The sequence below is a fragment of the Lineus longissimus genome, chromosome 4, assembly GCF_910592395.1.
Source record: "Lineus longissimus chromosome 4, tnLinLong1.2, whole genome shotgun sequence".
NCBI classification, from domain to species: domain Eukaryota; kingdom Metazoa; phylum Nemertea; class Pilidiophora; order Heteronemertea; family Lineidae; genus Lineus; species Lineus longissimus.
Window position 1 is genome coordinate 1,135,788 of NC_088311.1, and position 221,740 is coordinate 1,357,527.

Sequence of the window (221,740 nt, forward strand, 5' to 3'; positions counted from 1 at the left end):
AACCTAGCTCCACCACTAAACGCCTTGAACCACCGGTATCGGGGCACGTTACTGCGGCCTCTTCTAGTCACTGCATCGCCTTACTTCGAGTTCGCTAACATAATTTGGCGTTTATAACCACTGTAAGAGACAACTGTAGCAATAAGTGTCAATTCGGAATTGCTGTGATCATCATCCAACAATTGCGCATAAAACTATCACTCTAAACGTTGGTGGTAGCTCGTAGTGAGACGTGGATGGACCTGGCTCAAAGCTTTGAGTTGAGTAATGAAAGTGGTGATTGCGAATTCCACCGACCACCAACTGGCGTCGCCTAATCTAAGTCGTCACCGTGGCTAATGCTACTAATTAACAAGAAAGCTTAGCTGCAAGATAGGCATCGTGATGGTGTTGATGTGCTGGTTTGGCACGTATCACGATTAGACACATTATTACCAACGATTGCTCTGGAGCGAGCGATGCATAAGAAGCGTGGTCTCTGACAGAACTAACATGTTTGGACCCAGGCAATGTTGATACGAAATGAGAGCAACCACCACTAAAACTACGGCATCTGACACAATGTTTGATGACTAATTTAAATTCAGCAATTACTTTGCTAAATACGATAGTATAACCTGAATACCGTTTTGGTGACATTCCTCTTTTTGGACTATGTGTTAAGGGAACTTTCACAACACAGTTATTACATGTGCTAGCAATCTCAAAGTTAAAAATGCATTATATGCAAATATGCAACGGTCCGCTGTCAATTTATTGGAAGCCGAGTACCATTACAAACGTATTTTTGGACGAAAAAGAGAGATTGAAAATGTAATTGCAAAGCGGTATGTGCACTCTTCATGAATTTTTTTAGGTAGCGGGCGACATCTTGACGCAGACATACATCTGTAATGTATTGATTATACTTGGTAATAGCAATGGTTGTCATCTACTTGTCAAAATGTTTGGCAGGCAATGCCCCAGACGTACTTGACCTTGGAAATGCTTCCCTGGAAGTATATGAAATGGGAGAAGGCTTTGATAGAGGTAAATCCCTGTTATGGCCATTAGCAAATACCGACTGGTATACGCATACTCCACATGAACTGATTATGCCAAAAACAACGTTGTTCGTCTATCGGCGAGGCAGAGTGGGTCCGGGAAGAGACGAACAGTGTTTTTCTTTGCGTCATGATAACTTCGACTTGCTCCCTTGTCAATCTTGCCTACCTTACCGTGTTCTCAAAAATTGGATTCCATTAAACATCAACTCTTGATTAGATACCGAAGGGCAATTTATGCGAAGACAGGTTGATATTGTTGCATTTTTTCCACGTTCTTCCTCAAATTAATTCCATCTCAAAGGATAGCTCTCTCCGAATTGTATGCACACAGGAATCAAAATCCTGCTTCCAACCTTAATGTTTTTATCGGCTCAAATATTTATACCGTTCCAGAACGTTGTAATGGCACTCAATTCATTTTTAACAAAGTCTTTCCGTACAGATACAACCTGATACAGACAACGTTGACGAATATCAACATTGAGATATCGGGTACTATATTGCTTATAGACGAGCTTATAATGTCCTACTTGCTTAGAACCAGCGGTATCTCACCAGACTTCGATATTGTTACCGGCACTTGTTTCCAACATATATAGGCATTCCCAACAGCTCCTTTGACACTACAGATACATAGTCAGAGTGAAGAAAAAAAGATATCAATAGCGGTTTTTTCTCTGGCTAATTCTTCGCCACAGTGCGCATCAAGTTGGTCGATCTGGTCATCTTTGATTTCTTGCCTTTGTTATTGGGTCTGTTTCATGCTTCATCTCCTTTCCAAGATGGCATTAGGCGCTCTTAAAAGTCGACCCATTTCTCATCGTTGACAGAGACAAAGTGTGTCTGTGTACGAGTTTACAAAATCGGCTAAATCACTGCCGTACAAGCATGGGTATAAACTTAAAAACAATTGGAAGAGTAAGATACAGATGGAGAATATTGTTGGAGTACTTACTTTAGGAAGTCTTGTAAGTAGACTTATTCAAGTCTGAATGGCCTCAAAATGGAGACACCTGTTAAAAGACTAGAAGCAAGTACAAGTACGGTTCACGAATCCCAGCGAACTAACTGGCAAATGTAATCACCCTGAAATTTCACCGTTGATTAAATCGTGGCAGGTACAATTTGTCAAAATTAAGAATCTGTCGAATAGATAGAACATTTGCTTCCTGTCTGGTAGTAATATGCCAGTTTTTGCTTTTCCTGAGTATATGGTCTCTGTTGGTATGTTTGGTTTAACACCTGTTCTTAGGCCTCCCTCCGGTGTTTTGAGAAATAAGGGGCCAGATATTGAGCTGAAATACGCCTATCGAATCATTATCCAATTGAGACACATTCGTAAACACTTTCTCATCCAAATCTAACTTGAGGCTATTGATTATTTAAGAAGCATTTACAAACATATATTGCCCTGCGGAAAGTCGGTTGTAGAAGTCGCAGTTAAACTCGTCCTGAAGGAATAAACCGACTTTCATTCTATTGAAAAATGCAAAACGAATGCTCGGTTTATATTGGCGTTCAGCAGTTGGCTCTCAACCGTTTATTTGTTCACCTTTCTGAAGGATGTTTGTCTGATCCTACACATCCTCGAAAACAGTAGTAATAAACGTTATAGTACTCATGCTGATGATGACCGTGTAGAGTGACTTGTTTGCGTTGAGATAAGACTTTCGCTAACTAACTGGTCCTCTAATGACCAATGATATTGACTCCAGATCTTCCATACTCTGACCCGGCTACCTGAAAACCTCTTTCAATGTGCCTTTGTACGTGTTGTGGGGATCTGATTGAGTAGAGGCGAAGCTATTTTCAAGTATCACGTCACGCACATTATTGAATGTCAGAAATGTGAGCAGCCCCTTCAATCAATAAGCCAGCATTCTCCTGAGTCAATGCCATTATTTCATTCCATACAACTGCAACGAATCTATAATTTTCATGGATTGCTGATCGAAGCCTTCCAAATCGTAAATGTTTTAAATCACGTCAAGGAGGCCACTTTCATAGATTCAAAGAATCAGTTACTATGGAATTTCTTTCTTTTAAAATCTTATCTCTGTCGATCAGATGCGTTCACATCTAATTTTAGGGTGGAATTACCTGTATAAACAAAACTCGTTGGTGGTGAAATAAAGAACTGGTTTCGATGATTGAAACCACCATTGGGTACTGGTCCGGTCTCTACCACCGAGACAGGCTATCTGGGTACAGCCGGATACTATCTAAATACGTCCAGCGGAAAGGCTTAGTGATTTGATGTTCTGATGTGGTAAATGGATTAGGGAGAAAAAAATAATTCATCAACGAAAATTTGGCTGAAAATAGCATGAGATTTCATGAATCTATGTAAAGCTTCAAGAAAGGTTAACCAAGGTAACCATGATATGGTGTATGACGTTATAGACACAAAACATTTTGACGAGAAAGGAGAGTTAGTCGTCTCAAGCTTAACGTTGTTTCTGTGTTGGTACTCTTAACATTCGTTGATGAGGCACAGGGATACGACTCTCTTCACACTGTAATTACTTCGATGGAAAGATGCAGGGCTTGTATTGGTTGTTTAGGTATGGCGACTCTTACGTTTGGAGAAGGTGGAATTGCCTGGTCCTTTCTCAATGCGTTTTGATCGTTTCTAACTGCTTCCATACAGTAGACAGGACAGCAAAAGCAACCATGACCTTTCAATGGGGGAACACTGAGAAACGTACCCTCCTTGTTTTCAAGCGTTCCCTGAACAAATGAGGATAAATAGTCCGTCATGAAAGGACTCAAAAATATTCCACCTGGCTTTGGTACCGGTTGATGATGGTGACAAATGAAAGTTAACTGACGGGCATATTTGCCCACCAGCGCGAAGCATGAAAGAGATTATGGAGAATAAGCTTCATGCACCAATGAATTAAACAGCAACCATTGACGACATTTGAATCCATCTCTTCTAGAGAGTTGTAGTCGCTAATGATTCACTGACCCAAATATTCTTTAGTATCTCGTCAAAGACGGTACTGTTCCTACGATTTCATACCAGATTGACATTTTTCCGGGATTTTTCCTAATCTTTATAAGGTAGCAGCATGTTATTCTCAGCCCGTTTTATTAATAACATCATGATTCATTGTAAACCATTTCAACATTTCCTCGATGACATACTTTCTGACTGCTCTTTACATATCTTTTCAGAGCCAACCTTTGAAGATAACATCAATAGGAGTTGATTTTAACCAGGACCGACTGTATCCACAGGGTAAGTGTGAGGGGAAAGATGCTGCACTTACTGTACTCATTGTAGTACATTAAGGCATGAGCAAAAACGATAATAGGACAAAGAAATATAACTTTCTATACTTGTTTTTAACAAGGAGTTCCCCAATATTTCACTGTTAGAATTTCTTAGTGAGCGGAGCATTCCAGGATACTGGGAGTTTGGATAATTAGATACTTATTAATCGATTTTGACTCATAGTTCAAAAGTATGTGCGCCAACCTCTTTTTCGTATTATAAGATATTTCACGGGACCAAGCAGTTATTGTGAAACAGTTCTTGGATCATCAAATTAAACCTTGAATTGAATTATATTGATATGGCGATCGCTAGGTGACATATCTTTGGACGAATCATCTTGTTTATGGAGTTTCATGTGATGAACTCTGAGAGGATTTATTCAAATAAAGAAGTCCGGACTACAGAGAAAAGTCACAATGTCACTAGAACGAAGCTGGTATTACTCAACTAAAAGATGCGAGTGTAATTTATGAGGAAACAGGTTTGTGTTCAAGGCAAGCTATTTTCTAACATTACAAAGTGAAAAAAGTTGTTTAAGTAGAATTTCCTTTGTTTCGTTGGTAAATAAATGCCTGTTTTGGATCATAAGAAAAAATCTTCTAAGGTTAAGTAGAGATCACTAAAAGATGGGCGATAATGGAGGAGAGCTGCCCTGGAGCATTTACCCTTAGTAGTTGGCGAGGTTGATTACCTTTGTGATAGTTGTCAAGTGGGGCTTCTGATGCCAGGCAACTTATAACAGGGAAACATGTTAACCCATCACCATTTCGTTCCATTCACACTTTCATCTTTTTCATTACTAGCCCACAGTTGGCTAATTTACAGTTGTTTTCCTAACCGAGCAATACTCAGAAATCAGTTTATTTTCCTTCACTCAACTATCCTTCCTCGTAGTTTCTTAGACGAATAATCTTTCCTCGTCATCTTCAAATGCGATTCGTAACGTTTTCTACCTTGTTTCAGCTTCAACTCATGATGTCTTCAGAGAAAGAAGATTGAGGACCGAGATGACCAATCTACGTTAACTTTCTATGTATATTTCGCTCAAGGAAACCAGCATCTAATTCAGTGAACGTATGTGTTGCATTTTGGGTACTTCTTAAAGATGGCTACCAGTGAGGGTTATGCTGTCACGTCACCGAATCCATATGAAACAGATATTGTGTTGCTCAATCCCACTGTCCTGAACCATGATACGAACGGAACGAATTCTTCAGTCTCGTCTCTCGATGACACGGGTCAGGTGGATCTAGTGGCCATCCTCGGGCCAAAAAGAGCAACTCTTTATAAAGTGATACCTATGACGATTATTTATGCGCTGATATTTCTGACGGGAACTGTGGGGAATATAATGACGTGTATTGTGATATCAAGAAACAAGTATATGCATACGACCACGAACTACTACCTATTTAACTTGGCAATGGCTGATCTTTTAGTGCTTTTCTTAGGTCTACCACAAGAAATTTACCAATTCTGGTCGGCCTATCCGTGGGTTTTTGGGGAAGTTTTCTGTATATTTCGGGTATTTGCTGCAGAGGCATCAACTTATGCCTCAATTTTAACCATAACAGCCTTCACTGTGGAGCGCTACATTGCCATTTGTCATCCCCTCAAAGCCCATACTGTCTCGACTCTAGGCCGCGCGGTGAAGGTGATAATTGTGATATGGATTGTTTCTGCTGTCTGTGCCACTCCCATGGCTATGCAGTTTGGGATATTGTACGCGACTGATTCGAATGGCACCAACATTCCCGAATCCAGTGTCTGTAACTTTAAAGGGGAATACGACTTGCCCCATGCATTCGAAGTGGCGACATTTTTATTCTTCTTCACGCCCATGACCATTATCACAGTTTTGTACATACTCATAGGAATAGCAGTGCGGAAGTCACAGTCAAAGATCAAGAGAGGTGACCATGAGTTGCCGGGACAGGGAGGAGACATGTCACGGTCAGAATGGAAGACACAGCAGCAAGCAAAGGCAAGGAAAGCTGTCTTAAAAATGCTTGGTAAGTAAAGTGTATGCTACGGATCCGTCTGGCATTCCTGAACAGCTGTTGCCTGTCGTATTCCCTGAACTACTGAAGGGTTGCCTCGGGTAATCATCGACATCTTGACATTCACTTCACGTGACTCTCTGAAAGGAAGTGAATTTCGTGAACAATACACAATCCCATCGTCATATCTGAAAATACAGGTATATCAACTCATAACAGATGTAAGGCAAGTACAAACAGAAACTTACTCTCTTCCTACGGCATGGAAGTAGTATGATGTCGGTTCATTGCAAAGTTATTAAATTTTCTATCTTGTTTTAATCCGCCTGTTTATCCTGAGGCACTGCAGCGATAGGGTCTCGCTCACCAATATATTCTACGGAGCGTAAGAGGAACATACATGCCCCCTGGCCTAATAGATCTTAGAGAACTCTAAGAATTATAGATCAAGATAGGTTGATGTTTATGTTCACCACATCAGACGCACTAGTTCTGTTCTACCATGCGACCTGATATCCGCTCAGGAGTTTCTTGGTCGTTTTAAAAAAATGCTCACTGTAATAGCAGTAATGAGGAGCAGTTTGGCTGGCTGTAATCTACTACTCTTTAAGAAATTATACCACACAATGAACACACGTGAATAAACTGGGATGACTAGTATTGAGAAGGGGCATCTGTCTTGCAATGCAATTGGTTTAGATTTAGTGCAAGGGATGTAGTGTAGCCTGCTAGATATGTTTTTGTGAAACTCGAATGTTTTTTTTCATTCCCGACAATCCTTCTCAGTAATTCTGAGCATTTCTTGATGATGCCTGCCAAAGGTATTTTACTCAACGCACCTTCCTGTATGTATCACTATTGCTAAAAGGGCCATGCCATGATATCTCTTCATGATTGTAATCGAAACAAGAATCAACTAAATTCTGCAAAATGACAAATTTCCACTTGAAGTTGCATTCAGTGTTTTGTCCATTGATGCGGAGTGGTTCTGTAGTGAGATGCTCGAAATCTTATTACACCCAAGGGCGATGCCAGACAGTAGTATCATGTTGATAGTGGTTAGAGGCCATCGTATCGGGGTGAACCCTCAATCTTGGTGACTGAATAATTCACGGTGTATCTCTCCATTAACACGTGTTTCCCATAGCTATTACTATCAACTGACGGACATGATCTCATCGAATGGTAGCACTTCATGAAACGTTCATAAATATTCTAGATGTCTGTACCATTACTATACGTCTATTACAGTTTAACAAGCTTGTCAAGTGGACAACAATAAACAATGGAACGCCACCTATACTGCTGGTGAGAATGATTAATAAGACATTGATCAGAATCATGAGGCATTGATATTTAATAACGTCAAATGAAAAGATGACTAAAAATACTTGAATAACGTGCAATGACGCTTAACTCTTGTGTTGGTCTTATCATTATAAAACGCATTGAACTTTTTCCGATGGTCTTCTCCCCAATGTTACTGGTTTCACTTTCGCTGCCAAGATAGCTTGATAACGAGAGTCAAGAAGTAGCTTTCAAGCATTCCAATAGTTGAGTTAGAGAATTGGCTTATGAAGCCAAACGTATGTACAGGTTAGCCTCTGGCAATATCGCAATATCTAACCTGCCTTTACTGGCACTATTGCCATCTGCTGCAATTTCACACTGGTCACAGCGGCCAGACGATAATTGTAAGAAGTCGGTTGGGCAATCTTGTGTTATCGCGCCCGAGATACTTAAGGAACCAAATTCACCACAACCTAGTAGAAGCAATCCAAGATGACACAATGCATCTGCTTGTGATCTGATCACTCAGCTTACAAGGACGGTTTGATCATGGTCAGTCAGATTTTAAATTCTACCCGACTGTCTTATATATAAGCGCGCCTTTCAAGGATCCCTTTCAATCTTGCCTTGATATATGTCGGGTCATGTCTCAAAACGACAGCACTATTCATATTCTTGGCGAGAACAGTAGCATTCTCGGTCCTGGCCGAGCTTTTGGCTATTGGACTCAGATCCAATCCGATGGCAATCTAACAGAGCGTACATGAGGTGTCAGTGGCCATTAGTGTCATTGGTGACACGGGATGTCTAGACACCGTTATTCCAATTAGTCAGGCGCCTGAAAACAATACGAAGAAAACATCCGGCCTGATGGTATAATCATGGGGTGTAGGTGTTTGTTTAGTAACCCTTTCACTCCCAAAAGATGACTCGCTCATTCTATCCCATCAGGTTGACACTACGAAAGCTAGCATTTTCGACCTTCTGTCTCGAACTCCTGAAAAATTCCTTCAAATGGTCGCCGTGTCAAAGTTTTCAGTTTACCAGAACCACCTTATGTCATTACCGTATAGGGGCTTAACCCAGTCTTCTTTTTGTTAGCATTTGAAATGCAAAGCCCGTCTTTTCGTTTCTTTAGGTAAAGGTTAACGTACTCCCGAAGCAAGCAAGCAGCTGCAGCATGATCATATTTTCAGCAGGAAGTTTATTCATAGATACGGAGTGTACTATTTCTTATTGAAAAAGAACCCGAGACATGTATCCGAAGCCACCTTGGCGTGTGCTGGCCTGCATGATTTAATGAATAATAACGATTTTGATAGAATATGTTAAATCAATCAATGCAGTGTTCAATGAAGCGAATATTTCTGTGACAAGAATCTTTCGCTGTATGTGTCAAAATAGTGGCTCTGTGAATACGATTAACCCTCACAGACTCAGGCCTTTGGGTCGAGCAACGTGATCAGACTCCCGGCTCATTACAAAGTACATTAATATGTTGGTCGTTCTGAGATAAATGCACTAACATTGTCGCCACAGATGAATTGCTTTTTCATATAAAGTTGATACTGCAATAAAAAATTCATTTCCGACTTTGGCTTTTCATCAGATATGGCGTAAACATGTGACATTTTGTCAATAAAGCTTACAACATGGCTAGATGCTAGGATGGTGCCATGTATTGCCGAATCGCTGGCAAGAAAAGACAAACATTATGTTTGTTTCGGTTCTTTCAATATTCTTATTTTAAATCATTGTATTGTAAAGGAAAACCTGTCTGTTAGTTACGTTCGTTGCCCCTTGAGGTGTCCCAATAAACTAGCTTCTTCCTCGTAGACAGCATAGAAGATAGGTTAAGTTCCAATACTTAACTTTTGTATTAAAGCTGTAGTCTAAAACGAAGACAGAAGCCCTGCTTCCTGGTGTTGTTATCAGTAAACCAGACATGAAACTAGGTGAAAGATTTCTGTTCTGAAGAATTGGATCAGGGCAAAGTGGTCAGCCATGTTACCCGGACAGATTAACTTATTTCATATTATCAATAACGGGCGCAAGGAGAGGCGAATGGCAATTGCTAGTGACAGAATCGACGCGACCAAGGCGAGCTGTTACTTATTGGTTTTGCTGCCTCTGTGGTTATGACCACTGGTGGGTCTTTGTGCGAGCCTCCATTCCAGGGTTTCGCCTGGGGAGATAGCCTCGGTGACATATGGCATATTTACAAGGGTCACCATTAATAGACCTGAGAGGCTGGGTTAGGATGAAAGAGCTGTAAGTGTCGTATGTAGCTAGCTTTATGACTTTTGTGCAGGGAACGGCAGAGGGCTTTGGGCCAAAATCAACTTGATTCTTATGAAACAAATATATCCATAAATAGTGAAATTGTGGAGGTTTTGATTTGCCGATTCGGCCCCGGGCTAGCTGTTTGGATCGAAAGAACAATTGAGACATTCTCAAACAATCGTCAGATTCATGATTTTTTTCGGCACAATCCACCGACAGCCCTAATGGCAACTGCAACTTAGACGTATATGTAACCTATGGCAATGTTAATGATAAGAGCAGTAATAATCATAAATAGCATTGATATACATTCATCAATATGATACCATTTCACTTAGATTTTCACCTGAAGAAATCTGCTTTGCAGAATTGATATCTGATTCATAATCTGAAAATCTCAAAGACATTACCTAAAACCAATATCATCCTCTTAATCTAAAAGCATGCTGCAGCCACTTACATGTAAGGGCATCCATGACATTTGATAATTGCTTATAGTCAAAATATCAACCTTAATGTAACTGAACCAGCCTTTGTTTGTGTAGGATCCCAAAGGCAAAGAGTAACTTCAAGTCAGTGTGTACTTCTTTGAACCATATCGACCGGGGTTCTTGGTGTCTTCGTTGCGTCTTGTGGGAAAGTGTGTGTTTGTAACTTGGTTGAGGCCGCCTGTACACACATAACATAATGATCAAACACACCATGAATTCGCAAAGACTAATGATGCGCATATATTTCCTTTGTGGTGCACGGCAAAGACTAGTCAACTTGATATAAAGCCGTAAGTAGTTTTTGAAGATGGTAAAAGAGTTTGTGATGTAGTGAATACACCGAGAACGATTTCGGTATAGAGGTGGATACTTATTATCCCACGTTAATGAAAAAATCAAGACGATTCATGCAGAAGATAGGATTCTCTCTTTTGCAGTTGATGACCGATGCGTCCAGAATAATCAACTATTGTATTTTTTCCATATATGTTCCGCTTTTCAATTACCTTGCATCTCGTAAGTTTTTCCATTACTTATTCAAATATTGGTAGACCTTTTCTAAATATCAAGACACGAGACCTCGAGATTACGCTCCTCTCCAGAAATTGCATGACGAGAAAAGTAGAGCACGCAATGATTTCCACTCGTGTGCATGTCACTTTTCACAGTAGTACTGGTTTCAAGTAGAAACGATTCAAATACTGGAGACCTAGCTTGCAAGGCAATCAGCTTGACTGCTATTACAAGTCGGACCCAATATGCTCTCCGCTCTGGCATTCGCCTTTATGTTGAAAACTGCCATCGAAGCTGTGAGAAGGCCAGTGTCAATAAAAAGATCATAACATGTTCCAGTAATAACGGTGGTGGAATCGGAGATTCACTTTCACTTCAGATTTCATATTCGTTTTCCGACGAGCTCTACAGGTTGTTTGGTTATTTCCTGATCTTGCCTCGGTAAAAAGAAGTTGCCAATGTCGAACATAGCTGTATTGTCGGATTCAGAGCAAGACATATTATTTTTTCCAGGGTATTTCATTACCCTGCAGGTTACGCATCCGGTAACTTGTCATATGAACAATTTTACTGGTTAATGGTAGGCAAATGACTTCTGACTGCATTTGCTAACAAAAACTTTTTGCCTGAAGATGATGAGCATCACACGAACTGTAATTGTTCCTGTTGACGAAGTTAAGTTATAACATACGTTCAGCTAAGAACTGTCATGACACATTATATGTGTGACAGCTGGTTGCATTCATGAAGTATACTGCAATACAGAAAATCACATTTTTGTTATATGTTAATTTCAAACATTAGTGCCTGTTTGCCAGCTGCCAGTATCATCTTCATGCAACAGCCCATGCAACAGCCCATACCAAACATAAATTCTCTTAATCTATGCTTGCCCATACCCAAGTTATTGGTCGATGTCACAGACAAAACTGATGTTTTAATGAGCTATTAAATTTGTCGAAAGATGCACCGTCGTAGTACTAAAACTACTTTTTTTCGTCGTAAAAAGTTTAAGTAGGACTTCTGTTGTTTCAGTATACCCTGATCTTTATTATGTCGGTGTCGATGCGAGACAATCATTAAGAAAACCTCTGATTTATAATGCGGATGAGAACATTGATTGTTTATGCGTAGATCGTGGTCTTTACAACATTAGTGCTAATTTGTCTGCAGAAACTTTTTCGACGTCTTTCCAACAACGACAAAACTTAATACATAATACCCGACCATGAACTTTTAAATTGTAATACGGTCAGCTAATATCAAAGCCGCCTATTATGCTCCACACCTACTGCTTTATGAATGGGCTGAAATGCACGTAAGAAATTGATGAGATTCATATTCGCATTAGGCCATACATATTATATATACTTTTAACTTTCGTATATACCGAAGATGACAATTTAATACGCTGCAACACATGATTTATGTCATGTTGTAATCTCGGCAACTCCGATACATTTTTTTGGAGCTATTTATCAAGTGGTGAGAACAAGACTGGTATATTCCCCTTGGCGATAAAACATCGATATCGTGTTGTTGAATATATACTCGAGAAGGTTTTCTTGATGTTTTCTTGTTAATTGCTGTTTCGATGTTGCATTTGGTGGCCGCAACTGATAGACACAATCACGCCATTAACCTTTTATGAAATAGGATCCGTTTTATATTTTGATCTGATTTCACCAATCTTCATGCAATAAAACCCACCTTGTGTCCACTAGAATGCATCACAAAACTGACTCAGATATAGCATCAAGAAATTGAATTTCAAACCATAATCCTTTCTTCGAGGTTTGCTTCTATCTTTCGCTTTATGATCAACGAATGAGCACTTATGAAATATCGTGATCTAGTCAGTGTCAGAGGTGCGAGAACTCAATAAGAAATAACGAGAGATCGCCTCCTAATGACGTCATTACGTATGATCTTCACGAACTCGACGAGCAGCAATAGAGAAAATCTGAAATTTCATAAAAAGATCTCGCCGTCTATAATGGATTAAAGTGCTACTTGGTATTCTCTTGGCGTCTGGATGATCCCTGGGAAAGGCTGCTGCCAATACAATTAACAAGTCAAGATGATCTTGAGCTTATGACAAGAAAGTGACGCCATCATTTATTCAGGCATCCTGGATGAATGGTCTGCTTATCATCTCGAAATTGATGTAAAGAAATCAATATGGCCTGTTGAAGAGAGCAAACATTCATTCTTTTGCATCATGGATTTCTTTTGTGTACCTCTTCCCTCTTTTTGTCTTCAGAAGTTAACCTTAACTTTCACGTTGGTTCGTATTCGTGATTTTGAACAAAGCTTTTTGGATGACACGCTCTTCATCTTCTTGCTCTATTCAGTTGTTGGTCACCTATTGGGGTATAATGATGCCAATGTTCGCATTTCTTGCACGCTACGTACAAGTGATATCAGAGGATAGCTCTGCCCACCTCAATCTTCCCCTTTCAGATCATTTCAGGTCCATTTGTTTTAAGTACGTCAGTAAATGTGGAAAGTCATGTAACTAACTCGGCCAGTAGGATAATCCTTGAATGGGTATCCTACCTCCAAATTGATGTATTCCCTTTAAGCTTACCTCTGCCAGTAAGCCTATTGGAAAAGCATTTAGCATGACTAGTCTAGTTAGAATACGAACCACTGATCCGTCTCCAATTAAGTATCATGTCTTTTCGAAGAGCAATATTTTCAAATTCCCATTTACGCTCGGAGCGAGACCGCTAAATAGCACTAAAAGTACGATCTCCAATAATCTTGTGGATTCTAACTATCTTGGTCATCGGTTGTTTGAGCATGTGGGGATTAATGCATCATGTACGATTTTCAGTCTTTACATTGGCTAAGGTTTTATCCGATGTGAGGCGAGGTTGACAAAAAGACTGACCTTTATGGCATCTACTAGCTAAACAGGTCATCAAGCAGTGGAAGAAAGAAGGGGGCATAGAACCGACTAAGTCCCGTGCTTGACAAATGACTACAATATGGCATAGGCTAGCATAGGCCCTCCATCAAAGTAGTAGTATCATTTTCATCATCATTATCATTATCAGTATTATCTTGAAAACCCCACAACCCAAACTTTACAAACAGAAGTACACACTGATTTCAGACTGCAATGAAGTTCCCGCCAAGTGTGTACAACGTATGTCTTCGGAGTGCGTACCCTAGCCACATTGAATATCTCAAACATGCTTTAGAGTATACTAGTACTCGCTATTATACAATGGTTATCAGTGTTTCAAAGCAAGTGAACAAGAATTACGGGGGAAAAAACCCAGACTTTCATCCTCGTGATTGAATGCAACGTGGTATAGCTGATAGATGATCTTCATGATAAAAGACTAGAAAAACAACCAGTCAGATACGTACCAACGATAAGTGAAGAAGCTTTGTTGCCTATCCACGTCTTACTGTCTCTGATCCATTCAAGTTGATGATTAGACACCAAGGAATAGGGTTCAAGGGGTCTTCTCTCTCTATTATGTTGGTAACATCAAAGACTGCATGTCTTCAACCCTGAACTATCTGTCACAACTTGGTGACGTTTCTGATGGCTGTATGTAACTACTGTGTGCTACTTTCATTCGGTGTGCCATCATTGCATTGATCAAAGCTTTGATGATGTATATTCATTCCTTTAAATGCAACACCCCCAGTAACAAACGAGCAATTCGTATAGGCAAGTGTTTATCCTTCATGGAAAAGGCAGTCGGTGACGATTAACCAGTACGATAATGGCTAGTAATAGGTGGTTTCTTCTGTCCGCTAGGTTGTGCCTTTGTCGCGCTTTCCAGCACATGCATGACAGTTCACTAAGTATCTGCACTATGAAAAGAATAACAGCTAGGACTCAAGAGTTAAGATTTCTGCCTACAAGAATTCTTTGCTACGTCAAAGATACGGTAGTGAATAAAAAAAGAGGCATAGTCATGAAGAGAAGAACTGGGATTAAACCCTCACCTTATCAGTCTAATGGAAGCATGTTTTGCTTCGATTCGGGTGGAAAAGTACATTATGGCGGACCTGGGTGTTAGGTATCACAGTATAACGCTATGTTGAGACAATAAGCGTTCAGTTCAACTATAGCCGCTTCATGATGTTCGTCTTTGTGTCCATCATCGACATGGTTCGCTCCAAAGGTCACAATCCATCTCGTTTAGCTGATTAGCCATTGGTATGGTTTTATGACTTTAGCTGATACATCGATGCATTCAAGTTGTATGGCTGATACGCTGTCAAACACTGAACAGAATCGTTATTTGAACTCAGCGATGTCTGTTATTGAGTGCATAAATGCAGCCACACACTATCCTGGCATAGTCCTGTTGTGGCATATGAGATGAAGAACTCAACGATCTTATTGTATTTTCCTATTGTGAAGTTGTCGTGCAACTGAAACACCTCATCCTTGTATCGATGCTTCGTTGGGAATCATCAGCGTGGGTGCAAATATGAAGTTTACACGCCAAGTGACACCTAATGATCCGTCATTCGGATGCATCCAATTTGATTGCGAACCGCTCAATAGATCTGTTCATGAGACCTTTGACTTGTCTCCCGAAGTGTAAATTGCCGGTTGGGTGGTCTGAAGAATCTTGCTGCTGAAGCCCTGTACTAGACAAAACTAAGAAGCAGAGCAACTGAAATCAATTCAGATAAGCTAGGTGTATCCGTTGATGTTTTATTGAGTCTCAAATTTATTGAATTGGTTAAAGCTTTGCCTCCAGACTAATCCCTTGAACACCGCTTCCAGGTTAAACATGTTCCCAGCTTTTTATCCCCGGGACAATAAACTGTTCCCAGCTCTGATTATTGGAGCTACAGAGGTTTAATCCAGAGCAGGCAAGATGCTGATTTGTACGCAGTTTTTTAACGTGGAGCTGTAGTTCGCAGCAATTCCTTTCATCCACATGTAAAGACTGTATGGTTCACACTCTTTTGGCATACTCACTGTCTCAAAGGAAAGTTCAAGTCTGTGCCGGCTTATATTAGTTCCACTTAGCTCTGGTACTGAATGTGGTATTGTTTTCAAGTTTGAGAATGTTGTCCTATGGTTTTTTCGGCATTTCAATTTCACTTTGCTACAGTTTTTTTTCTCTTGCCGCTCTGAAGTGAATTCCGAACATGTTTGTGTTTTTCATGAGAAGTGATGAGTCGACAAGGCTGACTTAAATACGCTTACTTTGGAGGCAAATTATTGCATTTTCAACCTGATCAGTTATCATTCATCTTCTTCCAATCATTTGATTGACGCATTGATCTCCAGTTGTCTGTATCTTCCTGATGTATCGATTGCTTCAACCACTGCCTGCGGCCACTAATCCACACTATGTTGATGCTTCACTTCCGAGTACTATCGATGCCAATATCGATTATAGGACTTATTAGTCATCATCAGAAAAGAAACTAAATCCAACAAGCGTAAACAAAGATGAAGATATTGAAGCAGTACTTAACGAAACACATTACTTTGAATGAGAGCAGGAATGTCCGATTGATATAGACAGCACGGGTGGTTCTGCAGGCTTTCTTACTCACCAATGCTGTTAAAAGTAACCATATCAACTCGTATAGCGATGCCGTGGACCAACATTTATATTGCCTACCACTAGCAGGTTTGGGAAGTGGGGACCCAGTCATTGAATCCGATAACGCAGTTAAGGGACCCCATCGGACAAATACATTATTGTTTCAAGTACCCGGCCTGCACCCGGTAGGATGGCTGCTGTCTAGCATTTTCATATGCAAGTGCTACTCGAAATGAATGTTCTTGTAAATATTGGGCAATAGGATGGCGGTACTCGATGTGGGTTCATTGAACTGGCTTGGAATCAGTTTCAGCCAGCCATAGTTCGTAGTTAGCTACAGGGCTGAATACGTTGCCAATGACATTGACAGGAAATGACAACAGCCTTAAGGAACGTCCGTGCCGTGTCTACATGTGTTTTGATGTATCATGATTATTGTCGCCAGCGAAACTTTGCAGACATCGACACAGCCGGCCAATTTTGATATTAGTAGAAGTGGAGTGTGTCTTGATAGGAGCGGTGTAGCATACATTTGCAGGCATAGCGATATAGTAGACTGTCTTGCTGCTTAAACATTCCCTTGCAGGTACTGTGTAGCCTAAAGGCCTGCTTTCATTTGAGTGTTTTTCCGTTGCGGAGCCACTGTGGCAAAACAACGTTTGGTCAAGCGTGAATGTCAATTGCCTGCTTCGAAACTCGACTTTCATGAAAAATCGCCAACCACTCCACGCCTGTAGATGCAGTGCAAGAAACTAATTGCCAGTGCACTCTTCCTTAAGTGAAGTACATATATACCTTCTATCTTTTGCCGGCACTTGTTGATAACGAAGGAAAACTTCTCCTTGTTAGAGACTAATTGATTAATGCAGGAATGCTAATTGAGAGATCAAAGCCGAATAAGCCCCAAGGGATCATACGATACCCCTCTAATTAAAAACTGATACGTTATTCAAGCAGTTGTTGTAACGTAGTCCTGAGGGCCTAAACTGAGAAATCATTTCTGACCTTCAATCTTGCCTATAGCATATATAGTGTGAAAGTCAGTGTTTTCACATTGAAATGAAATATGCTTTCATAAGTTTTGGATTGATAAGAAGATATATGTGATGAAATTTCTTATCCAGTTGATTTAACCCTGAAGATGATAGCGATTTTCCAGACGGTCTTCTCCTTTCCTTGCCTTTAGCATTGGCTTTGATATCAGAGATCAGCAGTCGTTCACTTTATTTTTTTGTGGAATTATTTGACTTGACAATGGTGATGAATATTGCAGCCTGGAAGGACCAATGCCGTCACGGCATGGTGCGGGCGCTCGATTACCCCGACATACTACTTCGATGACTTTCTATACTGTCATGAAGTGTCAATGGAGACTGGTCCTACATTGCTCTACATACCGTAGAAGGGAGGTCCACCCTTTTCATGTAGTTGTTTCATACTATCAAAATGAGGAACATTGGACTAGGTGTCTTAATCAGGGTTTACTGTACAGTGACGTTTACCTTATTTGCGTTCTATATGACGCTTTTAATTCCCTTTAAGCTAAATGGCTTTGATGTATTTGATACAGAAAAGAAAAAGACGTGGTGTTACCTGCCAATAGCTGATCAGGTTTAAGCTACCGGAATAGAAAGCAGCTGGTAAAAAAACGGTATCTCCAAGACAGCCACTTCAAAGACTTAGCCAGCGTTAGGCGGTACCTGTTTTACCGGCCACATGAGACTCCAAAGGGCTTTGATAGATTAACTGTGGCGCGCGCAAATGTTCTGTTGTCCCAAGGTGAAAAATTTTATTAAAGTGAAACAAATTGGAACATCAGAATGGATGATCTGTTTCGAATGACACTCTGGGATAAATACCAACATGATTGGTACGGTTTGATGGAATATTAAGCGGCAGCCCTGACGGCAAGCTTAACATTCGCCTTTAAGTCGTTTAAGAAAAGACGTGTCGGAGTCATGGAACATAACTTAAGTGTACTAAGGGTTTAAAGGCGTGCCTCACTCCTCTATAATGTATGCATGTATCCCGCTTGTGATAACATGTAGATGTATATAACCGGAGTGCCATCACGAGACATGCCAGGGTGTATTAAAAATCCTTTGAACAAGGGAATTATGCCTTTTAGAAAATAAAATGACATTGATGTTTTCACTAGTACTTCTGTACTTCACATGATAATGAAAGCAGTTGTAGTGCGATAACTTATCAAGCAGTGATTCATTTACAATGATTGTACCTACATTTCCAACCTTTCTTTTTGACATTCATTGTCATTGTTAAAGTCTGATGAAAATATTCCCATGCTACTGGTCGAAAAGCTACAGTCTGCGACCCAGATCGACCTTGGGTGTTTCGCTTGAAGCTGCGATTAAATTCCTGAAGAAAAGTTGGAGATTGCAGCTGCTAGGCTGACATTTTACTTGGATGAATTGGTTGTAGCCTCGAGCAAGAAACTCAAGAACTTGCCGAGTAGCTACTTGCACCTGTAGGCTACCTCGTCAATGAGTAATGTATCGGGGAGAAGAACACAACTGAAAGAAGTGTCCTTTTTCCAGAAAGGAACTTTGAACATGTTGAATACAACAGATATCTAATTCTAAATGTGTATGACCAGTTGTGCTGATGTTAAGACCTGTTGGCCGTTGATCGCTGTATCACAGGTTGTACCGTCCTTCTTCAGAGAACCACCTCAGTCATGGCACGAAGAAGGTACAATAAAGTGCATCTTGATGGCCGAAAAAGTAAGACAAAATGTGCTCGAATTGCTGTTTCTGAAAAATGGATTCAGCTTGATTATTCTGAAATGAGTCGTGCTCCGACCTGGATTATTTATCCGGGCCTGACCATCCATTCCGTTTATCAATAATGTCATCACCTCTCTGTGATATTGGTGATATTGATGGGTCGAGTTTATTGGCATGAGGTGACCTGTTCGAGTAATAACGGCGGCAAAGCCGGAGAGGTTGTGATTAAGCTTATTGTCACAACGTATGGCAGAGCGTGCCTGCTATTTGATGGCCAAAGATATGACCAGATGGTAATAGGAATCTCACTGACGATTGGTTTGATGAGTATTGGCAGTGACTGATGGTATACACTGCCCTCAATGCTTGTAAAGCTTTCTACTGCACCTTATGCACCTATCGTGACATAATTGCACGAAACCTTGCTTTAATAACGATGAGGTATGTTCGGACATGTTGTTTGCAGTAGCTGTAGTCATCAAATTGAACTACGCTACAGTGCAACGGGCAGGATATGGCCATTATATGGATGCTTGCGCTTCGTTTATCAAGAATCGTGATACTGGTGGCCAGTTGTTCATAAGTCACTTAACGCCAACGCCCACGGACTACCTTGAGGAGCAGCCATCCACAGTCGAACCCGATCAGAAAAGATTACGACAACATCTATGGCTTCTACATCTCGGAGGGATGTTTGATTCTAACTGAATCTGACACGTGTTCATTGATTCCTGACAATCGCTGTAAGGTGGTCATTTCAGATGATATCTTTTGTTTCAACGCAGTGGATCCAACGAACCTTCCCGTGGTTGAATCGGTGTGGAAATAGCCATGATGACGCCTTGACAGTCATGATGTACAGATAATGTATATTGATCATTTTGATGAACCTGAACTAAGACCTGAATAGACAAATTAAAAAATCCCTTTTAAAACTGAGGAACATCACACAAAACATCGCCGTCTCTAAGCACCCGAGCGCACCGACTATTTCATAATTCATAATTTCATGTTTTGGCTGTTCTCACAACGCGACGTAAATAAATAATACCCAGGTCTATTTAATATAATCTATATCAGGTTTCTAACATCACTGCAAATAACACGAATTAAAGTATGGATTTGATTACAGTTTAGCTACAATGCCATAAATTCACTGACAGGTTTCGTGTCAAGTTCAGTTCGACAAATCCAGGAAATTGACACTCGTTTACAACAGCTTTTAAATAAGTTAAACAACAGAATGTTTTTTGTTTTGTTCTGAGTCATGCAGAATATTGAACCAATAGATTGGTTATGTCAAGTAATGGCAGAATATCAATTGATGCATGACAAAACTGAAAAATTTGGACTTAGAATTTTTTTTATCATTCAGTCAGTTCAAAATTTATTAAAAGGTGAAAAAAGTTTTGGAACTGATGATGTTGGTTCATTTTGAGCAGAAAAAAATTGAAAAAAATATTTGGACTTCGAAATTTTTTCTAACCCTAATCCTTTCATAAGTTCAAAATTCTGAAAATTTTTCAAAGTCCAAAGTTTCCAAAGTTTTGGGACTGATGATGTTCGTGATGTTGGTTTATTTTGAGTAGAAAAAAAAAGTGAAAAAGATATTTGGACTTAGAAAGTCACCGCCATCTTTGCTGACCAGCTAACCTAACATTTCTGGCAGACGTTTAAAAGCTGGTCTTGTCTTTATTGCTCCTTTCCCTTGAAGAAATTCCTTTCATTATCGCCTCAGCTTCCCAGCAGCAGATGTCTCATAAATTTCCTACTTAAAACCCGTTTATTTTGTCATCAACATTAAGGTTCTCTTCTAATTGGATTCATCGCCTAGTTATTGGCAAATGAGACTCTCTCCATTTGTTTTCTGCTCCAGCGTCAAATAAATTTAGAGACTGCAATTTGTCTCCTCGGCCATTAGACAATGGAGTCAAACAGTCAGATTGCTTCTATAAATGTTTGTACGACTGTTCCCTTTCAATTCGTTTGCCAACAGGGTTTTTGAAATCGAATCACATTACTTTAGCAAGGATAAGTGGCATAAGGAGTTTCACATTAGAAGTGATGCGCCGACTTCTTGCAAGAATGCAATTACGTCGAATCCGCCATGGTCATTAATTTCCATCACAACCTCAAAACTGCTGGTTCGGAAAGGGTAGAGTGTTTGTTTGTTGATGTCAATCACTCCAACAGGATATCTTCTCTCTATTGAGAGACATGATTGATGGAGTTACGATGATAGTTACCATTTTTCTATGTTGTACCAGAGCTTGCTGATCGATTCGCACACCGTCCCTTGCGGATGAATATCGTGAATGGAGAGAATTTAAAGTACATGTAATTCAGTAATGAGCATTTCAAGCTAGCTCCGATGCGCATGCACGTTGTACGGCTACGTGTGTACGGTGCCTTGCTATGGTATTGCAATCATTTCACAATGGTACATCACTACCAAACCCCTTCAATAAGAACTTGATGCCTTTCAAAGAAGATATAATGGAGCGCAAAGAACGGAAAATCGTTAAGATAACCTCCTCGAACGTTTAATCTCGGACGGATATGTACCAAGATGGAAAAAATTATTCGAAATACCTTCAGTAACATAACCACCCAAGGCCACCTGTAACCGGATCTATACTACGTCTTTTGGTTAGGCAGAGTTAATTCTTGCATAAAATGGTGGATTAGTTTGGTTATTCCGGGCAAACACAGTCGGAAAGAAATGGCACGATCAAACAGAAACGGAAGAGTAATTGTATTTTGTGCACCACTCTTATTGCAAGCTTAAGGCCAGTTCCTAATTTAATTGCGAAAAACGATACGGACGCAAGTGGCATTAAGATTGTCTGCGCGAATTTCTTTTTCAAGATTAGATTATGTTTTGTGGTGATTAGTTGGAGAATGGTTGTTTGATTGTGAGATTGCAGCATTGATGTGACGGAGTTAACGGCAAGGCAGTAGAGTATAAGAGATCGGGGGGATTTTATTGAACAGAAGGCAGCTTTATTGGTGAGAGGCCTCCTTACGCACTCATACGTGCGCTCTACTTTGTAGTTTTGGATAACAAATAATATATTTTCTTGCTTGACCTTCCTAACATTTTCCAACACCCTCCACCGGTGTCGTGTGATGCGAAGACACGGATAGAACGAGTCCATCTCGGGAAAAGTAACTGCTCCAAAGACGTATCTTCGCTATTTAGATGCCTCTTTAATCTCGCAGTTAGTCTCGCGTGACCGCTCCATTCAGCTGATTAGATCCGCTAACCTATCTGAGCTCGTCTCTAGTATCTCCTCCATAGCAGGCATACCAATGGTGTCACCACCGGATCACTCAGATCATTAGATACTAATAACATTGTCAGGCTTGAGCAGTGATAGTGATCAGGTAATTTGTCCCTGCTTAGCTGCTGATTACCGCCAGTCCTTGGGAGATCAGGTATGTGTCACTTGGCATGGGCTGGCAGGGATTCGGCCCGTCTGTCTCAGTGGGCGTTTGATTGTCACTTAGCCACGCATCTAGTGGTCTGCGGGAGATAGGAACTATCTCGGGAAGAAGTGTCTGCCGAACACAATCTTAGTTTTCGTACCCTCTCGTATGTCACTTTAAATCTTGGGCGTGTTTGTAAATATTTTCCTTCTTGAGATATGCTGTGTGTTTGTTCAGTGTGGACCATTTATGAAACAAAGGAAACTCACTTTTAAAACAAGATGGCAATATTCATCACTGGTACACTTACAGACGGTCTTCCTTATTCGTGTGTCACATGAAAGAAATTCACATTCGGAGTTGTGCACACATAGTAAATAAATGGACATAGCAAAAGGTATTTCAGGCAATCACCAACCTTGACTACAAGCCGCCAAATATACTGTGTACGAACACCGAGGGACAATTTGTAGATCTTTTTTTCAAATATCATTGAAAGTGTCGGTGTAACATCTGTGGTTGTTTCCCATGTGTCAGTGTTTCCAAACAATAGGCAGCTAGAGAGACCACGACTTTTCAATAGGGGGGATAAACAGAAAAACTTGTCAATCTATTTTTGAGCGTTCCCAAACAATGAGGGGAAACACTCAAAAACAGAAACACTCAAAAACATTACACCAGCACATCGTTTTAAGCCTCCAGTATGGTAGTACTATCATCGGTGACATAAATGGAAAAAAATCCAATCAGAAATGAGATTAGCTAAAACATTGCCGTTTGAATTCACATCTGTCTTTCATTTTCAAGATTAGCTTGATTATATCTAAGCTCGTCGTTAAAGTTACAGAAAGACATCGGTGGTTTGGAACCCGCTTGTTTGTCGCCGGCAAGCTTCCATGCGACTCGCGAGGGAAACCTTGGATTGTTCGCGCTCGAAGAATTGCTCAATTTTTTTTTGATAAGAAGTTCTTTTAAGAGATTCAAACCTCTGTTTTTATTATGTTGCGGGAGTTACTAATGAGTGTATAGTTATTCTTGATGAATTAGGTTTGGCAGTGGTGAAATCATTTTAATGCTGCTCCAAGGGAAGTAAAATGTGTTGTTACCGAAATATATACTTACTTTGCAGTATTTCCTCAGTCGATTTCCCTTTTACTTCCGTACATCATGGCCATAGTTAATTAAATGGAGTGCACTTATAGCAATTATATCATATTAAATGTGGACTCTGCCATTTTCTGATCCTTAGGTTGTGTCTGCGTTATGGCCCATGAGTACCTTCTACTTGTTATTACTAATGCGACTGGCCCATGGGAAGCCGGCAATATTGGCTCAACATCAAAGTCTTCCTAAGCCTACTTGAGCAGAACCTGCTTACATCCAATGAACATTCACTTTCTCCCTGTCGAGGTCAAACGTGAGTTTCATTCCAGTATTGATAAAACTGAAATATGTCCTCCATGTTGTTATAGGTATGAATATTTGATGTATCATCAGGGCCCGCAAGCTTGTCGCTGACTTGACGGCAACTTTAATGACAGAACTTGACTGAATGAGAAAACGCAAAATTTAAGTTATTGCCAATTTGTTTTGAACAAACGCTCCCGGTCTGTTAAACACGATCAAGTGCTAGAAACAGCAACCCTTTTTTATAGTGTTCAATGTTCAATGCATTTCTGTGATATGCCCTTGAGAAATTTACGAAACAATTACAACTGCTGGAAGTTCGCTTTTAATTTGTTCCAGTAGTGATAACATCAGCTCTTATTGACATTGTGACATTTGATTACGAACACTCGCAGCCATGTCCTACATTGTATTGTACCGGTCTCTTAATATCATTAAGTCGGTTTTTAAGGTGTGGTAACATTACTTGGGATTGACAAAACTGTCAAGCACTTCTGGTTGTGCCTTCTAATCAAGCATTGCATACGTCCGTTTATAAAGTGCGTTCGCCCTCCTGATATGATTTAGGTCTGCAACATGCTTCAATGCTGCACTTGATTATCATTACGTGCCATCTTAGCCAACAGAGTTTTTACATCTTCTTAATTCAATATCTTCAGATTAGCTGATACAACCCCTGGTAAGTTAGGATTATTACGTGCCTCCTGCTCACAAAAGATATTCTATCGATATTGACATAACTCTGATTAAGTTGTACTCAGAGAATAACAGTGCACAAATCCATTCCTCATGATGATGCAATTAATTATCTTCAACCAACAGACTTGTTCGAGAATATCTCAAAACTGCAGCCATAAGATCAGACCATGGAGGAAATAAATCCTCTCTGATACATTTGGCCACGGTCCGATTAAGCTTCAGCTATTCCTGGCGAGACCAATGGGTTGACTGTTTTTGCTCAATGTGCCGGAAAGAAATTGTGCGATGTATGGAGATGTCCAATAAAATATTGGTGGTTAATAACGGTACATCATAATTCTGCACTAGCAATGGCAACGCTGACGCTGGAACGATGACTCTGGAACAGACTGCAGTGAAGCAGGATTCACTGTTATGTCCTTTAAGACCTTTCGTAGTCTGTGTTACGCACTCCCCCTGTGAGTTCAAGTGGGTTGTTGGTTCTATGCAAGATGCGACACTTCTGTGTATGAAGAAACTGAACGAGATTGGTTTACAGTGTAAACAAATATAAGTTTAATACAAGATATATACAGGAATTCTATTCAAGAGTCACTTCAGAATGAGTTTCGACGCGTGTCGAGATTATTGCGTTTCGCGAAAGGGAGCAGACTTCGATACTGGCTCGATTTCGGCGCTAAGTTCAGAATTGAATAACCTCAGCATACAGGCTAGACACGCCTCGTTGCTTCAAGAATCATTCATGCACGTGCAGCTACATTTGGTCCCCTTGTGGACGTCTCGTGACACTCCCGAACCATTCTTTCTCGTACAGCATACTACAGCACTGAGCTGGCTTCCTGTACCCAGCCTTACTCCGGGGCTCCGTCTCACCGTTGCGAGCTTTTTCGTTTGCTCTCAATCACGTTCTCCTTTCTCGGCGTCACTCTCATGTGTGCCCTCCCTAAGCTCCCTGCGCGCGCGGTATTTTAAGTTTCATAACACACCAAAGTTCATGTAACACAAAGTTCGCGTAATCTCTACGGCCGACCAAAGTCAATACAGTGAATAGTCAGTAGAGCGAGTAGTTTGGATTATAACAGTCTGTTTGATTACGTATTGTGACCTGGCTATAGACAACAATGGCTTTGCCTCAAAATCCCTAAATAATGTTCTCCAGCCAACTTCGTTACTAAAAACGGAATAGTCTGTCTTGTGTGTTTCTTTTCATGACTGTCTTGGTGGATGAAGTGTTGCATCCTATGTAAAAGACAAGTACATAGATCGACCATCGGCAACCGCATCAATTTCCAGTGTCAGAACCTCTGATAGGAAATTGTTAAGAAGGCCCTTCGTTCTTTAGTGCAATGCCGACCGTTTTCGGATGTCATTCTTTTGTTCTGCTGTTATTTGGGACAAATCAGTGTCTCGCAGTTCGGTGTCCTCGCTGGATGGCTTGACTCTCCGTCCTGAGGAAATTGGGGTTTAATGTTCGCTTCTCCGGCCCTGCACACTGCACCCGTCTACGCCCCCAATATCATTAGTCAATCGAGTGTTCTGTCGCCTTATTTGCGCACCTATTTGGTTCATTATGAGATATCAATATCCTCCTAATCGATAGGTTATCGTCTCTGACAAGTCATCGATCTAAATTGTCACCTTACAAAGGGTCATCCTATAACTAACAATACGATCAGAGTCATTACTCATTGAATTAACCACTCGAGTAAACACACAGCATCTGCTCCTCGAGATAAAAGACTCTTGGCATGTTCGATCTTCTCCTGGTAACTAACGATGATGCGTGCCCAATAACCGCTAATGTGGTGCAGTGATTACACCAGCAGTAGCGCTTACGACAGGAGTTATTGATACGTTAGGTGATTGTAATTCAGATTTCGATGCAAATCGGTGTGACGGGGATAGTAGTCCTAGGGCTGATAGTCCGTGTAACAATAGCCCGCATTGCTAAATGTTTTGGTTGGGGTTAGCGGTACAATAATTGGTCAAATACAATGCTACCGGACTATGACTCCAGGGGGACTATATCCGCTGTCACACCGGGAAGAGCGGGCCTTCGCCAGTATATTGCCAGTGTGAACAAGACCTCGTGGCTGATTGCCTTGATTGTCAGCCTGGGAGAGCCAATGATCAAGTTAACTATTCTTCAGTATACATTCTTTAGGATACCACATATTAAACCCATTTCATGTCTTATGATAGCCGGTATCTGAAGCGACTCCATGGGATATCTTAAGTGCGCACAAGGTAACCAGATGGAACAATCTCACGAGAGATTTGATCCGATGTCTTGTACTCAAACTATTCACCACCACTTGCATATGCTGAATCATTTTGTCGCCAAGCCTTGGAATCAAACAATGTTGTTGATACCTGCCTGTAGGCTGCACTTATCTGCTACTGTTCTGCCAAGCCATGTAATGCACTCGACTTTCGCCGATGTACAACTCAACAGTGTGTCAAAAGTACCAATCTTTATTTGTATCCCAATCTTTCGGTCTTTGTGTTTAGTGTCTTAAGTGACGATAACGCCTGCATCTCTAATTCATCTCACGTGATTTATCATTTGGTTCTTGACATTAGTGGCATTTAAATCAAACAGAAACTGGCTGATCCTGTCGAGAAAGCTGCATATGATAACAATTCATTTACTGTGAACGGCTTAACCGCATCATCGTCAGACTTGATGCGAATCCTTTGGCTTACCGTAAGACGTAATTGTTACCATCAATGCGTCAATGCAGGCAGGAATTCTCGCCATTGTTTTTCCCGGTCATTTATTCTGCTCTGGAAACGGATCTGACGTCGGCAACAAAGCAACAGGAAGACTGTTGATTTCTCTCAATTTATGACTGAGATCCTTGAACGTTTAAAAGGCCAAACCACTGTGGTTTAGAATTTTCCACCCAAGAGAAATTTCGATCGACATCAATGCAGCCTGGACCTTAACACACGCATGTCGTAATGCGATAACATTAGGATGCCTACCGTTCTGTCTTAAATCCTCAATTGAAACAGCTAGGTTAATCATGACCAACTGGACGTCCACTTACTGACAGTCTACTTCAGCCTGATGGCTCGCTTCGAGACTTCTTGATCGTGGACGGAATCCCATCAGCTTAGCGTATGTCCATCATCTTCCTACTTGTCTCAAGTTTAGACGAGTTTAGCTGACATGGACATTAACCTATTGGGATACACAGCCTGCTGTCAGGAAATGATGCTTCATGGTCTTAGCATAAAATGCCTAGTACGTGTATCGCGTCAATTAATTCACTGCAGCCATCGGATTTCATCACACTCAGTGCAGCTTAATTGTTTTACAGTATTTATTTGAGTTGCTGACTATTCCTGACAGTACCTCATCACGGCGGTTTAGGATCCATCATGATACGGTCGTGAAATAGCTGACAACTATTTCGCATCTGTCGCCTCACGTCATATGAAGAGTTGTATTCCATCGACGGAACCTGCTGACCCATGGCTATCATTCTGATCATTCAACTCTCAAACATGGCCAGACTCCCCTCTAGCCATCAGGAATAAACGAAGGCCATTTTCTTCTGAAAGGTCTATGACTCCCTAAAGCATGATTATTCTCACGAAGAACAGAGACAATTAGCAAAAAATACACCACTGCAATAATTGAACACCGTATTTTTATGACAGGATAGTTCCCCCAGGCCTATGGGTGACGTAAACAATGCAACAACTCGCTGAGTGGGAGAAGGTTTCCTAGATTTAATGGTCCTGATGGTCAAGCTATATTTCAAAAACAAATTCCAATGCAATGTGGCTACTGTTTGGTTGGATTGCAGCAGAACGTATATGTTATGGCGTTGGAAGATAAGGTCAGTAAGCTCTTAATGAAGATGCTTTAAGACCAGTAGCTTTCGCACCGGTATTTTACTCCTGACGAAGTCAAACACTGGTTATGCTCAGTTTTTTTCATCTTAAGCAGAGTGAGAGAAGGAGTATGAGAGAACAATGGCAACAGGAAGTCATGTTCGATGCGAACTTTCTTGTACAGTAATTGGCTTCCATCTTGACAATGCCTGTTAAATTAGATTAGAAGTCACGAAGATCATGCTATTTCTTAATCGAATCTGATAGATATTTCTCAGTGGGCAGCTGCAGGATGAAGGCATTTGTGAAGTGAAGTTCTCCAGGCGAGCCGTCACCGAATGAATAATCACTGTGCGAGGTCGCAGAGTAACAAGTGACCCATGGCTTATGCTATATCGAATATGGATATGAAATAATTGAAGTCAACATGCCAAGATGGGTATGGAATGGTTAATGAACGAAACGATGACTAATCGGCGATGTTAATGAATCTACTGACCTACGGTATCAAAAACAAATTAATATCTTGTATCTCGCCAGTTGTTGGTCGTTATCCTGGTTGTCAGAAATCTACTTGACGTATAATGCAATATACCAAGTTTTAGGAATGCAGTCGTGTTTTGACGGCACCCAAAAGAAAACATTGGTTTCAAATGAATAGCACGCTTTCTTCCGGAAATAAAAACACTGGTGAAGTTATTAATCAATCCGCAATTTAATTGCTACTTAAAAGGGAATTCAGCCTTTATTGTTCCAATAAACAAGATGCAATAGCACAAATAACAAATAACAAATAAGCAGGAAAGAAAGAGTCTTCCGTTGGCTACTCGCGAATTACTCTCCAAAAAGGTTTGCCCATTATTTTGGCGCTTCATGATTATATTCTGCTGGGCTATTTATACCCGAGCCCCTGACAGACTGATCGGCGCAGAGCTTGACAGCATTCGGCGTATCATAAATATTGTTAAAAAAGATAGTGCTTCGGGCTCTGACAATACCATATCCATCATTTAGAAAACACTAGCTGTAATTTGCTTGCTTTTTAGTTGCATTTGACTCTTTGTCGCACACCGTCTTGTGCATAAATCATGATGCTAAAGTGAATACGACATATTCTTGCGATTTTTTAGACTCATTCACTCCTGGTCATATCTGCAGGCATGAATTACCATAAATGGACCAAATTGATGAAAATCAATGATTGTCTGTAACTCACGAAAGTTAGGGGTCAACGGCGTCATCGACGGCGTATTCAATAAGAGTGAACAGCCCAGCTCCAGTGAGGTAGACCCAGCAGACCCAGGCCGTCAATAGCAAGTGTGTGTATGGTCACGGTGGCTTCACTGATGTGTAACCATGTCGCGCCATCCGTCACTGGTAAACCAATCGATCATCTCTGTAGTACCGTTTATAGAGTGTCAGCCTGTTAATAGACTCATGTAGAAACCCGGTCATATGTGGCCAGTTTCAGCAATCTTACGCTATTCTTAGCAGCCATGGTCTGGCAAAGGTGGTAAATGTATATCCAAGAGTCCAGGGATTCGCGCTAGCCAGAAATGCCTCGACGATGTTACACAGGATAACAAACTTAAGGTCTATCTGATAGCCCTATTCTTCGTCGACAGGGTATCGTTAACGAAAGAGTGTAGGTTTAATGTAGGAGTGAATGCACCTGACAGGGCCTTATGAACCTGAGGCTCGCCATGCACTGTATAATCATTTGACTAGAGCTTAGATTTAATCAGTGGCAAGTACCGCAAACTGCAATAAAAGTGGATTACAATCATGTAACATATCATTCACTCACTTACTTTTAGAGTTGTGAGACCCGCGGGAAATGGCTACTTGTCATATTCTCGATTCGTATTTTTATTCATTGGGCAAGCCATCAGCGGATGATGAATTTGTACCATTCTTCAACCCATAACTGCACCAAAACGGTTTACTGATCTACTCTGAAACCTTTACCTGACATGAAGTATACGAGTTGGATCAAATCGGATGTACAACTCTGTCATGTCCGTAGCTATACGCATCTGTCTGTGTAAAAATCTGCCCGGCATGGATACGGAAGTACGGCTGAACGGGGGAATAAAACAAGAATAACGTATAAACTCACTGAAGGAGAAATAGCCGCAGTATTTGGTCCTTTTTACTCCAGTAGACATTGTATCCTGTCATTTGCCTGATTGTCGGTTACAAAAACAAGACAGCGAAGCTGGGCGGAAGTGCTGCAAGCGCATTTTCGGTTTTTATCAGCTTGTTCCTAAAAATCATGACATCGATGATTTGGCATTGTATGACCGCGACTGTATCTGTAAAAGTCCGGAAGCCAAGAGGTCGAACCTGGAAATATCGTATGAAGATTTCTTTTCCTTGTTGTTTTCAATAGACTATGAGATGCTCATCAAGATTCAGGAAGGTCCCCGCTGATGACCTCGAGAATTTTGAAAATATGCAATTTACGTCCGCCATTCCAATAATTGGCTGCAGCTTGATTTAAAATGCATCATAACAAAACAAAAATGAGAAATTGTTATTCTACTGTAACTTTTAGTCAGTTGCCAAAGTTTGTCGGAACTACCCACATTTGTCTCGAGAAGTAACGCCCTCTGTGAAAAAAGAGTATGACGTGATGACAAATCATATTATCTGTCTTAAGAGATGTACCTCACAACACGCATTGGCGTGGATTTAACGATAAATCTCTAACTAGCTTGATTTAAACACTATAAGAAGGATGACACACATTCTGAGGACGCACCACTCTCCAGTACACAGTATAATTGCGATCCCGGGGCAACAGAAGCATAATCATAGATAGCTCAAACTCTAAGTGATAATCGTTAACCAACGCCATGGCCTACAGCCGTGTTGTAATTAGAACGGAAAATGCACACTTTGTCTTGGATTGACGTGCGATTGGCGTCACTTTGCACGACGGAAACTCAAAGCAAATGCCTTTGATACAATTGAAGAAGTACTTGCAAAATTGAAGAGGCGTACTGATAGAAGTTGTATACCTTTCTGCTTGATGAATCTTTTCTCGACAATCGAATGTTTTATTGGTTCCAAAATGATAAAGGAAGCACTTGGTAACATATCGAAGAAATTTGGTTTGATAACGAGGGTAACTTGTCGGTCCCGAACCTATGGGGCTTAAGATTTCGCCCCAATGCTGGGTATCATATCCTTACTTCATCGAGATCGTCAATAACTGTTACCTTTGTACAGATAATGTGCCTGAGCAACAGACCAAAGACTTGAAAGAAGACCGGTGACCGAATAAGCTAAGGCTCATTAGCCAGCGGTTCTCAATCCGCCGGGCATTGCATCGATGATCTCCGTCTCCTCAGTAATACCAGAAGTCTGCTGGTAATGTTCTTAATGCTGTCGGGAGAGATCGTCTCAGTTGATAAGAGGATGATCATTACTTTGATTTTATACCCCATTTATTGCCCAAGTAGCAAAATAAAAGTAGTCATAATTAGTAGCCGCACGTCATTCGTTTTACTGCTGGACAAATTTAGTAGGGTAATTTACTTAGTGTATGATGGTTACTACAAATAGGAGATCACTATAGACGACACATTGCTGGCTTTGCTCAGACTTTGGCCTCTTGTCCACTCTTACATCCCCAGGGTGAGAGGGACTTAGGAAGTGCCAGTCATGGTCATGAAATTTACAAAAGAAAAATCCATCAGTGTTTCGCAGTAATATCCTGAATGCCAGACTGCCCCTGAGTGGCATTCTTAGTTAATGCGCAGGGGGATGGGCACTTACTTTGATTTTATGCTCCATTCTCGGACAGTCTTCTCATCCAACTTTCAGGGAATTAATGCATAAATAGGATGACAGGACACCAATGAAGAGTATACTGCCATAAATATGTAACGACTGAGTGTCACGCAGGATTAGGCCGCAGTTAGCCCGTCGTAAAATGCATGATAACGTATGATGGGGATGAGCACCAACGCCTGTCCGTATTTGGAGATGTAGGAGATGATAGACGTCACATGGCGGGGTGATTAGAGTAAATGAAGCAATGCATCATTGAAATGATCAAGGGTGTCACTAGCCTTTTCCCTCAACCTTCTAATTTACTTGGTAATCACCTTCAGTGATGATTGCTTCTTCACTTTTTTTGAGCGAGGCTTCGTCGAGTAACTTCATTTGGCAGCATGAGGAGATTACGACACTCTCACCAGCATCAGATCAAGACTTCATCAGTGGTGCACTGTGCGTCTAGACTATGGTCTTACTTACCAATCCGACTGTAAGTGTCTAGACTAATGAGACAGTGGTCTAATCGGACCAATCGAAAAGCCGTGATCCATCTAAAATGAAGTCCAAGAAGTGCTACATCAAATACTGTGGGCCGGCCATGATATTACTGGAGGGCTAAGCAGTTATCTCTGATCATGTTTTAACACGTCAGTCGCTACAATATCAATTCTAGTCTTAAAAGAAAAATGAGAACATTAATGTTATACCAGTTGGGTCGTTTACCTCGCCGCGGCACTTGGAAGAGTTGGCGTAATTTGACCTGTTGCACTTTCTGGCGCCCACTGATGATATAAAAGAGCGATTAACGTATTTTAGTTAGGTCAGAGGGCCCTACCTTATGAAACATGTTCAGTATTAAAGTCGGCAAGTGAATCTTCTTGAAGGCATGGTGAAGTTCATTTAATTTGAGCATTTGCAATTACACTTTCAAACCGTACAACAAGTCACATATTGGGACAAAAGTAAAGTCATGAGGCTGGTGAGAAAAAGTCCGCCTATCTACGCAGTAGCTACTAAGATTATATTTTCCTAGTGTTTATGACAGTGAATAGATATTGTGCATTGGGCATTTTAATAGCCATGATAATGTTGCCAGCTTGCTCACTATTGCTTTCTACGTTATCAGAGCTCCAACGCCGGTCCTAATATGACCAGCAGTTGATCTAACAGTATAACCCCATACGTTGCATGTAATAACAAGATAAGAAATTCATCCTCGGACAAGATCGAGGCTCGTCGCTCGACACTATTGATGTAAGCAATATCATAACCATTTCACATGAATGACAGAGATTGTCGATTCCAATCTCAGCTGCGTTGATCGTAAATACCAGCAGCACTTCACAATATTACCGTTTAACGACCAAAGAAAGGAAGCATGTTGGCCATTTAGTTTTGATTAAGGAAACATTCCCGGGACATTCCGCGTCGAACTGATGTGAGATTACCAATCGCTGGCAATGGCTTTTGTCCTTCACCTCCCTCCACCTCGTCCTGTACGTATTGCCTCGATAGTCAAGGGAGCTTGAATGTTGGCCTTACCATCGCCGTACTTTATATCCCGTCGATAAGGTACATTCTAGTTACGCGTTTTATAACGGTCACCACCGTTGTTTTATGACGAGGTGGTATCTGATGTCGAGATAAGCTTGTCACTTGTCAACAATGAAAGAAGTTCGCTTCGTCATCTGGAAGCTTTTTAAGTCAACGCGAAATTTACTTGAGACCAACCCACTTATGATATATTCTTTGCGCTCTATCCTTCTATCTGTTGCATTTTTTTGGAATGACTTTTCGCTTGTATATAACAAGTTGTTTTTTTTCAATTTGGATATTTTTTATACTTAGTACTCTATTGAGAAATGAACAGTTTCTTCCATCCTGTGTATAGGATTTATGACTTCCTAAGATGAGATGGTTTATGCCAAACCATACTCATTTGATCCCAAGTGGGAGGGAAAGGTGATCTATTACAGAGGATTGAGGAAGCTTCTTTCTATATCTTCGATGTTATGCAGAGTATCGTCTCCTTTGTCTGGTATTTTATTGGGACACAGGGACCCGGTGGGGCTCAACCCCAGAAAGTCTATGGTTTCTGGTAACGGCCAACATGGGGAGTATTAACAACCGTTTGCTGCAGGTTGCCTGAGAAGTTTGTGGGATGTACACCATTATTAGGCAATGAAAAACATGATCGCAAGTTAAACGACGACTCTAGTCCTTTCGTAATTTGCCATGTCCTCATCGTTTTGGGCTCTGCTCTGTGGATCAGGTTGAGGTACCTCCGACTGTCAACGCCTTGATTATAAAAATAACGAATGGGTTTCTCTCCTTAAAACTGGCAGTCGATTAGCTAAAAAATGATCGATGGTCAACTGCGCTAAGTTTGATGACCTTCAGTTAGATTTCGCCTACTCAGTTGCCGATTTGCGATGTAAGTTATGTGTTGTTTCTCGCCCGTAATATATGAAATCTACTGGACAGTTAACGCTTGTTGCTGAAGCCTCTCACTGTCGCCGCCTATCACTGGACCATATTCTCTGAAATGATTCATACGTCACTGATGCGAATACCGTTACCGGGAATACATCCCAGGTACTCGAGAAAAACAGAAGCCATGTTATGCGTCCAAAGATATATGAGTTGATAATGAGAATAATGATACTGCTGTTCTCTCTGCCATCGCTGGCCATAAGGCTCCCGAGGGATATAGACATTGCCTCTCCTAGCACTAGTGATGGAAACCTAGAGTGACCTGTCTGTAATGGCTGCGCCGTCAGCATGGTCAGCACAAATTGGGCAATTATGTTGGCGCTGTCGAAGCCAACGGACTATTTTATGCAGGTCTATTAACGAGACAATGGCGGCAATCTCCATTCTCGTGCCCATGGTATCACGAATACACCTATGCTTGGCGAAGGTTATTGCTGAATTGCTAACGAGGTAGCAGCATTGCCCCTGTGGCATCAGGAAGCCATATTATGTTCACCTGTTATAACGAGCAAAATGTCGCTTGAATAATACGTGGTACTGAGAACCTGTCTGGAAAAGGTGAAAAAAAGGAGAACGATCCCCTGACACCGGCGACGCATCTAAGACGTTGGTCTAGGCGGGTCATCAGTGAGGCCTTCCGGGGCGTGCTGAGCAACACTTATGGCTGTCTTTCGTCCAAGTGTTGTGATTGATGATGTCATTTGAATACATCCATACCAGGTTTACCATTGTACATCTAGCTAATATTTGTGATGAATTTAGTGGTATTCTTCATGACCGTGCCTGAGGCTATTCGATTACTATTATCCTCATTTCTCTTCCAACAGTACACATGACTATGACGATACTAGCTCACCATTAATGATAACCAAGTTCATGTTTGTGATATGTTGATGACAAATTTTCTTTCTATGATCCACTTATCTTTCTCTCTTTCTCATTCCAGTGGCAGTCGTGGTCGCCTTCTTCATCTGCTGGGCTCCCTTTCACGCCCAGCGCCTCATGGCTCTCTATCAAACAGACGGCAAGTTCCCCGAGCTCGCCAATGTGCTATATTACATATCCGGCGTCCTATATTACGTAAGTTCCACGATAAATCCCATCCTCTACAATATCATGTCCCTCAAATTCAGGGAAGCTTTCAAAAACACGATATTACAGCCCTGCAGAAAACGCGGGCATCGGACACAAGTGAATTATAAATTTGATAGCCGGATGGGCGCGACGGAGACGGGTTTCTCGTGGACGGAACAATCACCTATCACGGGTCCTGGACGGCCTAATACTAGTTCCCGAAATCCATTACTTAGTAAGTACACACGGACACAAATGGATGAACCACGTCCGTCTATAAGTGAGTCTGGAGTACGGAATATCCCGGAGAATGATGACGATACGGCGGAGGACAGGGTGGAGCTGGGCGATATCGGAGGTGATATGAAGGAGGTGAAGTGTAACGGAAAGATTCAGAGCCGGCCTGTCTCTATTGAGGTGACACCGCCTTCGGAGACGGACCCGTTGAAACCAAATGGGAAACCCTGTAATGGGTTCTAATGTTAATATCTTCATGTGTGTTTTATCTGTGGAAGTAGGCTTCCAGGGAGACGGCGGTATCAGCTTCATAACTGTTCATCGATGATGAAACCATGTTGCTGGATGATCATTTGCGCAGATGGAGGATTTATTAAATAGTGAGCGCTGTTGATCCTTAAAGGTGCCGAGTCCGTCACTGGTGAGAGATCGGTGCGAGTTCCACTACCGATCCGTGTAATACTGTTCCGCCACTTGCTGAATTAATAGTGAGAAGTATGATTCCCATGGAAACGCTCGTTGTAATTTTTAATAAATTATCCTTTTGGGTCTATCAATTGGATGAAAAGCAATGAGAAAAGTTTTTGGGGAATAGTAAACCTGTACATTATTGTCATGTCATGGCAGAGTCGATTCTGCTTGAGGAGTCAGTAAACGAAAATAATAGGTCACGTTAAGGCATTCCAATATTCCCTGTGTGGTTGTATAGTAATGTGTGCGGATTGATACAGTTCAAGGCCGTACTCGTTGAAGATGAAAGGAATAACTCAATCGTTGGTGGCTTTCCGTCTGGTCAAATTAGTTGAGCTTCTTACTCAAAATGTAGTTTGTTACGGGTGAGTGTTTATCACTTGCCTGAGATGACATGTTTCCCGCGGTTGTTTTGATTAGCTGAGGCTTTGTAGGAGAAGATAGGGGTTCCGGAATAGGCTCGGAGTTCAGATTTATCACTTCTTTCCTCTGCCTATCTCATGAGACATCCATAAACAGCGCAGTGACCCTCAAGGTACCAAACCACACAAACTTACTATAGTCCTTCCTTGTCAACGTTTCTTAGCTATGACATTTAGTTTAAGCATTTCATCGCTATCATTCCCGTCATCTTATCTTCCGTTTTCATGTCAGTTCATTAACGTTCTAATCTCTAGATCAAAACTCACTTGCCGCCGTCAAAGCTGTGGGATTTTTTGGGTTGTGCTTGTGTCAGTAAAAGTGACCTCATCATCTCTGTGTGAAAACATGCATCGCCATACTCATTGTCAATACCATTGCTTCACATCCATTCATGATGTTTCATTCATGACATTACCTCATCATTCACCATTACCAGTAATAAGCCACATCCTCATCACCAATCAACTTATCACCGTTCTCACTTCGGCATTGCCTTGGGTTTGTCATCACGATCATCATTGTCATACATCGCTCATCCTATCCTTACACGGGCAATCCACCCGATTCCCGACTCCCTCAAGTCACGTTCATGCACCATTCCTGAACGGCTTCCTTCACCGTCACGTCACATCATTTCTTCCTGGCATTATTGTACTTTTACCATACCAATATTCAGCGACGTAATATTATATGAGACCTTGATTTGAGGCTAGTGATCTTGTCTGGGATGCGCTCAATCACAGACATTGTGTAATGCTATCATCCCTCCTAAGTATGCTGTTAGAACCTGTTCGCCGACACTGCTAAAGAGTAAAGTAAGTCGGCCACATATGTTATGAATTCTGATAACATTCTGGGTGACCTCTTTCATATCAATCATCTTATCACGTTCGTCACACTTGATATAGCGGTTCAAATCCCATCATCCCCAAATCCCATCATCATTATCACTCATTTCACTGATGGTCATCAAACCACTACATATTACGTCTGTCATTAAGGCAAGTATCATTTGAATTCTCCGTTAGTTCATCGATCCATCACTAACATTATTGGCTGATCACGTCGTCACCACGAAAAGGAGGAACACGCTTGCTAAGTATCAACTGGTGATAAGTCAGAGTAGGCTTAGACCTGTGCTTGGAACCAATTTACTACTTGAGGCTTGTTTTAAGCGTTTTCCGGTTAGAATCATAATATTTCTTGTTGTTGTTTTCGGCTCATGGCGTTATGGGCTCTTCAGTTGGCCTCCAACTGCCACTTTATACGAGGCAGAAACTCAACCTAAAACTGACTGTATATAGTGGGCCTGCTGTTTGTAAAGCTGATCCACCGTCCTTCTAAACATCTAGTTGTCGACAAGACAACAGTATTCGTTAAGTCATTTGATTGTATGTTTCAGAGTATAATTGATATAAAGTTGTACTTTGATGGTTGTATCAACAATAAAAGGTCTATCTTTTCATATAACCAAGTCGTATTCATTTCAAGTGTCACAAATATCTATATACATGTACAGGTAAATGGTGAGATATATTATGTACGTGGTCAGGCACAATTGAACAATCAAGATAATAGCCGAAGCAGACTCATGGGATAAAACCTTCGGGATGTAGATTATTTGGCATTCACTCACAAGGCAATCTTTAAACCTGCATTTGATTGTTATGTTGTTCGTTCTGTTGACCTCACTAAAATCTCCAGTTAAAAAGATTTACGATACTAACAAGATAGGTGACATGTTGATGCTCACATGCATCGAAACATGACAAGAATGTTCAAACCTTCGTTTTTGCATGTATCACCAAATGAAATCGCACGTTCTACGACAGAGAAAATTGTCATTCATGATATTGTCGGCAATTGGCTGTCTGTCTCAAAACCTCGTGTGTTCATTCTGTAGAGCCAGTGCGGCAAGTCGTTCATGCTGTTCACCTCCATGTTCTTGGTTGTTTTGTTACAGGTGTCTCTCCTCGCTCCATCTCCTGGTATTCCGGTTCCATGTCATATTCCCAGTCCGAATAATCGGAGTCGGAATCGGAGTCGGAATAGTCAGCAGATCTACCTTCATAAACATTCATCGAGACTAGCTCCTTCTTGCACTTTTGGTGCCCATAATTGTAATTACCACTCCTGTCACTGCCAGCCCCACTCTCTGACGCTGTGACGTCAGATCGATAAGATTCATCATCTGTACTGTCCTCACTTCCGCTAGTCTCGCCTCTTTTACCACGATATGCCTCCCGGTCCCGCAGCTTTCTCGCACACCGGATTTTGCGCAAGACTTGGTCGTCGTCACTAGAATCGCTGAAAAACGAATTTCGTCTTGATATATTAGTGGCTCATGCATTATATAACTCAGTCAATATGATCTCTTACTGACCACAATCAGGGCAGCATGTTTTCCGTGTCATATGTTTTCTAACACTGGTTTTCGGGGGTGCTAAGGCCAACAGAATTGGCTACCGTGCTGCTAAAGAGACAGTTTGGAAGTTGGAAGTTGTTCTGAGTAATGTCAACTAATTACCACCGTCATTCTACGTAAGCTTTACAACAGACTCACACTTAACATAAAAAGATGGCACGAGAGTGCAACATTCCAAAATATCTCGTCGGTTATTGTACTTACACCTCTTCACTGAAGTCTGAGAAGTCGCCATAGTCGATTGGGTCCATGCAGACTGTACACATGTTGTTAAGGTCTGTGAAGCAATCAAGGCAGTATATCGCTGGAAACAGATTTCGACAAAAACGCTCGATCATCACAACATATAAGATTGTGGTCTGTCAACATAAGTAACCAGCTAACTCCGATCCAGTGTCAGCTGGTAGTAGATCTATTGATTGACAAGAAATTCAGAGAGGTTGTTATGATACTTTGATACTGTCTCGGTTTATTCTGAAACGGGATACCTGTCACACGACGACAGCCAGACGAGCAGATCCACCGGTCCACTTACCGTTGCAGTCAGTCTTTGCGCAGTGCTTGAAGTTCTTCTTATCCTCTGGTTTTCCGGGTTGTCCACATGAAAAGCAGAACTTCTTATCATAACCAAACCATTTGAACAGCCGAGCACATCTACAACATGAACAACAGTTCGCTGCGCATCGATCTTTGCAGTTGATCTCTTCCAAGCCTTCTTCGTTCCCTGTCTTATGACGTAACCTACGGCGTAGGAACTTGAGGAAACCTCCGCGCTTGCGCAGTATGTGATTGTAGAGCCATACTGATCTTTCCTTGTCGCGGCGTTGGTAGTAGCATCCGCATATCAGGTGACGTAGACGCAGACCGTAGGCTTCTGTTAGACAAAGGAATAGGCACACGGCATAAAGAACGCCTGAAACTCAGAAAAGAAACGACACTTGAATAAGAAACCTCTGACAGTAATGATTTGAGTCCGTCGGTGCTTATAGTTATCACATGTTAAACTTAAAGCGAGAGTACGCCAATCACATCACACCTGATACCCTTATAGCAGGTTCAAATGAGGAGTGCCTGTGTTGACCAATTGACTTGTTTTCGAAAAAGGCCCCTACTCAAAGTTCATCATTATTTGGCAAAATGTTCTCACCAACAGTCTTGTATAAATACCAATCGGGAACTGAAGGATTAGGCAAACAAGCGGTTGTGTCAATTTGAATTTTCTGTCGCCCGAGCGGGTCGAAGGCACTGATGAGCAGGCTGTAGACCGCGGCCAGAAAGCCCCCACCTTCCACGTGCATTTGAAGGTTGTGAGGAACTGCAACGAGAACGGCGTTTACCATAATCAAAGACACGAAGATATTCATCGGTGTCCAGGAACAAGTAAGCAGGGCACCAACACGTTGGTAACGCTTGTCAGTAGGTCCATCCGCAAAGTGGAAGATGTAAGTGACCGACCAGCAGCGGCGAGATTCGGCATGAGTGTTCAAGACCTTAACATTCGGATCGGGTGGGTGCTTCGCGCATCTAAGGAAATTCTTCATGATAGCAAATGATTTGTGACTGATAATCCACCTTTAACCGACTTGGACGTGGTGTGGTCGAGGTAGAAGAAGCGCTGGTCTGCTGGAGGACATCCCTCTACAGCTTATACTTGATCGAAACAAGGGCGACAACCTGTATTAGGAGCTTGGTTACAGCACTAACGTTTGCCATTTGGTCTGCAAAAGATGATCCTTACTTCTCTTTGCTGCAGAACTTATCAAACCAACTCGATGGCCTGGCACTAAATGAGAGGTGATGCTTTCACGAATTAGCTTACCGTCGTGGTGAATCTTGATATGCATGTGTTTCCTGATGTTCATGAGGTTCCAGTATGCTCCATAGTCAATGAGGAGGTAGAACCCAGCGTGGATCATACTGCCAGCCAGGAAAATCAAACCAGTGATCAGTTTACGTTTTTCAGCCTTCGCCAGATGGAAAGAAGCTGCGAAAGAAGTTTATTCTAAGACCAGAAGCTTAATAAATCGATCAAATTGCTTGAGGAGCCTTGTAATTCAGAGTGTAGTTTGGCGAAGTACTGTACATCTTACTCGTTTCAATGCTATACAGATATATGAAAACCCCCAGGTCCCAACTCACTTGGTTTGATATATTTCTTCGACTCCTTTCTATGTAGAGGAAGCACTGTCTCTTTGCCCATCTCCTCACGTCTCTCGTTGGCGTCTCTGATTGCGAAGGTGATGTAACAGTTGTCGAAACGGTCACGTTTCATGTACTTACGCCGATAGTTGATTGCGCTGAGAAGAACGACGATTGTGGATCGATCAATGTTTCATACTGAATTTTCTGATAGATTTGACCAGAGCTCTTACAAAAGTGAAATGTATCTTATTGTCCCAGAAGTCCGATCGTGTGTGTGCGTGTGTTGGAGGGGGGGGGGGGGTGATACTAAAAACAGAGTGAGGTAAAGACGTTCAGTCTTTGCGCTCAAACGAAATAACGAGCGAAGCAGTTTCTGATCATTGGCAACAGGGAGACCACTAGCGGTCGTGGCAGGATATCGTTGACCTGTTATTCTTTGGAAGGAACCTTCCGCAAAAGCTTTCTGCCCGAAGTTTCCAGGTGGACATTGTGAATATTTGGTTACTTCTAATTGATTTATACTAAAGTTTGGCCTTATCAGTGGCCGAGGCAGATAACTCGACCTGAACAAAATGGCAACAGGTACTTGCTTTCTTTCCTTACCTGACAGCAAGCCATATGAACATGATTATGAGCAGATTGTTCGTCCAGAAAATGATAGTGGCAAACATGGAGAGCCGAGCTTTTATCTGTGTCATGATGTCTCGTCGAACCTCCTCATAAGATCTCGTCTGTTCGAGGTTATGTGAATAATGATACTCCAGAGTCACGTTGAAGTAAAACATCTCCTGCACGTTGTGGATGGCCATCTTGATGTCTGAAAAAAAAAAAACTTTCGTCAACGGATCCAACCAGCCTTGAGGTTATTCTACTATCTGACCCCTGTCTAGAAATGTATAAAATCGTGCACATTGTAGTTTGATCATGATACCTTTTTAAAAAAGATGTTGAATCTCGGTCGACAATGGGTTGGCAACACCAGTTGTCCGATGGCCATGACGTCACGTTCCGGCTTGGCCTTTTTGTGCATTTCTTGATGTTTTATGTGGTGGTCATAGATCGGTGAAACTACATCTTGACCCTCAACGTATTGACATTGTGCAGCTTCCTGAAAACGCGGGCGGAGGTAATTCCGCGTGAAGTTCATTATGTGAAACTGTTGTGTTTACGCTATCATTCATTCCATACTGCACAGTTCTACTTACTTGAATTAATTTTCGTCGACACCAGAGAAGTGATCTTCTCGGTCAACTGACATAACAGTTCTCCAACTGAAAATGAAGTATGGAATGGATACAATAACCTGAAACAACTTTTGATGTTGGCTTAAATTCTGATCATTATAGTTGGACTCTGCTTGGAGCTAATCGTGCTCGACTTCTACGAAGCGTCTCTTAGAATTTTAAAGACAGCTGTATGTGATCCCCAGTACTTCTTTGACAATCATGATGCCCGGCACCTATCGTTTTCGCATCTGCAATATTGGAGAAGAGTGCACCCTGTTATAAGCAACCTAAGCAAAATTCAAGGTTCAGATTCGAATACTCACTGCGAGCCACGTTACAAATGCCTTTGAATCCATTTGGGATTTCACAAAGGAATTTCATCGGTCCGAGCATTCCACTGCAAGGAGAATGGAAAATTTGCATATTAAGTGTCAAAACGGAACGATTTTGATTTTAAAGGGAGACTTTAATGTCATTTCTAGGCTACATTTTAGGCATGTCATATACCAATACCATCATATGCCCATACCATCGTATTGATAATTTCCCGCCAAAGAATCTATGACCAGAGTCTACCATGGGATCCGTCACAGATTCAATAATGGGCCATCATATCGTAGATTTAATGACGGAATATTTGCCTGTGTACCGCTCTGGCAATCACACAATAATTCAACACACCGGCAATTTGCGACAGCTATATTGAAGGAGGCCATGCACTTCAAGTAAGGGTCGGACATGTTTTTGTTGCAAACGTCGACGATGTTACCAAGCCAGGCGAAAGCTCGTCCTACCGCCGCAACTGGAAAAAAAACAAGACAATGTAACAGAATATGATGTTACTAAGGCGGCTGTTGAAATCGGTTCATTTATTGATTCAAGGTGATCATTCGATCCGTCACGAAACTCAACAAGTGGCAAAAGATTGATCTATCTGGCTGCAATTTCTCCAAGCCCACCTCTGTCACAAAGATGCTATAGTATCTTTTCGACGGGAGATGCCAAAAATGTTAACCCCGAAACTAGACGGTCTAGTTGCTGCTTTGAGCGACGACTGGCAAGCTGATGACATACGTCTAGTGGCCTTATGTTGCTTATACTCTCTTCACTGAATATCCGATAACCATTCCATGATTTAGAGGACTGGTCTGTCAGCTAGCTTACCCACTTCCTGAAAGCATTTCTTCATTTTAGTGAACGACTCCCGCAGTCTATTGGCAAATCCCCTCAGCTTCATGAGAACGTCTTTTATAGCATCAATAATGTCTAGAATGAGAGAAGGTTATTGGTTAAGTGCTTAATTGCAGTTGAGATTATGAGATTGATTTTCGCTGCAGCGCGGAGTTGTGTCAAAAAATTCGTTGTTATGAAGGCATGTAAGTCTCGGGAATTGTTCTCAATAAATTAAAAGGCAAGGCGAAGCTCGTTCCTTCCCTGCTTCATTAAAACGTGTTACGACGGTCATCATTTTTTCTTTAGACATGCTGCTATTAATCGTCTACTTCTAGTGTCAAGTCCTTATATCAGGGTGGCTGACCATTGCGGTCAAATGTCGAACACAAAAAACAGCAAACAAAGTGGCTGTCATGGAAGATCCGTGGCAGTAATGTCGTGGAATAACATTTTACAAGTCCTTTTGACAGTGTTTATAATAAACTGAAATCTTTACTATAAACTGGCGACAAAGCGGCATCCACCACTTCTTTAGTGCCGTTGTAGATTTCGCTCTGTCCACATGTTACGCTGGCTGAGATAACCTGGACGTTGTGAGCGAAGTTCTTAGCCGGTCCTCCCAGAACGAGGACAAAGATATAAGTAGTGAGGAAGGCCCGACCTCGACCTGCAGAGAAAAGGAAATACCAGAACTAGAAGGTTAACTGCTGGGTACAGCTTGGTCAATTATTTTACTACGTTTTGAGTTTTGAGTCGGGCAGAGTCCGTGCAGACGGATGAATGTCGGCGTCACTGCCCGTTTATGGGTCTGGTCCCTAGAAATCCATATTCAGTGACATTAGACGAACTTTGTCAGCCGGTCGGTTGCTTATCGAAGACGCCTCCCTGCCTGATGACTTACTTGAAAAAAGCTGTGGCAACATGAGGAATACCACACATCTCACTTGCATGATGAAGGCCATCCCAATCGAGAGGATGAGTCCAGTGACTGCGGCAATAGGAGTCGCCACTGTCCATGGGTATTCTAGTTGATAGATCATCAAGAAGAAGAACAGAGTGGACATGACCAGACCAAAGAAAAATCCTGAAAAGAGAATGATACTCTACCGGTCTGATTTGGATCGAACCCAGAACCGAAGCACAGATCGCCAGACAATGTAATGACATTCGGGTGCGGCTCCAACAAACCAACCCAATGGATTGATCTTCGTGTATTGGCTGGCGGATACAGTTGTCCCTTTGTATTACCATCAAATGGATCATTGCTGCATCATCTTATCCTGACGAATTTAGGCGACCTAAAACTTATTTTGATGCCACATTGAAATCAGGAAAATTACGTCAGATTGAAGATAATAGGCCTACAGGCCTACGCTAGTTTATCATTCTTACCCAGGACATGTTTTAAGATATCGTTCTCATAGGTTCCATCTATGAACAGCCTCCCAAACGCAGAACTAGATGACTTCCTGCGTGTGTTCCTCCTATAAGCCTCGTAGACACAGCACGGACAGAACGCAAGGCATATTGTCTCTCTGAGGCAGGCGAGACCGTTGATGTAGCAATCCTCATACCTGATGGAGTGATGGAATAAAACAGATTAAGTAAAGCATAAACGAATACAAAAAGCAACTTTCGTTTCCGATTTGGCGATACATCGATCGTACGCCGTAGGCCCTACGACTTGTCTTTCACAGTCGTTTTAATTTGCAATAGCGATTTTTGTGTTGCTCATTGTTAGCAACCGCTTCACCAACTTCAAGATATTCTATTCACCATTTATCGGAAATTCATAACCTTATCCATTTTCATTCATTCCACAAACGGGCGTTTGGAGAAATCAAGTTGATTGTTTCTCACCAAGGCCTCAATGGCGGTAAACCCTGTCTCGCCCTCTCTGTATTTATCTTCGCCCTTTTGATGTTGTCTAGGGCCTTCTTGATCTTGTATCCCTTCCATATTAACTTTGCATGGGCCATTGCATACTAAGTGTTGTAATAGAGTCTGTAAATATGAGGGCTTGCGTCTTCACATCAACAACCAAGAAAGGAGTCAGAGAAGACTGAAAGGAAAATGTCATGTTTGATTCCTCTGTGTCGTACATGCATGTGGGTTAATGTTCCTTTGAATAGTCTTTTGCACTGCCTGAGATCGACACTGTGAGAATTAGTAATCGCTCGGACCTGCGATTAATATCAAACCCAGACAATGAACTTTACCATCAGATTAGAGATCTTTTTGTCGCATATATATAGGGCAGTTTGCATTAACCCTTACCTTTACTCTTTTCTGCAAAATCTTTCGGATTCCGACGTATGGAAGATGCCACCTTCTCGACGTGTCGTCTTCTTGCTCCCCGTCGCAACACTGCGCAATAGTGCAATGGCGTCAGGACGTATGCGACGTTATTGAATGACGTTCCTTGACATCTTGGATGCATCAAAACGGTAGGTGTGTGAAAACTGAAGTGAAATCAACGAATACATATTGCTGAGGCTGTAGATGTGTCCAGATAGATGTCAAATTCATCCGGATTGGTGGTCAACGACGAGGTGGAACAACTATCTGCAGAACCTCAACAGGAAGGGGAGCTCGTCGAGCGAGATGATTTAAGCCTTCCGATATCATCAGCCGAGGAAGACTCGGGAAACTCTTTGGCATGTTTGGGCGGGGCGATTGATCCAACCAATGATTTAAGCAATGAGTTTACATTGGACCAGTCCCACCCGTGTCATCAAAGCAATTCCCTACCGGTCTACATGCACACGGAGTCCGTCGTCATTGAATTAATGCCGGTTAGGTCACAAACGACTCATGCCTTTCCCGGGAATGATGCGACAATAGCAGCGCCAGCTGGCGAGGGGACGGTTGAAGAAAGACAATCGAGCTCCACTTCGTTTCACTCAGTTTGCAGGATTTGTCAGCTGAGTCGCTGCGAAACGGATGAAGAACTGGTAACAGCAGGGTGCCATTGCAGAGGGGGCTTAGAAAAATGTCATCGGAGCTGCTTGGTCGAATGGGCACTGAGACGGAACTCAAATCGATGTGAAATATGCTGTGATATCTACGCCGACATCCCACCGCCAGGTCTTGGTGGTTTGGACCTACGAGAGAGACATTTGGCGGCGTGGTGTGTTGATGTACAAGAATGCACCAGACACAGGCGACCATGTTTATACTTCCTCTGCTGTGTTCTGTTCGCCGTCGCGGGGATTTGCGGTTACCTGACTGCCAGGATGCAGGCCCTGTACCAGGAGACATCGACTGATTGGCGCGCAACTGAAGCAGACATGGAGACAACACGATTCCTTTTTGGGTTCTGTGTATTCATGCTTGCGTTTTGCATCACTCTAGCAATTGGGGTCTCTGCAATATGGTTATCAATTGAGATTGCCTCGTATTGCCACCGACTTACAGCGCGACGCGACACGAGGCGCAGGCTTTTGCGACGCCAATTACTCAGGCAGGGGAGGATCACAATAGAAGAGTTCTTCAGGTTGGACTCTGAGTGGCGAATGAGGGCTATTCTGGCCCAGCACCCGTCAGCTGAGGTGGTGTGATATATAAAATTCACTGCGACTATGCGGCAAAGTTTTGCTTAGATTGTTATCATATCCACTGGTTATTACTGCCAATTTATTGTAGGCCTTATGTTTAGAATAAGACAATAAATGCTTTATATCTGTTCCTCTGTGCTTTTTCCTCGAAAAGGTAATGCAATAACTGTAGAAGTTGGGAGTGGGTCATACCAATTTAATTCTTCCCTAATCAAATATCATAGGTCACTATATATCAAATGGAACAACATAAATATACACCAATTAACAATGACGCCACTGCCCCCTCCCCCTTTCGACTCAAGTAGCTCACTAAAGAGAATTCTACTTGTGATTTAGCCTATTTGCAACAAAATTGCAGCATCTGTGGATCTTTGAAAACGCAGTGGCAGCATCATACTGTGTCAATTGTGGGAACCATGCTAGAATTTTTTATATCGCCCGATCGAGAGTGTTGCACATACGCCAGCTATTAATAATTGCGCCTCGATATCTTGCTGTCACCTATTGAATTCAAGCCGCCGTGCCCTAGATGGAAGCGTGCATTGTGCAAACAGTTCAATGCTGTTCAGCTGAGAGACTATGGTTGGCACATAATAATGGTGATCTGCAACTATCACGACCGTGTGTTTGAACGGTTCTTTATGGGTGGATACAACGTGATATCGATTTTCTAAGGAACTTTTTCAAGGTAGGTAAGTTGGTTTGGCTATGTTTGTGCCGCCTTCAGGAAACCTGGGTTTACCGAGACAACACACTGCATGCAGGTAATGTGCATGTCTGACCGGGGTACTGAAGACCAATGGCCTTTGGCCTTTCCGTTGTAACGTTCGCATTGGCCTACTTTGCGGGGCACACTGCATGACATGTCATACAATGTAGGCCATACTGGTATTGCAAAAGCCAAATTTGAGTCGTCGAGTAGGGCATGAAGCTGATAGTGTAGGACTAGTTCTGATCTTATCAAGGAGGGCTTTGAATAAGTCTGATGATTCAAAGGGCCTGTGGAGGTTATTTCTTCAGCTACAACCCTGATTTCTCAACATGTATTTTCTGGCATGTCATTTGCAATGAATGTCTCATCCTGAACTAAAGGGGCAACACTTGCCCCGACTTGGCACTAAGCAACGAGTGTGAGGGGATAGGACTAGGAGCGTAGGGCCTTCGAATAGCTGGTTACTCTAAGATAGGACTGACTCTGGTATTCGAGAATGTGCATTCCTAGAACTCTTATGAATTATATTCATTGGACGAACCACCTGATGTGAAGATAATATATACCCTCATGAATTGAAAATAGTCGCACTTAGCAATGCAGTTCACGATGTCTGCGATAGATGCTGATAAGTGTCGATGGTTGTAGTAAGGCTAAAAGGTGGAAAAGCTACCGCTTATCTCATATGTCTTGAAAAGTAACCCTAGTTCCAACATAAGTGTTTTCTCCCTTTCAGAAATGTACCATGGCCGCGGGACGTAGGACGTGGGTCGCATCGGTCTTCAGCCTTGGCATTTTCGTCCTGTGGCTACTAGGCAGGAGGCTAAACTTACACACTAGCTTTAAGACTAATAAGAGACTTTTCGAAAAGCGCATTCTCGTCGCAGTTCCATTCCAAAAAGCAGTTCAATCGAAAGATAAAATGAAGGACACTGGCGTCAGTATTGTATATACAAAACCGCATAAGTTTTTTGACTTGAGTAGGACGACCTACATAAAGGAGCTGTCAGTCCCAAGTCCTAAAGCAACGCAGCAAATCGTAATTCCAAAGCCAACGACACCGAATATTGCCCATCTGTTCACTCCTCACAGAACTGAGCCGCTTCCCTCTAGATGTGTTTACAAGGAAACGCCGAATTTAGACTTGTTGCGTGGACATGAACCGCAGGTATGGCAGAATGTTGCCAAAAGGACCATCATGGTATTTTCCGCCTTTTTAGACTCGAGAAAAGAAATAGGCGGCCGAGTTATCCGCGTGTTGGCCAGTGGCAAACAGGCTCGCTTCGGTCACTCAGGGAAGGTGTCGTGTGTCCTCTGGTTGCAACAGGACTCGAATATAGTTGGCGTCCCGACAGATGCGTCTTATGAAGTCATCTATGAAAGTCGACTTCATCCGTCCATGTATACTGCTCATTTTATAATGTGTAAACTAAGAACAGTTGGAGCTAGTGCTGAATCCATCCTCGGAGTCTCGGTTGTGCCTGACGTCTGTGGAATCATATCGAACACGCTAAAGGTCATCAAGAGTAAACCGTACCTCGCCCAAAATAACACATTCAGTATTTGCCTGTCCCCGATTTACGGCAACTACGACAATACCCCCGCCATCATAGAACACATTGAGATGCACAAGATATTAGGTGTGGAGAGGATTACTGTGTACGTGCTTTCAGTTGGACCAAATGTGGGTTCGATTCTGCAGCAATACCAGAAAGAAGGACTTGTGGATCTGGTGAAATGGAGGTATCCATACTCTAAAGTGTTGTGTGATTATTTTGCTCAGCGCGAGGCCCTGAACGATTGCCTCTACAGGAACATGGGCCGGACTCGTTACTTAGCAGTAGTCGACCTAGATGAGATAATAACGCCACGGAAGACACTGGTCTGGGACGCAATGATGACGAGGTTACACAAACCCGAACGTGCAGCGTATCTATTTCAACATGCATACTTCTTAAATATGCAGCCTAAAAACTCGAAGCCGACCATGTTGACTCAAACTGTCTTTTCACGTCCCAGTGAGGTGTTTCCTCCCGGAAAGATTCGATGCAAGTCGATTTACGAGATGGAAAAGACAGTTCAGGTCAACATTCACTTTCCTGATACGCTGTTAGCCGGCGTTCAGGAATACATTGTGCCAGCCGAGGAGGCTATGCTGCATCACTATCGCAGTGAAGTGATGCAGATATTCCATGATGGTAGGAAGAACTTTACGTATATAAAAGATACATATATGGTCAACTATGCCAACCGTATTAGGAAAGCGTTTTCTGACCGTATTAACATGTTCAACATCGAGTAGCTCTGACGACTTGGATTAAAGGGGCAATAATGTCGTGGGAGTTGTACTAATTGTGATGTTTGTGGCGATAAGCGCCGCCAGCATGTAACCCAACCTCGTGGATGAGAGATATCCAGATATCCATATCCAGAGGCCACCCGCTCTTTGGTCCTACTTCCGATGAGAAAATAAGAGCCACATAAAGAGGCAATCTAACCCTGCCTGATGTCTTCCGGAATACGTCGTTATTTAGCGCTTGATTCTGGCGCTTAGAGCTCAGTTATCAAACCTACTTGATCCGGGGCCACCGCAACTTTCGACGCTTGTACTGTGGGAGGCGTTGACTTTAAGTTGGTGCGGCTCTGAACCGAGTTACTTGTGTAGGAAATGGTGCTTTCGATTGTGCAGTATTCTCCTATTGGCTGATTGTCTTCAAGACTGCAATTTGTTCATTGTATTTTGAAATTATAAATTAAAAGATGAGTTTTATACCACGTATTTTTATTCTTTATTACGTTTATATACAAAATATCCCAAACATTTATCACTTCACATCCAATGAAAATACAGTATATACAAGATATGTATATAAAATCAATACCAGGGGGAATCTCTGTCCTCTACAAATAGGTTTAAAAACGCCCAAAAAACTTGGTCTTCAAAATCACTTTCGATACTAGTACCAGGTAGGATTTGTTAACCATGTGATGTTGACGGTGGCTAAACTTGTATTTTGGTGACCACACTTTGTAATCTTTTAAGATGAACCATGCTCTTGGCAGAAGTCTTTGTAGGTTTTCTACCTGGCTAATAACGATATCGCCCGTCCACGCCCATTAATGCTGGCCCCTCCGGAGATTCAGTCTAGTGACAGACTTTCGTTAATCTGAAACAGAATTGCCGTCAGGAGTATCTAATATCTTTGCCAGATCGGTCAAAACATAGATCATGTGGTTTGATACGAAACACTGTTAAAGCTGCCGTAGGCAATTCTCATGAAATGTACTATAGACGTATAATTCCCCCAATGAGACGTTTTCACCAAATCTCCAGCTCTGTAGCTGATGGAGACTAGATTCGGTCCTGAAATAAAAAATTCACATGATATTCTTGCCCGACGAATGATATTTTCCCAACCTGATGTCGGCCAATCAAGTGGAGATACAATAAGCGATAAAATTCGCTGATAATAACGATTGTCTGTTGATAAACATTAGTCCATTGTTGAATAGGAATCACGACACCGATCGGAACATATTCGACATATTTTGTGCAATTATACGACGTCCTTTGAAAACACAAGAACCAACTCATTACTGCGGACGAGACACGAACTAGCCATTATTTTTCTGTTAATTTGTTGCTTGTGACTCGAATACGGGAAGAAATAGTTTTGTACAGACATGAAAAAGAAAAAACAAGCTATGGATAACATAACAAAGAAAGGGTTACTGACAGGCAAGATCGCGTGGGACTTCAACTAATCACGTCAAACATTCGAACGGCGAACAACTGGTTGATGATTTGATTCGGCCCCCATTGCCGTAAGAGGGGAATGTCTCTGTTGTACACGGTATGCGATGAATGGAAGTGAGGTTAACTCCGGTGAGATGGCGCATTCACCATCAACACGCTCCTGTTGAGTAGATGTTCGATAAAGAAGCGGTGAATTGACCAAACAAATGCTGCAAGCATTCTTTGCCCTGACATGCAGATTGGTGATAGAGCAGACTGGAGAAAGACAGGACTCACCAGGAACACAACTTGCGAGAAATATGACTTCATGACAAATCATGATCAAATACGTTGAAGACGACGAACACAGTAATGAAATAGAAAGTGGTCAGGAGTGGTTATCAGAATGGTCACTGATGTACGTTGTCGCTACTGTAGCTTTTTTTGATGACAAACCTTTTAAAATGAAAAATGTACATGCCAGATAATTTGTTCGGTATCACATTAAAAAATAAAAATCGCCACATTAGCATGATTGAAGAGTACTTTACAACGATACAACGATACCACGTACTACAATTCACTTTAAAGTACCACAGCTGTCAACTGGGTACTAGTATATCAAATCTATGGTTGGAATTCATAGAAAATCTGACATGACACACATTTAGCCATTTCGAGGTTTCGTTGGCTTCGGATTTTCTTGCCGTGCCTATGTTATTGTCTCAGAGTTGCGTGGGTCATATCCGTGTCATATCTTGGTGGAGGTTCAGGTCCTTTGGGGGGGGGGGGGGGCAAATTATTGCATATTTTGAATGCGATGAGTTTGCAACATAAATTGATGATTAGCTAGAAGTAACTGCGGATAGATTGTTAGAGAAGGATCAGGAGAAATGGCAACAAAGAAAATGTAGCGTACATGCGTATTTGTTAAGCCTTTCTTAAGAATATTGATGGAAGCATATCTGAAACGTATTTCACGTACAATTGCCCGAAGCTTTCATCCATTAGCCTGTGAAGACTTTTCCCTTCCCGTATCCGTCTTGAAATCATAATCACGACCACTGATATCCGCCTAGTTTTGTCGATTGCCCCGTATTCAACGCAGATCCACCCTTGTTGAGTTAAATTCTCCGTCGTAGTTCTAACAAACTGCTAAGGACTGAGGAGGCCATGTCATAGAAACTCCCATTGAAAAGCGACGGAAATATTTACTTTCGTACTTTGTAAGGGCTCGTTGAGGCACTACCACCAGTCCTCAGCTGATTTAATAGTAATTTACACAGCATCTTCGACCACACTATCCGAGAAGACAGACTTGTCATACTCGACCTCTGTTTTTAGTGAAATCCCTCTCGAGAGTGACGTGGTTCTTGTCTGAAAAGATGCTTGGGTTCCGAATCGGTGCCTGCGCGCGTAGTTTTTTCCATGGATACACGAACACAACGCGTACTTAAAACTTTGGCGAAAGTTTTTCGACATGAACGCGTATACCACTGGATTCACACAACTATTCACATATGTTAGTAATGAAAATAGAATCCTTAAAGCCTTGAGTGGTCCATGATGTAGCATTGGGATGTACCCAAAAGCGACCATAACGTTATCGACCAGGAATGGTCCCCAGCAGATGCCAAATAGGACGATCACCGCAACGAGCATCTTTATGACCTGAAATGAGGAAAGGATTGTAACAGACTATGTTGGTACAGAATTGGTCTTGGTTACTCTTGGAGATTGACAGCATACTCGTAGATGACACAGACTTGGTATGACTATAGCTTTAGAGTAATGCTAAAAGAATCTTGGCGCCAGCGTCGTTGACAAGAAAATTGAAGCACTCAATTGTTCTTTTTCTGTCTGAGGTAGCCAAATGGTGTTGTTGAGGGACATGTAACTGCGGGATGGAGCAGATTATGGTGAACATCACCATATACGTACTAGTATATTCATTGTAAAATACATGCAATATTGACTTCGGCCCTGCCAACGACCTAAAGTGTCAAATGGAACTGACGTTAATTCTGACAAAAAATGCAATTTAAAATCCAAAATAGATGAGATTGTAAGCTTGTATATTTCTATCCGATAACAAGACACTATCTTCCATCTATTGCGAGTGCCACTGCGGTAGGTGCAAAAACTGTGTAAAGTCATCTTCTATTATTTATCTCTTTCTGTTGGTGCCTTTAAGCGGAAAGCGCACATTGCCATTCGGTGTAGAAGTCAAGATGCCTCCAATTGGAATTTTCATCCCCACGTGTAAGCACAGTATGCGAGAAGCTCATCAATACATGCGAATATCGAGAACATTGACAGCACAGTTAATCAAAAGTGCTAAATAGGCTGAGCTAAAACTGAGCAACAAACCTGTACTTTCTGCTGTTGAAATATGTGATTTACGTCACTGTCACAGGAAGACTAATTCAATCTTCTGGTTGTGAGACAAGGCACTGATTATATATATACTTAGTCTCCGTTTTCTGTCTGCATCTGTGAAGTTCACTGCAGTCCCAGAGCTTCCTGTTTGGTAACACTACCCAGAAAAGCTATACTTTAGGTTTGATTCATGATAATACAATGTAATTCTTTTGAACGTAGCCTAATATAATGGGATAGAGCTTTGAAACTTATCAAAACAAAATCTAGGTGTAAACCGACTCCACTTCCTGATGCCTATTTAGTGTTAGCCTCGACCACCTACTGGTTGAACAAAAGAAATGTAGAAGCCCGCGCTCATTGAACCATTTTTTCTTTATAGGCATGAAGCATGCTGAGACCGTCGTGCCAATGTGGGTGGACCTTAAATGTGTCATGGACCATCTGTGCAGTGGCGACCATGGTCACCGCGAATGAATGTTGGTGCGTTGCCACGTCTGCGGACTAACAAACAGAGAGTGCGTGCACCAGAACTAGACAGACCAGACGCAGACATGTCCTACCTGTCGTACAAGCTTATCCTCCATTGGCGACACGTTCTGTGTCTCTGTTTTATCGTTTTTATCCTCGGAACCCTTAAAGACAGATTTTCACTGGTTTATTGATTGTGTTCGATCTTTAAACTCTAATTAACCGACTAACCGTAGACGGCTCAATTCCAATGAAACTTTCTCCCTTGCGTCCATTCGCCAACAATGCCAACAAATTGTATACTTAAGAATTTAGTGAGCATGTATATGTTTGCTTTGACGAGGCCTGATAGGTACTTAGAAAGTAATCGTAATTGCCTGCTTCGTGTTGCCCTCCGCTCAAGGACTGCAATCCACCCCTAGTCTGTTGTCATCAGTATCAGTTCCTGCTGGTGCGTGTCACCCTTAATGCCCTGGCCCGCTGCGCAATATTCAAAGAAAAACACCACCCCACGTGAGGTTTGTTGCTGCCAGTATCAATATGATTCAGACTGATACTTTGCGCATGATGATCGTGAGCAGCCGGCCCTCTCTTATCTTGCATCCAGAAAGAAGATTGGAGATCCTTAAAGATGATCGAAATATAATGCAGTTGCAAATCAAATTTTCCCAAGACAGTACCATTTATAAATCCACGATAAATCTTATCAGTGAAGAAACCATTACTCAGTACTGATCAAGTCGACATCATTTCCCCTCAAGATGTTGGGAATGACGGCAGAAATGCCGGATGATATTTCTTCATTATAGCCAATACTCAGCATTGGTAAAGTGTCAAAGTGGCAGTAATGGGGTTTCACGTTTAGGCGTGTGTACTTCCGTTCAGAGATCCAGAAGTTCTCTCAATAAAGCGGACACAAACTAGACGGTGTGGCTGTCGAAAATGTCCCCCTGGAAAAAGTGTCCAGCCTTATTGGACGGATTATGGCATTTGGTTCTAAAGAGAGCATGACCGGCAATACCTCGGAGCTTAAAAGCACATAATAAATTCCTTTCTCCCCCGGACATGCTCTCCTTGGGCAACGTTCCTCAGGTTATTCCAGTGAGGATTCTGTACTCCTGATTGGAACTTTTTAAATCAAATGCCTTAAGGGCACATATTGTCTGTCAACGTTAAAGTGCTCATGGCCTACACTTCTCATTTAACCTTACTGATATACATTGCTGACTAAAAGCTTCGTACCATTATTCGTCTGCATCACTTCGAACACCTTGTTGATTACAAAAAGATTTATTTCACTGTCTGCTAGAAATCATTCAATTGTCTTAGTCATAAACAGAACTCTCGAAACCTTCAGCACTCAGGATCGATTATTTGGTGATATTCTTTTTTTGGCACCCAGAATAGTTCGGTTGGTACCAGTATTTGATTTAACTATAGGATGTCAAAGGTATGGCGAAATGCTACAGAATAAGCTTAAGGCTTCTATGTGACAATTTTTGCCTGGTTTCATCGCCAAACAAGGAACAGATGAGGCATTTCTAAAAGTCTCTTAACCTTCATCAGACATCACAATCTGATCAAAGATGTCGATTCACTTCCTAGGCCAAGACCGAGTTCATCTCTTACCATCATGCTTCATTCAGCTATTCAATTCACTTAAGAGCTTTTCCCTTACGTGCTTACGCTCAAAACGTCAATCGCCGCACCATGCCTGAGAGTCAAATACCCAAACCAGCCTAAAGCCCAAATCAAATTTAACTGTCTGCACCTTGTTTCACCGCCAAAGCAAATTATGAAGCGAACGTGATTGCCTTTTAATAAGATTCAAGAGTTTAAGCGTCAGCCAGCCATCCTATTTCCCCTGATAATGGCTTGCCACCTTTGACATTGAAAACAGCTAGCGATCCGATTAGGTAAGAAAAAACAATTTTAAGTTATTTTTCCTCAGTTACGCTTTTTCTGTTTCCTGCGAAGGAAACATTATCTTTCACTTATTGTAGAAGGTGTCAGAATTGGGAAATTCGTGATATTTTACAGTTAATGTAGTTACTTGAATCTCCTAGTTACCTTTTAAAATGTATTTCCGAACTCATGGACTCGAGGCAGTGTAATAACGAGAGCAGCGAACCCAGTCTAAAAGGTTTTTTCGAAATCAAACTTATGTAGTTTACCTGTTTTCGTGTTTTATCATCGTCTGCCGGCGCTTTCTTTTTCAGCATCGGTCGTCTGCTACTGTTGCCGCCATACGCACTGTTGCTAAAACTCGTCTCGTTGTCGGACACAGAACCACTGCAATTGAACCACGAGTGTCGAGTTATTAACAACAAGGGGGTATGAACACCTCGGCAGTCATTGCTGGTCTTTGAGAGGTGCGGAAGGCATGCAGGGAGAATATCCCGATGACGGTGACAAACACATTGAGCTGACATGAGTGCTTCTTCCCCAACCCTTCGCGGGCCGCTGGGACACGATACGCCACCATTCAGGCTTTTTGTTGAATGTAAAGATAACACAGAAGGTGGGAATAATGTAATTATTGCTATCACTGAGTTCAAGTTCTCTACTTTCGCCCTGTGGGGCTTTTGTTTTCCCCGATAAGGTAAACGTTGAAGAAAATGGACGAATTTGAAGCCCAAGTGGCCGAAATTGATTCGGAATTTGAGATGAGGTATTGTATTGAGAAAGATAGCTGCATCAACCTGTACGTAGTATGGATTTGGTTATGGTGTTGGCAATATGACCTCGTTACTTACTTTCCTGAGGTCATAGATATCCGCTGTGACGTCACAACCCATAGCTCTCTACAGATGCTCGCATACGCCATTGACATGATTGCGAGAGGTATAATAAGAACAAGTAACAACATGTAGATCTCATACAGCTGGGATACTATGCATTTGGACCACCGCTTGATGCACCAGTATAAGTCTAGCTCCTCCAGTTTAGGATTGTCTACACCAATCTTTTCATGTAGCTGAAAAGGAAGCAGAAGCGTGACAAGATTCGGCATAAATATCCATCCATTCCTGACCTCGAAATAACAAGGATTTATGTTTTATAATCATCATCAATAATACTTTCAAGTAACGTCAGTTTGAATTATAAATAAAAATAACGTGTCAGTTTTAATACATTATTCGCAAAGCGTTAACACTGATTCCCGAGTCTACCCTGGATCCTTCACTAAGCTCAGATGAGCCACCAGCGCACCTGAGCATTTCATACTCCATTATTCCCATTTGGGTGGGAATAAGGCATGACAGGCAAAGTAACCTGCCCAGAGTCTCACGTCGACTGTGCGGTTCGAATACGGGGACCTCATGACCGCCAGTCAGAGACCAAACCCAGTTATACTGACTGCGGGACAGTTATACAGCGGGGCAATACGGATACCACCATTTGAATTCAAATTCCCGTTACCCAGATATTCTTCATGAGTTCACGTTCATGGTTTCGAATAACGAATAACCACTATTCAAACATCGTCGTTTTTTAACATCATTTGTCCGTCGTTCATACGAACCAACCTATTTTTTCAGTCGACAATGATACGGATATATCATGTTATTCTGTATCCCCTTATCGAAAATTGGCCATGTAGTTTATCCGAGTATAATCCTGTGTGTTTCCTTGCGTCATTGTGTGAGCGCGGATGTTGGAATGTATATTTCCTTCATCCGCTGCCTAACTGATACCATCGCTCAGGAGATTCATCCAGGGTCGGTAGAATGCTAGCACGCCTGGAAACTTTACCCATTTATCATGGAGGTTATCTCCAGGTGAAATGAGGCACACAACCACTGAGAAAAATGGAAGGTTTTTTCGTAAAAAATATTTGTTAGTGAAAATGCCACGATGAAACCTTAGCATGTCTCTGTGTCAAAACAAGGCTAATACATGTGATCTCTTGTAAAAGTGAAACATAACCAAGGTGCTTCAGAATTATATTGTTGGAAGATTCCGTCCTATACAACTGCCCCAAGAGATCGCGAGATTATCAACGAAGACCATGGTTCACAGAAACAGATTGAAATCAGAGCATGTCGTCGTCAAAGGGCCCATCGCACACAAGATAACTTGTATGGAGCACTGTCCTAGGTAATCAAGGAAATACTTCTAGATGATAGGAGTCTTTGTGAATGAGCTGATTGGATCGTCTCGAGATGAGGGGAAGAGACATCAGATTCAAACAGATCGATCATGATGGTGCATGAGATAGGGAAGTCTCAGAGCAGGTTCATGGGCTTCATGTTATCATGATTGACTCGGTTACCGCTCATTGCTTGGTAAAATCGAACAAGTATAATGTTGTTAAGGGCTGAAAACTGCCCTCCTTGCTTGTAGGATAATTTGTGTCTGCTCTCGGAGACCTCTTACGACACCAACTTTGAGCTTTATCACACATGCCCAGAGGGCAATTCTTCAGCTCGCGCGATGCCTTTGCCCAAGAACGTTTTAAGAAGCCAAAGGTAGAACCAATGGCTGATATAACTGGTATCTGTACCGTCCTTTGACATATTAGGGACATTCGCTTGATTCTCCATGAGATTGCGTGTGCCGCACTCTGATGCTTTATCCCCTTTGCCTGCTACATTTGTATGTCTTCTTCTTTTAAACTTGGCTTCCGTGCCGACACAAGAATTAGTCAAGTTGATTTGGGTTTGCATGACTGTTCATTTTCATCATCTTTCTCATTCTTTGGTCTCGTTCTTGCCTTAGGGCAGGTTCACTCACTGGAAAGCCATCTTTATTAGCCTATTCTTGTGGTGTCAACTTTAAAGATCAAAGAAGGAAGAACGGAAAATTGTGCCGAGTGTACAACTGACACCATTTTATTGTAAATTACTGAACATCTCCCTCTGGTTCTGCATCTATTCCGGTAGTTGACTCATTGTATCGAAGTCAAGTCTTATTTAGTCGTTCCTTCCTAAGTTGCGCATATTGTCCCTGGTGTATCTCACCAGTTCGATGTGCCATATTGATGATTGCGAATAATTTCACTTGGGACTAGATTAGAAAACTTAAGAAAACGAAATTTGAATTAGAATTCAGACGTAAAAACAGGTTGTCAACCACTCATAGCTATCGATGAGCACTTTAATTCTATTTTCTCAAGTTTGTGTAAGAACAAGCAAATTGGAAGGAATCACGGCCAAAACAAAAGCTCTTGATGTCCTGATTTACATCAATTTCAACTTTCGGGAGATGAGTGTACTTTTATGGGGCTCTTGATGAGCTACTAGGAACCCTGAGAAGCAGAGAAGGATTTTCCCTGACGCCTATACGCGGCATGGGAAATCAGTCATCATCGTAAAGGGCTTGAAGAGTCCCTTGACAAAAAATGCATCACTTTTACTTTATCGCCTTTTCTTAATCTTATCACCACTGTTTAAGGTGTCCGCGTAGATTGTGAAAAGAAATCACTACCACTGTACCAAGCCTATTACAATAAAAGTTGACTTTTTAAAGTTAAGTACAACTGTTTTTGATGCACTGAGCAACTTCCAGCATTGGTCCGTCAATGCCGTCAGGTTATTCCAAAAGAGAGATAAAACATCTATTCTATTAATTATCCTGTGGAACGCAAGGAGGATGCCAGTCATGTGTCATAAGCTGCCGGAAAGCTTCGGGATAAAGAGTTGTGATCTGATTCGAATCTGCGCAGGGCAATCACTGAATGAACAAGTGGAAAAAACTATCCTGGGGAACAAGTTGTTTAATGGGATTATGGGTTACGGGAAAGGTGTGTCATTCAGGTCTTTTCCTTTCGAGATATGAGGTAAGATGTGTATGCTCAAAGCATTTTGGGGTTGTTGATCAATTGTACATAAACATTGAAAACAGCCCCGAAGGACAACATCATTTTGTCTGCTGCAATCTTACCTGGCCTATCAGTATTGGTATGGCGAGTACAAATGAGAGGAACCACAACACTATGATGACTCGTCTTGCTCTGCTAGGTGTACACTTGTACTTGGCCCGCATCGGGTGCAGAATGGCATAGTATCTGAAGTAAAAGAAAATAATGATGACCTAACAGAGAGAAAAAGGTCAAAAAGGAAGGTTTTTTGTCTAATTGTGAGCGAGACTTGGCATTGCTGCCTTCCATAGCTGCTGTAAAGGCCAAGGTCAGAGGATCGATTTAAATGGAGATATCGAATAGAATCTCGAATCATCCTTTTGAGCTATCATACATTTGCCCACACCACAGCTATCGAAAGTACACCTCAAACACAGATCAATGAGGAAATTGATCAGTGATTTTGTAATTAGTCTCTCATCTATCTAAGCTAATCTCTCCACTTGTAGCTATTTCAGGCTAGTTCGATTGGTAACAGTGTCGTGGTGGATAAAGAGCAATCATGTGCCGTTCTAATGACATGTCAGGGTGACAAATGCCTTTCATATCAGCAGCTATACATATCCAATGCCTTCCATGTCCGCATGTTCAAGTAAGCTGTCTGTACGCCTGATCCTTTGCGTGTTTGTTGACCAAAAACTGCATCAATTTGAAGTGTAATGATCTACTTGCCGTCAGCGGCACTGGGATGGCTAGGACTACTCATGGTCTTTTATCTATGTTGAGTAGAACTCTGGATGTCGCCTTCTTAAAGTGTGTGGTATCAGCAACATTGAATTAAATGACATACATGTAGTGAATGCAGTCAACGATCAAACATCCCGATGAAAAAACAGCTAGGCAATACGACGCAATCAAAAATAGCGCTTCTAGCTGTTAGTGCGAAAATTGGCACTTAGTACGTCGAAGAGTGAGGTAAAAAGGAAACATTGCACTTTTTAGCACTGGTTGTCTTTCTAGGAGAATAAAAATACCATTATAGACCTACCAAAATAAAGCTTCAAATAAAAGTGTTTCGGTTATTGTAAGCAACAACATCGGTAAGTGTGCTCTCAGCCACCTCCTTACCCATAATGACCTCAGCAGTTTAAAAACGTATTTGTTATCCTACAGCTTGCCCTAATGATGTCTTCGAATCCGGTCACCTCCTGTTGAAGGAAGGACATCAAAGCGTTCTTTTTCCTCCTGTTTTTCATCTTTTTCCGGTAATTATCTTCTTTAAAATGTACGAGTTTTCTACCATAACTTACACGTATGGAGACGATCGCGAGTTGAATACTTAATATGCCCATATCCGATTTTTCATGACTAATTATGGTACAAAAAGCTCATGAATAATTACAGCTTGAAGAATCTGAATATACGCGTCTGAATTACCAAATCAAAGTTAGGACAATCCCTTACAGATTCGAACAGACGAGGAAAGGTTTGCCCTGTCGGTTCAATTGGGACTGGATTCTTCGATAACCGTCTTAAAACCCCAAAAGTAAACTTATGTTTGGCGCGAGGGAGAAATAACTTAACCGGTTGATGGAGACCACTGTGCAGCATGATTGGAATATTGACGACCAGAGAGAGTAGCATGTGATTCGTTAACTAGATTCGCTCAAGAAGCAAGTGTCATACGTGTGGTACATATCACCCTGTTCTTATCCTCACGATTGATGAAACGAGAAGTACTTACCATATCATGCTCTTATCATTGTGACAGACGGATGTTTTCCCCTGAGATAGGCCCTCGTTTATAGATAGTTTGCCAGCCTCTTTTTACTTTGAAAATACTTATTGACCTTCAGGACCACTTCCTTTCGCTAACTTTGTTAGACGACCTTTCTTCATCACAAATTTCCATTACATGTATATGGTAGGTTTAGTAGTCCTAAACTATTTCTGTTTAATTCACTGACTGGGAGGTAAGGCTTTCTGGAGCTGGAACTTTATTATTGAAGATGTGGGGATTTTAGTGAGCTGGTGGTTTAGGGTTGCAGTGGTGTCATGTCATTTCCCCAGGGTATGAGATTATCTCTAGGAATTACCATGACACAGCTTACTAAGGCTCATGAGACTCGATACTCTTACCTTCCCTTTGACAAGCAAACCTCCCGCGTGGTTTCACGACTGGTTCAAACTGACAGCTTTGTTAAGGCAAGGTATTGGTATTTTGTTCATTTTAATAACATTCTCAACAATAGTCTCTTCTTCCAATCACCACCACTGGCGAATGGAAAACTAAAGCACCGACACTGAGAACAGTGATGCCGGGTGCATGCTGACAGATGAAAAAAATTTGAGTTCAAATATTTTTTTCACTTTTTCACTTTTTTCTGTTCAAAATGAAGAAACATCATCAGTCCCCAAACATTTCGGCTTTGAAATTTTTTTTAGAATTTTGAACTTATGAAAAGATTCAACTCTGAAAGATGAAAAAATGTCTAAATCCATATACTGAGATGAGGGATATGATTTGCGGAGTCTCCTATGTTGATGGTTAAGGCTCAGACTCGCTGTACACATTATATGATCCATTCAAGACAAGATATTTATGATGAGACCTGAGCTAATGATTCTACGGTAAGCTTGAGGGCCAGTTAAATGAGTTCCCATCCAGACGTCAGTGCAGATATCTGTATTAGGGGTGGAAGATGGGTTCATCACACCAACTTATCCAGAACTCATTACGAGACAGACATCATATTTGCCGAAGTGCTTGCGGCCAGGTTAATACTCGCCATACGGCAGTAATCTAATATAGGCGAGCTTAGCCTGCTATTGCCCGCATCGCCCTGGACTGATATGAAGTATTTGACGGAGTGTCAACCCAAATCGGCTTCACTCTCTGATACGAGGATTGAAGAGAGATTCACCAGATGGAAAAACCGAACCATAAGGAGTATCAAATGATTACTGTTGGCTCTTTGTAGCGTTGAGTTTCTGTGAGACCGGATGAGGTAGAACGTTATCCAACCATTCAAACCTTGGGTTACTTCAAAGCTTCTTGTCTTCGCATTATTTTCTAACCTGGAGACTGGCATTGATGCTTAACTTCCAAGACCAACTATTCTTCAACGTTCCTTTGGCCACACTCGATTTCATTTGACCTTTGAAATGGTGAGCTTGTCCATGCCACTTCTCTACATTCTCGCCAAGGCAGCCGCAGATATCCAATTCTATAACTCTATCGTTGGTTTTACTCTCATCAAATAGATATTCTCCTGTCTTTGACTATCTTCCTTTTTGTTCCTTTCTTACAGAGTGATAAGTATTCGCCAGTCATATCACACCTAATGCGATCAACAAGTTCAATCAAAGTTCCTTCACCGAATCTATAGGCTGAACGCTAGGTATTGTATGATAAAAGAGGAGGGTCGCCAATGGGAAGATAATGCTTGAATACAGAGTAATCTTTCTCGTGGTTCTAAAATTGCATGACTTACTCAAGCTAAAAAAGTTACTGTCTTCACTAGACACGCTTATCTCGTCAGGTTAGTGTTGTTCAAGGAACAAGGTAACGAACAAACAAGTTGGTCTAATTCTGCTCAGTTCATGCTACTGATCTTTCCAATAACATATTCTAAATTGCTTTAACTCCACGTACCTTTCTACACTCATAGAAGTTAGCGTGAGCACGGAGCAAATGGCTGACACATTCGTCATGTAGTTTACGAACTTGCACAGGAAGTGGCCGAACTCCCAAGTGTAAGAGAAGAACTTGACAAACTGCAAAGAAACAAGTAGAAGTTGTATCAGTAGTTGATGTTGCCAAGAGCTGAATGTGAATTCGTTGATGTCGCTGAAAAACAGAAGTAAACGGAGAGTAATGGTGTCTCAGTCCTCCGGGTCATCGACCTAACCTTGTTATCAGCTTCGCGCTTCTGGTAGCCACTTTCTGCGAAAGCACGCCCCTCCCCCATATTTCAGAAAACTATATTTGAAACTAGCTAGGGTTTGTGGAGTGCCAGAGCTTTCTCTGAATCCTGGAGCTGGATAGTGTAATTGGAAAGAGAATTCATTCAACAAAATTTCGTAAAGTAAATCCTCACTGCATAGCGTAGAGATAATACATTCTTGCTTTTATGTTGCAGAAGTATGCAAAAAATGCTTTTGGAATGATATGCCAACTATCATTGCCATCTTTATTTGTGACTCTGGACTTTTCGATCTTTTTTTCAACAACCAACTAGTTGGGGGAAGAATGTTTTACCAAAACAGCTCGACTTCAAAGCCGTGCTCTTGGAAACACTCCATTACTTCTGGAGCATCTTGAGTTATTGATTTAAATTTCGCATAACTCAGAACCTCCCTCGATCCCTGAAGCCTCGCATCATTTATATGGAAAACGATTATTTTCTGTACCTGCTTTATTCTCGCTAAATAAGCAAAATTGATACCGTTGACTACTTTATATTGGCTAGCTAAGTTCCTTCACTGGGGCACCGACCCACTCGCTGACCCTATCGCATACTGCCCTGGGGCCAACGAAAGTGATTTGGATGGTGAACGTTGCTAAGGGCAAAGAGGAATTGGCATGCGGCCCGAGGTATGAATTAATAGCCGGTGAAATTTTGTAATGATTCGTCAGGTACAGACGATTGACTTTAGCTATCGTCCATCTGTTCATAGTTTTTACCACGTCATCTTGTCGTCATTTTGTGACCAGTGACAGCCAAAAAATGACATGATTGCTCAGAATATACGCCAACAAAGGCTGGATGGTCAGATAACGGCAAAGAAGAGCTCTACCAGAGCGTACTGATTACTTGATCCGTCAAAGCTTCCAGCAGACCCAAAGTAAGGTTTATTGACTGTCCAGTGAGTAAAAAGAACCGATATTAAAAAATGCTTCGTTTATAGTTACGTGTACAAGGAATGGTCGTAGCTAATAATTTCGGTGAATAACATAAATGATCTGACTGAGATTGACAAGAGCAATATCATAGAGACTGTCAGAAAATATTCGGCATCTTTGGTCATCTCCTACGGGAACTATTCTGCCTAATCCATCCATCGCTTTTATTCGATTAGCTCTATCGTAGGCCGACAAATTAGCCCGGTCTAAATATTCACCACACCTGCCATTGGTGATGTAAATACTCCAACATTCACTTTGATTATAATTTCACTCAATCGACTCGGGACATCCGAAGAGACAAGAGACTGGAACTTCGTTTGGTTGCCAAGTGGTTAGTAATCGCCACGCTAGATGATTAAGACTCCGACGTCTCCTTTAATGGAATACATGAATCGACATTATCATGGTGATACATATCCTTGGACGCAATGGGAAATCTTACGTGATATGGTTACTGAATCTGAAAGGTTAGATAAGAAAACATCATATCATCTATAACGATATTACGTTCTTGTCGGTAAAGATTACAGTAAAGTTTAAGGAGGTGCTATTATAATAACGCTATAGAATGTAGAATGTAGAATGCGGTATTCTTATCCCCCCCCCCCCTCCCCCAAAAGACACCATCGATTACTAAATTGCAAAATCCTGTTCGATGAACATGTCCGACCTAATACAGAAATTACGAAAACGAGCACAGTAACCCTACAATGCATTCTCCGCCAATAGTTGTTTCTTTTGCTTTGTGTCATAACATGTTTACATCTCATACCCGTGTCAGAAAGCTATGCCAGGAAATGCTAGTTGCTTCTTTCGAACTGTCAGCTTCAATCGAATTGGTCTTCTCACGAATATAGACTTCAGCAGTCGTGTACCCTTGTTTGAAACCGAGGTTCAATGATTAAATACAGAATTTGTATCATATTACGGTATGATACGTTCACAAACGTATGAATATGACTCATGACCCATGTGCTATTTGAGAGATTTCCGATGTGAAGAGTTGGATTTTGTCGAAAGTTTGGGATGTCAAAGCATGGCCGCTCTATCACATACCTGATATATACTAATATTAACTGCTCTATCGCTAAGCGAATACAAGCATGCATCATTCTCCAATTTCATTCCGTTAACTCAAGAACTAATTTACAGTGAACCGATGGACTGGAGACCTGTAGAAGGCCGCAAGCATAATATATCCATGTCAGTTATTCCAACCCCTGCCCCTCAGGTCATTCCTCTCTCTGATTAGCTTTTAGAACTACTTTCATTAATCAATTCACCTAGCCAATCCATTAAATCTAATACCCAGTCCATTATCACTGGCTAATGAACATCATATGAGTAAGAGATTTTGGGACAGTCACCATACCAAGTGTGTCAATCAGAGTGTTACACTTGAAAGATGGTGGTGTATCATTCATTTGTGGACATTAAAGTGTATATCGATACTCTCTGTAGTATTTCGGCGGTTGTCATGTGGTTTGGAGGGTTCGTTGTTGTAATAGTACATTGTCGGGTGTGCTTGACTGGTATCAGTGGTATTGGCATCTAAAACTTAGTGGCCGTTAAACTAACCAGGCGCCCTAATGGACTTGGGACATTGACAGGGAAGGTGGAACACTACTTTTTGAAATCAGACCAATTGCTTAGGAGTTGTTGTTGATTGAAATATCGGGTCGATCAGGAAGATAGGTTCATACAAATCACAATAGGCGAAGATAATTAGCAATCAAGGGAAAATGGGATCAATACATATCAATTTCTTGGTTCAGCTTTCATATGGATTACCAAGTACTTGTTCGACATTCCATGAATAGCATGCATTGGCAATTGTGCTCCTATGATTGTCAGCCACGTATAATTAGAATTGAGAAAGATAAGCGTACAGTTGCTGCAGATATCGTGTGAATGTGGAATGTTCAATGTAAAATGTGAAATGACATTGAAGCAAATCATTGACGAAAAGAGACGAAGAAAATAAGTGACGATGGACAAATAATGATATACGAATCATAATGTGGCCAATGAGCATAACCTTTGATTAATGTGGGTTTTTTTAAATTGAGGCTCCATGTCTTATGAAAGTCTCTCTGAGGGTTTAAGGAGAAAGGCATTCTTGTATTTCGATAAGAAATAAGGCCGTAAACGTTTGTTTATATACCTATCGTGTGACATTTAGGATGCCACTGTCGTAAACTGACGGGTTTATCCTTCCTCTCTTGTTGCCAGTTGCCTATCAGCAATCTGGCGTATAAAAAGGCTAGAAGCCGCCTTAATAAAGAGCATTATGGATCAGATCTAGTCTCATTTAGCATGCACCAATTGACATGGTCCTCATCTTTACTTAATGTTTATGTATAGAGTACCATCTACGTCACTCATTAGGTGTATCTACTTTTCTTGCCCTTTCTACCAAAATGCAACACATAACACAGACGCACATTGCGTCTACCTTGGAGTCTCGGCGTAAAGCTCATTAAGTTAACTATTCCAAAATTGCCTTAAAATAACGGCTTGTTTGTGTTAGCTAATAGTTTTATAATGTTGTGTCTTAAACACTTAGTCTTAGTATCATACAATATGTAACTGATTGATTGCGTTAGAAATATAAGCTGTAGACTATCACTTAAGGGACTAGAGAGCCTTTGACAACATACACCAAGCTCTTATGCAGCTTATTGATAGAGTACTGAGAGAACTAATCGAATTGCAAAGAAAAGTCCCAGAAGACTGGCACTTCCTTATGTTGGATACTATTTGCTCCCGAAAGAAGATGACGGCGGGTTGACAGTCACGCATCAAGTGTGACTGGTCCTTACAACACTTTATATTCCGCGTAAAACGTGAATGTTATAGTAAAGGAAAGAAGTTACAATTGGGTTATTGATGGATTCTTCTCACAGACATGTCAGCAAAACAGAACGTCTGCCACGCGGTCATCTACTTTTCATTGACTTCAAAGTTTCCTATGAAATGAGAAGGATTGACATGTAGAGGAAATTAACAGGCTTAAGACCAGTCGGTTGGTACTTAGAAAGTTATGTTATAATGCTTTTATGCATTATGGCCTAGATTTTATCATAGACAACTACCTTTATATGAAACATATCGAAATCTACTCTGTGCCTCTTTCCTTTTTGGTCGTGTGAAACGTATGGAAAAGGTAAGCTGATATGACATTCTGCAAAAAAAACATACGTTAAGCCAAATGGAAAGTGTGATCCTAGCTACAAATATAAACCTTATCCTCCCTGTAAAAGGATTCTGGGATCAGACAAGTAATAGTGAGAGCTGCGCAGAGAAATAACGAAGAACTGTCTGCAGAAGGCTGATGGCAAATATCTCCTTTGTTTGAGTTAATATTTGGGAGAGATGAGCTCTTTATCCGCTTTATGAGCAGTAAGTAACCGATGTCATGGTCGCTTGCAAGGTTTAAATGGTCATTCGGCGCTGATCTTACTAGCCTGACTAGATATGTCGATCTACTCGTCCTGCATCATCGTCGCTGAGCTAACGGGGAATCTTAATCGCCTTTCGTCCAACATTTTGAACAACTAATGGATGTGGTCATTTTACCTCGCCCTTCGGACTACACTTCCTACGAGTGAGTTGAGAACAGACTAATGCACCTATGCAATCGTCGGATCAGGATACTCTTTCAGCCATTACCCATTCTCCCGTAGAACTAAGAAAAGCAGCATGTCTACCTACATGACTATGGACCAATTTTTATCAGGCCAAAGCTGGAGAAAACGTTGATGAAAGAATGCGATATGGAAGTGGTCAGCAAACAAACCCGATCAACCTCATATCAGAAGCCCGTGTTCTTTGCTAAACAAATATCTAGACTTACGTTCCTCAAAGATCCAGCCAGTACGAACTCTAGTCGTGTTCAGAAAGGATGGCTGATTATACTGGTACCACGGCTCTGTGTTGGCACCTGGTGTTTTGAATGGCGAATTTTGTCTATTGAAACACTTTGACTGTGCTTGTAAAAGGATACTCAGTCGTGAACCAACAGTTGCAACAAGGGACAGTTGCTGAATGGGTATCCAAACCTATGGTTAGGACTGACCCATTCTGAAAAGCTTCTCCTTGTAAGGTACCACTGTGATATATTGATATGACCGATATCAATCTAACCATCTTGTATACGTGACAGGAAACCGCCTAGATGGTGATAGTTACTGATATACAGATACATGCAGATATTCAGTATTTGCAGCTTTAGTTTGGTGATTACTGGGGATATATATGCGCCTGCACCCATATGAAGTAGAAATTTCTCTCATCCGAATGCTAAAGTAAACCACATGTGCATTGAACAGCTCAAAATCTTCCGCAGGTGGCTGATGGATGCATGAGCAGCAACAAAGCAATTTCCTTTGGCGCCACTTGCAACTAGGCAAATAGGCACGCCTTATAGGAGAATGGATTTCCATAACTTGGCACAAAATAATGAGAAGAAAGTGCTTTACCTAAGGTACACCATTAAGCGATAAGAACTCACACAAGTGTCGTTTTGAAAACAAACTGTCATCATCAGTTAATTCATCACACGTTACGGCGCTGAGATGTCTCTCAAAAGACATTGAAGAACCCCCACGGCGTTTTTTGAACAGTTTCACACTCCTGTACGTGACTTTCTTCACTTTGCTAGCATGTTCCTTGACTCCCTGCTGTCTTAGAGCCCTTCCCTACCATCAGCCTGACAAATGGCTCATCTGAATGGCCGATTCTCTTGGCAGCTGATGATAAATACCCGGATCATCGGGCAGACGACATTGGTTTCGACAGACCTTAATGGCTTCCATAAGGATACTCCATTATCGGAAAATCATGTGCTTAGAAACTTTGTACCTGTGGCTGAATATGTATAACTTGACACATGCTTTAACAAGTGTTGTGGTATTGAAGTGCTCTTCACCTCAAAATGTAAATGCACTTTAGTACTTAGAGTGTCAAAAGATAATCGCCCTGTAATATCCTTTGCCGGTATATTTTTTAAAAGAAGAACGTGGTCGTGTAAATTGTGGCCTGCAGTGGACAGGTACTTCATGCCACAATGTAATAATGATGTTAGATTCCTCCAGTTATATTATAGGTTTGTCCGTATTCCTTGATTTTTACTCAATTCTTGATAACCTCTTCCAAGGGATGAGTTTCCCTGGCATGTACAGATGTACACGAGTTGACCTTTATTTAATCTTGTTGACCATCAGTTAAAGCCATAAGATGTTGATTGTGGGTTAAATTACAAAACGTCATAACTTGGGACACTCAACAGAAGGTCTTATCTATTGAGATTTTTGCATCAACAGCGGACTTCTCTCGAAGTCCGAGGCGATTTCGTTCCGGCTGAAAGGAAATCCGGTGTATTGATATTCGGCTGGGCTCACACCATATTAACGATGGTCACTCAGGTTAAAGACTTGTGATAAGAAATTCGTTTCATCATCAGTGGAATATGTTCCGAATCGCATTACCAAGCTTTATGCACCGCCGTCCATTTCCGTCAGCCCGAAGTTAATCATATTTACAATATTGCCGTTACTGCGGGCCAAAGGCACCTAGCCGGAATGACTGCACGAGTTGGATGATACAGCGATGATTTGGGATGATTTGCATTATATAACAAGTAGACAAAAGTTCACTTTTTATCGTGTTTTAAATGTGCACTTCAGATAAACCGACACTCCCAGTCATCTGAAGATGAAATAAAGATGTTGAGAGAGTACACTCAAACAGATTCCAAACATGACACTGGCGTGTAGTCCGAGTCTGACTGTATTCGTGAGAACTGACAGATGCTGCTGATCCGTTTGGTGAACTGTGAGACGCCACAGAGCTTCTCATGTACATCGTACAAGAAGTACCGTATAATTGGGTGAAGTTGGCCGAAGGGGTCCATCTAGATGAGCACATCATCATCATCACTTGAATCATCATCTACATACATATATCATGAAGACAATAATGGAGACATGTCACCCCGAGAAACTCGTTTGAAACAAATATTACCTGCCCTTCTTCTGATAGACATCTCTGGAAAAGCAGATCTTTCATTTTCATTTTCATAGCAAACGAATATAAAATGGTCCACATTTAAAACATGATAAAAATACGTTTTTTGTGCACCTGTTATTGACGGGCTATATCGTTGGCCGCAAACCTTAAAGATGCTCCTTTTCCAAGCCATTAATCATAAACCATATGGTACACTCACGCATTTCTGCGTGCTTTATATGGAGCTGATCATTAAGGCTGGGATTTCTACACTGTCTTCTCAGATTGATTGTAAAAGCTGAACATGGGACTCGTTTAACGTTGAAAATGCCAAACGAGGATAAAGCCATCCACAGTAATGGACACTTAACCACGTTTTGAGCGCAATTTTTACCAACTGTTCTGTCTTGCATCGTGAAAAAACGCGACGCTGTCGCTTCTTGAAAGCATCCGGCAGCTGACTGCCAATCATTTAAAATGTTATATCAAAAAGTGGTACCGTCTCATCTTTCTATCGCTTCTATTGGCAGCAGATAATGAAGCCTCTGACTAAAAATAAATCGTCCGATAAGCGTTGTAGATAACCGAACCCTGAAATCACATCAGACTATTATGGTGCCTAAAACTCGCACTATCCTTGACTGCTCCCCTTCCATTGGGTGTTCACCGCCGGCAACTCATTCCATACCAATCAGCGCCATTAAGTAAGTTACATAGATTGGCACGTCCAATAAAGTCAATGGGATAGAGCTAGGTGCGACAATTGGATGAGTGTTCAAGGAATACCAATGGTGGGCCGATAGCTTAAAGATACCAATGGAAATTAGTTCCATCGACCATTCAGTGCTTTCCAAAGAAAGCGGTTTGATGAACATCCTGTTGTCCTTATCAACTCTGGAGACGGGACTACTGCTTTCAACCTCTGTCGCTGTGGTTGCCATTAAGAAGAGGACTGACTGCTATAAGTGTTCATGGTAAACGTTCTATTAGGTATTCACATCAGGTGCTTATAGCTTATGTCCACTCTCTTGTCTGCCTTCAAAGAGAATGGCCATCAAACTTGCCTTTCCTAATTCAATGACGGTAATGGCTTAAACGCGTGCCTGAAATGGGAATGAACTTCGAAACCTTAAACACATTTCCTGACTATATTTTGTAAAAACTTACAAACTACCTCCTGGCGCAGGACATACTACCGGCAGTTTGGGTGATAAAGTGGGCTTTTCAGTAGACCTAAGAAGTGCAGATATGTGGTAGATACCGTGTTGTCCAATCTGGCATCGACTTGATACATTCTCTGGACCATAATACAAACCTTGGTCAACTGACAACGTGTCCAGCGGCATTTCATTTTGAGACTTGATGCTGAGCCTTCTACGTTCAGTAAATCCCTAAGTCCCCATCATTGCTCCCGTTTGACCATTCGTCCCATGGCCCACCATCGGACTCATCTCCAGCTCCTCACCTTGTTATTACCCAATCACTTACAAGTATTCCGACGGGCGGATCACTGTCATTATCTTCATGTCTGACGGTGCAAAGAAAAATAATCTCTAAATGAACCTGATAGGTCTGGAGGGACCAGATGACGTGAGCTGAATTCCCGTCTCCTGCCTTAAAGGTGATTCTGGTAGAATGTGTTTGAAAGTACCATCTCACTGGCGGAGAATCACGGTGATTATTATTCTGTGAACAGAAACAACGAATAAGAAAGATACTTATTCTAGTATATTTGGAAAAAAACAGTCAGCAGTTGTCACTTAAACTAATCATACTTGCTAATCTCACTTGTTAGCTCACTTGCAATAACTGCTCAATCTAACGCAATAATAGCATCGCCATGCCAATATGTCTATGAACGGAAGAGAACCACCTTCCTCCCTGGAAAATACCTGTCTGCCCTGCTTCCCTTAGTTTAGGAAGAGCCCTTTCGTGTCACCGCGACATCTCATATCACGGCCACAGGTGGCTTCCGTTTAATCCAGTGGCATGACATAAAGTATTGGCATAACAGTCATTTATCATCTTCAGTCATTTAGGCCTATATAAAAGACATAAACATCAGCATTCCTTTAGAAATTGACCGTTCTAGTCATGTTGAAGCTTTCCAGAGATCTAATTAAATCATTGTGCAATACTGACGAACGAAATGTGTCAATCACCACTTATCTTGCAAAAAACCAAACCAATGATCCCAGTCCTGGAGGCGCCATTCCGGTGTCTCAGATGACCGTTCATGCAAAGAAGCCATTGTATGGTGCCCGACATGCAAATGGATTGGATGTAGGGATTCACCTGAACTGTTCAACTGTTGATTAGAAATCAGATCTTGGATTCTGTAAGAGAGAGTAATTCGGCCACAGTGGTGATATTTAAGTCGTCGTGTAAATGAAGTGACATGAGCTTGGATATTGACGTTGCATTTCATCAGCCGGGACATCAATGGCAGCACAGATTTACCATTTCTTGGGATGTCTTCCTTGATTGATCTCCACCCCGGCATCTTGTTATTCAGTTGGTCCGCAATATAATGCCCTTTTGAACTTTACTTGAGGGCGAAAACACTATTCTGTTATTCTGTCTTCGTTCCCTTTTTGTTACTCGATCAACATGATTCAATAAACCACTATAGATAATTGAGATTCCTTCCATCTAGTTGTCACTAAAACCAATTCTTCTGTTACGTCCAATATCACCGACCACTTTTATCTAGATTGCCTCCATTTGCCTTCCAATGGTGACCAAGTAAAGTGACCATAATGTGGATCGAAAATCCGATAAAAAAACTAGAAGATGACCACATGAGTGAAGCTATCTCGAAATGTAAAGTTAGGCTAAGGACAGTCCTGATTTTTTGCATTGACCATGAAGCTGACGCACGTCGTATGTTTGAAAGCCATAGCATTTTTATGAATCAGATTGTAGAATACGTAAAGAGAACAAAATGAATGGTGGATCGGTCGGCTTTTTTTTTTGAAAATTACAGACGAAAGTTGTCAGCGTATTAGCTTTGACCATAATCTTGACTCTGCTTTGACCATGCCTTCTAACTAATGAGTGCCAAGCTGCCAAGGACAGTGGCTTATGGGTACCTACCCATCAAGAACAATTTTTCACAAGGTCTTGAATTGGACATGGAGCACTTCAAGCAGGTGCTCTGCTTCATGGAAAGGCGTCCTCGCTTTATATGACAGTGTCGCAGTCACTTGCTTATTCAGTGGGGTTTTTTTTATTGAGAGCATCTCTTTGAAAAATTGTTTAGTTCGCTACAGGGCTATGTTTTTTCTGGAAAGAACACACAGACTTGTCAACATTCTCCCTGCTGATGAAAGAACGAGGCCTCTACATCGATCGAATGCTTCTGTCACAGCATGAAATAATGATAACAAAAGGAAAGATAACTTTTTTGTCAACTTTTACCATGTATCGGTATTTATTTATTTCATATCGGAAAGTGTCATTATCGGAAATTAGTTCATGTGAAATAATAGCCAATTCAAATAGTACAGAATGTTTGAGGCCATTATTCAACATCGTTGGAACTCTCGAGGGTATGCACTGGATAGGCATGTACTTGTTGATTAGATCGTTATTAGACTGTAACCTTGTACACGCAGTGCCTCTGACGACGAAGCAAGAACGGAAGGTGTGCGATGTTAACTATAAACGCTGTTCGGGTTGTTTTCACCTCTACATTTCTAAAACACTCTGCTATGTAATATAAATAAAGATTTAACTATTAAAAAAAGTGAATCATGCTGTAGGAATTCAGTGGTCATGCAGATTGAGATGGTTGTATTTCTCCTTCGAATAAAGTTTTAGCCATATCATCAAGAGATAGGAAACATTTGCCAACGTTTGATTGATTACGCGTTTTGTTTGCTTACGGTAATAGTCGATCATCGGCTGCAGAATCCGTTTGTGTTGTTGAAACACGCAAGAAAATTGACTCCAAACCAATTTGCCATTAGTTTTACGAGAGTATTATGACTTCGGAAGCCCAGCCCTAATTACAGAGAAAGTTAAAATTGTTTTATTAGTGCATGCCTTCCAAGCGCAAATCGATATGGAGACTTCTTACCAAACACGCATGTTGATGAAGTTTAATGAGATTATTCTTAAATCTAAATTCAAGAATTTACTTATCAAATCCATACCTAAGATAATCTGAATGATATGATCATCAAGTGGGTCTATCCGTGATTAATGTCAGTAGATTTTCTACGTTCCAAAGGTTATTTGGTTCAAAATTCATGTTTCGTTTCGAAAATCTAATAGCATTACCATGTTTTCACTCCACCGAGTGTAATGCAAGGACACACTCATTGAAGTTGCCACCATTTTTTTCTCCGTGCTCTTTTTCCGTCACGTCGGGGTTACTAATGTGTTCTATTGATTAAGTTATCAAAGGTGATTTATGTTCAAAGATCTCAATGGGTATTTGAAAATCACTCAGGGTATGTGTACTTATTGGTAAGACTTCGCAAATACGGTAGAAGTTTATAAACGTCATATCAAAACCACATCGTTCTTCGTCAAATGAACTGTCACTTCTTTCGTCTACTTGATATCTACTGTTAATTATATTCTTTTTCTACATCGATGCTACTATATATCTAACCAAGAACGATTTAATGTGCCACATGGTCGTGATTACCATAAAATCACACAGTCTATGAAAGCTAACCAAATTTGATATCGATGTACACAGCAGCACAATCACAGACAATTTGTGATGGAAATAGCAATATGCATTATTTATCGCTCTGTTGTTTAGCTCCAACAAATTTTTGTGTTTGGGTATGTAGGATAGCCAAGAATAATCGGAATTTCGCATCACTTATGTTACTGATATCAATCGAATATCGATAGTTTTCTTTACAATGGGGCTGCCATTTCGCTTAACCTCTAACATTTCCTTTTTCAACAGACCAAATTTGGAATGATCACTGAAGCACCAAAACTCATTCTGCCACTCCTGGTGTCTCCTTACTGAAGCATCAAAGCTCCTGGTTCTTAATTTTCCTCCTGATTCTTTACCAGCTCACCGTGAAGTACAAGTAACCCATGTCAGGTATCGTTTAACCTAAACATAACTAACGCATTAACATCATCTTAGTACTCTCATTCACTGTTTGCTTTATGTAAACTTTGACATTGTGGGCTGATACCAAGATCAGGAGGAGGCTTGGAGCAGTAGTAGAAGACATGGAGAGCTTCATTAATCCGCCAGAAGGGCTGACTACTGAAAGGTTTCAACAATCAATATTTCTAAGTCCTTTTGACGACTGATTGAGCACTTCGCAAATTGGAAAAATGAACTTTAACTTTGATGTAGGCTAATCCAGGATCAACGAAATCTTGGAATCTCGATGGCAAGGTCACGGTTGCGTACTAAGTTATTACGTTTTGTTGCAACATCTCTTATGTGCTCTAACAAATGACTTTGACTGTCACCCGAAGAGTTGGGGAATTAACTCTGGCTTTTTCTCAAATCTTGGTGATAAGGTGAATGTCCTCAGAAGTGCATTGCCTGCCTGCGTTTTGAATAGGCAGTTCGAGAGCTAAATGACCCAATACTTCTACTGACAGGTGAATACCTGGCGCCAGATGAGCCTTGTTTCTATGACCCCCAAATACCATTATTTCAGGAACATGAGAGTTCATGCCTTATTGATTTCGAGGAATCGAAACTTGTAACAATGATAACAGTCACTTGCCGCTCTTTCTGTCAATTCCACATAAAGTATGTTATATCATTCGATTACAAGTGAATGTCTGAAACAGACAGGTTTATTCTCTTATAATTGCATAATTGCAAAAGGTCTGCCTGTCTTCGCATGTACATGTATAACTATAAATGTACAAGTCATCAAATGAGCAATATCCAAAAGTTGTGAGTCGGCTTTTAAAGTCAGATGTCTCGTCTTTAAACGGCACTGCTGGCCATCTGTCAGAACCAGGCATCGAGGCACTTGTCTTTTTAAACACTGCTCTCTATCGTTCGTTCTGGCATAAAGAGTTCCTAGATACTTATTTAGTACACAGCTAGCTGTCAATGCCAGATAAAGGATTCTCCCCTTTTGAGATTTTTCATTTATCTTCCTGCAATACAGAAAAACCTGTTCCTGATTATGTGTCGGGCATGACATCCTCTTCTAGTTTTGTTTAGACCCCCGTGAGACACGTCAAAGCCAAACCTTCAAGCAGGACGGTAAATCACATTCTATTGCCAAGCCCTCTTCTATTTCCTTGAGGACGTTGACGGCTTAAGAACGGAAATGATACGGCGGTCATTGTATGTTTATCATGACACTTGATAGCCGCCATTACGATAAGGAGATGCCCATCACACCATTATAGTTCTGTCCGGGTCCATGAAGGCTGCGACTGGGTCATTTCATGTGTGGTGACCAACGACAAGGGATTATATTGCTGATGTAGGCTGAAACCCTGCAACAACTCAAGATTGAGACGAGAAACTCGATATCTTCATATGGCCGTTGATAATTTACCGGTAGCACTCCACCCCAAAAAAACACTGTCCCGCGTAATAATGCAGGTTGAATCCCCAAAATTGGCTTTATTTTGTTCCACCCAGGGAAAAAGTTGGTGCTTTCCGGAACCTAATGTCAAATGTGATACCGTCATTACCGTCAGTACTGGTAATCAGATCATGGCGATATTAATGCCCTGCATTGCTAAGGTTGTAATGTGAAGGGACACTAAATGGCATATTTCTACGATAGTGACTGGTAGCTGGTGGAAAAAGCACATTGCATCCGGTACCGGTACTATTAATTAGGTCTAATATGGATGGAGGTGCATCCTGGCAAACCATTACTAAAAAATCATAATTCTCCTGTCTCCTGTTTCCTGAGGACAGGGCAGGTTGCAGGCCATTCAGCTAGTCGCAGCCGCAGAAGCCTTGTACCCTTTTCGAATACTGTTCGCCTGCGATATGGACAGCAGCCATCGAAACCTTCTTGAAGATTTTGTAAAGTTATCTGCAACGGTGCGGATCATAGCAGAAGGAAGCGGCGGATTCACTTCTGTCTGAAGCCATGCGCGTGCCCATCCTCTTTAAGTTTAAAGTGACATGGTTAGCGCAGAAATAAGATGCTTGAGGACTCTGCGCCCGTCATCGCAAATCATAGACGTAAAAAATATGTTACTGCTTGCTACGGTATCGAACGGTAATTGAGCCTCCAAGTGAAGACACGCACTGGTCGAAATCAGCAACTCTCACTGGCAGTTCTTCAAATCTATGGTATTAACATGATGCTGGCCGGTATCGTTTATGTAATTGTGACAAACTGTGACGCACAACGCTACAAAAGTGTTGGTGTTCGCAAACTAGGCTTTGCACTGTGATGCCCTGTTTTATCTGTGGAAACGATGATGTCGAGGAATTTTGCCGTGCTATTAGTTTGAATAGCTTCCCGTCACAACGGTAATAGATAACGCAGCGATCATTCACTCGGCTTACTGAGATGGACAATGACATTCCTTCGTGATGAGGAATAATAATCGAAATTGATGCATCGTGAGTGATAGAAACCTGTCTCGCTGCCGGCTGGCAGCCGACTAATGACATTATCCAATCCCCGCTGGAGTGAGGCAGCAAAACGAGCTGCCGTGCCTTCGGCGGGTTCGGTCTGAAAAAAAGGAACTATTTGGCTGAAGACATATGATTCAGTGGACGTGTGGACCAGCAAGGTTATTTCTTTTGTGTATCTAGCATCGGCAAATAAATCTCCAGGATGATCGATGACGAAAATGATCAAATAACCTTCGCGGTCAACAAATCAGAAGAGGGAAGTTGGATAATTGCTTGACAACCATGTTGAATGCATTGAGTATGATGCTGTTTCATCTTTTGTATGTTTTAAAAGTGATTCTGACTTATGTAGATCGCATAGACATCCATGGATTGGGTATTTGGTTTGGCGTAGCAGATGTAAATAATCAATCATCAATCTTGAAAAACCTCTATAAAAAAAGGTATGATGAAAATATCGGAACCCCCCCCCCCCCGTGGTGCTGATCAAATGATTTGTATATGAAATGCATCACACCCGGATCACACTGCCACATTTATTGAGCAAATCAAAACTAATCAAATGCTGGTCTCGTTGAAGAACCTCGCGAAAAATGTATCTTTCCTTGGTGGCCTTTTCATCAGACGGACATGAAGGACGACGAATTCTACTGATAATTGCTACTTTAGAATTTCACTTAAACCTGCACTGAGACAGGTTGAAATTAATTAGAAGAAGCGATTCGCATCAATCATTTAATGAAGAACGAATTGTCACTTAGATATTAAATTTCACAATTTGAGTGAACAGCTCTCCTTTTGAATGAGAATTGATGACAGGCAGTATCGCTTTGTTAACGCGTTGGGCGATCTTGGAATGTGTCCTTGAGGATGAGACAAATCTCTGCGTAGGAAGCTTTCAGCCTATTTGTGTCGATGAGCATCCAACCCTGGTATGATTCATCACCATGTATGCTTACTATAACTGTACTAACCACAAAAGCATTCTCGATTTATTCTGTCAGGAACTGCAACCTGCGAGGCGTCATTAAGTTCTTACGAGCCATCTTTTGCCTGGCGTAAATCGTCCTCAGTATAATGGCAACCTTTATCGATTTGTTTCCGCCGACATTGATCATATACATTTAACAAAAGCGATACAAACCCTGGCAAACCATTCAAACAAGCCAAACCAGCGCGCGTTCCCTTAAAATCACTGAACATCATCATTACATCTATCAGTCCGAGGCAAGCCGCACCTTACCTTTAACCTACTCGACCATCTTCTTTCAACCATGATTGCTGATAATACAAGTAGCAACTTATGATTAACTTCGGTATGTCATTTTGTAAGAGCATCTTTACTTGATCTCGAGAAGGTTCAGCGTACTTATTCTTCACGTTACATTTCTGGCTTTTGCCCTGGAACTGATAAAAGATTACCTTGCAGCAACGTTGGAGTGATTATCTGCGAATTTTTAGTTTATGAGAAAAGTGGGAATGGGAGTCGTTTATACAAGATAAGGGAACACTACCTCGAGTTCTTGGGTCATGCTTGCTTACCCTTGGTTCAAATCAACCTCAATATCATACACAATTTCTCGACAGGACAACATTTCACCATTATTAATCGCTGTGCGCAAACAAGGTAAAATATGTGTGTTTTTCTTGTGCGTGTGTTCCTCTTGTGCAGGTTGCTTCTTGAAAGCACCATTTTCTGTTGTTTCCATCGGATGCTTACTGATTAGTCAAAAAGGCATGAAACAAGTTCCTCCATCTTTAGATATTGGTTAACGAACACATATCCTTGTGTCTCGTTGGCTGAAATATGTGACAGTTAGTAGTGGTGTAAACGCCGATCCTTTGCTTATCATCCGTTCGTAATAGCCAGTTGCCAAGGACGCCAGCCATTTTTCTCTCATATCACCTCGATGCGAATAAGTGCGCAATATAGCAGCTGCTTATCGGCAAATGGTACATTACAATATTGGTTATTTTACAAAAAGTACGTTCAGGCGAGTGCGTCCGTGACACTAATTGGTGGATGGTTCACCAACACATACCAAGACTACACTCAGTTGACACTGATTTGTAAAAACCCGAAAATCTGAGGAACTGGTGTACTGTCAGTTACTTGAAAGTGGCGGTTCTGCGTCGATTATAGACAAAGCAATCATTGGACAAGCTCTGCATGCTAATATACCGATACCACCTTGAGGCCACTCAATACATCCGTCGGTGAAGTTTTTCATAGATCATCGCATGTTCGAATGACAGGTAGTAGAAGATGAAGGCTGAAAACCAATTGCAGAATGTTCCCCCTGTCGCCCAAAGGAATCCTCTTGGATCGGTTTGATGAAAGAGGTTAGGCTGATACCACGTCCGATGGTTTATATCCTGTCCTAGGGGAGAACGTGATAACTTGATGTGACCATGATAGTGAAGTTGGGGGCATATCGCACCGAGGATATCACCGGACTCAAAAACACCTGGCTGCACTCGTACAAGTAGATATCCTCAAAACTGCTAACTTGCGTTAAAAAAACATCTGACTCCTTCCTGCAGAAACATGCAGATATCGTGTTTAGCATTGTGTTGTTCCGTTGTTGGTGTATTGGCACTGATGCGGTTTGCTATGGGTTTGCCTGGCGGCTGTAGTAATCAGTTGGTTTACTGTTGTTCTGGGGGTATCCAGTACGAAAAATGCCCAACCTGTGATAGTGTTGTATGCCCGACCGAAGCTGAGATTGTTGCATGCTTTGCGTACATCTTTATCTGGAGATGGGTCAAACAAAATGGTTAACAAGGAACAAGCACTCACCTTGTAAACTATTCGGTTTGCAACAATACCTCAGCTTTAATAGACTGTGAGAGGGAACGGCCTTTTAACTGAAAGATATTTGTAATCATCTTCAGGAATATTTGAAATTTTTGATTGATGTTTCTTCAGCAGGAATCTTTCAAAACTTTTGTCGATTTTACTATCATTGCATGATTGTGGAGCATCTTTATGCCCCTCCTTTGCATCAAGGTATGGTAAGTGTGCTGATTGCCACGTCTTGTCTAAAAGCACCCTAACTCGATATTCATTGTTTATGAAGAGATAAACACCTGTGACCAATTTCTGTGCTATACCCACTGCACAAATGGCAAGGACGTTTTTATGGACGGATTGAGCCAGTTTAAGACAGTCTACCAGTTGCATGCAGGTGACATTGGGACAAATAACCGTGGTCGGCAAAATGGATATCTCGAAGGAGAGAATCTGCAATGGGCAATTATCAACGGGTTTTGTTGATTCATCTCGGCATTTGAAGACGACCGTCAGCAACTCATTTTTAGGCCACGTTGTATTTTCGCAGGACTACGCTGTCGTGTAATTGAACCTCCGTACATGGATGCTGGAGACGCCCATTGTAATATCCGTTGTGATGGCAGCGACTTGCTGTAAAAACGAACCAAAATGCCCTGGGTTGTTGTATTTGCTTTTGATATCTATTCATGCTCTTGCACACGATTTGTTGTAATCTGCAATAAGTGGTTCTGATGTATTCCATAAAATTTGATATATCCGACAAGCTCTTGATTCAACAAATATGGATTTTGTTTCGAGTTCCACAAAACAGACAACCCCAGGAACCAGACAAACATTGAATAAGCATTAAAGAATTAGACTTATTTTTACCAGTTGAAATTAATCAATAGGAATATATAGTCATTTTCAGATTAAAATTACTGGTGATGAAAGGTAGCTGTTTCCAGCAAACTACAAGGCCCTAATACGACAAGATCCTAATTGTTGGTGTCAGGCATGTGGTCATAAGAACACCATTAGATTAAGGGTCGATTTTAAAATTGAAATTGCTGTCGCTCGATAATCGCAAGGCTGAGTATTAGGTGTTCTGGGACTTAATTGGTGGGCAACATCTTAAACATGTTTGCGACTGTCGACTTCTTTACACGTACAGCAGGAAGTAAGAATCTTCACACTTCAACTTTTCACAAGTCTCGCTCTGCCAATTTAATAAAAGTTCTTCAGCTCATCACTTATGCCAATAACATGAGGAGCTAGGGTGCTCTTCTAGTGACTTTTTTAATTAAACCGACATCGGGATTAACTTGTCGGTGTCAATAGCAGACCAGATGAGAGACAATTCATAATCTGCAGCCATTTTGGAAAAAGCAGCGCGATATTGACGTATCAGTAGAGCTCGGATTTCAAGGTGTGTCTCACTCGTGATTAACTTCTGGGGCATGCTTGCAGCTTAACACTACTCTCTTTCATCACCTGCTTCACCTGCTTCTACCGCTACAATACAGTCATGCAAAGAGGTGCCTTAATTAGAAGTTGATCTCCAGCTAATTTACGTACATATGTCGGCAGTGTTTCTTTCAGAGTTATATCTTCATATGCATCGTTAATACGAAGGATAACTCTATAAATTCCATACTAAGGTTCTGATGTCGGCCTACAATATATGTGTCAGATCATGACAATAATCATATGGGAGGGGATTTTTAGAGGACTGAGCCATACACATCCAGTTGGGAGTATGACGATCTGGTTTGATTCCGGATGCGGATGCGGAAGAGATCTAAGTATTTCAAAAGAGATCGAGAAGCCAAGCCTGCTGTTACCAAATACACGTTGAACAAATGGAGCATCCGGTGTTATATTTTCTATGTAAAAGGCTCGATAAGCCAAGAGTCGTCAATAGTAACAACCGGAACTGAAGATTACTATGTGGATCTCCTTACGAGATAAACTGGCCTCTGATGAGTGGGTGCTCCGATCTGATCTGACGGAATCGGGAGAAAATGAGATTATTGACTGACTGAATCAGGAATGTGTAACTCGTTGAAACACATGTTTCAGACAAGTCTGAATCAGCAAAGAAAAGACTAGTTCTTTGAAATGGCTACGACCTAACACATAGCTTGAAGGGTTAGTTAGCTTCGTCGTCTTTGTCAATACCTTTCGTTAAATCAGTATATTTCTATTAGTGGGAGAGGAACTAATAAAAGTGTTCCTGCCAGCAAGCAGCAGGCGGGAGGCGACGCCAATCCTCTGCGTCAGAAGCGTTGATACCAAGTAAGACCTTATGATTTTATCACCCGCAGTAAGAAATTTCCCAATCTCAGGGAACCATACCGTGCCACCGTGCTCCTCTTCTTAAAAATGAATTGAACCTGGAATGAGCGATCCTTCCATTTCCAAACTAAGATTAAAATTGACTTCCAGTTCACCTGGCAGGAATAGACTATGTTTCGGTTTCTTTTTGTTTGGCTGATATCCTATTCCTTGCCTGGCGGGAAATATCGAGAGTGAATGGTGCAGAGATATCGCGACTAATAACCTTTATTGATACGAGGTTAATACAAAGTCATAGTGGGCGACAACGGTGGTGGGTGGGCTGTTATTGTAATCGTTATCGAAATACTAAAAGGCTACTGGCAATGATTCCACACATGGATTGAATTCGCTGTCCTGAATCTAACAGATACAACACTGACGAGATCCCCTTAAAACAAATCGGAAATCGAAGAAAACAGGAGAGTTCTATAGAAGTTGATACATCGACCAGGAATCCTGAGTGGCTTAAATTACAGCTCATTGTCTCTATCATTTGAAGGGTATAAATGATCCCAAGGCCAGTCGGTAAACCAACTCGGGACCATGCATTTCGTCAATAGTTGTGACGTAGGTATAAATGTTGGTCATCAGGTAGAGACCAAGGTAAAATCAACATTCCACGCCATGGCAAACAGGCGGGTAAAACATGGGTGTCTTGCCGCTGCGCCCCAGATACATTCCCGACAATAAGTAGGTGATTGCTGGCAAATATCAATAGTTTATGAACTATGGACACAACATCAAATCTGGTCACGGATTCTCTTAACATCCTTCAAAACCCTCTCACGTTGCAAAAGACAGGTGGGTTAATAAAAGTGTATTGGTTGTATCGGAAACCATCTGGAGCGGATGAAAACCTACATCTGGCCGGAACAGGTCACATATTTGGCGTTCATGGAGGTGCATGCGATTAGAGACAGAACAATTTACTGTCACATTTTCATGAAATTGACAAAGCAAGATCGTCTCTGTTTTTATCCGTAAACCAATATTGATGATAAGTACGTACGCATCGAAACCATCCCTGCGGGCAATCAAAGTCGTTCTGTTTTTCGCATTGTCTTTGATACGCTGCCCAGGGCCCTCTGCATGTTTGGTGCCGGGTAGCTACTACGTTATTTGAAGACTTACTGCTTATGATTATGATAAGATCGACATGATAGTGGTGATGTCAACCCATCCAAAAAACGAGTTTTGCATTGGTTTTGTTCTATTAATGATATCCACCTTTGCATATGAACTTCCTTTGATCGCACGAGGACATTTCCAACCAATTTCAAAGGGTTATCTTCCCATTGCGAGACTTGACCTTCGCCATCTTCTGATCGACAGTTTTGATGAACTTCTTTCCATAATGGAGGTACCTGACGAATGAGATCATCGGAAAAAGGACTAAACGATCCACATTAGAACCATACCTGTCAAACAAAATCCCAGCAATAACTAAATAGAAATCGATTTATCTGAATCTACCGCAAAAACGGTCTTAGCATGATGTTAAACGAACAAGGAGATTTAGGCTCAGGTGTAATGTATACTAAACGGCTTATGGTTGTGATGGGAAAGGTAAAATTAATGCGAGAATGTGACATTTTCAAATGGCACATCCATCAAAGACGGAGGACCTCATATCGAGACCAATACGCTTTCCGTGTACGTCGTGCGTCACTTTTTTCTTCAGAGGAAAGTTGCATTGTTGATGCGGTAATCTGAGACATCAGCACGCCGTGTCTTACGGTAGCTTCATTAAAGTAAGACATTGCTCGTGTGGGCCATTGAGTTTTCAGCACGCCTTAGCTAATTCAGACGTCAGTAAAACCGATGTTGAGTGATAGGATATGCGGACAGAATCAGAAAAGTGCATGTCAAAAGCGACGGCTGTTTATATTTATGTCAATGGGCAACCAGGGTAGTTGACGAATATCAATGTGGAAGAACAGAAAGGAACGTGCTGTCATCGGTATTGGACTGGATTACGCTATCTGGTTGCACAAGACATTTTGAGTTTGTGACATATTATGATATGCAACCAAATTCAACATTGGCTGTTGCAAGTGTTCGAGTTCGCGACAAAGCTGTGTAGTATTCTACGCCTTGCTCAAGAGAGTTCTTCAGATGGCCCAGAGTTCACCCCACACGTTGTGCTCTCACCTACAGGTGAGAAGAGGCATGCTGTTTTCTTTCTTTCTGTATGCCCTCTCGTGAAAATTTAATGGAAAAGCAGCAAATGGAGTTTGATTTGTTTCAAACTCCCAACCAATGAATAACCTTAAAATCTATCAGGGTAATAGAGCAATACATTTCATCAGCTTAAGAGCTCATTTGTCGTCGTCTATTATCCTAATTACTGATGACAAGGCTTGAGTGCCACAATCTATTAGGAGGGTTATAACTCCTCATCGCCCTAAATCCATGGCCTTCATTTCTATTTCATCAGCAATATTTCACTAAAGATTATCTCAGTCATGGAAAATTTGAGAAAAATGTGTTTTTTTTAAATTCCTCGTTTCTTGCGTGACATAATACTCTACGATGGGGGGAGGGGATGAGTCTGGTTGTATCGCTGCGCATCCTTTCAATTTGGGCGTTAACCCGCAAATTGGAAACAATGTTATGGCTTAGAATATAAAACGTATTATCTAAAAGCACTGTTTTAAACCTTAATGACGTCGAAAATTGGCCAACAGAACGACGCATTCACATTTTAGTGTTGTTGTGTTGTGAGTGAAGTGAAGTGAAGCAGGAAAGAAGTTCCAGCGATCCGCCGAGAAGCAATTACTTGTTGAGTCAGAATGGTATGAGTTACCCGGACTTCTGTGGTAATGTCGATATAGAAATTGAAAGTCTTCAAACAGTTGAGAGAAACATTGAGACACGGATATCTTTGCAAAGCAATCATAAACACGTAAAGAAGTAAGATACGAATCCGCGTCGCTTTGTTCTAGATGCCCAGTAACCAGTTAGAGAGTCACTGTCGCTTTGTCACGGGTGCCTAAAGTCCATTCATAAATGTTATGTCCGCATCGTTTGGGGCTCTGGAGGGCAAACGTCTTGTCGGATTTCTTTAAGTTTTTTATTGATCCTTGCCTCATTCTACCAATGTTCCATCTCGAAATCTCCCGTCGATGGTGGTGTTCCATTGATCTGTGTGGATAAACTGGACCACGCTTCAACCTTGGTAATTGCAGATCGTTACAAAATCAATGGGAAACTTGAATAAAGTGCCAAGGTCTCTCATTCTTTCTCGGTGAATCCAATACCTGAGATTGTCAGCATTAACTATAATCACAAAACCACTGATATTTGCCCGGCTCTCCCCCACTTCGTATCTATTTACATTCATCCCGATTCGATCTCAATGATGAATGAGTGGGTAAATATATTTATTTCGCTGCGTTCTCTGTTCATATACAGTACGTTGACCATGGCTAGAGGTTCCGGAATTAACGTTCTTCGTATAATTGGTTAAGAGGCTTCTTCAAAGGCGTTTGGGTCGAGATCTACTTCAACAATGAACATCCTATCAGTGAATTTGATCCAATGTTCTCAGTCATTACCTGATGCGATTGATTGGATTCAAACCGTGATTGATCTATCAATCTGTGGGAGACTGGCTGATTGCCTAAAGCATTTACAACCTGCTAGACCTTTTACAGGTGTTTGCTTGCGATTGATCAAGTGTCATGTGAAGAGGAGAGTGTTTCTGGCTTCAGACCGTATCAGCTGCGGCAGTGTGTGGGCAAAGCATAGATATCGCTTCCACCTTTCATTTGAACCCTCACCTTTTCGAGCCAAGATGGTGTTTAGATATGAACTTGCTGTTGATGAGGGTTCTTAGAACAGTAATCACTTATCTTGGTTTTTTTCAGTTGGACATCTCCGCCATTTTTTCAAATGGGGATATTCTTCTGGTCCCTCTGCTGATTTCATAACTTTAAAACTTTCTGCTATGATATATAAACACATAAATATAACCAGGAAATATGAATCGAATACAGAACGTATGAGCTTCCATCCACAATTGAGTCAAAGGCTAAGGTGATGCGGTTAATTTGCCGCATACTTTTTTGAAAAACGATATCTAAAAGCCGAGTCAGAAACGAACCCATCGTTGAAAGAGAGGCAACCAATAGACCACACAACTTATTCCCGATCATCAGTTTTTAAACTCGTTATGGGGCAAAGTCACTATTTAAACGGAGAATTGCGTGCTCCACCTCCATTCGAATTCAATCAATACTTTTTTCCTCTTTCACTGGCAGATGCATTATTCTGCTTCATGGTTATTGATGAAGGAATAATCACCTCTGAGATGTTTGGAAGGAGCAGTTTGTTCTAATTAGACGATGGCTCCAATAGGGTGATACCAATTCATTAAAGTGACAACATGGACATCTCCTCTCAGGAATGTTCAACACTCCCTGATCTGTGGAGGGAACTCAACTGTAAATTGCATGTTATCTTCTACCTACCACACTACTGAATGCACTTGGGTCTAAGACAAGAACTGCGATTGCTCTTTAGAATGATAGCGTTTAAAGTTAAATTGAAGTATTGAATGAATTCCACGTTGCTGCTTGAACCAAACTGGAATATCATTGATACAGGGAAATCTAAGTTTTGTTAATCGGTTGATAGAAAGCTAAAATTTGTTACTTCAGCAGCCTAAACGTTCACAATAGCCCATTGACAATAATTTAAGGAGGTCATCAGATTTCCAAATATTACCAATATTGTCCATCATGTTTACCATTGTAAGAGCAGACGATAGGGTAGTCATCTCCTTGTTGACATGCAAGGAGGCAAATGTTTGCCTGTCTGCCATTTCTTCTCTCATTAGTCAGGCCAATTGACAAAGGCCAGTTAGATTCCGGTGACTGTCCATCGGTTGTGAGCCGACTGGCTAATTTGGGTCACTGCGGTAGATGATGGGGAAGAGATCACATCATCGTTGCTCTCAGTCATTCTCTGTTGCGAAAAAAACACTTGCCACTGGAATATATTCAGGCAATTCATGAGGCACATATTCAGATGTCTGCCTACCAGTGCTCATTAGCCCGGCCACTTGTCAAACGGTACAGCGGATTCCGCTGACCAGACAAGGCAACATGCTGACTAGCTGGTTAATGTGGGTCACTACAGAAAACAAATGGCAAAAGATCACATCAACAGCCAAACTCGTTTTTTAGAAGCTAATTTTGCCTGAAAAAAACTATTATCCTCATAAAATCTGCAAGCCTGAAGACATGACTAAACATATTTCTGCTCCAGCGTCTCAACTCCCTAGACGAACTCTAAATCAGCATGATTGCTGCCAATTTGTTGCCCAATTTTAGAAAGAGAAATAGCGTGCAGGGGCATTCTTTTGCTAGTCATGTTAGGGTTCCAACATTGTAAGAAGGAAAAGTTGAGGAGTCGTGGTCTGAGAAATGAATATGAAATGTTGGCCGTCGGTTTGTTCCGTGTAGGCGCATGCTGTGATTGTCACTAGTCACTGATGGTAGTGTGTGAAATAATGCTATGTTTCCTGAACCAACGAAAAGATGTCAATACCTATTTACGAAATATAGTAGGCCTTATTCCTTTACTTGACCAGCTACTGAATGGGCCGGTACACTCTCTAGAGTGACACCCCATGAAATGTATACTGAGAAGTTAAATACCGTGCACAAAGTAACGACGGAACCATAGACTAACTGCGAGCTGCATCTTTCACCAGGACGAATAGTTCCTCAAGTCTACATGTACCTGCAGCAGATCTATTTGGTTAATCACCCTTGAATTGGTGAAACGAAGACTATTGGTTACTGTAAACTTATCTTACAAGTTGGGAGGGTGTACTTCTTGACGCTTTCTAACGCATGCATTTTCAGTATCATCAAATTGTGGCAATTCTGACCGAATCTTTTCAAAACTTCCATTACTTGGGTTAAAACGACTAAAGATTAAAACAATTGTCTTACCTTGATCGGTACACAGATAAGTATAAGAAGGAGATCCGCCGATGCCAGGCTGGTGAGGAATATATTGGTGACATTTTGCATCATTCGGAACCTTGCGATGGAGAATATCACCAAGGCGTTGCCAATCACCCCGACCAATAAAATGATTCCGTAGACTATCCCGCTGGGGATCACCTCTTCCAAGGGTATCTTAAAGGAGTCCGAGGCATCATATTCGTACACGTAATCCTCTTCGTAAGGGCATCCCTCAGGGTTCGTACATGTGATGTTCGCAGAAGGGGAGTAGACGATGTACTCCGGGGGCTCGGTAGGTAAGGGACCCCGACAATCCGGAGAGAAATAGTAATAGTTTTCCATATTTCACTCAGAGGTTCTGAGTAATCCAAACCTGTATTGAACTGTATTGAGCATGTTGATATTTCGAAGATTGATAAACAATATGAATAGATTTGAGCATTGATTTGGACTATAAAAGTTCCAATCCTGCACCCACGAGAGCCTTACGGCACAACTACACACCTAACTTAACCTCAAATCATTACATCTTTAATCCGAAAGCAGGACAGTGATTTTTTTAGATGCGAAGTTAGACTCACTGTACGGTCAAGGCTTCTGTTACCTGCTCATTACTTACGGAGTACCGTGTGAACTAAGTCAACAATACTGACCTAAACATTAATCCGTAGACTTTACATTCCGTTGATGATACATTCTCACTGAACGAGAGACAGTTGTGAACTTTGTATTTCCTTTAACAACTTTTTTCGTTCCTCCGAAATATCAGCAGATCCGCGAAAACGTTTCCTGAACACAAATCAACCATGAAAATGTAAGTATTGACTCGTAAAACGCACAGGTTTAATCAAACAGAGTCTGTCATTCAGTTAACTTTGATGTGTTTTAGCTAAGTCAGAAAAGTAAACATTCCAAGCAGAGTACAGATAGCATTAGGCCTGTCCTTCTCAAGAACGAAGTGAAGACACTTGAACCAATCGCTGAATTACAATGAACCGTTAATATCTTTGAATATGACCATACCAATTGGCTGTGGCCGATCGATCTACGCTGAGGTTTATTGGACGATATCGTTTGCCGCTAAACCGTTCTCCTGCGACGACAGCTGTTGATATCCACTCTTTTGCCCCGATCCGTCAAACTATTAAGAACTCGTAACAATCCACAATCGGCTTTTGAGATTATTCACCAGTTCTTCCGAAGCTGGACCAACTAATCCACTGTTCAATAACTTCAATCCCGATAATCAAACCTTACTTTATAGAGGCAATGCAATGGCGAAAACCCTTTGAAGAAGATTTCATCAATGTATTTCCCAAGTGAGTATCTCTTCAGAGGGGAAAAGCTTGATTAAGCTATAAAAAGTTTCAGAGGGCGTTTTATTCACCTAACTAGTTCCAATTCCCTTCCAGCAAAGTGAATTGTCCTGCAGTGTTCGCAGAGGAATAAGATAATCTAGTGGGGAGTGCAAAATCCTGCATTTAAGAATGTCTGCTCAAGCAATCATACACGAATCTGTTCCGCTGTGATAACAATTAATCCCCAGTGACTGCCTTACATCCGAGGTTCACTATCAATAACTGACATTAACCACATATGTTGCCGAAGAGTGCAGACTATTCCACGATGTCCCAAAGAATTTCATCCTCAAAGAAAAGACACTTGCCAAACCAGATTATGGATCATTAAAGTGTCCTCCACTGAAGCGTTCCCAAGGTCGTAATAAAGACAACAGTATAAAATGATGGCACTGAGGATAAATATCACCAGAGAATTTGTTTATTTTATACCTAAACACTTGTTAAACTACTTTCTTCTCGCGAGTTTGAAGAATCGTCGATAGCCGTACCTCGGGTGAAGTCGGCGTACACCTGATCGGCTGAGACGCGATCGTGTGTCTGTTACAGCGTTCTAACAGCTCATTTATACTTGTGAGTCAGCCACGTCATCTACGTTCTCTAGAGAAAATTTCGTTATCGACGGTAATCGAACCTTGCTAGTATCAATATACTGGTTATCATTTACAAAACTGTGACATGCTTTTTAACAAAACACAATTTGCTGTAGGGCAGCGGATCATCACAGCTCGTTTTAGATAACTTTACCGCTGTTATCAAATGTTCTTTCTCCGTATGTCGCCATCAGCGTTTAGTTGCAGTGTTAAACTCTAGGGACCGATTGGGTGACATTTCAGATCGCTACCGTACAATCTTCCATCTGTTTGACAGTTTGAACTGAAGGTAATACGGTAAAAAGAACATGACTATAGATACTGAGGTGTGGATTGGTCTTATAATCCGCAAGAGTTCTTTTCGTTTTCTGAAAGGCCAGAAACTCCAAGTCAATCTATGTAATCATGGAGGTTACCTGGCCTTGTACACTGTTGAAATATAAGAAAGTTGTTGAAAGATGAGAAAGTAATAATGTAGCTGGTGCGTATGTTTGACTCATTGCGGTTCTTCATGATGAGTTGTTGAATATTTCGTCTGAAAACTAAACAAGAAGTCGAATGTTTTGCAAGATTGATGTTTAAGAGGTGTCTGCAATTATCCTAAGAGTAATACCTATGCAAATTCTATAGTAAACTCCTAATGCTATCATCAACTTTGCTTTGCATATAACTTGAATTAATAACACTTGATGATTTCGTTCATATTCGAAAGTTGCTGTTAAGAGCATCCATATCATCGACAAGCTATATTGCTATGCACTACTTGATTAGGATTGATATAACTAGCATTGGGATTCAATGCAACAAAATCACATGTGCCCAAATCAAAGCCAGCAGGAGATCGAATAGTTAATGTATTTCTCCTTTGAACACCTGTTTATCTTATACAAACTAGTGTCACTCAAGACACTGATGTACAACAAGCGTATACCGTTCACCAAACGGGTGTTTGCGAGGGTGGTGTAATGGTTATTATCATCAAAACACCGGGGGACGCGATATCAATTTGACAAGAGAGGTCATTATCATTTGACAAGGTCTGTCCTGTGATCAGGCGACAGGAATGATAATGGTTGCGAATTATTGGGCTTGTGTGTTAGCTATTACTATATCCGTTACGTCCTTGGAGGATAATCAGGCCAAATTATCCCTTCGAGTCGATCTTCGTATCCATCAAAAAGACGTTGCTTAGAATTCGGCGAAGTTTATTGTGCTGCCGGTATGCGATGTTATAAAACAAGGGCGTTGAGCATGGGGCTAATTGCGTAGTGTTTAATGATTCGACGATGATCGTTTGGGGACCAGGGTTTGCGTTCTATCACCCCATTGGCTTCTGTTGCTAATGCGGAAAGTCATCATCCGTTTCACTATTAAGGGTAATCAGACGTTTCATCCCCAGGAGTAGATATGGCTGTTTAGTTGTCCTGATTGCGTATTGTTAACTTCTACTGCAGTAGAATGACAATCGTCGGCTGTTAGTGTCGGAACAGACAGTGGAGGAAAATCATACCCATTTTTATCATTGAGGGGTAATTTCACCTCTGGAGTAGAAGTGCTGAATGGATGTACATCATTTGCACGGATTGCATATTGTTTATTCGCACAGGGCTACGGTCACTGCCAAGACAATCAATCAATGGTGTGTATCACAGATTGTTTGCTGTAAATGATGATACGGCGGGTTGAAATGATATCCGTTTTCGTCCTTGAAACAGTAATTTGGTGCATCCATCCCGATGGTTAATCATGACTTCCATCCCATGGATGAGTACCGTGACGTTGTACATTTGATTGCTGATTGCATATTAGTAGTGTTATTCGCACTAGAATCGCATGCACTCACTACAAAGATCAGGTTGGGGGTCCCAGGATGGGGTTTTCTGTGGCGCATGTTATAAGGAGTCACATTTCTTTCAAAGAGAATTGCCAATGTGCTATTCTACCGAGAGTAGACCACTCTGACTTATCTGCACCACTCTAGACTCTGAAGTGTACTAACGTAAGGGTTTATGAAATTTCACAACGGAAGACCAACGAAAATGGTGGTTTATATCCTGCAATGCTGAAGGAACAGCAGCATATTGTATAAAGTTGGTAGGAGAATTACTAAGAGATGCTCGGATCGAGTGTGGGATTGTCACACAATGAGGCCAATGATCAGAGCTTCTGAGCACGGCAGACATTGGAAACATTTGGCACAGCATTGACAAGCACAGTAGCGGTATTGAAAATCTGTTGTGTGAACAATCATGACAATCAGCTACATCCTGTCTTCGTAGTAACATCAATTTCTGGTTTATCGACAAAGCTGTCTTATTTAGTGGCAGTTCTAGATTTTGATTACTGTCCAGTCGAGGAATTGATATATTTGTCTTCATCTGTGTGGCAGTTACTGGTATCTTCCCCGACAATTGTAACCAGTTGGGATGGGCATTGCTGATAATACACTACATTGAATGTCGATACTAGTGTCCAGTCTAATGATTTGTCTGCGTCTCGTGTTTGTTGGTTGGACATTGGTATAAGATCATGATAAAGTAGCAGGGTGTCCAGTTCTGCTAAATGAGCTGTGTCAGAGGGACGGCGGAACGCTGGCCATGGTGTATAGAAATCGTTTGAATGATCCTGTTCGTCAACAAGTTTGTACAAGGTCGTCCAACTTGCGTAAAAATGCAAATCAGACTTTACGCATCGAATCTCTATGGCGAATCGTAGAGAAATTGTACCGAAGCCTCATTTTTAAAACTTTTCGTATTACCTTTCTTATTGTCCACAGCGGAAATTACGAAATCCGTGGTGTGAAATGGCCAACCAAGGTCATGTTGATATCGCTTACTGCTCTCATATGAAGGAAACTTCAAGATGTCATTGATATATGTGTGAGGTGAAAGCAACACCATTATGATTAGAAGGCCAGACGAAAAGCATCCGGAGCCTTGGCAAGAAATGTCGCGGATATCACGGCAAACCACCGGAGCGTATGAAAGCTTTCTCTCGAGCGACCTGCAGGTTGTGAGCGATGGCCTCGACTCAAGAGCGTGGTTTATTAGATCGGCCTCCAGGCGAACAACTCCAATAGTCTGTCATCAAACAGGTAGCGCTGTTGTCGAGCTTGATCTCACGGGGGTCTCCACTTCCTCCTGGCTAGCCGACCGTGCTAATCATTGCGGGCCTTCATGCATAGCTTACAGACGGATAACAGTATGATGGGGTGGCTGGGACTTCTGCAAATATGCATTATCGTTTTATAAATTGCCCCTTCCGATTGTGCCGGCCAGATTCCGACTCTGACAACGAACACAGCAGCGACAATGCGAAGGTCTCCTGCGGCCAAAATTTAATGGTGTGTTGTCAGATTTAATTTAAGCGGGCACATTGTCGGCGATCAGATAAGTGGGAGGGAATCAGGTATGTATCGATCAACGTTCGAAGGTTATCGTACCTGTAAGCGATAAGAGACCCCAGAAATCACTGTTGGATATTTATTTAATCAGCATGATAATGCATGATGGGTGACGATCTGATGTTGTCAACATGTCTGAATGGGGCACGAGAGTGCAAAGCGGTACTACCCTCTAACATGTTTCTAGTCAGCCAGAAGTTGCAAGGGCTGTCTTATCTAGGGTCAACTAAAACCATTTTATTCTGTAAAAATGACAAATTAACAGACATCGTAGTTGTTTGAATAAAGAAACACGTATTTGTATCACAAACGATATCGCCAGCAGAGGTCAGTATTGACGGGATCGTTGTCCCTATGTTCCCTGGGTCCTAATGTTCTAAATTTTCTAAATTGAATTCAATATAACTAACCGATCTGCTGAGTCAACCACAAAAAAGATTTTTTTCATCGAAGAAGCCGATGATCAATGTATGGATTCAATTTGAGTTGAATCAGACTCGTACGTTAGAACGGGAAGTGGTGTTGCCATCAAAGGCTGCGACTAGCGGATACAGAGTGCCCGCAACCATTCATTAATCAAGACAGGTTACCATGTCATTGTATATTCCCAGCCACACTATTTTTCACAGGTTACTGACACTATCAAAGGGTGACATCTATTCAAAGATTCTGTCTCTGTTCCGCTAAAGGTACGTACGTCCATGGCTAAAGTAATTATGTGTTGTTGCGGCACTCCTTCTTTCAGGGGCCAATCACGGCCAAATGTCACCTTCAGTGCCATTTATGTAAACAGAATCGATATGGTTTCTGAATTTATGGTTCCCTTAAGACGTTTTCGATATCTTTTCTGTCACATTTTCTCAATGCAATTCTGGCGTTGCGGCATATTGCTCTGAAATCGCTAACTCGCAGGGCGCTAGTTTATACTTAGTTGGATTTTAACTCCAACTCGAAAAGACGGTGTTGGCATGTCTTAACATGTTGCCTTCTGATACAATGTCAAAAGAAAATCAAGTCATTTCAAGTCATTTTTTGCTCGGCACGAATCTGGTGACAGCCACGTACGCCATGAAGATGATCACATCAACAAAGCCAGTTCGTAATTTCTCCAGTCTTTGTCACGATGCAATTTAGCCGAATAAGATAAATCTACCTAATGTACGTGTCAAATGATCTCACGAATTATGCTATCTAAGGAAGAAACAACGATTTTGGAAGAAGAGGTAAGGGTATCTTCCTCATGGCACGTCTTTCGATTTCCGCTACTCTCAGGTCGCGATCTGATTTTCAAAGGGCAAAATACAATCAAGCTCCACTCGCAACTATCATAATGGAGTTCGATTAGTCTTGGATTCATCTAATGAACCTTAACATTACGAACGAGGACTATGTTATCACAGTATCACGTGCAGTATATGTACACTTCTTGCATGATAGGGGGCATCCTGGACCAACATGCCATACCAGTCGCTACAATAGACAACTCGAATTTTTAGTTCCAGCCTCACCCGAAAACCCTAGCTTTGAAAAACCGCTGTTCTCTGGCTTTACTACAGATTCTCTAAGAACAGTAACTTTTCTCTGAAACCCCACTAAATACATGTATCCGCAAAGCCACACGAAATAGGCTACTGGCAGTCTCGTCGAGACATCCCAGGGAAAGAGAAAGCAATAATTTGTCCGATTATTGGACGCCGAAGGAGAAAAAAATAATGACGCTGGTGTCTGTGGCTGGGTGTTGAGTGATTCCCTTTTTGGCCCCGGGTGAGCGGGAGAGAATGTCTCAGATAGGACCAATCTGAACAGGGAAATTGAATCCGTCTGGGTCACTGCAGTGAAAAATGGCATTGTTTTGGCCGAGATGATGGCCACTTGTATGGCTATCCAGATACGACCACGGTTTCTTTCCTTTGTCGTCATGAAGGTAGCAATTGAATAAGAAAGTTCTGGACAGAGAGGCATCGGATTGTCTCGGAGATAAGGTCTTTACGCGATGTTTCCGTGATTATAGTCCACTGAGGAACTTCTGAATTCTCTCCAATATCTGCCCGGATGGTCATCATTTTCCATGGGAAATCATTGGCTTATATAGTGAATACTTTTATTTGTGGTGAGGTTGTATGGACAGCTCGTTTTTTCTCCATCGCTGTATTAAGTTCATATCCTTCACGGACAGAAGAAGTTACCGCTCATGCAGGGGAGAAGTGTGAAGGGAATAAAGCAGTAATGTTCTGTTGTGTAGTTTGGTATGTCCGCTTAATGTAGTATATCACGAACCTTTGCCGTGGGAGAGATATGAGAAACGAGGCGCGAGATAAGATCATGAAAGACAGATGAGGTGCTAACATTGTTTTCAAAGTAAAGGTAAAACAGCCACTAACCAGTACGTTCTAATTCGAAATACAGACCGATTCAATACCCACAGGCTCTCTAAGGTTTGCATTCAACGTTAGAGGGTCTTTTCGGGGACGAAAAAGATGGACATCAATACAAACTCAAGTGCACATTGACTCAAGCGTTAATTGGTGTAAGAAAGATAACGCAACATACAAGCATATAAAAGCAGCTCGGATATCGTGTTGTTGATGATCTTCAGTAGAATACTTTTCATTAGGGAGCCGTTGGCTTCAGAGATCTCGTGCATACTTCCACATGGGCAACTCCACCTTTAAGTCTAAAGCATCTAGACTCCAAACTACGCAGTTAACATCTCGGTTTCATTTACACATAGCGTTCCCTGTTTTACCGGCGATTTGTCTTCGTAAATTTGCGGTTCCGGACAGTGTACAAGCAAAAAACTCATCTTCACGAAATAGATTTATTTGCACACTGGAATAATGGATCGCATCACAGCAGTTATATCAGTTTAACGCAAATTTACTCTATTCACTTTTAACTGACCCTCCAACAGCATAATCACTATTGTCCCATGTGAGGCTACTTCCAACAAAACGTGGCTGTGAAGCTTCGATTCACCTTTCCTTTCGACATGTTGCTGAGAGCCATCTCGCCGATGCTAGTGAAGTCATTCAGTCAGGGAGACCCATTCGCAGTGGTTGGTATATCTCATAACCGCTGGCTGGTCCCTTCCGGAACTTCTCGGCTTACCATTGTCTTTTGACATCTGACCTTGTGGCTTCCCCTTTGCACAACCGCCGACCCATGCATCTAATTACAACAGTGCGTAACCGTGTCAGACTGTTATAATCCAAACTACTCGCTCTATTGACTATTCACTGTATTGACTTTGGTCAGCCGTAGAGATTACGCGAACTTTGTGTTACATGAACTTTGGTGTGTTATGAAACTTAAAATACCGCGCGCGCAGGGAGCTTTGGGGAGGGTTTGTAACACAGAAACTCTAAAGCCCGCAGCACACCAGCCGCCAACTTCGGCGTTCACTGGCGTTTTTTGCCGCAAGAGTCCTGAACGCCTGAAAAATCCCTAGTCTGCTACGAACGGCGTCGGCGAACGCCACTTGCCGCCACTTGCCACAACTAAACGCCAAATATCTAACATGTTTGATTTTTGACGCGTGTCGCCGCGTTTGAACGCAAGAAGAAGCCAGGTGTGCCTGACTTGGCGTCGGCGGCGAGGCTATGGCCAATCAGCTTGCGTCTTGATGTCACATGATTTCGCGCTGCATGGCCCAGGATGGGTTAAAGTGGTGGAAAAGACGCTACTGGACGCCAATTCTGGGCAGGTGTGCTCTGACCGGGATCCACTGGCCACCAACTTTGGTGTCGAGAGGCGTCAGCCGAACGCTTCTTGTCGCCAAAGTTGGCGGCTAGTGTGCTGCGGGCTTAAGCTGGATATCAAAAACGATTAAAAAAACGTAGGATTGAGATTGAGGAAGAGTAACTTTAAGCTAGGCTTATGATGTTCCTGGTTCTGGTCCTGATGATTTTAGCACAGTCTCATCGAAGTATTATACAAATCATATCCATCCAAGTAACCACCAGTGAATCCATTATGAGTTATGGGCCTACTGCTAATGGCTCAGCTAACCAAAGCAAATGAACTGATCATTGACAAGTAAAGTTAATTGACATTGTGGTATATCATATCAATATTTGTTGTTGACTTAGTGAAAAGTGATGTTATGTGGCATAGAGCAAATGCTCGCCTTACTGCTGGCAGTAAAAGCGGAATGTTACCAACGAATGTTTGGATACCGAATCGTGATATAAGAGTGATTTGTATGGTTATATCTCTTGTCAAGGCAATATCATTGATTCGATGTAATATCAAATACGCTGTAGGCAGCGGGTCGAACCCAATCATTGTCCTTGTTTTTGGACCTGTGTAATCAATGAAGCCACGACCGGCTGCAAATCCCGATTATAACCATCCTGAACAACGTTAACCCTAATTGACCCCTGTTGTAATTAGGATATTTTATCCTTTACATCGTCGCTTGCTTTGCCTCAGAGTCAAATCCTTTGATAATGTTCAGGGTCTTTTAACAAGCTGTGACAGAGTATTATATGATATAAGAGTCTAAGCCAATGTGGCCACTGCCTGGGAGGAATATGCATCAGCTGCCTCTTCTTGCGGCATGTTGGGCAGAATCACCAAGCAGGTCAAGGTGAGTGCTGCATAGAGTATGAAGTAAGTAATCATAAGAAAGCGATCAATGATCCGACTCGCCAACACCCATTGACGCTTTACCCTTGCCTCCTTCTCTTCTGCTTCTTTCTTCTCTCGCTTCCTTCTCTGTTCATGGAGAAGCTGAGCGAATGCATCATCAGCCTTCCGGTTCTCGTTTGTCTCATTTGCCTCTTTGGCCGCTTTGACGGCCATCTGACCAAGGCTTGTGAGGGTAGTCAATCGTGGTGCTCCATTAGAGACGGCCGGTACGAAGTCATCACCATTCTGTGCCGATTTCTTCTCCAATTTACTTGCTTTTGCAGGGTTTTTCTGCAGTCCCCTACCAACCTTAGTCTCAACCCTGAACTCGCTGGTTACATTCCGCATAAAGACTACTGTGGCCAACCAGTTAAAGATGAATCTCTGCATCCATAGAGGCATTTCTTTCTTACCAGAAATGCCGTGGATGTTAAGTATCAATACGGCAAGGATGGTCGAGATGGCAGAAGTGACCATCAAAGTCGTCAAGTAGATAACTGAAATCGGAAACAGGTAGTTGTCAAGTTGTGTATCGCATGAAATTCAATTAAAGTACTGCACAGTACAGTTCCAAATCTGGTTTTCATACTGGACTAAAGCGTGAAGGGTGGTGCAATATGAAGGGAAGAAGACATCAATTTGTATTGTCTATTCGTCTTTCAAGGGAAACAAAACGACTCTATTGAAGAAGGCAGTTGCCCCACTTTGAAAATGGAGATGGGTGAAACATAATTCGGGAAATATTTTTCGGTTCCTTGTGAGTCTGTCTGTTGACAGGAACTTACCTATTATGGGTATATTTTTCGATGTCTTGGGCAGGGTATCTGCCATCACCAGCTGGAACACTGAGAAGGCCAGTAGGACGGTGACACCAAGCGAAACCTTCTCCCCGGACTCACTCGGCACGTTGAACACCATGAGAACCAGAACAGATATAGCGATGCAGGGGATGATGACGTTCATGATATAGAAAACTGGTCTACGCTTCAGTCTAACGATGACCCAGACTCTTGACCAACCAGACAGTTCGACATTTGGTTTGTAGACTTCGTCACGAATGTGTGAAGAGACACGGCTCCATTGGCCGTTCGGAATGAATCCATCCCTGTAGGAGATGTCATCACTTCTAGCCACCATTCGGATGTATCTGGCGCTCTGCGACCAGCTCCCAAACCTGAAGTAACACGCCTGCTCATCGAATGGAAAGCGTGTCATGTCGAGATTGCAGCCTACCCTGAACTGGCTTCCCGGGTACCACTCAGCCACCCCTTCTGCGGTCACGGGTATCCGGTATTTGGCTTTGTCCGCCAAATCATACTCGGCATCGAGACTGAAATTCAAAGTAATCATTATGTAGAAGAATGTGCAATATCAGACGTCCGATAGTAACTTGAAAGTCATTTCATGTGAGAAATAATAACCCCCTCGGCATGCTTAGCTTGATTCTGTATGGTGACATATAAACAAGACAGACAGTATATGCTTTTGTCATCTTTTCAGAACGATGGTAAGTGAATACATTGCCAATCCACTCATAACACCAGAATTTCATACGCTTGCCACTTATTTGTCCTATCTCTGCCACACGGATATCGCCAATGGACAATTTGATATGAGAAGGAGTTACCTATTATGAAGGCCTATGTCCGGTACCCAAATCTGATCGGAGGAAAAGAGTAACGTGTCGATACCCTCGTGTTCTGTTGCGTTCCAGGAGAGACGCTTGTCCTTCCATTGCTAAAGGACAAGGATGGGTCAACTTGTTAGCTGTAAGCTTATATAAACTTAGACAAGTAAGCTTTGCTGGATTTTTTCTTCTTCTTTATCATTCATTCACATCCTTCCATACCATTCATCGCAATGAAAAAACTCGGAAGCAGAGGTTTAAATTTATCGACGTAGATGTGTGTAAAAATGTACAGTGAAGTCTGCGGCCGGGACGGAGTTCAAAGTATATCGGCCGAGAAAGCGTGGCGAATTCGAATTACACATCTGGCATTCAAGGCCGACGAACACTTACTTCATCACAGTGTATGTAGCTTTTATGGGATGAAAAATGATATCTTAGTAAGGACGAATATTCTTCACGAAAAATTGAGGTCGGTTAGATTCATCTTAGGTTAAGTGCATAACTTACCAAGATCAGATAACAGGCGAGTGTCGATTCTTGCTTCTTGTCATCCTAAAGAAACCAAATGCATTAAATAAAAATCAGGAAATTCTTGCGATGCTGTTAATCAGATTATCTTGCAGAATATACAGTTGACTGAAGTTCATGCGGTCTGAGAGCTTTGTCTGGTTATATTGTTCATTTGTTTATACTTGAGAAAAGCAGACAATGAAATAACGAAACCTTTAATTCAAAGTGCTTCTCATAGTTGTGTGTATCTTTTTCGGGTGCGTCATCGGTCGGTTTCATTGCTAACGATGCATTTATATGTCATAGGCATAAGACACTAATAGCAACGTACGATATCGGGGATCTTGTCGGCATAGAGGGAAAACAAAACGGCGGTGTAGTTGGTGCTGGTCGGTGAGGCGAATCTTTCGTATCTGTCGGGCGACGTCAGCAGTTTAATCAGCTTTCCTTCGGCGCTCACTGATAAAAAGACAAATTACGTATTGAATTCTATGAATACTAATACTTTTTTCCCGAACTTAGTTACCAGAAGCAAACATTTCCGCTGTTGGGAGTTGCTAGCATGACCCCAGTTTGTTGAAACAAATGTATGAGCCCATATTGGTTGAGCTTATGAAGTGTAATTTTCATTATCACATAAGGTGGAATAAAGTGTAATGTTCATTATCACATAAGGTGGAATAAAGTGTAATTTTCATTATCACTTAAGGTGGAATAAAGTGTAATGTTCATTATTACATGAAGGTGCACTCAAGTGTAATGTTCATTATCACATAAGGTGGAGTAAAGTGTAATGTTCATTGTCAGATAAGATGGAGTAGAGTGTCATGGAGGAGTGTTGCTAGTACCATGTGACCTTGAAAAGGAAACGTTGCAAAGTTCAGTAGAAATATAACTGGATAGAGTTTGATGAGAAATAAGAGTACTTGCTTTCAGATGTGGCAACTGAGGCTACAGCCGCCAAATAAAGACACGTTCCAAAGAGCAATAAGTCCGTATTAGCCATTAGTAAAATCTGGAAGGCAATCTTATTCCTGTGGTAGTAACAGTTCCATGTAGCATTCCGAACAGTGAAATCAACATGATCCTCATTTGCGGTTAATGTCCGCCATCTTGTCAGTGTGTGTCGAAATGGACCCCTACTTCATGCTCATAATCATAAATGTATTGGTCAGGTGGCTAATTCAATTACCTAAACCTGAATAAGAGGACCTTGATACCTCTGTAAATTTGTGGCATCAATTAATTTGCCATTAGTGATACAAATCATACCTCATTTGTTTCGATGGAAACCGGGCCTCTATTGACTCTATGAATAGATCTTCCTCAGATACTGCACACAACATGGATTATGATATCGACGCTAGTAACCAGTTGGAAAATATGTCTTTTATTTGTGTAGCGAGATTGAAAGCCAATGGCACGAGATTGTTCTCGGATAATACCGTTTGAAAGTCATTGACAACCCTCGTCCATTCCTGTCATGCTTTTACTGTTAATGATGACACAGTTACCTGATGAATATGTTCTTTGTTCCGTCCATTGTAAACAGTTTCAGGGTTCGTTGAAATATATGAACTAGCGTTGTGTTTTCATAAGATGTCAATGGGTACTCCGAGGGGGAAAAACTAAACATTAAGTACTGGCTACTAAAGTCAAGTCAGATCCGAATCATAGTCCAATCTGCCTAGAAGACCTGGAGATAACGAAATAGAAACTCGCTGAAGAGTGTGGATTTGAGAGTATGGGGTCTTCTGTAGGTAGACCACCGGTCTCCTGTAATCTGCGATTAGTGATATCATTGTTTGAGCCTGGCTGAAGACACGTTACAAGAATTAGCTGTTTCCTTCCTTCCGATGTTTCCCTTGAAAATCTCTAGGAGATCCAGACGAAACTTTGACGACGAGAGACAGTAAAGATAGAAGTTAATACTGCTGTTGGTTAAGATAAGCAAGCGAACAAACTCGTAACATAACTTCCTTACCATTACCTGATTTGACGTAACGGGTTTCGCGATATAATTGAAAGTGAAATAATCCAGAGTGAACGGGAACAAGCATGCGCAGAACGCCCATGATACGGCGAGAAGCAATGCGTCCATGTTTGTCTCTTTTGAATTGCCTTTCTGTTGACTTCCTGTCATTTCACTTCGTTCCTTCCGGTTCCGCCTAATAGCAGACAGGATGAGGATATTGAAAATAAACACAAGAATTGGCGAAGCCATCATGATGAATATGGTCAGGAAGATATACATGGGCTCTTCCAACCATCTTGGTTTCGTCGGGCAGCGATCCCTGTCGGCCAGACTCGCATCTGTTAACATTTCTCGCGTGAGTTGAGGCGAGAACGCGAGCATCATAAGAAATGATATACACACGCATGTTATCTTGGCCTTCTTCTTAGTACACAAGGTTGCCGCCCTTAAGGGCCAGTGAACGGCACAAAACCGATCCACGGTCATGAATAAGACGCCGTAGTAGCTCGAATTAGATGCCCCGGCGAAATAGTAATACTCTTTACAGAAGAAACTTCCCCAAAGCATCTGAAGTGGGACGAATTTGGATATGTAGCCCTGAATCCCGTAGAATATTATAAACATGTTGTCCCAGAATGCCAGGAATCGTAAATATACCCAGGTGGACGAGGTTGCATAGCGTGGACGTTGCATCACTAACATGGAAAGTGTGTTGCCAATGAGACCTGGGCCAAGGATGAATGGGGTGATGTACAATGAGATGAAGTTGAAGACAGCTTCGGCGATCGGGTCCGTCAGGTCGTCCCTGGACACATCTGATAACTGAAATGTCGCATTGTTTGTGCAACCTGATGAGCCCGTAACGACGGACATGGTATCCATGGTAACTGTTGATCATGAGTCCACAACAGTTGCCATCCTGCTTCTGTGCCCGACAAAGCCTAATTTCCATCTTATAGAGTGGTTAATTAAAGTAATTACAATGAAATGAGACACTGTAATATCGGTTCCCAGAGCAAAACAAAACGACCAGTCTCGCGCTTCCCTTGAAAGATTAAACTTCGGTCTCTCTCTTGATTTAATTGGTGTCATTTGTTCTAATTAATTGTATGAAGGCTTTAATGAAGTATCGGTATTGCCAACATCAGAATAATTGCTTTATTTCTAGTAACTGAATCGATTTCTTTTGTTAAGGATAGACGATCGAGTTGATCAAGTTGTCGACTAATTGCGAATGGAGCCAATTTATCCATTCTACACCTCTTGTAATATGACTCAACGCAAGTTTTGATTACCAACTATGTTTGGCTCATTTCAGTTCGTTTGCTTGATTTACTGGACTACACAAATATATCACATCGTTTGAACTGAAGTGCATCAAAAAGTATATCATACAATTACATGTACTACCTTGTTAACTCGAACACTTGAAGGTTCAACCTGATAAAGTGTCAGACCACGGGCCAATTCTTGTCGCAGGCACCAGTGATCACCACTGCAAACGAGTGATTTTGTTGCATGCGATCATGGTCTCAGTGCACCGCGGTCTTTAGGACGTTGACTCGCCAATCAACCAATCCACAGTGTACCAGGTCGAATAGGTTTTTTCGGAATGTCAGATTTTCATCGTCGGAGATAATTGGCGTACAATGTTGATGAATTGACATAATTGTTTGTGGAATACCAGTAAATGGGCTTTTGCAGCAAAACATTTGGCATTAACTCGGATCATTACCTGCATTCTCAACATTAATAGTCACCATTGGTTCCAAATTGAATACCAGTCCGACTATTACTCATATCAGTTGTCTGGTTCCTTCCTGAGCAGGTCTGTTACCAAAAAACAAAGGTAGGTTGCCATTACTACCAGTTTCAATCAAATTTATCAATTGAATGATTCCCTATTTGAAATTATCTACGAACCTAGTGAAGAGTGTTGGGCCTCATTTCACAGAAAACAAATAAAAGAACAAGTTGCAAGAGCAAAGCATGTCATGTTCTTAGAGTCTCTTCATTTCAAGACACAAGCCATTTTACCTTTCAGGACCAAGGCTTGGAGATGTTGCTGATAAGCTCAATAACCCTCTTGTGTCTCGTCGTGTCAGTGGCCACTGCTAAATGTACGTTCTTACAACAAGCATTCCTTTTCCTCCTTTAAATCTGTGTGCATGCGCATGAGTATGAGTCCCTCTGGACAGGTAGGTCGAGATGGAAGTCATTTGTTAAGCCTACTTGGAGAAATATCGCGGGCAATAAAGATAGTCCTTAAGAGCATCACAAATGTCTGACCCTGTCTCAGTGAGAATTCTTGTTCTGTATCTTGGGCTTCACTGGCAGGCACCCTATCGACGTTTCGTACATCAGTTTTAACCCAAGTGTAACAATCGCCGCATTGATTCAATGATGAGATGGTGTCTAGCATATATGACTGTGGATCCTGTCCGGTAAGACGGTAGCTCTTTCTTTCCAGCCAAAGACTGTTATGAGCGAGGGATAAACACCTACACTCATGTGGGCAAGGCGATCGTCAACATCCCCTTGGAGAAGAAGAATGGCGAACTGCCATATGGCATCCGCGTCAGTGTAGACGAAGTCTTCAACGGTGCTTACCGCGTCTCAGCCATCATGAAGTCTGGTCGCACGCTGTCAGAGGCCACCTACGCCACGAAGGGTGAGATGCAATTTGACCCGAGATTAGCCCCGTTCAGTAGTATCAGAATCAAGTTTGTCCCGGGCAAGCCACCGGGCCTGATCGTCCGTAGGGACCAGAAACCCATGATTCGGATCCGTTTATTTGGATGTTATAAAGATTAAACTTGTGTTCATGTAGTGCTCATGAAATTCGGGAGATGCGCTCTCGTCTGGTTCTTCAATCGACGTATTTCTCCATTTCTTGGCGATGATTGATAATGCAGTTCTGAAAGAAAACCAAACAGCACCTTCATCTGATGGGGTGCTGGACGACAGAACTTTTTTCAATGTGATTTATGAGAACAGGAGGAACACGATGAAATGAAGGTAGTCCGGAACATTACCGAGAAGTCTCTTCGACATGTTGGGAGTGTTTTGTACTGCATAACGACATAACTATCTGTTATTTCTAGAGGCTATATTGTATATATACGTGTATAATCAATGGTTACTGAATATACTCTCTTCGTTAATTGCATGCCCACACTCACACATACACTCAGAATAAGGCATGGAACATGCTAATGACCATGCCATTAGTGAAGCAATGGATTATATTGGAATGTACAGAAGTTATTGAAGAGTCGCCAACCAACTTCATGACCACCGCTATATCTGTGTTTTGTCCTATCGTTTCGCTGATTTACCTAGTGATTTTGTCCATGCACAGTCCAAACATATCAATGGCATAAGTATGATATATAGTATTGCAGTTGTTGTTGTAGAGAGAATTTCATATCCACAACTTTCTAAATTGACTTTCTGTCAGCGTCGGCATCCGGCCGGGCCATATTTGTTGAAAGTGTTTTATGATCAACAGGTTTCAACCATGCAGAAGGTCATTTATCGAGCCGAAACATTTGCTGCTGTCTAGGTAATTGGCTTAATTCAGCACAATTCATGCGGTACTTAAGATCATTGGCAGTTCTGACAAACAGACCTAATGTCGACTAAAGCGGGTCAACTTTCGAGATCGGTCCGGTAAGTAGAACCTAATTCCTTGTTAACATATTAAAATGGTGATATTTCCTCATCAGTCTCTAAGAGTTCTCCCACAAAAAGATGAAACATTTACGGCTATTTTTGTTTTTTAATTGTAACTTTATTACGTAAGAAGGCTACCTTGGGGTCATCATAGAATCGTCGATTGGAAATCTGAAGTAAAACGTGGCCTTTCACTGGCATGGGCCAAGATTCGGTCAATCAACGGAACGCAATGTTGAAAGATACATGTTTTTTTTACACTATCGGTGGTTATCGACAGCGACCATGACTTTGCAATAGGGGGAAACAGAGAAAAACTTGTTAATCTATATTTCAGTGGAGGGGAAAACGGGGAATTCATCATCTCACATATATGCCGTTATATATACATTTTACACTAACGTGATTTTTATTTCAGATTTTGAAATCGGCAATTTGACAAGAGATGGTTAATATTATCGACGTGGTGTTGTTATTTGTTCTTGCAGCTGTATCAAACGCTCTAACTGCGTCCGATTTAGGTACGTATTTCACTGACTAAACTGCATATTGATCATAGAGACATTTATAACAAAGGGGTGATGAACAGAATGGCTTTACCAGTGTAAGCACGGCGTTCCACTCCAGGTTTCAAATATTTGACAGCACTTAAAGTGCAGTGGCTGTCATCTTCATTATTAGCATAAACAGGTCTCAAAACATTATGTCTGCGGTAACACGACCACCCCGGTACCCAGACCATGATGAGAACTGAAAACACGAATGCTGCCATGATTTATATGATATATAAATATTGCGCAGAAAACGATAAAAACTAAAAGGTCATGTATTATGTAGATGTATACACAGACGCATTGACACAGGAATAATGGGTTAATTGCCTGTGACATTAAATTTACTGATATACTGCTGCAGCAAGCACGTGTGTCGGAGTATTATCGCTGTCTACTTTGGGTTTTTGCTGACCCAGTGCCTTAACTCATACGTTATTGTTCGATTGGATAACGCTGGCGTTGATCTAAACCTATCATGCAGAGACGTTTTCTGCTCTTTTCAGATTACTGCTATGAAAAGATGATTATCAACGAGTTGCACATTGGCAAGAAGACCATGGTCATCGCACTTGAGAGAGGAAATGTGCTACCGGTTGCAGTACGGATGCGCGTTGAAAAAGTCCAAAATGGCGCATATCGTATATCCGCCCTTCTGCCAAAGTCGACCCGAACTCTTTCTGAAGCAACATTTGCCACACCAGGGGACATGGACTTCGACCCTAGATACATTATCGGGAGTGTCAGAGTGACGTTTGTGCCCGGGGTACCCTCTGATGGAGTCTTCCAAAAGGATAGAAAACCAAGGCTAAGGATACAGTTATTTGGGTGCTATGACCCGTAGTGACCTTGAACCAGAGAAGTTGGGTCAGTTTGTGGGCATCGTAGATGATATAACCTGAAGAGTCTTGTATGATGAGAACATTCTGACTTCACATTGCATTACGGTTCGCTTATCAAAACTCATTATCTAAACATATCCAACACATGAAGGACAAGAGAAAGTGATAAAATGATTCTTTAAAAGGTTGACCAGTTGTCATTGTGGCATTGCGTCCTGTAACTATAAACAAGGCGATAATAATGTTCTCCTGTCACGTAGAGAATCATTTTAAGCAAGCCAGTGATCAGAGGGTGCCTAAAGTGTGTAGCTTTACCTGCTATCTCAGAGGCAGCCAGTGCATTGGCCTTAAGTGATGTTATTGACGCGTTGGCCAATAAAAGGGATATTATTGAAAAAATAACACGAAGTATCGTGTCTTTATTCTGCCTTTGTCTACTCTCCGGATCCAGTGGTTTCGGCCTCGTCCTCCCAATAAGGAAGAGTGACTATAGGATGACGACAAGACTACCTCTGGAGTCTATATACCTTTGCCATACAAGCTGCCGGCCTGATGGTCTAACCAATAAAGCTGTTTCTGTTACTGCCACTGTCCGTTATTGAAACTGTGTACATTGTGCCATATTACGGCCTATTGTAATGCTTTAACAGTTAGCTGTCGTAAATAGTAATTACACTAACCTATTGATTCCTGTCGATCATATTCGGCATCCTGGTATAGAACCACTGGTTTCAACCTAATACTCCGCCCATCGATGTTTCAAAATTTGTAATGACAAAGCCTTAATGGGAATATTTTAAAATGATGAGGCAAACCACTTGTCAACCTGGGTTCGACGCTGGATGTTATTAACATAGGGCACTCCTGTTCAAACAGAAAACAGCATTAAAAGAACCATTAGATGTTTTGAGTAGGGAGAATTAATTCCAGTCAGAAACATTGATCATAAGCTGATAATGACGTACACATGTACTGTCTTGGTCCGTAGCACATTTCCCGACGAGATCAAGATGCGGAGGTCGGGGCTGCAATGAGGGTGCTTTCCTTCAACAGCAAAATCAATGTATTAGCCAAGATTAGATTGAATCGGTTGCATTCAAAATATATACATGTGGAACATGGCATAAAACCGTTGTATTATTTGGCACAATTTCAAGAGTTCGTCTTTTTGGCGTATAGGTATAGTAATGGGATGTTCCTTCTTGGGACCTTTCCCTCTGCCCCGACTAACAAATCGTTTAAGATAAAGAAACAATGGATGTCGATTTAGTTGTGACCCTTGGAGTACTCGTGTAACATCCATCATGGGTATTGATTGTAAGAGAGATAAGATGCAGCAAAAACAATTCATCAGCATTATCTGCGTCGTTGATTTTGGTAATTATCATTTTCAGTCATGAGGCACGACATGTAACTTCCGTCAATACAAACGGTAAAGATTAATAGAAGCTGCTCTGTTGGGCGTTCCTAGTTGTCGTATCGTTCATTACAGGTTGTAAGTAGTCAATGTGCTTTACTGTTTTGGAATCATCTTCTCTTTGCCGCTGATGAATCTTTCATATCGGACCGATATTGGAGTTAAGTTGCCCGAAACTTGAGCATCTCTTTCGCTACAAAGGAAACCGAGAAGCATCAAGTTGCGGAGAATATGTTGAGCCATTCCCCGGACGAGGATAATATAACTTTATAGTTATTCGTACGCTTCGTGGAAATTTCATTTGTTATGTGACGACTACTGCACCTGGAGCTTTATTGAAGTTGGCTTTCACTCTTGGTCATCCTGGTTTTATATGGGAGCGAGGAACGCAAGCGACATATTGTTGCGGGACTGCTATAATATACAGGAGGCCTCCAAACCGGTTTAGTCACGCTGAAGGACATTTATCGAGTCAAAACATTTGCTGCGGCCTAATTCACTTAAAATTGATTACAACTCATGCGTTACTTTAGATCATTTGCATCTCTCGCATAACAGACCTGATTCCGACCCAAGTGGGTCACCTTCTTTCACTGCTCCGGTGAGTAAAAAGTTTATTTCCTTGTTCCAACTGCGCACTGTACATAGTGTCACCATTACGATATCTTCTTCAGGACTCGCGTCGTTCTCGTCGGATCTTCCAACATCGTTTGGGATAACCAATGGCTCGTTATCCGTATCACCAGTATATGCCTCCATTTCATCACCGGAAACTTTGTTTGTCATTCTCCTACTCATACTGCCAGTCTCTCCTTGACATTCGTTCGTAGTCAGGCGTGTTGGATAGCTTTCCGACTGTCCTAACCAAGATCCATAGGGAACGGGACCAAAGAGACTAAATCAGTTGACGTTTGGCCTATCTTAATTTCAGATTCTAGTATCGGCCGTTTCCGAAGAGATGGTGACCATATATTATGTCGTATTCATCTATGCACTGGTAGCGTTATCAAGTGCGGGGTCACATTATTTAGGTAAGTATATCAATGGCAACTTATTAAGTACATGTACATATTTCAATTTAAAATTTCTAGTTCAATTTCCACATCCATGGATTTGGGACTTTCTATAGCCTTATAGCCAATCAAAGGTACACTTATCAATGTAGGCGATGCCATAATAAGTGTGCGAAGTCCCAAATTCTTACTCTGCTAGTTGTTTTGATTAGCCGGTTCCCATCTTCGTATTATCTAATGGCGCCGCTCCTAGCTTTCCCAGCTTGCTTTTGGCCAGAGTCTGGTAGATTTAACGAGCATGCCTAGTCTCCTGCCGCTGTTAGTATAGTAACATTGTAGCAGGGGCCTGTTCGTCACTGCTTCAGGATGACGGTGTTCCTGAACGGACGGTAGCCTTAATGTCCAGGAGGCGATCCATCGAAGGCGTGGGCAATTGAACAATACATGTCTTTAACATCACATGCGTTCATCTTCCATCCATGATCAGTTTCCTTCAAATTTATATCACACTGGGCTTTCCCTATTTGGTTCCAGAGTATTGCTATGAGAAGATGATCATCAATGAGTTACATATCGGCAGGAAAACCATGATCATCCATCTCGAGAATAGCAAGACTATACTTCCAGTTGGAATACGCGTGCGCGTCACGAAGGTCTACAATGGTGCATATCGTGTGTCTGCCCTTTTGCCGAAGTCGGACAGAACTCTTTCCGAAGCCACTTTTGCGACGCCGGGAGAAATGGACTTCGATCCGAGATATGTTCTCGGGAGTATCAGAGTGACGTTTGCTCCTGACGTCCCCACTGATAATAACTTCCGGAAGGACAGAAAACCAAGAGTACGAATACAGGTGTTTGGTTGTTATGATCCGAAATGATCTTGAGAACCGGCGATGTTTACGGCGAAGATTTATCCGCAACAGTTATGGAGAGGAGAAGGGAGCGTCGATATTTCTAAGGTTATCATACGTGTAGTTCAATAATTATGCACGCATGGTGTAGGGCCGTAGATGGCCAATTGGTATCATCTTTATGCAATGACTCGTGTTTGTTTGAGGAACTCTCGATCCCGACCTGAACGCTACTCCACTATCGAAAGAAACGAGAGAAACCCAGTGGACTCTCCGAATTGAAGAGTTGTTCGCTGCGTTCTATGAATGCATCTGAATCAGTCATCAAAGGAGTGTTATATAGTCAAGGCTGTCAGGAGATAATGCCGTACATGAAGGGCGTGTTTCTGACATCAAATCATGGTAGTCAGTATAAAATCATAGTAGACAGTATGAAAGCATAGTAGTCACCTCTTTGATGACTATCATAGCCGCCGAGGTGGTGATTCCTGATGAAATCACCGTTGTTACTGCGGACCGCCAATCGTCGGGTTGAAACATGGCATAAAAAGCGCTGTTGAAAGTTATATTGGAATGATCAGTTGCCACGACCTCCTCGCCAATTGCCATTGACCTTTAATTTTATGTCTATCAAAAGGACCTTCGTTCCCGGACGTGGAGGTTTCTGCTACATTGGTCGACACCTAGTCGACACCTAGTAACACGCAGTAGAAAAAGATGTCGCTGTAGTTGTCTGTTGATTATTTGTGTATTCCCTCCTTATTAAATGTAGTGTTGACATTCCATCGTTGGAGTTTATTGATTTCAAACCACACTGATTGCTGAATTTATTGGTGCCATGAGCGATTACTTTGACATATACATGGGGAGTATCACCCGGGAGTATCAGCCCATGCACATGCGCAATAAATTACGTCAGTTCATGAACTCATCCGTTGCTTGGACGCGTGATACAAATAACCAACATGAATGTAATCGTGTTTCATTACATTCAATTCATGATGCTGAAAATTAAGTATCATTCTCTCTCTGTAAAGCAGCTTTTAACATTGTTGGTCCGTACTACCAAGGTGAATGTATGCATGGTTCCACTGTTGCGTGGAAACCAACTAGTGTGTACGCCGTCGCTAAGGACAGAGCGCGCGCCGATATCACCGTCATTCAGTTGGCGCTTTTAAGTCTTCCGAGAGAGATTCGAGGGGCGTGAACGGGCGAACGGAGACTTACAAAAGTTGGATAACATTCAAGATGACGGAAGCAGCGGGAGCGGATTGGCAGTATGGCCTATTCGGATGTTTCGACAACTGTACCCTTTGTCTTATCACCTACATTGCGCCTTGCTACACCGCCGGCAAAAACGCCGAAGCTGTCGGAGAGAGCTGCATCGTTTATGGAATCCTATCCATATTACCAGTTGCGAATATCATCTGTCCTGCTCAGATCAGGGGCAAGATAAGAGAGGCGAAGGGCATACAGGGCAGCTTTGGTATGGACTGCGTCTTACACTGGTTCTGTCCTCTTTGTACCCTAATTCAGGAAGCACAGGAAATGAAGAACACCCAGGTTTCACAGGGACAAGCAATTAGTCGCTATTAAGGATTGCTGAATTAGCTGTTCCTGCTCCGTATAATGGACCTTTACCACTTTTGAAGAACTCGGGTATGTGAAATCTACTTGAGCTACTCATTGTAGTAAAGGGATTGTAGACTTTGGCCAAAGTGGACAATATATATCTAGACAACATAACTTCTTTTGGATAACAAATTTGTATGTAATACGTTTGTAATTAGACTCATTTTCAAGTGGAACTTTCGAAATGACGTGGCTTCAAATGGATCAAGAGAAGGATGACATAGACTGAAGTTACCTCTCGGAGTACCCTGTGCCGGGTCAAGTTCTTTTGGTACCATTTGATGTCATTTTTGTACAGAAAGTTAGTAGCTTCACATCCTTTTGACCAATTAGTGACAATAGCTGCGAGAAAGTTCAACATCGCAAAGAAGCAAGAAATAAGTTTCTTAATCCTTTCACCAACATGGAAGCCACAAGCTTTACGGCGACAAAGGGAAGTGTCTATCCTTGCACTGTCTTCTTCAATCAACGTCACAATGGCCTTCACCTACACACATATTCATATGTAACGAGATGTTGTCTGCAAAGGATACCTCAGGATGTTTACAGGGTTGCATTGGACGGACAGTTCGGAATAACTGCATATGGAGTCATTTGGTCACAGCGTGACACCGGCAACAGTCCGAATGCCAAAGACGGAATGCCATAGCGATCATTACATTTAAAGAGTGGGGAAATCTTGGGGCTTGACAAGCGAGACTTTTTGTTTCTCGGTGAAACATCGGCTAATTTCACAACCACGACTATTTCTTGTTATCCTCTGTAAAATCTGTCCTGAAATGGCAATTTCTTGACTAAAGGGGTCTACTCGTGGCAGACTAAGGGAGTAGATGCCACAACCTTGCGATACGTTCGTGGGTTGTAGGTTTCAACATTCAGTTTTGAAACTGAGGTTTCCCGACGATGTGCCGCTGCTTCTAACAACTCATCATCGCAATTCGACTGAACGAAGCTAAGTTTTATTCGTGTGCAGGGATTTATGGCGCATCTTCTTGAATGCTTATGATGGTGAGCTCTGAACTCTGGGTACTGGGAGAATAACTCACTTTTCTGGGATGGACAAAACTTAGCCATTAGATCACGTTCATCTCGCCCTCACGTGACAATCTGGATGATCTTTCAATGGCGATTTATCATTTTGAGTACTCTTTGTTGTATTTTCTATCTCTCTACATGTATACTTGTATATTGCGTGAAAGAATCCACCGTTCTATCTTTCATAGCAAGAAGCAAACAATCATTGGATACTACTTTATGTTACTTACTAATCGATCCCTTGACGGGAGTGTCCTATTCAATCGTTGTAAGTAAACGCAGTGGGTACTTGCGTGTCTTGATATCTCACGTCATGGTTCCAACCTAACACTCCGCCAACAACATCGAGAGCGACTATTCGCTTACAAACTTTTCAAGACTGTGATACTTTCTTGTGAGAACTGTCGATCGAATTGATATAGACTATTGCGTTCACACTTGCTGTCACAATCTAGGTAAAGATGTGATTGGAACACCATGCGAGGTCATACTGGTGGTTATGTTGACTAACGCAAGCCGCCCACTTTGTCTTTGGACAGGTTCCAACAGTGTAAGACTTTATACACGCGATGCAATATTTCACCCACGCGATTGATCGGGAATATATTAAAAATGGAACGATTCATTAGATATTTAATGAGACGGAGCCTTGAAATATTGATGGCGATTTTTTTCATCGAGAAATCGATTTCTCTTCGTTGATGGATCGCGTTTTGCGGTCGGCTTCACTGCTTCTCTTTTATCATATTGTCATGTTGGTCGTATGTAGATGACCGGGGTCCGGTTGTTCAGAACAAGTCGCGGTGTCAATAACTTGAAGTTAAATGGAGACAATGGGCAAGAGCTAAGTAGGTTAGCTTTAGGTTACACGAAGTCGGCGGTGGGGTCACTCTATCTCGCAGTACATCGACACTACCCCTGTCTGTACATCGTCGTATCAGGACTACCAATTTGAGATTTGCAGCTCCTGCTTACAGCCACGCTTTTTCTTTTGAGCGACGGAGCCCTGGTGTGATTTCACTTCTTGTGATAGGCCTATCTGTCGAGATACCAGTGTGGCACGTTGCTTTCATACTGCGTATGAGACGCACTTCTGGATAAGACGGACGCAGCAGTGGTATTATAACAGGCAGACATTCCCATGTCACCGTCTCTGCCCAACCAGTAATCTAAGAAAAAAAGAAATGCATGAGGTACGATCTACTTCGCTTTCAAAATTGAAAATTGTGGGAACTATTTTTTCGTTTTAACAGACACGATCACTGATGCGTCTTATTCGCAAGAGTCTTTGGTACCGGTGTAGAAGTTTAAAATGTCCTAGGATAAAATGTCCGGGAACAAAGGATTCTATTATGCGCTTCAATCTCTGAGCTATTGACGGTCAGGGTCTCTATAGAACCATATTGCAGAATACAATAGGGCCGGACACTTTTTCCAGGGGGACACTTTTTACTTTTACACCGGCATGATGTATATTCAAACTTGTAAACTAAATATTGTCTATAGAAACATATGTATGTAAAATATATTTTTACGAAATTTTGTTCAAGTTGTATAGATTTTATAATATACTTATAAATGTCGTCTAACCACATGTAACTTCGATCGGAGTTGGTTCCCCGGGTAACAAGAGTAGTCGTATATTGCAATATTTGATGGAGAAAGAGCAACCAGTTTCCGCCCTAAAGCTGATGGTTTTCATGACCTGCGTGATGTACCTCAAATGATAGCAAAGCGTCGTCGATATTTTTATGCTGATTTATTAGTTTATGCTCTCAAAAGTGTCAGTGTCATATGTATCTTGAGGAAAAGAAGCGATTTCAATATGTGTATGCGATTAAAGATAATAAGTCCTAACCACGACCACAGCCGTCGCCAGGGGAACCCCCGATGTTTACGCGCGTACTTTATGAACCTTAACAATCTATCAATGATCACATCCATTGTGTTTTAATGTGTATGTTTTGAAAACAAGCTGCATAGTATGAATATTCCATCAGTCTCATTCTCTCCAACCTTCCTGGCGGGGACATTGTCATTTGCTAGGCCAACGAATGTCCGCACAACAAGTAGTGTCTGGCAGCTTGTCGTCTTCGCATAATCATTTTTAGTATCAAAATAAATCTTGTAAAGCTACAACTTTGTACATCGACAATATTGATTTGTTTTCTTGTTTACGTTTTATTAATAGTTGATGGTTCGAGAGCAGTGTGCGTGAAATGGTATTATTTGGTTGTTTGGGGGGCAGAGAACAATACATCTTTTCATTTTTAAGAAAGATACTGAATACGTTTCTCTTTTCTTTTAGAAAAATTGTATTCGAATCTAGATTACCAAAATACCTTTACCAGATAACCCCAACCTTGCCCACGCTAAACACTAAAGCAAATAGTGTGCAAGACATGAGATCTTGTTCAACTATTATTCTATCTCTGGTCCTTTGTCTACCGTGAAGAGGAACATTCTCACACCGAGTTCAAAAGGAAGAAAAAACATCGAATCTCGTATTCATATTCTCGCATTTAGGCCTATAAATATCGACTTATTTGCTTGGGTGTTATTTCAAGGAGTGCTCTGCAAGTTGCCCCGGGCCATTGGACCCTAGTCAAAACACTTCCGACGACAAAATCTACTCCGGGTATAAGGCGACAAGTTCGGTCGAATTCCCCTTCGGGTGGCCTCGTCGATTTAGAACAATTACTTTACAACGTATTTTTCGGCGAAATTCGTGTCGCAGGCTTTTAGATATCATGCTACGACAGGCACTACCACTGTACTATGGGACTGCCCCAAGGCTCAACTTTCGAGAAGTGAAGTCGACTGCTCAGATCTGAGATCGGAAGGGCAACCTACTGGAGGTGACAATCGGTATCGGTTGTTGTATATCTAGAGGTTGTAACCAGTGAGGAGTTGTCCTTGGTTGGACGATTGACCATATACATACTCCAGCCAGTTGGATTCTGAACGATGGTTGACGATACTGCCATGGCGTAATTGGCAATACAATGTAAGCTTACTAAGATGGAAGGTGATCTCTGCATGAGTTTACATAATGACCTCAACCAGGATGGATTAGACATCATATTGTGGTGGGATGGGATGGGGGAATACTACAGGGTCCACTTAAGATGACGTCAAGCAATAAACAATATAATTATTATCCAAATCTCCAGGTCTACTCCAGCTTGGAAGTTTGTAAACAAAGCGTTTTTATATGCTTGACCACCTATTCGAACCAGAAGTCCTCTACCATCTCGAGCACTTTGTGTAGCAATGTTGTGGATACTGTAGCGATGCAGACGATGATTTGCATAAATAATCGAAGAGTTTTAGTTCGTTCAGAGGTCGACTTATTTGCCTGTTGCTATGGACGCCTAGCGTCTCCAACTTCCAGACACGCATAGTGACCCCAGCAACGGGCAGCATCTTATCGCTACTGGAAACTATTGAAGAAAGCTGCCTGAAGTTCACAATCGCATTCTGTACAGCTTAATGTAAAAGGATGGCTCACGACAAAATCCATTCTAATGATTGACGAGTTGCAGTTCCTCACTAGGCCTATTGAAATCCTCGAAACGACCACTTTGTTGGTTCGCTCTCCACGTTTTCACTTACTTCTACTAAAAACCAGGCTAGGAGACGTCTTGACTTTTGACAATTTGTTTTATCATGTTGTGGCACCCGACGCCACCCTGTTCTAAATTACCATAAAATGGCATGTCTAGATACGGCCATGTTGTGCTATCGCCATGGCGACACGTAAATATTATGGTTGCTGTGTTCAAACTTGGTCGTGATGTGGTGATCAGGTCGATTCAGAGAGTAGACTGTCCCTAGGATTAATAGAATACCATCACACAGGTGTTCTCAATGTAGCATTAGGGGCAGTTTAATCCCATAGGGACGTGGTTTCCATGGTATCTTTAATTGTTATAAGCATCGTGTCAAAACGTTTATCAACTTTTAGTATGAATATTTTATTGCATGTCATATGGGCTGGAGACAATTGCACAAGCACGCAAATGAATGTACCCTCTCACCCCACCATGGCACCTCCTAATGCCTCAACACTAATGTCGACGGGAGTCACAACCAGGCCGTGGAGGCGAGTTGTCGCCACTTCTGGCTGTCGTCGCTACTTTCTCGACATTTCTCGGGAATGATTCGATTCTCCAGCAGTGCTGTACACATGAAGACTGATCCAGAGTAGACTCTTTGTGTAATTAAGGGTGACTTTGATCTCCTGCTCTCCTCAGATGGTACACAAAACTAGACCTGGAGAACCTGGATCATGTCACATCTAGTCGAGACAAGGTACACCCTGTACAGATTACATGACACATCAATCCTGTAGAGACATGTTACACCCTGTAATGGAACAGGACAGACTCTGAAGGATGGCACATCCAGGCCCTGAAGAAACATCGTATCGTGATTCCATCTCCTAGTCATTGTGCTACGAACCGTCTCACCGAAGACCGTGTCCTCGCTAAGTTGGCTCGCAGATTGCGGGACTGGAGATTCCGACGGTGTCCGCAACTCACTGTCCACTATGGTTACCAGACAGCGCAAGCAGACGACAATGACAAATTTGAAAACTCGGGCAGATTCAACAGCGAATAATTCCTGTTTTATGGCACTTTACGTGGATCAATTGCTTGTAGATATTTCAAGATACATGTAACTTGAACGCTTCTATTTATCTGTTCGAAGGAGAGAGTTGTCGAGGCAAAGAGACAATATTCGACCGATTGTGCCTTTGTGGTGCTTTCATCATCATTGCCATGCGGTCGTCGATCAGGCCTAAGGGGGTGAGGACGGTTGTCTTCATTGCATGTGTCTCTTCAGTTGTTCATATAACCTGCTTAACCTGAATACCCAGGGTCACTGTTGTTACTCCTCCCCGCGCACGAATTACTGAATAATAAGCTCGGCAAGTACCGACTGAAAGGCCCTGATGCTAAGCTCGGCAAGTACCGACTGAAAAGCCCTGATGCTAAGCTCGGTAAGTACCGACTGAAAGGCCCTATCAATGCTACGCTCGGTAAGTACCGACTGAAAGGCCCTGATGCTAAGCTCGGCAAGTACCGACTAGTGAAAGGCCCTGATGCTCAGGATGCTGCTTAGTGTTGGGACCAGCGAAGTAAACTCATGCCGTTCCAACGTCGTTGTGCGTATATCCATCATTCCTTGAAAGGAGGAGATTTTAGGACTGATATTCACCGCCGATAAGTCTGCATGAGTTTAAAACTTCGATCAGGGATGTGTACAATCCAAATTATTGAACGAAAACCTCGAAGACAGACCAACTGAAGAGGCCAAACTTTCAGTTATTTTCATACTGGTTAGATGGCGACACTGTATATTTGTTTTAGGTTGACCCAATCTTGACACTAGAGGCGCTGATTTCGTTCCTTGCTGTGCGAGTTTGTAGTTGACCTTGTGTCGTGACTGATTTTTGAATGAAAACGAGAGTTAGTTACCGGCCAGGAAAGAAACTGTGGTCTTGGTGGGAATGATCGACTTCTAGTTATTGGTGAATACCAATGGACTGATTACATATTATTGATATTTCAATCAGTCAGTATGCGCTACCCAGCCCAAGGATGTCTTTGTCAGTTACCCGTAAGTGGGTGTGACCGGCACGGCGACTGAAAAAAGAAACCGAGAATTGAAGAGTGCCGCACAATTAACATTCAAATCTCAATATTCCGCAGCAGATATACTCCATCCTTAATACGACAATCGTTTGTCTGCTTTTTCGAACAAACCGCAGAAAATAATTAAAGAGGTTGAATAGCGCCTCCAGAAGCAAGCAACAGCGCCACCCGTAGCAGAAATAAGAACTGCTTAGTGACGTCATGGTTTCCATATACGGCATCTCATTTGCATATTTTTACAACCTTATTTACTACGAGTTATAAATATGCCAGTAGCACGTGGATCATGCCGGGCGGCGCTGTCAGGTGTTTCCACTATGGGTTACATAATCGGCTACAAAGATACCAGTGTTCTAGTAAATGAAGTTAGCAATGATAGCGAAAGAATGTTAGTGTATGTTACGCAGTCAATAGCGATAGTAGTGAGTTGGAGAGAGGAGAAAATGGAAAATGGAGAGAATAGTAGTATGGATTTCGAGTCCCAAGAAGAAACTTTGCAAAGTTTTCATCAAACTGATAATCATATTCCTTCCTTCTCTGTCTCCAACAATTAAAAGTTGCTGCCGTCAACCTGATGCGTTTATCCGCGAGCGAATCGACGAGACGAAGCATTTTTCAAGCATCCGAATGGTACCTTACAGATCCGCAAGGGGCGCGTTACCGAAAATGTTGCAAAAATCAATAACGTGATCGTAAAGATTGTCATATTTTTCAAAATGAGAGTATGAAAATGATACGCAGACGGTAAACCAATGAAAGGCCAGTATCTATTGAACCTTACAAGTGATTTGGGGGCCTTGAAACTCCTTATATTTATCAATGAAACCTTATTCCCGCCTAAGGTTTTGACCGGGCCGTCCAAAACTCCCCATTTTTTGGCGGGCCATTCCCTTTAAGATACCCCTGTCCTATTGACGCATAAACGGCATAACGAGGCATATCACAATGACGTCAGAGACAATTCGTCAGAGACAATTCGTGCGTATTCCGAACTTACCCGACCACCGGCCGAGTGTGGCCGAGTCAATCACAGTAGAAATGGCAGCGCCGGTGGAAATAGCACTTTATGGGATATCTATACTTATTCTGACATTATGGACAGTGTTATGGTTAATTCACATATTAGCCATGATATACGGGTATGGAAAGTTAAATCCTACATTATGTCAAAAATTTAGGAATATTGGAATTTGTCTTAGTATTGAAAAATCGATGTAAAGGTCACCTTTTTACTTTTGGGCCTTGGCTCTCCCCTTCCTGTACGTCATTTGTACGTGTAGAATGTACACCTTTCATTACTGTGTATCTGTATGTCAGACACACGTATACACAGTGTGTGACACTGACTGTACTGGTGTATGTATTCGTTTATGTTATTCTCTGCTTGCTTGGGATTTACTGACATGTCCGATTAGATTGGGCAAGACAAGATGGTGATTGAAGCCATTGTGACTGTCTGTGTGCAAACCATGACATTCCGATGGGGATGGCGATGAAGGTGTTACTTAAACTTATAGTATAGCCTGGTACTGTTGTGAGCCACTGACTTCGACCATCTGCATTTGAATTGCATACCCTGTGACGGCTGTGTTCTTTTCTTCATTGTGCCATGGAGGTATTATTAAGATAATACCTCCATGATTGTGCCAATACTTGATTCTGCACACCCTTGACTGCTCAAACTGGTACAATACAATTACAGTATCAACTATTTCTTGCTATTTTTAACTTATCTTTTCAGAAAATGGCGGTTATACCAACCTATCCAACCGCTGTCACCTGAAGAAGGCCTGCCTGCCGTATCTATAATAAAACCGTTGACAGGAGTAGATCCAAATTTATATCACAATTTAGAAACATTTTTCACAATGAAATATCCTGTGGTAAGTATAAGTCTTTTTTGAGTGCATATTGTGCTGTGAGCAAAGATATTGCAGATGTGACAGCTGGTCCAGGGTTCAGGCGCTGCGGCCACATGCAGCCAGCCCGGTCTGAGGAGTGCCAAAGGTGTGAGCTTTTTTCCACGGAATTTTTTCAACATCTACAACATGTAGTAGTACTTGTACAGTAAATATGATTTTCAGGCACCTCAGGCTGTCTGAGCAATAAACAGAAAACAATGACAGCAGAACCTGATGATGTCAAAATACTGGTACAAGTACATGAACTAGTATCAACCTCGGAATGAGAAGTCTTGGACCAGCTTTGGTGTTCCTTCTCAATAGCGTTACTCCACGTTGGTCCTAACTTTGACGTGGGGGGTCATTCATGAATAATGCTGGTTGAATTTCTGAGTAGGCTTTATACAGTTGTGTATTGATGTACATAGCAGTACTGTCAAATATTAATTACTGACTCCTGCATAGAATTACTCATTGTTGTGCAGTTGTACGTAATGATAATGATTGTTGTTGGACATTACATTAGGTTGTTGCAGGGGTCTGAAAGAATCACTTATGACTTTGCAACAAAATTATGCATGGTCCATGTGATACTTTCAAATACAAGATCAGCGCACGTGTAGGACAGGTTGAGTTGCCTTCTCAGCTTGAGCAACATGTAAGAATAATGCATATACAGTGATCAGATTTTGTTGGGAGGGGGTGCAATTCTCATGTATGGCATACATTGAATAAGTGATAGCCACAGAAGTTCAGAAAAAGCCATCTATTCATACATGTATGTACATGTACACCATTTTCATTGCCTCTGTTTGTACTTGACTTTGCCCTACAGTGTATAAATCAATAGGCTGATTTCCTGAGAGGCTACTTACTACATTGTTTGTAGTGCCATTTCTACAGTGTAGTGTCTGGCACTAAGTCAGAAGTGATCGTCCTAACTGCAGTAACAGTGCTGGCTGTTTCACATGTTACATAAAGCATGTCACAAGGCAGACCCGTTTCATTGAACTTGAAATTGATCCATAAATGAATGAAAAGTAATTGGTTTTTTACTTTCGAAAACGGTTTGGCTTCTGATTTGAAGATGGCTAAAACATTTCATTGTGATGTTCTCGTGTGAAAATTAAATGAGTAATGGTCTCCTCTTCTTCCATTCCAGTTTGAACTTTTATTTTGCGTTTATGATGAAATAGACCCTGTCATAATGGTGGTCCAAAGTCTCATGTCAAAATATCCTAAAATACCAGCTAAATTATTGATAGGTAAGTAACAGTATTAACAGCGCAGAAGAGTTTCCATAGCCTCGTGTGTGTGGTGGCTATACTGTGGCAGAAATTGTGTCCTTGTAACATTTGGCCCATGGTTGTGCATCAGGCCATATTCCTGTCTCCATGTTTCCCCTGTTATTCAACTTGGTTACCACAACAGAAGGTTGCTGTGCATCAGTTTAATGAATTGCCTGACTTGTTGGTTATCCTTCCTCATTCACATTCATGTGTCAAGTCTGTTCAGGTGATGAGACACCATGAATGGCCCCAGGTCGTCAGCTCCATTGCAGGCTAATGCTGATTTATTTGTGATTTAGCATTGGACTAAAGTCAATAAGCCACTGTGGCATTAGCTCTCAGTAATCATTAAAATGGCTTGATTTATTCACAATACTGTGATCAAGCTGTTATTAATTGTGTAACCTTGAAGTCCAATCAAAAAAATTCAATATACTATTTTGCCGAAAAAAGTATATGCTCGGCTTCTTTGTAAACCAGTGTTGACTTTTTGTAAACTCTTCAAAAATAAACGAAGTTTGCTGACACTGTTTAAATAACTACTGTACATGTCTTTTGCAGGGGGTAAAAACGTGGGGATGAATCCAAAAGTCAACAATATGGTGCAAGGATATGATGTAGCTCAACACGGTTTAATTTTGATATCAGATAGTGGTATAAGAAGTAAGTAGTTTTTGAATTTCCATGTTGGTTGTGTTCCCCCCAGAGCATAATCTAAAGCCTCTTGTGTTTGTGTTGGATTGTTATTGTTTCCATATCACCATGGTTGCCTTGTTATGGGTTTTAGCTGTTCAGGCCAATTTATGATCACTTAAAGCTTGTTTTTGGCCATTATGGTTGAATGCATCATTGTATGAACAGGCTGGTCAGTGATAGTTGAAATATTTCGGGTTTTGATTTATGTCTTGATCGCTTTTCAGGGGTGGAGGTAAAAATGGCCTGACAGTATTTGTGCAAGTAAAATACGCCCAGAACAGCTATTGAAACCTGGAGAATGGAATGAATAAATTACTCTCTTAATCACACGCATGTGTCATCTCATTTGCAATCCAATGAGCATCTACCAAAAAAATATGCACATTTTGCTGAGTAACTTCTGTTACAATCAGCGGAAGACTGGGTCACAACTAGTTTTACATGAACATGTGTGGATGGATATGATGGCACTAATAGTATTTTCCACTCAGTCGTCCTCACTTCTAATCTAATTGAATATTGATATGTGATCAGACTACTAAAGAATTTGTACGATCCCAGAAAGTACATTTACATTTGTACCCGAATTATTTAGGATCCTAGTGACATGATGACTTGAGTTACATGCAATATGCAGGCAATGATATTGACCACTCCACTCGTTCCCCATGTTTACATGTACTAATGAAGCATACTGGTTCTCCATGGTTTGCTAATTGCCGTTAGAACGTGTCCAGGGACGAGAATATTTATCACATATTGACCATTTTGTCCAGGTTCTCAAAATATTGGATATGAGTGGATTGTCTAGCCAACCTCAATGCATGAATGGGCAATATACTTTTGATGATCTGGCTGGGGACCAGATTCTCCACTGTCAGGAACAAAAGACATGTACAAAATGAGCTATATTTGTGTCCAAATGCACCAACCAACCATTCTAAATGGCATGTGTCTAGTTGGAGGAACCAAGGCCAAGATGAGGGGAGCCTTCAACTTCCTTCCCATCAATGTATGCTTATTCTATTTTTGAAAGAATTCACTCTATGAGATTGACTGAGATGAGCAAGAGCCTGCACATCAGAAAGAACGAATGCCTCCGGGCAGTGGTAATGCAACAGTCATCTGATGATCAAACTGGGGTCCATTTTAGTGGAAGTCCCGCAAGTCTAGATCATCTTGACGGGATGCTGCCTGCATCACAATGACGATGATGTGGGATTAAAGAGAGTTGCATGTTTCATCTCTTGAGATGAGAATCTTGCACTAATTAAAAAGCTTGTCTGATCAACTCATTGTGATCATGTATACATGTGGGCCATAGACATCTTTCTTATTTGATATGACATTCCAGAATAATTTCTGTTGTTATGAGTCGCGAAACTAGTTGAGAGTTTGTCTCATAACAGGGTTAGATAAAGTGACCTCATTCTATTTGTTTGTGATATCCCGCCATTGGCACATTGGCATACATGTACAGGTAGACTTGACCTGGTAAATCAAATATTATTGATTTGGGGAGTGGGCTGCCAGGACCTTTTTGTGACTTTGATGCAGGAGAGCTAGTATTTTGCTCATAACTGTCCATGGAGTAACATCTCAGACTCAGTCGTACTCTAAAAGTCCTTGATAAAAGTTGCAATATAGGTATGCTGAGGGCTGTCACGTCAAGATCTCTCGAGGATGCCAAGTAGTTGGAATAACATTACACTCATGCTCACTCAGAAATTGCTGCCAGTAAGATGGGAGTTTTGAGTTTGGTGAAGGTTGGGCCTACTGAACAGCAGTATTGCCTCTGTAGCCTGCGCCCATACGTGCGTTTTCATTTTGTCAGTGTTGCTCCAGTGCATTACATCCTCCCATAGCATGGTCCTAAGATACAATGTACACTCACACAAAGAGGATTGCTACGACAGCTTGCTGTGGGAGGATGGTGCTTTAATGCTTGACTTCTATTCATTACATTCACACCTGTGCAAAGTCAACTGTTATCGCAGAGGAAAATGACTGGATTACAATAGCCATCCAAGGCGATTGATTTTCTGTCAGTACTCTCATTTAGTGGGGCCAGTGTCTAGTATTAGTTACAAACATGGCTAAAGAAGAGTCTTTTGAAAATTCAGTTAATTTGAATTTTCCAATTAAAACGGAATGGGTGGTATATATTGATTGATTGGACCGTTTGTATGATGTTTTTGTTGCTTGTTGATGAACAGGCACGTCCCTCCACCAGATGTTCGAGCTCCATTTCTACATTCTGTCTCTGAAAACTTTCTCATATTAGAAGAGGACTAGGTTGATCATGAAAATATAGTGGTGTGCAATGAAAAAACATCATCACGATATTCCTTCAGAAATAGGCCTACATAACACAACATAAACTCAATGAAAATATTTTTGTTTTCTGAGACCTACGCAAGGAGCTCAGCTCAAGTTTGTGGGGTAGGCTTTCTGACATTTTGTTGTCTTGTTAGTGGTCTCTAAGGCGTCTTGTTGACAAGCGACCAAATGCTGTGTCAAATACAAAAATGTGGAGAACCAAAAATGTATGAGTAAATGTATGTTTGATTTGTTTATCCCATGAACAGATGTAATAGTGTACAGTTCTGACAGAATGTTGTAAATGATTATGGTTTGTTTCATTTCCTGAGCCTTAAGTAGACAAAAGGGATTGGCATTCCTTTGGTAGGCCTTATAGGCTAGTGAGACCTTCACATCTATTTATGTGAGGGGTAGGCCTTGGGGTGCTCACGTGGGGTCTCTTCAGTACTCATGCACTTGCTATTGTTGCCCACCAGGAGACTAGGCCAATTTGACATTTACAGAAAGAGGAAATGTGATTGCCTATTATTAATTTGACAGATCAGTGCTTTATGACATCTTGGTCATTTTATATTAAGGCGGGTATTAAGGCTGTTGTCAGTTTTACATGAAAACATCCTTGAGCTTCTTATCCATCCGTGTCTGGTGTTTCACTTCAGTAAATTCAAGTCTGCTCTTTATGTAAATGATCTACTTTTATAAAAATGGTGTGTGACACTTTTAGTACTAGTTACAAAGACACCACCATTGAGTGTGTCGAGAGCAAAAAACTACCGGCTCTACTGTACATGTATTGTGTGGCTGAGTGGAGTGGCATGTCGCGCAGAACCACTGTGTTTCATGAAAAAACATCTTTCAACTGTGTCTCAGGACTGCACATTGCCGGCTGCCATGCACATGTTATGGTATCATGATGATTGGTATTTCAACAAAGGCTTGGTCCAGATTGTAACAGTGAATATAATTTCAACTCCCGGGACAAAAGGAGATAAATCAGTCTTTTTAGATATCTGACGTATATGAGAGATCTAATCAGTTCAAATAACAGATGGTTCCGCTGTCATGTTTTGTTGTGCATGACCTGACTTTGTTCTCCCAAAAGTAGTCAGTATATTTGTGGCAAAATTGTGCTTCAAAAAGACCCATGCAAACCTTATATGAAAGTTGTCCCCCTTGTCTTTACGTCAGCCCCGAGATGATTCCTTGACCAGATCTAGAAGACATCACAAAATAGCCACCAGGAAACTCCTATGTCAGGTGTTCAAAACAGTGTCTTATAATGTGTGTTTTATTGTCTTTTTAGTGAAAGAAGATACTCTTTTAGACATGGTGACTACCATGTTGACCAAAGAGAACTGTGGCATGGTTCACCAGATGCCATACGTGTGTCAGAGAGAGGGATTTTCAAGTGTACTTGAAGCGGTAAGTAAATTTCCCATCTACAAATCAACGTGTTTTTGGTGGAATTTTGTTTGCCTTTTTGTGAGCCTTGTGGTACCACATGAACGGGTCAACTATGTTTGATGAGCTATCAGGGGAGACATACAGTTCAATTCTAATTTGGGCAAGTAGCACAGCATTGTCTACAGTGTACATTTGCAATAATATGAATTCCCTCTTTGGGCATCATACAACATTGTCTTGCCAATGTTCAACCTCCCTTCTTTTGAACTGAAATGTACATCACCTGGCAAGTGTCATATTCTGTTTCAGCAAATTTTTGTTCACATTTTTAGTTGGAATTCCAGATGATGTGTTGGGATATGTTTCCATGGTGATACTTGTATGAATTGTTTCTTTGGTGTGATGTCTGATCCCACCACTCTCAGGTTTAGGATGAAAAATGTTTCCCTTTTGTGTAGTGTCTAATCCTTTGCGTAAAAACAAGATCACATTTGACGTCAAGTTTTGATTTATTGTGTTGAGCCATGTCTTATGGGGACATAAGCGTTGCCATGGCAATGTGAACATGAAGCCATTAAAATTGTAGTAAAAAGCACATAAAAGGTAGTTATCTAGTTTGTGTTGATGATAGCTGATTGCCTTGACCCAATGTTGAGAATGTTTTACGCGGGATCTTCTTTTCAGCAGTGGTTATCCTCTTGAAAATGAGGAGATTTGCCGTAAGATTATGCCGGAAACTAACAATTGATTACAATGTTCGTATTCTTGGTTTGGCCATTACAACATACAAGCAATGTATCCAGCTTTGAAAGCATCAAGCCATGAAACCTCCACTTAATAATTTCTATCTCTAACATTCAAAAACGGTGTGTTTGCTTTCAAAAATGATCGAATACATGGCAAAATGTCCCCAAGTCGTGTAACGTGATCAAACATGCATAGTCAGTGTGTGTATTGACACCAGCTGCTATGCCGTTGTGACAAATCAATAGGCCTATGAAAATGTAAGTTGGTTGCTTTGAATCGATATCCCTGACTATTGAAGTAAGCACTCGTTTTTAGCCAAAGCATGTTCAGCCATGTATTATTACCGAATGAGTATTAAAAAACAATCGTGACCGAGTCTGGTGTCTGATGGACTTGTTATTTAGTTGGAGGATTTCGACCATGGTTTCGTTTTCGTTCAAAGCTGCCATTATTTGTTTGTCTGCTTAAATGTTTACCATCTCATCTGTTGAGATAGAATGTATGAAGCTATGCCCTTCTGGTGCCCTCCTCTAGTAACCATCCCCCACGAACTCGCTCTGCATACCAGCATAATCGCTCATGAATCATTGGTAAAAAGTTCAGGTAACATCACATTCAAAGCTACAACAAGTTGCTGTTTGCAATTCAGTCAAAGAAAGAAATGTGTAATGATTCTTGCAAGTGGTCTTCAGAGTGAGTGGCCTAGGATGATTTCAATCTTCTCGCTGAACATTCCATGCACCTCTAAACATTGTTTGCCTCTCACAATGGTTGAAGTGGAAAGAAGTCGCCATTTCCTGAAGTTCTTATGTGTTTCCAAATACATAAGGCCTGCGTGGTTATACATGTAGTACATAATGTAGTGCGTGTCGGCAAAACATAACTTGAGAATTAATGATTGCTCTTCACTTGTAATATATGTAATGAGGGCTCGTTAGTCTCTCTGTCTTGCTGAAGGCTATCATGTTGCACTTAGGTGAAGTTTTTTTCAAAGTCCCTCTGAAAAAACGTTTAAATGAAAAAATTGATTGAGTATCTCATTTTGGATTGCCTGTAAATATTGAACCAGATACCAACACCCATCGTTGGTATTCTTATCGGCCATACACCCACTCTGTTGTCCTACTTCTGTTGAACACCAATCTATTCTACACCAATCCATACTTGAAATGTCGGCCTGACATTGATCGTGATGATGATGGTCATGACTGACTAGTCTTTCATGTGATAAGACAATGAATAATGAGTTTACTCAACTAATTGTGAAGTAGGTCTTCACTATACAACAATCATACTGGATAGAACGTCATTTTGATAATAGATTGACCCACAAATCTGATTTGTGATTTTCATCAACATCCTATCAAATTACGTGTAGACGCGAGCGTGTGCATGTAAGACTATAGTCGTATCACGTTGGTGGGATTAGAATAGTCAACCCCTTTCTGCAGGTTGCTTCCTGCCTCTGTAAGCAATTAGTTGTGAATCCAATTCCAACTCTGTGTCTGCCCCACCCATTAGTTAGTATTGTGACGTGTAATCCATGAATGGTGTCATTGCTTGATGGCCAGCTGAGGGTAATGGATAACCCTTTAATTTTATAACCTCTTGATACTTGTTGGCATTCGGAACCTTGTTTATTAGCATTTAACCACCTGACCTTCGCCTCACACTCCAGTGGTTCGAATCAACACTTCCGGAATTTGGAGTAGGTGAAATGAAAACTCTGCCAGCCTTCTATATATCTGACCTTCCTCTCCGTTGAATTGACACAGCTGCATTTTCTCTAGTGTTTTTAAACTTGAGGACCTTCTGTAGTTCTGAGCTCTTGTGGGCTGATCAAACCGGTGGGAATCAGCTTCTGTGCCCTTTTTTTGAATCAAGTTCTTTGCTCAGTTTTGAATTTGATGGAATCAATGCCGGCACCTGGACATTATCGACCTGAACTACTTTTTTGGTTTCTACATGTGGAACTTGTCAGACAAGAACTCCATCACCAATCTTGCGTCTACAGGCATATATTGCTGTCTCAGTAGCTGTTTATTTGAAACTATTAAACTGAACGTACATACTTGCACAGAAAGAAAATGATTCATATTCCAGCAGGTGTGGGGATATGATGCCTATCAGAATCAGACAGGCCTACATCAGCAGCTTCAACTGCAATTGATTTTGATAACCAAGTTATCATCAGTATGGTATAATATTTCATTCATTTTCAGCGCAGGACAAATTAACCCTATCCTGACCAGTTTATACAAAATCTGATGTTTGACTGCCCAACATCCAATAACCAGTGACGTTGTGCCTAATTTCAGGTGTACTTTGGGACGCAGCACGCCAAGATGTACCTTACAGCCAACATGGTGGGCATCAACTGCACCACTGGCATGTCATGTGTCTTCCGTAAAGACATCATTGACGAGGCGGGCGGGCTGGCACACTTTGGACAGTACCTGGCTGAAGACTACTTCCTTGCCAAAGCATTTTTAGATAGGTAGGTAGCACATTTGGTATTTTAACTGACAATCAGAACAAAAATAAAAAGCTGAGCAAGAAATGGAGTGCTGAAAAATCTGTGTCTTTAAACAAGGCATAAGGCTTAATAATTCCTAGCTGTAAAGGGTTAACTGTAATTCTGCTCAGGCTAAGCCTACCCAAGCCATGCAATCGTGAGTTAAAAGGCTTAGGCCTACCAGGGGCTTAGCTGTGGCCTTTGTGAACACCCTGAGGTTGAAATCCAGTATGCAGTGTATAAAGTGCCATGCACAGTTCATGTTGGTGCCTTATATCATTGTTTCTATACTTGTTTTGAAAAAATATAAACTTCAATATAAACATGGTTATCGCTATTTGAAAAGTTGAAACAGCCAAACACCAATTAACATCCAATTATCCCAACAGTTTGAGTCATTAGAGGTTGACCCATTATTCTGCAACAATTCTTTGAAAGTGAAATATAATATTTGAAGTGAAGTTCTGTGTTTGTAGTATTGATACAACCAAGTCAAAGGTCAAGGGGGGGGGGGGGGTTAGTCCTCATCCGAAACCTGTAGCCAAGGCATGTGTTATTCTTCACCAATTTGGTCACACAACATGACAAGGATTCTGATCGAGTGTTTAATTCTATGGAGACAATTTGATTATCATGTCTCTGGCAGGCTGACTGCTTGGGTTATTGGTCGCTGCCATAATCATGGTTCCAGCCTGCCCCAGTAGCACCATCCCTTGAGATCTTATTAGCTAATCAGCATTTCTGGCTCATTCAACGTTGATTATAGACAGAGTAGATACACAGACTCCAACATCTTGACCCTCAATGTGCTAAACAGACACTGTGCGTCTTGTATGGGTGGAGGTAATGGAGGCAATACTGCTGGAAGTTCAGTATGAGACTTTTATCTTGCTTTTTCAAGTGGCATTTTCCAACAAGCAAAATGAGTTTCCAACAATAACTGTACTGGGTACCTAGTACTGCATGTACTAGGCCCAGTTGTTTATAATGTTGGAAGCCCATTGGCATACTATTGTAAATGAAATGAAAGGAGATAAGCTATTGCTGGAGTTGGTCTGGGCAGCTGGGTATTCTTGTCATGTCACATTCCAGCCCTCCTGCAGTGTATAATAAAGTGTGTTTGTCTTTGCAGAGGTTACTGTACTAGAATAAGCTCACAGTTAGCCTGGCAAAATCATGGGAACTATTCAGTTGCAGCCTTCCAAGCAAGAATGGTCAGGTGAGTCAAAACTTTATCAGTTATCAAAATATGTTTCGCAAAATATTACTATTACAATTTGTAAAATATTGGTTTTAAATGGTATCGCGACATCGAATATGATTTCGGTCACCCTACTTTGAGGTCCAACGGGACCAAACCACGAAATATATCTAACTTTGTGGATCTGTCATATAAAAGTCATTGTCCTTTAATTCTATCTAGCCAATAAAGAGAGAGAATGCAAAAAGATTTTCTCTTTGGAGGTCGGGCATATCTTGATATTTTTTATGTGTGGCCTGCAAAACAAGTCACCTTTTCGGTATTCAATAACCTGTTATGATCTTATACCAGACACAGGTTGGCAATCTGTGATTGTTGAACCATGTCTTCATTTATGATTTACGCCAGCTACTTTGGGATCCGGTCTGATTGAACCACACAATCTGAGTCATAGAACTCTTTATTGGCCGGCTATTCTTTGGCTTTGATGATTTGATGTACCTTACTCTTGGAGCAAACAATTAATTGAAATTCTTCCAACCATAAAAATACTTTATGATTAGGAAAATATTATAAACCACTGAATCATTCAATGTCTTGAGAAGTGATTCACTGCTGGGGAGAGGGCTTTGACATGACGTCATTCTCATTGTTCTTAACCAAAACTCTTGGCGAGTGGCAATCAAAGAGTGACACAGATTACATTAGTTTTGGAATGTTGTCAAATGTTCCTAATTTGTTGTGGCCTTGTGCCCCCTATCTGTGACTTATCTCTCTATTCCCTATTGCAGGTGGACCAAGTTGCGTACAGCAATGCTTGTGGCCTTGTGCCCCCTATCTGTGACTTATCTCTCTATTCCCTATTGCAGGTGGACCAAGTTGCGTACAGCAATGCTTCCCCACACTATCATCCTTGAGCCTCTGTCCGAGTGCCTGTGGCTAGGGACCCTCAGCTCCCTGGTCGTGACTTACCTCCTTGGATGGAATGGTATCGTCTTCTTCCTCACACACTGCTTATGTTGGTTCATTCTAGACTACATCCTACTAAAAGTTATCAATGTAAGTAAATGAGTTCTTTGTTTATATCTTCTTCAATGTTATTTTCATCTTTTGGTGAAGTCATGTCATTGACTTCTCTGAGCAAGACACCTTTAGTTTGGTGTTATTCTGACCAAGATCAGCATGACGAGGAGACGATGTGATCCCATTGTTAGGCTGACGCATGGTATATCTTGTTATTCATCATTCAGACAAAGCTTGTGATGTCTGCTGAAAGGTTTTCACTGAGATGTCAGAAAACCTTTCAAACTGTGCCATTTACCGTAAACCTGAAATTGAGTGGTAGAGTTTGATAAGCCTCGACCTGTATTGCATAGTTTATAACTATAATCTGCATGTACTGGTCACTAAACCCATAACTGGTTTGATGCTCGAGTCGTATCGAAACTTGAGCCATATTTCATATTATGAAAGCAGTATTGTTGATTAGAAGAATAGATGCATTCATCCAACTGCCATGTTGTCAAGGCACCAGATGATCGAAGGGTTTGGCCTATCCCAGACTGGTCACCTGTATCATTCATTATAACTCTTGCACATCGATATGTAGTTGAGGTTTATGTTCAAATTTGATTGATATCAATTTCTATGCTGACTGGATCAATACACAGCTTGTCTGTAGAGCTCTTTGGTGACTGATGGTCACATTCTGTGCTCGTTGTTGGACAGGAGCTCTTTGGTGACTGATGGTCACATTCTGTGCTCGTTGTTGGACAAGGATTGCCCAGACGATGAACGACTGTCGACCAATCGACTGTAAACAACGTCATTAGGCGGACATTTTGTTATTACCAATTTCTCGAATAACTGTGATTTGTGATAATAAAAACTGCAGAAACATATTTTTTATTCAGAAAAACTAAGAGAAATTTCAATATATATAATATTCCTACCAATATTTTTTTTTAATTCAGATTTTTGTTCAGAAATTTTCACAAATTGCAAAAATCAAAAAGGCGTGCAAATTTCAGATATGACCAATCAGATCCTCTCGATGCTTCCTGTGCCACTTGGATGTCTGTTTTCACGCCAATGATTTAAATCCCGTTAGTAATTTTCCACACTTGCGTTTTCAGAATGGGCCACTACCATTTAGTAAATTTGATTTCCTTGTGGCATGGTTGTTCCGGGAGATAGCCTCTCCGTACCTACTCATCAAATCACAAATCAGCAACAAGATACATTGGCGGCACCGATCGTATGTTGTGCGGTGGGGCGGCTACCTCGAGGAACTACACGAGAAAGCAAGAGTGTAAGATCTGAAACCAGGAGAATTGACATTTCCGCTGTTATTTTTGTATCGTTGAGCGATCTGTATCATATTGTCATCATTATTTATTATCATTTCGTACCAGTTCCTTGCAAGAGGAAATGTTTAATGGGTTTCCTCTGATAATTGTAAACACGGCGAAATTTAGAGTCACTTATAGACAGCTACAAACACAACTATGGTGAGCCCTTAAATGTTTTAGATCAATTGGAAATTTCAAAAAGCTAATAATGCCATCGTTTTGCCTTGATGATTGTACATGTAATTAGCAAAGTTTGAGTTATTTTGGAGACAGTTTCAACATGTCTTGGGTCTTGCTATAGCCTGATATCAAATATGCCCAGCTGAAGAAGCTGATAGTGGGTGATATGAATAAAGACTAGCAAATGCTTTTACTCCGGTTTTGTACAGGAAGGCCTAGTGTAAATGTACATGGAGATTTAGATAAAAGCATTTGCTAGTCTTTATTCATATCCATTGTCTAACACCTTGTCTAGTATTTCTCTTCTCACAATATCTTGAATTTGATAAACAGCTCTTGGATTCATAAAAACTGGAGAGTTAGTCTACTTTGTGTGCTGTGGTTCAGCCTGAGTAGACCTGAAGGACTGTACTTATTGCCATTGCAAAGTACAGCATTTTTCAACAGGACACTTACACATGAAAAAGATCAAAGACTTCTGCTAAATCAAGATCAAGGGAAATGTCTCGTCGAATTACCCCTCTCTGACGAACAATCTGTCAGCGCACGGGAAATCTTGAAAAAAACACACAAAGATACGCCCAGTCATCGCCATGGCAACTACACCAAATATGGTTAACACAAATCCACCTGTGATTCATGTTGCTGCATCTCGTCATTCTTGTGATGCAACCAAGATGTGGTTAGCATGACAAAGGACACATTCAAACTGACTCCATTTTTTTACTCCTTTTTTCTCCGTTTCTGGTAATTGATAAATATTGAATTTTCGATGGTTGAGCAAAGGACAGGTTTTAACTGCCGTACATCTTAACAACCAAGGTGGCTATTTACTGTGGTGCATGATAAACAATCAATTGATTATATGGTTTCTATAGATTTTCTTGATCTTTTTGTGGCAAAGGCCCGTGTCTACAGTTGTCAGATGAAGCTACATGTAGTGCTGGTCTCGTTTATTGATAGCACCCTACCAACACACGGTGATAACCCGTCAACTCACAAGGGGGAATTTCTGCTGACATTCCAGTTTGCATTTCATTTTTCATGACCCCCTTCACTGGGTTATGGGTCCGACGGCTCAATGTAAAGATTCACAAGTCATATGTTCTCCATCTCATCAACTAAGAGCCTTGGGGGAACTTTTAGCTGTTTGATATTCAAAGCGGACCTAACTGTTGTTCTTCCTAGCAGACTCAACCAGTTTGAACGAGACATGAGGTAAACTTTTCTTACCACTGTAGATTAACATCTCAATCTGGGTTTGTTAGTTACGATTTGTACCAACAAATTTTTGGGGATGACTTTTGAAAAACTGTTTGAAAAGCGTATTGGGTGTTAAGTTTGAATTGACACTGTGCGTTTCTCTGCTTAAGTCATTTGTGGAGAAGACAATTTCAGGCTGGATGTAACCTGTTCATCATCGGGGTTTCAGTAAGTCAGGTTTTCCAGGTGCATTTTGCCCTGTTTTCTCTTCATGGTCAATATTGTATGAGTATTATAGTTCTTGACAGAGAACACATTAGGTTTGAATGTTCACTTGGATCATGATACTTGGAAGGGCTATGTCACATGCCCAATGTTGGCTTCGTGTAGTTTTTGCCAAGTCAAAATCAACTTGATTTTTTTCCAGATTACAATTAGCAATATTTACCGTGGTTTTTCAGGTGCATTTTGCACTGTATGAATCATATCAAGATGTATAAATCGCTTTGTAGTGGATTCCATTTGAATTGGTCAGGAGCATTTGCTGCTTTCAAAATGGCAGCACCAGGCCAGGTGCTGTCCCAGCTCGGCTCCTGACCGAGTTATTAGAAAGTCATTCTAGCGTCAGTGGGGTCATTTATTTTTTTCATCGCAGTATTAATCTGATTTGAAATCATTGGTGTAATGTTTTATTTATTGATGTGTTGATTTATAGATTTTGAAGACAGAATCTGAACTACAGAGTACATCGTGGTATTTGAAAATGCTTTAACCGCTGATGAGTCATCGTAACTTAGTTGGCCTTGCCAAGAACACGACCCATAAAGTTTATCACAAGTTTCTACGAGCTTTCCCAGTTCTGGCAAAAGATGTCATTCCGTTCGAAACATGTACTCGAAATCAGAACTTTTGATTCCAGTGATTGGCCCCCACCCACTTTGTCTTGCCACCCCTCCATAATGAATAGTGGACTAGCCCTGGAGAAGTATTCTACATCATTGTTTTTCCTGTCAACTTAAAAATTTGTGTTGAAATACTGCGTTGTTTATTTTCCTCTTCTTCCCACTTGTATTCAGTCAGCCATTTGAATAAAATTGGGTTCCATCTGAATTTAAATTATATTCAAACGGTTTCAAGTTCAATTTTTATTATTTGAAAATGACTTGAATCATATTTTATGGTTGTGTATTCTTTAAGTTGAGCCATCATTTCTGATTAAGAATTTGAATTGTGACTTCCCACATCGCTATCATATTGATAGCGGTATTTATCCCGCTGGACCATAATCATGTCGCCAACCGTCGTCATTTCTACTGTATAAATGTAACTTTTTTATTGCTGCAAAACGTGTATAACGTAGGGTGAAACCTGCTTGCTTGTATTCTATGTACAGCCACCGTACGCCCCCTGGTGGACATACATGGTATGATGGGAACCAGGTGTTCCTGGATCAGTGTATGAATAAAGCGCTGCTCTGCCTCTTCACAAGATATTAATACCTTCACTTGATCCGACTCTCTGCTGGTTTGCATGAAAATTCAAGTGGACAATTAACCTCAAGCCAAGTTTTCGGAAAGGTTGTTTATTTTTTCGGTTGATCGTTATCAAGTTGGTCAAAGTCATAGACTGGCGTCGTGAATCCTGTGCATAGACATTTTGAAATTAAACTTCTGTAAAGCTAATTTAGAAGAAAAAAATGATTTGACCAAATTTTCCCCTGGGAACTTTTGACTTTGGTCTTGTCATTTGCAGACCCCTCCAGTTTTGCTCAAGCCCGACAATTTCTATTTCTTCAGTTCCCTCTCTAACAATCTTAAATGCTTGATTTTGGTTATTCTTTGGTGTTGGTTAACTGTAGTGTTGCCATGGTAACCGACTGTTCTTGGTGGCAGGTATTTTCACTTGGATCACGTGAAGGTGTTTGAGGGACATTTAGTGTAATACCCAGGTGTTCTTTACTAGTGACTGTGGGGACAAAACTTATCAGGCAGTCTTTGGTACTGCACCATGTATGTGTGAAATACCACAGGCATTCATTCTTACAATTACATCCCAAGTTGCTTATCAAGTATCCCCCTGGTGATTTCTGTCCTGTTAGGTTGGTCATGACGGAAAATACATGTGTTGTCGTCAGAGTTTGTTTTATTGTTGATTCAACTCTGTTAGCAATCATATGATTTTACTTGAACCGACCCATGTGTTAGGCAGAGCAGTGCAGTGTCTTGGGTCATAAAAAATTAAAAAGTAAAAAAAAGTCAACCTCAGGTAGATCTGGGAAGCTTATGGTGCTCTAGGAGCATGTTTCGTTTCGCCGTGTTGTCAAGAGGAGGACATCTTCTGAGTAGAGGGTTCCTTTTGTCCACGAGTTATTGAATTTGATTATTTATTGTAATATTTAAAATGAAATGTTGAGGTCCTTATTTATTTGATTGAATTCTGTTTGTCTTCAAACACCGAGATTTGACTTTTTTCGCATCAAAATCATGCAATTTGGAACCCTGCAATTCAGAAGTGTTCAGATTTGAACCTCTTGCATAACAATTTAGGATGTGTTTATTCAAAATTTAGTGAAATTTTCATTTTAAAATTGTAGTGTAAAGTATCAAATTTATTCAAGAGAAAAGTCCAAATTGAATGTTAAAGGAAGTTCAGTTTCAATGTTTTCCGGTTTACTCAGTGGTTCTGAATGAATTTAATTTATGACTCCAGGAACTTTTGTAAACAGTTTGAGCCATTTTGGTCTGATTTTACTTCCATTTAGTGTTGGAAAATATTACCTGTTTCCACTGAATGCTTTCTGCTGTTTCTTTATCATGATTGAAAAGTTCCAATTTTTAAAGCTTTTGCAACCCGTCATTTGAGTCCTTTTTCAAATAATCCTGCAGATTTATGCTTCTGTAGTTATTCATTTGTCATGGGGAAGGGTACTTTTGTGAATTGTTTAGAAATTAGAATTTAGAATTTAGAATTTAGAAAATCCAGGGAACCGTATATTCCCGTTCGATATCATTGTTTGATTATGCAAATTTCCAAGATTTTTCGAGAGTGATGTAGTGTTGTGAAGTTTCCAGTTTCCAGTTTCCAAGTTTCAGCACACTTTGTTTGCTGACTAAGATATATTTCACGTATTTTATTTCCATTCCATAATGATGTCAACTATTGAGGACTGGGTCATTTCTGACAGAGAAAGAAACCTTCTGAAATGATATCCTAAAAAGTCATTGAAACTTTAGGAAAAGAATACCATTGAATTGCTCATTTCCGGAGCTGTTAATTTAGTACTCGTATTTATTGTACTTCGTCAACATCAAAATACACTTTAGACAGAAGTATCCCAATCCTCAATGGTTTAAAGCATGATATCCACCCCAACACAGACCAAATGGACCCTTTGATCTCCATAAATCTATCACTAAGTGGTCTAATTCATTATATCATAGGGGTGCTAGGTAGATAACTTTCTTCATTTACATTCTTATTTATGTTTCATTTTTGTGCTGTAGCTTCCATTTTCTGAAGAAAGGGCAAGAGTGTGATGATGCCTCTAGTTGCTTGAACATTCATAAGAGTTTCTCTGATCTGACCCCACTGGTCAGACAGGTGTAAGTTAATACAAGTAACAAGCTTTAACTTTGCAGACTTCCTGTGGTCATTTCCAGGCGAAAGTCTTTGTAACTCATGCTGTAGACCGCCAAATGTTCACCGAGCTCTAATTTACATATTTTCGTTTGGTGACGAAATTTTACATTTGCTGCTGAAATTCAATGGTCAATGAATTATAGAGAGGAAATTTCTGCAATTTCTAATAATATGGTTTACAGTTGTCAGTCAACCAATCTCTGAAGTTATATATAAAGGTCACTTGATTTAGGTCGTCTCTAGCATGCACAAGAGAAACACAAAGTCTATCCTTAAAAGTAGGTCAGTTGGTTTAGGTCGTCTCCAGCATGCACAAGAGAAACACAGAGTCTATCCTTAAAAGTAGGTCAGTTGGTGTAGGTCGTCTCTAGCATGCACAAGAGAAACACAGAGTCTATCCTTAAAAGTAGGTCAGTTGGTTTAGGTCGTCTCTAGCATGTACAAGAGAAACACAGAGTCGATCCTTAAAAGTAGGTCATTTGGTTTAGGTCGTCTCCAGCATGCACAAGAGAAACACAAAGTCTATCCTTAAAAGTAGGTCATTTGGTTTAGGTCGTCTCTAGCATGCACAAGAGAAACACAAAGTCTATCCTAAAAGTAGGTCAGTTGGTGTAGGTCGTCTCTAGCATGCACAAGAGAAACACAAAGTCTATCCTTAAAAGTAGGTCATTTGGTTTAGGTCGTCTCTAGCATGCACAAGAGAAACACAGTCTATCCGGAGTTGTTGCAATGGATGTGGTGGTTTCAATTCTTGTCCAAAACTCCTCATAATAATTGTTCTATATAAAAACATACAGAACTGTTCTTGTTTGTGTTGATTCTGGTCAAATTCTTATTATGATATAGGAAATCCTTTGCCCACACTACATGTACGAGTTTTGAAGTTAGAAAAAGTGATCTTTCAAATCATCTCCAAGAGTTCACCTCTTCCTTAGAATTTGTCATTTAAACTATTGCTATTGTGATTCTTATGAAGCGATTTATTGAGTTACTTGACGCGTCTTGTTGTGTTGATTCTGCTAGTCTTCTGCTTGTATTTCTATGTCTTGTCTATGCAAAACTATGCAAATTTTCTCAGAGCGACATAACCTTCATCCCAGCAGCGTCCATTTTCACAGTGTGCTGCCATAACTTTGACGCAAGACAGGTTATAGGACTTTGTTAGATAGAAATGGCACTTCTTGATTCTTTTGTAAATGATTTTTTCCTGTAAATAAGGTGTAAATTTGATGATAACCATGTTCCAAATGATTTCTCTCAATAATACCTTGATGTAAACATGTCCTCTTTGATAGTATGTTCGTCCATTGTTAACATGGACTGGTTTGATCAGACAGATCTTGTTCTATTGAGAGAAATTCCTCTTCTGGCCAAAAGAACTTCAAACCAAAGGACAATGGCATTTAGTTTTATTTGCCTCCCTCCGCCTAACCAATGGGACCTCCACTCGGCAGGAGAGATTCTCAGAAGCGCCCCAAAATGCTGCCTAATGTCAGGAGACGTACCAGCAAGGTGACGCAATCTGCACTCTTCAGATAGTCTGACCGATTTATGAACAGTATACGATAGACTGCTTCAAGGTCTTCACATGTCCTGTTTGGCATTTCAATTTTTTTGGCCAGAACTTGAAAAGAGGTTACAACATTGATACAGAACATAACCTTTATGATTTGAGGCATTTAGAACATGGTAGTTTTGATTAAATGGTAACTTTGAAGGTAGGGCAGTTGGCTTTTTTTGTTTGAACTCTGTTTAAGTTATTAGTAAAGTTTGCTTTGAGTTTCGCTAACTGTAAATAGAATGTCGAACAGAATTTAGCTCAGATATCACTGGTCAAACCTGAGCTGACCAATTCTCTTCCTCACCAGCCTTACCACTAGATTGTACCTGCATTAGATTTACTTGTGCCAAAAACTTAATTAGTTGATTAAACTCCTGAGTATTATAGTTATGAAGCATACTGGTTCATCAAATTAAACCAGCATACTGTAACCAGGTAATGTTTGCGACTGTTCTATTTGCGCGATTTGGGAGCTAATGCAAACTTAAATCAAGTGATAATTTCAACTCAACTGCAATAATCATTAATTTTGCCAGCAAACACGAAGTAAGGTTGACATACTCGGTTTGCAGTGTTTATTTTGATGAACCAGTGTGTTAAAGTAGCTCAAACTCTGTACTGGTTTGCAGTGATGAATGAAGCCATTCGGGTAGCTATAATTTGATAGAACTTTGCTACTCTCAATCCTGCATGATATTTTTTACCTTTGATTTAAAGGAAATGTTCCTTGAACTGATTTCTTCCTGAAGTATGATAGTGAACCCTTCAAGGACAGGCAGGAATAGAATACTTGAGAAAGAGATTGCAGTTGACATTTGTTTCCTTATTGTGTAGTGCATCAAGGTGATATAATTCACCCTGAACAAGATGCAGTGTTTCACATTTTGACATTTGTTTTAGTGCCATGACTTCCTTTGTTCGTTGCCTGCAGTCCTTGAGAGGTTAACGTATGCGGAGTGTTCTCTTGATCCTGACAAGTGCAGTGTGTTCCAATACTTAATCACTGCTCTGTCAAGGTCAATCATAATGTAACACTATCTTATGAAATAAATCTTTAGGATATTAATATATTTGTGCTTTCGTTTTTTGGAAATGGAAAGTTCTGCAGAATCCCAAAGGTCTTGCCCTTAGAATCTTTTGGAGGAGTAATCTCAGACTCTTGACTGAAGTATGCACCGTGTCCTGTGATGATGCTGAATAACCAAAGACCCATCAATCCCCTCACTCATCCAATCCTGAATCTTGACATTTCATGTCACTGTGCCAACACAACAAGCCAGCCATTATGGTCCTGCACTGTCTGTGTCGGCACCACCCCTGTGACCCTGGCACCCTGCATCGGGTAATACAACAACCATATTCAGCAGGTCGGGAACAACCTGCATTGTGACCTCAAACAATAGTATACATGTAGTCCTTTTCACAGGGCAGCAGCCCTCTAATGACTGACGCTATTTGGTGTCTCCCTTAAAGCAAGGTAGCACAGCAACTCTGAGAGTCCGAAGAGAACAGAGCCAAGATGAATTGCCAAAGGCTTTATTCAACCAATTGACACAAGTCACATAGCCTATCTGTAATAGAGCCAAAACACACATGTACATGTAGGCATACCTATACATGTCGACAGAACATGATACTCTAAAACCTTGAATACTAGGAATGAGGCTCCACCCCCATTCATTACAATGGAGGAGGGATTCTTAAACCTCAATATCTATTCTAAAGAAACGACACAATGGATCTCTTTTATTAAAAGAAATGGGCCTACTCTCACAAGTGATGTTGATTTCGTTTCACTGTCAATGACAGCCAAGTTGAGAGCATAATTATAACACATTCGACTCCACTGGCCCATGCCATTGATAAAAGAATAATACCTCACTTATTGGCCAATTCCCATTCAAAACAATTGTAATGATTGGGGGCCGAGCCTCATTCCTTGTATTCGAGGTTTTTGAGTACATGTATATACATGACGAATACAAGATGTGCTTTTGTACAGAACAGGCAAGATGTCCACAGTCATGCTACTCGTGACATATCCATTAGATGGCCAGAAGTCTGTCCAGAGTGGAGAAAAGGACAAGAGCTCATACGTGATGCCTCACACTCGCAGGCATGGGTTACATTGGTTGATCTTTATCCTCCAATCACGAGCGCTAGCCATAGCATATGGTCACTAGATTGCCATCAAGCTGTCTGGTTAGACAAGCTAATAAAGTGATTCATACATCTGATATCTGTATCACATCATCCCCTGGGCTCCATATAATAATGAATGCTCCTTTGGGATCACGTATTTGGTTCCAACTGCAATACATTTATATTTCTATTAGGCTGACAGAAATTTTTGTTGCATTCATCAAATCAATCTGACCTTGGTCCCTGGAATGATTAATCATCCTCGCAAAGTGTGATTGTTAAGAAGAGACATTTGGATGGCTTCTGAAAACATTGAAACATTGATTTCATGAATGTAAAGAGCCAGCGTGCTACAAGGGTGGTACCTGGAACAACACCTAGAGGATTTCTGGTGAGACAATAAATGATCTTTCCAAGCAAGGAAGACCAGTCAATGTACAACCAAATCAGTTGTCTTGTATCAGGTACTGCCCAATCTGTCATAGGCCTGCCTACTGACAAAAAACATGTCCAAAGTCAATGGAATGATGAGCGTGATTGGCTTCCTTGCAACAAGATGTTTTGCTCGTTTTTCTAAACCAATTACATGAGGTGGTCTTTGGTGTGACTTTGTAATTAGTAAGTACATCTTCCCTGCCCATGAAAATGTACTTTTGAGGGACATTTGCAAGGGGGAGAGGGCCATTTGTCTATTAGCTACCCACATCAGTAACTAAAGAGCCAATTATCTGCTTTCCACATGTAATCCAAACTACATACAGTGCATATGTAATCAGTAGTATAATAAATGTAACTGTTCAGCCAATGCTGATGCCAGCTTGATGAATGCTCATAAAGGATTTGACGAGCTTTTACATAACAGGCCACTTCGATTTCCAGCAGGTAATAGCTGGAGCATTACCGCATACATGTCAACCCTTGTTGCAAGATCAACGAGGCAGTTAGATTAGCTTATGTAACAAGTTACATTAAATTACAGTCCAACAATTGCCAAGAGTCTGGGCATCCAATGAATAATGTCATAACTTGTGTACTGTCTGAACCCCAATGTGGACAATGTATTGACTGATGATGGTCTCCCATAAATATTTCATTAATCCGTCAATGTCAAGCAAGACTATCGTAGTCTGGTCTGCCAGGGAGAATTGAAGTCATGCAAACTTCCTTTGTTGGTTTTAACCTGAAGGCTACTACAGTCGTATAGGATCAGGAGAGTTTCTGTACCTGTACTCTCAATGGTTGACATCGACAGTGTGGTTTTTCTCTTAAAATATCAACTTGAGTTGATGATGTGGTCGGAAGACCATCATATCTCAACCACTTCTTGAGTGACTGACAATACACAGTCAGTGGATGCCAATGTCGTCTTTGGACCCCAAAGGCTACTTCTGCCAGAGCGAGTCACATACAGGGGTGGTTGTTACAGCCAGTGTTATGTGGCTCAGTAACAGAGTTGTCCTGAACACTGAATGATTATGTAGAAGTCAGACAAAAGAACATAATAGCTAATTTCATCCAAAAATATATATTTTTGATAACCTCTTTTGTACAATTCTTTGTGTAAAGACATACAAATTGTAAAAAAATAAATGCAATAAATGCATGAATTCTAATGCAAGCTGATCATTGTGAGTCAAGTGAAAAATGATACACCAATCCCATCTATAATGAAAATGACAAATTAGACATTATCCTCAATAGTTTAAAGCACTTGTCTTGACATGGAGACTGTATAAGCAAAGACTGTGCAACATTTGGATATCGATAAGTGTCTGCCACAAGGGTCAATCACATAAATTTGACATCCAAAATTGTGTCTTTTTCTGCAAGCTCATTTATCTGCAAGCCCTCTATGAGGAGGAATTAGAACAAAAACATAAAGTTCATCGAGTCCTCCATCTGGCAGTGATTAACCAACACTTAGGAAATCGCTCACTTCGCCTTTGGTTTAAAGAATCCATCGAGAGCCATCTGTTTCCGTCCATCGGTTCGCTCCTCACTCCGTCTTTTCCTATCGCGGGGTTTCCTATTGGTGCTCCGTGGCTGAAAGACAGATATGATGGGTCAAATACTGTAGGAACATTCAGGACTGCTACTGTAACCATTGTTGAGATACTAGACTGATTTTCTATACTTTGAAGTGTTTCAGGGAAACATTCTTGTTTCTCGGGCCTCCTCCACCAAACGAATGTATGGCTCCTGTCTTCCTCCTCGTCTAGATCTGTACGCACTGAATGAAACATACCAAGTGTAGGCCAAGGTGTTTCTTCCAATGCAATGATGAAGTGTTCTTACCTTAGACTTCGCAGGTTCAGGGGGCTTTGTCTTTGATTCATACATCCTGAACACCTACAAAGCAATATATAAGAGTCAGACCAATGATGACTAAGACAAGTCTTATGGCTATTTCCACTGGGTGTGCAAAATGACTTTCTATTGGAAGGACTTGTAACATTTGTTTGAAATAACTCCGCGGATCAAGACCAACAGAATGTACATGTATCATGATGAATGACCAGGAGTTCAAGCATGCTTCAAGCTATCACCCATTCCAGTCACCTTTTTCATAGCAGTTGAAACAGCAGATTCGAGGAACTGTTCTTTTGTGACCCATTTGACCTTGGCATCTTCTGGGGTGTCATGATGACCGATGTCTTTGATATTATATAATAGATACGTCTGATGGATATGCGAGAAGATGTGCACCACCTGTGGAGGAAAGAAGGAACTACAAGCGCTTTTCAAACTTTGATTTTCTCATTTCTATTTTTCAATTCCACAAGACACAACTACTATTTCAACTACAACTATTACATGTCTAGTATGTTCAGATAGCACTTTCCTGTCAACTGGACTCTCGTTTTCATCTTTTTTTACAGCAAAGCACTGACTATTCGCACCATGAGATGTTACGCCAGTATAATGAATGGCTGGACTTCAGCCTACCTCTCCAATAAACTGTTTCTTAGCATCAGCCGCAGATGACCCCAAAGCTAGTAGTGTTTCGGAGAGCCGTTCTTCTTTTTCTGCTGTGTCGTCAATCAGTGGTGCAGAGGGGAACTCCCACAAGTTGGCAAGAAGACCTATATGAAATATGAAAGTGAATCAACCTCCACTTCAGAAATAAAAGTTTCAGCAGCTACCCTAATAACATGTGACCTGGTGATGTGTACCTAGGTGATATCTACCAGGATGAAATGGCAGGGATCGTAACCCAGATGATGTGCTGCCTCTGAATACGCCTACCTGTTTCTGGTCTTTGAGTGACGAGGTATTCTGTCTCCCCCTTCCCCATCCTGGATACAATGCCCACTGCTGTAATCTCCTTCCTTGGTGCTTTCTTCTTGGCTTTCCTCGGGTAGTTCATCACACCAATGCTGCTGTCCCAGGGGTCCGATGCAGGAAGGCACAGGTCACAGTCTTCTATGTCTAAACCAGAAATACAATGTAGAAAGCACAAGAATGATCAAATGATTAAGAATTCTATGAAAGATTATTAGCATTGTGCATGGTGATCGTCCTTCCTTCCTTACACCAAAGTTATTGTTGCAGTAAAACCAATCATTTTTTACACTCTATAAAGCAACCTCATTACTTTTCAGACGAGTTCCGTCATGCAATTATTGATACACAACTGTACATACCACATTCTAAAAGATCACTTTCTCTGGATGGGCCGCCAGTTTTGCAGAGCAGTTTCACCTCGTTTCTATTCTTATACAAAACTGTCTGAAATAGAACCGGCTCGACTGCAGAGAGATATGGCGATGCATCATTCAAATCAGTAGAAACCTATCAGTGTATACCACTTATTCAATTCATCAACAGATCAATAATGTCAAAAGTAATTATGATATTAGTAATCAAAATAAGAAGTCCTATTGATGGCAATCTTACCTCCTTATAAGCCTTGCATAAACCACTGACAGGGCATATTGAACAGTTGGGAGCTTTTGGCGTGCAAATGGTAGCACCGAGTTCCATAAGGCCTTGGTTAAAGTCTCCTGGACGTGTTGGGTCAACAATGCAATTAGCTATGCTCCTGGAACCAGAAGGAAATGAATGACTTGTACAGAATTTCTTTTACTATCAAACATGATGCCGTTTATATTTTGTTAAAAAGTATTGGGAGCTCCTTTCATTTATGCAATATGATACAACGTTAGACTTACCACAATGCTTCAGTAACAGGCTGACTTGAACACTCCGCTCCAATTATACGCATCCGACTGAACACCCGAACAACATTACCATCTACCAGGCCTGTCACCTGAAAGAGATAACATGAGTTTACACAAAACCCAGCAAATACTGGCTCAAGTCTTCCACAGTAGTGAAGTGCCTGAAACTCTACCTTATAGTAAACACTCCTCAAAATTAGCCAACTAGCTTCAGCGTGCGTTGGCCTAGTGAAATCTCCATCCATGAAGAAAAAACATGGTGTATAGTCTGGAAGTGTTGTTGAGTCCAATCTCCCATACCAGAGTCGGAGAGCGCTTTAGGAGGGACACTTACAGGCCCAACTTCCGCCTTCAAAAATAGAGTGAGAAAGACTTACTTCTCCAAAGGCAATTGAAGCAATAGCACCAGCTGTGTATTTACCAACACCAGGTAATTCTCTCATAAGATCTGCTGCACACGTCGGCATCTGTCCCTTTAATTCATTCACAACCTGATAAAGCGACAGAGTAATGTTACTGATACAAGTAGGGTACATGTACTTTACAATACACTTTTTTTTTCTAAAGCAACATCTTCTACCATGTAGTTACAATAGGTATGTTGTGGTCAGAAAACAGAGTCTTGGTTCAATAACAATTATGAAGAAGACAAACACCCTGGAAAATATCTCCAGAGAGCAGTTTAAATACGCGAAGTCCTTTCTTCATGCAAATTTTGTCCTTTTATTGAAAAGAAGTGCAGTGATCATGTGATACCTTTAGTAACCCAGCCCAGACCACGCTTCATTCACCTCCTGGAATATCCAAGTGAAAGAAGCTACTTGAGGCACGAAAAGAATTGTATCAAAAGTCACAAGGTTTTGCTCCCCCTTTCAAAGTTCCTGCAAGTTATTCACGTTATTCAACAAGGTTTTGCTCCCCCTTTCAAAGTTCCTGCAAGTTATTCACTTGGTGCAGTTGAAATCAATTCTAGCTATCAAATCTTGAAGCAAAGATAAACAACCACAAAAGCAAAATTGTCTTTTGTTCTCAACAAGTACAAGTACAAGTGACTTTTTACTCCAGGGTCTGCCACCAGGTCCATTATGATTACAATTATAATTGAAAGGTATCAGTGGCCCCATGAGTTACTCACCTCTAAAGAAGCTGTTGAAAGCGCTTGCAAAGTAGGCCATTTCTAAAATGAGAGAAAAAACGATGATACCGGTGAATTGCTGATCAATCACAGAGTCAGACTTTGAATGTGAAGTTATTCATATCAAAAGACAGCTATCACCATAACCAAGTGTGGGTTGATAATCTAATCTATACTTGCCCCAACCTGTCTCAAAGAGGGTAATCAAGAATAAGCTCCTTGCTCACCTTCATCCACTTATTGTAGTAGTCAATTACAGTGGCTACTTGTGTCTGCTGCAACATGATTTCTGACACCCAAACTGAAAATAAAAGAGAGTAATAACAATAAATAGTGCACCAAGCTACTCTGCACCAAAAACAATAATCATTGACTACTAAACTAGATAGCAGTATGGATGGAACATAAGGACACTTTTCAAGTGTTTTCTTCACTTGAGAAAACTGCCAATATTCTTATTTTTTTGAATGTAATCACAGAGTGGGCCTGCCCTAAGCCTGTTTAATATCTATTCCCAGCGTGATTGATACCCATCAGGTTGGTGGAGGATGCATGAATAGGTTCACACTTCTTTTCCTACCTGCATATGCCCTTTGATTGATGTCCATCAACTTCACCATATGCCTCCAGGGAAGGTCACGTTTGTTTTCATCATACCACAACAGAAGCTGACTTATGAGCTTGTTTTTCTCTTCAGCAAGGAACCAATGGGTGGAAGATAGCAGTGATCCTGCTGAAAGTGAAATGAGAAAGAAACATGCAGACCTAGAAGGGTGTTAATAAAGCTTTGGTTATTTAAAGACCAATGAATGTAGCTACTGTTACATTACCAACATCACATCATTTCATCACTGCACGAATTGAAAATAATGTCATAATGGGGATGTTGATTATGTCCTTCGTACCTCGCTCACTTGACTCGGGTCTACCGAAGCTACAGTGGCGTGTCGGCCCTGTGGAGTGTGTGGTCCGAGGACAAGATTTGTGCTCTCTTTAGTCTTATGACATCTGCACTGCCAGTGCCACGGTGTGTTTCACAGTGACTGTCAACAAATTTTGAACGACTCATTTTAACATTTTGACTTCGCTTGAGACTGTGTTGAGTGGGCCTGCTGCAAGAATCCTGAGGTAAAAAAATATGATTTCAACGTGATTCTAACCATTTTCCTTTCCTTTTGATTTACTTTCTTGTGCAGACTTCCTTTTCACCATATTTAGGCCTAATGTTTTCTTCGTAATGGCAATGCAGCAACGAAACATCTGCAAATTTCGCCAAGATCAGCAAGGTGAATTGCCTTGTAGGCCCAAGTACCACCAAGCTCCCTACAAAGTATTTTGTTGGGGATGGTACAGTGAATTTAGGAGAATAGGACCACAATGGCACAATCAAGGACCACAACAATATTGGTTCTAGTTACTAGATTTGCCGCTAGGGTTCCGTCGTTGCTTGATCGGCCCCGTCGGAAGGAATGAAATCGCTATACCATGTATACGCCAATTATACGGCTCAGATTCAAGAACGAAGAGAAAACCTGACAATTTAAAGGATCAATTGGGCCATGGCTACTTTTGATGCAGTTCCAGTGATTGATGTCCACAATGACAACTTCAAAGAACTCTGGCCGACCTTGATAGTTGCGCTGAAATCATCCACATTTGTTGCGCTGGATTTGGTAAGCAGAGACAAAGACGACAGTAAATGTGATACCAGTAGGCATGCACATCATGACATGCAGCAGGCCTATGTAACTGGTAGTGCTAGCAAGTATTGACTGCTAGTGTTGTCAGTTGTGTTGGCAAGTTTCCCCGAGTCCTCAGCAGTTTGCAAACAAGTGAAGTGAAATGTGCGCTCTTCAGACTAGGCCCTAAAGTTGCCGGCCCATGACTTTTTTTCAATGCAGTTCTGTTTTCTATTTCAGGAGATGAGCGGTCTGGGGAACAGGAGACTTCTTTCAGCAAAGTAAGTGAAACACTTGGCCCTTGAGCTTTGATCTTAAGCTGCTGAGCATGAATTGGTCAGATAGTAGGCCCTACCTCATCTGATTTTACAATGATCTCCGTCAAAAAGGACAAGGAGAGGAGAATCTGATTACCACCGGATGTACGGTAACTTGTGCCTTTAGTAATAGTTAGCAATTATTTTTTGTTATGCACTATTGTTTCATCACTTCTTTTTATACAGATCTATTGAAGAAAGATACAACACTTTGTGCGAGATTGCCAAAACAAGATCTGTGGTTTCCCTTGGTATCTCTTGCTTCAAGCTTCAACGAGTCTCAACGCCGGGAGGTATGAAGCAGGAGGTAACCCTTGGAGATTCCAGCCAGGAAGGGAAGACAAAGCTGCACTTCTTCGTCCAGACATTCAACATCATTCTCCTGTGTAAGGAAAGTTACATGGTGGAGCCGGAATCTCTGCGTTTCTTGGTACAACATGGGTTTGATTTCAACAAGCAATACTCAAAGGGGATTTCTTACCATCGAGGCATTGATAAGGTAAAAAAGCAGTCATTTCATTGATTTCAGCAATAAAGCTTGAAGCAAAACCTCATTTGCTCTGTCTTTTTTGTGCACCTTTCGTGTGCTCAAGTTATAGTCTTCTTTGACCTTGCTGGTTTCTTCATTGTTTGCTGTTACAGTGTTTGTTTACCTTTTAGCCTGAGGATGAAAAACAGAGTATCCGTCTGCTCTTGAATGAGATCATCACCTACAAGGTGCCCATCGCCCTCCACAATGGTTTGGTGGACCTTGTGTTCCTTTACCATGCATTCTACTCGACCGTGCCATCCAAACTACCACAGTTTGTCTCGGACTTGTCAGAAATCTTTGCCGGGGGTATCTACGACACCAAGTACATTGTCGAGTATGAAGTGAGATTAGCTTCATCATATCTCGAGTACGTCTTCAGGAAAAGGTAAGATGTTGTCTTTTTCATTTGTCTTCTGTGGTGTATTTTTCAATTACTCTATCGTACAACTGTTCGAGCCAGAGTAAGGTGTCATCCGTTTTTGACAGGCTGTAGTATGCACCTCATTGTGGTTTCATGATTACTACCAGTTAGCGCATTAATAATATACTTTGGACACAAATTTTTCTTATTTTGTTGAGTGTGACAATCCCACTAAAGTTCAACAATCTCAAGTATAATTAAAGAGTTCCCTGCAAGAATTGAGGTTTGCAGTCTCGAAGAAGTAGTGCAGTGCTGGACTCTCCTACTAACAGTCACAGTAATAAGCTGGTGAAACATCTATTTTTGTGAATTTCAGCCAAAAAGATAATGTCCAACAATATCGTGGCGGCGCACCTCACATTGAAATGAGTTTCCCTCGTTATCCAGCTAGTTGTGATTACATAGAATACCAAGAATGTGGCCTACCAGAGGAGACCAGGAACTATGCCGGCTTTAAGACGTGTGTACAGTTTGGGGTGAGTTGTATTTCTGTAACTCTGTGGTCTCCACAAAGAGCTCATGTTGCAGTTTTAAGGTCACCGTTTTTCCAGCCGAGAAAGATCATTCAGATAATGCGTGCAGGAGATCTTTTTACATGTTTATCAAGTATGGGAGTGTAGGATTTGAACTCAACCAAATCCGTCAGCCAGCAAGTCGTCATGGTCATTAGCATTTGCTTTGACTTTTTGTCATGGTGTAACTTACCTAAGTTGAGTAATCTTGGTTTTTAAATTTGCAGGCTTTTGGTTGGTGCAAGTTGGCAGACAACTGTCCTAATTCTCATGACATTGACGCTATCCTTAACATTGACGACAACATTTCATTGAACAAACGGAAGAAGCGTAACCGGCGGAAAAACAAACGTCAGAGGACGGGGGTCTGCAGTGTGGGAGATGAGGAGCAGAGTACAGGAGATGAAGATGACGAGGAGATGGAAACAGTTGATGAAACACAAGGTACGGTAAACATCAACATGGATTGAATCTTGAGCCAGAAGTAAAATTTAACTACTTGAGATGACAGTGATGCGGAGTTGAAGACAATACATGTACCATGATGGAGGACAATTCCTCCTTTTCCTATTATAACCAGGAGGCACTCACTTGTCAAAAAGTACGAACTAAAAACTGAGGACACATTATGTTGTGACTTGAATGTAGTTAAGAGAAATCCAGTTTGACCATTGTGTCATTATTCTTTTGGAATTGTACCAGGAGTTGCCTTGGAGATACTATACTTGCATTTAGTTCTACCAATGATAGTATTTATAAAAGTAATTTCAAATTTTGTTTCTTCTTTGTAGGTGCTATTACGCAGGATATTTCACCTTCATCAATCACGTCAGTTGGAACGCATTTGGAAAAAGACCATTCAAGCAAACACATTCTGAGTTTTGCAGAACCAAACCAGGTGAATTCAGGGACTGATACTGTCTTGAAAACAGAAGGTGCCTGTTCAGAAACTATTTTGAATATAGACAATCAAAAAGATACAATTGACTCAAGTGTGAATGGACCGGATACTAAATCCTCTGAGAATGGTGACAAGATTGCTAAATCTCGATGCTCAGGGCATAGAGCAGGATTTGATGCATTTATGACTGGATATACACTGGCGTCTGCTGTTCTGAAGTGCGGGAAGTTATCTGTGCTACAGACAAGCTCAAGTGATGTGAAGTTGGCTGATCTTCAACTCAACAAGTTGAAAAATAATGTTTATCTCAGTGGAAAGGACATGCCATTGAAGATTACGAAAAGTAATTTCTCAAAAACATCTAAGGAACATCGGGTTAAATATGTAAAACTGATGGGCGACGTCTGCTCTATGGTGACATGAAGGGATGGTCATTTTTCTAGGGTTCATGAAATCATCAACTGCTGGGAACCTTACAGCAGCCGGACTAGTTGACTGGAGAACTTCCTACACTTCCTTCTGTTCAATGCCTGTCAAAAATTTTGAAATGTGCTTTTACGTAAGAAGTGTCTTATTGTTAACGTTCCATCTAAAATAAACTGTTCTTGTTTAAACAACCTGTTGTTTTATCAACATGTCTATCGAAAGTTTCTCCAGACTGCAGGACATGGGGCAAAAGGAAAATTGTGTCTCATGTACATACAAGGAGATTTCTGTTTTCGATCCTTGCCACGACACGAGACAAATGCAATCTGTGCACATTTGGACAGCCCTTACATGTACATTCCCCCTCACTTTGATATCATACATGTAGCCACATTATCCATGTATCAGTAGAGTCAGGGTGGTGGCTGGGGTCTCTGGCCAGCATTCATGAGGTCCCTGATTTGACCCCCACTGTCAGCATGAGGCAGGTCCTCCTGTTGCCTGGCATACCTTAATACTCGACTGAGGTCTTCAAATGGGTACTGGTTCAGAAGTGCTCAGGTTCTCTCGCTGATTAAGCAGCTTGTCCGAGTTGGACAGAAAAGTTTCAGCTCCGACCAGAGTATACATGTATGAAGCGCTTTGAGAATGGTGTGCCACCTTTCAGAAGATCTTGTGAATGTGCATGCCCACGTTTGCCATGGTCTGCCATGGTCGAGCTACAAGCTAGGGGCACAACTGTATTCCGTCATAGTTGGGACAACTGTTAAATGTTGAAGACTCATTCTCCATGTACTTGTAATGTATTGGAGTCATCTTCTGGACCACCAGAGTCAGCCGTCAGTGGGAAAGTTTACTTTCAGTGTCAGAAAAACTGGAGAACACAGTTATGTCTGCTGAACACAACAATTTTATTGAATAAATATACACAGAAAACTCACAGTGGTAATTGTAAGGAGTTGTATCTTATTGCTTTTAAGTTTCCTCTATTCCTACTTCCATTAGAAACAGATTCTGTTGTACAAAAGTATCAGCACATTGTTGAGTTCAACAAGCATCTTATCCAGATACCAAAAACTGCAATATAGCCGTCAACAAATAAATTACTCTCCATGTTAACAACAAAGCACATGTGGTAGCTGTTGGGAACATACCAGACCATTTTAAAATCTCTTTTTCAGAACTTAAATAACCCTTGAATAATTCATCATGATCAGCAGGCAAACTCATCAGCTTTTCAATCAACTTCTTGCTGTTACACCATATGTCATCTTCAATGATACAAAACACCCATTCATACAACATTTGAAACGACTTCAAATACAAAGATGAAGTTACAACGGTGGGAAAACATGAGTGCAAACAATGTTACCATTTTTGGACAGCTGCTGGGAGCTAGAAGTATCAGGAGAACTTTGAATGAAATATTTAACACGAGTTTGGTCTTCAGTCGAACGTTACTTTTGAGTATTTTCTTATATTTTTCTCCAACAATACATATGTATAACAATTGCTGCGTTTCTTACATTACAGAAGTTGCTACCAGTCTACGTAAGAACAGTCGAGTTTCCAGGTAAAACATTACAAAACAAATGTTTTTAAATTTTGCATTTTTCTAAATTGATATGTATAAGATTGGTCTAGCATCCAAACATTCAGAGAGAGAAACAAGTTAGCAAGCTGAGGGTAAAATGCAAACTGGTACATGTACACAAATTAATTTGAAAGTAATATTGACTTCTAGGACAGGAAATGTTAGCATTGTTCAGAATCAAAATATTTTTACATCATTACTCTACATTACATACAAAAGTAGGAAAACTGGAATGCTAAGTTTGACTTGGAAGGCACTGAAACATGCCTCCTTTGTCCTGAGATTATACAGGTCTTTTCTTATTTCATTTCATCTGCAGTCTCTGAGCAGAACACCACGAGGACACAGCACTTTTTGACACAACGGTCTCCAAAAACTTGAGGCAATCCTGAGATTCAAAATGTGGATTCCTGTTTCCATGTCAGACATTTTCATAATACATGTATGAATAGCACCTTTCAACTTCCAAATGCTGCTCGTGAAATTATACAGGGAACTGTGGATTATCGTCTCGGTGACAAAATACTGGCAAGTCACAAAGAAAGCCTGGATGGGACAACACAAACTGTCACAACGAGAACCGTGGCGTCTACCATCATAACAAGAACCGTGGCATCTACCATCATGTTTTAGGACCAAGGAAAATGAAACAGCCAAATGAGAATGTCACGCTTGACCTAGTTCTGATCGTTCAATCATTTGCCCCTGGTTCTAGACTAAACCAAATCAGTAATAGGTTGACTCTATGGCAGTAGGCATTTCATGCTCTGAATATCTAGTTTCAAAAGTGAGAATAAAACAAATGAGGGTCGAAAATGCACATTTTGGAGGTGGCATGTTAGTCTCTCCAATGCACACAACTCCCCCAGCCAAATCTTTAAGATTTATCACGAGAGCTCCAACACTTAGTGGGCTTGAAACAAGATGTGGAACACAATATTACTGATGGGGTTTAGTTCAGCCAGCTTCTGACCATCATGACACTGCTCAGGCAGTTGCTTCGCCTTCCGTTTGCTTCTTCACATCCTCCACTGTCTTCGTCACGATCTTTGCCTCGGCGTCGCTCGTATCCATTTTAGTGTCACCATTTTCTTTGTGTGTTCCGTTTGTGCCGTTGGTGACTTCTTTCCCATTTGTACCATTGGTCGCTTCCGTCTTATTCACAACTGCATCACCAGAACCATCTTCTTGCTTTGTCTTTTTCGTTTCTTTATCTGCTTCAGGAACCTCTTCTTCAGCTTTGCGCTGTTTAAAAAAGATAAACTTTACTTTCAAGGCAGACATGCATGTAAAAATTATCAACAGAGCTGCAGCCATGTTCCATGACTGTATGGCTGTCCGCCATGTTCTAAACAACTGGTGGATGATTTATAATTGCAGGTAGACAGCAAGGAAATCCAGATGGCAGTTCCCTTACTGACAAAGCAACACAAAAACAACTTTTAATAGCTCAACAGGCTCACCTTTCTTGGGACTAAAACATTGACTTTCTCCTCGGTCTTCTTTGTGGCAATAGGCTTTGCTTCCGTTGAGGTGGAAGGCTGATCAAACCCAGCAGCGGTTCCAAATCCACCCATGACGTCCTTTGCAATCTGTTTGAGTTGTTCTTCCTCTTCTACTGTGTCCTTGATCTTCGCCTGGATGTCAGGAAGGATCTCACCGAGGTCATCAAGTTCCTGCTGGGCAGCGGTTGCTGGGTCCTCTTCTCCTTCCTTCTTCTCTTTGCCCTTGTTGTCATCGATGATCTTTTGTAACGCCACTGGAAAAAGTTGGGAATTTTTTGAATTTTGGAAGGTCAAAGAAATAATCTCAACTGACTTTTTTTATAAACTGAACTATTCCTCTCAACAAAACTTGGTGCCAGTCATTATCAGTCTGTTCACCTCTACATATCAATATTTCCAATACTTTGATCACTTGAAGTCATTGTTTACCTTTCTTATCCTCAATGACCTTCATGGCCTGTGTGAATTCTTCCCTGGCTTCCTTGTACTGTTTATTGTACGAGTTAGCAACACCAAGCTGGTAGTGTGTCTCCGCTAACAGACGGTCAGAGGCTTCGAGATGCTCGAGTTGGATCTTTAGGCAGTCCTTGAAGTCATTTATGGCTTGCTCATAATTCTCTGAAGTACAAGATAATACTGTCAATGGGAAATGAAACATATGACGTCTGGGGAGTCTTTCTACTCAAGGTTCAACCTTACACTTGTTTCTAGTTCACACTCTTGTCATCTGACAACCTCATACATTTAGTTGGCCTATACTCTCTTCAGCATGGAGGGTCATGGTGTCACAGTGGGTCAAATTTAACGCCCCGACTTAATCTTGGTCTCTACAATCTGAGATTCTCTCAACCCAGTCAAACTGCTTCCTTACCTAATTCCAGACCAACTTCCCCAAGTTTGAGGTAGGCCTGTGCTGCCTTGAGCTGCATTTCTTTCGTACTGCACCGTGCGAAGATGACACGCGCCAAGTCGAGCATTTCCCAGGCGAGCTGGATATTTGAGATATCATCCTCTGCTTTCTCTTCGTTTTCTTTATTTTCATCATCGTCATCCCCTTCATCATCGTCCTCATCCTCCGCTGTGTCATCATCTTTCGTTTCTCCTAAAATTACCACAAAAAACAATGAATTTTATCTTCAGTTAAATATTTGTCACAGGCAAAATCTACGACTATTGGAGAAAAGTGCTTAAGTCGAATCTAGTAGGCGTGGTGTTAACTTGGTGAGCACTGTATCAAGAATTAATAAAGACCAAGATGGCGGAACCAATACTGCTACATCTTATCAAGGACGAGGTACAAAACTCGGACTTGTTATGCGACTTTTATGGGATAAATCGTCTCCTATCCTTTACATGAAGCCAATGCTCTAATTATTGACGACAAATCTAAATTAGAATCAAACGCTCAAACAGAAATTATTCAGTTAGTACAAAAGGTAAAGCAGGAATTCAAAATGGACCCAGATTACAGAATGTGAGAGGAGTATCTAGACTAACACTTTACACCCCACACAAAAAGAAATACATGTATATGTAGAACTGAATTAGGAAATGAATCTACCAGGTGCATGACATTAGGAGAACAACCCAACCACCGAATAGAAAATGGATAAGGTGTATGGATTAATTCATGCCAAGGTTACAAGCTACGCATGCTACTCCCTATATACAAGTCAAAACCTTGTATGGATGAACTGGTGACTGCGGTATACCCTGCCCCACCCCCCCCCCCCCAAAGATGTTCTGCACATAGACGTAAAAGTAACGGCTGCTAAAAACAATGCACACTGTCAGCAAATTCCTAGCAGCCAAAGTTGTAGCTGTCGTGCTCAATCGGTGTTCAATCAAGTGTTCAGCAGTTCTCACCATCTTTCTTTGTTGTATCTGTTTCAGCAGTCTCCATCTTTTCTTTGTCCTCCTCGTCAGGCTTCGTTTCGTCAGGCTTTGTTTCGTCAGGCTTTGTTTCGTCAGGCTTTGTTTCGTCAGGCTTTGTTTCGTCAGGCTTCGTTTCATCAGCCTTTGTTTCGTCAGGCTTTGTTTCTTCATCTTTCTTCACCTCTGTTGTTTCTTCTTTCTTTTCTTCCTTCTCCTTATCAGTGTCTTTAGTTTCCACTTCCATTTTTTCTGTGTCTTCTTTCCCTGCCTCTTTATCTGCTTCGTCACTTCCCTCCTCCTTTTTCTTTGGTTCGCCAGCCTCACACAAGGCGTCAATCACTGCATCAGAGATCTCTTCATGCTTTTCCTCTATCAAAGGCGAGGAGAGAAGGTTTATTGGAATCAACAGGATTATAGGTATGGAATACTAAAATCTAAGGTACACCAAATGAGTAAATTTACTACTCAGAAACAAGCATGCACCATGAGATTGTGAATGAGGGGAAATGACGACTGGAACTAGATTCCACTCGCAAATTTGAATGAAATGAGCAAGCGAGAAGAGATGTTGATTGAAGCCACTCCCAGGCCAACTGATCAATGAATACGAGGATTGAAAGTTGGATTTGATGGCAAGGTCTCAAACTGTCATGATAATGATGTTATTTGACAATTGGGAGACGTATCATATGGTGAGGAAAAGTTAACAACTCTACTTACTATTACTATATGCAGAAGCAAAGCAGCATTACAATCAAGCTCGGAATGCCCAAGTTAGAATTCACACTGTCCTGAAGGACAGCTAGCCAGCTACATTCTGGGCTTGACTGATTACAAATTACTTGAGTTCTGCCTTCTCAGCTGATCAACACAGTGCCATGAGGAAACCCTTCCCAACAAGCAACTCAAAAGTTCTAAGTAACATAGAGTAGTAAGATTAGAAACACAGTGAGGAGTTCAAACCAGGAGCAAGGACAGGCAGGCAGAAGAGTTAGTAAGTTGACAATGGTAAGAGTGAGTTGGTACCTGGGACTTTTGCAGGATCTTCAACCTGGTCTTCTTTTGGATCTTTTGCAGGCTTGGCCTCTTTTTCTGTATCTTCTTCAGGTGATTCTTCTTTGTCATCCTCTGGAACTGAACAGGAGCATTACATGTATCGAAGAGATCATTCTAATTTCACTTTTTGATTTTAAGAGAATCATAATCGAATGGTAATATAATTATTTTACCCCAAGAAAACATGCGCACAAGTAAATTAGTGATATTCAGGCCATGGATAGTAACACAAAAATTCTTAAGCAGTAAACATGCACTATTCCGATGCTGTATACAGAAATTGATTTCTTTCCATTCTCAAGTCAGGAGAGAGGAGAAGGTATGAATCATTTTTGCTCAGGGTACGCCTTAATGCAAACTCACTTCCATCGAGAGCATTTCCAAGAACACCACTTTCCATTCGAGAGAGCTCCAGAAGAGCTTTCCCATAGAAGAAGTACACCTCACCACACTCATCTGCAGCCTCACCAAACTTCTCCGCTCTGGAATGGAAACGATCAATTCAATACATGTACTTGTGAACACTGCTAGTGCTAGCTTCCACGCAATAGACATAGGGACCAGGTTCAATCATCGGGAGGACCCACACCAAGAATCTATTTCCGGATGAACTGATGTTGGATTCAAGAAACTAAGAACAAGCTTTTCAGCCGTGCAAGGGCTCGCAAAAGACCCTCTGTACCAAGTGAGAAACATGTCATTAAGTAGCTTGCGATGGACTGTGGCCAAAGCATTCATCCCAACTCTTTTACCAGTGAACATGTACAGGTGTGATCACACGTTGCCACCACATCACACCCCTAAAATAAATATCCTTTACAATATTCAATTACACTGTAGGAGAGCTGTTTTTCACTTCCCCAGTCAATCACATGTTCTAGGATATTCTAGGAACATTCTTTTTGACAACCAAACTACTCACAGCAAGCGACAGGATTCTTGTAGACTTTCGATGGCATTGTGGATTTCACCACAGAGAAGGTGGCGCTTCCCGGTGGCAAGGAGTGTCGTGGCTGTTGCCACTGTGTCGATGTCAGCCTTCTCTGGGCTGCAAAACAAGAATAGAAGTGGCAATTTTGACCGACAGATGCTAAAACTCGCATTTTGGAAACATTCTTAGCCTTGGGGCCAGCCCAAAGTCAAGTGATTAGGCCTAGTGAGTATCTTCACTTATCATTGTCTAAATGAAAGGCTTGGAAGTATTATAGGCCTATCTCTAGGCCTACTGTACCTGAAACGTTAAATTTTTAGGATAGCCTACACGTCATGTACGAAGTTGGCTACGTCGTGCTAGTTATGGGCTGCATGGCTATAGGCCTACATGCTAATGCTTTGGCCTAGGCCTCCTGTAAGTTCTGCCGTTCTGGCTTCTCACTTCTCCTGCGCAACGGACACGTGGACGTTCCAAATCTCTGGTACTGTTTGATTGATGGATGACTGGTTGGTTGAAATCATAGGGCTGTGTCAGTGCTGACATGACTGACCATTTTTGACAACTCTCATGCATGCACACACGGTCACGTGTAGATACATGAGCACATGACATAGTCACAGGGTACGTAGCATTGTGCATGTGCATGACATACGCAAAATGCACAGCGGCGAGACATGCACATGAGGGACGGAATTTCTTTGTCACCGACACTGTAGTAGTGTTGTGCCATTGCGGATTGCCAGTGTCACCCGCACACACTTTCTGACCTAAAATACAGATGATATTATGCTTGTAAAAACACAATTCACTGCATCATTTCAATCTACATACCATTCTGTATTTTGAGTGGTGGTTTGAGCAGTTTCAGACATGGCTATGATTGCAGTTTTTGATTAGAAATGGGAGAACGAAGTGACAGTGCGTGTATAACTTTCGCGCCTTTTGTCCTTGCACAAACTCTGTGACGTCAAAGCCGGCCAATATAGAAATATCCCATAAACTACTTCTCGCATTTACATTTAATGAAAGAATACAGTAATAAAGTTTAGTGTTAGTAAATCACTATGTTTCAAATATTTATACTAAATGATAAGAATGTCTATTGCGTATAATTTTACTTGAACTTTACAATAATTGTGATTTTTAACCATATATTTCTAAAGTGAACGTACGCCATGATATTTTTCTGAAGTGAACGTACTCCATGACATTTGAGCGGCCGCCCCGTTTTCGTGACGTCAGGTCCTTTTCTGACAGCCATTTTGCTGCTCTGCATGTGGATTCCACGAGAAATCAAGTGATAGAAAGTTAGTTTTGTGTTTACCCCCTAACATTTCGCTTGATTTCTGACTTTTACCTTTCTACTGCTACATATGAAACTGTTACTTCGAAAAATTATTAATAGAGCTACTGTATCATTGGCATTGTTAAATTGGCCCTGTCCCAGCCAGCTATAGTATAATGTAGACTGTGTTGTGTAGTTGTGAATACATCACTTGTATATCATGCCTAGCTGCACCTATGCCATGCAATGCTATGCGTGTATGAATTACACACATTCTTGATGTGACACAGTGCGCTATGAATAATAATGCATGCACTGCAGTAGTGCAAATCCTAACCGACAACAACAAGACTAGACTGTGGATTGTGTGTTGGTCAGAATGTGTTTTGAGAATATCATGTCCGGTCATGACTCATTGAACTTTAATCTGAACATCGCAGGTCAGATCTCTAGAATAGAATATCTCTTAACCTGCCTGGTTAAAAAGGGATATTTATCCCCCCATTCCCAATTCACAAAAGTGCATCACTTATATTTTGCTCGTGTTTCAGATCCAGAATGAATCAAGAAAAATTAGACAAGCTCGCTCGTATGAGTGAACAGGTGCGCATCGGAGGGAAGGGTGCGATGAGAAGGAAGAAGAAGGTCATTCACAGAACTGCCATGACTGATGATAAAAAATTGACTACTGCTTTGAAAAAATTGGGGGTCAACCCGATACCACAAATTGAAGAAGTAAGCACTCAATCTCTTTTTCAATATGTTCCAAAGATAACTTAGGAAGAAAGTTTCATATTTTGGAAATGATACTTTGATGATAGTTCAATTTCAATGATTCTTGCCATCAAGTAATTGACTTGACAAAAGTCCGGCATGACCTTCCTGCCCTAATAGATCTTAAGCTTGTTGCACAATACTTGCATAACATTTATCAAGTTCGAAAATGCTTTTTTTCAGGTAAATATGATCAAAGATGATGGAAGTGTCATTCACTTTGTCAACCCTAAAGTTCAAGCTTCGCTATCTGCCAATACCTTCTCTATCATTGGACAGTCTGAAACTAAACGTGAGTACAGTCAATGAGTCATAATATCAAATCTAGTAAAATACAACATGTCAAAGATCAGATAGGGATGACCAGTTGAGTATAACAACCTATTATTCCAAGGTTAAGGCAACCGAAGATTAATTGGTATGGACATGCGACTGAAATACATGGATTTGAAGAACATTGACTGACTTTGTCGTGGCTAAAAACATTATTCAAGGGGCATGTCTATGATACTCCTCAAACAATAGCTGACGGATGTGTTAAGAGTTTAAGTAATTTAGTTTTTATTCGAGCCTCCTCTATGCTAATTCTAGATCTAGATTATCACTTGCTTACTCTTGCCATTTCTCATCCTTTCAGAAATCACAGAGATGCTCCCCGGCATCATCAGCCAACTCGGAGCAGAGGGCCTGAATCATTTACAGAAATTAGCTGAAAAATCTTTACCCACTGGAGGTTAGTACAGTATGATGTGCACTCCGCTGTCTCTAGTCTTTTATTGTAGTTTGTAAGTTAGTCTCTGCCCCAGGGTTTGTCCCCATATTGCAAGAGGCGTTCTTTGCTCGTTGATCATAAGATTGAAAAAGAAGTATTGATTATGTTAATTCGATTGGTAAATTCATATCATACATGTACATCATGTGATGTGCTGGTATGTATTTAACATTCTCATTAAAAAGACAAATGATTTGTCATAACCTGATGATTCTTCTTGATCTTGCAGTAATTGGTGACTCAAAAACTTCCACAGATGATATAGATGAAGACGATGAGGTGCCAGAACTAGTGGAGAACTTTGATGTTGCTTCAAAAGGTGAAGGAGTGTAGGGGAACACGTTATGGCTATAAGGATGGTAGATGTGTGCTTCTCAAAAACCCTGTATCAACCAATGTATCGGGATAATCCACAGTCGAGCAGGAAACAGATGGCTGTGTATTGATGTATTTATTAAAAGAGGTCATGTGAATTTGATCCTTTTGTTATCGCCCTTAGCCATTGTAACTGATCTATTACATTGAAAATGGATTAGAACTCCGTCAAAGGGATTTGAGCACACATGGCCTCAACAAGAGAATGCAGAACAAATATCAAAAGCTTTGCAATCTTTTTTATACAATTTCTCCCAAACCAAAGGGAATAAGCAGCTGTTACTGGCTGATACAGAGATCTTGTTTACCATTAATATTAAGGAATTTCCTTGAAATCTGGGCTCAATTTTTTTTCATATTGTATCATGTAAATATGCCTTTTATTTCAAGGAAACAATAAAGGTATTGATAAAAAAAGGAACTTCTTCTTTGTTTCTTTTATTGATAATGATATTTGGAGCGTTTGAAAAAAGAATTCCTCGGACTGACAAAAACTACTATTCTACATGGATGTTTCAGAAACCTCTCCTTCCAACGCGTCCCAAGTACTAGTCAATGCCAACTGCATCGGTAGTGCAGAGAAAAATTATACTAACTCTGATAATGCATGCCTGTGTCTTATCAGTCGGGAAGGTGACGGATCTCCACAGCTGGGATTTTGGTCTGGATATCCTTGTGACCAATCACTGAGTGCACACTTGAGCCTGATTAAAAACATACATACTGTGGTGACCGTTATTTGAGGAGGCCTGTGTTGCCATATGTATGCAGTCACTTGACTGGGGAGGCAGGCACATGGACATAATACGAGATTACAGATGTCCAGACTTCTTTTCCTTCGGATGTGATCCGTCCTCGTCAACAAACATACAGGATGTTCCAGTAGTTGTGATGCATGGAGTCATTTCAATGAAATTGATCCGACCAAATGGATGGAATGTTCACCAGCAGTGGACCCCTTGTCAGCACAACCATGTGGTCACACACTGTCCTAAGGTAGGGACGCTCTCAACCTTTTGACCAAACTCGCAAACCAATTTTGCTACCAACCAGCCTACAAATGAGCTGGCTGCAAAACCGTGGTAATCTTAAAAAGCCATCTACCTAAACAACACTCTTCTGGGGTTGCCTTTCAATAGAGGCTTTGTAACTAAGTTCTCCAGGCATCTGATTAAAATTGAGTCAACAGAAGTACTAGTTGATCTTCCATTTGGTTAGCCTTAGGAGACTGATCTGTTCGGACTATTATAAGACAAAAATGTAAGAGGTATTGTTCAACTTTTATTACAAGATTACCAGTGTACAATATCTTATTTACATAAAGCACATTAAATTTATCACTAGTACATGATTTTGGTAGAACTTGCATTAACAAAACTTTATTTGTGAACACAGTTGTGAATGTCCAAGAACCAACAGAAGCCTTTCACTTTGACCCATTTGGCTGTCCAGATGAGAGAAAGAGCACGTGACACACTTTCTCACTTTGAATCACCAACCCCAATCACACACACACTGCCTTTTCATGTAGGCCAGGAAGTAGGTTTTGTATACTAAGGAACCCCACATGTCAAACCAAATCTAAATGCTAACATTTCAAAAAGTTCCCATTTATCCCTTCTGATTGAAACCATTGGACAATACAATTTTGAACAAATCTATTCCAAAAATCTGCTGAAAGCATGCCAAGGTTCAGCCCCAAAATATCGATACTTATACAAATGTAAAAAATACCAAAGTCATAGAAATACATCTTGAAGCTTCAAGGGTTAACATTCACACAATTCACATAGGGGTATTCACATTAAACAGATCAATTCAGGAATGTTAACCGTTGATGGGTCAAGATGTTGGAATATAATTTATAGCACAGAAATTTAACAACAGCAAAGCTTCACAATTATTTCCTTAATATGCCTCTTAGATTTAATGACAATATCCAATACATGTACGGTAAAACCTCCCATAGCAGACACCTCTCATATCATATCAGTGAAAATGGTATACTACACCACATCAATCTAGAACTCCCTACCACAGCTATATGGTGTAGAACTTTCTAAAATGCCCTCTGTTTGGACCAAATGTGAATGCTTAAGAATTCACTCTTTTTTAATATCACCACAGATTTTCCAACCTGAACTGAAAGAACACATTCGGTGGACAAAAATACACTTGAATATACTTTAACTTCCTTCCTAAAAGGTCGCAGATCATTGACCTCTTAGAATTGATTTCACAGTATTTCCACTTACACACTGCACTCAAGAGCTCTGTGATGCTTTTCCTGAGTTACTCCCTTTTTGATTGGCTTTTTGCTGCATAAAGTTAGAGACATATAATCTTGTTGGACTCTGTTGAACAGTTTTCCTGTCCCAGTGACACTTCGAATTCGATGAACTAAACCTGACTAGATCTTATGAGTATAAACTCTCCGATTCATATTTTAATTCTTCTAAATGTTCGTTAATTCTCTCAACAACATCTCTCATTCTGAAAAAGAAGAGAAGAATGTAAATATTAATGGTCATAATCAAAACACCGTCAGTAGTTACCTTTTTCAGTCATTCATCGTATTGCCAGAACAAAATGACTTTGGCAAGTCACCTTCTGGATGAGCTGATGTTTGATCCAGTTGGTCAATGTCCCATTCAATGCTCAAGACTGACCCTTTTTTTTCTCAAAAACTGGCATGTTGAACCTGTTGTTTCAATTCATGCTTCCTCTTTATCGAACTTACTTCTCCTGTATTTGGATGACTTCTTCTTTATATGCCATTTCTTCTGCATGATCTATGGAACTTTGTTTGGCTATCTGTAACCTTGCAGTCTGAAACAGATATCACTGCATTGATACATGAGTCGGAACGTAAACAAAATCTTCACAGCCAGGAGAAGAGGAGTGGGAAATTTCTCTTTTTACTCAGGTTATTCACTGTACTCGTGTCATGTACCATTAACTTTTCTGTGAGTCATCTTTCAAACTATGTGTACCAAAAAAACTTACATGAATTATCTCAACCAGGAAACAGAACTTACCAATTCTAATTTAACTTTTTCATCATCCTGTACTTTCCCAATAAATAGAGCAACATTTGGCAAATCATGCTCAGACTTTAGTTTCTTCTCTATGGAGATGATTTCCTCTGATATCTTTTTAAATGTTTGAGTTATTCTGTAGACAAGTTCTCGGTACATGGGAAAGTTGTAATTTGGTGCGCTGCTTAGGTAGGCTATGTGGCCCCTGGATGTGGAAAAAATGAAATGTTATTCACTGGTGACGCTATCAGCTTCTTCCATTCTGATTCTTGCTCTAGTAATATGTGACCTAGTTTAAACTAGTGTCTGACATGTTCGATGATGTTAAATTACAAGTTGTGAACCAAAAGCAATGTCCTTAATAGAAAGGGTGGCCTGATAACAGAGGTGTCTGCTAAGGGAGGTTCCATAGTACATTCAACTTACTCCTCAAAGAGCTGGTAGGTATGGACCCTCTCCTCCTGAAGCAAATAAAAACGCTTCAGCAGTTTCTTTGCTTCATCAGAGGCCTGGAATGCAGAAAACAAGTACAATTGAAAATGGAAGACAACGATTTCTGAAAACATCAATAGACGAGCAACCTGTTAAGGTGAGAGGATCAATGATGTCATACGTACATTGACATTCTCTGACTCTGTCATCGACATATGAGCTCTGCAGCTGCAAAAAGGATGTCATTACAGAAGGACATCCTTCTCTTCTTATAGGAGCAAAAAAGCACGTTGTGACAGAGTGTGAGTCACTCACAGCAACAGAATCAGGATGCGCTAAACTATTGCTACTGCACATCCAGTGTGTACATTTGTATACGGTAGGGTCCGTGCACAAATGTATGCAAGAGTACGGATGGGCGACCACCGCTGGAGGTGACCAATTTTACTTCACTGTTTGTGCGCTAATCAAGGATCTGATGCCCAAAGAAATTATACATTTCGGAGCACTATGATATAATCTAAACGACCACTATGAATGTGTCAAAATCTTTGAATCTAAATCGGGAGAAATTTGGAAGTTTTTACCATCCTCATCGTTGACTGTGGGATCGTGTTTACAGCTGTTTTAGAGACACTTCCGCATGCGCAGTACAATGCGCAGAATTGCGGTTGTTTCGCTTCCTGACCTTTTCGCCCCAGTCGTTTCGCTCCCTTGGACTTATTGTTGGGGATTAAAGAGGTTGAATAGCGCCTCCAGGAGCAAGCAACAGCGCCACCCGTAGCAGAAATAAGAACTGCTTAGTGACGTCATGGTTTCCATATACGGCATCTCATTTGCATATTTTTACAACCTTATTTACTACGAGTTATAAATATGCCAGTAGCACGTGGATCATGCCGGGCGGCGCTGTCAGGTGTTTCCACTATGGGTTACATAATCGGCTACAAAGAGGCCAGTGTTCTAGTAAATGAAGTTAGCAATGATAGCGAAAGAATGTTAGTGTATGTTACGCAGTCAATAGCGATAGTAGTGAGTTGGAGAGAGGAGAAAATGGAAAATGGAGAGAATAGTAGTATGGATTTCGAGTCCCAAGGAGAAACTTTGCAAAGTTTTCATCAAACTGATAATCATATTCCTTCCTTCTCTGTCTCCAACAATTAAAAGTTGCTGCAGTCAACCTGATGCGTTTATCCGCGAGCGAATCGACGAGACGAAGCATTTTTCAAGCATCCGAATGGTACCTTACAGATCCGCAAGGGGCGCGTTACCGAAAATGTTGCAAAAATCAATAATGTGATCGTAAATATTGTCATATTTTTCAAAATGAGAGTATGTAAATGATACGCAGACGGTAAACCAATGAAAGGCCAGTATCTATTGAACCTTACAAGTGATTTGGGGGCCTTGAAACTCCTTATATTTATCAATGAAACCTTATTCCCGCCTAAGGTTTTGACCGGGCCGTCCAAAACTCCCCATTTTTTGGCGGGCCATTCCCTTTAATGAAGGGTTACCCCGGGAAACATCTAGACGCTCAAGCCTTGGATCCACTCAGCCGACCCGGACTCCGAGAGGAGGTAACGGACCGATTAACTCTGATGGTTCAGAATGCCTGGGGAAGTACAAGAGGCAAAGTAGATGTGCTTTCAGGAGTTGTCAAATCCACAAAGATTGAAAGAAGGAATCGTTTGGTCATTGGCTGTGCGATCTTTGGCAGGTCACCTGTCTTTCATTCTTTATCATTCGTCGGTCATCAAGGGTTTGATCCTGGGCAAGTCTATCTTCTCTTGCAGTCATATCATAGTGAGATCTGGGACTTATTGTGGGAGTTATTATGGCATTTGGACATAAGTCATAAAAATCCATCTTTCGAAAGATTGACAAGAAAAGTTGATCCCAGGTAATATTACCACCTATCATATAGTTGACTGGTAAAACCAGCAAGAAATTTTGATAAGGATGCAAATGACAGTTTATATAATACTTTATTATCAAATTCATTACGAATAATCGAACAAATCAGTATGTGTGAAAGCCATACATTCGATACAGCCATAACCAAATAGGACAGAACTGCCTTTTCTCAACGGATAAAGCTATTGCTTCCATGAAATCAGCTCATAGACCTACATGTAATCAGTATAATTTATGTGGAAGATGCTATCAAATAAATTATCATTATAATGTTATCAAAAACACATTGATTATTCCTTTCAAATTTGACTCTTATCAATCATAACCATCAAGTAAGGTAAAGTGGCACAGTTTATGTAGCCCTAGTAAAAATAAAGCCCCTTCATTGTTGAAAGCAGCTGGTAGTACAAATCAATGCACACTGAGACTATAATTGTAGGGGGCTAGTTATTGTACTACCTTACCTTACATGTGGTGAAGAATTACCTGAGTACAGTACATGAACGTACAAGTGACCAAGGCCTATTTCCAACTAACACTAGTAACAGAGTGTACACTCCAACCTGATATTCAGCAGCCCTGATAAAAGTGTCCACATACACTGTTTTGAAGATTTAAGGAATTTCATTCTCGGAGGAATAATCTGACCCCACTAAAGCTTAGAACTCATTTTCCCCATCAATTTTTCCAATTTCAATGCAACACCTACATTTCCCTTAATCTTTAGTTTCCCTGACATGAATGCTGCTGATGGTTTAATCTCTCCTTTGAATAGTTTAATAAAGTCCTCACTGTCAAGAATCATTGTGCAATCGGCATCTGTGGAAGGGGCCTCTTGGCCAACACTCCCCGAGCCGTTCTTGAGGTCCATGTACCAGATTCCCTCCTCGGCACCTGAAATGACCAACACGTTACAGCTTTAGAACATAAACAGAAGTTGGACAGTGGAACCTCATTACAACATACCCCTCAGGGACCAAGAAAACTGGCCCACTATATCCATAGTTCATTATATCAAGGGTAAACTTCAACGTTCAATGCACTGTTGTGAGACGGGACTTTGAAAACAGTCCACTATCACCATCTTTTCACTATAGAAGTATTCACGATGCACCTTACCTTTCAAGTCAAACATGATGACTCCTCCGATGGACTTGCATAAATCTTCACTCAACATACTCTTCATTGTGGCCAACGTCTTTGCCACTCCTCCTGCCTGGAATGCCGGTTTGCCACCACCTTCTTCGATCTGCTGGGCGAGCTGGGCACTGTCCACCTCCAGGAAGAAATCAGGCAGAAGCTTGGCACCTACAGGCAAGAAGAACATAGTTGGGGTTTCGGTAAGAAAGGTGACCATGAAGGGCAACAAAACTTGGTATATTCTGGAACACCTTGTTTGGCACTTACATGAACATCCTCAACCAACAGAGAAACCAAACATAATCAACATTAATATCCACAAACTTCTCCCAAGATGTGATCCTACCTTTGAACTGAACAGCTAACAAAACAACAAACCAGCCCAGTACACAACACTAGAATTAATCAGTGAATGGCCTTGATAACATGACTCACCTGGTACACATGAATACTGTTCGAGATCAGTAACACCTGCTGCTTTTAACACCTCATCATCAATGGCAAACTGTCCCGTGAAGGAACTGCTGTCCTTACACAAAATGGCATAGGCAGCGTCACTCATGATGTCAACCTTACGGCACTGCTTGGCAATTTCATCACCCCCTCCAATCATCTCCATAGCCGCTGTGTAAATAGCTGGAAAAAAGGAACCATCACAATGAAAGCAAAGGACTTGAGGTTGCATATGAAAGTGTAACCTCTGTTTTCAAACCAAATAACATCCAAAAAGAGCTTCCAATTCTTAGGGAAAGGTAAGTGGTGCAAGTCTGAAAGGTATTTTGGCCGGAGATGACAAATTATGCGCTCTCTATGGATTTCCAGCAGTGACTTACCTGTCCTGGGCCACAATGCATTGACAGCAACACCTTGTTCCTTGAACTCTCCGGCCATCCCCAACACACTCATTGACATTCCATACTTTGCCATTGTGTAAGCTGAAATATAAATTATGCAACATTGAAAACCTTCACAAAAAAGTTAACTAACACACTTTCAAAAGAACCACTTGCGACTTGGGATCCATGTTCAGTGGAGGACTTACCCACATGTCCTGAGAACCACTTGGGATACCTGTTCAGTGGAGGACTTACCCACATGTCCTGAGAACCACTTGGGATACCAGTTCAGTGGAGGACTTACCCACATGTCCTGAGAACCACTTGGGATCCATGTTCAGTGGAGGACTTACCCACATGTCCTGAGAACCACTTGGGATACCTGTTCAGTGGAGGACTTACCCACATGTCCTGAGAACCACTTGGGATACCTGTTCAGTGGAGGACTTACCCACATGTCCTGAGAACCACTTGGGATACCTGTTCAGTGGAGGACTTACCCACATGTCCTGAGAACCACTTGGGATACCTGTTCAGTGGAGGACTTACCCACATGTCCTGAGAACCACTTGGGATACCTGTTCAGTGGAGGACTTACCCACATGTCCTGAGAACCACTTGGGATCCATATTCAGTGGAGGACTAATGTTGAGAATGTGAGGATTTGAAGCCTTTAGTAAGTGTGGAAGACATTTCTGTGAACTGTAAAGGAAGAAGAAAAATACCTATGTAACATAGGTATTGTTATACCTCTGGTGCAAATAGCGAATATCGTCAAAAACTTAACAGGCCAATTTTGTTTCCATCAATGAAGAAAACATTGCAACATTATGGGAAGGCAGGAATGTTTCTGATCTATCATAACCTATAAACTGCACTTAAAATCTACAGCACACCGGTACATCTCATTAGACTTCAACTGTTCCACAAAGTGCTCTTACCATAAGTATGTTCCTCGTGCATTGACCTGGTTCATCAAGTCATACTTCTTCATGGATGTCTGTAGTGTTCCAGTCAGACTGATTGCACTGGCATTATTGACGAGGATATCGATGCCACCAAACTTCTTGATTGTCTCCTGCACTGCCTGCTCGACTTGAGCCTCATTTTGAATATCAACCAGACAAGGAAGGCACTTGCCCCCAGCAGCCTCAACTGAAAAGATAAGATAGACCCATCTAAATTGACAAGCCAATACATTTCTGAAGTTAAGTTATAAATTTTAGCCGACAACTTGATCAACTGATCAAATAAATCAAACATTGATGCAATATCTGTGAATGGTTTTGATTGAGCTTTGCGTAAACTGCCATGGCTAAGTCAAGTATAAATGCTGGATATCTTACTTTCTTCAGCCGCCGTGTAAATGGTCCCTGGTAACTTAGGATGAGGGTCTGCAGTCTTGGCTGCAATGGCTACATTGGCTCCATCTCGGGCCGCTTTCAATGCAATTGCTTTACCAATGCCGCGACTGGCCCCAGATATGAAAAGGGTCTTTCCAGCTAATTTCCTGAAACACAAAAAGTGAAGTGAATAATGGTGTGAAATCACTAGTGTAAGTAAGGGACGTTTTCTCAACCCTAGGTATGGTGGTACGTGAGTATTTGGAAAATCGGGTATGATATAGAGAACTCGTACTGAAAGGCGACAGGTTGAGTAAGAATGCATTTGCCATTAGGCCTGTTATGCAACGATACAGCAATGGCATTCGAATGTGCACGTTCTCTGACGTTGCACACCTCCTCTCAGTAGTTATCAAAGACTCAAAATGCCGGTCACTCTTTTGCCCCATTTTGGGAAGGAATTACAGTATGAATTGCAATGACCAACATATTTTCGGAAGTAAAAGGTTATAATTACCCAGTGTTTATCATGATGACAAATATTAACAACAATTAGTGGTATAAATCGACAAAAATAAAGGACATTGATGAGAAAACGTCAATAATGACTCGGGTTTCTAGAAAATGTGGAATACGGTTGTTGTTGTGGTCGACCTCATGACCTAAACTTTACTGTGATGCAGAAAGATGAGACCACTTTGTCAAGCATTAAAACCGGCAAATATACTTTGAATACCTGATCTTTTATACAAATAAACGAATAGGTCCAAGACGTGGTTTTGTTATGCATTTGTCAATTCAACTTTGTGTCTATTTTATACTCGCCCAATGTTTGGTACTTGTGACTCCTGGTTTAGCAATGACGAATTCATCTTCCCTGTTTTAGATGATTTCATATTTTCCTTGGCTAAAACGTTCAAAAAGAACAACTTGCTTATGATACGGTGACAAAAGTATGTCCATATAGTACTTTCATTTCTCAAGTTGATATTGATTCACTGGGATTAGGGCCTGATGACACACTGGTACTGATCACTCACTAGTCACTGGCTTGCCGACTCCGGCTACTGCTGTGCTGGTGTGGAGAGTAGAATGGATTGTGCTGTGTGGCACTACTGGCATGCACTGAGTGATGTGTCTGGTACTCTATATATTGTACACTGATCCGATGACTGATGGCAGTGAGTGATGCTTGTGACTACCGCATGACCACGATGACTGAGGATCATTGTGTTGTCATCACATGTGGCCTCCCCATAATTTGGAGAATCATCATTTGAAGCATCTTGGAGTTTAGACGAGTGTAACTGTAAGACTAAGAATTGGTTTAACATCTTTTTGACTTTTACTCTATTTTTCTTCTCACTTCAGGTAGACAAGGAACAACAAAATGTTTGAGAGCTGGTTTGAAGGATGGGACTGGAAAGCATGGCTGATCGAAATTCTCAAATATGCTGCAGAACATCCATGGCAGTTTGTTTATTACATCCTACTCTGCCTCTCGCCACTCTTCATGATAAGTGCCGCATTAGCTTGGCAGCTGGCCAAACAAATAGATGCCAAGGAAAAAGATAAGAAGAGGAAAGCAAGGCGAGAGGCAAATATTGGAAAGACAAGAAGACAAAAGGCTGATTGATTAAGTTAACCTTTTCTACTTATAAATGTGCCGAGTTTCAAACTACATGGTGCACAATAACGATAAAGAGTCGATAGGGATTTTGTGTGACCAAGAACAGAGTCTGTGTAGGATTTTTATGATGGAACATGCAGACAATATATTTTACTTGTTCAGTTGCAATAAGGACTCGAGGACAGGGATTCTCAGACTGTGTCTTCTCGAATGGACAAAGTATAACTCAGTCTTTGATGAATTAGTAGTAGTTTCCTAAATTACTCTGGCATTCCTGTGTGGTGTCAGTTGAAGAAAAGCCATTAGAGTTTGTGTACATTATGTTAACTTGAGGGGGTACTTTGTAATTACAATTAAAACAATTGAGTTATCTGTTTTCAGTTTGAAGTTCTTTTTACAAGTCATGAATACTTTAAAGCAGGAATCATCTCCAACACATTTAATGTTTGTCAGCACCGCTCTTGCCTGGCCTGAGGATGACAATATCTTGGACGATTTCACAAAATAACCAAAGACATAATATAAGGATGATCACAACAAAACATCATTATTTCAAGATTTTTGTGTTTATTTCACGATAGGCAAACATTATTATGCTTTGCACCAAAGCAGAATCAAGTAACAATACAAAATAATCATGTACGCTTCCTATAGCTCTGCCATGTGAGTTGAAAGCTTACAAAAGCATCAATAAGAGATCTATTGTCCTTGTGGAATGTAGTAACATCCGACATGTCTAAAAGTCCATGGAAAAACTATCCCTGATGTATCTTCAGTAAGGAAATCCCCAACAGCCCTGTCCTATAGCATTGTTGAATTCTTCACCAAAGACTGCAATGAAGAGAACATAGTCAGGTTATACATGTATTGAATTAAAATTCAGTAATCATGAGAACAATATTTCACACTCGGGATAAAATATCAGAGCCCAACTGGCAACACACACAGCTAAGAATCACATACATGTACTTCAATCTAATGATAAACTACTTTTAACTGACTTTGACAGAGACAACAATACTCACGGTGTTAGCTTGCAATATTGCTGTCCAATCTTGCTGACCTATCTGAGGTATAGCATCGCACAGGATTTTCTTTGCTTTCATTGCATTACCCTTCATAATAGACAGCACTCCCTCAACTGAAACCTGCCAATGACAAACAACATACAAATAGTCAATCTACTAGTCACGTAATGCATCAAGAAGTCTGAGAGAACTCAACATCATAATAAGAGGAGTTTGAGTCAATGACTCTGGGATATATCATCGTTTGAAGCATAGGTTTAGAGATGTAGATGTCAATGCATTATCAACCACAGTCTTGGAAGGGACAAAACTCTCCCCAAGTACAAGAGTCCGAGTGAATGGAAACGACAATGTTGTGACACATTGAGGACGTCATCTCTGCAGAGTTGATCGTGAAGGTTGTTTCTGCCTTCTATGAAGGTTTTGCTACAGGAGACCACCAGTGCTTGTGGCCTTGTTTTGACAACTAGATATCAAGATGAAAACCAGACTCACATGTTCTCCTTTGTCACGCCAGGAATCATAATCCGTCACAAGGGCAAGTGCTGCATAGCAGATTCCAAGTTCTTTTGCTAAGATGACCTGGAAGAGAAAACAGTTCACCAGTATAGTAATCAGCTTTTGAAATTCACATGAATACCTGTATCAAAACCTGTTCTCACATATTCCTCCCTTGAAATATATCGTTGTTTTGGAACAGAATCGAACAATTCTACGTGATAATCTTTTAAACTTTAATGCAAAGATACTATTAAAGTATATGATGACAGTTTTAACACCTGCAACCTGAACACTTGTGTACTGACAACACTGGGTACGCTACCTCAGGTACTGTGGTCATATTGATGCAGTCAGCTCCCCAGGAATGGAACAGCTTGCTCTCAGCTCGACTGGAGAACCTTGGTCCTTCTATTGATAGCATCGTCCCTGTATTGTGGTGGTCGATATTCAGTGTTTTGGCAGATGTTTGAAGGATCTGAAGGAACAAATGCTAGCTGATGTTGAATGATTGATTGCAGAGTTGTTGCCAAATCTCAAGTGGAAAGTACCAAGTCCCACTGGCCGAGTCTGGAACCAACCGCAGATGCGACAGCATACAGGCCACTAACCCACCACCTACACAATCATTTACCTTTGAGGTATGAGGACAGAAGGGCTCATGCAGGGGCAGATGTAAGATACCCCTGAATTCATCATGTTCGCCATCATAAAAAGTCTGGACCCTTTTTTGTGTCCGATCAATAAACTGATCCAAAATGACTATTTCTCCCGGTTTCTTGTCCTCTTGTAATGATCCACATGCTGTAGTCACCAGGATGTGTGTACACCCTAGGTTCTTCAGTGCCCAGAGGTTCGCCCGGAAGTTCACATTTGTGGGGCTTATGGTATGCTTCTTTCCATGTCTGTAACATAAGTAAGCTGTAGTACGTGAAAGTCTCTAAAAGCGTGCTTATGCTAACATGTTATGCTACTAATACATGTACTTCAAAAGGAAAACAACAGGTACAAAGGAATTGATCATGAGGGTTGCAATGTTTCTAAATAATAATACTTCGAAAGTTAAAAGGAGATCAATGCTGGACCAGTATAGTCACACAGCAATTAGGCCTACCTCCATTTATGAGTTAAAATGAAGCAGCACAATAAATGATTATTTTAAAGAGCATTATAGATTCATTAGATTATGAAACAGAAAGATAATGACCTTTGACTGGCATGTGGGCCCAGCTGGTACTGTGAACGCACATGCTATAATTTAGCAGGAGACACTACCGATATGTATGTAAACTTTCCAGGTGGGATCAGCCTACTCTAGTCACAGACTGTCAATGAATATTTCTGGATATCAATATTAATTGCCATATAAGGTAACAAGTGGTGCCCGGCATAGTGTGGTAATTTGTATTCACTTATTCTCTGTTGGTTGAACCTAATTGAAAATAAAGAAGTGAAGAAAACATGTAGCAGTATCTAGTAGTCTCACCTTGCCAGCAAAATACAGTCGACGCCTTTAATAGTGCCTTTGATGAGGCAGTCAGAAGTCTGGAAAAGGAAACTTGAAACTATCTATCAGCAACTCTAACTTTTCATGACCAAGGAAGACTAACCTGCGAAGTCAACCTGTGATGGACCAGCGTCCAATCCAGGGGGAGTGATACTCAATAGCCCAAGCCACAAACAGCTCATGAGATTGGGGCATATCCAGTGCAGACACAATATTCAGGCATATCGTTATTGCTAGAGTGGGACCGCCTAACCACACTAATCTAAATACTGTGCTGCAACTAGTATGGTAGCCAAGTAGACATTTATTGTTTTAATTTTCATACCTTTCCAAATGGTGTCTCGACCTCCACTTCCTCTCTGTTTTCAATGATATCAGGATCATCGATACCGCTCCCTCCAATTATACCAATCACCACCTTGGAAATAGCAAGCAAAGGAAAACATTACCCACAACCCATGATCTTACATTTGCATCAATTATCTGTTACTTTTTCTATACAAAATGCACTACTGTGAAATCTCGAATCTGTACTTGGATACATTGTATTCCTGTACAAGACCTCGTCACCGAGTGGGGTAGCATCAAATTCGACAACAACACATTTGGATTTAAGGATAAAGAATGCATTATTTAATTGACACATATGTAATGAACATTTCCAACTATTTAGATTCGGATGACTTACCTTCATACTAACTGTAGAAACACCACAGGTGCAGGGACAAATGAATTTTTTGTGAAAGCCACCTGGTGTTGGCCAGTCAAACTAACAGCTGACTGTGGGGACCATTTCATATATAGATCGTGGGGGCCATCTCAGCCACTGCACATCCGGTGTACAAGATATCTTCCTCCATAACAGCTGGGTGTAGCTCCATCATAACAGCTGTGATCAGCTCCACCTTTACAGCTGAGTAGAGCTCCACAGTTACAGCTGTGAGCAGCTCCACCGCTCAGTTACATCTGTGTGATTGGCTTCTGACCAAGACACTCCAATTATTTACCCAACAAATGATGTTCTGAAAAGCTAAAATTTATTCCCATCATAAACAAGGCTACACAAATATAAAATCTGTGTACATACAGCTTTGATCACATTGATTTTTAAGTATCATTCATACAGAGATGCAAAACAAACCGTGAACCTTTCTCATTGAAATTTAAACACTTAAATAGACATCCACTGACACATCTACAGAACATTTATAGTACATTACATTATAAATGGAGGCATTCTGATGGAATGGTGTAATTGAGCAAACTTTTCAGGGAACAGCAAATTGCATGTTTGTTTGACATGGGTAAGCCTAATCAGGAGTGGCACACTGTTGAAAAACTTTTTACAATAACATTAAAACATAACAATAATCTTCAAGAGGCGGGCTAATACTAGTACATGTATATGATTGCAAACCTGACTATGATTGCAAACCCGACTGCAAATTCAGTCTGTCCCATCCTCCTAACCATGTGGTCTGAGAGAAGTCTACATGTGCTCTAAATGGAAAGACAGTGAACAACACTTTTAATGCCGAACTGTCCTATACATGTATATGGCATGCACTGGAGGCCAAATACATGGTCCTGACATTGAATTGATGATGTTACTTCAGTGCAACAACATTGAAAGCAAAGAATGGGACAGCACCGAGTTCACAATACATGTATTTCTCATCGACACAACAATTGTGGCCAGACCCATATAAAGTTTTACCTGAATAACATTGCCCTGAATAACTCACAATCTATTCTTAATTGCTGCAGCATGATCCATCACCAAATCTTTGTTTTGATATTCTTAGCTTTTAGGTAAAACATGACAACGGACAGAACAAAAAGGTACACAGTGACAACCAAGAGGCCTACAGCCGGTGGGGCATAGATAGTTTTCATCAACAGGTTGATGGTCCCAGTCAGGATGTTTGCAAGCAGGAAGAATAAAAGACCATTCTCGTTGATCGCCTCCAGCAGACTAAAGCACTCTTTCTGATCTGGAAAGAACAAGCCAGGGTTTTATATCAGAGATATCAGTCAAGACATCAGTCTAGATGAATCCATCATGATATCCTTCAGGTGTCATGGCCTCAAGACAAAGTTCAACAAAAACGGAATTGAAATTGGTTCTTTTACTATCATGGATATGGTGACACTGCCTGTTTCATTTATGGATTTTCAGCAAAGATCGAGAGCAAAACATTTACTGCTTTGTAGTAATCCCCCAATTTTTCTACCTTTTTTGCACACCTCTTCGTGTGCCACACAGGCAGGTCGCTTTCATGATTGACCATCAGTATCATCTTCTTTGCAGATGCTCCCTGTGATAACCATCACCTACTTACCTCCAGGCTTTTTGTGTATGAATAAGTGGAATGCCTCAGTAGCCATCTCAGCCAGCAGTAATCCACCAATGATCTGTACATTACAAGCAATCTGAAAAGACAATGCCCATCAGAAGTTCTGTCTAAGGAAAGTCCTGCATTGCACAATGATCCAAACTAACTTTCATTGGTATCCATCCTTCAGCACATCTCAGAAAATCCAGAAGTTATGATGGAATCATCGAAGTAGATATCCTCTGACCTGATCGCAGAACATCAATTACCTAATCATCTAAGGCACATGGCTTTCAGCTGCCCCTCAAAAAAGGTCTACCCATAAGGTTGCAACAACAAGCAAACTAGTGAATGACAGTAATGTAATATTCTATTTACCATCCAGAGTATGTACGGCAGGTTTGCAGCACGTCTTGATATCAGCTCGCTGTAGGCCCCGCAACACCAAACCAGCATGTAAAATATGGCACTAACTCCAACCAGATGAACAAACAGCTGAAGTGAACTCCTACAACAAGAAGAAAGAAACCTACATAATACAGGGATCTCAAGTACTCACAAATTTCTGGCAAGGGCCAAACACAAAACAAAATAATGTGCACGACTGGACAACACAGCTCTTTTGAAAGCCTACAGCAGATTAAGTGCAATGAGGAGAAGAAATTACCTTTTTGAAAATAGCAAATGGCCAATATGAATTCCAGCAAAATATATGGCACTATATCCAAGCGATGACACAATACCCTCTCGGTTTGCATCGATGATGTTGCTCCTTGATCCAAACCCATCTGAGCCATATATGATGTAGCTCATCCCTCCACAGTAAGACAGCAACATCTGATGGGCGATGGTCACTATTGTGGCTAGGCCACAGCTCAAACGAGGGTCAACAAAACAGAGGATTGTCGTCGATAGCACCTGGTGAGAATAGAATGCACACCTTTAGGGACACCATCCGAGTCAAAAATGGCCGAGGATTAGATAGCATTTTAGAAGAAATTATTTGGTCCCATGACAAGGATATTCACTTGAGGAAAAGCTAAGCAAAGGACCATAGAGGGATCAGTTGTTTTGGGGAATCAAGAGGACATGGGCTGCGAAAATTAAGAAATGGTATACTGCCAGTCAAATCAGCAAGTAGACTGGCTAGATCCCTCCACTGTCTACAGAGATTACAGTTTCCTCAAATCGCTAATGACTTAATTACACTTATGACATCCGTATTGCCTACTCTACTCGCTCATACTTTAGATCAATCGATTCTTACCTTAACAGAAGCTAATGTAAAGAAGAAGTTCCAATGAACCCCATATTCTGAAGTATGTTCCGCAACTTCTGAGGATTTAACAGCAAGAAGTCTCAAACCTCCGAGGATGAATAAAGGCGCTGTTGAAACAAAGGATTTCAATATCCTCTCGAGCTTTTCTCTTACATTTCTGAAACGACAAGAATGATTAGCCATACATTCAGAGTCTGCCTCGTATTGTCAATATTAAAATAACAATGGTTAAAGTTTGAACCATTACCTCGTCGGATTGTATTTGCCCCTGGCCTCAGGTGACACAATAGCATTAGATATCATGAAACCTCCAACTCCTATATCCATTAAACCACTCCCATATGTCTCAGCCTTGGCAAACCGGCGTGGAAATATCACAAAATCTACAGCAAGAATTGAAATGGCTGTCGAAATAATTGCAAAGGCACGAAAATTTGTGATAAAGTTTCTGTTTCCTTCCATTGGTTCTTGTAATTTGTTGAGGTACACATTTATCACAGATTTGTCAGAGGTAGCACTGCTTAGGTGTCCCTTGCGCGTCTTTTTTCTTGAGCGTTGGATAGTTTTGGCCTGTTTGCGATCATTGTCCGTCATGTACAGGAAGATGACAATGGCTGCAGACACACAGATGAGACTGGTGTGGAAGAATAAGTAGTGATCGGAGAGCACCGTCACACACAGCTCCGTTGGAAGGACGTAGGAGATGAAGTCAAGCGAAAAACGAGTTCTGAAATTGAAAAGAATATATAACTTTTCAATAAAGTGTTTGCTACATGTACAGTACATGTAGACATGTATGTCATACGGCTGTTATATGATGGTTATGAATTATACATTTAGATGAAATAGGGCCGAGCTGTGAAACTTTGGAAAGTTCTTCATCTGCATGTCAGAGTAAGTAAAATACTAAATTCTTGAAGCACTCATTACTACCAACCAGGTATTCACATTTTTTAAAACTGAAATTTCAACTCAGTAAGTTTTCACTATAGCCTATAGGCCCTTAACACTTTCAGCGCCATCCGACGTCATTTTACGTCTTGCAAGTTCACAGGGTTGAGCCATCCGACGTAATATTACGTCGCATTTTTAAATTTCCCGCTTTGTCTTCGAGGCGACTAGCAGCGCAGTATAGGGGAAAATAATTTAACTATACAGCGCTTGAGGTGATAGTATGATGTTCAGCCAATGTGCTATTTATAGCCAAGATCGTCTGCATTCGAATAGGCGCAATGGCGGGTCGAAGATTGATGACGGGGGCAGATGTAGCCGAGAGTATGCCAAAAAGCGGGCATTCGGAAAGACACCAGATATTACTGTTCTATGTGTGGGGTACCATTGTGCAAAATCAAGTGCTTTGCTGACTATCATTCCAAATTAGCATTGTAAAGAGATCTAATAAAGAAGAACCAACACAGAAAATTTCATGTAATTATCTTTATTCCTTCTATTGTTTTCATAATTTTGAAAAAGGGTAAAAAGGGGCGTAACCTTGGCCCCTGGGGGAAGTACGCTAAATATGGCTGGGCGCTGAAAGTGTTAAGTTGACTGTATAGTAACTGACAATAGGCTTACTACTTATTTTACTGGTAATGAAACTTATTGAAATACTATTATGCTCACTTAATCGTTGTAGGATAGAAAATGAAGGCTGCTACAACATTTCGTATAACGACTGAAATGGATGCGGTGTTGATGACGAGGCCAACATCAGCCACACTTGTACCACTCAGATTGCTCACGAACGCTTCATGGAGCTCTTTGTAAGAGGCACTTCCATCCATCTTTTTCTGGAAGAAATAGGTGATGATTTGACGAGATGATCAACTAACTAACTAGGTCATGTAGGTGTAGGCCCCCTATATCACTATCAGTTAGCAAAATAAATCAAAATGCATTCCAGTAGAATTATAAAAGACACTACTTTAGAAATTTGCAAGTCAAATGTACATGGAGGCCTACTGTCCCACTGGAAGTGAAAGTGTACGATACAAGGAAACGTTGTCGTCAGCAATCAGTGACAGTGGAATGAAACTCTCATAAACTCACTAAAACGTGTAGTACGAAGAAGTAAACACCGTCAATATTTTCCAGATTTGCCGGGACCTCACTCACTAATAGGTGGCAGCATGGACATTTGAACTGCAACGTACCTGAAACGTATAAGTGGGGTCAACCCGCGAGGTGAAAAACGAGGACATTTCTGTTATCCACCGCAACGGACCTGTGTATTTTACCGTTGCTCTGCAGAAATGACTTTCGGCCAATGAGACGAGAGTGTACCAAGTCTTTGTTGGATGTGCCATACCCCTTCACTATGCGTACTCTGTCTGATCTAGATGTGCACAACCATACCAATACGGACGTGGCTGCTTCACCATGTCACAACCATACCAATGGGGACGTGGCTGCTTCACCATGTCACAGCCATACCAATGGGGGACGTGGCTGCTTCACCATGTCACAGCCATACCAATGGGGGACGTGGCTGCTTCACCATGTCACAACCATACCAATGGGGGACGTGGCTGCTTCACCATGTCACAACCATACCAATGGGGGACGTGGCTGCTTCACCATGTCACAACCATACCAATGGGGGACGTGGCTGCTTCACCATGTCACAACCATACCAATACGGACATGGCTGCTTCACCATGTCACAACCATACCAATGGGGGACGTGGCTGCTTCACCATGTCACAACCATACCAATACGGACGTGGCTGCTTCATTATGTCACAACCATACCAATACGGACATGGCTGCTTCACCATGTCACAACCATACCAATGGGGGCGTGGCTGCTTCACCATGTCACAACCATCCCAATGGGGGACGTGGCTGCTTCACCATCTCACAACCATACCAATGGGGGACGTGGCTGCTTCATTATGTCACAACATACCATTACGGACATGGCTGCTTCACCATGTCACAACCATCCCAATGGGGGACGTGGCTACTTCACCATGTCACAACCATACCAATGGGGGACGTGGCTGCTTCACCATGTCACAACCATACCAATACGGACGTGGCTGCTTCACCATGTCACAACCATACCAATGGGGGATGTGGCTGCTTCACCATGTCACAACCATACCATTACGGACGTGGCTGCTTCACCATGTCACAACCGTACCAATGGGGGACGTGGCTGCTTCACCATGTCACAACCATACCAATGCGAACGTGGCTGCTTCACCATGTCACAACCGTACCAATACGTACATGGCTGCTTCACCATGTCACAGCCATACCAATGCTGACATGGCCAGGGTTGGTTCTGTGAATTTTTTCCTCCTAGCCACATTTTATAGCCAAGTGGCTGTCACTTTTAGCAATATTGAGTCAGCTCTAGCCATTGCCGGTTTGTCCATCTTGGGGCGACCAAGCCCACAGTAAACATGTGCGAGAATGGCAGCCCGCCAGCGCGCCAGTACTTAGACTAACAAATCAACGAACGATTCGAGGAACACGTGACCGGAGACTCCATGGCAACGAAGCGAGCGGGAAACCAGCCGATAATGTATGCGAAGGCGACCAGCAGCGCCACCAAAATCACTGTAGCGGCAACGGGTAGAACTACAATGCAGACTATAGCAACCACGTGCGATAGCGCGGCCGCCCGCAAATATGATAAAGTTTGACTGAATAACGATCGTTCCTTGGTGCATTTGGTGTGGAAGTGGATCTTTTTGATAGACTTTGATCAATTTTCGCACAACACCATTACTCTCTCGCCAAATCATGGCATTTTTAGCCAGGCATTGTTTTACATTCACCACTAGTGCAGCACTCGCAAGTGGTGAAAATGCCAATGGGCCCGCCATCCCTCCATGGCTTTACCTTGTCGCCCTTGTTTACAATGTTGGTGACGACCAGTCAGTGGCTCATTCATTGACATTGAGGAAGAGACAAACAAGGAGTCAAGCTTTCTTGTTCTATTGCAGTTTATTGCAAAGAAATGTACAGCTGTTTCACTTTACATGACCGTGTTCACATTCATTACATTCAGAAAATGTATAAACACTGTGACATGGGATGCATGTGCATCCAAAATGAAAGATTGAACAAGTCAATATTAAAATAATATAAAATATTCACATTTTTGTATAAATGTACATTTTGGTATGGGCAAGTTATATACTCTGATAATTACATACAAATAAAGTCATATATTTATATATGAACAGAATTTAATTTGATTCATAAGGTACCTACTATAATCATTTCCCAAAGTCACGGACACAAAAACTTCTTTCTGCGTGATTGCACTCCAACACTTCATGTCTCCAGATGCAGGCTGGAGATATACGAATTTTACCTATTGCATATTTCTTTGAATTTGCACCAAACTGCATTCTGAATTGCCACCTCAAAAGATGCACACAGAAGTTTGAGCCTGTTGAGGATTTCTAAACTTGACCGGATGACTCATCATCAGCATGGAGATCCCGTCATAACTCTTAACGAAAATGAAACAATGCTGGCATTAAGTAGGATACGGACTAGCAACAGCCTAGAAGCTTTTCACTGCACCAAAGCTTTGATATTTTACATGTACCGATCCCAAACCCACTGGCGTCATTCAAACTTGATAGATCTTAGAAAACAGAAATGGCACTATAATCCAGGAAGAGCATTAGCTGAAATAATTTGTGTAAAAAGAAGTTTTTCCAAGTTGTGCAACTTCAGACCCTATCCCTGATAAAATCACAGACTTGAAGACATCACACAAGAATATACAAACACAGTTCTCTATACAACTTCTGACCTCACACTGGCGTGAATGGACTATTCTGTGCACAAAGAAAGTTTTGTACAGAATGTTATGAATAGCAACAATCTCATTGCAAACTAAGTTGATACAACTAAGAAATTGATTCAGCAATCAGCTTTGGCACCCGTTTGAAGACATGACAGTTAGTCACAATCTGGTACCTCGAATGTTTAGTGCCTGGTGAGCTATTTCAATAATCAGCATAGAGAAAAATTGACTACACAACACAAATAAGTAAATCCTCCCAATCATGGCATTCAGTTTATATTCACTGCAACGCTAATCAACTGACTATGAATGCATGAAAACGAAAAAGGTATCCTATCAAACCTTAGAGAGTCAATGCAGTGAATCATGCAATTGCATGAAGATATGTTCAATATTCCAAATAGATTGCTACGGCCAGTGCCACTCCTATCCCGTCACAAGGTCAATCTGCTCAGTACTGAACTTGCTCAATATTGCAGCCAGTACATTGTTTTTATGGTACACAATCAAATATGCTGAGGTTTTGTACAAGATTATCCCACATACATTTATCACGTAAGATGATGTAATTTGCCAATCTCTAAGCTTTCTCACTCTTCAACACTGTACCTACCCACAACTAGCCAATCAACCAGCGTTTAGAACTCAAAGAAGCATTGTTCCATATCCGTTTTAACACTAGTACTTCATGTCAGAAGTCATGTTCTCCTGTATTTCCTACAAAACCATTGATCAGTATTCCATCAAACACCGAGAGTTTAATATCCAAAGAAACACTGTTTCGTATCTCACTCCACACTAATCATATGATTTGGGTTAGTCCAGAATCCAATTTCAGGGTGCAACGTAACACTAAAATGTGATCACTTTTCTGCATAGCACCTGTGCACAATCAGAAGCTCTCCCATGTCTCCATAGGGGGCACCAGTAGTGTCCTCACACCAGCAGACGCGGTCTCCACGAATCGCCAGCATCCTGAGCCACGCTGATATGGCAGATATAAATAACGGCACATTGACATATGGCACAGCTACACATAGCGCACTTCATGGTCGGTGTCGGACAAATATTTACCTGAAACAGAACGAATGTGATGTAGCTTTACAAGTCTCATCCAACTAGTTAACAAATCAAATACATCTGCAGTGAAGCTGACACCAGTGCAGTGCACTCGGGTAAGAACTTACTGGTTGATTAAATGAATCGGACTTTGACCATGGTTTGTTAAAGAGATTCAGTGTGACAGGCTGAAGGTTGTTTGCTTGACACCAGTCACAAGGAATCTCAGGTTTGCACTCAAACATTGGCGTCCTCAGTTCAAAGCATGATTGAGTTCATAACTTGTCAGGTAACCTGATTTTAAACCAGACCTTTTTTATCTCATCTCCAAGCTATCAGCTTGCTGCCAACTTGAGGCTAATGGATTTCTAACACCACTTGGCTGTGATTCTACAAAGTTGAACTCCTTACCTGAGCACAACCGTTTCTTGTTGAGGGATAACCGGTATCCGGTGCCAACAAGTTCAAAGTCTATTCCTGAGACAGTTGTGCCCTCACAAGCAAACTGGACTGCTACTGTCGCGGGCGTTGTGGGTCCATCACTTAACTCAAACTTTGCACGTATACAATCGCAGCCACCATTTTCTTTCTTTGGTGATATGTCGCTTATCTTCCAGACTCCTCGCTGAGTTTCTGCATTCCTAAAACATCAAACACAGAACCTTATCAGGTATACATGTCATAGTATTCATCTGTATGTTTCAAAATCTTCCTCTCAACGATCTTAGATGGCTTAGTTCAACAAAACATCAGAAGTTAATCTGACTATAGTGTGGTATCACCCGTCACACAAATTTTCTGTTGTGACATCTCCTTGTTCCACAAAATGATGAAAATTTTCAGCATCAGTTAATTGAAAACAAAATGACATAGATTGCAACTTACCAGGCTCCCACAGGTAATGAATGCATTGTTTGTACATTGCCACTCACAGGGACTAGAACTGAGACGTTTGTTAGAGGGTTGGGTAACCCTAATGCAGCACCATTGTATTTGTAATCTAATCTAAAGTCTGTTTGATGGGGTTCACACTTCCAGTAACTCGTCAATAATAAAGGAGTACTATCTGCACCACTCTCGGCCTTTATCTGAAAAGAAGAGAAAGGTTCTGTTATATGCAGAGACAGGCTGGGCACTTCCAGTAACTCGTTAATAATAAAGGAGTACTATCTGCACCACTCTCGGCCTTTATCTGAAAAGAAGAGAAACGTTCTGTTTTATGCAGAGACAGGCTGGGCTATTATTGCCAGGGTAAAGAGAAGCACTCATCAAAGATTGTAAACGGAGTCAAACCACCCCAGAGTGTGAACAGAGTCTACCCACCCTAGACTGTCAACAGACTGTGAACATGCATCGGACTTACTTGGTATTTTAGAATATCAATATTGAAATAAGAAGCAGCTTTATTCGTCTCGGCCTGTCGTCGGAGGTGCTCTGTCAGCTGCGACATCTCAAACACATAAACCGTCCCCTCCGGTGAACTCTGTGTTCGGTCCTCCACAACCAGTTGTGAATTGACGTTGATCGTCTCAATCTTGTGAATGTTCTTGACCCTGAATGCCAATACTGCTGGTGTAGGATTGTCAGCCAAGACCCGCACGATGCCGGCCGGAAATGATATCATCATCCCACCAAACAGCTTCACCAAACACCTGAAAACACACATCTCATAAGTCAAGAATCTTAAAACAAAGAGAGGCCGGTGCCTGTTTTCGTCAGAGATTCATGGTCAGCAGTGAGTATTAAAAGTGCTTTGAGACAGACAGGAGAGTTATCAAGTTGTCATCACATGAATGATAACACTCGTCGAATAAGGCCTATTCATTACATAGACTCCACTAAGGACAGGAGATGTATTTAAACAAAAGACAACTTCATGTTGAAGCAGCTGCAAGCCAACCTTACCTCGATTTATCATTGCCTTTAAAGTAAGCATTGACCGTCTCTGTGAAGGCGACCGCCAGTGGAATGGTATCTGACATGCCTATCGTCAGCGGACTGGGCCCTCGTGATGACCCAACAGGCATTGATGTCGTTGTGAATGATGTCATACTATTAAGACTAGCGGAGCTATCTGCTCGACTCATTGGCGGTGGTATGCTTGGCGCTACATTGGGTGGAATTGGACTCTGTCGACCTCGGGTTGACTGAAGAAAGTGATCATTCATACATTTTATTTCATAAGAATCATCGCAAGTTAGATGTGATTATACTACACGCCATCACTCACAGCCAATTATACAAAAGCAACAGCCCTGCTAAGAATCAGATGATCACAAAAGAATTTCAGATGCAGCAATAAAGGGTCAAGTTTATACCGTTTCAGTTGGCTACGAAACAATGAAAGAAACCTCATAAGGCATGTTTTCCACAAGAATAACCACAAAGAGTCCCTTCTACTCACATGAGTTGGTATTTTCCTAGGCACAGTTTTAGGTGGTGGTCCCGTTAACAAACTTGATGAGGATACATTTGTTGTGATTGAGGGAATGGCTGAAAAACTGTTTCTATGCTGTTTAGAAGGTAAGGCAGGTGGCGATGTCTCCGTTCCGTTTTCATTCAACACTTCTAACGCCACGGGACAGGGGACAGGCGTTGCAGGTGTAATCACAGCGGTGGTCACATCTGAAGAGGGAACATTATAGTAAACGTAACTATTTCATGTACCGTAGTTTAGAGAGGTGCAAAGCTTTTCTGAAGCTGATTCAACAGTTCAGTTCACAGATGTTAAAGCTAGTGCTTGATGCTTTGAAATTGAAATGATGTCTTCGAATGCTAAGGTAAGAAGAAGAAGGAGAAGACATAAGGTGCCACTGTCATCTCAACAGGCCATGATGAAACCTTCTATCGTATCATTACCAGATGCTGGATACAGGATTAGGGAATCATAGACACAGATCTCTGAACCGGTTTGAAGGGACAAGAAGAAGATTGAAATCTGTGACTGACTTACTTGATACTGGTGTAGAGGCCTCACTCGGCTCGGTACTGGTGAAGCCACTTAGGTTTGAGCTGCTGGGCACTAACGGAGAAGGGAAGGAATAATTCCCTCCCGTAGGTGTGGAAGCGCTGGATGACGTGAAGAAATCCATCCCAAGGAGGTCATGACTAGGTTTATTGGCACTGAAAGAAAAACTACACACATCATGTTCAAGCTGAAGCTGAATAGGGTCTATACTCTAATTCTAGTTAATTTCCAATGGAAAACTGTCAACTGAACAAAGTTGACTGAAGCAGCTGCAAAGGTGCTATTTTGATCAGGTACATTTAGGAGCAATCAGCAATTCTCGTTTCACGCACCTGCTGATGACATCATCTAACTTCAAATGGTGAAATGCTTGGACCATCATGTGACGAGGAAGCTGGGGAGAGCTTTGCATAGAAAGATGAGGACCAAAGCCAGCCGAATGAGTATCTTGTTACTTATACAGGCATTGCCTTCCAGACAAGTAAATACTTACTTCATGGTCTCTGACACTGAGACAGAGCGTTTCATATTTGGATCAAGGGCAGTGGGAGCTCGATTTCGTCTCTGAAACAAAACCATCAAAACCACTGTCAACCCAAATGTTTCTGTGAGTGTGAGGTTGAATTGCGATCTTCGTCATACCTCAACGACAAACACCTGTATACTTGGACAATGACAATGTTTACTATGCAGTCTATAAAGGTGGGTCAAATTGGGCAAATGGTGCTCAGGAGGAGCAGCCACCCTACCACCAAGCCCCAGCACTTTCCAAGGGTTAAAAACATGCAAGATAACCAGACAAATGTAACCCCAAGGGACTTTGATTGCACTCACGGGAGCAGTGGGAGACAGCTTTAATCCTCCTATAGATTTCATGATATCCTCAACATTTCCTCCTCCACCTCCATTGGCAGAATCATTCGGACTCAGAGGCTTGATCTCAACTTTGATAAACTGGCGATTACGCTCCTCAGAATCTGAAAGATAGCACGCGGTCAGGAGAGGTCAATTCTATGTGTTCTGTTAAAGTGTGATGAACACTAACAGCTACAATCCTAGTTGATGGAGGGTACACTGATATAACAGACTACCAATAATGCATCACGCTTCTCAAAGTATCATACAGAGTTGGACCTACCTGAATCACTGTCCGAGCTGGTACTGTCTTGGTCTTCTGAGAATTGGTTAAAGAAAACTTGATGAAGTGACACAGAGTAGCGAGAATGACAAAGCGCTAGCTGGCCACTTGTTGACTTTCAATAGCACACCTCAACAATGGCATCCTGCATATGGGGCCACTGCTAATTGATCCTCAAGTTTACGAAACTATTTAATTTAACCTATTTCGTACAAAAGGATACTGTCCAAAGGATCCTCTGGTCTTATACTAAAGCCTTCTTCATCTACCTCTGGTGTTTTCTGAAAGTGGAACAAAGAGCATTGATTTAATGCACCAGTGCTTCTTTCAAACCAGAATGTTGGTTAAGTCTTCTATCTCCAACATTATATCTAAGAATCTAAAACCAAGCTTCGAGTACGAAATACATTATGGGGCCACATTCAAATTCAATTTCTTACGATATTTCAAAAGGATGTTAAATAGACTTACTGGTCCCGCATTGGCATTGTTGGCCTCACTGAAAACAGAAAAAACATTCATCAAAAGATTGTAACGTAAAATGAACCACTGTGACCGTGATATCCACCGAGATACTCCCAAACAAAATAGTAGATGACAGATTTGACGTGTACGAACAGAGGAAAGGGTAGGCCCGATTTGGTACAACTCCATGGTGAAGGTGACACTAAGTGAGAATATGGAGAATACTTTATCTCCATGGAACTCCATTTCCTGGGTGGGTTTATCTAGATCAAAGAACTGTTAAAGAGGACCATTTGAGGCTTTCGAAGAGGTGTGGTCAGATCCAGAAAATATAATCTTTAGGTGAAGAGATAACTTGGAAATGATGCTGATGGGAACTGGGACACCAAATTTCCTTGCTGGACATTAGAGAAATACACATGATATAAAGCAGCTACAATGGCTTGTTGATTCTAGATCATATTCTACATGTTTTACAGCAAAACAATATAATTATTGTCGATTTAATATGTTAGTATGCAACAATATAACAACTAGGTTGTCAAGAACTATACATGTAGAACTAGACATCACCAAGGAGATCATTCTGATGATCGAGATGCTACAATGTAGAAATAGTTAACAAGGAATTGAGGGCTGTGGAATTGAACAGGGTGGAGTGGGTTTATATTATGAAGTAGAAACATTCCGAAACCAGGTATGCAGTGAAGAAACAGGGACATTACAAACATGTACACAGTATTTACAAATGTTTCAGTATAAATTGTTGACTGGCTGTTATGGCTGAAATTGTGAGTCCTTCTCAATGTCTTGCAATGTTTTTGAAACTGAATGAGTTTTGTTTTATAAACCACAGACTTGACTGCAAGTTGAAGAAATACAACAGGATTACAACAGAAGGACGACTGAGAACGGTAAAAGTTGGTATGATGAATGTTATACAATACACAATGGTGGAAGGCCACATAAACCTGCCAACTCCAACACTGGTCAAGTAATTGGCCCACCAAACTACACAACATCAATACACAGCTCAATTAGAAAAGGTTTATTGTCCACTTTTCATTATTGAATAACACAAAAATACACCATACCAAACTGGTGCCAAGAACTCGCACGCTGATTGACATGCTTGGTCACACTGCACCACTCTCAAGTACACAATGCTCCACTCGGTGTCAATAAATATTGGAGAATGCCTAACAACCCTGCCACCGAACTAAAATCTGGCCAAAATAGACATAGAAGGGAGATTTGAAGATTGGCTTTCTTACCACCTAAATCAGCAAAAGCACCAAGAAGTTATCAGTATCAAGCCTAAGGATTAAAGACGCTTCCATTATTCATGAAGGTAGCAGTCTCCAAGCAATAGGGCGCATATTTTTAAAATTAGGCCACCTTGACATCATATTCACAGGAATCATTGATGCCCATGGCCATTGCTTCCAGTGGTGCTCAAACATCAAAGACAAGAGATTTTTTAAAATCACAGTCACTTTGGCTGGAATCGGGTGCAATATGAATCCCAAGCAGTTAGTGGGCTGAAACATAGTACTGAGGCAACCTACTGGAGAACTACAAGAATTCCCAACTCCGAAAAACATCACCATTATTGTCTATACCATACAACAACCAAGCAACACATCACAGTGCACAAAGCCAAAAGGGATTACATCCCATAATGGCGGGTGCAGGCATCCTGCTTCACAAGACAGTAGCTGTCTGGACAGTTTTCATGGACGTCTTGGGCAAAACAAGCACTCAGCTGTTTTTTCAAAGGGTATACACCTTCTGCCAAGACACTTAAACTAGTGGTCTCTGCTTGAAGTCTCCTAAACATTCACGGAAGGAGATAACTGCCCACATGTATTTGAGAATGTATGCGTAGTCCCTGAACCAGGCAGAAAACACTGGGCAGCGATGAACACCTGACAACTCGAAGCAGGCAACAAGGCGGCCATGCGGAGGAACATGGAGGGCAAAAAATAACGCAAACAGAACAAAACGACCTATAAAGCTAGAAGCGTAAGAAGACATGACAAAGCCAACACAGAAAAGTACCGGGAAACTCTGGGCCTACACACATGAGACGATCATTGAAGTCACATTTCTGTGAAGTGAGGAGGCAGGGGGCAAGGTCTCCTTCGTTAAACTTCTGTGTTCACATAGATTTGGGAAAGAACGTTTCCGAAATGGGGCCAGCCTGTCAGGTGGTGTGTGAAAGGACTAGAAAGTTCAAACTGTTCACTGGATTCAGGTTTATTGGAGATTGACTACAGTTTCATCATGGTCGACCATCGGGAAGTTGTGAGACAGGACAAGGAGAAGCCATTGTGGACAACAGTGAAACTCTAGACAATCTCCAGTGAACATTCGCCTGGATGACTGAAAGTAGCAGTATTTGAATGATCGTTTCTCATGTGCTTGCCCAGAAAGCATAGTATCGTTGGGGACAGTACCAAGAAGAGAATCTTCGGCCAGAGCTTCTTTTGTTTGCTCGCATCATACTGCTGCTACATACACTATGGCGCCTGAAACTGAACGGATGATAACACGTCAGAGAGGGTCACATGGGCGATAGAGGGCACTTTCAAACATGTCCATTGCTACAGGAGTTCAAGTCTTGATGGATTGAAACATAAATATGATCCTTCAGATCAAATTTCACTTTAATGATTCAACATTTTCATTTTATAAGACGTACAAAATCTAATTACACCAATTGCTGAAGGCAATTTTCTTTATACCGATAGCAGTCCAACGGTTTAGACTGAACAGACTTAGCATGCTATCGAATCTAGTTCGCACACAAATTGACAAGTCAAAATTCATAATATCAAAATCTTCCATTTTACCTGCCTGGTAAAGTCAAATAGTGTTACTACACATAATGACAATATGTTCAACCAACACCATTAGGATATACTGGGTTTGAGGCGGGTCACTATGAGTTACAACACTACTGCAAGTCATCCTTTTTACACTGTTTTACCAATATACCCTGTCAAACGTTAGGGATGCAGGGTAGGGTAGCTCAACATTCTGACAGGAACTATTATGAATGAATGCAAACCTGTTGCTACTCTAGGCTATAGAAAGACAAATCGGACATTTCTACTCTCACCCTTGGGAAATGGAACTATGTATTGGAAGTCTACAACCCCAGAAGAGCTGGGGCTAAAAAAGAGCTTTCACAACGAAAGACGCCCTACAATGGCTTATTCAAGGCACATGTACCTGTTGTCAGATGGCTCACTGAAAAATTGAAGGAATATTACCATTTTAATGCTGACCTATAATCTTCTTCTTCTTCTAGACAGTTAGTATTTGACATGAGCAACATGTACTCATGTAGTGGGCAACTTCTTTGTGTTTTCGTGTTGCGCTAGAAGATACGAACAAAGTACATCTATTGCTGGAAATCCAGTTGCCTACAGCTGTTCTTTTCTCAGTTTAACCCATGTATCTTCTAAAACTACCCAAAGCAATGGACATTTCTGAGAGAGTGAGGTATTTACATCAATCTGAACCTATGCAGCACCGGCACCAGAGGGTCACAGAGTATCATCTGTTGGGTGAAGGTTTGAAGCGAGGCACCCATGGACTATGTTACAGATTTCTAGTTTATTGACAGATTTTGGGGTATTGGATGGGTCTGACAAGATAGGACTGGGATACTTTAAGCCCACTTTCAAAGGGTTGTGAGGTCGAAATTCCTTTTCTTATAAATGATTGTGTCAGCATTTATCTACAAACGTTTTGTTTCATTTGCATGAGGCAACGTCTTATGAAAATGTCAGTGCAAGATGCACAGTATGAAAACTGAACTTCTCAAGTTGAACACAAGTCCTTTGGCATAGAATTTTTACCTCAGGGGAATTCGGTTACCTAAGCAATAATGATATCTAAATGTCAGATTCTCAACTACCTTGAAAGGTCAATGGATAGTTTATTGGGTATCTTGATGGCCAAGCTACGATTACAACCAACCAATGCAGGGGACATGATGGTACGTGCTGCATAGGCCAGGCCGGAGGACACCTCGTAACCAGTTGACACAAGGCGTTCTTTGATATCAGTGAACACCACACGCTCATCAAGGAGAACTCGGTGTGGGCTGGCAAAACAAAATCAAGGGAGATATTATAGGGAGGTCTCAACATAACATGGAGGGGCAGAAGTCAGTTCCTGGTTCTGGGGAGGATTATCCCACGGTAGGATTAGAATGATGGCCTCTTCATAGTCCATCCCGCCAGTTAACGAACACATTCATGACTGCAGGATACTGCAGACTTACATGAACTGGTTGGTGGAACTATAAAAATGCCATTTTCTAATGTATCTTCTCTCTGGCACTCAGTTCATGAGAGGCAGGGACAGAAACTGAACCTGCTTGCTATAGAGTAGACTCGTCACTCGGCTCAGGACAGATAGGTGGCTAACAACAAAATAGAATAGTTGAGGTTCTTGGCTAATCATACAAGTACAACTACCGCCACATGCGTGATAGTGTCACAAGCTTACAACTAAACTAAATGATCTAAACTCAGTTACAGATTAACACGCCGGCACACAAGAGGTGACAAAGTTACACAACCAAATAGTTCATGCATCATTTGTGTACCTATGAGAAATCAAGAAATGAATATGATTGGTACCAATGCCAGTCAGCATACCAAATCTGATGGATCTGTAATGCTTCTGGGATACCGTAGTTGTTCAATGTAAGAAACCTATACCAGGATGACTTATAAAAAACCCTTTATCTATTGCATAATGATGCAAATACATTTACACCCTGTATACCTGCTGTAGTGTGATGTGTGAATGTCCTTTTGTGTACCCATATTTTCAAAGAAAACCACAAATGCATTGTAGTATGCAACTTGAAATGTGATTCAACCCCAATCAGGAAGAAGGCAGAGACCTTGACAAGGCTTATCAGGGGTAAGCACTGTTCTTGATTCAAGAATGTAAGGGCACTTGAAGCACCATTCGTGCCATATTTGATAAACTTTAAGCAAAAAGTCTTCTATTGCTTTCAGTCCTTTTGGGGTCAAAATCAAATAGACAAAAACTGCCCGACAATTGTGTAGAAAACTAACAAAAACAGCAAATGGTTAAAACTGAGGTTATCTGTACAATTATTACCAAAAGAAACCAGAGTGTGAATCTAAAATGGTTAGCAAGTTACCAGAGTAATGTGTTCAAATAGTGATCAAAGAAAGCCGATGAAAACATTGCTTACTCAGGTAAGGTCACATGATCAGCATTCACTGCCAATGACTTCGACTTTGACTTTTTCATTTTGGTGGATTTTTGTCTTGCTGGGGACCTACGAACCCACAGGGAGAACACACTTGTCAATAAGGTTATGGTTAACATGCATGATGGTCTGGGCTGATCAAGGTATGATTGCCATCACAATGTCCCCAACAATTTCTGTGCCCCAGTAGTCTTGCATAGTTGTCATACCTGGCTTAACTGAAGGACATCCAAACATGAATACGTCTAGGCACTTTATTCAGAAGCAGATATGGACAGATCAAAGGAGACGTTGATGATAATAGCGCAATGATCAAATGCGATCATCAAAATGAGACAAAAAGAAAGCATCAAACTGAAGAGAACAGCACATATGCTACATGTACAAGCCAAATTTGACGAACAGGAAAGCCTCCCTAATCACATCACAGAGGAGACCCACTTCGAATGGAACCCTCAACAGCTGTCTTACCCACTGCATCATAGACCGACTGAAATATGTTTACTCTGATATGGTAAAGGTGGCGTTGCCTACTTACGGTGATTCTGAACCTTTACTCGTCGTGTCCTCTTTGTCTTTCTCTTCTTTATCTCGTTTCTTCTTCTTCTTCTCTTTCTTCTTATTTTTCTTGCCAAGGAACCCTGGGAAAGATCAAGAGAGCTGTGAAATCACACTCACAGTACAGATAGGAGGATTAAGGAACCATGGAAAGGTTACTCAAGTGTGCTGTGCATGTAGCCCAGCCTGACGTCAGGTTATTTTAGTTGAAAGCCTCGGAAGTTAATCAAGTGAAGAAATGAATGTGCACTTGTGTAATTCTGACTGAATAATGGCTTAAACAGCAAAGATTATGGATTATTTTGATATCAGTACAAGACAAAATGATGGTCACAACACAAGAGGCATGAAACCAATCTATATCTTATATACTGACTAAGCAAACTGGTCTAATTGGTGCACCCTTTTGTACCAATTTGACTTCAAATCCCATCCCACTAGCTCTGGCCATTTCCCTCGCCGTGCATATCCAAGACAGAAGCCTTTCACCAGCAATTGAACCACAGTGAATAGACAGTAGGGTCAGAAGGTTAATGCACAGATCAGTCAACAAGTTCACATCTCTCATTCATTGAAACATTGAAAAGCTGACATAAGCTTCAATTAGAATGTTGTGGGTAGACACAATGGGTGATATGAATAAAGACTAGCAAATGCTTTTACTTCAATTTTGTACAGAAAGGCCTAGTGTAAATGTACATGGAGTTTTAGATAAAAGCATTTGCTAGTCTTTATTCATATCACCCATTATCTTAGTAAGAAGCAGTAAGCTACCACTGAGCTAGCACTATTAAAAAGTCAAATTAACACATCAAAAGCTACATATCTATTGTTAAGCACTACACTGAAGCAATGTTTTGAATCAAGACAAATGATATGTTCATTCAACCTTGAATTGAATACATCAGCCACTGACACATTTTAGACCATGTTCTGTCATACATAAATGATAATGAACACCAGCTTCACAAAGAGGGAAATAATAAGAAACAAAATGTTCTAAATTAGTATTAATAAACATGTAGCACTTGAAATCATTGTGCCAGTTATAGGACTATGAAAGGAGCTGCACTCGTCTGTACATTCCAAGTACAATACACTGGAAACTAAAGCAATGAACAAGCAACATGCTACATGCGATTTGACAACCGTATGAGGCATTCTCCAAAATCGCTTAGCAATAATGACATGACACGGGCCACACAAACAGGCTACCACTGCAACAAACAGAAAGTCAAACACTTCATGTGCGATTGGTGCAGACTGTTTTGAAAATCATTCGGCCATGGGCTGTGCAAGTGTTTTACATGTGCACCGATGTAGTGATGATCCAAATATGCAATTTTAAAAGCATATTATCCCGAGGGCTGGATTCTGATTCTCATGGGTCAGAATACAACGGCAGTCTACTTGAATAAATGTTGTTGGATGTGATAAACTACCCGACTGCACTATATCTAGCCTAAATAGAGTGAATTGTGAATTAATCTGTAGTATGAAGCAGTCTGTTATATTGCAATGGTGTAAGTTAACCAAACCCTGGTGAACTGCGGCAAATTCCAACTAAATTTGTTGGATAAACAACATTGAAATGTACTAAAAAATGTCTAGAAAGAAGAGTTACATCGTGAGCCTCGGAGGGTCGGACTCCGCTCAAGTGGACTCAGCTTACTCCAGTTATAGTCAGGCGGGTCCTCTGCAAAACAATAACACACTTGCTTCAGATGACGTCCAATTTTTGCTAGGAAAATTGTACCTTGGCTCAAAACAATAGAAACTCAACCAATGAAAAAATTTCACATTCTGCTTTCATATTTGATTGGTGGTCAAACTGAAAGTCTTCGAAGACGTTAACATCTTGTAATTACATACTTCTGCCTGCACTGCTGGGCATTTGAGTCAATTTCTTGCTTCCTTTTCTCCAACATTGCCAGGCATACCCCAGTTTTAGATCATTGTTAGACACACTTCACAGAGAACACAGTTATGGCGTGCATTATCAGTAAGCAGTTTTGTCTGGGCAATCCATTTTAAAAGGACTTGAATCATCTTGTTGATATCCCTTGAATGAGAGACCACTTTAGCCATTCTATGACAAACTTTCAATCAACATGCTCATGGGACATACTCAACTATCCGTACAATATGGCCATACCTGCAATTAACTTAACAATGAGCAAGAGGAATTGACCCCCCAATCAACAGTACAAGCATAACCCACTGAACCTTGGCTAAGCCAACACTTGGGGCTTTGTGCTACAACCACAAAGTGTTAACTTATTCCAGTAACACAAGAGAAATCTAGGCTAAAACAGAACATCAAGTAAGAGAAGATGAGTAAGATCACTTGGCCCACCACAGATGACAAAACTACAAGAAACTATGGTTACTTATGGAGATTCGTCTCAACAGCAACAAAATGACCACCGCCCTTGGATTTCCTCCTTATGGACGGCATCAAATGACCAAAATGAAAGGAAGAGGGTGTTTGGGTATGTGGCAGTGTGTTTGTAACAGAGGATTTGTATCATGCCATCAATTTGGAAGTGTTCAATCAGTTGAGTTGAATACCTATTCAACAGGTTCATTGGTGGCTGATCTGTCAAGAGAATGGCTGAAGACAGTCACATCTTTTGAATTCAAGAGTCTAGGCATGTAGTAAACCTGACATTGAAGTCCAGTTTGGTGAGAACAACACACACTCCCACAGGAGAGTTAAAAGAAAAACATAGCTTACCTAACGTAACCAGGTCTTTTTTTGGTTTATCTAAGGCGTTTCCAATACTGTCTCGGCGATCACGCTTGGTTAATGTGGGCTCGGCCACTTCTGGTTGTGCCACCATTGGAGGGAGGTTAGATAGGTCAGCATCTTCAAACTCAACTGGCCCTGAAATATCAGACAGTAAGTTGAAACCTATAAATCAATACTGAAGGACTCTGATGCCATTTGCTGCAAAATCCTCAACTGTTGATAGAAAGATCAAGGATGAGATGCAGCATTGAAGGTCGGCATCCTTGGGTGATAGGGCAGCAGAGCAGCAAGTGAAACCCCTTCAGATACAAGTACAGCATATCTGTGCAAGATATAGGAATCAGCGTGGTTCAGCAATACCCCTCGTTATATCGCCTTCATCAAAACGTCTGGTAAAGAAGTGCATTGCTTGATGTAATGAAATGTGCTGGGAGATTCAAAGCTTGGGACATGTCACTGCAACAGTAAATGACAATCTTGTTCGAGGGCAAATGATACAAACCAGGGACCACAAGCCAGTAAACGACCACTGCCACATCTTATACAACAGCAACCAGAACTGTAAAGTCTTCAAATGAAGACCAAGCAAAACAGAATGACTCAGGCTTGAACAACTGCAGGACTACCCCACTCCATACCTTTCTTCGTCAAGCACTGTTTGAACAAACCGCCGACAACAATAGGTATAGGGGACACATGAACATCAACAATTTTTTAGGCCATATTATACCCCCATCTGGAAAATGCAGCAAAAATCTACCGATTACTATATAAACAACACACAACTGACAAAATGGAAAAGATGAAAAAACAACAGAATGAAGCCAAAAGACTTTCGTGTCAAAACTTAGGGATTCAAGACTGACATTCAAAAATACTGTGAAACTGGCTACTATCAAGTTCATTTGGAATTGCTAATTTGTTCCTTTCTAAATTTTAAGGAATATTTCTCTCAGTGTTTTGAAAATCTTTTGGCTCAACCTGTAGAATAATGAAGACAAACACAAAATGACTGAACAAACTGAATGTAAATACCTGCAGTCTTATTCCAGATTTGTACAGCTACAATAGCAGGAAGCAGGAAAGCAAATTACCCGCATGTCCAACAGAGAAAAACGAAATGAAAACACTGGTAGTGGAATGGAACTCCTGTATCAAAATCTGTTTTATAGCTGGCCATCCTATAAACACCAATCATAGTTCATTTTGTAGACTTGTGCCGAAGAGTGTTTGCTCACTTACTCCCATCTTAGTTTACACCCACCCCACGTTAACAGCAGAAGTGACCAAACCTTTCATTCTGTGAGATTCTCAAGAAAGTAAACGACTATTTACGAATATGCTATCATAGCAGTGCACTGAAGCAACTCAACACATGTCCCAGGAATAATTTATCATATCTTGCAAAAAGTGATCCTCAATCAGTCAAGTCATTTCACCAACATGAAACCAGTAGAAGCCAGAACACTGTACACAATAATACACTTGCTTCATTACAGGAAAGTCAGTCCATTGACCATTGTCTCCTTTGTTATTGAGGGTGGTCAATTCCACTCATTCACAAGAGCTTGGTCGCATTACGATGCACTTGAATGCCTTAACATAACAAATAGCATGGCAAATGAACTCCTCCTTCCTGCAATGGAACAAGTGTATAACTGGCCACAGTACAGAAGCAGAAGAAAAATCTTGACAGGAGAGTGGCAAATTGTGTGAAATTGCAGGAGAAACAAAATCTGCCTCTTTCCTGATCAATGCCCTGAGAGGTGGAGCATTGCAGTGGGGAAACAAAATGGCCAACTTTTGGGGTCAACCTTGGATGTTTCTGACATCTCGTCAGTCTTGAGAGCCTAACCCCAAAACCGGGCAAGGTTTGGCCACTTCCCTGTAAGAGGCAAATCATCTGGAAAGAGTCGAACTTTTTCATAAAACACATTTTCATTCAAATAATATTTCACAGGAACTTACTTTCTGAGCAACATAATCTTGGAGCAGAGGATTCGTTTCACTTTCAGGATGGAAATTTCATATTCCAACTTGAAATTGTGCACTCCCCGCCCCCCGCCCCCCTAACCCCAGTCCATGCTTACCAGGTCGGTCCTTCCCTGTCGTTTTCCCCTCTACAAATTGGTAAATCAAGTTGTCTACCGTCTGCTCCTCCATACTTGTTCGGAAATCTGAATGCACCTGGAGAGAAAATCAATGATAAATATTCAAAAAACGAATCTTAGCACAAGTGGTGGCTTTTGACATAGCTACATGAGAACTGTCCAATAGCCGATATTCACATCATCATCTGAAATACAGTCACAGAACATCATGTCTTATGACCAGTCAAGTGCTGCACACGATCAAAGGCTTACAGTCAATTGTGACTCTTCTTGAGACAGGGTTGACAGAGGATGAGTACTCACCTCCCCAATTAACTGGTAACCTTGTTCCACAGCTTTGGCATAAGTATCAACAAAGTCCTTCATTTGCTGTAAATGGGCTTCCTCAAGCTCTTGAAAGTGCTGTAAAAGTCAAGAAGAATGAAACATTATTGGCTTTGCTCCACTCAGAGGGTGCGGTAGAAAGGAGGGTGGATAACATGTGTTCCAGCCAAGTCTTTCAGTTTCTTTTCTCAAGACACAGTCAGGGCAATCGGCACAGTACCTTGCTAAGCTCTTTATACAGGACAAACTGTACAGACCAAAACACCTTAGAAGCACTGTATTTTCAGGTTGACTGCATATGAATACTCACCTTACAAGAATCAGTCATTTTCTTTTCAAAATCATTTCTAACGTTGCTGTACTTTTCTACATAATACTTATATTCATCACCTGCAAGAGAGAGAAAGCAGAGTTAGTAGATGAAGCAAAGTTGGACTCCTTGTGTCATTTACAGAGCTATACTCTCTCCAACTTTGCTACAACTCCTCATATCAACAGGCTTTCTCTACGAAAAAGTCCATACGAGTATTGACAATTGCAGTTCTCTTCATTTCAAACAACTCATCACAACAACATCTGCAACAGCATATGACCCTGCCTAAATTCCTCTCCCAATAAGACCTTGAAGTTGACCTCAGAAATCTTATACAATATCTGACTGCACGATGATCAACACGGACCGCAGATAAACACCATCCTTTTGAACTTGGTACCTCTGTAGTTATAGTATTGTTATACAACTCCCTAAGGGCAGGGAGAACATTCACATAAGAGTTTAACAGTAGACAGTTGAACATTCAAGCACATGACCTCACATACTCGGGTTAACATCTGCCGCAGATCAGGAGAAAGTAAAGAAAAACACAGCAATCCTGAGGCACTTGGATGAAACTCCCAAAGACTTTTTCAACTGCACCAACATTTACTACTTACTCGCTTTTCTAAATTTGGTTTCTGCTTTTTCTAATTCTTTTGGCTGTGCATTTTCTCTTTTTAATTTTTCGTATTCTAAACATCTTGCATGGTAAACCTCTTTCGCCTGAAAAGACATTGCAATAAATACTATCACAGGAGAACTGTCACAGGAATATCAAAACAAACAGGTTTTAATTATTTCAAACAGGGGAGTTTCAAACATGCCGAAACAAGACAGGAGCCTAAAGTAAAGGGTTAAGCTGTCCCCATATCTATTGATTCATGAATTCCAATGATAATGCATTATGAGATAAGCCATACCAGAGAGATAGTTACCCACTCTTTAAGTCACAATATCAGTGTGTTATGTCAAGACTAACCCTAATGTCTGTACTCAATTCTTGACCTGTGGTCTTGTTTAACATATGTGACTCGCTCTACCAAAACTAGGTGCTTGTCGCATCTGAACTTGACAGGTTGATACGGACTTGTTGTTCATTTCCCTATTGTAGACCTTTTGTGAAATCTATTACAAACTGATTTGGTCACATTTCACAAAAGGTCTACAATAGGGAAATGAACAACAAGTCCGTATCAACCTGTCAAGTTCAGATGCGACAAGCGCTTAGTTTTGGTAGAGCGGGTCACATATGGTGGAAAGCAACCAGGACAACAAAACAAATGACTTTATGTATTCCGAGTGGTGTGACGTCACCAAGCGTGTTCGAAGCGAGACCAACTTATTCATATGTTCTTTGGAACGCACGGGCGCAGGACGTGCGTCCAGCGCGCTGCGGCAGTTCGACCGGCCAACTGGGATTGGCTGTGCTTGGTAAGTATTTGAACCTTGCGGTTCGGGTGGTAATCTTTCAAAGATGGACCACACTTGATTGGGAATCATTAGATTGCCCATAGTTGAACCTTTCGGAGGTTAACAAATTGGATGGCGATCTTGGCGAAGATGGGCCACAGATGGTGGGGATCTTCGGGATCGCCTACGCATACTAGCTAGAACCTTTCGGAGGTTTAGTTTTGGAATGGTAATCTTCTCGAAGATAGGCCATAGGGATTCATACTTGAACCTTTCGGAGGTTAAATTTGGATGGCGCTGTTTGCAAAGAGCACACGCACACTGAGAACCTCAAGAATACTACCTAGTATCGAAGGCGGAGGAAATGATAGATTATTTGGCTCGACCATTTTGGAAACCATTCCGGTTTCTTTGCTTGGGTGATGTTTGGCGATCTAATATGATCCTTCCCCCCAGCTATCATGGTGCAGGCACTTGGTGCAGACATTCAATAAAATGTATGTTTAGGAAAGCCCAAGCGCTGAGAGCAATAAGAGATTGTTGCAGCTATTGTTTTTGGGTCGCTGGTAGGGTGTAGTGTAGGGGCTTTATATAATCTATAGGGGCAATCGGCTTACGACCCCGGTCATAGTTCAATGGAGTGGAGCGGTTTTGTTGTTCGTTTTCGTTTGGCCCTTTTGTTCCCGGCGAAAGAAGGAGAAGTCGGAATGTCGACGTGTCTTTTGTTTGGAGAGTCAGTGTTTTTCCTCTTACCCTGAAAGGTATCGGGGAGTATGTTTCGGGTTGTTGTTGGTGCTCGGCGAGGGGATATTGCCCGAAGGCGGAGATTACATAAGAGAGTCATTTGACAACGTGTTGAGGGTCCTTGAGATCAGAATAAATTCTAGGGCGAGCCATTCGCTACTTGATTCAAGATGACGGACACATCGGACAACGTTGCTTCTGTCGCGGGCCCATCTACCCCGAAGGTGTGGCTCCGGGATAGACACTCTCTGAAGGGAAAAGACATCTTACCGGTCGTGTTGCGGCTGAAAGCGTTAGAACAGGTACCGGAGGAGGATTTTGCAAGTCCCTCAAAACGCTACCCGTTGGCAACATTCACGGAAAAGGACTTGGAGAAGCAGATCCTGGCGCTAACTGGATATGAAATGAAGGTAGGAATTTCCCCCTTTTTTCCTTTGGTTTGGGGGTCACTGTTTTTTGAATGGTGATGCTAGACCCTTATTGGGGAATATAGCCGATGGAAACAAATTTTAGAAGTTTAGCCAGCCGACTACGGATGAAAGCCTCCAGGTCTCAAAGAGGCAGACTTGTCTTTGTTTTGTTTTTTCTCCGTTTCTCAGAGGATGATGACGATGGTAATTGTAGGTAATGGTGATGATGATGTTTCCGGTGATGATGATGATGATATAGACTGATAAAGTATACATGGTGTTTTTTTTTTCTTTCTTTCCCATATCAGGTTCTATTGAACATGGGGGCGAAAGAAGACACGTTTCGTAATAAGAGACTGGTTGTACACTGCGCTATCATGGAGGCGAACCAGGGCGGAGCTCCAGACGCCCAGGTCTTGTCCACGGGAGCCACACTGACGCCAGAGGATAAGGGAAAAGGGAAAGGCACAAAGAGGGTCAGTGTTGGGGCCCTCTCTTTTTTTTTTCCCGCAAAAAGGAAAGTGTTTAATTGAAAGGTGATGACGCTGCATGGCAGGTAATGGCGTATTTGAGGTTATTCCTTTCCCTGCATAGGCTAAACCTAGGTCATATAGCGTAGGTGACTATCGGAACATCAATATTATAGGGCAACGAAACTAACACGCCAGGCAAACACGGAATTACCATTGACCACACGATATACTGTTAGTGATTAAGAATTTGAAAGGCGCGGTTGTTTTTTTGTTTTTTTTTTTACCTAAAAACTATGGCCTTTTTCAGGCGGCTCCGCACGACGATTCTGGGGAAGCGCAGCCGAATTCGGTTTCCGGGGTCTACTGGCTCTACTAAGACTGCTTCGACCACGGACGGTGCTGACGGTGGCGATCGCTTGTCCAGAATGGAGGCGGACCTAAAGAATCTAAAGGAAGCGGGGGATGCGGGATCGGTGCAATTCGCGCTGAAACAGGTGAGGGCCCTGGCTTTAAGATCTTCCACGGATAACGGTGTTTTGTTGGCCTCTATGGAAACTCTACACGACGCGGCCGTTATTGCCGGAAGTTCGGAGGCTTCGCTGTACAAGATGACTTTAAAGGCTTGCAGGGAGAACGATGGGGCGGGTTACCCACTGCACACGCTTGTTACTAAAATGATCGGGGATGAACAGTCGAGGAAAGCTCAGACGGCGATCGATGCTTGGCAAAAATCCGCTCGCAAAGCTAAGAAAATGAAAGAAGAGACCGAGGAGAGGAAAACACCGGGGAAGTGGGATCATTTTGGTGAAAAATCTACCTCTCCTTGGTCCCACGCTCAGGGTTATGGAGCGAGGGGCAGATCATATGGGGGAAGAGGGAGGCGAGGGGGCTCTTCGGGCTGCTTTGTCTGTAAATCATTAGATCATTTTGTACGTGATTGCCCTCATAATTCATATAACAAGGTGGTTAAGAAGGAATAGGTCGGTAATTTGTTACAAATGGCTTCCGCGAGTTGTTGTTTTTTTTTTGTTTTTGTTTTTTCCCTTTTTGTTTTTTCTCTTTCTTTGTAGGAGGTAGTTTACTTGGGACAAGACCTCGGAGTGATGAATAGTGCCCCTCATTCACCTAGTAACAATTCGTCTATCAGACGCCCTCTCTGGTGAATAGGAAATTCGGGCAATCGGGCTGACTATCATGGCGGCATGCCGCGCTAATGGGTCCATCCTTTAGGTCTAAAGTGTGTTGTGTCCATTATCAGCTCTGGCGTAACGATCTAGGGGACCATGATTTTCCGCTATCTGGGGATACTAAGCCTCGTGGGTAACACCACCTTGAGATGGCGGGGAGTTTTAGGTCTGCCTCTGTGGTCTTAGAGACGCGGTTGGTTGGGAAATAATGCTCTTTCCCGGATACCCATATTGACTTATATTCCTCTTGATATATTACAGGAGGTTCCACAGTGGGAATATTGTGAGGCATTTGATCCTGTCCGACTGGTCTCGGAACGCCGTGAACCGCGTTTCTCAGACTATAGGGGTAGGCCTACTACTGCCCTGCCTCTGAGTATGGAGAATATTCTGGAAAACGACTGGTCTTCACAAACGGATTGGGAAGCACGCATGGGGAATCTTAGACTGAGAGATCCGAACCACTTTGTTTCGGGTCAGTTGCATTCTGAATTAAAGAACTGGGAGTTTCTGTTGAGGGTAGTCGACAATGATGAGTCACGCATGGTCAAGGACTGGTTAAACAATGGCGTTAATGTAGAAAGTTTCTTTCGGCCCTACAAAGGTGTTTTCAAGGGGATCCGGCTCAACTCCGACAGGCCGCCAACTCAAATTTTTTCAAACTATGAAAACTGCATTAAATTCAAGGGCGAGATCATTAAGCATTTAGAGGAGGGTCTTAGAAGTGGGGCTCTTGAATATGTTGGCAGAGTGGGGGAGGTCAAGCCACCACATTTGGTTATGCCTCTCCTCATGATCGAGGGATCAAGGAAAAATCGTCTGTGCCATGATGAGCGCTTTCTAAATTTGTTCATGAAACACATGCCATTCACCCTGGAGGGTCTGTCGCTTTTACCAACCTTGTTGGAGGAGGGCGATTACATGGCCTCCTCGGACGAGAAGTCTGCTTATCAGGGGGTGCGTTTATCAGAGAACTCGAAGAAGTATTTTGGGGTCCAGTTTGGCGGTTTTTACTTCCAATACACGGTGTTACCATTCGGCTGGAGTATCAGCCCTTTCGTGTACCAAACCGTAGGGATGCAGGTTACCACTTTGCTAAGAAGCAGGGGAATGATAACCACTCAGTATTTGGACGACCGGTTTCTAGGCCCTTTAGTGGGGGTGGAGAGGCCAGCAGGGGTGAGCACGGGGTGGTCGATTTACTATAACGCTGTAGTCCTGTCGTGCCTGGGTTTTACAATAGAGTTTTTAAAGTCGGTGTGGTTTCCAGTATTGAAGATGATACACTTGGGTTTGATCGTCCATTCGGACTTGAGGGTGTTTGAGATTCCGCAAGAAAAAAAGGACTCTTTCAGGGTGTTGAGGGAATCTATTTTGGCAGACGACTTCGTCCAGGTGAAGTCCCTTCAGAAGCTAATGGGCAAATGTAACTCGTTTTGTCTCTGCATCCCAGTAGCTAGGTTGTACATTCGGCAAATGGCGAGAAGCGTCAGTTGGGCGGAAAAGCACGGAGGGGTAATCCAGTTGTCTGGGGGACTCCGAGAGGAGATCCTTTTCTGGCGATTTCTAGACTCTCACGAGAGTTGGTCAAAATGGAGAGGGGATAGACACACAGACTTGACTCTAGCTACAGACGCTAGTGGTTTCGGTTGGGGGGCGCACATCTCGAACGAGTTGATAATTCGAGACCTTTGGGACAAGGGTGACACCAGGCCAATTCACCTCAAGGAAGCAGATGCTTTATGTAAGACCTTGCAGTCAATCCCGGACATGATCTCAGATAAGAGGCTTGACGTCCTTGTGGACAATCAGGCCTTGGTCAAGGTTTGGGAGAACCAGAGTGGAAAAGATCTAGCTCTGGTGAATATGCTTAAGGCTTTGGTAGTTTTCCTGTCCAACTTGAATTGTGACTTGAGGCTTCTGTACGTTCGATCTGCAGATAATCTAGCGGATGGGCCGTCACGTAAAATCTCAGAGGCCGATGCTAGACTGACCATGTCTTCTTGGGCAAAAGTAGAGGGTTGGTTTGGTCCTCACACCTTCGACCTAATGGCTTTAGACTCAAACAGCATGAAAGGCCCAGATGGCCGGCGGTTACCACATTTCACTCCTTGGCCCCTCCCAGACTCTTCGGGAGTTAACATATTCTCTCAACAGTTGTCGAAGGAGCAGAACTATTATGTGTTACCTCCTTTCAATATGGTCGGAGCGGTTATGTCTTTCGTACTTCATGACTGCCCAACCCCATTATCGGTTTCCATGGTAATCCCCAAGCCGACCCCTATCCCGGCTTGGTGGCCTTTGCTTGTGCACAGGTCGGTACATTGCCACAAACTGGGCGAGCAGGGCAGACTGGGAATTGTAGAATGTCCGTCTCCCTCCGGTTTCGGGGCGTCGGAACTCAAATGGGATTTGTGGGTGGCAAGGCTGGTGCTCTAAGATTGTCTTATGTACAACCCGTTGGTTTTTTCAGAGGGACACAACGCCGTTCGGCCAGTTGCCTTTTTGGAGTTCAACGCATCCATGTAACGGTTGGACGGACCGCACCTGGGAATCCGACGGGGTTGTCATTCAGTGGGCATGTGACTTTTAAACTAACAGTCATTCTAACTCATTGGTAGGCGATTTATTTGTTTACCGGGGAGTCAGCAGTTGTGAGATCGTGTTTTTTGTTTTCACGACTACTCATTTGGTTTTTCAGAGAGACACAATACCTCTGGATTTATTCGGTCTTCGGACCAGGGTCGACGCTATGATGTATAACCATTCGTGCAAGGCATATGAGGCGGCCAAATCGAAATTGGGATACCAGTTGGAGAATTTTCTATTTGAAATGGGCAGCAGCATGATTTCGTGTTCGCCCTATGAAATATGCCTTTTTCTGGCGTGGTGTGACCAAAGCGGAAAAACTGCAGTGCATGTCCGGAGTTGTGCTCAAATTGGGGCAAGGAAACCGGTTTGCAATTGCCCGAAACGATTGGCGTTTGGTACGGTAAAGACGAAAGTAGCTCAGTTAAAGGTTTTGTTCGACAAGATTGGGCGTAGTGGGCAATGGGCGCGGGGCGAGGGTAATCCTGTCTGTTCGAGAGAGGTTGGTATTTATCGGGGGCAGGTGAGGGAGGAACAGAGTGTGGGTCATGTAGCACCAGTTCAGGCAGTGCCACTGTTCTTACCCAAGGTCAGATTGATTGCTCTTTACATTAACAGGAAGTTGGAGGAAGATCAGCAGAATTTAACTATGAAGTATATTTGGGCAAGAGACCAGGCTTGGTTAAAACTTATGGCCTTTGGAGGCGACCGAGCTCATGATGTAGGTTTGATGCTTTCTCAGGAGGTGAAGAGTTTGACGGATAACTCCGGTTTCGTTATTCGCCATACATGGGGGAAAAATCTCAGGGTGGATCGCCCTAATATTTTTACTATTTTGAGATGCCAAGATGAGATTATCTGCCCAGTGAAAGGCCTAGAAGATTACGTGAAAGTGGCAGGGTCTATGGGGGTCAGTTTGAAAGTAGGCTATTTCTTCAGGCCCACCTCCCATGGAAAGGTGGTGGACGCGCCTTTGAGCTATGACGCCATCTATGAAAGATTTGATTTCTATCTGACTTCGTTGGGTATTAAAGATGGGGAGACCCCCCATAGCCTGAGGAGTGGTTGTGCCATCGGTCTACAGGCAGCGGGGGTAGACAGGTTGGCCTCAATGCAACATGTCGGCTGGTCCACCGATGACTCAGCCACACATTACGCCAGGAGCTCTAGGGTCTGTCAGGCAAACATCATGCGGGTGGTGGTAGCAGGCTCCTCAGCAGGGTACGACTCCGTCGACCATATTGACCACACCTGCCTCAGTAAATCATTCGGCTGAGTTCTTTGTTGTACAAATGTAAAAAAAAAAAAAAAAGGAAAAAAGAAGAAGTAATTTGACCGGTTTGTCCCGAGGAAACTACCTCCCTGAATGAAAAGGTATAATTTGTACGGTAACGTCGAGACATAAATAGTTGGTCATTTCATGTATAAGAGCTGTTCAAAAGAAAGCTTGTAGTTGGTATTGCGTGTACTTGTATATTCATTGGCATGGGATACATGCCATTAATTTGATATTAAAGACGAAAGTGCATTCTACGTACATATCATCGTTTCAGAGTTATTTCTTTGAAATTAACATGATTGGAGTAATTCAGACTACAGTGGAGCCTCGCTGTGACAGACACATGGGGGTCACTTTATTGGCAGGGTTTTTAGTCTGTCTCAGACGGAGAGCGTCCTCGTGTCTGCCTCAGTGAGGTCCTACTGTATCTGAAAAAAGACAGTTTTTGTTTTATCTATAAGTTTTGGGAGATTTGGAGAACATAACTGATAGATAAAACAATGGATATCGCACATGGAGAGGATAGACTGGAGGGTTTTCTTCCCCATATCTATCTCCGGCGCAGAACATCCTGTGACGACACTCCACCCGGGATACTTAGTTATTCCGAGTGGTGTGACGTCACCAAGCGTGTTCGAAGCGAGACCAACTTATTCATATGTTCTTTGGAATCGGCCGGACTGCAGTACTGAGGTTGCCGCACTCGGCAAAGACTGGAAGGGTCTTTAGGAACGTATTTATACTAGTAGGACCCCCTACGATGATAAGGAAACGGGGCCACTCGGACAGCTTTCGTCCCCTCCCACCCCTCCCCCGAAACTGTCGGTGGATGCCGTCCACGGGATCTTTCCTGTGCTGGAAGGTTTTCTTCCCCATATCTATCTCCGGCGCAGAACATCCTGTGACGACACTCCACCCGGGATACTTAGTAATTGCCCAATGCTAGATGTAAAATGGGTAGATTATGTCCCCTTCCACCATACCCTCAAACACAAATGATTCCCTTGCTGAAATCCATTTGCCATGGAGATGCAACAATTCAGATAAGATTACTCCATGTAATAAACCCAAAGCTACTTGTATTGGATAACTATTAATTGGCCACCTACAATATTGACAAGGCACCTCAAACAATCTAAGATTAACCTATTGTAAACATAACAACTAAGGTCTTCATACTAATCAATAATGTATTACTATTGTGAGCATGTATATTACTACTTCCAGATTACAATTGTGACATGTAATGGGAGCAAATAAGTCAGCCATTCACAATAGCTTGTAACCAGGTGGGCTGGCTCTTGCGTGTGAACAGAATATGGAGATATTGTGTAAAGGGAAAACAAGTTTTTCCGCAATCACCAAAGTCCTGATAAGGAAACCTAGCTTGAGATACCCAGGCTTCACATTTAAATGGCATGATAGCACTCACACCCCTCCATGCTCCTAACTTTGGGTTGAACCTACAAAACACACCCCAGACATTTCCCGAAAATCTCACGATACAGAAAACATGGAAGTGTTTCCCACCCCTCGATCCAGAATCAGATTCAATGCCGATTCCTTGGTGAAATGCTCAACCATTGTAAGGAGTCAATGATTGTCATAGTGACACATGACTGTTTAACGAGCTTGAATCGGGTTCTTCCCACACTATCCAATGTTACTCTTGTCTATCAAGCAAATGTCAAGAATCAATAGCTCTATTGTAACAGGATACAAAAATAACCCATTGATTAGCTACCACAGCTTTTTGTTGATACAATTAGTGAGGAGGAATCACATTGCAGACGTCAGTAAGGTGGGTCATAGTGGCCTTGTCTTACGATATATTCAGGTCACACTGCTCCACATCGACAAAGTACAAATAAGGCTGTTTAAGCATCAATCCATGCCGCATATAGGGCACTTTAGAATAACCACTCTGATAAACTCAATTACTTCGCCAACTCTACAAATATCATTAAACTTGATGAGAACCTGATGTGACAGTCGCACTTCGTGAATTCAAAACTGATTTTCATACACGAGCACTGAGCATTTTCAGCGGATCAAACTTTGTACATACCTTTTGTAAAGCTACTGTTGTTTGCTGGATAGAATGAACTGTGTCTAAGGTACCTGACTCTCCATCCTTTATCTGTAATGAAACAAAAGACTTTATAAAAGTCACCAGTCTTCTGACAGTGGTCTACACAAAAGCTACAAGAAACCCAACTCCCACTACCAGGCAATATCAAAGGGACAACCCGACATGTAGCCTCGATGATAGGTCAACTGGCTAATCCCCCCTCCTTCACCAACTTACTGATGGAGCTACCCACCACAGCATCAACTATCAATTGTGTAAGGAATATTGCCCCACATGATATCAAATTCATCCTGTCTGCATTATAAACTGAATTCACCTGATTCATTTGTTGGCCGACATTAAAATAAAACAATAACCTTATCCCAGATCACACACATATTCATATTACCAAGAATAAACAAAGACTGTTTTTTAGTCTAGCAATTCTTGATATAACTGCTTTAACTGGAGACACGATTACTAAGTATATCGGGCACCATGATTCAGCCTAGGGGCAATAAATACAGCTTTGATCCACAGACACAGCAGTGGCCAGCTCACGATGTAAGTGTTCTTCGATGAGTTTATTGATGATAGTCACTACAAAGGTCTTTGTAGAAGAGATGGAAGATGGTGAATTGGTGAACTTGTTCATCAGTAAGAAGTGTACTAGAGACATTATGGAGTTAGATCATGGCCACCTGGAGCATTCCACATGTGGTGGTTTCATGGCATCTTTCGTCAGACTGGGGTTGTGATTCTATTAAACACATACCAGCCCTCTTCATCGATATGAATTTGATAACATTCAGCTCGTGTCATGATAACCCTAGGTCATACCCTGGTAGTGGTATATCTTCCATAAATGACTCTTATTCTTACCGATTTTTGTTTTTTCTGAAGCTCTTCGACGTAGCGCTGTACGTCCTTCATGAGATCCTGCCATTTGTGGACGATTTGAAGATGAGTGCTTGACAGTTTCTCTGCCAGTGTCTTTAAGATTTGCCAGAATGGGGCAAAAGATCTGGAATAACGAGATGCATTCAACGTCACTTTAAACCCACTGGCTTGCCATATCATTTGATAGTTTCAATCACTGGGTCCAATCCTTTCAAAATTTTGAAAGTGGCATGCATGTCAACTCTACAATACCTTCACACTATTATAGTCTACGACTTCAACAATCAGCCGTTTATCAATAGTAAAACTAAACCAGGCAATATGTCTATAAATCCATCTGGGTTGTCTCATGCATATTTCAGCTCAATGCATCCATCCATCTTTTCTGGTCATAGTAATCGCTGGTGGTGACCACTCTCCGCACACAATACCCAACACCTGTTGCAATGCATACATACTCAGGCACTGTCAAGAAAAATGATGGCACAATTGATGCAACCATATGCGTGGAGATTGGTCATCACAATGACTAATGATCAATGGACTCATTTACTAATTGCTTGGTTGTATGCATAGATTGAAAAACACAATTCACTGTTTGGAAACCACCCCATAGATGACACATTAGTCGACATGGATGATGGACACTGACTTTGATACAATACAATGTTAGTTCCTCCCATCATGCACACAGTGGTCAGCAGATCGGATGTTAGTCATTGTTGCTCACCATAAAAACGCCACCCAAACAAAGTTATGTCCATTTTAACGGTCTTATTGCCAAACATGATTGCAGTATTGATAATGATAGGATTGGGGTTATCTTCTTTAACTGAGAATTTTGCTTCATGTCTCAGCAGTCTATTCAGAGAATCGCAAGAGGACCCCACTTACCCTAAGTGATTGAAGTTATTGGTCTGTTTGGCCAATTTGGCCAGCAGTTTGGAGTATGTCTCCTCAATAGTCGAACTGAAATGACGGAAAACACATGATCTCAAGGAAAATAAGAATCTCTCCTGAGTTATCTGAAATCTATACGGGGTGTTTTATCTGAAATTGAGTGAGGTGTTGTTGTGTGTTGGTGTTTAAAATCAATCAGAGATAATGATAGAATGAAATGGCCAGGGCCATTGTGCTCACCTCACGTGGAGGAAAGATGGATTAAGAGCATGGTATTGTGTCATGTAGTGTTAGGTTTGATGTAGGTCCAAGCAATTACAATTTCCCCAAAATGGCAAATTTACAGTACATTCGACCTCTGTGACCTTGAAAAGTAGGTCAAATCAAAAAAGATCCGGGTGACACATTGAATGGTTGTTAGAATTAGATGTACTTATGATATAAAATTGGTGCCAATCGGGCAAGTAATTACTAGGAATAATGGCATTTTGAAGAATTTAGGATTTGACCCCCTCCCTGGAGGCCAAACGGCAAATCAGATCGCACCAAACTTCAGTACCTGAGATAACCTGACCAAGGGGTACATGTGTACTTAATTTGTGATCAATAGTCATTGCAGTTAAGAAACGTGCCATAGTTACGGCCTGACGGCGAATTTACGCCATTTGACCTCTGTGACCTTGACAAGAAGGTCAAATTAAAAACCTGTGTGACATATACTGTATGGTGGTAAGATGTACCCATGATATCAAATTGGTGGCAATCGGGCAAGAAGTTAAGGAATAATCACATTTTTAAGGTTTTTAGATTTTGCCCCCTGGTGGTCAAGTGGTGAATCATATTGGACCAAACTTCGGTCCCTGAGATCACCTGACTAAGGGGTAAATGTGTACCAAATTCGGTATCAATAGTCATTGCAGTTTAGAAACGTGCCATCGTTACATCCTAACGGCCAATTTACACCATTTGACCTTTGTGACCTTGAAAAGGAGGTCAAATCAAAAACCCGGAGGATATATGATGCACCTTTGCTAGAAGTACCTACCATATTTTTTTCAAAATTTCCCGACTGCTATTAAGGGAGATATTGCATATTTTCACTTTTAACGTTTGGCCCCCTGGTGGCCAAACCATGAAACGAATCGGACCGAAACTTGGTCTCCAAGGTGTCATTACATAAGGGTACATGTGTACCAAGTTTCAACTCAATAGCTCTAACAGTTACGAAACGTGCCCTGCTAACGGACGACGGACGACGACGACGACGACGACGACGACGACGACGACGACGACGACGACGACGACGACGACGACGACGACGACGACGACGACGACGACGGACGACGGACGCCACGGTATGGGATAAGCTCACCTCTGCTAAGAGGTGAGCTAAAAACCATGGTAACCACCAGCAAACATGAGCACAATGAATCTATACATGTGGAACAAGTGGGAGGCAGTGCTGGGCGCTGTAGAGATTGTAGGGCAATGTAGAACCTTGAAATGTAACCTATTGGAATCGGGAATGCGCTAGTTTTTCTTGAGTACGTACATCCTAGGATTTCAGTGGCCAAGTATTAGTATCATCATCTGGTGTGGCCAGAGCCTGTTATTAGTTATGGCAAGCCTGAGAACCTCTATTCCCATTGTCCAAGTAGCCCAGTGCCTGGGGCCAATACTGTCACAATCGCCGCTTCCAGCAGACGGTCACATTAGATATGCAAGGAGTTGGCTCACAACCAAGCCAAATGGACTTCACATCATATTCAGTATCATATTTGATGAGATGGCTATCATCTCTATCGTATTTGATTTCGTATTTGCCACGCAAATCATACCAACACTGATACCATCCAGTCTGGAAACTCAAGGTAAGGCAAACGTGGTCAAGATGTCCAAACGGGTTATAGTATACAACTGCTGAAGTGAAACACTTCATGATTTCTTGTTTATACCACATGATTCATGAATAAGTCGAACTAACACTATTCATTTCAATCAAACACAGCACACAATGTCCTAAATGATGTTTAAAGTCACACAGCCTCTGCAAAACCAGATTACTTCTACTATACTACTTATCCTGCCTTCCCCCTGCCCTTCATCAGGAAGACACAGCACAACAATATTCCTTAACCTGATAAAATCTACATTACATGTAGTATCTCCTTGCCTAATCTTAACCATGTCAAATACTTGACAAATAAACCTCCTAAGACACACAACCTGATATCTTTCTTATGTTATGATGAGAGACACTGCTCGTGCTAGACAAATTAACAGTCTGTCCTGAAGAAAAAAACCACAATCCCCAAGAGATGGTATCTGAATCTGATTAGGATGCATCACGCGAACCTTACGGCTGACTGCCCAGAATCACGAAGCAGTCGAGGGCACTGGATCCCACCATCGGAGTCGGAGGTATCAAGAGAATGCCATCCTCTGCAACAAGTGATGTTTCCATGACAACAGTTTCATGGAAGAAATCTAAAAACCAATTAGAAGGGTCATCAGAGATCTCAAGTTTTTATCTTGCTGACACCAAGCAATCAAAAGGAATTGCTTTAACTGTCTGGTGCCTGAAGTAGTCTCAATCCGGCTTGATCAAGCACTAGCAAGGGCCTAACTGCTGTGTCTCGATGTATAAAACAGCCGACATCATTGACAAGTAAGGTGACACAATCGACCCAAGACTGCAATCCACTCATCAAATAATGATGGGATCTATAGTTTCCCTGCGGACACTCACTTCTCACTTTAATAGCAAGGTATTGTTAGCAAGAAAATCAGATAAAGACAAACCCTACGGCTAACTCAAATTATATCAAATTTGTGGGGAATAACATGCGCCACTTGTGATAATGCTCTCCACCCAATTACATGCTTGCCCTAATCAAATGACATACATGAAATAAACGAGGCATTTGAAAATTGGCAAAAGAGAGACAGCATTATTAAAGAATTTTGATAGAAAATCCCTCGGGAAATTATGCCATAAAGCAGAATACCTTCGAAGTGCCAGGATGGATTACCAAGTCAAATTTTTAAAATAAGTGTCTATGTACATGTCAAGTGCATGTCCAGTCTCTACAGGAACCTGTGGTGTGCTCCTAGAGTCAATGGTTTCTGCAAAAGCACTCCGAGGGAATCAGTTTTGACACTGCTTTTCAGTGTACTTTTAAAATCATTTGCCAGACTGGAGGATTGATCAGGTTAAGACAAGACAATTGCTTTGGGATTTGTTTCTTTTGATTTTTTACTCAGAACAGGACTTCCTGGTAAATCTTTGACGGCGGAAAGGAAAAAGAGTCTCTACTAGTAGAACATTCAGTTTTTACATAGTATTTAGTTTGAAGTGTAATGATCAATAGCCTTGTGAAACAAGAACTACGCGATACACGGTGCAGTTAACAACAATTTGCCACAGACTAATTTTCGTTAAGATCTCGCAATATTTACACTGCATCTCATAAGGAATAGAAGTAATGAATAATGAGCAATAATGAGTGCTACTATCAGGTTATACTACAATGTACAAGATGAAATGGGGGGGGGGGGGGGGGGGGGGGGGGCATTGTGGGGATGTGGAGGATATACATTAAGGCCTCAACATTGTTCATTGTGACAGCGTACCACGATTGCAGTTCCTAGTCATAGACGTCTGGTCTATTTCAGGAGAACTGCGTACGGGTAGGGAGAGTAACTATGGGCCCAATCACTTACCTTTCCCTGAGGAAATCAGCAAAATCTGTGCTCGACTTAAGGCCATGCTTTACGTTATGGTAAAGTACATCAAATCCGTTGTTTTTCTCCCCCTGAAACGATAAACAACATTGGTTTAACTTCGATGAACATACTGTATTGGCCATTGAGCAAGAGCAAATCATAATTGCGACTTTCCTTGAGATGTTGTAGACAATTCTTTGATGTCTCTCACACCCCATACAGTTGGCTATGAACTTGTAGTCACCGAATGTAGCTTCGGGTGCAATGATCTTCACAACCTAAAACTGAAAGTTTTCACTGCACAGCACCAAATTAGACATTCATTTTCGAAAAAATATTAAACATGCTGGCCTAAAACATTCAAAACAGTCAGGTTAGACACTGGCATTAGCCATTCAATTACAGTACAATGCAGTGCCAAGTGCCAAACACTTGGCATTTCCTGATGGATGGAAAGTTTTTATCATAGAAAAAACAAGATGACACAGTTTTCTATTGAAAGTAAACGCTTATGCGCCAAGGCCTCTGAACAATGTCACTTTATTATTGAGAAGTAGGTCAAACCTACTGTTAAAGTAAATACTTTGTAACATGAATAATTTAGTTATGTCTACGAACACAATACATCAAAATATACTAGGGATTGAAATATGAAAAGATGAGACATTTAGTTGTTGATGGGGAGGAATGAGAGGTCTTTGACATATACCTCACGATCAGAATTTCATAAGCTCACCTTATCCTTTTTTGGCCGGATACAATCATGTACTGACCCAGAACTAAACTGGTCAATGACAAAAATTTAGGACCAAACTCATGAGGAGCAGAGACCGTCTTGCTGGAGATTACCCTCGAGCAAGGTTCCCCTGTACCACCTGCACTCACAGCTGGTATCGCCCATCGGCACCAACCATATCACAGTCAGACAATCTGCACTCGTTGGCCGACTTGTTTTTGTCACAGTTGAATTTAAAATGAACTCAGAGACAATCTAGGTTTTCAGTTAGAATGTAGAGTGATGACAGGAAGGGGGATGGTTCCCTGCTGACACCAATTTGGAGTTTTGCTTCCGCCACTTGAACCTCAAGATGGTGTTTCCTCTTGTGGCTGTGTAACTATTTAACACTCGGACTCGGAGAGACCATACAGATACCATAAGTGTATTTACGGTGCAAAATGCTGTATGTTATTTAATGTGTAACATTGAACAATCAAAAAACACATCCTGATCTTCACAACCAGCCGCTGTTCGGCGGGAGACAAAATCCAAAATGAAACTTGCCTCTTTCTCTAAGTTTGCTCAGCAAACAAAATACTAACTTGGATTTGACCATATATAACAATCAACGTTGTCATTACCTACCCATTGGCCTGAAGTGAAATCCTTCATGACATTGATGTGGCCCGACGTCAATTCTCCATGATCCATGTCCAGGACATCATGAGCCCTTTGACATTGCCTTGGCTTTGCCTTGGGGGCGCCATAACGCATTCATACTGACACATAGGCCCATTTAGATTTAGTAAATACAAGTCAAGTCAAGTGATCGTGATATACATTTCATTAGCTTCAATCAACCTGAATACAAGGCAGAAACATTGCAAACACTGTGGTGCTGCAACTGCATGGGTTTTGTGTGCAGCCATGTACTGTGTCCGTGTCAGTGACAATGAGTGTACTAACTCAATACTGTGCATGCAAAATGCTGTACATTATCAGTGCATATTTTTTATGTGTTTTTGAAAGTTCATTTGTTTAGATTTGCATATTCCTGAATTCTACAATATGACAGCCTCGATAGCCACTCAAGTCGGTTATTCTCTTCTTCGTTACAAGCTCCATCAGAACCACTAATGAATTTTGATCAGAAACACATAACTTACCCAGAAATTTTCTGTAAAAAGGGACATTTTTACGAACACCTACTGTACATCCCTCAAAATGGCGAATGTATTATGAGATTTGTACGCACGCGCGATGACCTCCAAAGTATCAGTGGCCTTGACCCAAGAAAGGCTGGCTGCGGGAATTTCGATATTCGTGATATTTTGGTGACTTTTTCCTCAAAATGTACGATAAATACGTAATTTACACAACATCCAAGCCGATGGTTTCTGTATTGATTAGAAGCTCTTTCTATCGGATTTGGTTTAAGGGAGTACCAAGGATAGTTTATGTCATAAAATCCTTCTTCAAAATTCATTCATTCTATTAGTGTGCATATTATAGAATTATACACGCATCATGCGCGTGCACTGTACATGTACATAGATAATGTACATAGTACACATACTTGACAGACTACACAGTCACTAAGTTGGAATGTGGTACAGCATATGTTGAGGATACTAATTTGTTGGTAGAGTCCACTGAAATGATTGATCTGGTGCACTGATTTGAATGATGACAAAACGTAACGTTTAATCATCATGGAGTAATCAGTAGGCCTATGCAGGACCTTTAAATTTCGACAAAGACCAACAGGCAACACCAATTGAGGCAATTCAAAAGGCGAACCAACCAAATCAATTCAAGACTAAGTCCCAGATGAGGCAGAGCACGTCGCCCGGCCACACAACAGTAACAAATGCTCATTGAGACTCTGAGCATGTCAGAAGGCAAGCAAACTTAAGACAATGCCTTTCAAGTATGATAGTCCTAAGCCACTGAGACCTTTATTGTTTTCAGGTGAAACGCATAATTGGCCAGTGCCCAAACAAAAATTTGTCGAAACTGTTTATTTTGTTCCCAAGCACACTTACCTTGAAAAGGTGTGAACCAGTTGGTGTCTATTGCCACATGCAGCCGACAACATGGTGCTGCCATCTGTCAAATTTTGATAAAACTGAAAGAACCTGTGTACATGTAATGTACTGGTAAG

At 41.4% G+C, this 221,740-nt stretch overlaps 16 protein-coding genes and 3 long non-coding RNA genes across 28 annotated transcripts; 8 read left to right on the forward strand and 11 right to left on the reverse strand.

Moving 5' to 3' along the window:
• Positions 1-4,782: 4,782 nt before the first annotated feature.
• LOC135486379 (pyrokinin-1 receptor-like) lies at positions 4,783-38,528 on the forward strand. Its single transcript, XM_064769136.1, has 3 exons — positions 4,783-4,810; positions 5,293-6,341; positions 35,800-38,528. Exons 2-3 carry the CDS (start codon positions 5,435-5,437, stop codon positions 36,405-36,407), a joined length of 1,515 nt encoding a protein of 504 aa, XP_064625206.1. The 5' UTR covers positions 4,783-4,810; positions 5,293-5,434; the 3' UTR covers positions 36,408-38,528.
• Positions 38,529-38,989: 461 nt separating this feature from the next.
• Positions 38,990-46,003, reverse strand: LOC135485970 (DC-STAMP domain-containing protein 2-like). The gene is made up of 15 exons (XM_064768403.1): positions 45,885-46,003; positions 45,417-45,598; positions 44,926-45,108; positions 44,521-44,691; positions 44,016-44,117; positions 43,533-43,653; positions 43,175-43,248; positions 42,831-42,896; positions 42,229-42,442; positions 41,623-41,798; positions 41,188-41,467; positions 40,631-41,007; positions 40,019-40,396; positions 39,688-39,787; positions 38,990-39,365 (listed from the first exon to the last, which is right to left on the reverse strand). Exons 1-15 carry the CDS (start codon positions 46,001-46,003, stop codon positions 38,990-38,992), a joined length of 2,919 nt encoding a protein of 972 aa, XP_064624473.1.
• A 1,912-nt stretch (positions 46,004-47,915) lies between these two features.
• Positions 47,916-51,066, forward strand: LOC135486421 (uncharacterized). Of its 2 annotated transcripts, none has more exons than XM_064769202.1 (2): positions 47,916-48,276; positions 49,033-51,066. In XM_064769202.1, the coding sequence occupies exon 2, from the start codon at positions 49,042-49,044 to the stop codon at positions 50,596-50,598; it is 1,557 nt and encodes a 518-aa protein (XP_064625272.1). In that variant the 5' UTR covers positions 47,916-48,276; positions 49,033-49,041; the 3' UTR covers positions 50,599-51,066. The 2 variants fall into 2 exon arrangements, with proteins under 2 accessions (XP_064625272.1, XP_064625271.1); XM_064769201.1 differs by having other exon boundaries at positions 47,916-48,272.
• LOC135486422 (QRFP-like peptide receptor) lies at positions 51,062-92,144 on the reverse strand. 2 transcript variants are annotated; one of them, XR_010446698.1, is made up of 7 exons: positions 90,241-92,144; positions 64,341-64,462; positions 60,769-60,892; positions 57,639-57,859; positions 57,057-57,174; positions 53,018-53,703; positions 51,062-51,463 (listed from the first exon to the last, which is right to left on the reverse strand). XR_010446698.1 is itself a non-coding variant. In XM_064769203.1 (6 exons), exons 1-6 carry the CDS (start codon positions 90,595-90,597, stop codon positions 53,311-53,313), a joined length of 1,335 nt encoding a protein of 444 aa, XP_064625273.1. In that variant the 5' UTR covers positions 90,598-92,144; the 3' UTR covers positions 51,062-53,310. The 2 variants fall into 2 exon arrangements, 1 of the variants encoding a protein (XP_064625273.1); XM_064769203.1 differs by having other exon boundaries at positions 51,062-53,703.
• A 6,549-nt stretch (positions 92,145-98,693) lies between these two features.
• On the reverse strand, positions 98,694-104,287 carry LOC135485880 (neuronal acetylcholine receptor subunit alpha-7-like). Its single transcript, XM_064768219.1, has 6 exons — positions 103,309-104,287; positions 102,710-102,837; positions 102,376-102,420; positions 101,866-101,975; positions 101,024-101,568; positions 98,694-100,735 (listed from the first exon to the last, which is right to left on the reverse strand). Exons 1-6 carry the CDS (start codon positions 103,382-103,384, stop codon positions 100,110-100,112), a joined length of 1,530 nt encoding a protein of 509 aa, XP_064624289.1. The 5' UTR covers positions 103,385-104,287; the 3' UTR covers positions 98,694-100,109.
• Positions 104,177-105,235, reverse strand: LOC135485971 (galanin receptor 2b-like). Its single transcript, XM_064768404.1, has one exon. It carries the CDS (start codon positions 105,233-105,235, stop codon positions 104,177-104,179), a length of 1,059 nt encoding a protein of 352 aa, XP_064624474.1.
• An 841-nt stretch (positions 105,236-106,076) lies between these two features.
• On the forward strand, positions 106,077-107,715 carry LOC135486437 (uncharacterized). Its single transcript, XR_010446702.1, has 3 exons — positions 106,077-106,202; positions 106,398-106,473; positions 106,824-107,715. It is a non-coding gene; the product is annotated as an uncharacterized LOC135486437 (long non-coding RNA).
• Positions 107,716-107,744: 29 nt separating this feature from the next.
• LOC135486438 (uncharacterized) lies at positions 107,745-109,811 on the forward strand. The gene is made up of 3 exons (XR_010446703.1): positions 107,745-108,025; positions 108,447-108,549; positions 109,086-109,811. It is a non-coding gene; the product is annotated as an uncharacterized LOC135486438 (long non-coding RNA).
• Positions 109,812-110,810: 999 nt separating this feature from the next.
• Positions 110,811-113,482, forward strand: LOC135486222 (uncharacterized). Its single transcript, XR_010446672.1, has 3 exons — positions 110,811-111,439; positions 111,770-111,869; positions 112,386-113,482. It is a non-coding gene; the product is annotated as an uncharacterized LOC135486222 (long non-coding RNA).
• Positions 113,483-122,075: 8,593 nt separating this feature from the next.
• On the forward strand, positions 122,076-143,104 carry LOC135485881 (ceramide glucosyltransferase-like). 2 transcript variants are annotated; one of them, XR_010446647.1, is made up of 10 exons: positions 122,076-122,168; positions 122,771-122,912; positions 124,093-124,195; positions 124,781-124,882; positions 128,541-128,659; positions 131,707-131,885; positions 133,036-133,122; positions 133,974-134,163; positions 135,240-141,015; positions 141,079-143,104. XR_010446647.1 is itself a non-coding variant. In XM_064768220.1 (9 exons), the coding sequence occupies exons 1-9, from the start codon at positions 122,158-122,160 to the stop codon at positions 135,417-135,419; spliced, it is 1,113 nt and encodes a 370-aa protein (XP_064624290.1). In that variant the 5' UTR covers positions 122,076-122,157; the 3' UTR covers positions 135,420-143,104. The 2 variants fall into 2 exon arrangements, 1 of the variants encoding a protein (XP_064624290.1); XM_064768220.1 differs by having other exon boundaries at positions 135,240-143,104.
• A 2,623-nt stretch (positions 143,105-145,727) lies between these two features.
• On the reverse strand, positions 145,728-150,897 carry LOC135486101 (adenine DNA glycosylase-like). 2 transcript variants are annotated; one of them, XM_064768620.1, is made up of 13 exons: positions 150,657-150,897; positions 150,077-150,229; positions 149,724-149,797; positions 149,497-149,538; positions 148,739-148,852; positions 148,353-148,450; positions 148,078-148,222; positions 147,825-147,909; positions 147,427-147,609; positions 147,127-147,263; positions 146,740-146,889; positions 146,476-146,529; positions 145,728-146,223 (listed from the first exon to the last, which is right to left on the reverse strand). In XM_064768620.1, exons 1-13 carry the CDS (start codon positions 150,754-150,756, stop codon positions 146,113-146,115), a joined length of 1,446 nt encoding a protein of 481 aa, XP_064624690.1. In that variant the 5' UTR covers positions 150,757-150,897; the 3' UTR covers positions 145,728-146,112. The 2 variants fall into 2 exon arrangements, with proteins under 2 accessions (XP_064624690.1, XP_064624691.1); XM_064768621.1 differs by having other exon boundaries at positions 150,402-150,897.
• A 93-nt stretch (positions 150,898-150,990) lies between these two features.
• Positions 150,991-154,516, forward strand: LOC135486473 (target of EGR1 protein 1-like). Its single transcript, XM_064769273.1, has 7 exons — positions 150,991-151,169; positions 151,416-151,456; positions 151,679-151,991; positions 152,153-152,409; positions 152,762-152,921; positions 153,185-153,401; positions 153,749-154,516. Exons 1-7 carry the CDS (start codon positions 151,056-151,058, stop codon positions 154,279-154,281), a joined length of 1,635 nt encoding a protein of 544 aa, XP_064625343.1. The 5' UTR covers positions 150,991-151,055; the 3' UTR covers positions 154,282-154,516.
• A 660-nt stretch (positions 154,517-155,176) lies between these two features.
• Positions 155,177-162,203, reverse strand: LOC135486472 (histone-binding protein N1/N2-like). 2 transcript variants are annotated; one of them, XM_064769271.1, is made up of 9 exons: positions 162,080-162,203; positions 161,237-161,362; positions 160,678-160,796; positions 160,285-160,392; positions 159,250-159,627; positions 158,255-158,485; positions 157,813-158,001; positions 157,342-157,637; positions 155,177-157,123 (listed from the first exon to the last, which is right to left on the reverse strand). In XM_064769271.1, the coding sequence occupies exons 1-9, from the start codon at positions 162,118-162,120 to the stop codon at positions 156,866-156,868; spliced, it is 1,746 nt and encodes a 581-aa protein (XP_064625341.1). In that variant the 5' UTR covers positions 162,121-162,203; the 3' UTR covers positions 155,177-156,865. The 2 variants fall into 2 exon arrangements, with proteins under 2 accessions (XP_064625341.1, XP_064625342.1); XM_064769272.1 differs by lacking the exon at positions 159,250-159,627.
• Positions 162,204-162,467: 264 nt separating this feature from the next.
• LOC135486476 (transcription factor BTF3 homolog 4-like) lies at positions 162,468-164,875 on the forward strand. The gene is made up of 5 exons (XM_064769276.1): positions 162,468-162,555; positions 163,085-163,268; positions 163,491-163,599; positions 163,945-164,040; positions 164,309-164,875. Exons 2-5 carry the CDS (start codon positions 163,092-163,094, stop codon positions 164,410-164,412), a joined length of 486 nt encoding a protein of 161 aa, XP_064625346.1. The 5' UTR covers positions 162,468-162,555; positions 163,085-163,091; the 3' UTR covers positions 164,413-164,875.
• Positions 164,876-165,727: 852 nt separating this feature from the next.
• LOC135486477 (required for excision 1-B domain-containing protein-like) lies at positions 165,728-168,553 on the reverse strand. Its single transcript, XM_064769277.1, has 5 exons — positions 168,512-168,553; positions 167,919-168,001; positions 167,493-167,697; positions 167,195-167,283; positions 165,728-166,947 (listed from the first exon to the last, which is right to left on the reverse strand). Exons 1-5 carry the CDS (start codon positions 168,518-168,520, stop codon positions 166,872-166,874), a joined length of 462 nt encoding a protein of 153 aa, XP_064625347.1. The 5' UTR covers positions 168,521-168,553; the 3' UTR covers positions 165,728-166,871.
• Positions 168,554-169,893: 1,340 nt separating this feature from the next.
• Positions 169,894-173,793, reverse strand: LOC135486474 (hydroxysteroid dehydrogenase-like protein 2). Its single transcript, XM_064769274.1, has 8 exons — positions 173,678-173,793; positions 173,164-173,327; positions 172,759-172,972; positions 172,416-172,519; positions 171,815-171,916; positions 171,417-171,617; positions 170,961-171,149; positions 169,894-170,735 (listed from the first exon to the last, which is right to left on the reverse strand). Exons 1-8 carry the CDS (start codon positions 173,689-173,691, stop codon positions 170,494-170,496), a joined length of 1,230 nt encoding a protein of 409 aa, XP_064625344.1. The 5' UTR covers positions 173,692-173,793; the 3' UTR covers positions 169,894-170,493.
• Positions 173,794-175,337: 1,544 nt separating this feature from the next.
• On the reverse strand, positions 175,338-178,604 carry LOC135486475 (S-methyl-5'-thioadenosine phosphorylase-like). The gene is made up of 8 exons (XM_064769275.1): positions 178,512-178,604; positions 178,149-178,241; positions 177,803-177,861; positions 176,951-177,221; positions 176,642-176,794; positions 176,314-176,400; positions 175,816-175,938; positions 175,338-175,621 (listed from the first exon to the last, which is right to left on the reverse strand). The coding sequence occupies exons 1-8, from the start codon at positions 178,515-178,517 to the stop codon at positions 175,592-175,594; spliced, it is 822 nt and encodes a 273-aa protein (XP_064625345.1). The 5' UTR covers positions 178,518-178,604; the 3' UTR covers positions 175,338-175,591.
• A 245-nt stretch (positions 178,605-178,849) lies between these two features.
• LOC135487143 (phosphatidylinositol-glycan biosynthesis class W protein-like) lies at positions 178,850-183,654 on the reverse strand. Of its 4 annotated transcripts, none has more exons than XM_064770566.1 (8): positions 183,592-183,654; positions 183,062-183,228; positions 181,686-182,165; positions 181,427-181,595; positions 180,827-181,077; positions 180,538-180,667; positions 180,166-180,256; positions 178,850-179,817 (listed from the first exon to the last, which is right to left on the reverse strand). In XM_064770566.1, the coding sequence occupies exons 1-8, from the start codon at positions 183,637-183,639 to the stop codon at positions 179,600-179,602; spliced, it is 1,554 nt and encodes a 517-aa protein (XP_064626636.1). In that variant the 5' UTR covers positions 183,640-183,654; the 3' UTR covers positions 178,850-179,599. The 4 variants fall into 4 exon arrangements, with proteins under 4 accessions (XP_064626636.1, XP_064626637.1, XP_064626640.1 ...); XM_064770567.1 differs by lacking the exon at positions 183,592-183,654 and adding an exon at positions 183,488-183,524; XM_064770570.1 differs by lacking the exon at positions 183,592-183,654 and adding an exon at positions 183,363-183,477.
• A 1,722-nt stretch (positions 183,655-185,376) lies between these two features.
• LOC135487284 (F-BAR domain only protein 2-like) lies at positions 185,377-220,811 on the reverse strand. 2 transcript variants are annotated; one of them, XM_064770836.1, is made up of 27 exons: positions 220,743-220,811; positions 218,856-218,947; positions 215,127-215,201; positions 214,215-214,356; positions 213,330-213,401; positions 203,787-203,892; positions 203,164-203,243; positions 202,833-202,931; positions 202,509-202,605; positions 201,454-201,480; positions 200,404-200,553; positions 199,291-199,362; positions 197,647-197,749; positions 195,771-195,959; positions 194,302-194,379; positions 191,849-191,876; positions 191,601-191,658; positions 191,378-191,413; positions 191,074-191,216; positions 190,733-190,803; positions 190,225-190,394; positions 189,676-189,896; positions 189,177-189,418; positions 188,635-188,923; positions 188,157-188,359; positions 187,683-187,912; positions 185,377-187,286 (listed from the first exon to the last, which is right to left on the reverse strand). In XM_064770836.1, the coding sequence occupies exons 1-27, from the start codon at positions 220,767-220,769 to the stop codon at positions 187,243-187,245; spliced, it is 3,144 nt and encodes a 1,047-aa protein (XP_064626906.1). In that variant the 5' UTR covers positions 220,770-220,811; the 3' UTR covers positions 185,377-187,242. The 2 variants fall into 2 exon arrangements, with proteins under 2 accessions (XP_064626906.1, XP_064626907.1); XM_064770837.1 differs by lacking the exon at positions 201,454-201,480 and having other exon boundaries at positions 190,225-190,406.
• Positions 220,812-221,740: the final 929 nt, after the last annotated feature.

Coding starts and splice junctions, on each gene's coding strand:
- LOC135486379 (XM_064769136.1), top strand. CDS start 5,435: ATGGCTACCAGTGAGGGTTATGCTGTCACGTCACCGAATCCATATGAA. Junction 6,342..35,799: donor AGCTGTCTTAAAAATGCTTG/GTAAGTAAAGTG, acceptor TTCTCATTCCAG/TGGCAGTCGTGGTCGCCTTC.
- LOC135485970 (XM_064768403.1), bottom strand. CDS start 46,003: ATGGCCCATGCAAAGTTAATATGGAAGGGATACAAGATCAAGAAGGCC. Junction 44,692..44,925: donor GTTGCCACAGCTTTTTTCAA/GTAAGTCATCAG, acceptor TTTTCTCTGCAG/GTCGAGGTCGGGCCTTCCTC. Junction 41,008..41,187: donor TTGCAGACCAAATGGCAAAC/GTTAGTGCTGTA, acceptor GAATTTCCTTAG/ATGCGCGAAGCACCCACCCG.
- LOC135486421 (XM_064769202.1), top strand. CDS start 49,042: ATGGCCGCGGGACGTAGGACGTGGGTCGCATCGGTCTTCAGCCTTGGC.
- LOC135486422 (XM_064769203.1), bottom strand. CDS start 90,597: ATGGAAAACTATTACTATTTCTCTCCGGATTGTCGGGGTCCCTTACCT. Junction 64,463..90,240: donor TTATCTGTGTACCGATCAAG/GTAAGACAATTG, acceptor GTTTCTTTGCAG/TTTGTCAAGTTCTTCTCTTA. Junction 57,175..57,638: donor ATATCTATGACCTCAGGAAA/GTAAGTAACGAG, acceptor GTTCAATTGCAG/TGGTTCTGTGTCCGACAACG.
- LOC135485880 (XM_064768219.1), bottom strand. CDS start 103,384: ATGGCTAATACGGACTTATTGCTCTTTGGAACGTGTCTTTATTTGGCG. Junction 102,838..103,308: donor CTCAGTTGCCACATCTGAAA/GCAAGTACTCTT, acceptor TCTTTTTATCAG/TGAGCGCCGAAGGAAAGCTG. Junction 102,421..102,709: donor CCGACAAGATCCCCGATATC/GTACGTTGCTAT, acceptor TGGTTTCTTTAG/GATGACAAGAAGCAAGAATC.
- LOC135485971 (XM_064768404.1), bottom strand. CDS start 105,235: ATGGATACCATGTCCGTCGTTACGGGCTCATCAGGTTGCACAAACAAT.
- LOC135485881 (XM_064768220.1), top strand. Junction 124,196..124,780: donor ACCAGCTAAATTATTGATAG/GTAAGTAACAGT, acceptor TGTCTTTTGCAG/GGGGTAAAAACGTGGGGATG. Junction 131,886..133,035: donor GCCAAAGCATTTTTAGATAG/GTAGGTAGCACA, acceptor TTGTCTTTGCAG/AGGTTACTGTACTAGAATAA.
- LOC135486101 (XM_064768620.1), bottom strand. CDS start 150,756: ATGTTTCGTTGCTGCATTGCCATTACGAAGAAAACATTAGGCCTAAAT. Junction 149,539..149,723: donor ACTACAATAAGTGGATGAAG/GTGAGCAAGGAG, acceptor CTCTCATTTTAG/AAATGGCCTACTTTGCAAGC. Junction 146,530..146,739: donor TTTCAACTGCTATGAAAAAG/GTGACTGGAATG, acceptor ATTGCTTTGTAG/GTGTTCAGGATGTATGAATC.
- LOC135486473 (XM_064769273.1), top strand. CDS start 151,056: ATGGCTACTTTTGATGCAGTTCCAGTGATTGATGTCCACAATGACAAC. Junction 151,992..152,152: donor ACCATCGAGGCATTGATAAG/GTAAAAAAGCAG, acceptor TTTACCTTTTAG/CCTGAGGATGAAAAACAGAG. Junction 153,402..153,748: donor AACAGTTGATGAAACACAAG/GTACGGTAAACA, acceptor TCTTCTTTGTAG/GTGCTATTACGCAGGATATT.
- LOC135486472 (XM_064769271.1), bottom strand. CDS start 162,120: ATGTCTGAAACTGCTCAAACCACCACTCAAAATACAGAATG. Junction 160,797..161,236: donor CAAGAATCCTGTCGCTTGCT/GTGAGTAGTTTG, acceptor TTTCCATTCCAG/AGCGGAGAAGTTTGGTGAGG. Junction 157,124..157,341: donor ATGTTTTAGTCCCAAGAAAG/GTGAGCCTGTTG, acceptor TTTTTTAAACAG/CGCAAAGCTGAAGAAGAGGT.
- LOC135486476 (XM_064769276.1), top strand. CDS start 163,092: ATGAATCAAGAAAAATTAGACAAGCTCGCTCGTATGAGTGAACAGGTG. Junction 163,600..163,944: donor TGGACAGTCTGAAACTAAAC/GTGAGTACAGTC, acceptor TCATCCTTTCAG/AAATCACAGAGATGCTCCCC. Junction 164,041..164,308: donor AAAATCTTTACCCACTGGAG/GTTAGTACAGTA, acceptor TTGATCTTGCAG/TAATTGGTGACTCAAAAACT.
- LOC135486477 (XM_064769277.1), bottom strand. Junction 167,698..167,918: donor ACCTACCAGCTCTTTGAGGA/GTAAGTTGAATG, acceptor TTCCACATCCAG/GGGCCACATAGCCTACCTAA. Junction 167,284..167,492: donor AAAAAGTTAAATTAGAATTG/GTAAGTTCTGTT, acceptor TATCTGTTTCAG/ACTGCAAGGTTACAGATAGC.
- LOC135486474 (XM_064769274.1), bottom strand. Junction 171,150..171,416: donor ACAGTATTCATGTGTACCAG/GTGAGTCATGTT, acceptor TCTTGCCTGTAG/GTGCCAAGCTTCTGCCTGAT. Junction 170,736..170,960: donor CATCATGTTTGACTTGAAAG/GTAAGGTGCATC, acceptor TGGTCATTTCAG/GTGCCGAGGAGGGAATCTGG.
- LOC135486475 (XM_064769275.1), bottom strand. Junction 176,401..176,641: donor ATATGACCACAGTACCTGAG/GTAGCGTACCCA, acceptor TTTCTCTTCCAG/GTCATCTTAGCAAAAGAACT. Junction 175,622..175,815: donor CAATATTGCAAGCTAACACC/GTGAGTATTGTT, acceptor TCTTCATTGCAG/TCTTTGGTGAAGAATTCAAC.
- LOC135487143 (XM_064770566.1), bottom strand. CDS start 183,639: ATGTCCTCGTTTTTCACCTCGCGGGTTGACCCCACTTATACGTTTCAG. Junction 181,596..181,685: donor GGCAAATACAATCCGACGAG/GTAATGGTTCAA, acceptor TTGTCGTTTCAG/AAATGTAAGAGAAAAGCTCG. Junction 180,257..180,537: donor TGCCGTACATACTCTGGATG/GTAAATAGAATA, acceptor TTGTCTTTTCAG/ATTGCTTGTAATGTACAGAT.
- LOC135487284 (XM_064770836.1), bottom strand. CDS start 220,769: ATGTCCCTTTTTACAGAAAATTTCTGG. Junction 202,606..202,832: donor GTTACCAGTTAATTGGGGAG/GTGAGTACTCAT, acceptor TTTTCTCTCCAG/GTGCATTCAGATTTCCGAAC. Junction 190,395..190,732: donor TCAGTGTCAGAGACCATGAA/GTAAGTATTTAC, acceptor TTTTTCTTTCAG/TGCCAATAAACCTAGTCATG.